Here is a 264,605-nt window from a genome sequence, read left to right as displayed (position 1 = left end):
GAAACTGTTAATCTATGTACTCAACGTACGTAGATATTGAATTTCACGAGAGAAGATAAAATCGAATTCAAATGACTACATACAAAATTGATCTTCTTAAATCCCTTACAATTGTTTAATAATAATTAGTTCAATATATTAGAGCTAAATGTAGAAAAAAATTATTGTAAACAAATTCAATTAGTTTGCTACTATAAATTAAAAATAGCTACTCCCTCTGTTCCTAATTAAGTAGATTTCGTTTTTTCATCTTGACACAAGTTTTAAGAATCTCAATAAATATATTTTGATTTTAGGGCAAATTAGTGATAGATTTTTGATATAGTATCGTTGGCCGATTTAGAATTCTCCTAGCTATCAACACGAACTATAAATATACGGAATTCGAGGCCAGCACCCCTGATTTCAGGAAAATAAAAATTACTTATATCATTATGTTGTTAATTAATCGCTTAGCTAGACAAGAATTGTTTAACAAAAAATGATCTTGTCTTGGTAATTGCGTATAGGTCGACAAGAATTTAGCAAAAAATCATGATTGTGTTTAAGAGGAGGATTAGCTTAAATATGTTAATTAATTAATTTGAACAAGTTGAATGGAGGGGGTGTGGCTCGATGAAAGATGCATGGAGGAGATTAATAAAGTTAAATGTCGACAAGAAAATAAAATAAAATAATTAATGTTAGTTTTTACTTTTTTTGTGTGTGTATTATTAATTAATTAATTCTGAGTGCTTGGATAAATTATTGAAAAGTTGATAGCAATAGGGCACCAAGTTGGCTTTGGTGGTGATGAAATATGAATGTCAATTTTGACCCGGCAAAAACTGATTTCGTATCTAGTCAAACAAGATTAGAAAACTGACTACACAGGAATTGAACTTAATTACAAGACCTTTGTTTTTTTCTTATTATTGATATTTTGTCCCCTTCTCAAATTTGTATAATATATTATAGGATATAGATTCTGGTTGCCAAAACAAGATTAATAAGATAAAGATTAAATAATTTAATAAAAATCTAATTATTCTTATCGAACCTCAGGACTTCCGACAAAAAAAACTCCTTCAAAAACAAGATATTCAATGATAACATAATATTAATTTGAGGATATATATATCAACCAACAAAACGAGGCTAAGTATAAATGATATAAATTACTTAAAAAACGAATAAGCAGATCTAGCTACGATGTATATGTTTTGAGCGAAGAGAGATACAGCATATGGTAGCATAGTCAACATTGAGTTTGAAGCTACTACACGTGTACGGATAAGTCAACTCTAGTTATAGCAAGTGGTTATGAATATCTCAATTGTTAGTTTTTTCTTAATTTAGTAAAGATGTGATCAACTCTTTTGCTTGTAAAGAAAAACATGCATAATAAGTAGGGTTTGGATCTCAAAAATTTGTTCATGCATAGATGTATTTTAATTAATAAATTAATTCCCTTTCACTGTTCTACTACAACTTTCGAGAATCGAAAAGTGGATTCTTGTGATTTCTTTACTTCTATAACATTGAGTTCTTTCGTTTTTTTAAATCACGAAACGGGCAGTTTTCTAATTACTAGCTCGATATATCCTCTACAGATAAATCGAACTCAGAATTAATCAAAATAAAAAGATCGATGATTACTATCGAAGCATCGTGATCGTTCGTTAATACAAGCTAGCTAGTAGGACTTCTTCATATTGTGGTAGCTAAGGGGACAAATTCAATTAATACATAAAAATATATTAATTAACGTAATTCAGGTTTTGTACCTGAAAAATATTTGATTCACCGTATATAGAAAAGGCTAAGGAGCTGTCATTTCTTCATTTTTGTAATTTTGCGTGGTTTTGGAGTTTTGTACGCCACGTGTCCGACACCTGCGCCATGACTTGTCTCTTCGTTATCCATTAATATTTAATATTTCCAGGGAGATGACATTTCATGCTGAAATATTTTTGTCCTTTTATCTGCATTTTTTGAAATTTATGTAACCATGCATCGAGTCAGATATAATTAAAGAACATATATAAATATATTTTTTTAATGAAATATATATGAATGATTTATGATAACAATTAACAGACAGTTAATTTAGTTGAGGATCGTAGTTAAAGAAGATACTAACAACTAACAGAAGAAAACTCTAACTACTAGTAGTAACATACATATATTCTGAATAACTAACTTTAACTATACATTATGAATATGACTAATATTTAGGGTTCCTGCAGCTAATTTTAATGCAGGTTTTTATGAATTAACGACTATGTACTAATTACGTACGATATCGATGAAGGGTGACAAGGAAGTGTTTTTTTTTAGCCGTTTTACTAAATGTGCCATGTGTCCCTGTTTGGTTCGTGTTTTCGACCTTAATTAATAATGCATGTGTAAGAAATTTGTTTTTGTTTTCTTGGGTTTGGGTGAAACAATTCATTTACATGTCGGAAAATCTGAGGTGTTAGGAATCTTCTTAGGCCTCGTTTGGTTAGAGAAATTAGCTACTATTAACTAAATAAATGGATTGATGTTTGTCATTTCCAATAACTTAACGAGTCGACCCATTATAAATATTATATTATCGTGCATTATCGTGTTTTTTAGCGAATTAAGAGAATTCTTGTTAGTTTATGTAAATACTCATTAAAATCAAAGAATTCTTGTTATTTTACATCTGGCTATTTTATTTTGTGTCAATGTCCCAAAAAAATTAGGGAACACTGCCCCCAAAACCCCGTTATCTTTTAGCTCGCGCTCTTTTTCAATTTCGGCATCGTCCACCGTATATTTGTATATATGGCAATATTAATATTTGTTCACGTAACAACAAAAATGCATTGCTACATGTCATCAAACGATCGATGGAAAATATTGTATTGATGAAGATTTAGATTGAATAAAGACCCTACAGTATAATTGAAGCATTGATATTTTATTTCATTACAAAAATATATATTTTTATATGTATGAATTAATAATTAGCTCTTTATAAATTCAGAGAGCGATCGAGTGGCCAAAGCATCATCTCATTGATATATCTCCATCACCACAAACTTCAAACAGTAGTACTGTCAATCATCAATCTTGTGTCCAACTAAGCTTCCACATTTGTCGGTAATCTTATTCTCAATTTACTTCTTTGATTTTTACACTGATTTCATATTTGGCCTCATATGTTTATAAAGAACACATTTGGTCCCTCGTGTTTTAATAATTTAACAGTTTCGGTCATTTTTGCCAATTTATCGTTACGATCTGTCAGTTAATGCAGTGACGGGCACATGCTTGATTCCGTTAGTACTAACGGAAAAATTGACGAAACTAACTAAAAGTTTAGAATTTTTGAAACATGAGGGATTAAATGCATTTTTTATGAACATGGAGGACAAAATAAGAAACTGGTGCAAATTTGAGGGACCAAAACAATATTTTTCCCCACTTTTCTTTTTAATAATCAATGGCAGTTTAGATACTCCCTCCATTTCATAATATCTGTTGCTTTGGAGAATTTTTTCTGTTTCATATTATCTGTCACTTTAAATTTCCAACACCTCATTAATTACTTAATTTCCTTTATATACCCGTATTAACTATTTCCAATACCCTTTTTTCAACTAATTTATCTCTCTTATTAATTATAAGTCAATGTCATTTTAGTCACAATGCATACATTTTCCTAAAATCAAGACACATTTAATAAAATTCTTAATCTTTGTGCGAAGCTAAAAAACGACAATTAAAATGAAACGGATGGAGTATTTTATTGATCATGTTATTCTTTTTTAATGGAATGTAGGGGATATATGTAATTAATTATGTAAAGTTTCGGCCCAAAAACTCATCTAGTCCACTATGCAAATCAACAACAAGTTCCGGGCCGTTGAAAATATCTGCACATAGCATTTCCCAACATCAGTCCATAAGACAAAAGTTATAAAAATGTTTTGTGTAAATTGAATTGGGAAATCATATATATATATACATATATATATATATGTATACATATATATATATATATATATATATATATATATATATATATATATATATATATATATATATATATATATATATATATATATATATTGAGATTATATACTGCAATAGTCATATATATATTGAGTTTTATTGATTAAATATTATCTTGAAAATATTATATAATTATATTTTTTTAATAATTATATGAGGCCATTTAAATAAAGTTTAATGAAAATATCAAAATCATTTAGCACCAAGTACCCACGTACAGTTAGACCTCTATAAATTAATGCAGTCGTGATCAATCAGTTTCTATTAATTTAGTGAAATATGAATTTAAAGAAATAATTTTCAGCACGTTGCTCTCGAGTCGGGGCACAAATAACATATTATTTAAGCGAGGCTATTAATTTATTGAGGTTCTAGTGTATCATGTTTACTATTTAAATTGTATATATAAAAAATAATACTAAATTTATTTATTTATTTTTAATAAATAATTTAAGGTCCACGAACATCACGTGAGCGGCGATATAGTGTGGTCAAAGTCTTGAAAAAAGGGCAAAACCAGAAACATACAAAACGGCGGGAAACTACGAACCAACGCAGCCACCACTAGCATTTATTTGGCTACACCGCTTCCGCCACCGATTTCTAGGGTTTCAAACTTCAATTCGACGCACATACATACATTATACATACACATCAGTCGTGTCTCTATCGCCCGCTCCATATAAAATTCCCCCCATACAGAATCTGAAAATTTCACTAGATTCGGTAATGGAAGAGGTTAGGGCTACCTCTGCTTGGGTCGCTTCTCATTCCTCCCATGTCACCGTCGACTCCTCAGGTCCTTCAACATTTTATTTATTTATTTATTTAATTTTTGTTTTCCTTTTTCCATTTCCGTACTGCTAGATGTTAAATTCTACGCCGCCATGATTTTTTGGAATTTCGTTATGTTAAGTAAATGCTCTGTTTTGTCATTTTGATTGGTTTCAATTTCGTGTGTTTGGAAGTTGAAATTGAATTGGGGGTTACGCTTTTTTAGGGATTGAGAAAGTAGCGGAAGAGATGAAAGATTCGATTCCGAAGGTGGAGTGGAATTTCGAAGGAATTCATTATTTCGACAACGGTCCTCTCACTGTCCAGTATCTGTTTGTGTTGGATGCACTGAATTTCTGCTTCTGGCCAGGTGAATTTTTGTTAAAATACTAATTTTTTACGTTGGCTGTTTTGTGGTTTTATTTACTATTTGTTAGTATCTTGTTCATCGATATAGCATTTCAATTTGTCGTATGGCTCTTATATACTGTACTGGCAGCTCTGGTTTGATTGATAAAGATAAGCCCCTTGCTCACTGTTTAAACAGAAAAAAAAATCATCAGTTGGTTTTTTAAGATTGTTATGCCTTGTTTGGTTGAATGTCGACTTTTAATATATAATACTAAGATTCATGGTTTGAAAGTGAAGAGTGCATCACTAATGTAATTAAATTTATGTTCCAGATAATGAAATGAGTTATGATCATTTGGCTGCGGGACTGAAGGAAGCTCTTCAGAACGATAAGTCTGCTTTCGATGCTGATCGTCTCCAAAAGTACACTGGTACAAAAATCGTATCAAGCATTTTTCAATGTTTTATTTTGCCTAATTATCTTAAAATGTTATGTCACACTAATCTGAAGATATTTGATAAGAGAGGATTAAGATTGGTTACAAATATTGCTTTGTTCTGTTTGTATTTCACCTTGGCGAACATATTGCATTTCATCTTTTTTTTTTGGCTGTACATCACTCGTATGGGTGAATATGTTTTGACAATTTTGTGGTGCTATAAATTTCATGAAATACTTACGGAGAAATATCGTGGTTAACAGGTCCTGAACTACGTAAAATGCTGAAATGGCCTAGACCATTACCTTTGGAGGATGAGCGTGTGCGCTTAATGCACGAGGTACTACTTTCTTTAATAATGTGACTCCATATTTTTTTGTTATTCTTTAGTTTGTATAACTATGCTAATTACTTATTCACGTGATTGTTTAGGTGGGATTTGAGCTGGAGAGATCATTTGATGGTAAAGCATCTAAACTCGTCGAGTCTTGCGAAAAATCAGTTGCAAAGCTTGTTGCTCTCATCACCAGTCACTTCCCTGGTAAAATCAATGCAATTACTTAAACCTCGTTTAAGATATTTACTTTATACGCATTTTAATTATCGATACTGCCGAAAGAAAAAGTAAATTTGTTTGTGATGTTATAGGATTCCGGGACCATACAGTATATAAAGGGCACCAAGTTTTCCTGTACAAAAGAGCTCAGATATTTGCTGCAGATTTATGGGGTGCATTCAAAGGTCAAGGATTTGGTGAATTCAGCGACATAAAATCAGTGACGATGTTTGCCGATTATATCGTGCCTGCAGTTCTTGAGCAGCTTGGAGTATTAAAATACAGCCCTTCTTTGTCCAGTGTGATTGAGTCTAATAGAGAAATCAATTCTGGAAGCGAGGAGGAAGTCGAACTTAGAGCATGCTCGATACACGCAGTGGAGGAAATAAGGGAGACGATTCACAGAAAAACGGGAAATCAGGTTAAGTTTTATCGCCATTGCTTTCCCGCGAAACTTTAGCATGAATAAGTTACTACTTGATGTAGGGAATTTCTTTTATGAACGTTTTTCGTTTATTTGAAATTAATTGTTTGCTCGTGTTTCTTTTCATCCAGGTTTTGAGTGTTGAGTTGGATCTCTGGTTATGGGCATTTGGTGTTCAATGCCCGTCTCTTCAACATCATCGAACACTCTCCATATATTATTGACTTGACTGTTGGAGTTGTATCTCTGTGGATTGTATCCAGTTTCTGGTCCGATGATTTTGGTAGAAACATAGATTATATTTGCCTGGCAGATTCTTTTGTTCTCAGGTTTGAGTATTGAAAACTCGAATCACTATGAATTGCGAACAGTACTGGATTTTTTTTATTGGTGGTTGAATTAGAAAATATCGTAGTTCATTGATACAACTTTCCTACAAATTAGCATGATTCACTTATTTTGAATCTTTGGCTGTGTCTTCGTTGCTCATTGAGGCTAGTGTAGAAATTGGAACGAAAATTTTCAAAATTCTGAATTTTTGGATTGGAACTGGAATAAATAAAAGACATTAATTTTTTTCGTCTTGATTTTAATTTTCAAAAATAATTCTGAAAATTCTATTATTTTCTAAATAATAATAAAATGGAATGGGCCTTGGGGACAAAGAGAAGCCCAAGACAAATCAGGAAAAGAGGTCAACTGCCCTAGTCTTGGGCTGTTTGAAGGGCTTTAAAGTCAATATGGACCTTGACACACACACACACACACACACATATGTGTGTGTGAACCCACAAGATGAAATTCCTAAAAAAATGCTGGATTTGATTTGACAAATTTTTATTTTGGAATAAGTTTTTTTCATTACATTTTTCGAATTTTTTGGAATAAAATTAGAATTTTAGGAATAAACTTAGATTTTTTCTTATTCTTTTTGGAAGGTATTTATTTGATAGTTGTAGAGTAGTAGCAGCAGACTTGTGGATAAATAGAGTGGGAAAAATAAAATGAAAAGTGAAATAGGATATCAACTATCAATTGTGTAATCCAACGGTTGACGACAGCCATCCGCGGAAACACGGAGCCGTTTTCGCCCAATACTTTGGAATCTAACCGTACCGCGCACAAACACACCCACGCGCCTCCACTTCCTCAGTCAACACACACACACACACCTATGACCTAACCCACTAGATCATCTCCCTCTTCTTCTATTCTCCACTTCTTCTTTACTCTTTATGTATCCTCCATTCTCTCTCTCTCTCTCTCTCTCTCTTCTTTCTCTCTCTAATTCTTCTTGAAAATATCTACATGTCCGGATAGATAATCTGCAGGGAATTTAATATATATCATCATGAGCTGCAATGGTTGTAGGGTTCTTCGAAAGGGTTGTAGCGATACCTGTATTCTGAGGCCTTCTTTGCAGTCGATTGAAACCGCCGCCGCACAAGGCCACGCCACCATCTTCCTCGCCAAATTCTTCGGCCGCGCCGGCCTCATCTCCTTCATCTCCGCCGTACCCGACACTCAAAGACCTGGTAATTACCTACTCATTATATTGAAGCTGCAGATCCACCATATATAATATATATTATTTTTAATTGTGTGTGTGTGTGTGTGTGTGTGTGTGTGCAGCTCTTTTTCAGTCCCTGTTGTTTGAAGCTGCCGGAAGAACAGTGAACCCCGTCAATGGTTCCGTGGGGCTTCTGTCCTCCGGAAACTGGCATATCTGCCAATCCGCCGTGGAGACCGTCCTCCGCGGCGGCGCGTTGAAGCCACTTCCTGAGTTTATGGATCCCGACGACAGTTCCGAGTGCACCGACATCATGTTCAAAATCCAAGACGATCCTTGCCGGAGTACTTCACTCCCCAAGGTGCAGAAACGCCGCCGTTCACCGGACGATGACCTCGATCTGAGCTTGTCGCCGGATTTTACGGGCAAGAAAAGCAGCCCTTTGCCTGAGAAGCGGCGGCACGGTAGCCCATCTATGAATTCGGAGGAATCTCTAACGACTACCTGCCAAAATCAACCACCTACCGAAATCAAGCTTCTAAACCTCTTTTAATTAATTAATCAATTAATTTAATTAGGTCGTAATTAAGAATAAAAGCTGCTAGAATTTCTTTTAATCTCTCTCCTTTTGTTTTCATTTTTAGTTTTTCTTTTTATTATTCTTTCTTCCATTAATTAGGGGTTTTGTTTCTTGAGTAAAATCGCTGGCACAAGATTTAAATAAGTGGAATAAACACGAAGTATTATTATAATTAATCACACTATAATTATGATAATTAGTTGACAAATTAGGCCAAGATAATTAATTAATTATGTTAATAGTGCTTGTCAAACAGCTTAAGCATTTGCTTAAACTTGTAAAAAGTTGCATGCCGCGAAGGTTCCTCGATGAAGCTGATTGGCCAAGAAAATATATACACTAATTTGACCTACTAATTCATACTTATCTAAATTAAAGAACAATAATTTTTTTTTTTGAATTAAATAAGAAAATTAATCATGGGTTTGAAAACACAATTGGCCTTTATTAATGTTGTTGTGTTTGGGACATTTGCCGCTGTCAGAACAGCTTTGTTTTGAAATAGAAAAATAAATCAATTTGCAAAAGAGATAGAATATTGCCTTTTGGAGGTGGCAAAGAGGCGTTTTATTATTAATCTTTGTACCATGATATATATATATATATATATATATATATATATATATATATATATAATAATTAGGTGTTGAGTAAGAAAATTGAACCACTTCATGCAACTTGTGGTAATTGGAGAGAGTAATCATGACGAGAAATTTAGATAATTAGGTTTATGTATCCTAATGGAAATTACTATAAATTAAATAAAGGACTTTGCTAAATGGCCAGAATCTGGTTGGCCAAAATAGCATTTATTTCATTTTTTTGGATTTTTTCATATATTTAATACCATTTATGCCCTTAGTTGTTTTGGCTCCAAGATTTACTCATAATTTCTTTCCTAATTTCCCTTCCTATTTTCCCTCCTAAAATATAGAACCCCTCAATTCTAAATTTTTAGTTTTCACGTACAGTAAAAAAAAAATACATTATATCAATTCTACAAGTTTCAATAATAATAATAATAATAATAATAATAACCAAAAATGACGAAATATTATTATTATTATTATTATTATTATTATTATTATTATTATTATTATTATTATTATTATTATTATTATTATTATTTCTACAACAAAAAAGGACGAAATATTCTCATCTACTTCACTATTTTGAAAATGGGTTGCAATGAAGAAAACTTAATCGATTCAAATCTTACGATTAACAATTTGATTTTTACGATATTTACGAATTATATTGTATTACTTTTTATGATATAATTCAATTAAAAATATATTATACTTTAATTATAATTAGTTAGTGTCATTAATATGTTCTTGTCAACACTTTTTCCCTCTAAAATATAATTATACCAAGTATTAAAATAAAAATAATAACATAGTATTTTGATTCTACTAATCATCTATATAGTTTTATTTTAAAGTAGGAAGATTAATTGGAATGAGTTATGATCTATTTTTGTTAAAATAAACATCATCTACATTTTTGTTATATATATATATATATATATATATATATATATATATATATATATTATTGTCAATAATTGTCCTATATACAATAATCAATAATATCAATACGTTATTTAATAATTGATGTCAATCGATTAATTTTTTTGAATAAAGTTTAATAATTGAAAGGACTTGAGTATAATTAATACAAATCTTACTATTTAATTAACTAAATATTAAAAGAAAAATCACATGTAGTATTTTTATTCTACTACTAATATATACTTTTGAAATAAACATCTGATATTATTTTTTATTAAAAATTATCACACTTTCGATTTTAATAACATAGGTGAGCTTGTATTAAGTCATGCATTAGCATATAGTTAGTTAATTCAATTATTTGTATTTTTCAATAGTGGAGATTAATAATAATAATAATAATAATAATAATAATAATAATAATAATAATAATAATAATAATAATGAATATAATAATTAATGATAGATGTTTGGGAGTATCGAACAACGACTCTTTATATATTTTAAATTTGTATATGATATTTTATAATATATTAGTGAATAATAATAAATAGAAAAATTAATAATTTATTTAACATTATTTAAATAATAATTATAAATCATTTTACACTATAATGTTATGGTATATATATATATATACATATATATATTTGAAGTAATGTCCTTAGTATTTTATCTGCCCCGGTGGTTTGCATTGTTGTGTACATGCGCGAGACCTGAGTTCGATTCCAGGTCACAGCATTTTTGGTAAAAAAATCTGATTCAATATCCGGGTCCCAGTTATTTTTGGTAAAAAAATCTGATTCAATATCCGGGTCCCAGTTAGGAAGGAAATTGGAAGTTGTGTAGGAATGTACCAAAATATTCAAATTTAAATATTAATTGTATAGGGGCAAAATAGTAATTATACTTTATTACTTTTTTCAATATTACAAAATTGCCATTTTCTGGCTAGCCAGAATCTGGCCATGTAGCTTTATTGTTAAATAAAATTGTGGATTAATTTTTATTTTTTTTAATTTTGTTTTATGAATATTTCAAAAACAAAAAAAGTACTAATAGTTTGATTTATTGTGCAAGTTGGTATGGTCCACGTCTGCATCGGTGTCTTGTTGGAAGAATTAATTAAGTTGTGATTATTAATTAATTTGTAATTAATGTGGTCGATTAATTAAAATCTTTGTTTTAGTCCCCTCACTATGAAATCTATATATATACGACGACAAAGCTTTATATATCTGTGGTTCCTATGTTTGAGGGTCTATGCAAGTTGACTGCAAATTTATTATTTTATATTAATTATTTGTCATCATAAATTTATTATTGGTTGAGAATTTATATAACTTATCATCATCGATCTGTGATCTGTATCGATTTTCCTGAAAGCTTCTGCCGGATGATGGCGAACGCCGCCGCATTCGTGGTGGCCCCTCGCCACCCTTTAATTGTAGATAAGGGGGATATATTAATACTTTATTATTTTTGTGTGACGTGGATTTCATTGAACTTGGACAATGGGACAACACATTTCCAAGTTTCTTGGTTCAGATGTAGGCCTATCAACATTTTTATTTATTTTTACTTTTAAGTGATTAATGAAAAGTAAAAATATTTGAATTTCATTTGAGAATTTCTGATTTTAGAACAAGTTTTTTTCTTTCAAATTTTTTAAATTCCTTTTTTTTTTTAATATTCCCTCTATATCACAATAACTGATTTTTTTTATAAATATTTTTGTTCCATATTATCTGTCACTTTAGATTTCCAATACTGCATTAAATGCATTTTTCCTGTTTTAACCTAATTAATGAAACTCTAATCATTATTTTTATCTTATAAATTATTAAATAATAAAGGTTGTTTTAGTCATTTCTATATGATTTTCACCTTAGCACAAATCTTAAGAATCTCAATAAATATGTTTTGATTTTAAGAAAATAGGTATTGATGGACCAAAAGACCCGTGTTTATTAATTACTGCAGGAAGTGTGCTATAGAGTTAATAAGGGTAAAATTGAAAAAATAAGCAATTAATGCAGCATTGGTATTTTAAGGTGACAGATAATATGAAAAAAAAATACTCAAAAGAGACAGATATTATGGAACAGCTGGAGTACTTTGTTGGACCCCTTTGTCGGCCACAAAGCGTGATGGCAAGTATGTGGCCTTTCATGTGGTTTCAAGGCCAATTACTTTCGAGGCATCCATTCTATTAAATAATTCATATAATTATAGAACAAGGAAAAGAAATATTTAATTTATTCATCACTTAATTCATATATTGTTTTATTTACTTTTTGTGTTTAAAGAAAAAATTGAGAATAGTGACCACTAAACAAATCTAAAATGGTGAGAAATTGTATGTGGAGGAAAAATATAATGAATCTAAATCGATCATGACTAGGATATTAATCAGAGGTGCATGCATGCCGACTCACATGAATCTAAATTGAGCACGTGACTTATTTTTATGTTATTTTCCTTGAAAGAAAAATGATAAACGTGGAAACAAAATGAACTAGATTCAGATGTATGTACAATGAATCATGATCAAATGAATATATATATATATATATATATATATATATGGTCTCCAATACAACAATAAAAGCTTGCCTTTTAATTTAGCGAATGATATCCTCGATCTCTACTTAAAACATTTCTATCTATAACTAATATGCCAAATATTGTAGTGATACTCTAAATATCCAAGTTTTGCCTAACTAATTTTGGGGTGGACGTCTCTTCCTAATTCGTGTACCTGGTAAACAACTTATAAAATCTTACGTCTGATAAGCTTTTTCACGAGATGATAATTTATTACGTCTGATTTTTAAAGTTAAATTTAAAAGTGTTTGGATAATGAACTTATAAACAATTTTAACTCATTATAAGATCTTCAATAAAAAAAAAAGTTGGAGTGAATGTATTTTCTAAAAAGACCTTGAATACTTTCCAATAGCTATTTTTACAATTTTTAAGATTCTTTTAATAAATTACCAAACATTTTGGAATAGCTTATAAACTATTAAACATCTAAACTATTTTTAACAGCTTATAAGCTTAGCCAAGCACCCTCTATACCATACTTCATGAAAAAATTACCTTTATTATTAACAAATTAATTAAGCTTGTGAAAGAGAAAGTAGAAGCATAAGCATGGAAATATTTGGTAAATTTGGAGATAATCTTTTAGAGTTATACAATGGGCCACTCATTATCTATAGGCCCATTAATAAGAATGGGCTGGATAACTCGACAAAGTGTTGAATTTCATTTTACTCGAGATAGGCTTTCTACTTCAAATTTCCCTCCTATAGAAAATTATCCTAGTTTATTACAAAATATATTTAAATATTACAAAATGTATTGCAATAAAATATTTATAGTTTCATTCAAAATTTTCTAATTCAATTTAATTTTTTAATTGTTTTATTTGATTTCATTTCAATTACAATTTTTGCACACTCAGTCAAATCTTCTTTGTACTAATATATGTTCTCCTGATAGTGACTAGACCATTTCATGTATGAAATCATACAACATCAATCCTTTATGATCCAATGACATTCCACCGGCTTGGAGATTCCGTTTATGAATTATTTATTATGTATTTTTCTTTACTGAAATACTAAATCCCATTTCAGTTTTACTAATACTGTTTTGACTTCGAACGTGATTTTGACCCTTTTCTATTTTAATTTTAGCAAAATGTAAAACACGGAAACCGTAGCTCTCTGAGTTAATTAGCTTTCTTATCGAATATTAATCAACTAGATTGAATGTTGGGGTGACAAATTTATGCATGAATTAGCTGCATATTGAATATTAGATAAGTCAAAGCATTAAAGTTGTGGATGATATATGTTCATTGATTAACTTATATGTTTCTCACACGACTCCCAATCGTGGTGATTGAAATTGGATTCAAAAGCTAACTCAAAGAACTACAATTTCCCTGTTTTAAGTTTTGCTATATTCAAATTCCAAAATAGTTAAAATCATCTTTAAAGTGAAAACGGTATTTTTTAAACTTAAACGATGCTTATCACATCCCCTTTCTTTACCTAGTTCTTTTCTTAGTAAATTAATTTGTGAATCAATATATATTTGAATTAATGTCAACATACGTCTATTATTAAGGTAGTCAATTTATGCATTTCGTCTGTCAATTTATCGATTTAGTCGAAAAATACTCAAACAACTGTGTGTGCGATGGTTTTGATTGCTGAGACTTGATGTAATATGTAATACTCTTGATCAATATATTGCTTATTGTTTAATTAGCGGACTCATCGAGTCGAACCACAATAAATTAGTGTTTAGGTTGTGAGTGATTGTTTGCGTTTCTGTCACACACACATTTTTTATTTCATAACAATTCATTTGTCAATTCATAAATTTAGTCGAAAATACTCGAACAACGTGTTACGGAAAAATAATAAATTGAGAAATTATTTATTTCTTTACTGAGTACAATATTAATTAATTTAGTAATGATTGGGTAATGTAAATCGTACTCACGGAATATAATCAGTGGCGGAGCCACCCTTTGGCAAGGGTGGGCTCCAGCCCACTCTCATTATTTAAAAATTTATACTATATATTATATCTATATATAATTAGCCCCCCAAATAGTTTAATTTAGCCCACCCAAGTAATTTAGTTTAGCTTATCTATCAAAAAATTTATGTTATATTAGTTGAAGTTTATAATTTGTGGTTATTTTATGCTATTTTATGTTAATGAATAAAAAAAAAATCGGGGGCGCTGCCCCCGAACCCCCGTCAATGTTAAGCCCACCCACCCAAGTAATTTAATATAGCTTATATTAGTTTAAGTTTATAAATTTGTAGTTATTTTGTGCTATATTTTTATGTGAATGAATCAAAAAAAAAAAAATCGGGGGCGCTGCCCCCCAACCCTCGTTTATGTTAAGCCCACCCTGTCTCGAATTCCTGGCTCCGCCACTGAATATAATCCACCAAAAACCAACCAGACAGCATCAATGCAAAACTTACACGAAAACCAAAACCAAAACCTAATCTCACCCTTCTTTTTTTCTTTTTCTGTGTAGTTAGATACAAAAAACCGTGTCTCTATACATTTGGCTTCCATATCATCTAGGCAATTAATTCCATTTAATTTACCTCGTTTTATTACAACACTAATAGCATTATTCTTCAGACATTCATAAAACATTAAATTCATGTGCTGTTTTTCTGGATCAAATGTAGAGAAATCTTGTGGGTTCATCGCATCTTTTAGCCACGTGCATGGGCATGGTGTTAGTGTTACATTAATTAATTAATATTCCACTAATTTACTTTTATTTGTTTTAAGTTTGATGCTCTTTGTTTTGCGTGTTGTCTGAATTTAATTAGCACCAGTATTGGATGGTGCAGAATTTTTCCTGTGGGAGAAATTCCAAAAATTAATTATTAAAAATTGTTTAATTAATTTGACACAAATTAAACAGGGTGTCCTCTAGTTTTTGTATACCTCAAAATTATCGATATGTATTATTTAATTTAATGAATTTAACTTTACTTGATTATCCCTTTGTGCTTCCCTCAAGATTCTTCTAATGCTCACATTCTATTAAATTCTATTAAATTAAAAAAAAGGACAATATGGGACAAAAAGTGAGTCAGCTTTTCTCCTCGTGCTTTTGGATTTCATAATAATTTGTATTTTTATTTTATTTTGATCTATATGATTATTAATTAGTTGTAAGAAACAACAATGGGAATATTATTTTGATTAAATTGATGGTACTATTTGAAAAATAGAAATGCATGGACTAGTCTTTTTCAGCATGAACTATAGATATGGTGTTTATATTGAAAAATTGAGGATGAATATGTAGTTTTTTGTTGTGATATGTTATTTTCCAATGTGTTTTATATTCGTTTAATAAATTCTCGTTGCCTATATACGTACATCTGAGTGTGTGGAAAAGTGTGTTCTGTGTTTTTTTAAATTTAATTTGTTTATGATGCTGATGTAAGCTGATTGATTTTCAGATCAAAGGCAATTTTCTCTGATCGAGGAAGTGATTATAATACAATAATCTTTTTTAATAAGGAAAACTCGATTATCATAATATAACAAACTACAACAAATTGGTTTTTTTTTTTATTTATTTAAATTCCTCATGATCGTATTCGAGCTTTGCCCGATAATCAAGTTATGAAGGTGAGCGACATTTGATCGTAAGAAGTAATTCGTGATTCTAATATATGGTAGCTCTCATGTGATGATGATAAATCCAATATAATATAATTTTGGCTTAATCAATTTCTCTCGACTTTGATACCCTATTGAATGACCGGATCGTCTAAAATACGGGAAATATGAATGTCCCGAGTGGTCTATTAAAAGGTGGGGTATGGTTGGCATTTAGGAGACCCAAAGTTTTCGATCAATTTCATTTTATTTTTTTTACTTATTGTACTTAATTTATTTGTTTTGGTAAGAAATTTAAAAAAGTGCATCACATGTGGTGTGGAAGAAAGTCCATTTATATATAAATTGAAAGTATATAAAAGAGATAAAATATTAAATATGGACCCTAACACACACACACACACAGAGAGAGAGAGAGAGAGAGAGAGAGAGAGAGAGAGAGAGAGAGAGAGAGAGAGATCTTCACATGATAGTGTTGGAAATGAAATGGTGTTGGGTCGCTTACATGACAGGGTTTCTTCGCTATTTCTGGTGGATATCAACAATTCCTACTGGATAAGCTTTTTTATTACATTTCATTTCCATATTTCTCTTCCTTTTTTTTCCATCTCTCTCTCTCTCTCTCTCTCTCTCTCTCTCTCTCTCTCTCTCTCTCCACTGTGTGTGTTTTTGTGTGTGTGTGTGCATGTATGTGTGCATGAGTGTGTGCGAGTGACCCACAAACAAAAAGAACACACACACACACACATATTTTTTAAGATTTATTTTCGATGAAATAAAACCTAGATGTAAAATGAAAGATATATGTATATAAAAAATAAAGTTGGAAATCTAGAAACAGGGAGATATCATCATATCCTAATTCCTATCGGAAAAAGACCCTTAAAATTGTTTCTATTACATATGCATGCACAAATCTTAGGCTGCCTCACTCTTTTGAGGGCCCATCGATTGCGAAAACCTAACATGCATCTCTCTCTCCTTTTCTTTTTTATTATTATTTTATTTTATTTTTTTTAAATATTAATTATTTTACAACGAACCAACATGCAGCTCTATTTATTTAATTTTCTTTAATTATTAGTCACTCTCGTTATTCTTGGATATTTTTATTTTACATCAATTCTTGTCTCTATTGCCGTATATTTTAGACCTAGCTAGGATTAGGCCGCTTGATAGACCATTATATTAAGACCTAAAATTAGGTTAATTAAGAATCATGAATTCTAATACAAAAAAAATAAATATTTTTTCTAGCTTCTACAATTATGGCTCCATATTTATCAAAAAAAAAAAATTACAATTATGGCTCCATGCACCACATTAAATATATATGATAAAAGATGAACCGTCTTGCAGGCCGGATGATTTAACGATGTCTTGCAGGCCGGATGATTTAACGGTTGGAACAAGTGAGTCCGTATCAACTGACGCAGGATTCCTTTGTCAACAGTTGTTAGATAAAACTTGTTATACATGCATGATCAGTCTATAGTATGGTTTATTTACGTTCTCTCGTATATATTTTAATCAAGAATGAGAATAATATTTTAATCCAAACCAGTCCACATCATTAATAATTCCAGTTTTGCTTTTCATTGTCTAAATTAACCACTTTTTCAGAAATAGTGTTGATTACTAATTTAAATTAGAAGTATTTTGGACATGTTACACCACAATCAACTACAAGTCTTGTTCTCATATATAATAAAAATCCAAATATGATAAAATATCAACTAAATTCCAAATGTGGTAAAATACAAGGATAATATAATCATAATTTTCAGCCATCAAACAATCTCATATTATAGTATCATTTATATTGTCGTTTTTTTTTTCAATTTAATTAATCAATAATATGAATATATATTCTCAAACAAGCTCTACAAGGAGGCAAAGCACTATATAAATATTTCATTTTTTCTAAAATAACCATTCACTTCAGAAAAAAAGTGTATCGATCTTGATGTAAGTATTAATTCTCAATCATCAACTATTTAATTTTTTCAATGATGAATATTCAAAAATTAGAAAAGACTTTATTGGAGATATTAATATTACATGATATATTTCCCTAACAGTTTAAACTGTTGGTTGAGATAGTCATTCAACATAGCTATCCAAGAATTAAATATAGGGTTATCAGTATGACCGATACCCAATAAAAAGGAGTTTTGCTATGAATCTTTTTGCTACGTTAGAAAATTGTTACGAAATGTATCTTTTACAATTGCAACAATCTGGGGGTCTTAGTAAATGCTAGAATTTGCTGTAGCGAAAAAGTATTTGATATGGCCGTTTACCGAAAAACTTTTGTCCCACCTGTATTCGGTACTCGGTACGAAGAAAATTCATCATATAAAGTTAATAAAAACAAAAAAAAAAAATTATGGCACTGGAAAGTTACAAATTGAGTCTAGTACATACTTGTAGAATATATAGTTGTACTCAATTACATAAATATATAATTAATAATGGATGCGTATAAAAATGATTTGGGCATGATGATGTATAGATATAGCCCGTGAGTAAGCCAAACCAAAACTGCTTTCAGTCTTTACTCTTTGTTACATGACAAATTCCAACTCCCACTTCCTTACAAATTTATTCCCCTTTTCGCCGGCCACCATACTCCACCGCTTCCCCACCGCCCCTCCTCCTCCTCCTCCTCCTCCTCCTCCTCCTCTTCTTATATATATTCACTTCTCTTCTCTCTCTATATTTTTTTCTCAGCTAGCTCTGCTGAAAGAATATAATAAAGCTCTGCAAAATCAAGAAATCAAGAATCAAGATTTCCGACAGGTTCTTTTCACTGCATGGATAAAAGAAGAATAATTCTACTTCCGTGAAGCTGAAAAAAGATGAACAGTCAATTTGTATTGCAGAATTAATTTTTTGTTCTTACAAACACAAAAAAATAATAATGGTTCGTTTCCCAATGGCCAGGTACCACTACTAGTCTTGTCCCTTTCTTTCCTTTCTGTCTCTCTACTCTCTCTTCTCAATTCACTTTCTCTCTCTTCAAATTCACTTTCTCTCTCTACAATACCTTTTTAATCTTGAAAAAAAAAAGACGCGTATACGGTATACCCCTTAATTATATTCCACATGATGCAATTCACGGAGACTTTTCCTCCTCCTCCGCCGCCGTTGCACCAGAGTAGTGTTATCAGTACTACTCCGCCTTCTTTTAACCCGATGAACAAGAACCAAGTTTTGCGGGTCGGGTCATGGCCCGGTTATTTTCCTACATCTAAGTCTCTGCAGGGGAGATTGGGCGACGCCAATTGCATGGAGCAGCTGCTGGTCCACTGCGCCACCGCCATCGAGACCAACGACGCCACCCTCGCCCAGCAGATCCTCTGGGTCCTCAACAACATCGCCCCTCCCGACGGCGACTCCAACCAGCGCCTCACCTGCGGCTTCCTCCGCGCTTTAATCTCACGCGCCGCCATGTCCGGCAACTGCAAGCTCCTCTCCGCCGTCGCCAACGTCCACGCCGCCTCCGACCCCACCACCACCTCCACCCACAGATTCTCCATCATCGAGCTCGCCAGCTTCGTCGACCTGACCCCCTGGCACCGGTTCGGCTTCACGGCGGCGAACGCCGCCGTCCTGGAAGCCGTCGAGGGCTACCCTGTGGTCCACATAGTCGATCTGAGCCTGACCCACTGCATGCAGATCCCAACCCTGATAGACGCCATCGCCGCCCGCCTCGACGGCCCGCCGCTGGTGAAACTCACCGTCGCCGGAGCCATGGAAGACTTCCCTCCGATGCTGGACCTCTCGTACGAGGAGCTGGGCACCAAACTGGTGAACTTCGCCAGATCAAGAAACGTCGCCATGGAATTCAGGGTCGTCCCTTCGACCTCATCAAACGGGTTCTCTTCTCTGATCGACCAGCTCCGAATGCAGCAGCTCCGCCGCGCAGAAAACGGCCGCGAAGCCCTAGTCATAAACTGCCACATGATGCTCCACTACATACCCGAAGAAGAAGAACAACAACAACAAACCCTAACCTACGAAACCGCCGCCGCCTCCCTCCGGACAATGTTCCTGAAAGCGGTACGAGGTCTGGACCCGACGGTGGTGGTGCTCGTCGACGAGGACGCCGACTTCACGTCGGGAAACCTGGCGAGCAGGCTCCGGTCGGCGTACAACTACCTATGGATACCGTACGACACGGTGGACACGTTCCTGCCACGTGGAAGCAAGCAGAGGCAGTGGTACGAGGCGGACATCTGCTGGAAGATCGAGAACGTGGTCTCGCACGAAGGGAACCGCCGGGTCGAACGGCTCGAGCCGAAGAGCAAGTGGGTCCGGAGAATGAGGAGCGCCGGATTCGGCGGGGTTGCATACAGCGAAGAAGCCATTGCAGAAGTGAAGAACATGCTTGATGAACACGCAGCTGGGTGGGGGCTCAAGAGGGAAGAAGAAGATCATCTCGTGCTTACGTGGAAAGGCCATAATGTTGTTTTTGCTACTGCTTGGATACCTATTTAAAATTTTTTTTTTTTAAATAATTAATTTTAATTTATCAGCTGAGTTTAATTTCAGATGTTATCAGTTATTTAACATGTAGGTGACTGTTGTTTTATTTTCGGGAAAAAACGGTACTCGATCGATCTTGATCTCGATCGATCATATGAATCATATGATATTTCGTTTTCTTTGTTTTGTAATTGCAATTTCTGACATTTATGTATGCATTAGTATTTGGTATTCATAGGAAACAAATACACAGAAAATTACGTACTTCATCGTGGATTGAGTCGAGTCACTGATTAGTTCGTTGTAATACATACTAAACGAAAACGTGAAACGTAACCATGATTAATGTTTTTTTAAAGAATATTTTTAACGGTTGTTATATCGAAAAGAGTTTGAATTAAAAGTGCCTTTTGCTCCGATCAAAAGTTTTTTTTTTATACAAGGGTTTCTTGGGAACAAACGGAAAGTTTTCGGGCTCATGTGCTCTAGCTCGAGTTTTTCAAGCCCTTAAGTTTGAGCTCTGAGTAATTTTCTTTGTTATTCATAAGCGCGAACTAATATTAATTTTTATTTGGATTATAAATAGAACTGAAATGTTAAATGTCGTCGTTTCAATGTCACTAATGTCGTTTTGACTTCGAACCTGATTTTGACATATTTCTATTTTGATTTTGGCAAAATTGAAAACACAAAAACTGTACTCCTTTGGGTTAGCTTTCTAATCCAACTTAAATCCGCTAGATTGGATGTCGTATGACAAAGTTATGCATGAATGAGTCACATTTTGAATTTTAGATACCTCATTACATCAAAGTTGTGGGCAATATCCATTGATTTATGTATATCTTTCTCGTCCGACATCCAATTTTGGTGATTAAAGTTGGATTAGAAAACTAACTCAGAATACTACAAATTCTATTTATCTGGTTTTGCAAAATTTGGAATTAAAAATGATCAAAATCACGTTTGAAGTCGTAACGGTATTATTAAAGCTCGAACGACATTTATTATACAATTTATCCATATATATATATGTATATATATATATATATATATATATATATATATATATATATATATATATATATATATATATATATATATATATATATTATATATATATATATATATATATATATATATATATATATATATATATATATATATATATATATATATAAAAAAAAAAAACTGAAAACAATTATAGTTCATTTTTTTTATTATAATCTTATATATAAAAGAAAGAAACGCTAGGGCAACCCTAAGAAACCCTAATGTCATATTTGTAATTTTTTTTCAATTTTTATCAAGTTTTTATCTCCTTAATATTATTTTAAATATTATTTTCGAATTTTATCATATTTGTATCTCCTAAATATTATTTTAAATATTATTTTTTATTTTTATCAGATATTTGTTTCCTAAATATTATTTTTTATTTTTATCAAATTTTTATCTCATTAATATTATTATAAATAATATTTTTTAATTTTATCAAATTTATATCTCCTTACTATAATTTTAAATATAATTTTCAACTTTTAGCAGATTTTTATCTCCTAAATATTATTTTCGAATTTTATCAAATTTATATCTCCTAAATAATATTTTTTCGAGTTTTATCATGTTTTTATTAGTTTTTTATCTCTTAAATATTATTTTCGTTTTTTATCAGATTATTGTCTCCTAAATATTATTTTCGTTTTTTATCAAATTTTTATCTCCTAAATATTATTTTAAATAATAATTTTGATTTTAATCATATTTTATCTCCTAAATATTATTCTAATTATTATTTTCATATTTTATCAACTTTTATCTCATTAACATTATTTGAAATATTATTTTCGATTTTTAATCAAATTTTTATCTCCTAACTATTTTTTTAAATTTTATTTTCAATTTTTATCAGATTTTTATCTCCCAAATATTATTTTTTGATTTTTTTATCAAATTTTATCTCCTAAATATTATTTTAAATATTATTATCGATTTTCATCAAATTCTCCTAGATATTATTTATAATAATCTGATTTTCGATTTTTACAGAAAAGGGTAAATAAATCTGATTTTCATCCCTAGCGGATTTTGGGACATCGTTTCACAGAATGTCTGCAACATTTGAATTTCATTTCTTCCCTACCTAAGGCTTCTTCTTTTGGTAACCCGACTTTAGATTTTGTTTCTTATCTTCTTCTTCATCCTATTGACTGTGTGACAATTAGTTTACATCTTTTTCCATCATGGCTTATAGGTAATTTCATTTTGTTAAATTATGTGTTTCATTAATTTATACCAAAGTTTTCAAATTTTATGTATAACAATTATTTCATTTTATATGTTATTGGACATGTTATTGAAAGGGATGATTTGAGAAAATTAACCAAAAATGGGCGGAGCCACAAGCTATTGGAAGTCGACCTTCAAGACTTATTGTTTGTATGCGATATTTAATTTATTGTTTATATTTATTTTTGTTTCTTAATTTTCCAATTGTTAATTCCAGTGGCAAAACAGTCTTAAAATGAGGCAGTGGAGAAGGGCTTAGTTCCGATGCAAGATGTATAGATGGCCTTTTACGATGGTATGTTGTCGATAGTTTAGTTTTGATTATGTTAACTTAGTTATTAAATCTAATTACTTTTAAGCTCAACATGAAAGATATAATTGATGATTTTTTTCCTGGTTCAAATTTTCAATCTACTGGTATTAGCTGATTCAATTAATTTGAAAAATTATTCAACAGTAAAGTTATGTCCTTTTTTTGTGTGTGTAGTATACTTAATAATGTTCCAGTATAATAGAATTTTGATCATACGATACATCAAACGTTTGTTTATATTCTTACAACATCAAAACAATGCAATTTGTTGTCCCGTGCATCGCACGGGTACAATTACTAGTATAAATAATAAAACATTAATAAAATTAAATTATAAACAAAGAAGCTTCCATTTGAGCGTAAAAAAAAATATAATTATCGGGAAAATGTAATTACACAAGTAAAAAAAATTAAAAAATTAAAACTTAAAAATCATAATTTGGGCATACATTAAAGTCTGATTTTGTGAGATTTAGATTGTGGGCCTGTTCTTGTTGGGTTTGGATCCACGAACTGGACTGGCGGATTATTGGGTTGACTCTCAAGATGATAAATTCCAAAATCAATAATTCATTTAATTTTTTTTAAAATTTTGATCTTTTAATAATGATTGAGAGAGTATTAATTCAATGAAAATGAAATTAATTGAAATAGTACTTGATTATTCCTAATAGCTAGTACTATTTTTAACATGTGTGACCAAATTTTGAATCATAATTATTTTGTCACAGAATCTATAAAAAGTACAATTTTTTATTTCTCCAGGCGTTACTGTTCCAATATAACAACTCGGTCCCTACAAGCAACAAGACGTGTTTGGAGCAGTTATCCGCTGACCTCAAACCTCAGACAGAAAATTTGGTCTGAAACCCAATTATTATTAGAAAGCCAAACAGAACCTTTCCTCCGTGGGAGAGGGATTATATTCCCTCCGTTCACCATTTCGCACCTGTAAAAAAACCGCACGTGCCTTTGACTTTCCTTTGACCTGATAAAGAAGCTTCCATAATTTCCAACCGCCCTACGCCCAAATCTCTCTCTCTCTCTCTCTCTCTCTCTCTCTAAACTCCATCCTGAAGCTCGACTACCCTCTCTCCTCGTTTTTCAATTTGTTTGTTCCTAGAAATATTTGAAGTTCTTTTAATCAAATCAGGTGAGATTTTTTTTTTATTATTTTTTTTTTCTTTTTCCGTTTGTTTCTTCAAGTTGAATTGTTGATCGGTGTGTATATATTTCTTTCAATGCCATTCCACAAGGGGATTTTATGACGGGTTTAGAGATTTCACTTGGATTAATTGAGTAATCGACGCTGCTTTGGTGTCTGAATTTAGTGTTTTCTTGTCTAATTATGGCGTAATTAGGTTTATTTAATCGTGATTTCTGATTTATGTAAAGTTCGATTATGAGATTATGAAGTGATTTTAAGTTGTTCTGGATTTGGGGATTTCAAATTTTTTTTTTTTGCAGAAATTCTCGGTGTCAGTGTGCAGTGTTGACCATTCTCACTGTCGTTGACTTACTTTGCCCTTGGGGAAGACAAGAATTAAGGTTTTCTTGTCAAGAACTGAGTACATTAGATTCTGTCTGATTTCACATTCCATATTTTTTTTTTCATGGTAAAATGATGAACTTGGATCGGCATTTCCCCCTTAGAATCGATACAATTGAGCTACAACACCGTATCGAAATGGGGGTAGGTCATAAAAAATCCGAAAAATACTTCAATCTTCTAAATAGGTACCTAAATCTCCAGCTCAGCAAATCGGAGTTCGATAAACTCTGTATTGTGCTATTAGGAAGAGACAACGTCTCTCTCCACAACAAGCTCGTTCGAGCTATTATCAAGAATGCCATTATTCGAAAACCGCAATCTTCATTAAATGTGGCGAAATTAACAAACGGATATCGAAATAGTCTTCAATTTCTCCACGCGGACGTTTTTTTCCCTCCATCCCCTAAGAAGCGTAGGACCCACAAGCCCAAAAAAAATCCCGATAAAGAGCGTGAAGAAGTTTCCGGAACCTCGTGCATTCGTATTCGAAGAAGCCCTATTAGAGCTCCGCTAGGTGTTTGTCTTCATGCAAGAGGAAAACAAAGAAAATCGCTACCCTCTATTGATAATTCCAACACTTGTTATTACAAAGCTGAGCTTACTGATCAGGCGAGTTGTTTAAGGAGAAGGGTTGAGCGAAGATTGGGGGCCGAGAGTTTGTTAAACGTCTCGACGGATTGTGTTGACTTGTTGAACAATGGGCTCGATGCTTTTATGAAGAGGTTACTGAAACCCTGTCTCGACTTGGCAGATTCACGGGCTGCAATAAACGAGGTGGGGCCCGTTGTGTGTGGACAAAGATCTTACGTGTCGATGACTGATTTTCGAGTTGCGATGCAGTTGAATCCGTGGATGCTTGGATGTGATTGGCCGGTGTGTCTTGAGAAGGTACTGTTGGAAGATTTTGACTGTGATTAAGGAGAGTTTTTTCGTCACAGCTGTGGCTTTCGCTGTGACTCTAGAAAAACTCTTGTGACAGTGTTTGTCGACGCTGCGGAAAATTTTGTATCGAGTTTGTATATATGTTGGCAGAGGTGATTACATCATAGGATACTTGTTATAAGATTGTAGCCACTTCGTTTAGGTAATTTTGTATTTATTTTTTTGCGCCTCGTTTATCTTTTAATTTGATTATTGATAAATCTCGTTTCTTGGTACTTCGTGGTGTTATCGTAAAGCTTCTTCGTCTACCCTGCTAAGACAGAGGTTTTGAATTCTTCTAAATAAATCTCACACACACACACACACACACACACACACACACACACACACGTGCAGAAAGACAAACACTTGATCCATATATACTATTCAAATCCCATGAAGTTGTCATTTTCAGACAAAGCAGACTAATATGTTCTTACCACGTTTGCGTGTAGCATCTTTGTTCACACTTTTGAACAACTGGCTTTTGATGTATACTTGATCAAGTTCTTCTTCTTTATTATTATTATTATTATTATTATTATTATTATTATTATTATTATTATTATTATTATTATTATTATTATTATTATTATTAATACTAAAATACCAATCTGTAGAAAATTGCCCTTTTTTAAACTGTTGACTTTATAATGAACTATTTATATATATCCAATAATGTCAACTGATTTATTCATTCCCTGTTACTTGTTATTTATTTTCTAATTATTTTAAGGAAGACCCATGTGTATCCTACCTAACAATCTTATCCGATTTCGATTTGGGTAGTGTTTGCCAAAATTTATTCAAAAACAGAAGCAAATGATGACAGTCGGTTAAGTGAGTATTATGTGTTTATTTCTAAAAAGATGAGATGTTTGCATTGAACGTCAACAGAAAAGGCACGTGTAAAGGTGTTTTAAAAATATATAAATTTGTACACCTACATTAGTACTGCAGTTCAACAAATGTAACATGTAACAAACGATCTTGTAGAACTCAACATGAAGAAGAATATTTTAAATGAATATATATATTACAAGACAACGAAATCAGGCCTTAGGCACACTCAAATGTTCAATCGAAACAAAAAAACAAATTGTGCATATGCAAATGAACCGGTGACAACCTCTTATTAGAGCAACTTCAAAACGAATCGAATCGAATATACTTCCCACGCCACAAAAATTGCTATTAATCAATAAAATTGACTTGGTTTTTTTTAATGGAATTAATTTGGTTTTAATTAAATCTTCCGCAGTCAAAACGGATATTTCCATTGGTTCCGGTCTTGACTCCGACCCGGCCCAATTTGGTAAGGGCCTGGATCAAAGCAGTGTTAAAGGCCTGAGAATTCGTAGCCCACGTGTTGACGGTGCCTTTGGATCTGGCATCAGTAAAAAGAACCTGGTCAGAAGTAAATAGTCCCTTCCCATCTATCAGATTCTTGAAGTAGACGTTGTCGAATTTCCGCGGAGTTGTGGGGTCCATGTCGACAGCTATTCGCGGGTCAACATTCCTCGGGCACATTGCCTGCAATTGGGTCGCATATTGCTTGTTCAGGGTCGGGTCAACCGAGCTATTCGGGCTGAAATCGTATATCCGGTTCGCGAATTTGTTGCAGTGGGAGAATCCTACCGTGTGGCAGGCTGCACGCACATTGAAGAATTATTAATTTCAGAAAATTACGACTAAATAACAAAAAACACTCTCATCTATTCGTAATAACCAAAATCTCCATCTGATTAATTGTTGATCGAGTTTTTTAACAGAAAATGTGCACAATCTATTATACCTTATGTTAAATAGGTGATAAATAAAAAAAATAAAAAAATAAAAATTGAAATTGTGTAAAGTCTATTCCCTAAAAAAAAATATAAAAAAAAAATCCGTGAAAAATCACACTGGAAGGGGTTTTGTAAGACGGAAACAAACCTCAGGGTCTTTTTTGATACTTACTAATAGGTTGAGGTTGTTTTTGTCATTTAATCCAAGTGTAGGGAGTTTTTCATAATTTACCCTATTAATTGTAATTTCATGAAGAAATCGTGGTTCGCACGTGTTTTTTTTTGTGGTCGTGGACGGTAAAATGAGTTGTCTTTCACATGCCCATGTTCAATTTATTTATGGTTGACTTTTTTGCTGTTAAAATAAAATATAAATATGGTTGACTTTACAACACTACTTGTCTTTTGTTTTGCATGATTACTTGTAAGATTAATTTTAAAAAATTATAATTTGACCACGTATTAAAACTAAATACTACAATAAACCCCTATTAAATTAAAAAAAAAATTAAAAAAAAAAATTTATTTTTTATACCTGAAAGAGCAATCATGTCAGCTTGAGAAAGACCTCTAGAAGCAAACATGGCATTAAGCTGATTCAAAGTAAAAGTTGGCTTAGGAAGATTCCCTTCAACACTTGCTGCTGTCGAACTCAATCCATCCAATCTTCCCAATTCCACTGCGTACGATGGCCCACCAGACTGTGTGTGTGTGTGTGTGTGCAAAATATTTTCATTATTTTTATTTAATTTACATGATTTTAAAAAGTATATAGAAGATTATTAATTAATGATGAATCTTGAAATTAAAATTAAATTACCAGGACGATGACGTCACGAGTGGCGAGTGCAAGAATATCGGCGCAAGAGACCTTGTTCTTGCATTTCGAGACGGCATCGACCGCTTGTTTCGCTTTAATCACCGTGTCGAATCCGTCCCCGGCGAGCGACAAATTGTCCGGGTGGTCCTTCTCCGCCGTGTTCCCACCGGCCGATGCTATTATCGTCGACGCGTCGCAACCCTACGTTATATAAATCATCATTATACATGTTATAAATACGTATATATATATACCACCCGAAATAAGTAAATTTATTTAATTTTACCGAGACGAAGCAATCGTGGAAGAAGAGGCGGATGACGGCGGGGACGGTAACAAAGGTTTGCTTGAATTTCTTGGTGACGGCGGTTTTGACGATTGTCTCGACGTTGGGACACGTGTTGGCGTAGTAGTTCTGCCTCAGCTGGGCGGTGACGGCGCCTGCGTACAGAATGAAAACCAAAGAAATGAAGGGCAATACATATTTTAATCCGGCCATATTATTTTGGCCTTGCTTTGTAATAATAATTTTTTTGCAAGGAAAATTTATATAAGGCGGATAGTTTTTAACAAACTGAGATATCACATGTATATATATATTTGGCTGGATGATTAGTTTAATTACTATTATTATTTTAAATTGGGACTGAGATCAAGAATTTAAGATTATGTTAATTATAAATCAAGAAGTGGTCGTAGAGACAGTTGGCTTTAGAATCTTTCTACCATGTAACGAAAGAAAATCATTATTGGCGAATATTAAAAAAAAAAAAAAAAAAAAAAAAAGAAAAAAAAGAAGCATTATTATCATTATGCACTTGTTATATTCGAACTGCCCTCCTCGTCGACTAATTAATTATTTAAAGTATTTATTTATTTAATTTTTTGATATTGAGAGGGTGAGAGTGACAATATTGTTCGTGGAACATATATAATTTTGGAATTAAAAAATAGAATATGAGAATTGAGCGATAGGGAAATCGAAAATATTAGTGAATAAGATAGATCGAAGTATAACTTTACACATATTATCGGTTTTATATTAATTGACCAAGTAAATAATTGATCTAATCTATTCAAAATTAATTATTACAAATTAAAGTATTTGTGATCAATTGATCGTATTACTTGGCAGCATCTTATTGTTTCATTACATGGGAGAGACATGTTTGCAGTCGTTATTCACATTATACTAAAACTAATTGTCATTATTATTAGAAATTTTATCCAAAATCCATTTCTTGATATTGACCTGTGATTAATAAATTGTACCATCATGTGATGCATAATTAATGGAACCCACACTCAAAATGCTTTAAATTAATTTAGGGATCCATTTAGATAGAGGGATTTGATTTGAGAAATGGATTTGAAATGTGACTCCAATTTTGGAGACATTTGAAATTCACCACAATTACGTACTCCAAAATCAATTAAAAAGGAGGGGTGGGGATTTGAAATCCATCTCCAAATCCCGCAATCCAAACAAGTTCAAGAGATTTGTTATTATGGATTTGAAATCCCTCCACCCAAATGGACCCTAAAGATATATATAACGCAGTATATATACATGAGATAATCTTCTATATGCTTTATTAAAAATAATTCATTATATATGCAACATCTATGTTACATATTTACTCACAATCATACATACACGATGTATGTTAAAAGAGCATACGAAACCCTAAATAAGATGAAAGTATCATATGTGCCTCATGTTGAACTGTGAGACGAGGTAGGACCGTAAGATGATGTGGCGAGACGACCTCAAATTGGTGTGTTAAACGAGTTGGGACGTATTTAACCTAAAAGCCCATTAAATGCAGCAGACCCAAATCAACAGAGAAATATGTATAAAACTCTAGCGAGACTTACATCTCAAGGCATCACAGTACATATCTATAAATAAGATAAACAGAACACGGTCGTATATAATTGTGCGTGAAACATGCAATCAAATGTTATTTTACCTAAGAACTAGGTACAACGTATTCTTGTGCACTACCTCGCAAATAGCACAAAATGTGTAACATCGCACAAAACGTGTGATAGAATCGAACTCGTTTAAACATTGTATTATGTTTAATTACTCCATCAACTAGACCAGAATCGGTGAATTAATTACCATGCTTTTTCTAACCAATATGAGCCCAGGAAAAAAAATAATCCAACAGATAATTGCTGATTCTAATTCTCCACGTGTGCAGATTTAAGTAATTCCAGAAAAAAAATTTATCATATTAAATGCCAGCCACCTTAAAATTTGTTATAGAATTAGAATAAGGCTACATTTTATAAAAGTCAAGTAGATGTGGTATTGTGGTGTTCCACTTGGTTTTATTTCTTCTCTATATATATTGCTCGCATACTTAATTCCGATCAAACCGGATATTTTATTTTTCTTTGAATAAAATAATCAAATTACATCAACATATCACAATTAATATAATGTAAATAATTACAACCAATTGACTGTATATATTATTAGGGGCAATTTGCTATAGGTCCTCCTATAAGAGATTATATGTGTTAAAATCCATCTAATAAACTCTAATTTCCAGCAAATTTTTGTATTTATAATTTGTCAAAAGTACCCCTATCAATATCTCTAGTAATATACGGTAAAATATATCTTTAAAATCAAATCCCCCATTTCTCTCCCTATTATACTGCAAATCCGAAATTCCAATTGCAAAAATCTTGAATTCGATTTCTCCCCTTATTCTTCAAATCGAAAATCTCACCACGAATTTTGAATCCTTCAAGAGGTTTTGGGTGTTTGGTCGTTTGCAGTTTTACCAGGTCGTTTGCATTTTGTCTTCGTTTTCGTTTTGCTGTTCAATTTTTGGGTTCTTGGTCGTTTGCAGTTTTGGGTGTTTTGGTTGTTTGCAGTTTTCGATTTGCTGCAGTTTGCAGTTTTCGATTTTTGGGTTCTTGATCGTTTGCAGTTTTCGATTTGCTGCAGTTTGCAGTTTTCGATTTTTGGGTTCTTGATCGTTTGCAGTTTTCGATTTGGTCGTTTGCAGTTTTCGATTTGCTGTTCAATTTTTCGATTTGGTCGTTTTCAGTTTTCGATTTGCTGCAGTTTGCAGTTTTCGATTTTTGGGTTCTTGATCGTTTGCAGTTTTCGATTTGGTCGTTTGCAGTTTTCGATTTGCTGTTCAATTTTTGGGTTCTTGGTCGTTTTACCAGGTCGTTTTGGGTACCAGGTCGTTTTGGGTACCAGGTCGTTTTGGGTGTTTGTCGTTTGCAGTTTTACTTCGTTTTGTTTGCAGTTTACAAATTGTTGTTGCCCACTTTGACTTCGTTTTGTTTGCAGTTTACAAATTGTATGTAATAAAATCATACTAAAAAATATAACGAGTGAATACGATATTACAATAATTTTGTAACATTAAATATGTGTTTGAAATTATTTTTGTTATTTTACATTTATGTTTATTGATCCAAGTCAATTAGAAAAATGCATAAAAATATTAAAAAGTAGAATAAAAAATAAGAAATGTAAATGTTTATTGATCCAAGTCAATTAGAAAAATGCAGAAAAAAATTAAAAAGTAGAATAAAAAATAAGAAAAATGAAAAAGTTGGGAAAGAGAGAGAGAGAGAAATAGACGTGAGAGAGGAGAGTGAAAGAGGGGGGAGAGGAGAGAGTGAGGAGAGTGATATGTGGGATTTGCTCCATAATTTTCAAAAATAGTATTTCATATAAATATTAATTAAGGGTATTTGTGTCTATATAATAATATTTTAATTTAATTAATATTAATTATATTGGCCAAAGGACCTACACCAATATTCATCTAACAATTTGGATTTCCACCTATATAAGTCCAAAATTAGGGGTGTCTAGCCAATTTCCCCATATTATTAACAAACGCGTCTAATAACATTCAATTTTCTTACAAAACTCGACTTTACTAGCTCATATATTAAATTAAAGAGCAAATTACGGTCACCCCTGAAATAAGGTCAAAGTGTTGTGAACATTTTGGAAAATACAATTTTATATTAAACAATTAAGAACATGCAATATATAAAATAAAATAATCATATAGGAATAAAAATAGATTAAAGTAAAAGTAATAGAACGGCTGGCCTGAATAAGAGTCGTGCCACCGGACACTGTCCTAAGAGAATGATTGCCTCCCTTCGTGCAGGTATTGACGTCTGATCATACTCCCAAGATAAAAACCAATGGCCTCTCGCCGGTGCTTCATCTATGAGCAACGATCATAGGAAGCTAAAGAACGAACCTTATCTAAGTGCCCAAGGTATATAGAAAAATATAGAAGATGATGCATGTTTTGTGTAAGTGTGTATGTGTAGTGTTATATGCTTTGATGCACTCTAGCAAGTAAGCTAATATTAGAGTATATTATTATATTAAATATTATAGGATATTAGGATTTCATTATGATTCGATTACCTAGATTAGTTAGGATTTAGTTACCTAGTCAAACTCTATTACCTTGCATTATTTCTCTATATATATTCCATGTAATTAAGAGCCTGTTTGGCTAAGCTTATAAGCTCCTAAAAACATCTTATAAGATGTTTAAGAGCTTATAAGCTGTTAAAAAGTGTTTGGTAAAAAAATTCGAAAAGATCTTATTTTTTCAAAAAATAAGCTGTTAGGGAGCTTATAAGATGTTTTTTAAAAAGTACCTCCACCCCACATTTTTTCAATAAGATCTTATTTGATTCTTTACTAAAACACTTAAAATACAAAATTACCCTCAAATACTTTATTATATTACATGAATACTAATAACATTTATATTTTATCAAAACAACATATTCTTGTAATCAAGATTAATAATTAGTTAAAATATAATTATCATAATAATTGTAAAAAAAATGTTCTCTATTTATATTTTATATGTATATAAAAATACCCGAATATTCTTATTATCTCAATAATAAATTATATTTCTTTTATCTAGCTATAAAAAAATATACATTTCTTTTACAACCTTTATATTATTATATATTAATATATTAATGGGAGAAAAATTAAAACTTTCACAAATCTGTTTCATTAAAATATTTTATTACACTTCATTTTATTTTAAAAAATTGTCAAATGTCATATCAACATACATAAAAAAATATTTCGTATGTTTAATATATAATTTTATATTATTATTTTTATTTGAAAAATTAATTTGTAAATATTATTATAATAACATTTTAGGAACAGAATTATTTAAGTCGAATTAGTTTGACAGTTATAATGGCGTCATGTACTTTTTTGTCATTATAGTGATAAACAGACCTTTTATTTCCAAACACCTGATTAACTTATAAAAACTAAAATTAACTTATAAGTTACATATCCAAACACCTTAAAAATTAATTTTTAAAATAAGATCTAACAGCTTATCAGCTCCTAAAACATCTTATCAGATGTAGGAGCTTATAAGATGTTTTAAATAAGCTTAGCCAAACGGGCTCTAACTCATAACAAAATGGGGGTTTCTATTCTATTACGTATTATTATTTATCTCTTTCTCCTATTATATTCTTCCTATAGCTTATGACTCTATTTATAGGGTGGTTGTGACCTTAAGGGTCAAAGAGAGTTTAATGGTGCATAATAGCCATTGAAGGGGACGTTACAAAATATAATTAAAATAATAAAAGCAATTTTAATTAAGTATTAAAACTTCTCAAATTTCCAATACAAAGTACGAAAAAAACCTCCTTCAATAGGTAAATTAGACACCGCATGAATGGACGTGTAAGATAATACATGGTTGATGGGGTGGTTGTAATTACGCAAACATAAGGTATTTTTTCGTAATTTACCCTAAATTAAAATTCGACCATTTTCTTTCAAGACAACTATTTTTGCCCCTTCTTGAGCTGAGTTTTAGGAAATAATTGCAAAAATAAACAAAAGAATGTGGCTGAAGCATCACGGATATTCGTCTATGTAATCTATTTATGGATTTATTACTACTTTTTTTGTTGATTAGTCAATCTGCAATTAAAAATAGTATGAGGTTATATATATACACACACATATATACATATGTGATATGTATAATCCAAAATAGTATGAGTTTGGTGGCACGTTCTTGTCACATTAAAAAAAGAAAAAGAAAATGGAAAGTGAATAAAATAAGATGGTATGGAAATCCACCAATTGTATTACATCAATCTATTTGACATCCAAATTATCCATCAATCACCTACTATTTTGCACGACGACTACTAGAAATTTCCATGCATATCACAACACAAGAAATAAAAAAATGATTTGCAGAAATTTTACTAACTCACTGCCTGTTGGGTGCTAAATACCCACACGCAAGTGCACGTATCGCAAACAAGTAGTAAAGTGGACTCGTGAGAGTCGGATGTCGATTGCACAGGGAATATGCAAATTATTTAATCCTAAGTACCAAATTTTAACAATTACGATTTTTATCCAGCCTACGCAAGTTTGTCAAATTAATTAACTAAATAAATTAAACTAATTAAGAAAGCAATTAAACACGAGAAAATATCAATATAAAACGGATCTAGGATTTTATCTTCCCCCTATGCGATAATTCTTCACCCAATTAATCTTCTATCATGCAAGTTATGATTCCCGATTATTAACCCAAGACACGAAATTACTCATAACCAGCTGTCGTTGTATTATAAGCCTATTATTCATAAAAGATTCACTATATGTCTATGCAAACCTAGTATAAATAAAACATTAAATAACAAGTCTCGAAAACGGCTACCTAAGGTATTATCTGTATGTCTACGATAATACATGCAATCAACACACGCATTCGGTGAAAAACTACTCGAAGGCTCTTCTATCCCTGTTCTAATTATTAAAACGATCTGTCAATCAATTCTAACAATAACACATAGCAACATAAATTAGCTACGTTCATGCGCTAAATAAGATCAAGATAGAAGAAATAATCGAAGAATTAAACTTGCATAAAAGTAGAAAAATAGGTTCGAATTACCACATAGGGTTCAAATAAAATCCTAGATTAAAAACTTAGCTACTCATGTTCGTAACGAAAAGCATAATAAAAATACGAAAGTTCATAAAAATCTAGAAATAAAAATAAAGGAAGAACTATGATGAAGATTCGTCAAGTCTTCGTTCTCTTGATCGCATGTAGAAAAATAAAGATAAAAGATAAAAGATTGATCTAATTGTGTGATTTTGGCCTTTAAATATGGTGCAAAAATATAACAGGGCGGGTTTCCTTGTATAATTAAAATTCCTTCACTGCGCCACTTCGTTCATCCGGACGGCCTTGCCAGAATTCCTTCTTAAATCCGGACGGCCGTCCGGTCTTTAATTCCTCAGAGTTCTGATTTTTTCACTTTTGGCCCACTTTTTCTCCGAATTTTCAGTTTTGACCCCAAAAGTTTCAAATTCTTCAATTTGCACCTAAAACACAAATAATACCCATTTTAAGCACCAATTATCATTAAAACACACCAAAAGCTCCAATTAAAAGGTACAATTAAGTGTATAAATATACACTTAACACTGCCCAACTTCATTTACTCTCTCTCTCTCTCTCTCTCTCTCTCTCTCTCTCTCTCTCTCTCTCTCTCTCTCTCTCTCATATTTCGAATCTAATTACAAATTATCAAGAAAAACTATAAAATTTATGTCAATTATTTCGAGTATCGGTAGTTTGTGACGACAATCAAACCTTAAACATATATCGTGCCATGTTGGTCCGTTTTTGTGAATTGAGAATCAATATAATAAAAATAAAAATCAAACATATATTAGACAATTTATTTATCACAAAAAGGTCAATATGTATTTTAAACAATTATAAGAAATAAATAAAATAAGTCCAGCCCACACGCATATATCTACTGATTCTTGGGTCTGGGCTTTTGGGCTTCTATTCGATTGTCTCAAAAGAGTTTGGGCCCTGTCCACTTTAAATAATTGTACATTTATTTTATATATATATATAAAATTATAATTAATTTATATAATAAACTTAGAGCACAGTTAAATTTCATTTGTTACTTCTACCAACAGTAGTTATTAGATACCGTGATTAGAGAGTTACTTTATTTCTAGTTAAAACTTTTTTGTGTATCATCATAATTAATCCCTGAATTTATTGTTTATAATTAAATTGAACTACTACTGATTCCAAGAAAGCATGAGAAAAAATTGTCAGCGTTTGTCCTCCACGCTCCACGAAAATTGAAAAAATAAAATAAAATAGTTTAAAGGCTCAAGATTAAAAAGAGAAGTGGAGATTATGCACTCCAGGCATTACGTGCAACCATAACTTTTTAATTTCTTAAAAGAAATAAAAAATTAATATTAATAAAATGAATATATAATAAAATAGTACTACAAAATAATAGAAAATGGCGAGCAGGTGTGAACATTGGAAATGAAGCCCCTGCAGCCATGCTTCTGCTAAAATTCAGTTTTATATTCTACTGCCAAACCTAAATATACTTTGACTCTAATTCTTGCTGCATTATTATTAATTTATTACACCCAAATCTCTAAGTTAAAATAATATTAGCCCAGGTCATTAGTTTCATAATTATAGTTAAAGTCATAATGATGGGTAAATTTACCGTTCTGCCCCAGTATATATGAACGATAACTGGGTATACAATATTTTAAGTAACCGGCCAATATGTATTTGTAATGTATTATGAACAATCAAATATAGAATATTCATTTCTCATTTAATTAATTTAATAATGTGGCTTGCATGCACCTTTGGTTCAGAAGCTGCAAATTGGTGGTATATAATATAATAATATTTATATCAAATGATAATAAGAAGAAAACACAAGGGCAGAAGAGTCAGGCTTTTCCAAAATCCATTACAGCTCCCTTCACCGGCAACGCGTGCTTCCATCTCTCTCTCTCTCTCTCTCTCTCTCTCTCTCTCTCTCACCCCTTATTATTAATTAATTAATTATTTTGATTCTAAAATCTGTTTTTAATTTATGTTAGATAAACTAAAAGTTTAAAAATCATATAGCCACAATTATTTTACGTCTAATGCGTTTTTTTAGTAAATTCAAGTCCCTTACGGTCAACCCTGATTTATGGTTAAATTACGGAAAACCCCTTATTGTTTGGATAATTACAGTCATCCCTCAACTATATATTATCTTACGAAAAGACCCCTCCAGATGTTACTTTAGGAATGTTAATTGGGTAAAACCGAACCGAAATTTCAGTACGCCAACATTTCATATCGAACTTAATATACGGTTTGGTTCGATAAATAACCGAATCACATAAACTTCATGTAAAAATGTTTTAAAAAATGAGGGTTGCTTAATGACCCAAATAAGAGGGATTTTTCGTTATTTGGCCAGAATCTCAGGAATGGTCGTAATTTGCCAATATGTGGAGGGCAAAAAGGTAAAAAACAGAGAGAGAAAGAAGAGGAAGAATAAGATTTGATCTGTCACAACGTTAGTTAATAATGAACACAGAGAAAGACAAGACTGTGAATAGTATTATCCCGACAAACCGATGTGACCATCCCTTTTAGATAACCACGAACCAGACATTTTTTTTTTCTTTTTCTTTTTCTCAATAAATCATTTTTTGGTTTTTTCTATAAATTATATACCCTTCAATTATTGTTTATTATTCCAACTGTTTGGCCTTTTTTTTTGTTTTTTTAAATAATAATTATATGGATTCAGATCAAATCCACCTCCATTGCATATTATTTTATTAATGGTCTACAATCTTTGCCAAACAGCATTTTGTTTTTATTGCAGCTGTATATATATATAGGATAATAGTATTTATTACAGTATAAAAACTACGTCATCCAAACATGTTAGAGGAAATAATTAATTCTATGTTAATTTATTTCATTCTGTATTATTATATTATATTGCATTATTTCACATGACATTATTGGTTCGTCGAGTATGGCGTTTATTGAATCTACAAATCTTACACCAATTAAAAAATATATGGAAATTTTCCAATTAAACTTTGTTCACATGACATTAAATTAACTCAGCCACGAAAACAAATAGATAATTATTTACATATTTCAACTAATTAAGTTGGTTGAGAGCTTTATAAGAGATGCGGTGTTTAAGATTATGGAATCCTTAATACTATATAATAGAACATTTAATTTTTGTTTAATAAATTAATAGTTAAAACGTCTTATTTTTGCTCAATAAATATATTTTATCATTGATATAATAAAACATTTAATAAAGATAAGCACTTTTTTTAATTATTATCCATATGCTTTAATTTTAATAGTTTTTTTACCTTATACTTTTAAGGGCAAATGGCAAAAAGACCCATCACATGGGACTTAAATGCATTTTAGTCCACAAAAAAAACAGTCTCTCAATTAAGCCAATCCCCATGTCTTTAGTCTAAAATACCCTCAATAATATAATTCTTATCAATTCCACCCAATATGATGTAACTTCCTTAATATTACACATTGACCCCGGATTTAAACAAATATATCACATTAACCCCCAAAACTTTTTTTTCAGAAAATAATATTTTTTCTGAAATGTTTTTTTTTCCGGCCAGATTCCGGCCAGATTCCGGCCATATTTTTTTTTTTTTTTTTTTTCAAAATTTTTTTTCTTAGAAAAAAAATATTTTAATTAATATTACTGTTTTGACTACTAAATTACTGTCTCAGACAGTAATATTACTGTTTGGGACAGTAATATTATGAATATTATTTTTCCGAACAGTAATATTATTAATATTATTGTCTAAGACAGTTAAATTACTGTTGGAGACAGTAATTTAACATCCAAGACAGTAATATTAATTAAAATAATTTTTTTTTAAGGAAAAAAATAAAAAAAATAAAAAAAAAGTCAATTAACAGTTAAATTACTGTCTCCGACAGTTAAATAACTGCTGGAGACAGTAATTTAGCAACGAATACAGTAATATTAATTAAAAATATTTTTTTTAAGAATAAAAAAGTCAATTAACAGTTAAATTACTGTCTCCGACAGTTAAATAACTGCTGGAGACAGTAATTTAGCAACGAATACAGTAATATTAATTAAAAATATTTTTTTTAAGAATAAAAAAGTCAATTAACAGTTAAATTACTGTCTCCGACAGTTAAATAACTGCTGGAGACAGTAATTTAGCAACGAATACAGTAATATTAATTAAAATATTTTTGAAGAAAAAAAAAAAAAAACAGTCAATTAACAGTTAAATTACTGTCTCCGACAGTTAAATAGCTGCCGTAGACAGTAATTTAGCAGCCAAGACAGTAAAATTAATTTAAATATATATTTTAAAGAAAAAAAAAAAAGTCAACGCCGGAGACCCGGCGGTCAACGGCCATTGACCGGCCGGAAAATTTTTTCAGGAAAACAAAATTCAATAAAAAAAAAAAAAAAAAAAGTCAACGCCGGAATCATGCCGGAAAAAAAAATATTTCAGAAAAAAAATTATTTTCAGAAAAAAAAAGTTTTGGGGGTTAATGTGATATATTTGTTAAAATCCGGGGTCAATGTGTAATATTAAGGAAGTTAGAGCATAATCGGTGGAATTGATAAGAATTAGGGTTAAAATTGGGGTCAAAATTGAAATTAGGGTTAAAATTGGTTAATTGATGAAATTGGGCTAAATTGGGGAGTAAATCATGAAATTGGAGTTGAATTGGGTTTCAATGAATTAGGGGTAATTTTGGTATATAATAAAGAAGTTTCCTTATTTGCAAATAAGTTTGAATGGGGTGGATTTATTTGGAAGACAAAAAAGTTGGATGTCCCTATTTTAATTAAGTGCCCTTGTCATGGGCTTTTTTGTGATTACCCCTACTTTTAATAAATTTTTAGGCATGTTTATTGTGAGAATATGATGGTTGGAAAAAGTTAGTAGGTATGTTGAGATTTTTTTTCAATATACTCATAAATAATTAAATAGTACTATTTGCAACTTACATAATCGCATAAATATATTCAGATGAGTAAATAATTCATAAAAAATACTATTTGCACCTTTTTTATGTGCATGATTTAATCAATAGTATCTATGCCTACAGATCGACTAAATTTAAGCAAGATCAACACAGATGGGGCACCCAATTGGATTTAAAACCATTTATTTTATTTTGCAAAGATTTCATTAAAACTTAAATTATGTATGTATATATATATATATATATATATATATATATCAATGAAAATAAAACCTTATATTTCATAATAAAATCTTGAAACAAATTAATCAAATAATTATAATTTAAAAATCATATGGAAAAAAATCCCAAAACATTAATACAATTCAAAATTTCAAAAATTAAGATCCTATTAAAATTTTCCACTTTGGACTCTCCCAAACATACAAAACCTAGGTACCCACCCCCCACCCCCACCCCCCACCCCACGCCACCTCCCCTACCCCAACTTAAGGTACGGTCAAGATCCAATGGTCGGCGTGCCAGGTGGTGCCACCGTAGTGGGTGTCTTCCTTGTATTTTATATATGGCTATACTATACATACAACTTTAACATGTATAATTATAAGCATATAATAACTACTACGTTACTCTACCTTAGAATATATATATATATTATACATATACATCGTAATCTGATATTAAGACAAGTTTGATTAATAAATAATTATATATATATATATATATATATATACATGCACAGTACTATAGAATTCTTGGGTGCATGTGGTTCAGTTTGGCATGTCTATGCTGTTATTTTCATCATTTGTCCCAAAGCAGAGGGACCCTTTTGATCCACACCTATTAAAAAAATCAATCAATTAAAAATTAATAACAAATCTATAGAATTAAATAATCAGATTTTTTTTATGAAATTAATTAATATATTATTATTATTATTATTAATGTACTATGATTTAAATATATATTTGCAGTGCTGGAAATGTCTGGGAGGGGGGCATGCATCTCTTTCACAAAGCTAGAAATAATATATATATATATATATATATATATATATATATATATATATATATATATATATATATATATATATATATATAATTGGGTAAGGCAGTGGGATTTGTTTGGCATGCCCCCCTCATCATTTCATTCTTTCCCACAAACCCCCATAAGCAGCAGCAAACAATTGCTTTGATTTCTGTGTGTGTGTAAATATACTCAGATTCTTTTTTCTGTTTTTCTTATTACATCATCATCCTCATATATTACACACACACACACACACATATATATATATATATACAGTGGCAGTATATAATGCCAAAAGGGATCATCAAAGCTAAGGGAAAAAAGCTGTTGAAGTTTGTGAAGTCATGATATTAGTCTTTGAGGTAAGAAATTATATTACAGTTTTTCCTTAAAAAACCAGATTAAATAATTTATTGATCAAATTGTTGATGTATTCTTATCTCTCTCTCTCTTTTTTTTTTTGATTTTTTTAATTTAATTTAAAGAACTGATCCTTGATGAGTGTTCTCAAAATTAAATTTTAGATATATTTACTCATAACCCTAAAAAAAATTAAACTATGATTACATACTCATTTTCTACGTGAAATTAAATAAATATACAAGGAAAAAAAAAAAGAAAAACCCAGATATATTTTATTAAAAAAAAATATTTTATTTATTTAATTTGTTTGAACTAGATATATATGATCTGAATTGAGTTACATGTTTGGTCTGAATAATGTGTGGATATATACAGTCCAGAAACTAATGGAAATATCTAAGTCAACAATTAATCAGTACTTTCTACACTCACTGTGCTTTTGAAAGCGATGCCAATTGGCCATGCTCTCCTAGATATTTTCTTCCTCTGCAAATTAAATAATTACACCATGGCCCAAATTATTATGTGATCACAAAATTACACCCACAATAAAATTAATATATAAGAAAAACAAAAAAATAAATAAAAAGATGAGTTTTCACATCCATGGGTTCATTGCCATGATACTTTCAGTCTTTCACGCTACCTAGTCTTTAATATATATGTGTGGTACTATCTAACTTTTTTTTTTTTTTTTTTTTTTTTTTTTTTTTATGTTGACGATATTTCTTTTAATTATTTCCTGCCATTTTCCTCGTACAGGTGGTTATAATTACTACGAATCCTTACACATAACAACAATACTTACAATCACACCACATATATATATTTATATATATATATTTATTTATATATATCTGCAAAATTAAAATTTAAAGTATAAAAATGGAGAAGCTTCTTAATCACTACGATAAGGAGTGCATGAAGATGGCTATGTTAAAGCACGAGGAAACATTTCGAGACCAGGTAATAAAATTAACCTTTTTTAATTTTTTTTAAATATATATAATTAATTATATTATTAATTGACATATATATATATTTTTTTCAAATTTTCCTGATCTGGAAATTGACACAGGTTTACGAGCTCCACCGCCTGTATCAAATACAGAAGTTGCTAATGAAAGAAATCGCCAAAAGCCCGACGAATTACAGAGGCGCGTCGTCGTCGCGCAAATTAGTCCAGCCCGAATTGCAGCAGTTTAATGTTCTGGAATCCGGCGGCACGGTGGCCGCCGCCGGCGCCAAATGCAGAGTCGTTATTACTGAAATCGACGGACACGATCATCTGATGAATAGCGATCTTGAGCTGACCTTGGGCCCGAAAAATTATTACAAGAAGAAGGTCGTTAGCAAAGCCTGCGAGCATGCAACTGACCAATCAGATTCCGGGCCGAGCTTTTCTTCTTCCTCCACAGGATCGTGCCACGTGGCCATGGGACGAAGAAACACGAGAAGATCAGATCACTACGAGTTGCAGAAGAAATTGCCAGGCCCGGAAATTATGCCAAGTAATAATAATAATAGTAATAATCAAGATAGATTAAATAGCAGCCCGCCTTGGATTTTCCAGGCCTTGAGCCTCAACATGACTTGATACATATTTAATTAATTATCTTAATTCTCTGATTAATCTGTGTGATTAACTTTGTTGATTAATGTATGTGATTTTTATTCTTAGAATTTATTTTTTCATGCATTTCACATATCGTCAACAAATTCAGGCCGTGTCGGATTATCTATATCGAGAATGAAGTTGGATTAGGCGACGAGAGACGTAAGATGTTCGGTTTCATAGATTAGATCTTGTATGTATACTTTGTTAAGTTTTAGTGCAATATGAGATTTGTCTATTAAACTTCTCATTTAATAAAATTAAGAGATAATTTTAGGTATACATTGTTTTTTTTTTTTCTTTTTTTAATCACCCCTTACAAATTAAAAAAGAAATTACAGGAGGACTCCTCCTGTACTAATTTAATGAAATAGTCATTTTGTAATTGCAAAAAGCTTTAATTCTTCCTGTAGTTTTGAATAAGTACGAATCTAGCGTGTCAGTCGAACGTCTTATTAGCCACTAATATTTAGTCATTGTAACTTAACAGAGGAAATCGAACGAGACGATGATTTTCTAATCGGGTTTTATGCTATAATCTAATTAATTATATCCATATTTTTTTTTTTTGGTTTTTAATTTTGGTGTGGTTGTTGAATTTGCAAAGAAACATGTGGTGGTCGGGTTCGGGTTGAGATTGTGTGGATATGGGCCAAGAAAAATATCTTCGGGCCGGGGAATCACGAGAATAGAGCATATTATATTGACCCACATGACTCACATGCAGATAAGACTTCAAATCATGACAGTTAATTTAATGTGTCCTTTTGTTACATCAAACCTTTGTTGTGTTTACAGATCACCAAATCTAACAAACACACATTTAAATTCTTTATGACTTCACACCTACTTTTCTGAAACCAAACTTCACTTTGATTCAATATTACATCACAATCTACTCAATTGTGTTTCGTTTGGTTGCCAGGATAAGATCAGTCAAAATAATTTAATACAAATCCAATATTTACGGGTCGACCATATAAGTTATTAAAGATTATCAAACAAAATCCATTTATTTAGTTAATCAAGACTAATCTCTCCAACCAAATGAAGTCTTAATTAGTTAGTTAGAAACGTGGCAAACATATATATATATATTCATTATATTTTAGATTTTTAATTTGTCAACATAAACATAGGAAAATTAATCTCTACTTATTTTGTCTTTACCAAAAAATAAATAAAAAACTCTATATATATGATGAACATCAATGCTAAATTGTTAACCCCATATTAGTCTTTTCAGGTCGTTGGATCCAGCATAGATATATATAGCACGCATGAATAAAATGTGTTCACAGGTGGGAGCTACGCCACGTGTCGGGCCGAATTTAGTGGTGCAAGAGATATATGTATATGTACTTATTAAAATCTTGAATTCAAACATCGATCGAAATGATTGATTCTAGCTAGTGTAAGATTCGTCAGCAACAAAGGTTAGGTAAAGGTTTTCATATTATTATTGCATAAATTAGGAACACTATACTGATCCTCGTATTTGCGTAATTACACAATTAGTACGATCCGAATTATCATAAATGGACTGGATTATGAAAAAGAATGAAGTGAATGGGCCAAGATGAGCATAACGGACCAGGAGGCCCAACAAGTATCCAAGATAGAAATGGGTCAAAGGCGACGTGTCTCGTAGCTCGTTACCTTGTTGCTCGCATAGTAAAGGAGGTTATACCCCAAAGTACATACGAAGAGGATGAATCAACTGAGACGAGCGATGAGCTGGTTGAGAGACGTTATAGGAAGAAGGTATGGGAAATATTTTCTATAAATAGACTCGCAAAGTTGTAATCGTACGTGCATGACAAGTAAATATGTAGCGTAAATCTAGGACAAATCAAGAGATCTAAAAATAAGAGATGTGTATCTTTTGATCCTTAACCTAAAGATACGGGACGATTAGGGTTACATTTTGAACACACAATAACTCTAAATGATGCGCAACTCTTTTCTTTGAGTCGTCACTCCCTCCCTCTTTACAACTTTCCGATCTCTAGTTGTTTTCGCCAGCCCTAATTTCCGGTGTTTGACTGAATTTTCGACGGTTTAGAAAGACGTGTTTGAAAAGGATTCTTGAAGGTGCAGATGTTGCACGCTCAACCTTTATAATTTGAAGAAACTAAATCCACATTAATGCTTACTAAATATTACTATTTTTTTTTTCAATAAAATCATTTCTTTAGGAAAAAGCTATATATTACCTAAAGGGAATATGAAAGCCATTGTCTAGGTGTGTGTTTAGGAGGGCCATTGATTGTACTTGTGGACACTTTTTGATGATGATGATCAAAGCTTTTAAGTACTCCACTAATTGCTACTTAATCAAAATTAAGTTGGTTTTATAAAAAAAAAAATCAAATAAATTTGTTCTCCTTTGATTAAAGGGCAAATGCCAAAAAGGCCCATCACATGGGACTTAAATGCATTATAGTCCACAAAAAAAACAGTCTCTCAATTAACCCCATCCCCATGTCTTTAGTCTAAAATACCCTCAATAATATAATTCTTATCAATTCCACCCATTATGCTCTAACTTCTTTAATATTAAACATTGACCCCGGATTTAAACAAATATATCACATTAACCCCCAATTTTTTTTTTCAGAAAATAATTTTTTTTCTGAACTGTTTTTTTTCCGGCCAGATTCCGGCGTTGACTTTTTTTTTTTTTTTTTTTTTTTTTGAAATTTTTTTTCCTGATTTTTTTTATCCGGCCGGTCAACCACCGTTGACCGCCGGTCTCCGGCGTTGACTTTTTTTTTTTTTTTTTTGAATTGTTTTTTCTTAGAAAAAAAAATATTTTAATTAATATTACTGTCTTGACTACTAAATTACTGTCTCAGACAGTAATATTACTGTTTGGGACAGTAATATTATGAATATTATTTTTCCGAACAGTAATATTATTAATATTATTGTCTAAGACAGTTAAATTACTGTTGGAGACAGTAATTTAACATCCAAGACAGTAATATTAATTAAAATAATTTTTTTTTAAGGAAAAAAATTTAAAAAAAAAAAAAGTCAATTAACAGTTAAGTTACTGTCTCCGACAGTTAAATAACTGCTGGAGACAGTAATTTAGCAACGAATACAGTAATATTAATTATAAATATTTTTTTTAAGAATAAAAAAGTCAATTAACAGTTAAATTACTGTCTCCGACAGTTAAATAACTGCTGGAGACAGTAATTTAGCAACGAATACAGTAATATTAATTAAAAATAGTTTTTTTAAGAATAAAAAAGCCAATTTACAGTTAAATTACTGTCTCCGACAGTTAAATAACTGTTGGAGACAGTAATTTAGCAACGAATACAGTAATATTAATTAAAATATTTTTGAAGAAAAAAAAATAAAAAAAAAACAGTCAATTAACAGTTAAATTACTGTCTCCGACAGTTAAATAGCTGCCGGAGACAGTAATTTAGCAGCCAAGACAGTAAAATTAATTAAAATATTTGTTTTAAGAAAAAAAAAAAAAAAAAGTCAACGCCGGAGACCCGGCGGTCAACGGCCGTTGACCGGCCGGAAAAAAAATTCAGGAAAACAAAATTCAAAAAAAAAAAAAAAAAATCAACGCCGGAATCTGGCCGGAAAAAAAATATTTCAGAAAAAAAATTATTTTCAGAAAAAAAAAAGTTTTGGGGGTTAATGTGATATATTTGTTAAAATCCGGGGTCAATGTGTAATATTAGGGAAGTTAGAGCATAATTGGTGGAATTGATAAGAATTAGGGTTAAAATTGGGTCAAAATTGAAATTAGGGTTAAAATTGGTTAATTGATGAAATTGGGTTAAATTGGGGTGTAAATCATGAAATTGGAATTAAATTGAGTTTCAATGAATTGGGGGTAATTTTGGTATATATAAAAGGATTTTCCTTATTTGCAAATAAGTTTGAATGGGGTGGATTTAATTGGAAGACAAAAAAGTTGGATGTCCCTATTTTAATTAAGTGCCCCTGTCATGGGTTTTTTTGTGATTACCCCTTGATTAAATAAGTATTAGGTAAGAGCCAAATACATATCATCCCATAAAAGGGCCAAACACCCTTTTTCCAGTTATTGTTTTCTTAAAATTAAGCGCCAACCCACATGCGGTAAAGTATATTTTATTGGTATATTGTCTTAATGTGTTTTCATTTGTCTGCCACCAAGTTGACATTAGATTCCCATTTCCTAATTAAAACAAGGGCTTCTTCCCTCTTACAATTATGTACATGAATCAATCCTTATCTGGAACACATCTGTTATTTACTTAAATATATATTATTTTTTGCAATAATATCGTAAATTACGGCCACCCCTGATATAAGTTTAAATTACGAAAATATCTCTTATTGGTTAATTACAAGCACTCATCAACTATAAATTTTTTTACTCGGCTATCTTTATGGTGTTAAATTTAACATATCTTTTAGATTCCGTGGAGTGTTTTTTAGTTTGTACTCATTTTGTGCAAAAATACAGTTTCTGATGCATTATAATCTTGAAATTTACAAGTCAAGAGACATATCGATAATCATCTTGTTTCAAAATGTAGAGCTCGAATGCGGTACAAACTGAATAATATTCCACATAATCTAGAAAATTCCACTAATTTTGACACCGTCATAGTAGACGTGTAAAAAAATTCATAGTTTGAGCCTTGAGGGGAGGCGATTGTGATTACTCAAAAAATGAGGGTTTTTTTTTTATATATATATATTTTAACCTTACATCAGTGGGTTACCGTAATTTACCCTAATTTTAAACCTTCTAATGGGCCTTAGTCCTAAATTATAAAATTTGGGCCAAAGTACAAATCAAAGAAAGGCAAAGCCCATAGTTGCCAACGCGGAAACTAAAGTTAGTCGTGGGCTATAGCCCATTGTTAATTTGATCTACAACTATAACTACTGTTTAATCGGCATAATTAAAATTTAAATGTACACATTTTCTTCAATCATTTCCAATTTCAAGAGTTTTCTATGCTTTTCGATGATTTTAACATCAAAGAATTTAATAAATATAAAATTAAAAAAAATAATTTGAAAATTATCAAACGCATTTTTTTTAAAAAAAACAAACAAATAAAAATAAAATAAAAAATACAAGCAGTCGAATCTCAAATCTCAATTTCATGATTGACCAAACAAATACATATGCACTTGCACTATGATTTATTTACACACACACACACACACACAAGCAGAGAAAAGACACCAAAATTCAAAATTCAGGCCCTCTTCCCTACCTCAACATACAATGCTATATATAACAAACATCCCACATTTCTGCATCAGTACTAACACAAAAATCATATCCCAAAAAAAAAGAAATACAATTTATCATGATATCGAGTGCCGCCTATCTTTGGCCGGTTTAGTTCTACCTCGGGAACCTTGAGCCGATAAACCATCGGCCCTAATAAACCTCCCGAGTTTCTTCGACACGGAGCTTATGAATGATTTCTTCGGAAGAGGAGGCAGAGGAGGTTTATCGGCGGACCCCGGCCGAGACACTGTCGTGGCCGGTGAGGGGCTACCGAAAGCAGCGGGCGACGGCTTTTCAATTTCATTGAGCCTCATTTTCATCTTCACGAGCTCAAGTTTCAGGTCCTGGTTTTCCTTCCGTAGAGACGAGACCTCGTCGGTTACAATGTGAACGTCGCCCGAGTAGGGCCTCGGTTTGGCCGGAATAGCAGAGGTGTCGTTGAGGCTGCTGCTTCCGTCCACGGCTTCCCTGAGCCGCTGCTGCTCGTAGTAGAGTACTTGGACCACCGTCTGAACAGGCAGCCTGTCGTTTTGAGCTGCGTGGGCGCATGCCTCGCGGGACAGCTTCTGACAGTCCATCACACTGCATACCTTCTTTCTCTCCATGTCGCTCAATGCTGGATGAGCCTGTTGATACAAAGTGTTTACAAGTTTGTTTGGTTCATTCATTTAATATGAAATTATATTTAAATGCATCCACAACACACAAACCTTCAAATAAATATCAATCGCTCTATACATTCCATCTTCAGTCATTCTGTACTGCTCAGGCGTGAGCTCAGCAATACTGATGAACTTGGAAACTGACAGGTTCCGATCCGAAGCGATTTCTGCGATGAAATTCTCCATTAATTTGGCCACTTTTTCTACCTCAATCGCAGAAGGAGAAACGTGGTCATGGTCATCTGCATTGTACCCCACATCCACTTCAAAATCCAAAAAGTTAGTCATAATCCTCTGCACGGTCTCCACATCGAAGAGCGTCTCGCCGGTGTACGAATAAGAAGGAATTAACAGATCGTCGAGCACGGCCTGCCCTAACTGCAGGGCCATCCTCCTCTCCAGATCGAGCCTGCAGGCAACCGTCGTCTCTAGGTATATCGCGGCCCTGAGAAGCATCGACAGGAAACTAACTGACATTGTGTTCTTCTCTCTCGGAAGAAGGCTAACTATCGTTTCCAAAACTACCCTTTTCTCGTGCTCTTGTCTTGGATCGATCTTCTTCCTCCCTTTCCCAAACGCGTCCTATAACGAGTAAAATCATAAAACTTTCGTTTGATCCTAGGATTGAAATAAATCAATAATTTAAAATGTGAGAGAGAGAGAGAGAGACTAAGTATAAGGCCTCACCAAACCTCGAAGAGACTTTTGCGCATAGAGCATTAGTATCGGACCAAGAGCATATTGCTTGAACCCTCTAGCCATCATTGCAATCAACACCCTTTGAAAGAGATCAATTCGTAAAACGGTCAAATCTTCAGCCCACCAATCAACTACGGGCTTCGAGTCATTCGGGCCTGTCCCACCGGCCCGCACCGGCGCAGCAAATTGGCTGTCTTTGCACGCGACGAGTGCTATCGCATCGATGCAACGGCTCACCAATTTTACTTTCTCCGCAATGGGAAGAAGATTCTCGGCAGAGTGCAGGATTGATACCGCTCCGGCGAGGCTCTTTAACGCCACCTCGTTTACGTAGGACTCGGTTCTTCCTACTAGATTCCCAACGGAATATTCCTCCGTCATTTCAAGATACTCGGCGGCACACCGGAGGGTCGCTATGTTCTCGGTGGTTATTTCAAAGTTTATTCCGTAACAGAAATTCGCCGCCAGCTCGAACCCCTCTGGCCCACCGGGGAAGTCGGGGATTTCGACTACGGCGAGATCCGCGTCGGTGGATTCCGTGACTAACTTCCGAATGTATCCACATTTCGAAACTAACGGAAACTGTTGCAATTTTTTTTTTTTTTGCAAAACAACATTTTATAGTTTATTATATATTCACTTCATATATACATATATATAGATATATATATTCATGAAGTCATCCTTGATTCCATATTGAATAAATCACAATTTATTAACATTCTTCTGCACTAATTAAGATACAAAAGACATATTACACATAAGTTTTTAATATTAATTACCTTGTGCAAAGAAAATGAAGTACCTCCAGCATTAACAGTTACATCACTAGGGATTTCCTGAGAGAAGATCCTGTTCAATCAAACACACAAAACATATTACAAAAAGAAAAAGAAAATTAAAACCTCCAATTATTTTCCAGAATTTATAAATAATAATCAAATAAATAAATAATTAGATTTATAAAAAAAAAAAAAAAAAAAAAAACCATTCGCTAGTTCTCTTCATGGCAGTAGAAAGGAGCTCTTTTTTCTTGTCAGACATATTTGAAGATGGTGCCTTCAGCTCCGGGTCAAGATCCACCATATCTCTACTATTATTTAAAGGGCCCTTTACCTCATTTATTACCAATCAAGAAAAAGGTGGGAAAAAAAGAAAAAAAAAGAATATTCTTACAGGGTTAAAATTTCTATCTTGAATATAGACAAGAAAATTAGATTATGGTCACCCTGTACTTGAATAAAAAGGACTAAACAAAGTGTGTAATAATTCTTCAATATAGATCTATCATCTGCCCTTTACATAATTGAGACTCCATTTAAACAAACAAGTAGCTGTATTTTTTGGATAATATTTTTGAGAAATAAAATGGGAGGGAAAAATAGATTTGGTTCAGAGTGTGTGGTGTGAGGCACACATGATAGAGTGGCGCCAAACTAACAAAGTTCTCTATGTGCGTGTGTTAGTGTGTGAGAGAGAGAAAAAAAAAATAAAGAGATTAATTATCATCCACAAAGTGCCAATCCAAGATTTTAATTTTTTTATTTCAAAAAATACCAGATTTTCATATTATTAATGGCCAAGAACGAGGATTAAGAGATATAAATCGGGTTATTAGTCTTAATTTTATTTTGACGAGGGAACGACAGCCACTCGAAGTGTAATGAATAAAACCGGGTCGATTATGGAGAAAAAGATGGATTTGAGTCCAACTTTTGTTCACATGCATTAATAAGGTTAGTGTCCCACTCATAATTCAATGTCCCCATGAATATATGCCTGGTTTGAAGTAGAATTATTTCTTGCAAGAGTTGTTTGCATACCATATTCATTTTCTGTTGATTCTTCCATCAAACTTATCTAGGAATGGCAATGAGTCGGTTATAGGGTGGGTTTACATAACCACGAGACCTGACCCGCGAAGAATATATAAAGCTCAGGCCCAACCCAATTCATTTTAGCTTAGACCCGGCCTCGCCCCAACTCATACCCGAATAATATTTTTTCACTTTCATAATATTTTTGCTTGTATATTTTAATAAAAAAAGTCTCAAATTAAAATGCAATATTTAAAAAAAAAGTTAGTACAAGTGATATAAATTGAATAAGAAATTATATACATAATTAATTGTACTTAACTTCTATAATAAAAAAAAAAATCAAAAGGCAAGACGACTAGCGGTAGTCGACAAGTTTGATAGATATTACCTACCAGAAACAAGATTCAGAAAAATAAAAAGGTGAAAAACTGGTAGACACGATGAAAGTTAGAAGTTTGATGAATGAAATCACAAATTAATTTGTATATATAGAATAACTATTAAATATAGTATATTTATCTGCGTCGGTCCCAATAAGACCCGTAACCCGACCCAGAACCATCAAGTTATAGAAACTTAAATCCATTATCTGACCTAGAACCATTTAGCTTACTCAGACCCGTCCGAAACGGGTCAGTTCCGGATCTAAAACCCTGCAAACCCTATCCATTGCCATCCCTAAACTTATGCATATGACCGTTCGTTCTAAAACAAATTTGACGATAGAAAATGTACATATCCTAATTAAATCGAAGAGTTATATTTCATTCACGACACTCAAACGCTCACGCGATGTCATTCATCACTTCTTAACGGTTAAAAATGTAGTGAAAGCAACACATTAATAAATATGCTTTCATTTTCACCGAGGGAAGGGGTCCTCCACAACATATCATCAGTTCACATCAACCCTAAACGGCCCCCTCCTCCCATTTTTTTTTAATTATTAATTAAAAAACTAATCTTGTTATGTAATTGCCTTCGACTTTCGATCACGAACAAGTTCCCCTTCCACACACACACACACACACACCCCCAAAAAAAAAAAAGATGATTAATCTTCATATATACCAAAAATTGCATACCCAACATGTTGATTTGGTTGATCATTCTTGGAAAATTATTCATGCTTATCTATATAGTTTCATTGGTCCATTTCTGCATTTCTTTGTCCCTACTGATGATCTTAATAAATTTTTATTTAATGGGGTTGCCAAAATACTATTTATTGATTGATTGGTGATGATTCAATAGATATAGTATATTTTTTTAATTAATTATTGTACCTAACATTAGCAAGGAAATCGACGAACGATTGGCTGTCAATACGACGTACAACTATATTAATTAGGGTAGGGGGTTCCTAAAGAACAACAATTGTAGCAGAAATGTGACTCACAATTTAGGGAGGATATGAAAATAAGGCTATTATTATTAAAATAAAATAAAATAAAAGGCAGACAATGAAGAGGAAAAATACAATATCATGTGAGTCGATTATTAATATGATTTGATCGTATGCGTTTGCTTTATTTTTTATATCTACTTGCATGGCAAGTGCAATTGCCATTGTCTACATGTTGAACCAAAGGTTTTGGCACGTTCAAGGAGAAGATTAATGGCTTCCGTTAAGTTGTAATTGCACAATCGAACAAAAAATAATTTATTTATGTTTAGACACTCAAAATCAGCGAAACTATGCTGCAAAATTTTAGACCAAACAGTCAAAAACTCTTCGCACCAAACGCCTCTTACCAAAAATCCTAGCTCGCCAACCACCCACCAAGGTTCTGCGCCGGCAACGAAAAATATTACATAAAGAAATCTGACAATCAAATTGAACAAAATTGTCATCTAAAGATAGATCTTGACGAGATGAATCACAACGGTTGGGTATCCCTTCAAATTCCGGCAGTCGGAAATAAATAACTCCTTCGAGAAGATCCATCGTCGTTGAAATACGCGTAGACAGTAAAACAATTGCAGAAACAAATCCTGAGCTTCAAGCTTTATGAAATTATAACCAAAAGAAAGAGTTTGACGAGTGGAATCCAGCTGTGTTAAACCATCAAATTCCGACCACCAGAGGGAGAGTTATAACTTCGAGAAAGAACATCGTCGTTTGAAAACCTATGCAACGAAAAATCCGATCTGAGTGGAAGAGAAAGAGAGAGAAGATAGCGGTTTGAATAAGGGTGTAATATATCATATTCATTAATCACACCAAAGATTTGTAATTTCAAACTTCAATTGTTTTCACTATTCAGTAGGGCTGGAAAATAATTACCACCTACCAAATATAACGGTATACCTATCAAATTATAATACCGAAAAATTACCAAAACTTCGGTTACCATTACATTTGATACGGTATTGGTACGTACTGTACCACTATTATAGGGTACGATAGCGGTATTGTATTTTTAATAGAACGGAAATATCATACCATACCGCGCATTTGAATTTTATAATTTAGCTAATATATATTATTTTATATTGGTTAATAATTAAAAAACATTAAAACTACTACATAAAATAAATAAGGCAAAACTTAAAAAGTTAAGTTCCTAAAAAAAGTTTTACAAGACAACATTTAATTTTAGTGCAACAAAAAAAATGTTCTTCTCATTTAATTTTCACTAAATAGTGAGGTTGGAAGTTACAATTGAAAAGAAAATTTATGACTCTATTAACTCTATTTTGCAAAGTGTGGCTAAATAAATGAAGTTGAAATTTGATAAATATTGGGAGAGGCCGGTATGAAAAAATGCAATCGTATACATAACCATTGTTATTGGTTAAAGCGTATGTTTTTATAAGGATCGTCTTATTATAATTTATATCATTCAAAGGACAACAATTTAAAATTAATGGTAGAATGCCAGTATCGATATACCGCACCGAAAGTAACAGTATACCGAACAACGGTATACCGCAACTGTTGGGACGGTGATAGTATCGAATTTTCTAATACTATATGATTCGGTAGGTACACGGTATTGATCAAAATATCCAGCAACCGTACCGGAATCTACGGCTTCTTCTTCGAGCCTACACCCGGTGATAAACATCGGGCGGGTCTTCTCCTGCCACGTGTTCTTTTTTGTATTTTATAATATATTCACCGCTAGGGTTTACCTTTAGGAGTTTTAGAAAAATAAAAGAAAAACGACATATGGCAGCAGGAGACTCACCGGGTATAAGGTCGAAGAAGCCACAATAACCACCCCTACTCTTCGAGTGTCAAATAGATATGATCCGGGCATAATGTAACTGGGCCCACTAAGAGAGGATCTGAAATGAGTTGGGCCTCCTCTCTAACAAAAGGCCCATTTAAATCAAACAAACTCAATCCAGTTGACCTCAATTCGTTGTTATAACAAATCAAATTAAAATACAAATTTTAATTTAATAAGAAAATCAACTTAATTAAAATAAAATTAATAAAATGTTTAAAGAAACTAAATTTATCAAAAAAATGTTCGACGATTTTAGTTTGAATAGCCCTCACTTTGTATATGTGTCCAAACACTTCATAAACATAAAGGGCAAATTGTAGTTTTGGTCCTCTATATTGCTCTATTTAAGAATTTAGTCATCTAACTTGTTATGTTTCAGTTTTACATACAATAACTTTGCAAATATAGTATTTTTAGTCCTTATTTTGCATGATTTTTAATTTTATGACTCAACAAATAAACTTGATGCATTTTACATTTTTACTTATATGCACGCTTGGAAATTTATAAATTCGAACATCTAATTTACCATTTGAAGAACTTTAATCATGTGAGACGACTCATCTATAAATAAAATCAGAGGAGCATTTATAATTTTGAAGTGTCCACATAAATAAATGTCTACGAGTTTGTTAGGTACATCATTGAAAGACGGCTAGTAATTCAATGTTCGAGTGAAATAGGACTGAAAATACTATATTTGCAAAGTTATTGCATGTAAAACTGAAACACGACAAGTTAGAGGACTAAATTCTTAAAGAGACCAACATATAGGACCCAAAACTACAGTTTTCCCTAAACATAAACATGTCTAAATATGTAATTCAACGAATTCAGGAAAGTAATTTATCCCACCTTAGACTTTTAAAAGCGTGTTGATTTTGGAAACCCGCTTTTAAGGAAACGAAAAATCTGCAACAAATCTTTGTTTTCTAAATTCCAATTTTGCCCCCTTATCCACCCCCAAAAATTCTACAGCAAAAAAAACCCTGCAAAAACCTCTTCATCAATGGCGCCTCGTTCCACAACAATTTCGCTCTAGAAAATCCTCCTCCAGCAACCTTATCTCCATAAAAAACCACCTCAACGACGCCGTTTTACAATCTCGGTTTCCAATGGAGCTGTATTCCTCATTCAAATCACACCCAAAACCAGACCTATCATTCACCACCTCACTCTCGCCATTCCCATTTCAAAGCCACCTCAAATTCCCCAAAACCCCATCAAATTTCTTCACCGTTTCATCAGTCGCCGCCGCCGCCGACCCAAAAGATCTCCCCCAAAACAGCCCGCAGCGGCTCCTCAAAGAGTTAGCCGAGCGGAAAAAAGTAGTTTCCCCAAAGCGAAAGCCACCCCCGAAGAGATTCATACTCAAACCCCCACTCGACGACGCTAAACTCGCCAAGAGATTCCTCAACAGCCCGCAATTATCGCTGAAATCATTCCCTCTACTGAGTTCCTGCCTCCCTTCAACCCGCTTAAACAATGCCGACAAAACATGGATGGACGAGTACTTGCTCGAAGCGAAACAGGCGTTAGGGTACCCGTTGGAACCCTCCGATAACTACGGCGACGACAATCCGGCGAAGCAATTCGACACGCTGCTGTATATGGCATTTCAGCACCCTCACTGTGAGAGGACTAATGCTAGGCACGTGAGGTCGGCGCATTCGAGGCTGAGTTTCTTGGGTGAGTTTGTGTTGGAAATGGCGCTCTGCGAGTTTTTCTTGCAGAGGTATCCGAGGGAATCGCCGGGACCCATGAGGGAGAGGGTTTATGCTTTGATTGGGAAGAGGTATTTGCCCAAGTGGATTAAAGCTGCTAGCTTGCAGAATTTGATTTTCCAGTTTGATGATATGGATAAGCTGCAAAGGAAGGATCGCGAGCCCCCCGTGAAGTATGTTTTTCGTCCCGTTTTGTTTTCTTGTTTTTTTTTTTCGAGGGTTGGTTTGCTTCACATTGCTTATATTTCATTTTTTGCCGGATTGACTACTGAAAATGGAGTATTTTGGTCCTCTGTGAATTTCGAGATTCGGATCGGTAAACAAATGCGAATCAAACTAAGTTTTAGAATGTAGTTTGATATTGGCCTTTGTTTGAGTGATATAGTTGATAGTTATCACAACCTTCGGTTTTCGGAAATTGAGCTGAACTAAATGTGATTGCTAATGTGTGAAACCGTAATTGTACACATCTCTATGATAAATAGCCCTATGCAATTTAAAATTCACGTTAGCTACACACGTCTTCTTCTTGGCCGTGAATTAAATTTCCATCAACTTCTTATGCCATGAAACAAATGTACAAATAACGAACCGTAAAGAGAAAAAGGTAGAGCTGGGAGATTTTAATATATGATTTTCAAGAATGAAGCATGCTCGGGTATCATAACTCGATTGTTAAAAGTTTAGAAACATCGCATTATTCTATTCGCCATCCAATTGTCTATTTTTTGTACTTTAAGCTATGATATTCCATATATACATACGAGTTTTCTTTGTAATGACAAGCATTATATGTATTTATCAATACGCGTAAGCAATAGGCTATATGCTGTTTATGATACAAAAGGATTGACCAATGGTAGTGATATGTAATTGTGGCAGGTCTGTGTTCTGGGCTTTATTTGGGGCAATATATCTGTGCTTTGGCATGCCGGAAGTGTATCGTGTTCTTTTCGAAGTGTTTGGAATGGATCTGGAGGCTGAAGATTGTCAACCTAAACTAAGGAGACAGCTCGAAGATGTTGACTATGTCTCCGTTGAGTTCGATACCCGAAAACTCGGCTGGCAGGATGTCGCTGCTTATAAGGCAAATCACTAAATTCCCTTTTTTTTTTTTTTACGTTTTTCCGTTAAATGTTCGATTAGAAAATATTACGTACTTAATATTTTCGTTGATAAGGTTTTTGTTGAAGTGTTGTTAATGATGCATAATTGCATTTGATATTCGACAGCCACCGGAAGATGCTCTATTTGCTCAGCCTAGGCTTTTCAGAGCATGTGTGCCACCTGGCATGCATAGATTCCGTGGGAATATTTGGGATTACGATAGCAGACCTCAAGTCATGAAAACCCTAGGGTACCCTTTGCCTATGGTGGATAGAATTCCTGAGATTACCGAAGCAAGAAATATCGAGCTTGGATTAGGATTGCAGGTATATTTTTCCTATCCGCATACTGTGTTATATGTACATTTTTTATTTCTTCTAACAACCGATACTTGAAATGCAATACAGCTTGCTTTCATGCACCCGTCCATGTACAAGTTTGAACATCCGCGGTTTTGCTTTGAGCGTCTGGAATATGTTGGTCAAAAGATCCAGGTACACTTTGCATATAGGCTTTCTCAAATATTCTTTTATATATATATGCTACAATTGTAGATGTTACATTTTACTTAGGGGCCTCGTTTGGCTACCGCTGTTAAGTCCTATTGACTGTATAGTAGGATTTATTGACATGTTTGGTTGACAAGATTCCAGTTAACTGAAGTCCGCTAAAAAAATTTAAGCCCGCAATCAACTGTTACTATCCAATAAAATTAGTACCCCCAGCGATTAATTAATTTTTCAGGTAGTCGCCAAATAGGAATAGACAATTTTGTCGAGTAAACTGCAAAAACTACCCCTGTGTAATCTCAAAATAGCAAAAACCCCCCTGTGATAAATAAACTAGCAAAAACCTCCCCTGTAAAATTATTTAAATAGCAAAAACCCCCCTATGGAACTATTTGAGGGTTGACTTGATATAAAAAGACACAAATACCCCTGGAGTCTTGCAATTAATAAATTCTTATATTTTATAAATATTTTAATTATTTTATTTAAAAAATAATCAATTTAGTTGTTTACTATTTTTTTTCATTTCTAAACAAACAAATTAAAAAGAATAAATATACATATAATATGTATATATATAAATACATTTTGAGGGACAATTTTGTCATTTCAAGTCTAAAAAATCAGCTAGGGGGGATTCTGCCTTTGACTAAATTTCACAGGGGGGTTTTTGCTAGTTTATTTATCACAGGGGGGTTTTCGCTATTTCGAGATAACACAGGGGTAGTATTTGCAGTTTACTCCAATTTTGTCCATGAAAATTAGGATAAGATTACTGTTAAATTAGGGCTATTATTGAGAAGTCATATATGATACCAAATTTTAACAATTTTATTACTAGATCTAATACAAGTAACGAAACATGTTAGTACTAACTAACTAATTGTTCAGTCTAGTTTATTCCAATCTAATCCAAGATAGGTACCAAACGAGGCCTTCGGAGTTTGTTTTATATTATGAATCTATCTATGTATGTAGATAATTCATGTCTATTTTAGGTTATAGTAGATTTGTGTCCATCTCGGGGAAGAATATCTTTCCTACACAAGAGCGGGCTCGTTCAATAATGTAATAACTATATCGAGAAAAAATTGAAATTTCAGATAAATTAAACTAGGTTTCCCTAATCTTGGACAGGATCTTGTAATGGCTGAGAGGTTGCTTATGAAGCATCTAGATGCTCCCGGAAGATGGTTACAGGAAAAACACCGTCGTATTCTAATGAACAAGTTCTGCGGCAAGTACTTGAGGGAGAATTATCTACACCGATTCATTATCTACAGTGAAGAGGTACAAGATTCTTACGAGCATAATCGAAGGTTGAGAAATCCAGCCACCACATCAGTTCAACAAGCTATACACGGGCTTTCTTACGCTGTTTATGGCAAGCCCGATGTTAGGAGACTCATGTTCGAGGTTTTCGATTTCGAGCAGATCCAGCCCAAGACAGTTACTAGATGAATAAGATTTAACCTAATCCCATGATACACTATAATTTCAAAATATATTCATAGACCAAGTATGATAATGATGATGAGAAGCAGCAGAAGAAGATCATGTGTACAGAGTTGCATTTTTTTGATATTGTTATAAAGGATTATAATTTTGTATTAACTATTCAGAGATTGTTGTTTTAGATAAATAAAAAAGAAAACAAAAATAAATGCTTGTGGTAATGCAAATCTCATAACAGTTCATGTAGGAAACAAATGAGCTCTGTTATATATACAGACAAGACAACCTATTTTCTTGCACAATTTCTAGGGTATTGAGAAACACTATTTACAGGCTCAAACTATTTAAACAAATCACTGTTTTTTTTTTTGGGTTCTGAAATTCAACCACCAGCTCCTTCTTGAGTCACTGGTGAAGCTTCACAATAGCTTGGAAATAACACGGCACGAAGTCCAGAATGCTACAGCGGCAGCATTACAGAGGGCCGGGTTTTGATATATTCTGCTCAAAACGGTATAAAAAAAAATACAGTTATCAAGAAAGGAAATTCCGTTATTGAAATGATAGCAAACTAATTACATGTTTTAAGACACTGTAAGAAAGTGGAAAACAAATGTCCGAAATTGACAAATGTTGTAATATGTTATAAGTGTAGCTCACCCGATGGCAGTAGCTCCCCAAGATGCAACATTGTAGATTACTTTGCTTCCGTCCCAAGCCTTCCGAAGCTTACCCTTCCTCTTCTTTACAGAGAATGTCTTGCTTAGAGCTGTAACAAAGTTTACACAAGTTTTACTTTATTCAGCTTTTAATAATATAATGAAAACTCATGAAACATGTAAAAGAAGTCGTTGGGAAGAAAAAGGAAAGAAATTAGTTGAACCCACCTTCTTGAAGCTGGTTCGGAGCCAAATCCTGCAAAAACAGAGCAACAAACATCTCAAGGGAGGCCGGGAAAAAAAAATGGAAACGAAGAAGGCAACTATGAAAAATTCAGCAAGTCATGAGAATCTAAGAAGTTAATCGAGGCAAACATGAAAGTGTTTTATGCTGCACCAAATTCAGATATCAAGTGGAATACAAGATTTCAAGGGCCCCTTTAATATTTAGAACTCAAATAATATAATATGAATTATAAAAAAAAGTAAGAAAAATGGAGAAGATGGAACTTGAAGGTTCTGAATACACAAGAAGGCTGTCACCTTGAGGCATAATAATCTTGAAAAATATTAAAAAATCGAGGGCAAGTTGAAACAAAGAAAATTATCGATTACCTTAGTTTGTTCAAGGGACAAAAGATATGCAGCCATGAAGGATGCTATACCTTCCATTATATCTTCTCGTCTAACTAAAACATAATCTTCGGTTTCAAAGTCAACATTTTCACCTCCCCAAATATCGTTTTTGCTAACCATATCCCACGAACCGCCTTCCTCTGCATCACAGGGAAGTAAAAAGCAAATATGAAGTTATAATAATAGTACTCGATAAGGAATAAAAAAAACTATAATGGAAGAAACTAACATATTAAAGAAACATAGTTCGACTTGCATGTCTTTTTTCTTTTATATAGAAGAGGCACATAATTATAGGTTCTTAAGTTGGTATAACTGGAAGTCGTACCGGCCATGTTTTTCTGTAAAAGTAACGCCTGAGCGTCTTCTATTTTCTTGATGAATCCGGGACATTCAAAGCTTGATTTCAAGAGATCACAAAGCTGCAACCGAAAAAGAATTAAAGATTTAAACAATTTAGAATTATCTTTCAAGTGCTCGATATTTTAAGAGATCGTAACTGCAAAAGTATAGCTCGAGCAAGCTAGATAGGGCATTCAGAAAACAAAAACAGCACAATTGATGTAATATGTTGATTAGCCACATTCTTGACAACAAACACCAAAGCATAAATTGGAATGAAAACGGAAGTAAATCGTCTGCTCCATGAATAATTAAGCCAATATTTTAGGCTTGTGAAAAATAAAATGAAAAGTAACAGAAACTGATAAGTGAATTTTTTTTTACCTCAGCTGTGCCAGTGTGGCAGTTGGAAGAAGCAGAAGTGCCAGTAGAATCTTCCGGAAGATCAAGTTCACCAGCAACATCATCGTCACTTTCAGAAGCACCATGTTGTTGGAGGGCCAGCTGGCATTGCTGGAGCATCGCCTCTAAGGCTCTCCTGTTTATACGTATCTCGTCATTCTGAGGGCACCTCAGCTCTGCCAACTCCATTACTCCTAATAACTGTATTCCACAAATTGTCCATAAAATTAGCTAACGTACAAAAATTCAGCAAAAATTGCAGCAAAAAGAGGCGACCCAATTGGATATTTGATTAACTTCCACCGAGAGAAGCATCAAACGAGCATTACGGAACAACAACTCTGTCATGGTTTTAATAACAAAATTGATAAATTGAAATTGGTATATGCAAAATCACTCAAAACTGCATATGACAGAGGCAATCCTTGTTGGTCAACCTATTAACTCCAAAAGGATTTTTAGACTCTGTCATCAACGGTCAGGATTTGATTGATTGAGCCCAATAAGAAAATACATGAGGAAGAAACTGCACTGCGCATACCAAAGTGGAGTTTGTACTATGAAATTAATGCAATTTGAAGTTAACCTAATTTCTGCATGATCTTCAATTTTCATTCAAACCAACTATACACTATACAGTGTTCCAGTCATCAGTAATAGTTGGAGGCTGAATCAGTAAATCAGAATTAGGGCTAATTGATTAAATCCACACACACACGCAGAAAAGGAAAAGACACGACACTTGATAAAATCCGGTGATTTTTTTGTGAGAAAGAAACAATTTTGTTAAAATCACATGAGAGAGAGAGAGAGAGAGAGAGAGAGAGAGAGAGAGAGAGAGAGAGAGAGAGAGAGAGAGAGAGAGAGAGAGAGAGAGAGAGAGAGAGAGAGAGATTCTAAACATGAATTACCGGCAAAACAGCGAAGAATCGACGGGGAATATCTTCAATAAATTGAATTTAGTGGGAAGAAAAGAGGGGCCGCGCTTATGAAAATTCCCCCAAATTTGCTGCAAATTGCCGACAGCTGACGTGTGGAAGAAAGAATCCTCCTCTCCTGCTTATAAGCAAAAATATATAATTAATAAATAAATAAAACTGAAATATATAGTTACGTACGCTCAAATAGTGTGCGCCAAGAAGGGCAGGTAAATTCGCCGGTACAACACTACTCTATATTCAATTTTAATGTTTTGGCTTTGGGTAAATTACGAATACACCCCTGAGATAAATTCAAATTATGCCTGTTATCGGAATTAATTAGTTACATTTACCCCTCAAATAATCGGTCCGGTAAAATAACATAACCGTAAAAATGTCTTGATTGCCCAAAGAGTAAAGTTATTGATATTTAAATTACGAAAATCCCCCCTAAACTATATCCGGTAGAGATGGAGTGGTGGCGGTGGTGGTGGCGTTTCTGATAGAGATGGCTTAGTGGTGGTGGTGGTGGTGGTGGTGGGCGGATTACTAAGAAAAAAGTCATGGAACGTTTATGAATACACAATTTTCATTATTCAATCTTACATTGGCAATCAAACAAGGCTTTAAGATAACATACAAATCTACTAAAGAAACACACAAATCCTACTAAAGAAGCACAACAAATACAAGCACCATTCCACAATACTCATCTTAACTTAATTAAACCATTATTAAATACATTAGTTGTAAACATCAGATGCTTGTTTTTCGGCAGGAATTTTACGACACTCGTCCGAATAAAAATCATTTCTGGAGATGAGGGAAACAGGCAAACACGTCGGCTTTCGGATGCTTTGCTTCGGCATGCTCCCTGCACTTCACCTCGGATGTCGTGCACATAAACGTCTGCATACACACCTTGCACTGCATCCACCATCCCAAATATTAATCAATTAAACTGTTAATCTGTTACTAATTGAAAAAATAAAAATCTCCAACTAATATCTTTTTTTTATCCATAGAAGTTTTTCTAATATTATACGGCAAGAATCAGAACCCATCGCCAAACGACAGGTAAATTTTTCAAATGTATTTAAATACGGTATGTATCGACTATCGAGTCCAAGACAACTCAGAGCTTCACGCCACATCTTCCTTCTTTTTTATAGATAAAATTAGCCACCGTAAGAGGCCTATTTGCCATGCATGGCTAATCCCGGTAAAACCTTAATAAAATCAATCTCAATTTAGGGCTAACGCAATTTTTCAACAAAAACAAACGAGTTTGAGTATGCTATTAGAATATCAAAAGGTAACTAAGTAGCATCACTAGTTTCTGCAATGATCGATTGGTAAAAGCAGTCTTAACGAAGGAAGAAGCATCCAAAGTACCCTACTTTCGATAAAATTATATTTTCTGGTTTCAAATTGCAGCTGTAAGGAAAGATATTTAGGAAAACGAAAAAAACGAAAGAGCAGACTACAAATTGTCAACCGTTGCTTGACTTAGAAGTGATGGAACAAAAATATACCCCTGAGCCTAACTGTTAAGACTCATTAGACATATTCTTCGTAAAAAGAACTTAAATTATCGTCAAATGGTTATTAGTTCAATTGGATAATGGTCGGTACTCAACCATCACCACCGCCCAAAAATATAATATTCGCAATAATAAATAAATAAAATGAAATTAGTCTACATCTGTAATTATTTACGAGTGAATATATGCACGAACGCATCAGTCTCCCCTGTATTCAATACAAACCTAAACCTGACTCTTGTGCAACTCAAAAGGACAAAGATCGAATCTTTACGGGTGCTTAGGGCACGAAACTTTTACGGCTTCTTGATGAAAAAAAATGGCAATCGAAACTAAAATCTAATTTTATTTTAATTTTTTACATATATTTACATCATACCCTAAAACTCATCAAACTCTGCCTCAAAAAAATCGTTTTAAATAAATTAATTAATTAACTTCAAATTAAACTACAAACTTAGATAATCATAGCTCGCTTCGATCCTTTCACAATTTCAATAATTAAAAAAAATGGATACCTGAATTGTCATGGCTTTTTTGTTGGTATCAAGCTGGCTTCCTGCACCGATCGGAAAATTAAGAAAAAAAAAATTAAAAAATAAAAATAAAAATTAAGCACAAACAAAGAAATCGAAGAACAGAAAATGAACCTTTGCCAGCTGCTTTGGATTTCTCCAAATTCTTCTCACGCGCCATCTTCGCTTTTTGAGCATTACCACCACCCATTATTTTATTTTATTTAATTTTAATTTTCCTGTAACTCCGTTGGATGATCGGAAAATGTGAAGATTGTGGAACCCTAGAAATTAACTCTTCTTTTTTCCCTTTGAGAGCGGAGGAGAGGGCGCCTATGAACAGCAGCAATTCGTCTAAGGTTAATATTGGGAATGTATATATAGATGTTCGAAAGATGGGTTCTCTTTATAATTATTCTTAGTTTCGTATTTATTTTTGTTGGCCCCTTAGGTTTGAGTTTATATGACTTTGACTACACATTTTAGTGTAATTAGTGGAATGGTCCTCCTTTTTCGGTGAATTTGATATGTATGATTTATTGAGCTAATAGCACAGACCCCCCGTGTTATTTCTAATTGGCATAAAAGACCTCATGATAAAATAATTAGCAAAGACCCCCTTACGTTTGGCTTTATATAGCACACCACCCCTTTTTATCAGATTTAATTGTTGACTTGAATGAAATTACAAAATTAACCTTGATTTAAAAACACAATAACCGAAAATCCAATTGAAAAATTTGTGAAAAAAAAATAAAAAAAAAATAGAGAAGTCTTCTTCTCTTCCCCGTTGACCCACTCCCACCCCAAAATAATTCTTCTTCAACAACCATCAAATAAGCCATTTTTACTGTTCCCCTTCTTCCTTCAATCTTCCACCACCATACCCAACCGCCATTACCTCCACCCGCCGCCGCCCCATACTCTGCCGGTGTTAGCCGTCACCACCATACCCAACCGCCATTACCTCCATCCGCCGCTGCCCCCGCCCCATACTCTGGCTCCATACGCTGCCCCCGTCACGACCATACCCATCCGCCGCCGCCGCCCCATACTCAACATGCTCTTGCCCCTTCTTCGTCGACGGAACTGTGGATATGTCGCCGGTTGAAATGGTCGGAGTTTCTCCGGAGAGATGGAACAGAGGAAAGGAGACCGCTTACCTTCCCCTTTGGCATTTGTCAGATTTGGGAGTGGGGAGTTCTGGTGAGGTACCTTCCAAACATTTTGCCGGAAAAAAAATATATTTGCAAAGGAGGGAACCATCAGGAAGCATCGTGTGTGTGTTTTGCGTGAAAATTGTGGAAAGTTTGATTGGGGAGGAGATAATTTGGAGAGAGGGCGTTTTAGAAATTGTCAAGGACTGAATTGAAAATTCTTAAAGCTTCAATTTGGGGATATGAAAATTTTGAGGCTAATATGTAATTTTCTACTTTTTATTTAAAGGGTATTTATATCTTTTCAGGTCAAAATATGCATCCCAGCCGCACAATGAGCGCGTGCAGAACACGATAAGATGTTAGGGACTTTATTGGTTTTGACTAACTTTCATAGGGGGGTCATTGCTAATTTTTCTAATACAAGGGGTTTTTCAGCAATTAGAGATTACACAAGGATGGTTCTTGCAAAAAACCCATGATTTATTTATAGATTATTTATTAATAAAATTGATTTGATGAAGTTGGGTTTATTCTTACACTGGTGGATTCAATCATAAACAGTTTAATGAAGTCATTTCGTGTCTAACACTCGAGGACATTTGTCGAACACCGTATGGACCGTTCTGCAATTTTTTAAAAGTTAGAAAGATGTGTTAATAAAAAATTTCAAATCTTTTTATTGCTTACTTAATTACTTATATGATTAACTGCAAATTAATAGTTGATAGTAAATTTTATTTTGAATATGTTTGTATGCAAATATATAAAAGTAATTTATATATGAATAAAAACTTATAGATGTTTTATAGCAGATTTATAAATATACTCTTATATTTTTAATATTTATTTGTTTCCTCCAAACTCTCGTATCCACATTATTTTGACAAGTCATTTTCCAGTGTCCGTTTCCCCACTACCGTGTCGTCGTTTCCCTGTGAGTGCTATATGGCTAATATATGGATAATAAGTAAGGAGTAACTAATAAGTCTTTGTCTTATAAAAAAAAAAGTAATAAGTCTTTGTAGTCAATGTTAATTGGAAGTGTTTTTCTAGTTTTGTTTTATTTTGAGAAAAAACTATTTTAGGGAAAAAATTAAGAATAAAAGAAATATTAATAATATTTTTGCAGAAGATAAAAAATAATATAGCAATTAAATCATGTCTAAAAGTAAAACTACCTTCAAATAATTTTAGTGCATGGTATATGGTGAAAATACGTTCAAATAATTTTAGGAATGAATGTGTAATCAATTAATTATATTTCTTGTTTTAGTTTACTAATAAAAAAATTATAATAATTACTAACACATACTGATTACGTGTTCTTCGATCATATCTACAATACTCTAGTCTGAGTAGGATACTAGCTAGAAACCAATAAAGAGTGATCGTTTGAAAGTCGTTTTCAGACAACTCTTTTGCACGTTGTTGTGTGAAACTTGGGTCCCACTCCAACCTTAAAAAATACAATTTCTTATTTCTGTAACCAATATAGTAATATATATTTCTCTCTCCTCCAAAAACCCCCCTTTCCTATTATAAACTTTTTTGTTTTCTTCTTCCTTTTTCAACATACATATATATATAGATACATACATATATATATATGTATGTATATATAACAGGTCACAAAGGAGAACCCCCATATATCCGCCGTCGTTTGTCTATTTGTTTCTTTCTTCTTAAGCTTCAGACATGGATGCTGTGAATACATTGCTGTTGTGGGTTGTGAGTTTCGCTGCCGGAATGTTTTTGATCTTCGAATACCTTAATTCGCTCGACGAAACCAGAAAATCCTGTCTCGAAGCAGATCAAACCAGATCAGCAGCAAATAGTGATTCTGAAATCAATGATGCTACTAATCATGATCAAGAAGAGGATGAACAATCCAATGCTGAAAAACAATTGGTTTTTGAGATTAATTTTACGAATAAAGTTTTCGATGAAATCACAGAAGAAATCACTGAAGAAATTACGGAGGAAGAAGAAGAAGAGGAAAATCTAGTCAATACGAGTTCCAATGAATCGAGTGGGGTTCTAGAAGTTACTGGAAGCAAAAGGGATGATGATGATGATACAATTTACGGGAAGATTGACTATGATAATGATGACGATTGGGAGGGAATAGAGAGGACGGAATTAGAGAAAATATTCGGTGAAGCAGTTGTTTTCGTTAGTTGTAAGAGAAATTCCAATCAAATTAACGAAGATGTGAAATTACAACTCTACGCCCTTCAAAAAATTGCTCTACAAGGTCCTTGCCATGGATCGCAGCCTATGGCATTCAAAGTTTCCGCCCGAGCTAAATGGTACAATTTATTTCTTTAATTCGAACTTTTTAGTTTATTTTCCAGGTTTAGTACTTCACGAATAGAACTTTTAATTGTCTTAAAACTAATGTGTCTGAATAAAAACAGGAATGCCTGGCAGAAACTAGGTGACATGAGCAGAGAGATCGCAATGGAAAAGTATGTTAGCCTTTTAGTCAAAGCTATTCCCGGGTGGAACGTTCAACGAAAATTTTGTTAGTTATTACTAGAATACGTATTATTTTAATTTGATTTTTCTAATTTTTCAGTCATATTGGCTATGTCTATATATTTAAGTGTTTTTTACTTCTCAATAAATCTGAATATTTATTTTTCTATATATTATAATTCTGATGGTGCCAAAAGACCTGTCTTATGTATTTTGATATTTTCTAATTAATATTATTATTGATTAAAAAGATGAATTCTAAGTGTGTACTCTATACATAAACTGCAAAAGCTGTAGACAGTCTGGAAAAGTACTTACAAATATTAATAATCTTGGAACTGCACTTGATCCCTGATCCATTTTGTGGCTACCCATTTTTCTCCTTCGATGACTGGACAGCTCCCGTGAAGAGACGTCTAGCGATAATGTAATAAACAGAGATGATAATAATAATTAAAAATGGAAAATTAAATGGTTTGGAGAGGAAATATGGAAGTGCCACTCACTGGATCAATTGTGCCGTTTGGGAATAGTGAGTAGAATAAAAGTCCGTCTCCTCTGCGTGGCTTTACTTTCAGACCGATGCATTTGCGGTAGTCGTAATTGCCATCCATGTTTTGTCCATTCTGTACAATCAAATAATTAAATTAAATTAATTAAATAAATAAATACCGAGTGAATGTAACGCTGTGAATTAGCAAACCTCAAAAGGGAACATGGTTTCACCCCCTTCTTCAACATCGGATAGATATAACAGGAAAGAAGCAACCTTAAGATTTCAAAAAATCGAAGTGAGTTTACGCAACTAAATCGTTCATAACTCTTAACAGTAATAAGTAATTACACGTGGACATTTAAAAAAAAAAACGACTGCAAAAATGCTTCGAAATTGGACATTAATTATACGTTTGTCTTACCCTTTGGCTCTTCTGTGGGCCGTATTCAGCAGGATTGAAAGCATCGTAGTGCGAATGGTATCTCTGCCCAATCTCGTAACGCAGGACATTAAAGGACTGAAACACCACCATTAGACATTATCAGAGGTTTTTTCGGATAAACTGACATCAAATTTTGAAACGAATAAACTCAAAACTAACAATAAAATGTAAAATTTCTGAAAACAAGAAAATTGGCTGGTAAGTTTACTTATTGGAATCCCTGTTAGTTACCAGTTATTCGATGATTTATAGAGATGACATCTGATAGCAGACGGCACTTTATTTCATTGCCAAAGCTACCGTTCGAGTGCAAAAAAAAATTAAATAATCATGAATTTCACGAATTCTAACTATGAGCACTTTACAGTAATTAAATCTATACGGAGAGCAAAAATAAAATAAAAATTCTTAAACGCGCTCTACCTCTCCATGATTCTTGGGAATCATTGTTGCCTTAGCAATTTTTGCATCAATCTGATCGAGGAGTCCAGTACTATCTTCAGATGCACTAATAAACATTCCCGAACTACAAGGACAGAAAATAATCATCCAATTTTAATCGAAAATCAAACATAAACAAAAATATTAAAAAGACTGCAACTGTACATTCTTATGAAATCAATTCACTTCAGTTGTAATAAACCTTGTCCTAGTTCCTTTGGTATTTTCTGCTGTTTCTCCCTGACGAAAAGCTAATTTTGACGGTTTGAGGTGCGGCTTCGTCATTTTTATAATGCTTTCGCACTGTTCTGCTGTAGCAAAGTTTGGGAAGAATAATGCTCGAGGAATCCAGCTCAGAATCTAGGACATGAGAATTGTGGAATCAAAAACATCGAGTTAAAACAAACTAAAGAAATCATAATAAAAAATTGAAAGACGAAATCAGTTACAGCATCATACTTCACATTAGCAATTTAGCAATTGACGTATTTACGTCCTACCCACATTGAAAAGAGTTACCAAAATCTTCAAGTTTGTCGGTTGTTGTTGCAAACTGATCCCATTATACGCAATAAAATTTATAAAATAATCCTTATACGTCAATAGCCAAGAATTTCAAGTGGCATCTGCCAAGGATCCACAACCAGTAGAACAATCTCAACTAAATGCAAAATGATGCCAACGAAACTGTAATGTCAATCATTTAACATAACTAATGTACGCCTTTTCATTTGCACAACGCATCCGAGTGTCGCCTAAAAATATCAATCGAAGATCTATAGCAAAGAAACCGAAGGAGGCTCCATCATCTACGTATTTTTTTGTTTTAATTCTGTAGGTACTATAAGTTAGTAATTTACAAGCGAAACTTTAATTCAACTAACGGGGAACACGAGGAAAGATCTGGTCACAGAGTTGGAAAATCATGTTTGCAGAAAATGTTGAACAGGGCAAATTCTAAATTTGCAATAAGGAAGATCCTACACAGTGAGAATGAACCGATTGTTCGAAAACAAAACAAGGTGATAAAATCTCTTGCTAGCTTTTCACATAGGAATTAAATACCACATTAACATTAACCTAAGAATTTCTAACTAGGTTTTCAAATAAGAGTTTCTTCTGCTTCAGCATATGACATCATATATTCCGTCGCCATACAACTTTTAATTTACTTCAGAATTCAAATTAAGAGCACCACCAGCAATGTTGAAAAAGGGGAAAATTACAAAAAAAAAAAATGGAATTGGCTCTGAATCCGAAAAACATGTATACATATACCTGAAAGGGGATCTCCTCCACGGAATCCTCGCCGGAATGTCCACGTGGCAGCGCCTGAGATTCTATCTTCATCTCTTCCGTCATTTCCCGCATCGCCGGACTGGGCGTCTCCTGCCGTACACGCTTAACTGTGACAATTGTGCTCGCGCACGCGGACACGCATATGTATATATACATACATATACATATATATATACACACATACGTACGGAAAAAAAATTATGTAAACAATCACGATCTAATTAAAAAAAAAACAATTACCATAAATGTACCTGCTGAGAGAAAAGAGACGAACCAAAAAAGCCGGCAAGGAAGAAGAAGAGGCACAAGAGGAAAATCGACGGCAACCCTAGGCTGATCCGTTTCGCTCCGCCAATTTTACTCCCTTTGATCTTCATTATTTCCAACCTTGTTGCTCCTATGTTTCTGAAGCGTGATCAGTGTAAAATTAAATGATTTTATTTTTAATTTTTCGTTTGTTTTTTTTTTTGGAATCAAAAGAAGAGTGTGTTAGTAGAAAAATGGCTAGCGCCGGCGAAAACAAGTGGTTGCGGTGGCGGTGGGGGTGGCGGAGCAAATTTATACAACTCGACTTTCGTACGCGGCGGGAGTTCTTCCAGACTCATTTATTAGATAATCTATCTATGAGTAGTATTGTCATTGTAAAAAGAATTAAAATATTATAGCAAGAAAAATTAAGAAATAAATAACATTATTTTATTATCTATTTAAATTTAAAATAATTTACCAACTAAACTCCGAGTGGACAATTGTTTTTTTTTTTCCCCTTTAATTCATTATCTAGATTTAAAATGGCTAAAATATAATTTTTTATTTTTTTTTCACAAGAGTTCTCATAAAATGAGAGAGATGCAGGATTATGATTTGGTGTAATATGCAGTGCACGTGGGACGCAGATTAAGCAAATCAGATTCATTACACACAAACTAATTTCATTGGTAATACAGTTGGAATCCATTGTTGTCGTCACTTTTTGATTATTCTTTACAACTTTTATGTAACATCGACTAGTTTTTTCACCATAAATTACACGGTTAATAGCATTTTGCCCACTGAACTTAGACGCATTTTGCACTTCACCACTACAAAAAGTTGCACGGTACCCCTGAACTCACATATTTGGAGCACCGATTACATTTTTGGCCGAATTCTTGCCAGAATTGCACACGCGCAACTCCCATGTGCTAAGTCAGGGGTAATTTCGCCAAATCACAGTAATATTTTACCTCCCCCTTGTTTTATTCTCACTTTCCCACCACTTTTTCATCATTTTTCCTAACATATATGTGTGCCCTAATTATCTGAATTTTCCCCTATTTCGTCTTTCAATTTTCCTTCGATTTTGTGGGAAATTTCTGGTACTTGCTCTCTATGGATCCTCTTAGTCCGGAATTTTGTTTTCTCTTTCTTACTCTCTTCTTCGATCCTCGTTGGTATTTGAAAATCTATATATGAAAATAGCAAGTCATAATTGTTGGAAGGTATTCAGATATGAAAATAATAAGTATTCCACAAATTATTCCCTTTAGAATATTTGGAAAATCTGTAAATTGAAACAGTTGACTGGAGACTGAGGAAAATATAAATAACATGATTGTGTCCTGTAAGAAGATTCTTTCTCAAGGCTTATGAAAATGTAAAAACTACTGGAACTAAACTTGGAACAAATAAAAAGAAGAGAGAGATGTATTACCGTGCATTAGTCGATGAGCAGTACTGCTATTCGGAGGACCTACTCAGGTGATTCTAACGCGCACAAGCTCAGTTGTCCATATTCTTCGGAGCGACAAATCATTAAGCATCTGTGCAAGATACAGATGTGTCGGTGTCAGAAATACATCCAAATCAAAGTGTAGGGAACTTTCTAAATTCCAGTTTTAAATGTTACAGATTGTTTGTACCACAGTACAAAATTAAATGCGTATAAATCAGCAAGAAATTAAACTTATAGACAAGGCGACCTATTTACTGAGATGAAATTGTAAGGCATGATTTTGAAAATATCATAAAAATATAAATTCAGGACTACCATATCTGAATCAGGGATGCGTTTCTTCCAAGAAATCCATTTTCAAATCCTTCAAGACCCATTTATCGGATCATTTTCCATTTCCGGAGTTATTATTGGAATCTAACCTTAAAAAACTCCTTTCTTACATTTCAGAAATCTTCATCTATTCGCATTGCGAAATTTGCAGTCACTGGCTCTCCTAATGATTGTTGAACCCCAGGCCAAGACATGCCAAAATTATAGTGTCACACATCAGAAGTTATCACATCACGTACTAGCTGTCAACTTTCTTGTACCAACTGAATATTCTCGACATTTTTGCTTCAACTCTATCCTTAATTGTCTTTTTCCCTGTCATCGCATCTTCAATGTCTAGTGTCCTATAGGCAAGAACAAGCAAGTACATTGCTGGATGAAGTCTCCTGCAAATGACATTAAATAGCATAAATTGACTTCAAAAGCTACCAACTCAATAAAAAGGATAGAAATTTGACACCCGTAATGCTAATCTCGTCCAGACTCGACAGAACTTTAGAGTTTAGGATATTCGATGTTTCCTTTCTCGGAATTTGTAGGATCTACAAATTACTTACTGCTCATAATAGGCATCTGTATCTATTCCATCCCAGTATCTCTGTGCTGAAATATTCTTTCCTTTCTTGTCTCTTCCAAATGTCTCAATGTACCATCCTCCTATGTCATGCATTGCACTGCGAGGCTCAAACAGCCAATATCTGTAGCATGAAAAGTTGAATACATTCATGCCTTAAGTTTTCAGAAAACACAATAAATCACTCCATCCTCGTTCAAGCCTTACGATAAAACAAACTTACAATCATATTTCAAAATGTTGAACTCGGGTGAATTTAGAAAACTAAGTTACATCAGCAGTTACGTTTAAGACAGCTAACTTTTCAAGTCGTATATCCTATGAAAAGAAGATACAATTGTGTGAACATAAAAATTACAAGATATAATTTTTTTTATAATAGAGTAAGGGTGGATTCATAAGTTGTAGTAAAATAAAGATTCAAACAAAGAACTGTTGCTTACTTGCTTGGCGGCATACGGGCTCGAGTACATCTGCATTCACAAACCGAGATTTTCTCTCCAACTCGAAACCAATGCAAGTGTTTCACCTGAGACAAACATTTATCAAATCAAAGATAAACACACTACATTTACAGCAAGCATGAATCCCATGTATAAGCACTTTCAAGCAAAAGAAAGATAGAAGCCAAAGCAAAAGGCAGAAAACATGTTTTTAGGATTCACGGAGTAAATAATTTACATTAGATATTAATATGAATCAAATGATATTTGCAAAAAGAATACACAAATTAGTTACGAGTTATATTGACAAGTTCATCCTAATGAATGGCACATTTCAAAAACATACGTAGGAAACAGAGCATATCCAAAACCCCAGTCCATCCTGAATCTTTCTTATACAGATTTGTACGTATTTCTAATCTTCATAATTAACATGGGCTTCAATGAAACTGCATTTGTACGTATTTTTGTTTTCTTATATTTGGTGGTAAGAGGTTGAGGGAAAAGATATTGCACACACCAGCAATGTTCTATGCTTCATAATCATATGTGTCTTCACACCAGCATTGTCGTAGACATAACAGGTTCCTTCTTCAGAGGTTGTTCCCAAACCTTTTATAGTTCCCAGATGAACTCGAGATCCAACTGACGAGGAATCTGTAAATGCATCTCCAGTAGACACATGCCTTGCATGCGATTGGTCTTCACATGAAATAAGATAGACACGTATTTGGTCTTCACAGTCCTCATCCTCTTTCACATTGGGACTTTTAGGTGGAACCCTTGTAGCCACAGCAGCAACTCTTCCAGCTATATGTAATTCTAGATTTCTATACGCATCGGATTTTCGAAAATCAGTATAAATAGATTGCTTCTTGAAATCTTTACCTTCATCTGCAGCAGATTGAAACTTTCCGCTTGCAGTATCAGCCAAATTAACCGAACCCGAAGCAGAAGATGTTAGTTTCTCAGTGTGGGCATGCGATAGTTCACGATTCTTGTTAGCTAGACATACCATTCCGAAAAGGTCTCTACCGGAAACCAAGTGTAGCACCTCTGATGTAGTATCCATGGACCTCTCCTCAGCTTCAAAACGATCGGGAAGGAGATCCATAAATTCAATCTCAGGTCCATAGTAAGCAGCATGGACTGCCGAATAGAAATCTCTTTCCAGGACGTCGAAATAACCCGACCCATCGGTCACTCTTCTTTCAGACAAAATGTCGTTTATCGTATATCTATACCATTTCAACCATTCCACCACTTCCATCTGCTTAGCTGGGTTCCCGTAGGAGTTGTAGTTGAAGATTACGGTATCTCGTCTAGAGTGTTTCTCACTGAAGATTCTTTGGGATAAGATATGATGGTCGTAGTGAGCTCTCTTGGTAGAGTCCGAGAGAATCTGAAATCCATCAAGTTATAAATCAAGCTACAGCTTTGGAATCCGAAAAACTTTTAGTGAATTTTTTTTTGCTGGAGCACGAATCATGCATGACATTTTTCGTAAAAAGAGAGATTCGATAAATGGATACAGAGGTAAGTCAGAAAGAACAACAACCAAATCTAGGAACACTACTACAGTATTATATCCTCCTACCAACTCATAGAGCTACGAAGATATTAGTCACTACAGATTCAGTATTATATTCAAAAGCGGAGCAACTTTCTACGGTTATTTAAGAACATGCGTTAATCAGTGCTGTTCTACCGGCCAGAAAATAATGTTTAACACAACCAATTAAAATTGATAACAGCAGGCATTCAAAATTTCCCCAAAAATGAATAAACCGATTAGTCAAATTTAAAAACCAGCTTGCAATTCAGAAAATACATTGCACGATTGACATAAATAAACAATTTGAGAGAAAGAGAAACCTCATAAGCAGCGAGGACTTGAATGAATTTCTTGGAAGCGTGCGATGACTGATTTTGCGAGTGAGCTAGGTCGGGGTGAGTTTCCTTAGCCAACTTACGGAAGGAATCCTTGATTTCAGCGAACGAGCTCGTCTGAGTCACCCCGAGGATTTCGTACGCGTTCATCCCGTCGAACTCGGGAGGCGCCGCCCACTCGGTGTTGGTGCTCAGCCGTCGCTTACCGGAGAATCTCGGGTGCAAAAATAGAAGAAAATTGGAAGAAGAAGAAGCGGTGGGGTTCGCATAACGATCGGAAGGAAATTGAGCCGCAATTGAAGTGATCGATCGGCAGAGATGACGTCGGAGAGCAGCGAAATTGGTGAAGTACGCCATATCTATGACGGTTTGTTCTGTGATGACTGCGAGCGTGGAGATCAAACGCCGGCAAATAGTACCTCACGCTCTGCATTTTTTTTGAATTTATTTTTCAATTAAGTAAATCAAAAACAAAATTATGATTACGAAGATCATCATCTCCAAAAAGTACTACGATCCAATTCATATGATAATTCGACGAGATCCAGATCCACCCTCTTCTCCCACAAGGCCCGATTCAATTGGACTTGTTCCTGATTGGGCTTTGTAGAATCGGCCCGAATCATGATTTACATTATTTAAATAAAATAATAATAAAAGTAAAAGAAAAAAAACATTACAGGAAGAAAAGCGCATTTAGCAAATGCGACTTCCTCCGTTAGGAAGAAACTTGTGGGGTGCTGCTCAAAAGATGTGACGTTTAATGATAAAGACCATCTTTTTTTGTCTATGTAGGCAAGACAGAGATTTTAAGGCCACATATTTCAATATCAGGGTCACTTTCTAATCTCATTATATAATTATTTAATTAATTAAATACAGACAATTAATACCATTGTTAATTTATTTTCTGGGATTATATATATTCTATTAGACAAGAACTTGTTTGTTCCTATAGTTTAAACTTTAAAGTGTCTGCTCACGTTGAGTGTAAACAAGCCGAACTCGACTGTTTTAGCAGACTCGAGTTCGAATCCATTTTATCGAGCTCGAGCCTTTATATAGTTGTTCGTGAACTCACGAGCTCGAAAAACTCCAGTTCGGGCTTCAAACCGGCTCATTGAATTCGCTCATTTACACCCTTAGCCTCACGAGTCACGTGAATCCTTTACCTCTCGTTTTCTTTTCCCAGTGAAATGACATTAGCATTGTCACATGTACATCCTTCTTTCTTTTAATTCTTCTCTATTATATTGTAAATAAAATTATGAACGTAACCCTCATAATATATATCTTCTTGCATAGTGATTAGTTAACACTAACTTAGAGCTAATTGATACAAACTAAACTAACTTGATTATGGTGTAATTTAGGAAAAACAATTGTAATATAGTATATTATAAGGACCCTTTGTACGTACATGAATTGAAGGAAAATTGTTTGGGAGACATTGATTTGTGTACCTTGACTTATGGGTCCATGAAATTATGGACTGACTTCGGTTTGATTGTATTGTCATTGAGTAAATAATTGGGTCTTCTAAGAAAAACAAAAATAATTGGGTCTGTATAATTAATTGGTTGAGTTACCAGCTTGCACATCTTAATTCTTAACTTTTGTTGGGCCTCTTAATTTTGGTCTTGACCCATCATTTATTAAGCCCACATGGATATAACTCAACTAGTTTCGTGTAATAAGTTGTGCAAGGTTCTAGAATCAACACTAGCAGTTGTTGCAGTGTGAGAATTTTCACTGTAATGAAAGTTGATTCTTTGTTGGCACCAGACTCGAGTTTGCTATCCTAATCAGTCGTTGAATCATCATAATTTACATTCATCAGATCAAAATCTTTCGAGCGGAGGTTGGACCTTCGTGATGAGAAAGAATTAGGACAATGTGGCATTTGATCTTCATAAATAGTGCCTAAAATGCAAGATCTCGTAATAACTTCTTGAGTTTCCCCATAAAGATTTTCACACTTCTTGAATTGAAATAACTTGCCCCTATTTTTACTCACTACAACAAGAAACATACAATAGTAGATTATCTTAAAGGCGTTTAGTGTGAGTGAATTAAAGATACAACTATATATATATAAAATAAAAGGATGGGTAAGAAATTTGCCAAGAAAATAATTAATAAAAAAAAAAAAAAAAAAAAAAAGAAAAAAAAAAGATGAGAAGATTTATGTTGGTTGGGAAGTTAGAAATTGAAACCTCCTCCACGTCTCTCCACCCACCGCCCACTCTCCGGAATTAATTATTTATTTTTATTTAATTTTTTTAGACAATTACAAGAACCCGTGACCAACTTAAATGTAATGTTCAAGAATTTTTCTCTGCACTAAAATTACACTTTCCAATTTGTAATTATCCGACTATCTCTATTAACCAAAGGAATTGAATAAACACTTGACCATTACCAAGAAAAAAAACCTATTTACAGAAAGAAAAATAGAATGATTGTGTGAAGCAGAAGAAACAATAGTTTTAGGAGGTGATTTTTGGACCCTTTCTTCTGCAAAAGAAGAAAATATTAGATATTGTAGTAGTAGAATTGCTTTCTTGAACCAAGTGGTGGTGGGATTCAAAGCCTGATGAACCCACACGTGACCAAAGGTAAACATATTACACACTTTACTGTGTGTGTTATTTCCCATTATATTTTCCATTTTTGTTTTGGTGATAAACATGGCTTTTTTCCTTACCAGGCTTTAGTTTTTTCTTTTTTAAATATATACTATTTTTTTGTAGTAATGCAATCATGCATATAAACCAGACAAACAATATCACTGTCCCTACTTACTCGTCTTTGCATGGTTTCACACTTTCTTGTTAATTATTCCACCTCTCTCTCTCTCTCTCTCTCCTCTTTCTCTCTCTACTATATTAGTAACAGAGCCTTCACGATCTTTTGGGCCAACACTAGAAATGGCGGAATTTACTAGAATTAACCCTTGGCATACACTACTCGTCGGAGTTGCGTTGCTTCTGGCGGCGCTATGCCACGTGTCGGCGGCGGCGGCGGTGGAGGAGGAGAGGAGGGGGACATACATCGTGCACATGGCGAAATCTGAAATGCCGGAGAGGTACGACGACCACACTCACTGGTACGAGTCGTCGCTCAGATCGGTTTCCGGTTCGGCGGAGATGCTGTACACGTACACCAACGTGGTTCACGGGTTCTCGACCCGGCTCACGCCGGAGGAAGCTCGGGTCATGGAGACCCGACCCGGGATTCTATCCGTTTTGCCGGAGACGAAGTACGAGCTCCACACGACTAGAACTCCTACCTTTCTGGGCTTGGATCAGAACGCGGCAATGTTCCCGGAATCTGATTCCATGAGTGAAGTTATCGTCGGAGTTTTGGACACCGGCGTCTGGCCGGAAAGCCCGAGTTTCGACGATGCGGGTCTGGGGTCGGTACCCGGATCCTGGAGAGGGGAATGCGAGACTGGAACGAATTTCACTAAATCCAACTGTAATAAAAAGTTGATCGGAGCTAGGTACTTCGCCAGAGGGTATGAAGCAACTCTCGGCCCGATTGACGAGTCGACGGAGTCGAAATCGGCGAGGGATGACGATGGTCATGGTACACACACTTCTTCCACCGCCGCTGGATCTGTTGTTTCCGGGGCTAGCTTGTTGGGCTACGCGCCGGGGACGGCGCGTGGGATGGCGCCGCGGGCTAGGGTTGCTGTTTACAAAGTTTGCTGGAAGGGTGGCTGCTTCAGCTCCGACATATTGGCGGCCATGGATAAGGCTATCGATGACGGCGTTAATGTGCTGTCGTTGTCGCTCGGCGGTGGTATGTCCGATTTCTACAGGGACAGCGTTGCCATCGGAGCTTTCGCCGCCATGGAGAAGGGCATATTGGTGTCTTGTTCCGCCGGCAACGCCGGCCCTAGTTCCTACAGTTTGTCCAACGTGGCGCCGTGGATAACAACCGTCGGTGCCGGAACCCTCGATCGTGACTTCCCGGCGTTCGTAAGCCTCGGCAACGGCAGAAACTACTCCGGCGTCTCTCTTTTCAAGGGCGATTTGTTGCCTGGTAAATTGCTTCCGTTCGTCTACGCCGGAAATGTGAGCAACGTTACTAACGGAAATCTTTGCATGACGGGGACACTCATACCGGAAAAAGTCGCCGGCAAAATCGTGTTGTGCGACCGCGGCATTAATCCCAGAGTTCAAAAGGGCTCCGTCGTCAAAGCGGCGGGAGGAGCCGGCATGATTTTGACCAACACCGCCGCCAACGGCGAGGAGCTAGTGGCGGACGCCCACCTACTCCCGGCCACCGCCGTCGGCGAAAAAACCGGTCAGGAACTCAAGGCGTATTTATTTTCAGATTCCAATCCAACGGCCACAATTCTCTTCGAAGGAACGAAGCTGGGAATCGAGCCTTCGCCCGTGGTCGCCGCGTTCAGCTCACGCGGCCCAAACTCCATCACCCCAGAAATACTGAAGCCGGACCTCATAGCGCCAGGTGTCAACATCTTAGCCGGGTGGTCCGGTGCAGTGGGGCCCACCGGCTTGGCGGAGGACACTCGGCGCGTCGGCTTCAACATAATATCAGGTACATCAATGTCGTGTCCGCACATAAGCGGCTTAGCAGCTCTGCTCAAGTCGGCTCACCCCGAATGGAGCCCAGCCGCGATCCGGTCTGCTCTCATGACCACGGCTTACACGGCTTACAAAAACGGGAAAGTGATCCAAGACGTTTCCACGGGCAAGCCATCCACACCGTTCGATCACGGATCCGGACACGTGGACCCCGTATCCGCCCTCAACCCAGGGCTGGTCTACGATTTGAACACAGACGATTATTTGAATTTCCTGTGCGCGTTAAATTACACGTCAGCACAAATCAACAGCCTAGCGAGGAGGAGTTTCAGCTGTGGGGCCAACAAAGCGTACAGTGTGAATGACCTAAATTACCCCTCGTTCGCGCTATCTCTCCAATCTCAAACGGGTGGTGGTAGTACAGGCAGCAGTGAGAGTAGTACGGGGTCCACTGTGGTGAAGCACACGAGAACACTGACCAACGTGGGACCACCTGGCACGTACAAGGTTTCTATTACTACATCGAGCGATTCGGTCAAGATATCTGTGGAGCCTGGGAGTTTGACTTTTAGTCAAGCGAACGAGAAGAAACCCTATACGGTGACGTTTAGTGCTGCAGCATCTAAGCCGTCCAATACAAATGAGTTTGGCAGAATTGAGTGGTCAGATGGGAAGCATGTTGTGGGGAGTCCGGTTGCAATTAGTTGGACGTGAGAGGGGTAAAATTGGTACAATAATATGCAATGTGGCTCGGCTCGCAAAAGGGCCTGAGTTATGGTTCCTAGTTTTTTTTCTTTTTTCTTTTATTTATTATTTTAAGGGTAAGTTATTATGTAATTTGTTTTTGTTTCAATTTCACCGACAAAGCAAAATTAAAAAAATGAAGCTGGGTTTGAAATTTGGTGTTTAATGTGTATTTAAAGAAAATTGGGAAAATCAATTTGTATTTTCTTGATCAGTGTACAGTTATGTTGTCACACTTGCCTAGCTAGTCTAAATTGATTCCAAATTATTATTATATGAACAGCCTGGTTTCTGTTTTGACTTTGGTCTCTCATTGCATGTGGGAAAATATAATACTCTTTTGTTTTTTTATTTGTTTTTCTCTTTTGGCAAAACAATATTATCACACTCACTTATGTCAATATGATTGATTAGCACTTTTCTTTTTCATGAAATTTAGATGGGGGACAACATTCAATTATTTGATTCTTTTTTTTTTTCCTTTTTTATCGAATAATGAAGTAACTCGTAAGTCGTAACCAATTGTATAGGTGCACTGAATCAATATACATTTACGCATAATAACTTATAAATCGTATTTATAAATCATACGAGAGACGTAAATCACACTAGGCTAATTAACAGGTGTGACAAACTTCACATATCAACCGCTGACAGAGAATTTCAAAGTTGGTCGATAAATTGACACGTGCTCACTTGCATCAACCGCTAGTACATCCATTACCCGACAATTATTTGAAAGTTGATTGCAATGGAAATAGATTCCTTCACAAAATGAAATTTGCTTTGAATATTAGGGATAAGTGGTGTATGAGAAAAGTGAAATAAATGATTCGATTGAAGATAAATCACAAGCACATGGTTAGTGGTGCATCGATCGATTGATTGACTGTCACACGGGACAATGATGATTGTGTAGGTGCAGTTAATTTATTGGTGAAAATACTATTTTGTCTTTAATATATAACCTTTTTTATTTTTATTTTTTTAAATCAAAATATCTTAACGTATTTAATATTTATACATGTGTTGTTGGTTCCCAATATCATCAATTGGGTAACCTCTAATATTTGCCATAATTACTTACTAGTTGATATTTTCTTATGTCCAACTGTAAATTTATTTCTCCGGCATCGAACAATTAGGATGGCAATCGGGTTATGTGAGTTGTTTTCAACTCAAACTTTAATATATACCACCGAACCCTACGATTAGAAGCAACCCAATTACAATCGAACTTTATAGATGTAGTGGGGCTCATCAAACTTTATAGTTGTAGATTGAAACTCGTCTCATATATTATTTTCGATTTGAGGTTATATCAGCCACAAATCGAACTTATAAAGTTAGTATATATCAATCATTGTAGAAAGAATTACATGTTACTTAAATACATATAAATTGAATAATTTTACCTAATATACGGTAATATATATATATATATATATATATATATATATATATATATATATATATATATATATATATATATATATATATATATATTTTTATGCATGTAGTCCTTAATATAAAATATATTTAAAAAAATAGAAATGGTTATCCAGCAATTTTGAACCTCATAACAATGGTTATTAATTAAATATATTGAAGCCCACTATACTACTAAACAGTGGCTCGTCTAAATTGTGTGATGATCTACTTTCATATGAAGCCCATTTAAACCTAGATATGTCAAGCCCACACATAAACAAGGTGTTTCATTTTCATGTTAATATTAATATTATTATGTCAAAAAAAATTCGGTAATAAATGAATATGCAGCCAAACGTTTAGGTGCACTGGATAAATCAACACTCTTACCGTTAAAGACACACGATTTATATGATAATAACGTATATTCAGTCTAACATGACTTTTATCTGTCCAAACTCTTTAACTAAGTTGCCCGGTGAACTTTCGGCAAAACACGAAGATATAATTACCATGGTTTGAAAGAGTATTATATTATAGAGTGTTTAGCAAACTACCCATAAATTTAGACGATCCGAAAGAGACAGAAACATGTCTCCGTTATCTAACCTAATTTGGATACATACCTTCTCGAAGTTAACTAGTTAACTGATATTACTGTCACACCGACCAAAATTGAAAATAATACAAACCTCTATTTATTTGAAAATTCACACAAACTCAATATTTAATGATATTTTTACCCTTACTAAAATTTTATTTATGTTGCAGACCTTCCTCTAAGTTAGCTTTTCAATAATGTATTCACGGTGACTAAACCGTCCTCGATCTTATTGGATTCGATTCAACCGTCACAGAATTATTAATCGATGTTATCACACGTCTAAATCTAAAAAAATATGTTGTGTATCTCATAATACTACTGTACGAGAGCAAAATTTACCTAATACACATACTTCGACCCATCTTACTTGGAAAGAAACATTGATACACAACTTTTTCAAATTCGAATTGGAAGTTGCTTGCATAGTTGGTGTGCAATAAAGGTAGCCATTCTTAACCTGTCAAATAAGCAAACGATGTGTCACATTTTCTTTCACAAATAATTAAAATAAGAAAAAAATAAGAAGGAGAATACAAGTTCCAATTAAAATTAGGGGCCTTAGGTGGTGTTTGCAAATAATTATTTAAAAGCAGAAGTTAGAGATTGTGATTTAAGTTAGTTTTAAGTGCTTATTTCTAAAAGTTGGGGGTGTTTGCAAATATTTCGGAAAATGAACTAAAATTGAAAAAGCAGGGTTATGGGTGCTTTTAAAAAAATAGCTTGAAGCAGATTATTTTAAGAGAAGCAAAAGCAAAAGTTGATTTTGCAAACACCTAAAAACAGATTATGAGCAAAAAAAACAGAATAATCACTTTCAAAAAGCATTTGCAAACACCACCTTAAGATATAGGTCCCTGGTGACAAAACTTATTAGAACTAAATGACAAGTTCAATCAAACATTTGCTTCATATCATTTATAAAATTCATTACAAAAATGTCCTTCCACTTACAAATTCAAAATTTACATTTATTATTTTATTTGTTCTATATTTAATAGTTTCATTTTTACGTCTAATATTTTTTAATTTTGTTTACAGAAAATATTTTTGTCGTTTTCTTTTCTTTCTTCATTTTAGCATTTATACAATATTATAAAATAAACTTATTTTTTCTTTTTTTTTTCTACATAATATTATTACAAAAACAAAAGTATGCTATTTTTTTTTCATTGTTTAATCCAATATACATATTTTTATGTAGTAGAGTATAGTATACCACGATATATTATAGTATAGAACTATTGTATACTATGGTATACTATATTTTACTATGAAGTACTATCAAACTCTAGTCGCCAATAACTCCCAGCCGTCATCAACCCTAGCAACCAAAAGTAGCTGTCGCCAAACTCTAGCGGTCAAACTAAGTAAAATTTCTTAAAAGATAATTCGATGCAATTAGCCAAAAAAATGTTCTTTTTTTTTTTAACATAAAAAAAAGCTTTCAATAACAGACGATTTTTCGATTCACAACGCCATTAGACACTCGTAGACAACTAGAGTCATTTTCAAAACCCTACATTTGCAATTTAGAACCCTAGCACCGCTAGCAAACGTATACCAGCCGCCGTCGAGTCGTCCTCGCCGTATACGCAACTAAACGCACACATACCATGAATTCATCATAACCATCCCTAGCCACCGCTATAAAAACAACGAAAATACATTTGCAGGCACACATCTCGCCAACCCTTCCGTGATGCAATCGCCACTTCCCCGCCAAGGTGAGTCAGGGACATCGGCCCGCCGCACAAGGGCGTCTGAATTGGCCACCATCGTCCGTTGCAGATCTATTGTTCCGCTGTAGATTTTTAAAACCTCAGATCTAATAATTAAAAAGAAAGAAAAAGAAAGCAAAAGAAAGAAAAGAGTGAATGTGATAGACTGGGGTGCGGAGAGAGAGAGAGAGAGAGAGAGAGAGAGAGAGGAGGAGGAGGAGGAGGAGTTAGGCTTGGGGCGTGGAAATAGAGAAAGAGAGAGAGAAGAGGAGTAGGTGGGCGGCAGAAGAATAGAGAGAGGAAGAGAAAGAGAAAAATAATAGAATGAAAGTAATATATTTTTTATTTATTATATTAAGGGTAGATTTGGGTTTAAAAAAAATTAAAAGAATGTGTAACAATTTTTGTTCAGAATTAAGGATTTAATAAAAAAATCTAATTGGACTTGTCCCCCTACATCTAATTAGGTTTGGTTTGATGGGTGTCATGCATACTACCTAGGGGTGAAAGTCGGATGGATCGGATCGGAATTAACCTTTTCGGAAAATTTCCAAAAAAATTCGGAAGTACAAAATCAATTCCAATTCCAATTCCAAAATTTTCGGAATCTAAAAATTCATTCCAATTCCAAAAGGCCCGGAAATTTCGGAATTTCGAAAAAAAATCGGAAATCACATAAGCTTGAAAATTTCAAAACTTAGCCGAAATTTTCTAAAATGTTCATAATTTTTCGAAAATAAGAGCATCCACGTCGATAAAAGTAAAACTATTAACTACTAAATTTCAGTTCAAAAAAATAAAATAAAAATAAACACAGCATAATATCCAATAAAACTTCTAACAACAATTCATTATGTCAAAATCCTAAAACAAAACTTATAGGTGTATTTTTCGGAAAATAAGTGTCATATAATATATACTATTTATATGTGTATTTTTCGGAAAAAAATCGGAATTTTTCGGAATTAATTTCGGAATTAAATCGGATCGGAAATCGGAAATTCCAAATTTATTTTATATAATTCCAATTCCAATCCAAAAAAATCGGAAAATTTCGGAAATCGGAATTTCGGAAGTCGGAATGAAAAAAGTTATTCCAAAATCGGAACTTTTCGGATCGGAACCGGCGGAAATTGGAAAATCCGTTCCAACTTGCACCCCTAATACTACGCATTAAAATTAATAGGGTAAATTACAACGCCCCTGAGGTATGGTCAAATTACGAAAACCACCTTCCCGTTTGGGTAATTACAATCACACCTCAATTATAAATATTCTCACACGTCCACTTTTGTGGTTTCAAATTTAGTGGAATCTTCGATATTATATGGAATATTATCACTTTTGTACCCGTTTTATCCATTCGGACTATACATTTTGAAGCAAGATGATCATAATATGTATTTTTTGGATTGTAAATATCAGATTGTGGTGCATCAGAAATTGTATTTTTACACAAAACAAGTACAAACTAGAACGTATTCCACAGAATAAAGATAATTATGTTGAATTTGACACTATAAGAGTGGAACTGTAAAAAAAAAGTATAGTTAAGAGGGTAAATGTCATTATCCAAACATAAGGTTTTTTTTCATATGGTTGTAATTTACCCAAATTACTACCACCGACTCTTGTCTTCAAATTAAACCCTTTTTGTGGCACCTGCCAATCAATCGTCACCATCTGTCCTAAAAGACAATAGTAAATGTCGTCCAACATTCCTTTACCAATCTGCAAATTTATGTTTCATCTAATCCTTCTAATCCTTACAATTTACAAATTGACAGTCTCACCCCCACACTAAAAAAAGCTATATTTTTGTTTTAATCTTTTTATTATTATTTAATTTCCTCTGTATTCAGAATCTAAAAATTACTACTACCGTCCCACTTTCATAGACAAAGATTTGTTAATAATTTAATATTATTTTCTCCGAAAATTAAAAAAACAATCATTTAAAGAGTAAAGGCAGTCACGCTGCAGTTAAACAAAGTAAGGGCCCGGGCCCGGGCCCGGGCCGGCTTAAGTATCCGATATATTTCTCCCAAACAAGAAAAGCACAAAAGTTTGGAGAAATTATAGTTTTTATCTCTTAAGTTTACACTTATTTTATATTTGGTCCTCCATATTCACAAAAAATACATTTAATCCCTCATATTTTAATATTTTTTGTTATTTCTGTCGATTTACCGTTAGTTCGTCAGTTAAATCAATGATCGGCATGCACTTAGTACTGACGGAAAATTTACAAAAATGACTAAAAATATTGATTTTTTAAAATATTTAGGACCAAATATAATTTTTGCAAATATGGAGGACTAAAAGTGGAATAAGTGCAAAGATGGGATGAAAACTGTATTTTACCACAAAAGTTTTGGGTCGCCTGCATTCACTTCCACTATTTATTTATTCATTTATTTATAAATTATTAATTATTTATTTTTTTGCTTTATTCATTTATCAGATATCTATGTTCCACTTGTCTCTCTCATTCTTCTTTAAATTCCCATGTTAATCTTATTACCGTTCGTTCACGTATATTATATTTTATATTTATATATATATAAAGGCCACACATCTTTCTTCTTCAGATATAACTGTAATTAATTTTTAAATCATGGAAGAAAAATGTAGCAATATTATTGCAGTTGAATTACGAGCTGAAGAACAAGATGAAGAAGAAGAAGAAGAAGAAGCTCTCTCGTTGAGTGATCTCCCACTTTTTCATCAATGGCGGAAAGATCAGATAAATATCGAAGAAGAAGAAGAAGAAGAAGAAAGTATTAGATCTCCGGTAATGGAAGTTAAAGATGATTTCGATTTCTGCTCCGCGTCAAAAGAATCCGAAATGTGCGCCGCCGACGAACTCTTCTTCAAGGGCCGGATTCTGCCCTTCCGCCACTCCGTCAGTAGTTCCGATACGGGTTTGCTCCGGTCCGGGTCAATGGATCGTTACTATTCCGGCGGGTTCATTTCCAGCAGAAGCAGCAGCATCAACAGCCACCACTCCATGACGTCATCATCCAGCAGCAGCGCCGCCGGATGCTCTATCCCCGCCGCCGTGAGGCGGCCCAAGCTACCGCCGCCGCGCAACCAGTTCCAATATTCTCACCCTAGCCCGTCGCCCAGATTGCATTTTCCAAACCAGAGGGCAAAAATCGCCGCCGGCAGAAATTACGCCGCCGCGAAATCGTCACCGCCGTGGAATATTTTCCGGCTAGGGTTAGTCGCCGCCCCGCCGGATCTAAAATCACGGTGCCCCAGCAGGAAGAACAACTTCGGGAGCCGTAACAGCAACAGCAGCTCAATCAGCAGCGGTAGTAATAGCAACGCGAAGAAGAAGAAGAAGAAGAAAGCTAGGGTTAATTTGCTCGGCGGCGCCGGCGGTTGTAGGTCATGTTCGTCCGATACGGTTGATACAGTTGCTCCAAGAGTCGTGTTTTACAAGAGGTGCGCGAGTGAGGGTGACGTGGCAAAAGCGCTACTTGATCTCCAACGACGGAAGAGTAATAATGCAGAAGATTCGACGATGACGACCAACAAACACGTGGCGAAAAAGCGCTTGTCCCATCATCGAACGTTTGAATGGTTGAAGCAACTTTCTCTTGAAGAAGATGAAGCGTAGATTTAAATTTAAAATAATTAAATAATTAATAATTTATTTAAAAAAAACATTATCACGCATGCCTCCTTTTGGTTTGATGTAACTTGCCTTTTTTTTTTTTTTTTTTTTTTCTTTTTGGATCTTATGTGGTTGTTATTATTTAATAATAGTCTTTGTTAATTAATCGATAGTTTAATTTAATCTAATTTGATTTGATTGTACATGTGACATGTTTACTTTAATTTGCATCGCATCAAACCCCATTGTAAGTTTATAAATACTCTAGTACATCTAAACTATAGAATGGATGTAAAAATATATTATATTGTACTAACACAATATTATATCAAATTTGTAGATGTTGCAACTCAAATTGTTCAAATGATTAATTTATAGGATCAATTACGAAAAGAACACATAACTTAGGTTAAATTAGTAAATTACGAAAACCCCTTGATGTTTGTTTCCGTCTTACACCTATATCCTACAGTGTGAATTTTTACGGAATCTTTTTTATTTCAAAGAATATACTTTACACAATTTCAGACATTTTCTTTTATTCCCACATATTTAACACAAGGTATAATAGACTGTACACATTCCATGTTCAAAAAAAATTCGATCAACAGTTAGTCAAAGAGGGATTTTGATAATTACGAATAGATGGAGGTGTTTTTCGTTATTCAACCTAAATTAATGAGGTTTTTCGTAATTTACCCTAGTTTATATAAACCAACTTTTTAAGTTACTATATTTGAGTTTTGGCAAGGAATTCACTCGTCAAGTTTGCACTACCTAGCTAGTTTAATTAAGTGCTAGATAAATTAGTAATTAATAGGGTGACTTTAAGTTGAATTTTGTGAATTTCAATTAAGTTGAAAAAAAAAATTGCAATGATAAACGGCGGTGGTGTGTGTATATAGTGGTGGTGTCTGTCATGATATAAAGTGGGTAACTTTAGCAAATACTTTATTCATAGTGTTGGCGTGAAAATGGTGCCATTTGATCACTACCAAGAAGCACGAGAGAGACATACAAAAGTGAACAAATTATATACACCCAAAAAAAAAACAAAAAAAAAAAAAACTTAGGCATCACGCATGGGATGTGAGAATGACAAGTTTGTGATCGAATTCATTTCAGATCGGACGAATTAGATCGAAATTAGAAACTAAGTTTCTACTCCGTTCTAAAGAAAAATTAGGAAAAATCGATGTTTTGGGTTTGGAATTTATATAACTCGTTCTGGGGTCGTCGATTTTTTTTTTAATGGAATAATAATCCGGCGAAGATTGAAATCGTTAGTGTGATTTTTGATTTTTTTTTTTTTTGAAATTAAATTAAATTGAAAATTGGAATTATATATTTTTGAGAGGAACAAGAAGGAAAAATGGCATGCCTTGAATTGATAATTTTGAATGGGCCTACAAATTACACACAATGTTTGCTTTATGGCCACAATTTGAAAGTTGTGGTCCCGCTTCTCTGTTTAAATGTTCTCTTGTTTTGTGGGCCCAAATGATGCATGTTTCTGCATGCTGAAATATCTGTCTAATTTCATAAGTGGAAGATATTGAGAAATTAGAAACGGGAGAGAGGTTATTGTGAATAGGTAAATAGAAAACGACTATCGAATATAATTAACTTCGTAACTTATAACCTCTTCTTAATACTTTCTAATATTTCATGTGAGTGTACTTCTATGTAGAGTGTATCTATTCATGTACTAATAATACTCGGTCTAAGCTCTTTAATTAGTAAGCTGATCTTCGGGATCGTCCGAAGTTCTATAAGCAAGTTCTCTGTGCTATTAATTAGTGTGTGCGTAGTGTATATTTATGTATTTTCAAGTTCTATATATACTCTCACAAACTGTTGTTGGTCAGGTTGCGCTATCAAAAATCCACAAGGGTAAACTTGTCCGTTCAACGCTCATATAACCCAATTAAAGGGGTTCCAGGGACTTCAAAGGGTATCAAAATCCCAATTAGAGAAACTTTAGCAAAAATGAAAAATGTTATATGCACTTTAAATGGTACCAAATACTTTTTAGGGACCTCGAGCTAATTATCCCATTATATAAATCTAATAAAATTTTAAAATATCATGTTCGTGCAGCACAAAGAAAATTACGCTAAGGTCCCTATATTATGTCTAAATTCTCTAATCAACAGCAAGCTTCTCCATAAACTTTAGCAAAATACGAAAATATAACTCGTCTGAGTTGAAATGATAATAGTGCCACAAAGGCATGGAAGCAATAAACTCGGTCGGTTCCAGAAACGTACTCCCAAATTTTTGTCACGTGCTCACCACACGTGTCTTATAATGGGCTTAAAAACTGATTTGCTGCCTCAAAAGCTGTCCATTAATAAAGGCCCAGTTTCATCCACGGGCGTATTTATGGCCCATTATAAATTGACCCGACCCATATTATATATTTATCCTGCATGTTGACGCATGTGATCAGCGTTAGATTTACAGCTCTCGATTCCTGGAATCATTTACATTTTTAATATTTTTACAGCTGTCATATCAGCACCCAAATCTTCTCTACCTGATGGAAAATCAAATAAACAAGAGAAAACAATGGGTGGGGGTTCGAATTTTTCATCAAATTTATAAATTATTACAAAAGATAATTAATATTTGATAAAATTAATGAAAATGAGAGAAAAAGACTTGACAAAGACAAAGGTTGAAGCTAGGTCAACCGATGGGGTAGAAGTAGAACAAGTGACAAGCTGGCGGTTAGTTAACAAGTATCTGTCACCCTAATTATTCAATTAATTAATTTAATCCCACATTAATTATTATCAAGAATCCGCCCACCCAAGACAAAATTAATAATTTTAGTATTAATTTTGAATTATGTGCTTTAATTATCGTCATATATTAATCCAATCCAATTGGCCTTCAAAAGACCACCCAGAAAAAAAGAAGAAACTTACATCATGGGAATCGCCGAAGAAGCTCACAACGTTCGGGTCGTCGGGTCGGGCCAACAGACCATAGTCCTGGCCCACGGGTTTGGTACGGACCAATCCGTGTGGAAACACCTCGTGCCGCACCTAGTAGAAGAGTACCGGGTCGTGTTGTATGACAATATGGGCGCGGGCACAACCAACCCGGATTACTTTGACTTTGATAGATATTCAACCCTAGAGGGCTACGCCTATGACGTCATCGCCATCTTGGAGGAGCTTCGAATCCAGTCTTGCGTGTACGTCGGCCACTCCGTCTCCGCCATGATCGGCGTTATTGCCTCCGTCACTCGTCCGGAGCTTTTCTCCAAAATCATCACCGTTTCCGCTTCTCCAAGGTTATTATTTATATTATTATTAATATTAAATGATACATTTCACTGAACAGTTTAAACTTTTAGTTGAGATGGTTATTCAACAATTATAAATTATTTTCATATTAATTATTATTTGTATGATTATATACATGAATTGCTAAAAGCAATAAGGCCATATAACTAATTAATTATTTGGATATTGATTTAGGTATTTGAACGATCCGGATTACTACGGAGGATTCGAAGAAGAGGACATTGTGCAACTATTCGACGCAATGGGATCGAACTACAAGTCCTGGTGTGCCGGGTGGGCCCCACTAGCGGTCGGGGGCGACATGGAGTCGTTGGCGGTGCAAGAGTTCAGCCGGACGCTGTTCAACATGAGACCGGACATAGCGCTGAGCGTGGCCCAAACCATATTCTACAGTGACGTTAGACCTCTCTTGGGCCACGTCACTGTGCCATGCCACGTCATCCAGAGCGTGAAGGACCTGGCGGTGCCGGTGGTGGTTTCCGAGTATCTCCACCAGAACCTTGGCGGGGATTCCATCGTTGAGGTCATGTCGACCGACGGTCATCTGCCGCAGCTGAGCTCGCCGGATGTGGTGGTCCCCGTGCTTCTTAGGCATATTCGATTTAATATTGCTGCTTGATCGATGATCACAAACTTTGGGGTTTATTTTATTCAAGTGTTTAATTTGGATGGTTTTATGAATGATATGTTGTTATTGTTATTGTTATTTATCTTTCTTATTTATTTCTTTTGTTAAGGAATTAATAGGCCCTATGATATGCTGCCTCCCACAATGTTGATTAGAGATGGAATAAGATAAATATGCTATTGGGCTAGGGTGTAAATGAACTGAGCCCTGCCCGATAACTGCTCTAACTCATATTTGAATTTTTCGAACTCGAATTTGAGTTTTCTGACGAGTCGAGCCAAAACTTATTCTTAATTGTTCGTGAGCTCGCGGACTGCGAGTTTTTTTTTCAAATTTTAATTTATTTTAATTTTAAATATAATTAATACAAAATAAATAATAAATTCATAAAAGTAGTTAAAAAAATAAATCACGGGTCATTTTATTTTAAATTTCGTTAATATTTTTAGAATTACTCGTCAAAATACATTCGAGTTCGAGCTCGCCAAATCAGCCAAACTCGACTCGAGCTCGGCTAGTTTACAGTTTACACCCCTTTATTGGGCCACACCTGTATTGGGCTGCCGTGATAGATTTGGGTTCGACGCCACGTGGAAGATAGCGGTGATATTGATTTGTTTTACGAAAAAAAGAAAAATGTATTATTTAATAGGGGTCATTAGCAATACACCCCTCCTATAGATAAAAAATGGTGATATGTCCATACCATAATTCTTTCTTTGTGAAAACCCCCTAAAATATTTATTTTCAATTTTACCCTTTACTACTTATCACGTTTTTTTTTTGATAATTATCTAGTATTTACAAATTCCTATTAATGAGGCACCTAAATCTCGCTAATTAGGATTAATTAGTATAATTATCTCAATTATTCCTTTTTTCTCTCTTTCCATAACAACTTTTTAATTCCTAAAAATCTGCAAATTCCTAAAAGATTGCTACCAAATAACAAAAAAACTATTTTCGAACTTTATTTTTTTATTTTTTATTTTTATATTATTTTGGGACTTTATTTAGCCTTTTTTTATATTTATTTTCATTTTGAATATTTTTTAATAAAAATATATTTTTTTAATTTTTTTTAAACAAAAAATTGAAATTTTTCTCTCCACATGTTTGCAAGGCCGAATATGACTATAGTTGAATATGACTATATGTGACTATTTTAACTATAGTCTTATTTTTTCTTTCTTTCTTTTTTTTTTTTTTTTTTTTTTGCATTATGAACTTAAAAATTCCGATTATATGGCATAGTCATGTTTACCAAATCATATAAAACAACGAAGATTCCCTATTGTTTATGAAAACAATCCAATCAACATCCACACAAAAAGTCACAATTTGAATCTACTAACTCGAAGTCAACTTGAAAACGAGAAGATAGAACATATTCAACAATAGTCATGTTCGAAAAATACATAAATATGACTATAGTCATATTCGGATATGACTATAGTCATGTTACTGCTACTGTTCAGATCTGAGAAAAAAATCGAAAAATACATGAATAAAGATAGAAAAATAACTAGAGAGAGGGATGGGAGTCGACGACAACGGTAGTGTAAAGAGAGAGAAATCGAGAGAGACAACGAACACGAGAAAATTAATAAATCACTAATCGAGTGAATCAGCAATAGTCATATTCGAACCAGACTATAGTCACGTTAATGCTTATGCTTCAGATCTGGAGAGCAAAAAAAACAAAAAAATCGAAAATAACGAAAGGGAAGGAGGTGGAGGCGACGACAACGACGGTGAATGAAAGAGAGAGTGGGGAACAAACAAGAAATTCATAAAATCACTAATCGAGTGAGTCAACAATAGTCATATTAATTATTAACAGAACAGTAAGAATATGATTATTATGTGACTATTCTGTAAATCGAGATAAAATGAAATTAGATACAACTCGACGACACAAACTCATACATTTTGCTCTGAACAATTTCTGATCTTTGGCTAGGTAGGAATATTCACCTGTCAAACACATCCAACATCCAATTTAAAGGTCAAATTCATCACTTGGTTTTTAATGTAATACTAATCAGCAATTAATTAATGCCCCACAAATCTTCTTATAATATTGTCAACTTATTTTTAATTTAGCACCAGACGAAATAATTACAATATGAGATCATTAGAAATTGTGCAGAGCATACGAATACGACCAATCTCTGCTCATTAAGAAAAACAATTCCGACTATTTGTAAAACGTAATAAATTTTTCAATGACTAACGATCCTTTACACCAATTAAGATGACCCAAAAAAGAAACAATAAAAAATCGGTTCTACATACACACACTACAACCCAGCTCCATTTACGAAACCAACAAAATTAAAGCAAAACCTCTGACCTTCAAACACATTTTTACTCCGGCAACGAACACAAAAGGGTTGAACGGCGACGGAATCTCTATTCTCACCTAATCTCGACTGAACTCACGTCTGTATATCAAGGAGAAATGGAGAATCACGTCCGCCTATAATAAAGGGAAACGGTTATGGAAAGATATCGTGATTAAATATTTGATTTATTATAAAAAACTGTTAATAAGGGTACTTATGTCTTATTATGTTTAATTGAGGGGGTTTCACTAATTAAGTTTGGGATGTGGGTTTGTGCAAAAGTCTTAAAAGTCAATTGGGTTTTACTCATAATATTTTCCATTTGAGGGGGGGATTGCATATTTCCCCTATTTAATAATTAGAGTAAACTGCAAATACTACCCCTGTGTTATCTCGAAATAGCAAAAACCCCCCTGTGATAAATAAACTAGCAAAAACCCCCCTGTGAAATTTAGTCAAAGGCAGAATCCCCCCTAGCTGATTTTTAGACTTGAAATGACAAAATTGTCCCTCAAAATGTATTTATATATATACATATTATATGTATATTTATTCTTTTTAATTTATTTGTTTAGAAATTAAAAAAAATAGTAAACAACTAAATTGATTATTTTTTAAATAAAATAATTAAAATATTTATAAAATATAAGAATTTATTAATTGCAAGACTCCAGGGGTATTTGTGTCTTTTTATATCAAGTCAACCCTCAAATAGTTCCATAGGGGGGTTTTTGCTATTTAAATAATTTCACAGGGGAGGTTTTTGCTAGTTTATTTATCACAGGGGGTTTTTTGCTATTTCGAGATTACACAGGGGTAGTTTTTGCAGTTTACTCTAATAATTAGCATATATGTTCATCACTGTTGGTACGCGGTGCTTTGTCGCGTGGAGTGGGACTGAGAGGGTAAACAAGTGGTGGAACTAGTTCAGTAGTACGAACGCAAGTTACACAAATGCCCCCGTGAAGACCCCCTTTGCACGTGCTTTCCCATTCCATGAAATTGCCCGTTTGTGTGAATTCCTAAAAGAAAATCTCTCTCTCTCTCTCTTCCGAGTCTGGTCGCCCAAATCACAAGCAAAGGAACTCTTAAATAACCAATTAGCAAACGCGCCTCCAATCCTGTTATCTTCTCCTGCACCATTTCCCTCTAATTTTCTTCTCCTCTATTGATTTCTCTCCAAATGGCGCCGGCGCCGGCGGTGGCGGAGCGAATTGAGCTCGCCAAGCTCTGCAGCTCCAAGGATTGGTCAAAGGCTATCCGAGTTCTCGATTCACTCCTCTCCCAGTCATGCGGCGTTCAGGACCTGTGGTAAATTCAAATTCGGATTTGAGGTTATGATGTTTTGGATTTAATTCGTTGTTTTGATCTGACTGATTGATTTTCGGTGTTGTATTTTGTGCTGTTAATTTTTTTATCAGCAATCGAGCCTTTTGCTATAGCCAATTGGAGTTGCACAAGCATGTTATTAAGGACTGCAATAAGGCGTTGCAGCTTGATCCTAAGCTTCTCCAGGCCTATATTCTGAAAGGTGGCCTCTCATTTTTGTTTTCTCTACTTCTGTTTACGAGTTCTCTTCCCTTGATGCGAAACTGAATCTAGTCATTAGAATCACATTGGTTTTAGCGGGACGATTATTAGAAACTGAAGTCAACTAATCTTCAAATCATGTCGAAAAAGAAAATTAGCGGAGTCGACTGTCGGATTAGGAGTTTTTTTGCATAACTGTATCGTTATTTATCATATTTTTTGCACCGTTTTTTTCTCCACTAATGCAACTCATAGTCAAAGAGGATAAATATGATGTTTTACTGGACTCGCTCTTTGCAAGTTTACTGACCTTAGACTTTGTTTTGTTTTGTATGTTTATTTATTTGTGTTATCTTGATCGACCATTGCTAATGGGGTAAATCATAAATGTAGGCATTTCTTAGTAAGACCTGGTTGTGCAATATAAGTTTCGTGAATGCACTAGAAGGCCGATTTTTTTTTTCTTTCTTTTGTCCTCGGAGTTCTTTATTTTGATGTATGATCATCTGCAACTAGAATGGAACTCAATTAACTCGAAATTTAGTCATTATATTTACAATTCCGAATGTTCCGTTTACCGGCAGAGGATACGTCGTTGATGTATTATTAACTATACTTGACATCAGTGATTTTACTTATTTACAGGTTGAAAGCAATTCAGAATTCTGTATCGGTAGTGAAAAATTGTTTCACATTTTGTTTTTTCCAAAATAGAATTATGTTGAAACTTTTGCACAAATTGAGATTAGTTGTATTTTTTTTTTTGTGTGTGTGTGTTCTATTTTAGTCTTTATATTGTCGGTCATTTTGATTGGATATGAGTTAATTAGATCTACTTTTTTAATGTGGAACAAATGATCGAGAAAACTTGAAAATTCACATGCATGAATTCTTCATATTTCTTGGAGATAAGTGTCTGAACATCGTTTGAAATGATATCAAATTTAATTGTCTGTCAAAGTTAATTTCAAAGTTCAAAGTTATTTGGAAAACATGACTAGGTAAGTTCTTGGACACTTCTCATGAGTGAAAATATGAGGCTCAATCCCCTTCTCCACTTGTAATTGAAACCATCGCACCTGTCAATCACTTTCTACTTATTTCTAGATCATTTTTGAGTTAATAAATGTCACTACCTCTCTTTTACTTGCATGATCTATATATAGAGACTAGAGTCCCACCAATACTGCCCACAAGGTCGATTTCTAGTGTACCTCAGTTGAAGATCTCTTTGAACACGTACTATGATATTTAACATATGGCTTATGTTTTGATTGACACATGGATATTTTTGGACATTCCCTCGAAAAATGTCCATTGTAGTCTGTCAAGGATATGATGTCGTACCTGGAGTTAAGTTTTGCCTGGATGGAATTCACATTGAATCACTGGATGAATTGTAAAAAGGCATACATTTACTTTACTCGGGACTTCCCCTTAGAAAATTGTATAGTACAAATAATTTCAGAACTGGGTGCCATATTGATCTATCAGTTAAGCTTCAAGTCCTATATTCAGAGGATATGGAGCATATGTCTTAGGACTTTAATGCGCTAAGATTTTGTAGGAATCATATCGTCCTATGTCTTAAATATCCATTGATGAGAAGAATCATGCTCTTGAACCCGATGAAAACATAGGAGTTCTTGTACGTGTTTGCTGCGAATGACGAATGTAGTTTGTGACTCTTCACTTAAATCATCACTCAATCCTGACCTGATTAATTTCCTCGTTATAATTCCCAAATGACTTCTCCTTGAGGTCTATTTAATATAGAATGCTGTTGAGTCGTTCTGAATATATATCTTGTAGGTCGTGCATTCTCTTCTCTGGGAAGGAAAGAGGAAGCTCTTTCAGTTTTGGAGCAAGGATACGAGCATGCTGTTTGTCAGTCTGCGGATTTGAAACAGCTCCTGGAGCTGGAAGATCTCTTGAAAATTGCTAAAGAAAATGGCTCCTGTCAGAATGGTACGATGGAGTCCTCTGAGTTGTCCTTTCCTGCACGTGGATCTGTTGTTTCCAGATCGAGTGAAATATCTGACAACCATGTGAAATCAAATGGAAAGAGTCAACCAAGCAGCAAGTTAAGCAAGCAAATCGAGGCTCACAACAAGTTACAAAATGGATCGAGTACTGATGTCCGAGGAGAAAGTGTTCTTGACAGTCAACCAAACCAAAAAGATGAAAGTCATCCAACTGAAACTAATGTGACGCACACCAAGTTGATGGGGAAGTCTGTATTGGATGATTCATCTGAATCAGGCACTGGTTCATCTATGGTTTATGGTGAATCTAGTGATTTTCCTGATATATGCAGTGATTCATTTAGCTTATCAGATATTCACAATGAATTAATGGATGAGGCCAACAGGAGCAAAAAATTTTGCGTTGCTAGGATATCAAAGAGCAAGTCAATTAATGTGGATTTCAGATTATCAAGGGGAATTGCACAGGTTAAGTTTCGTCTGTTTTTCTTTATTTCATGGTTAACATCATAATCAATTGTTCTAGAGCTGCCAGAAGTTCACAGATGACAGTGAACTTTTCTGGTTCATCGTCGATATCTTAAAATGGTGAGCTTGAGTTTCAAGTTTTTGGGTTTTCCAATGATTTGCTTCCTTTCCTTTTAGTATTTCGTGTCATGTAAGTTCTCATCCTTTTCTCATTACAAAATGGTTTTCTGTTTGATGTGTCTAATTTCCAGTTAGCTCATCTCCGATTTATATAGCAATGCTAGTGCAGGAATCTTATCAACAAGTGACTACTGGCACAATGATTGTCTATTTTAGATTACTTCTTAGGGTTTACCTTTAAGAAAAAAAATATTATCCTGGTGATGACTTCGTTTAAGGTTGTAATGTTCCAAGCATTACGCATTCAAATCCTTCGCCTGACATATTATTACTTTTTTATGAATTTATATGGTGAGTTTTCACAATGTCAAGATGATGCTATCTTCCTTCGCAGGTTAATGATGGAAAATATGCTTATGCTATATCCATTTTTGACAAGGTTGATATTATTCACTTTCTACACTTTTTCTTCAATCCCCAATTTTCCTTCATGCCACTTGGTTCGCAAATACTTTTGACAATCTTTTGTTTCACAGAACTTCATCTTTTTATTTTTATTTATATGTCAGATACTACAAGAAGAGCCCGATTACCCCGAGGCCTTGATCGGAAGGGGAACGGCATATGCATTTCAACGAGAACTACATGCTGCTATTGCTGATTTTACAAAGGTAATGCTCCAATGATCCTTTGTGTGGAGAGTATGTGGAATCTTGGATGATGGAAGTCAAACATGGTTATTTTGAATAGGCAATACAATCAAACCCATCAGCAGGTGAGGCTTGGAAACGCAGGGGGCAAGCTCGAGCAGCCTTGGGAGAATCTGCTAAGGTGTTTATTTATTTATGTTTCCTGCCATATGTTAATTATTTATTTTGTTTGAGTTTATTTTGGTTGGTTTTCTGCTGCATTGCGATTTAGTCTAGTTTTTAGTGCAATAGGGGTTCTTAAATTTTTTGAAGTTCGTCTATTCTGCAAAAGTTTTTATTTTCCCTTAAGAGTTGTATATATCCTCAATATATTACAAGATCAACTAACCCTCAGGTACCTGTCTACCTCGAACAGCCCCTCAGAACAATCTTAAGAGATCACAATGTACGGATGAATAACTACTAATCAGATTTAATTTCCCAGAGAACCCCTAATTGTAAATCAAAAATCAAACCACAACCTCAATTAAAAATTTCAGCCATTTATTGATCAAATTTACCATGGCTCTCCTGTGGAAACTCAGGAGTGTACTCAGGGTTTTCCCCTGTCATTTTCTGAAGTAATCCGAGCTGGAAAATCAACAGATTTTATACCTACTTTATTCAGAAGAGTGACTTATATGCAGCATAAATTTGGGAAATTCAGTATAAGTAGTCTTTTTACATGCAACATTCACATGTTCTCTTTCTAAAATGGTCTTTTCATGTGCATCACATGTGGCTGTTGCAAACATGGTCTTTGATCTACCAAGTCATTCTCACAATAGTTTGCTGCACTTAAATATGAGTTGAACATAGATTCGATTTACTTGCTTTTTAGGAGAACAAATTTCACTTTTCAGAATTAACTTGATTAGATACTTTTTATGTTGTTATCCTTGGTGGTTTAAGCGGAGGTGGAAGGAAATAGTTGGCAATATACTGAGTAGGTAATGAGTGGCTATTTACATAGTCAGTGCAGTGGATGTAGTAAGTGAAAGAGGAGTGGGAAGGAGATGGAAATGAGGGTAGTGAGTGACTGGATCAGACAGAAGAGCAGGAGCAAATGATGGAAGAACCTACCACTTGGCAAATTTGTTACTGTAATTTACTATTATATGGTGTAGCATTCTCATTTCGTCTGTAGTTTCCTAGGTCTACAGGTTCCCCATATGAAAAGTAAATTGGTGCATGTATAGATTTATATACAATTTATGTCTAATTAGATTCTTGTTTCCACTTTCCAGGCAATTGCTGACTTGACAAAAGCAATGGAGTTCGAACCAAACTCATCTGACATATTGCATGAAAGAGGTAGTTGAATTATTATAAAAAAATATTATTTTCATTTAGCATCAAGATTTATAGGTACTTACCCAGAATCACCAATTACTTCCTTGCTACCTATGCATGTGTGGGCTAATTGGATTTGCATGATCTAGACATATGACAGAATTTTGCATGCCAGGTGAAATGTTGTCCTTACGAGCCCGAGATATCATGTTAGAGTTCGAAATAGAAAATGAAATCAGTATATTTCAATGATAACATATTTGTTAATGATTTCTTGCAATCCATTGTGCCGTTCTTTTTCCATTCTAGGAGGATGATTAGTCAAGATAAAAACAACTACTATTTTGTTTACTATACGCATACACAAATGCAGGTATATTTGTCTGTGGGTTTGAAAATATTGGTGTATAAACTTCACTAAAGCAGTAGATATTAGATAGTTTAGAAGACAATTTGTTTTCTGCTACCGACAGTCTCTGTATTCTTTTGATATGAACTCAACCCTGAATACTCAGCGGATTGTGCCTGAATTGGTGAAATTAGAAAGTTTAGACAACTTAAGAACTAGGAAAATAAAACCTTCCACATGATCCGTAAGGCAAACTGGATATAAACAATGTGAGATTCATATATGATCACATTACCAAAATTTCTGCCTTTCCGGTGCTTTGTTTAGTGATCTGGTTACATATATGATCACATTACCAAAATTTATGCAGGAATTGTAAATTACAAGTTTAAGGATTACAAAGCTGCTGTCGAAGACTTGTCAGCATGCGTAAAAGTTGATGTGGATAACAAATCTGCATATACCTACTTGGTGAGCCAAACTGCTAAGCTTTATTCAGGAACAACTGGATGAAGTTAATATGCTTATATAAAAAGACCACAGAGAATTACTTGCTGAATTTTGGCTCTCTCAGGGTTTGGCTCTATCTTCTCTTGGTGAATATAGAAAGGCAGAAGAGGCACATATGAAAGCTATCCAAATAGATAAAAGTTTCCTTGAGGCTTGGACTCATCTAACTCAGGTATCCTGCCATAGAGTTTGATGTATCACCTGCTTCACATTCATTGCTCTAAAGAATGCTTTGCCTTGTATATAACAATGTTTTTTTGTGGCTCAAAGAAGTAGCACGGTGTTCTCTTGCATGCTAGTGTTAATTGAATAGTGGAAACTAACTTATCCTTTCTTTTTTAAAATAATATTTCTTGCATTTGTATATCCAACGGTTGGATCCTAAAGCGATATGGCATCAAATTCTAGAAACTATAGGAATAACAAATATGAACTTATTTCAAACCACCTAAAAATAAAAGATGGAAACATATGCTTGGGATGGAGGTGTATGGAGTAGTAGGTTGGTAAAGGTTCTCCTTCTTCTGGATTTTGCTGGTCTTATCCTCTATCTCTTTATATCTGTTTGTTTTGTCTCTTTTAAGTTACTTGCGTGCATTCCCAGAAATTCGATCTGCTTCCTTAGAGGCTCAAAAATTGAAGTGGGATTTATTTTTGGGACTTTGCCCTGAAGTTTGAGTTTAATGTGGACGAATATGTACATTCTAACAGCTTTTCTGAAAATGACCAATGAAATTACTTGGCGATTTTCCACAACGTAGTGAGGAAACATAAAAATTGCACAAATAATTTCCTTCTGAAGTCGTCACAACCCATTTGTTCTTAGAACTATGTCCATAATTGTCTGGCAGCGAAGGGATTTATCTTCCTTTTATTTTGTGATGAAGTTGTACCCTTATTTGGTGAGAGGACTTTATTGATGTCAATACCAATTACAGTCTGTTCACTTTATGTACATATTCAAACTCCCAAATTATTTAAATCATCTAGAAGTTGTCCTCCCATGAGTTTAGGTATATATGCTTGAACTTTGAAGTTAATTTATCTATTTCAATCGAGAGCAGTGATGTTATTCTTTGACAAAATCAAACATAGTTTTCAATTATAACATTTCAAATGAGAGGTAATCTAATTTTTATGGTCAACTCACCCATTTATTTTGTATATTTGGAAGAATGGTGTGATGGCTAGACAAAAATTCTGGTGAGTTAGAATGCGCCTAGGAAATTGATTGGCAAATAAAACGCATAGCACATTTGATTCTGTAATTAGCCACATTTCTATGACTATTCCAAAGATCTAATACAAACCACAACATGAGAACTAACATTGAACAAGGCACGAGTAGTTTCCTATCACAAGAATCAGACAAGGCCTTAGATATCCAATAAACTTTAGTGGTTTGATGTAGAGGATTTATGATGTGATAACATGCAGTATTGGCTCATGATTGCAAGATGTGCATTAATCTATGAAGTTAGTTTAACAAGAACTGTGAATAATATTTCGATCTTTCGACAGTTCTATCAAGACGTCGCAAATGGAGAAAGGGCTCTACAATGCATTCGTGAGATTCTAAAAATTGATGGAAGGTATACATTACGGATATGATATCTTTTTGTTTATATCCTTCTATATTCTGTTCAAGGATATGGAAGTAAGAAATGTTTGATTACTGATGGTTTAGAAGTGAATGCTTATGTAATTTTTGGGTTTACTTGTAACATGGAAATTGGGGTTATAGTGGAACATAAAATATTACAAGGTTCAATTAATTGTTTATGCTATCTGTAATCTGGAGATTTTAATTGTAGTCCTACTGATGCATTTAGGTTTGCCAAAGCATATCACCTGCACGGGATGCTTCTACACGGGACGGGAGAGCACAGGTAAATGTTCGAAGTTACTATATTCAAGATAGTCATAAATATGAAGCTAGAATATCCATAACCTTTATTCATCAATATTTAGTAACAAATTTTCCACTATGTTTTATTGTCTCGAGAACTGCAACTATCTCTTCTTTTTTATGCTGTGCGTGCTTGCTGCATTTGAAGTTTTCATTCAATTTTTTTCCTATCATTCGTGCAATTTATTAACTTATTTTTACGAACGTTGTTTTATGGTTTAAGAATTATTTATTAAGAAATATATCCCCTACCTATAAATATGTGAGGCGTCTCATCAAACAACTTTGTCTTTTAAAACATTACGTTTCACATGATTGTATCTCTAAGAATTAATTCATCTACTTGAGTTTCTAACTGGTAGCTTCTTCTGTATCAGGAACGCCATCAAGGAATTATCAATTGGATTAAGTATTGATAGTTCGAGCATTGAAAGTCTATATTTAAGAGCTTCTTGTTATCACGCCATTGGAGAATTTAAAGAGGCGGTATCAGATTTTTTCTTATTTTTTTTCGCCTTTTTGCCCCCACTCTCTATATGTTTTACAGATACAAGAGTTTGGTTTGTAGAGTATCTTCAATTGATCGATGCCACGATGCAGGTTAAAGATTATGACGCAGCGTTGGATCTCGAATTGGATTCAATGGAAAAATTTGCACTCCAATGCTTAGCCTTCTATCAGGTTTTTTATTGTTCAATATATGATGACATGATTCCAACGAGTGTTTGATGGCGCAGTCATTTTGTATATTTTTTATTAAACATACAATCTACTTTTTCTGCTTCCTCGCGAAGTTAAAATATCGTTGTACAAGCTATCATTGGCTGTACGAATAAGCCTTATTGCTAGTTTATCTGGGTTAGTCATGCTTTGTAATGGAACTTGAGAGTCAGTCCATATTTTTGCGATAAAATAGCTGATTCTACCTTTTGCAGATCTACCTTGGTTCCTCATACAGTAATGACTCAGAGAGTTCCCCTTTATATCTAGAATATTGTATTGGTGTTCATCAAGTACATTTTGGATACAGTGGTTAGACTTGAGAATTAATTATTAGTTAAAGCTCGAAAGTTCCAAAATTTGGAAAAGACTTTTCTGAGCTAGATTCTAATTTTTTTTCTCAATTGAGTTGGCTGTGATTAGTTGGGTTTAATGTAGGAATTTGGATGTGTTCAGAAGAAATTTGATGAATAGGTAGCAGCGAGACAAATATGCCAAGAGAGAGAGAAAGATATATAAGCCTGAAAGTTGAATTCTTTACCAGTTTTGCTAAACTTAGATTTCTCTACTCTTGGTTGATTTAGATCCTCTTAGCTAGTGGTAATTGATGTTGGGTTCACTGTACTGAAACCATATCGCCTTCACGCCAAGTTTCGGCCATGGATGCAAAATTGTTGATCTTGTGATTTTATTATTATTCTAAACCAGCAAAGACAATTTAACCGGCATTTTATCCTGATTTTCTTGATCGTTTTTCTTTGCTTGTGTCATTTCTGGCTTAATTGCGGTTGTATTTTGCATCATACTATAAATGAAAATTACTGAAGTTCAAGGGTGCTTTGTCATTCCCAAGTACTATTGGTACAGATACTTGAACTGTACAATTTAAATTTCAAATAGGTTGTTGACACAGCTAAGTTAAACTCTTATTCATGATACTCGTACCCTTTTTCTTCATTGACCAGATAAGCGTAATTGTATTCATCATCATGATGTTGTATCATTAGATCATCCAGGCACCATGTTCGAGTGTAAGAAGTTGACTGTCATCTTTCTCTTCAATTTTGTCTTGCAGAAAGAAATTGCATTATACACAGCTTCAAAGTTCAATACTGAATTTTCTTGGTTTGACCTTGACGGAGATATAGATCCCCTCTTTAAGGTAAAATATGAATGATAACTCCATGCTCCCTGTACTGTGTCTATGTCATTACACTTGCATTGTTCCTCAACTTTTTTTGTATTATGCAAGGATTTAATTTTCTCAGGACTAACATGATAAATTTTTATTCGTGTAAGTGTCTGCCTAGCCTATTATACAAAGGCATAATCACCAAAACATCATCATCTAGAGAACATTTTATTCTATACTTCCGGTGGTTATGTTATCAATCTGTATCCCTTGTCACGGTTGTCTGGCTAAGATAATTCATGCGATTCCCGGTTTATGATAATTGTTTTCTATTTTTAAAGCCAGAAGATTGTTTTTTTTTTTGTTTTACTGATGCAAACTTCCAGAGGATACGAGGATTTGCATCCACTGTGGATTGGTTACATATATGTAGATGTAAATACATATATTAATATTAAGGATATATGTATATATATATATATATATATATATATATATATATATATATATATATATATATATATATATATATATATATATATATATATATATATATATATATATATGTAACTTGACTTTATCTGGTAGATATCTATATGGATCAAAGTATCAGGCCATCTTTTCAGTGTAGTTTTGGTAGTGTTTGCTAATGTGCATCCTAGCTGACCCAGTTTCGTGACTGAAAAGGTTAAAAGGTCATTTATTTGGGAATAGTGAGTGTGTGGACTGTTGTGCACGGTAGATGTTTATGCTACTTGATGAAATAGCTTGATTTTCTGGAGATGAATTTGGACTAGAAGAAGTTGATTTTGTAGCAGAATAGCTGGGGACTGGTGTAATGGAGAGTTGTGGAAAAGGCTTGGTGCTAAATTGTGTATTATTGGTGAATGGACAGTTTTGCAAACTATGGTCTTCGAGTTCGAAATAGCTCATTACTGAGATTACTGATCTTTTTAACGCGAGATGTAGCTTTTTATCTTGTTCTTAATTATCTTTCCTACTTTTTTCTAGGAATATTGGTGTAAAAGGCTGCATCCTAAGAATGTATGTGAGAAAGTTTACAGGCAACCCCCTCTGCGAGATTCTCTGAGAAAGGGAAAGCTGAAAAAGCAAGAATTCTCCCTCACAAAGCAAAAGGCAGCTCTTTTACAGGCTGCAGATTCTATCGGCAAGAAGATCCAGTACCATTGCCCTGGATTCCTGCCCAACAGACGTCAGGTGATTGTTGATAAGAATGTTTTGGTAGGAAGCTTATGTTGAATTGTGAAAATAAGAAATGCCAAAATATTGTTTGCTTTTCCTGATCATCAGTGTACAGCATCTGAAAGCAAATTATTTCCTTTTATATATTGTGAAGCAAATTATTTCCATTTATATGTTTCAAACTTTATTGTGAAGTCATGCCTGGTTCATAAGAAAAAAAGTATTCGGTAATAATCTTCTATAATTAGTTTAGATATGATTTTTATGTGGCATTTTAGGGCCCAATGAGTCTATATTTCATTTTCTTTGCTTATGTTTCTACTTATATTTTCGTTGCATTTAACAAAGCTATATGTAATTTAGACTAAATTATGGACTTCAAATTAATTCTTGGTGGTCTCCTATTATTTGAACCTTCTCCAGTATCGAATGGCTGGCCTTGCTGCTATAGAGATTGCACAAAAGGTTGTAAAGGTTTGGCGTTCTCTACAAACTGAATGGAAGATATCTACTAAAGGTGCATCAAAACATGGGAAAAAAGTCAGGAGAAAAGAAAAACTCAACCCTCCTAGTTTTAACAGAGGTGGGGCCGGTTGCAGCACAAGCAGTTTTCTAGAATCATCTACTAATAGTGCAGTAGAAGATAAACCATATGGACGTCCTTCATTGCCATGGCACGCTATTTACTCGTTGGCTGTCAAATGGAGACAGATCTCTGAACCATGTGACCCAATTGTCTGGGTTAACAAGCTGAGGTATTTATATTAGTTCATTTAGTACATCTAGGTAGGAAATCTTTTGAAGCAGGGTCTTAGGGGGAATTGACTACTATAATTGGGAAGTTATGGGAAATTGGTTGGATAAGTTTTGAATTTATTTCAATTTATTTCTTAGTGATAAATAATGTGGCAAGTAAATTAAATATCTACTATGCGAAAGAATAGAAATATGTGTAAATGCTAGTGGTACCAGGAGCCTCTCCCATAGTGATTTTTGATGGGAGGTCGGGGGTCCGAACCCCTTCGGGTGCGTGTGTTGGGTAGCATGTGTTGTAAGGCCATATTATAAGGACAATTTATTAAATATAATATTATATATATATATATATATACACACACACACACACACACACACACACACACACACACACACACACACACACACATATATATATATACACACACACATATATATTTATATACATATGCTGATTGCTTATAAGTGTGCTTTCTTGTTATTTAGTGAGGAATTTAATTCTGGATTTGGATCACACACCCCTCTTATTCTCGGGCAAGCCAAAGTTGTACGCTATTTTCCAAATTTTCCGAGGTAAAACTATACTGTTACTTTTAGATACGGTTGAAATCTTTATTAGTTTAATAAAATTTCTATGTTGTAAAAAGAATGTCATCCTCTCTTTATGAAAAACTATGGGACAAAACTCGCTCAATAATTGTTCATCTGCAGAACTTTTAATGTTACCAAAGCTGTAATAAAGGAGAATAAGTATGTGCACAACAAGAAGGACCATCTCATCAATCTCTATGAAAATGGGAAACTGCAAGAAGTAAGTTACATTTTTTAACAGATACAAAGCCAAATATGTTACATTTTGGTTTTTCATTCATATGGATTCTGCTAATCCCTCTCAAGGTAGCTCCCTTTTTTAAACTTTCTATCGGCAGACACACTGTTGCATCAGCGCAAAATACCCTTAAGTGGATACTTTTCATTTCATAGTGGAAAATCGGTTTCTCATTTTTGGGGGATATATTTTAATGCACTGATGCTGAGAGTTACTCTTTCTGAGATGGCACAATTCTAGTGCTTCCAACTCCAAAGTTATGTAAACTTGTATTCGGGAAACAGTCTTGTGTGCACGATCTCCTCACGTTATTGGTTGTTCATCACAGTAAATCTGAGGAAGAAGCTCCAATATATGCCTAGGGGGTTTGAGAACTTATAAAGCAATGGAATCATATTGTTTGATTTGGGCTAACTTCAATTATTATTTATTATTCTCCTACTTTTTCGCGGCACGGACTTGTCAATACATGCACTATTTTTCTTGTTTCTTATCTTCTTGAACACATTAGTATCATTTTCATATTCTTCTTTTGGGATTTTATGTTTTGTGATCTCAAAGGTGATCACAACCTGACTTTCAATTTGCAGGTAATGAATGCAGAATCCTGCTCAGATCTTCACAGAGTTGTGGGCGAAGACTTTTGGTTGGCTACTAGGTGCAACAGTATGACAGTTGAGGGGTAAGTTATGTGTTAAATATTCATCATTATGAATTCTATCAACTTTTATTTACACAACAATCTTATGGTATGAGAATTGTGTGGATTCACCTACTTAGATCCCTCTGGTCATGTTTCTTATTTCAGAAAGCGTCTTGAAGGAACTAGGATCTCCCTTGAGAAAACGTAAGCTACATCTCTTTTTCCGGAGCTGCTGACTGACAGCATATACCAATTCATTTGTTCACTGCCCTTTTTGAAACCTTTCATTGTTTAATTTGCTCCTTCCAGGGACCAGATGGGGTACGATTTTGCTATCAAAACACCTTGTACGCCTTCTAGATGGGATGACTTTGAATTGGAAATGACTTCAGCATGGGAGGTATGTCTTCCGATTAATTCCTTCTGAATCAGTCAGTAGTTGAACTTTCTTCAACTTTTTCCTGTATCTTTTTTTAACTTACAAAATGATTTGTATAACATATATTTCACCCTTTCTGAACCTTGAGCTCGAGAATCATAGGCTGTTGTGGATGGAAAATAATTAAATGCGAGTGTCGCTGTAATTTGGTTACTTTCTGAAGTGCAACAATGTGCTTTATGACTTTATCTAATCCAGGATTCTTCTAACAAAGTCTTGTTTTTCTCCTTGTAAATGCTCATATGCCCTGAATACCCTCGTATCCATTTAAATGCTTGCAGCCTCTTTGTCCTGTTAAACTTACACAAAATGTCATCACATATCTGCATAACTTCTATGCACATCCAGAAACATCGTTTTGATATATATAGATATGTGCAGGCACTCTGTGATGCGTATTGTGGTGAAAATTACGGGACAACAGATTTTGATTTGCTTGAGAATGCGAGGGAGGCAATTTTAAGGATGACCTATTACTGGTGAGGGTTGTGTTAAATTGCATGACAATTAAGCACATTGGATTTAGTATTGTCCTGTTGTATGATTTAGGCTTAAACTACTGTCTTTTAGGTATAATTTCATGCCACTATCTCGAGGCACTGCTGTAATTGGGTTCGCTGTGTTGCTTGGACTTTTTCTCGCCGCCAATATGGAGTTCACCGGGAACATTCCGGAAGGTGTTCAGGTGGATTGGGAAGCAATACTAGAACCCGATCCTCATTCGTTTATATCTTCTGTAAAAAGTTGGCTGTATCCTTCTCTCAAGACTAATACATCGTGGAAAGGGTACCCTGATGTGGCATCGACTCTCGAGACTACAGGATTAGTTGTTGCTGCTTTGAGCACTTACTCCGATTGAGAAATTCTTACAGGTAACTTAGGTTTCATTAATGTTATTCTCAAATTGAAAGTGGTTAGTATACAGTTAGCTAGTCTTGGTTGTAAATAATAATAAGTCCTCGAAGTTCAAAACCATTTCAAACTTTTTGAAGCTTCCGTGTTTATATTTTATCCAACTTCGGCTATTTATATTTGCTGCGTAATATCTGTGTGCAGAGCTCCGAACAAGACGGCTTGGCTTGGTAGTATGAAACAATTCCTTTTCGTTCGGCATTCTTACACAAGGGAATAATGTTTTCATACTTAGGTAGAGTAAAATGTACCATTAATTCTTCAGCAACTGTTGTATATCATGGTTTGTAACTATAGTTTTTCTTGTAAGATAGTGTAACTCTTTTTTCCTTTCTTTCTTTTTAAAATTTTAAAATTTTCGTTTGGATGAAATAATTCAACAATGAATTTTAAATTCGAAAGTATCAATTTGAACTATATTTTAGATTATTACGCTGGAACAATACTTTCTTCAATCCAATTTCATTAGAATCCATGTGCAACCCATTCACTAATATTCTATGTATCATGTGACATGATCAGTCAGAGAATACTATTATTACACAATGTTCGGAAAGCTATTAGACTAATAAAAAATTCCAAGAGCTCAATTATTCAATTAATTAGTATAATTTATTTATGACCAAAATTGAAGATTTTTAATAACATAACTAATTAATTATATTATTACAGATAAAATTGGATGGGGCTAAAATTGGAAGAAGAATCCATTGACGGTGGCATGGTCTAGTCAAGCTTTCTCAACACATGTCCATAATCATCGCCTTCCAATCACAATTGTAATTTCCATGTGGGCGGGACCTACCTACACACACATTTGCAGCTGTAGGAATCCAATATGACAATTAGCACCTAATATAATCTGAAAATCAGAAAAAAATAAATTTATCTTATGCTGATAACTTATCTTCTTGGCCAAATTAGCTCCTCCCTCAAAAAATTTTTTTTTATAGTTAAAAGAATACGCGATTCTTTGCTATTTGCTAAAGATTCTTTTTGCGAGTTTAGAATAAGTATTACACATATAGCTTAGTTACGTAACTTAGTTATATTCAGTGTTCATTTGCTATGGAATAGAAATTATGTAGCTAAGTAAAGTGAATCAACAAAATACGTAGATTTGATTATCCAAATGACTATTGTACGTGAATGTGATTACATGTTCGTGTATGAGTGGTGTGTGTGTGTGTCCTACGGAGTAGAATTTAGAACGAAAATCCTTCCACTAATTCCAATTTGAATATATATCTGATTTTGAGAATAATATTCATCATTCCAAAAGTTAATTTGCATTTTTTTTAATTTAAAACGGAATTGAAATACATATTACATTAGAAAAAAAACCAATCAAATTTAATTTATTATAATAAAAAAGAACGATAGCTAAAAGTGCAAATCGCGTAATACAGCCCAAAACCCAATCACAAATTGGGCCCAGTCCAGTCTGCTTTTGTTTCTTGCCTTTGCAAGTGGGGCCCACCAATCCAATTGCCCAATCATATTATTTTACTAATTTCCAACTACTTTATATTGCATCGCTCTCATCCTTTACACTTCCCCACAACACAAACAGGATTTTTCTTCCCCTCTCTCGTTTCACTGTCAGAAAAAAAAACCTTTTCGATTTTCCGCAGAAACGATGGATCGGAATACCTGTTGTCTACTCGCTTTCGTCTGTCTAGTAGTAGCCACCGTCGGCGGCCAGTCTCCCGCCGCCGCACCAGCCGTCGCACCTACTGTAGCAGCTACTCCACCACCACCCACTGCAACCCCACCTCCGGCTTCAGCTCCCGTCTCAACTCCTCCGGCTGCGGCTCCAGTCTCCTCTCCCCCGGCTTCAGCTCCGGTTTCAACTCCTCCGGTCAGTACTCCGCCGCCGGCTGCGGCACCAGTGAGCACTCCTCCTCCTGCCGCGCCAGTGAGCGCACCACCGACACCCGCCCCAGTCCAGTCACCTCCATCTCCAGCTCCCGTAGCGGCGACTCCACCGATCGAGTCCTCTCCTCCGGCTCCGGCTTCCGCTCCACCCACCGAGCCGCCGGCTAAGGCGCCTGCTCCAAGCAAGAAGAAGAGCAAGAAGCACGGCGCACCCGCCCCTGCTCCAGAACTCTCCGGTCCACCCGCGCCTCCCGCCGGAGCTCCGGGACCCAGCGACGACTCCATTTCTCCTAGCCCTACGTCACTCGCAGATCAGGTACACACACACATACATTTTCTGTATTACACGCGCCGACGCGCTTCATCAGTAATGCAACTTCCAGATCTGGAGTGGTGACGTGTCATTATCGCCTTACATTCATTCATTCATACTGAAATACATATATAGACCGTTAAACTAATTACTAATAAACTAGGGTAGATTATCAAAACCGGTTCATTAATAACATTTGCTTTTCGGATCTCTAACCCTAACCCGAACCCGAACCCGAACCCGATTGTAGCGTAGTGTTCCGTGCCACGACATTGATTTAATGTTTTAGGACATTGTTGCATTGTTATTTGTTAAACAAAAGCAACTTCAGAATCTTTGGGTAGTGTCTTGCTAACGTGAGCTTTGCAGTGTCGGCGCACGGTAGCAGGTCGCAGCATAGTATTATATTATAATATTTTCTAGGCGCATTTTAGCCTGGGCTGTATTTTTCTTCCTTCATCATGTTTTATGTGCATCAACGCCCTACAGCAAAACTAGAGGTTAAGAGTTGAGACCAGTAATAATGGCGGATCTGATCTCATTATTATATTATTTTTTTTTAAGCCTTTGGCACATGACACGAGGTTGTCAGAATTAGCATCTACTATAATAATAATAATAATAACGATGCTTAATCAACGTCACTAATTACAAGGTTAATTATGTAATAGTAAAGGTTCAACGGTCAATTCATAGACTAGTAGATGTTCCTCCCATCTCAGCCCTTAATTTCGTCTCATTTTATTATTAATACGGAAATACCGGATTGTAGAACTACATATATTTTAGGGCAAATTGCATGCGTCCACCCCCGGGTAAGGTAAAATTACGAAAAAATCCTTATTATTTGGGTAATTACAACCATCCCTTAAACTATGTATTTCTTACGAAAGAAAACCTCACATTTAGTAGTTAAATTTGTCACAGTAACGGTGAAAGTGTAAAACAATACATAGTTAGGGGATGCTTGTAATTACTCAAACATGAGGTTTTTTTTTTGTAATTTAGTCTTATCTTAGGGGGTTGGCCGTAATTTACAATATATTTTGCACATGCATCCACATATATAATGTGTGATTATATATATATGTAAATTAAATGTAAAAATCCTCTTGTTGTATTTCATTGGGTGTAAGTTATTACGAAATAATTAAATTTTGGCATGAATTAATAATTTGGGAGTGTGTAAAATAAATAATTTAATAATACAAATGAAATAAATGTGGTTAAACATTTATTGCAGAGCAATGGTAGTGCAGAAAAAATAACAACGGTGCAGAAGCTGCTTGGAAGCCTTGCAATGGGAGTGGCCATGTTTGTCTTCCTCTGCTAGACAACATTTAGATTCTCTTTTTTTTGGGCTGAAAGTACTATTCTACCCCTCCACTGCAGATGCGGCCTTAATTCGGACAGTTAACATTAAACTTTTACATTTCTTTTGTTTATAAATGTTTGTTGTTATCGGATCGGATCTTTGTTGCGGGGCTGTGATTCGGATCCGCTTAGGGATTTGCCACGTTTTGTCTCTCTCTCTTGTTTTCTTTTGGTAACTTTAGTGAGAGAGAGAGAGAGTGAGATTCTGATGGGGAGGCTTTTTCTCCATTTTTTTTTAATTATTCACTGCCATTTTGGATTCTTGCTTAGTTGATTGAATTTTATTCTATTGATTGGCATTTATTAATTCTTTTTTTTAAGGAGTACTTATTTTAAGCTAAAAAAATCGAATATGCACCCGTTAAATGGTTATTTCTTATATGCTACACTTGAAAGAAAGTTACATCGGACGAATTTTTTTACGCACATCTCATGTGATATTCTCTTTTAGTTAATTGTACTTGAAAATTGAAGTTAGCTAATTCAAAATCTTAATGCAATAGAATGACCTGAATATAAAATAAATTGTTTGAGTTAAGGTCAAATTACGAAAACTTTCCTTCTGTTAGGGTCGACTATGCATTGTCTCGAACGTCCTCCTTTACGATATTAAAATTACACACTAAATTGGGGATTTTTCGTAAGAAAATATATAATTGAAGGAGGCGGTCGTAATTATTCAAACAAGAAGGGTTTGTTCTTAATTTGAAAATTATAAAAAAAAAATTTCTTTTGGAAGAAAATGCAAATTATTGAAATAAGAAATAAAATAATAAATGTCAGCGGTTGCCACGTAGGACCAGAGAAGCACATGGCGTATTAAATGCTGAAAAAATATAAATGTTAAGATAGGTATGTGTGTGGTGGGTATCTTGTTCAACGTTATACGAAGCTTACCACATGTTTCTACTTTCGCGTAGCCATGTTACCCACTCACTCAACCTCCGCCATAGTTGTTTCTCTCACTTCTCAGATCGGAGCCACTCATTTTTTTTTTGTGTGGAGAGATTCTTTGATACGATATTCATTCGCACTGTGATTGCAGAATGAATTTTTAAACACCACTTCCTCCTGACTTTTTCCGACAAAATATCCAGGTTTCTCTCTCTCTCTCTCTCTCTCTCTCTCTCTCTCTCTCTATTTCTTGATTTTTACCTGTTTTTGTTAGGTTTTTTGTAAGGTTTTTGAAGTTCTACGAATAATTTTATGTTGTTTCTTTCTCTTTCTGCTGATAATTGCTTTTAGAATTTGTTGGTTACACGAGCAGCAGAGTGCTTGCTAACTGTTTGATAGTTTGCTTAGCCGAAAACCCCCAAAACATAGGGGGTAAATTGTTATTTAGGTTCTGCATACATTTAGCTCAAACTCATTATTCTTATATCAAATTCCTTTCCGAATTGATGATTAAAGAAACATGTTTGTTTCGTTTATTTGATAATTAAAGAGGATGGCATGATGCCATTTGGAAAGATTGCATCTTGTAAGAATAAAATTATACATGAACAAATCAAGAAGATAAGAATCGCGGCCTCGTAGGTAGTTACACATATTTCACATTTATGCAAGTAGTTTTTTTCTTTTTCTTTCTTGTGGCCTAAAATGCTAATCAATTCTCTTGGCAACAACTAATATAGTTAACTGAATTATTTATTGCTAATGCTAGAGAAATGGGAGTGGCTGAAGAAGCGCACAATGTTCGGATTGTGGGGTCCGGTGAACAGACCATAGTCCTGGCCCACGGGTTCGGCACAGACCAATCAGTGTGGAAACACCTCGTGCCGCACCTGGTGGAAGAGTACCGGGTCGTGTTGTATGACAATATGGGCGCGGGTACAACCAACCCGGATTACTTTGACTTTGATAGATATTCAACCCTAGAGGGTTATGCGTATGATGTCATCGCCATCTTAGAGGAGCTTCAGATCCAGTCATGCATATATGTCGGCCACTCTGTCTCGGCCATGATTGGTGCAATTGCCTCCATCACTCGTCCAGATCTTTTCTTGAAAATTATCACCATTTCTGCTTCTCCAAGGTTAGTTCCTTGGAATTTTTTTACATTTTTCATTTCGAATTTCATATTACTTCATTGATCATGCGTTGTACAAGTTTTCCTCGTAAGATTATGCCATAGGTTGCTTTTGCACATGAATGGTTGTAAACTTGTAGTTCAAGATTTTGATCAACGAACAAAAGTTTGAAGTACTCGTATTCGTGTTCCCCTTTTCTATTTGTTTAGTCATTATATTTTAAGGGAGTTTATTGCATTTAGAACCATGTGTTATAATAATTGCTAAAAGAAACTACTAGTGTTATTTATGTTAGCCCAAAAGAAAAAAACTTTCTATGATGCATTTTTTTAGCACACAATTCCCTAAATAGTAGAAATTTTTTAGGGGTAGTTTGCTAATAGAAATGAAATCATAGGGGATATTTTGCTAATATTTATAACAAGGGGAGTTTTTTTTACAATTAGAATAAACATAGGGGGTACTAAACGCAATAAATCCTATTTGAAGGTATGGAATTGAGTTCGAAGTCACTGTTTCTTGATTTAACTTTGTTTTGTTTTGGTAGATACTTGAACGACCCGGATTATTACGGAGGATTCGAAAAAGACGAACTCGAGCAACTATTCGAAGCCATGAGATCGAACTACAAGGCATGGTGCTCCGGATTCGCCCCACTAGCGGTGGGTGGTGACATGGAATCTTTGGCGGTGCAAGAATTCAGCAGGACGCTGTTCAACATGAGACCGGACATAGCAATGAGCGTGGCCCAGACAATATTTTGTAGCGACATCAGACCCTTCCTGTGCCACGTGGCGGTTCCGTGCCACATCATCCAGAGCATGAAGGACCTGGCGGTGCCGGTGGTGGTTTCCGAGTATCTCCACCAGAACCTTGGCGGGGATTCCATTGTTGAGGTCATGTCCACCGACGGGCATCTGCCGCAGCTGAGCTCGCCCGATGTCGTGGTCCCCGTGCTTCTTAGGCATATTCGATTCAATATCGCTTAATTTGATTAAATCTGATACGATCATAACTTTGGGGGAATGTTATACTTGTGATTTATGATTGGGATTTGCTATGTTGATTTAATATATAGTGTGCTTGAGTGAGTTTATTATTATTATTATTACTATTTTCACTTATTATCTTGTTTTTTTAAAAAAAAAAATTAATAAGAGATTCAGCTAATAAGTAGTTTTGCACATGACCAATAAAGGGGGCTACTTATATACTTGCACGTTTAATTCATTTATTAAATTGGATACCAAAAATATTGTAATTAATATTTTCTCAATTTGCTTCTTATTTTGGAAAAGTATATTATGGTGAGTGGCACAGTAGGACCAGATGTCGTGTTGAATCAATGCTGTAATAATAATAATAAGTTGAGCTGTACTTATCCTCTCATCTCTTCTTCCAACATTATTTTTATTAATACACGAAGCTTTACTATATATATATATATATATTTATCCACACTTCTCACTGATCTCAAACTCTTCTTATATAATTTGTCTTGATTTTCTATTTTAGTTAATGCAGAATGATTCTGTAAGAATCTCTTTCTCTTGACATTTCTCGACAAAGAATCCAGGTTTCTCTCTCTCTCTCTCTCTCTCTCTCTCTCTCTCTCTCTCTCTCTCTCTGTGTGTGTGTGTGATCATGCTTTTCCCAGTTCGATATTTAAGATTTGTGTTTTTCTTTTCCTAGTAATTTCTCTTGATTAATGAGTTTTAGCCCATTTCAAGAAAACATTAAAACATTTTACATACTGTAATTGCAAATATGAAAATTGCAGAAAGAAAGAAAGAAATTATAGAAAGAAGAGAGCCCAGAACTGTAATTTGTGTTGTCCTGTAGTTGTAGGAAATAATGGATACAGATGCTGACTAGGCAAACTTTACCAATTCCGAATCCAAACCTCAATCATATGATGTTGGTACTAATTCTCTTTGAGCGTTGACTAATTGTAATTAGTTGATAATACAAACTAATTATTTTCTTGTATTAATAGACTCAGCAGTGACAGAGGGAATTAGTAGTGTTTGGTTATTAAAGATTGATGATTTTTTTCTTTTTCTTTTTGTGATTTAGGTTTTCTTACTAAATAAAGATGTTAAAGACAAATATCATGAGCCCCTTACAAGTATACTTCACTGGTACATGACAAGTTCAATTCTTGTAATAACTCGAAGAGTAACGATGACGTCGTCACCTCCTCTTAAAGAAAGTTCCCCCGAAAAATTAGAAGCCGAAAAAGAAGATTCGTCGAAAACCGTATTCTCGAAATATTACGAGTACTTACCGTACAACCGCCACCGCAAAGAAAGTGTACTCAATCTCCTGCATGTTCGAGAAACGGGGTTAACTAATAGATACGACTATAGTTCATCGAAGACAAAATGGACATCGTATACTAGAAAGAATTCATGCTTCTATACGAGGTCTCTTTGTGCAGCAAAATTCGGATCTTCGATTCTATCTCCCATGATATCTAATGTAAATCAGACAGCAGAAGAAGTAGACAAGAAATTAATTAGGCCAAGGCAATTCGAGTATCACCCTTCGAATTCTAGTCTTATGGCTGTCGGAACTCTCGATGGCGAATCCGTAATTTTGAACCACGAAACGGGAAATATCGTCTCTTGCATTTTGCCCTATCGGAATACGAGCAGTATTATCGGCCTTTGTTGGCTTAAGCAACACCCCTCTAAGGTAATATATATATATATATATATATATATATATATATATATATATATATATATATATATATATATATATATATATATGATGTCATAATTTTTTTTTCAAGATTTTAAAATTAAACATTATTTATGTATTTTGTAGCTTCTGGTGGGGTCGGACAGTGGCTCCCTGAGACTGTACGACGTCAGTAATAACAAGTCAACCGTTGACTTCGATGACTTTGAGCAGTTGACCTCGGTCCATGTCAACTCGAGCGATGACCGGTGTTTGACAAGTGGCTACTCAAAGAAAGTTGCTATATACGACATCACTACCGGGAAACGCTTACAGTTATTTACAGAAATGCATAGTGAACCGATAAATGTAGCTAAATTTTCGAACCATAGCCCTAATTTATTCGTGACGTCATCGTTTGACCGTGATGTGAAAATGTGGGATTCGAGGCAGAAGCCATTGAAGCCTTGCTATACGGTTTCGAGCTCGAGAGGAATTGTGATGGTTTTATTTTCACACGATGATCTTTATTTATTGGTTTCGGGTGTGGATAACGAGGTTATTATTGTTTTAAGACATCATTAGTTCTTACGTATTTATTTTAAAAAGAAAAAATAATAATAATTATCGGACTTTTGGGATGCAGGTGAAGCAGCTTTTAGCTGTGGACGGGAAAATTCAGACGGATTTTGGGATAGTTTCGAGCGGAAGCGGTCATAATTACACGCGTTCTTATTACATGAATGGGAGAGATTATATTATTAGTGGGAGTTGTGAAGAACCGATAATTCGTGTTTGTTGTGCTCAAACAGGAAGGCGGCTTCGAGACATTTCTTTGGAGGTTTAAAAAATTAAAATTAAAAAAAAAAATAGTTCGATTATTAGTGCTTACTTCTCTGAAACTAATTGTCGTTGTTCTCAGGGTAGTGGAAGGGGGAGCTCGATTTTTGTGCAGTCGTTAAGAAGCGACCCTTTTAGAGTAAGTTCTTTTTCGACAAATACGATTATCAAATTACCGAAAAACCATATTCATATTAAACGATACATACAATCTTTGTGTGGGAGCAGCATTTCCATATGGCTGTGTTGGTAGCTTATGCTCGACCGATGTCCAAATACGAAATTATAAAGGTGTATTTTTTATCTTATCAATCATCGGTTATTTATTTTATTTATTTAATTTTTTTTTTAATTATTAATAAGACTTGATTGATATTGTTGATGCAGGTTAACTTACTTTCATCAAGCCAATCTGATGAAGAGTATCAAGCAGGGTTCAATATTTGCAATTCATACGGCAAAGGTGGCTGATATTATAATGTACAATAATAAATTTCTATTGATGTAAATCGAGTTTTTCTTTTTACTGTATAAAACAAGAAACGAAATATATCGAATCTTCGTTATTTTTTTTAAATGTACTAGTGTACTGAAATATGAAGTTAGGACCATATGAATAAATTAAGGATGTTATTGATACATATTTCCTAACATAGGGAATCATCACCTGCCAATGCTAATCAAGGCAGTCTTTTTGTTGGCTAATTAACAACAATCCTCTATACATAATACATATTCATACCTCGTCGAAAAAACAAGACTACTTGTTTTTTTTTTTTTTGTGTGTGGCTAATCGTTCTTTGCGTAAAATAAAGCGCAGAGCGATCAATCAACGGACGATTCATGAAATACCGAAAGTAGCCTTGGCTTTACCACGGAGAGTGGAGAAGCTAATTTCCCTTGCGATAAGATAGACGATGAAGCAAACGTATGCAGCTGCAAAAGTCGAAACTGCAGCTGTGAAAAAAGCACCGCTCCCTTCTGAAGAGAAGAAATCAACCAATAGGTATCCGTTCATTACCATCACCAGTGCTGCTATAAGCCATGATACAGTCTGCATAACAGAAAACACGCGAATTATTTATTTTGTTTTTTTTTTTATATAAGCGGAAATGCATACAGATACGCCACATTTAGACACGTATAGCGATTTTTCAATCTTTCACATCAAAACACGAGCGGGAACATCTCATAGATACGGTGCAGATACGATGCCTCGCTATTTTAAGAAGAAAATCAGTTTAATGATTTGCTCTTTTCCACTACTAAATCACAGATCTGGCATAAGTTAATTCATGACGAAAAAAAAAATGGAATCTTTCTTTAAATGCAGCTCATTCAAACAAATCCACCCCAAGAGATTAAACATAGTCAAGTTCAAATCTTTCTTATCGTTATCGACAAAAAAAACGAAAAATTCTCAAAATCCCATTAAGCATATAAAATCTTTAGAAGAATAAGATAAGAACATAAGTTTCAAATCGAAGAAGAAAAAAATTACCTTAAGAAAAGAGCCGATCTTGAAAAACCCCATAACTTCCTCCTTGGAAACAAGCCAAAGCAGAGGAATAACAGCAAACGGAATCTGAATCGACTGCAGCACATTAAGCCACTCATTCAGAACATCCAACGAATCCTCACTCGTATCGAAAACAAGAGCGACAATAAGCGTCGGCACAATCGCAAAGCTCCTAGTAATCAAAGCCCTAAGCCACTTCTTCAACCGTAAATTCAAGAACCCTCCCATGATAAACTGGCCCGCGTAGGTCCCGGTTATAGTACTGCTCTGCCCTGCCGCCAGCACACCGATAGCCCATATGTACAAGATCGGGAAAAACCCACCGCCGTACTTTTCTTCAAGGTACTGCCCTGCATTTGCAAGGCCGAGGCTGTTTGCTTGTTCGGTACCGTAAAACCCCTTTGCGAAAACAGTTGTGACGAATAGGTTTATCAAGAAAGAGATGAATAGGGCAGCTCCCGATTCGATCGAGTAGTACTTGAGCGCTTCTTTAACTCTCCCAATTTTGCGATTGTCGACTTCTCTTGATTGTACGAGTGCGGAGTGGAGGAATACGTTGTGTGGCATTATGATGCACCCCACTACACCTACTGCTTGCTTTATCGTGTTCGAGCTGAGCTTCGGAACAAAAATACCTGTAATAACATTTAGATGATGTCAGAGTTGCACAAGAAAGATGTGTATATTGGGTTTTTTTCTTTTTTTTTTTTTTTCTCACCGACTGAAAGTTCGCGGAAATTGGGCTTCGTTTCGCCGAACATCCATGCGAAGGAGAGCGCCATGGTTGCTATGAGGACAGCAAAAAGTGCTTCTAGTTTCCTCACACCATAGTTTTCAAGAAACAGAAAGATGAAGCTGCATCAAGAAATGAAATCACCGTAAATCATAAAAATCGAAGGTCAAATACACGTTTCGAACTACGTTTCCAAATGTTCTTCGACATGTTCGAATTAATTATATGAACTATCAATTAATACTTGTGGATAAACTACATTAAAATAGCTTAAACCCCAACCACTCTAACTAACATAGTTTAAAAAAAAAAAAAAGGAAACTTTTTAAATTGGGGAAAAATTTAATAATTAGAAATATTTACCAGTCAAGAGCGGTGATGATGACTCCGGCCCAAAGAGGCAGAGCGCCGCCGCTCAAAATCTTAATGGCAATAGCACTGCCGATAACCTCCTGAATATCAGCCCCAATCAGTGCCAGCTCAGCCATAACCCAAAGCAGCAGCCTCGCCCAATTAGGATACTCCTCCCGGCACAATTCCGCCAGGTGCCGCCCCGTCGCCACCCCAAGGCGGGCGGAAAGAAGCTGAACAATAAGACCCATGGCGGTGGCCCATAGAAGCAGCCAGAGAAGAGAGTAGCCGGCGATAGCCCCCGCCTGAAGATCCCCCTCCAGGTTACCCGGATCCAGAAACGCTATGCTCATAAGGAACCCGGGCCCGGTGAATAGCCATAGCTTCCTCCACGAGAAAGGCGGCGCCTTGACGGAGTACTCGTCGGCGTCGGAGGCCTCGCCGACTCCGATGATCTGAACTTTCTCGGTTGAATCGTAGGCTCGCTCTTCTTCGTACTCATCGCTCGAATCGAGTAAGCGGTGGTGGTGCTCCGGCATTTGCATATTATTTATTTGTGAATTGATTTTTATCGATTGATTGAAAATCAATTGGTGAAAAGAGAAAAAAAAATCAGTGAAGAAGAAGAAAATGTGAGAGTGAGGTATTTGGGAAAGTGGCTGCTTTATCGTTAAGGGGTGGGGGCGGCAGTTCTGTACACATATGTACCCGTCATCATTTTCTTTTTTTATTTTCTTTTATTATTATTTTTATAAAAAAATATGAAAATCAGTTTATTGCCACGTAGATAAAAGAGGGATGGACTGAGTTTATTGATTGTGTGATGAATTGAGCTGTCTATATTCAATATTTTCCTTCAAGGGGCCAACATTTTTTATATTTAAGCGAAAGGACAAATAACAATCGTTTATACTTTATAATTTATATTATCATCTTCCAATTGTATTGGCTATGTTTCGTTCTCTTTTAATACCATTTTTCAGCAGAATTTCGATATATTAATAATTTATGTTTCTTTTTTTTTCCCAGTTTCTTATATCTTTTATTCGAGGGTCAAATCTTTTTTTTTTTTCCGATTCATTTAGAACATTAATTATTTGATTTAACATTTCACGTGGTAAGAATTTTGATGAATAATGATATGCAATAAGTTACGACCAGAAATATTCACGTGATGGTGAGTTGTTGGTGACATTACGAATGTATGACATTCTCACGCAAACAACTTGTCCAATTTTAATTTGGTTTATCAAATTAATTATAATTATTTCATTGTTTAGGATAATACATAAGAAATTCTTCCGAATTACAATAGGATAACTGCATATACTGATATACATCCCGGTGAACTTCAATATGATACAAGGGTTACGGTTTTCTAAATCTTGTTATTATAATACAACTGTAATTAGAACTGACAATCGGGTCATGTGAGTTGAGCTTGAGTTGGCCCAAAACACAGTTACCATCGCGCCTCATTACTACATGCTCAAACTGGGCTTATGTATTTTCCGGGCTTCGGGTTTAATATATTTAATAAATTACTCAAAAAAAAGACCAATTTTTAATTAGCAAATAATTCTCATGTGTCCGAGAAATGGAAAATATGATGATGTCTCTTTCAAACATAAGGCGCAGCAGTTAAACAGAAGCTCTTTGAAGAAGAATGTCATTTGCTTGTCATAATCGAATTCCACGTGGCATTAGCGTGACAGCGAGGCAAGCAACGGTGACGGGGCGGTGACGAAACGAGTGCCAATGCTGCAGGTTGTAGCTACACACCGCGAATTGCGGCGTGTGCACAGCGAGCAAGCGTGTGTCAATGGCGAGGATTGCCCGTGCGTGCACAGACCCGTGACTTTAGCTTCACGACAAAAAAATAAAAAGTAAAGCTGCTTAGACAAAGAAGGAATCAAAAATTTTCAAATACGGTGGCGTTTTGTTGTCACGTGACAATTGGAGATCAATTATATATTTCAATTTTCAATACGAATTTTACAAAGAATGTTTACATGATGACGACAAGTTAATGAAGCCAGAGGAAAAGTTCAATTGTCTGATTATTGTGGTTAATTAATAATTAGGGTTTAATTAATTTTTTATAATTGTGGAGATAAAATGGGATGAATGGATGATACATATTGATACAGACAGCTTTTTTGCTTTTACTATATTTTTTTCTTCATCGATTGTTGCTATTATTAAAAAAAAAAATTAGAAGACGCATCTTTTTATTAAAAAAAAAGTTGTGATTGTGTACATATTGGTCAGTTTGTACAAAGTAATGACGTGTCTCTATTTTTGTCACGTGATGTTTAGATATTTTTCATTTAACAAAATTTTATTCTTTGTGTTATTTTCTTTTCAATATTAGTAATCAAAATCGAATCAATCTGGTCGGAATAAGTAATTAAAAGTGGAAACTAAATAACTTTAACGCAAAAGGGTATAAAAGTAAAAGTCGGGGCGTGCGATGAACTTTTATAATGGCCTCTCTTTGTTATGTAAAATGTTGAGGAATCTATCTCCTTTTTGAAAATATTTTGTAAACTACAATTTGAAAACTCAATTTCATAAAATACCAAAAGTTCAATGTATTATGAGCTTTAATTTTAAAATTAGAGTAAATTATGGTTAATCCCTTAAGGTAATGCTAAATTACGAAACCCCTCTCCTGTTTGAGTAATTACAACTGCCTTTCAACTATGTATTTTCTTACACTTTCATCTTTGCAGTGCAAAATTACCGACTAAATAAAGATGTTTTAAATAAGAAAATTATAGTTAAGGGGTATAATTGTAATTACCTAAAAAAGTTTTTTTTTTTGACATTATATCAACGAGACCTTTAAAATTGTTATTTTTCAAATTGTCAATTTAATCAATGGATCATGAGGATAAGTATAATTTATTAAAGATATACATGTGAAAATATCCACCATGCATAATTTATTTAGATAATTCGATAATGGCCATCACTATATATTCCATTCCTATTATGGAATTGAAATGAATGGTCCGTATTTAATCATGATGAAGCACGGTGCTTGTTCTTTCCATTACATCACTTTGTAATAATAAAGACAAAAATACAAGGCAAAATAATTGAGACAACCTTTTTAGATTCCTTTGATAATTAAATACAAAATAAGATATATGTGTACTATTAATGTATTATTATGTTTATTATTGAAGGTGTATGAATGATAGCAATGGGGCTCAAACCTGCAGACTTCACGCAGCTTTTCATTCTCGTATAGTCGTCGTATTTAACGATCGAATATGAGTACGAAGCTTAAACCTTTCATAATTATATTAGATAATTAAATCTTATTTGATGTTAAATAAGTTTTTTGAATAGATGAGCAGTTGTGAAAAGAATCTGCCTTCACTTATTGAGCCATTACATATTGGATTATACTGTTAGAATACCCGAAAAAAGTAACATTAAAAAAAACCCTAATATACCCAATTTAACCAATTCACCAACTTTGGCACTTGACCCAACTTTAATTTTGAATTTTATTGCCACCACTATTGATATGCATTGATTTTTTTTTTTCTTTTTATAATGTTGACCAGTCATGTTACAGTGTTAGGCCGGTCAACATAGTAACTTTAAACTATTTTTTTCCTTTCTTTTTTGATGTGTTATAAATTATAATACTATTATAGTGTAAATTACAACCACCCCTAGATAATGTTTATTTACAGAAACACCCCCCCCCCACCCCCCTCTATTTTTTCATAATTACATCTACCTCTACAATTTGTAGATTTCTTACATTAACACCCTCTTATAGGGGTTGATGCCAGAAATTTACAACTGATCAAGGGGGTTGGATGTAGTATCTAAAAAATAAGGAGTTTTTTCGTAAATAGACTTTATAAAATGGAATATTTTGGGCCAACTTTTAAGGATGCATAGTGCAAACTGATGGATGAAGACGACCTTTTTTCAGAAAATATATGATCTTGGGCCACATTCATATTGGCCTCTTGGGCTTAGTTACATGTTTTTCCTTTTTTTTTTTTTTTTTTTTATGATTTAGTTACAGGTTTCTTTATTAAAAGTTAAAACCCACAAACGAAAATATAATAACATATGAAAGTTGTACTTTTTTCTAAGGGAAAATTTGACAAAACTCCCCCATTATACAAGGGTCATTACAATAAGTCCTTTTTATTTTTACATATTTAAGATAAATCCAAAAATAATTATTATTAATTAAAACACTTAAGTAATACAATTATACCCCTAACTAATCCCACGATATATCTTTTGTTTTTATATTAAAAGATATATAATATCTCTTCCACAAATATCGTATTTAACACATTCTTTAATTAATCCAACGATTCCCTGTCATTGATTTTGGGATTTCCGTTTCGGTGGAGTGGGAAAGTCTAATTCTTAGAAATTTTTCTGATGTGTGTATGATAGGATAATTGACGTTAAAGATACACAGAGTGGTTTTCTAAGGCGGTAGAAACTTCGGTAAATTATGTTAATATATTCGTGGGTTTGTTTAAAGTTTATATAAAGTGGTTTTCATGTTTATGACTGTTTATACGGAGTGATATTCATGTTTATATAATTGTATACACAGAGTGGTTTTCATTTTTATATAGATGCATATACAGAGTGGTTTTCATGTTTATATAGTTATTTGTACATAGTGGTTTTCATCTTTGCATAGTTGTATACACAGAGTGGTTTTCACCTTTACATAGTTGTATACACAGAGTGGTTTTCATGTTTATATAGATGTATCATGTATGTACATAGTGGTTTTCATGTTTATATAGCTATTTATACAGAGTGGTTTTCATGTTTATATAGTTATTTATACAAAGTGGTTTTCATATTTACATATTTGTTTATACACATGTTTCTACACCATAATTTTAGAAACAAAAAATTAAAAGAACAGTAGTTATGGTGTCAATTAATATTAAGATAAATTTATTAAAATTGTATATGCAAGAAACTATATAATTAATATATTAATATAGATAAAATTACAGTACTCATACCCAGATTTTTCTTCTTCAATCCAATTATTAAAAAGGGCAGGCAACAATATTCAAATCCTCGGCCAAATTACTTGATCACAAAATGTTCAGAGAAATGTATGATTGACTGGTGTGTATATACTTGTTTATACACCATGTTTCTTCCTGATCTCAATTGTTTGAATGGATTTGGTGTAGACGGTGGGTACACAAGATTTTTCGGATTTGGGAGCGTGATTTTGGGGCAGAAATTTATGCAGGAGATATCGGTGCAGATTAGGGTTATTTGGGAGCATGATTTGGAATTGATTTACCGTATTTTTAATTTTAATAATTATACTAATTAGTGGGGGGCATATATGGTTTTTCAGGCTCATTGGATTTATCTCAAATATCATTTTTAAATAAAAGATTGAGTAAAAAGCAGTTTGCCTCCTAAACTATGGGCCGATTTGCACTTTACCCCCCAAACAAAAAAAATTTGCACGTTTTTACCTTAACTCGTTAATTCGTTGCACGGTGCCCCCTGAACTAAATTTTCCGGCAATTTTGATCGAAAAGTTAAAACATGTGCCTTGCACGTGACATTTGCAAGGGTATATTCGTCCATTCACTTACATCTTTAACATTAAATATAAATTATTCTTTAAAAAAACAAAAAAATATAAAAAATAAAAACAAAACAAAGAAAACAAAAAATAAAAAAATAATTTGTCTTCTTCCTTCTTCCCCACTTCGCCCACCGTGCCACCACCATCCCATTCCCCACTTCGCCCACCGTGCCACCACCATCCCAAACAGATCCCAGCCAAAAATTTCGTCACCCACTGGCCGTCGATGCTATTACTTGCCTCGCTTCCTCCTCCGTTTGCCGATCGAGTCTTCGAACACCTTCTCTCTTTCCGAAAAACACACACTAATTTCTCCGATTTGTGTGTGTGTGTGTGTGATTGCAGTAAGTCGGCGGTAGACTCAGCCATCCATCCCGTCGCCTACCCCTGACACCACCCAGCCAAATCCAACCCATCCCCCAAGTCCCCAACCAGAAGAATCATTTCAATAAGTCCCCAAATTTTCCGAAGACCACCACCCCCACTCCTCCATTCACGGCCATAGGTAAAGGTGATGATGATTTGGAATAACCCGAATCCGGACCATCAGTGCGAGAATTAATTCATTAGCCTCGTCGTCGGCGTCAAAACGAAGTCGTTTCTGATGGTGGGCGGTTATGGGCTGGGATTTGGGGGCGGGTCTCCTTGTCGGAGTCGGAAGCTGTGGAAACTGGGGCTGGTCTATGGAGGGTAAGTGATGAACGGGAAAAGAAGAATTGGAAAAGAAAAGGAGAAAAAAAATTGAAAAAGAAATGAAGAAAAGGAAAAGAGACATGGAAAAATGGGGAATTTAAACACCAGCCAAGTTGGAAGTGTAAAGACAATTTTAGCCCTGTCAATCTCACGTGTGGCTCACATGCTCATAATTCCGATGAATTTTGCTGGAATATACCATTTTTAAGGCATCGTGCAACAAAAAGATGAGTTTAGGTAAAAACGTGCAAAAAAAAATTGTTTGGGAGGCAAAGCGCAAAACGGGTATTAGTTTAGGGGGTATACTGCTTTTTACTCTAAAAGATTTATCAAGAATTGAAATCCCAACGGTGTTTGGCATATAACCCCTTTTTTTAATGACATTCTTTCAATTTTATTTGATGTCTTAATCATCAAATTTGTACTTATCCAATTTTATTTTTATTTTTTATTACACGTTTATCCTCTTATATTTCATAATCTTAATAAATCATAATTATCATATATTATGGATCCTACATGTTGCAGCTACCTGATCACCTCGATCATGTAATTGCGTGACACTACAAGAAAATAGAGCTTCACAGACAAAAAATCAAATAATGAAAAAATTTGTCACTATAATTTACTAATGGATTAGTGATAGATTTGTGACGGATTATAATGTATTAGCAAGGAATTTCGATTATATATATGTCGGAAATCAATCACTAATTTTACGACTCACCATATTTTGTTACTACCCAACTCATCATCCGTACCAACCCGGCACCTTCACTCTTTCAGGCGCACGCCACAAACATGCATACATATATATACATACACTAATTAGGTAAGTCATGCTAATAATTTGGACAAAAGTTGGAGCGCGGGGGCATGTAATAAATAAATATTCTTACCTAATTTTTCTATTACACTGAAGTTTAAGACTACTTGTCATGATTAAAGACTTGATTCTTATAAAACAGTTGTTTAATAATTAAGGTGGTAATTAAGAAAAATGTGGAGACTGAAACTTTCTCAAGGGGATAATGAATACGATGATCCATTTCTTACGAGCTTCAATAATAACGTCGGACGACAGTTTTGGGAATTCGATCCGATCCCAGGAACACCCGAAGAACAAGCTCTGGTCGAAAAGGCGCGTGCCGATTTTACAAAGACCCGTCATCAAATCAAACAAAGTTCTGATCTCCTAATGAGAATTCAGGTGAGTATTAGTTATTTAATTTTTTTTTTAAGCAAGACGTGCCGTGGATCCGATTTAATTTCCTTCTTTGAACGGATCATTAATTCGTTCGTAATGTACGCATTTTTTATTTTATTTTGTGTGTTTTAATGATTGTTGCAGTTGGCGAAGGAGACTTATTGCGGGCAACCGGATTTGGCGCGGGTGGCCAAGGTAGAAAACGAAGAAGAAATAACCGAAGAAACCGTGGTTAACACATTGAAAAGGGCACTGAGATTTTACTCGGCTCTTCAGTCTGAAGATGGACACTGGCCGGGTGATTATGGTGGACCGTTGTTTTTTCTGCCAGAATTGGTCAGAAATACTGATACTGATACTGATCATACTCAGTTTATAAATGTTTTTTTTTCATGCTCAGAACAAACTAACACAATTTCGTCGTCGTTTGTGAATAGTTTAGATTATAGGTTTGTATGTAATGGACACTCTAGAAACAATCCTACCGAACGAACACAAAAGAGAGATATGCCGTTATATATACAACCATCAGGTACTTGCATTACGATTGTTCTCTTTCTAGTTCAATTTTTCGTAATTTGAAATATATATATATATATATGTACAGAATGTTGATGGAGGGTGGGGATTGCATATAGAAGGTTCGAGCAGCATGTTCTGCACAACCTTAAATTACATCGGGTTAAGGATTCTCGGACAAGAAATCGACGGTGGAGATGGAGCCATGCACAAAGCCAGATCATGGATCCTTCATCATGGTGGTGCTACCTACACTCCTTCATGGGGAAAATTTTGGCTCTCGGTAATTTTTGTATTTTTTTTTCTCGTTTTATTTTCTTCGATTCCTTTTTACAATTTTTCCGTCATATACATACATTATATACGTATATATATGTATAGGTTCTTGGAGTGTACGAATGGGATGGCAATAATCCTCTACCCCCGGAGATATGGCTTCTTCCGTACTTTCTTCCCGTGCATCCAGGTAATTTAACTGCTTATATATACACTTTTGCGCGAGTACTTTTGTAAGTCAATTAATTGAAAAGATATTGTAGGGCGTATGTGGTGTCACACTCGGATGGTGTATCTGCCGATGTCGTATTTATACGGGAAGAGATTCGTTGGGCCAATCAATGGCATTGTTCTATCTCTTAGGGAAGAGCTCTATAATCAAGATTACAATCACATTGATTGGAATTTGGCTAGAAACCAATGTTCCAAGGTAATAATAATAATAATAATAATAATTAATTAATAGAAAAAAAAATACGTTTACGAGTATTAAAAAAACATCGTAATAAGTACTTTTTGCAGGAGGATTTGTACTTCCCTCATCCAATTTTGCAAGATATTATATGGAAGTGTCTGCACGAGTTTGCGGAGCCTCTACTTATGCGGTGGCCTTTCTCAAAGCTGAGGAACCGAGCACTGAATACCGTGATGAAACATATCGAATACGAAGATGTGAACACGAATTATATCTGCATTGGATCGGTAAACAAGGTATGAAGTGTAATTAATTAATTGAAATAACTTATTGTCTAATTTAATAATTAATGGCGAAAACTAAACAGGTAATGAACATGCTATGCTGCTGGATCGATGATCCGAATTCAATAGCCGTCAAACGACATCTTTCGAGGATAAAGGACTATTTATGGGTAGCTGAAGACGGCATGAAGATGAACGTAATAAAAAAATAAAATTCAAAATAAATATGTAATTAAATCTTATTTGTTTTATTATATATAATTATTAAGACAAAGTTATGCATGCAGGGATACAATGGGAGTCAGTTATGGGATGTAGCTTTGGCTGTCCAAGCAATAGTCGAAACCAACCTTACGAACGAATACGGTTCAATGCTTAAAAGGGCTCATCACTTCATCAAAATGTCACAAGTATATTACATAATATATATTAATTCTTTCTCTAATTAATCATCATCTACTATATATAATTGATTATTATTCTTTTTTTTTTATATATAAATAAAATAAATTTTACTATTGAAGATTACAAGAGATAGTTCAGGAGATTTCAGTAGTTGGTATCGACACAGCTCAAATGGAGCGTGGCCGTTTTCTACTTCAGACAACGGTTGGCCGGCATCAGATACTACAGCAGAAGGTCTTAAGGTTCGATTTTTCGTAAATAATGAATTAATTTTGTCTGGATTATTAATTATTAAAATTAAAATGATTATTGTTTGTTTCGTTATTATTGCTCATTTTAAACGCAGGCAGCTATTATGTTAGCAGAGCTGCCATCCGAAATTGCTGGACAAGCACTAGAAAAAAATAAGCTATATGATGCAGTCGATTTCATTTTATCCCTTCAGGTTTTTATTTATTTCTCATCTCTTTAATTGACTTAATTGCTCAACATATATTATTAAAAATAAACGAAAATCATCGGCACATTTAATTTATTGCTGCAGAATAGTAATGGAGGTTTTGCATCGTACGAGCTCACACGATCCTACGCTTGGTTGGAGGTAACAAATGAATTCAAAACACACACACACGATATCTTTTCAATTTATTACAAGTAAAAAATAAGTGTTCTTGAGATCATTAACCAAAGAATATATATATATATATATATATATATATATATATATATATATATATATATATATATATATATATATATATATATATATATATATATATATATATATATATATATATATATATATCCATTTGTATGAACAGATGATAAATCCATCAGAAACATTCGGGGATATCGTCATCGACTACCAGTAATAACTCCAACTTTAAATTTTACATCTCAATTTTATGTTATACAGTTTATTTATGTTATAATTTAAATTTGTGACATTAATTATTTAAAAGAAATAAAAGTTGCTTGATTAAATAGGTACGTAGAATGCACATCTGCAGCAATTCAAAGTCTGAAACATTTCAACAAACTGCATCCTAATTACCGGAGCGAAGACATAGAAACGTGCATCGACAAGGCACTTGACTTCATCGAAAGCGTACAGTTACCTGACGGCTCGTGGTAATTAATTTAGTCCCTTTTTTTTTTACTATATGCAAATTGATAAAAAAAAATAATTAGTGATAAAAAAAATTAAAAAATAGGTATGGATCTTGGGGAGTATGCTATACGTACGGGACGTGGTTCGGGATAACGGGGCTAATAAATGGTGGTAAGACGTACGAAAACAGCTCGTGCGTAAGAAAGGGTTGCGAATTCTTGCTGTCGAAGCAACTTCCCTCTGGTGGGTGGGGAGAAAGCTATCTTTCAAGCCAAAACAGAGTATACACAAACATTCGAAAAGACGACGACGAATCGGTATCGTTATCGCACATGGTCAACACTGGATGGGCGATGCTGGCGCTTATTGAAGCCGAACAAGTAAGTGATCTATTCATCTATTAATCTTTGATATAATTACTATTTTGTACGTTAATTAACTAACGATTCGATTAATGTAATGGCGGTGGAATATTATTAGGGTAAACGGGATGCAGGCCCGTTGCACCGTGCCGCAAAAGTGCTGATTAATTCGCAAATGGAGAATGGAGATTTTCCGCAGCAGGGAGTTATCGGTGTGTTCAATAAGAACTGTATGATAAGCTACTCCGCGTATCGAAATATTTTCCCGATATGGGCACTTGGAGCCTACCTCAACAAGGTCTTGATCACCGGACCTTGAAAAGAACGTAGAATTGTATGCATGCAGATTAACTTATGAAAACCTAATTCTGTATCAAATAATTTAAATGTGATGCCCATTATTTGACGTGTCCATACATTTTATTTTTAAAATTTAGGTGAAATTATGAAAAAGTGTTTCAGATAAAAGAAATTATATTAGCAAAATAGTTAATTAAATATCGTACGATACGATAAATGATACGGTACGATATGTGGAAGAAAACGATAAGATGATATGTTCTGATATGATAGCCATGCTTGCAATAATTGAATAATGAGTGAGATGTAACATCCCACCTTTCCAAAACCCGGAAACTCTAAAACCCGAGGTTAATATTCCCGAACTCGAAAACCCTTAGGGAATATTATTACGTGATCTTAATTATATGCATTATGTGAATTTAATTTATATGTTACTTATGTGAATAATTACGTGCGCTATTATGTGTGCGATTTATATGATTTAAATTTCCGTAGATTAAAATACTATGGAATTTCGTGAATTACGTGGTTTATGTGAATAATTGCGTATTTTATTTATTTGATAAAATTATTTAAAACTTGGTAAAATATGTGAATTATATATATATATATATATATATATATATATATATATATATATATATATATATATATATATATATATATGTGTCCGAATTGTGTGTGTGTGTTCGGATGATGTGTGTGTGTTGTGATGCAAGTTGAGATTTAAATTAAATAAATAAATAATGTCTAATTAGGCATGCATTACACTTGGCAAAACACTCATCATTTTCACTAATCCTACACTCTACCTTCATTAGTAAGATGAAGAGACACCTTCATCTCTTTTCCTTCCAACACCTCGACACTTACTTGTCTCTCTCTCCTCTTCCCACCGAGACAAATCACCACCACCATCGGCCTCTCCTCTCTCCACCTCACCTAACATTTTCAAAGAATTCCCAACATAAAAATGAGAGTTCCTTATTTAACTCTTGCCATAGACTACTCCAAAAATACCATCAAAACCACTTGCCTCCTTACGGGAGATCACAACTCCTCCCTCCTTGAAGCTCACACCATTTCCTTCACAATCAAGGTGGCTTGGTTGGACTTCGGTGCTTGAAAGCCCCCTCCCTTTCGGCTATTTTCTTTCTTCGATTTTAAGGTAAGAAATTCCGATTTCTTGCTGCAATTAAATGGCATCAATAATATTAAAAAGGGTTTTCAAAATTTTCTAAAAGATTGGGAGTATTTCGAAAATTTAGGGGTTTTTGAAGAAAAATGGAAAATGAGTGTTTCTTGTTAAATTCTTGTTCTTGCATGCATCATCTAAGTTGATAGTGGGTAGATACAACATTTATTGGCCAAAAGCCTTAAAAATTTCAGATTTCAAAAAGGGGTTTTCAAGAAAAACGAATTTTTAACTTTTTGTGGTTGCATGTGTAGATCTTTGAAAGTTTTGGGTCAAATCTGTAATTTCTGCAAAGTCAGTCCTACAGTGTTTTCAAAACTGTTTTCCAGCATTTATTGAACAAAAATTTCGGATTTAAGGAATTTTTGTAAGAAAAGTTGATTTTTGAAATTCTAGTGGGTTTGCATGTGTAGATCTAGAGAATTTGGGGTAAATTATGTAATTTCCGAAATTTCTGCACTAAGCAACTTTTCAACTTCATTTTCTGCATCTAGTAAAGTGGAATTTCAGATTTGTTAGGGGTTTTCATGGAAAAGTAGAAATTGAACTTCTAGTGTGGTTGCATGTATAAATTCCGAAACTTTTGGGTCAAAACTGTAAATTCCAAAAAATCTCTCATTTTTAAAGTTTGGATCTATTTTTCAGCAAGTATTAGATAGGAACAAGGTTTTATTTAACAAGTTTTGAAATTAATTAGAGTTATGTTTGAGTTTTGGATTTTAATTGAAAAACAAGATTTTTCCTAGTTTTTAATTTCATGAAAATTCGAAACTTTGTGAAAATTTAAAATAACTTCAGAATCTGGAATTTGGGTCAGTTAGGAGTCCTAGGATTTAATTTGGGGATTTTTGGAATGAGTTTGCTATTATTTCGAAATTTGGACAAATTGCATGCCATTTAACATGTTTTGTGCTTTAATGTTTATGTTCTTGATTTAATGGTGATGAGTGATGAGTTTTGGTATTTTTGTACTTTAATTACTGCTGGATGTGTTTAATGGCTGTGAAGAATTGATTGAAATGGATTATTACCTAGAAGTGGTAATAAGTTCATTAAATGAGATGTGAAAAGGGGTATTTTCTTTAAGCATGGTTTGATGATTAAATGGTGAAGTTTAATGTATTGGTTGCATGTGTGTGTGCTCAAAATGTGTGAAGGTGTGTGTGCTGATTGTGCATGGTGTGTGTGCCGTGTGTGGTTGTGTGTTTATGTGTGTGAATTTGAGATTTTTGCCTAAATTACAAATATGTGGTAAATTGTGATAATTGTGTAAATTTGTGGCACTTGATTGATATTTGTGATGTCATGTGTGGGTCATAGCATTATTTCGAAAAGTTGCATTAAATGATTTTTATTTGAAAGATTAATGGAATATCGGGTAATAAACAACTCGGATATAGTTGGCCGGTATCCAACTAGGATGATGTGGTAGTGGTTTGATTCCACTTAGTGAAAACGGGCTCGTAACAAGTTTATTATCCGGTACATAAATTAATCTTTCACGGATCCGATAAAACGAAAAATGTGTTTTTCATGATTTTCACAAAAAGGGCATTTTAGTCATTTTGCATAATTACGTGATTTTGTTAAATGATGTGTTTTCGTGAGATATGTGAATTGACCGATTGCCTTGTGTTGTTGTGCGAAACGTGGGTAAGAACGGGTATACAATATTATATATTATGTATAACGTATTTCCAAAGTTCGATAATACTCGGATTTCTTACTGAGCTTTATACCTCATATAAGATGTCTTTTAATTGCAGGTAGTAGTGCTAGTAATCCTCAACCGGGATGGATCGAGTAGTGGATCGAGGTCTTGCCCGAAATTTTGGAAGACGTACGAGGACCTATGAACGATGCTAGAACTTTTGGTTATTTTCTTTTGGTGGTGTAACCCTAAACCGTAACATTTCTCTTTTCGTACTTTTGAACTCCTTCCGTTATGACTCGTACTTAATTCCTACTTTAATATAGTAAGTTTCGTAATTTGCTATTTTCATGCCTTCACTAGAAACTTTCGAATTATTCACCAAAATAACCTTTCAAAAACTCTGATTATTTCTCGAACCAAAAACCGATAGTGATATTGTAGCACTCGAACGAAAAACCTCCTTTCGAAACTTATCCCAAAAACGAAATCTTTATTCGGCTAAAGTAACCCAAGAAAAGTTGTTCTTGAAAGTGCAAAGTTTTCATTACCCAAAGGAGTAAATTTTTGATAATTGCATTTTCGCCCCATTCCAATGTTTTAAAAATTACAAAGAGATCATTTGCTTCCGCTAGTTTAACAAATATTCTGATAAACTGGTTCGATTTATCGCCCATCTAGAAGGGGGTGCTATAGGAGAGACGAGAAATATTATATTATAGGTATATATATATTTCATATAATAATTAAGGACAATTATTCTTGAAGTGAAGAGACAAGATATCAAGCAAAGGAATGGGTTAAAGAAGTTGAATGTGATGTATTTAATGTTCGGACAAAGGGAAAATGACTAAAGGCCCCATGCAATTTCAAGGATAAGTTTTGGGGCCCACTTTTTTTATATTGAATATATCTTCGTAAATCGTAACAAGTATTTGTTTTTTAATTTATAATAAAGTTGGCATTTGTTTCGTTTGACCAATCGTGACCAATGATATATGTTGTTAAACTTCAAAATGTTTTAATTATAAATACTTTAAATGACTAATTTGCCCTCACAACTGCCAGCAATTACATTAAACAAATCTCGACCGTATTCTCGAGTTGTCTGAAATTTTGTAAATGTTATAAGCGGTGTAATACATCAAGTGATCTTGAACTATGGATTTACATTATTGCATACAATATAATACACAAACACATCTGTTCGTGTACTTAATGAGTAACTATTTATATTGATCTATAGTCCAAAATCATTCAGTCTTCTACATCAGGTGTAACATCTCATAGACCAGTTGTCTGAATCTCATGAATCCTCCTAATTTAAGATGCCCAAGATTTAATCCAAATGCAATACACCCTTCTTCGGAATTTAAAATAAAAATAAACCCGGTCGACTATGAATAATGATGACTCCATGTGTATGGATAATATATTCACAATTTTTTTTTTCAATAATATGTACACATTTATGATATTTACAGGACCACCTTACATATATACAGATGATCTTGCTTAATTAACAAAAAAAAAATTAAAAAAATTGTTTCATGAAATATGTAACTTCATTATTTTGATAATAGATGTGCGGCAGATTGGACAAGTCTTGATTTCTTCACTAATGATCCTGCATTAAAATTCAATTTCACACATTAATCCCTATGGCTTAATTATAAGATTTTCTACATTAAAATTAAAAAAATAAATCTAAACAATAAATTGAATTACCTGTTAGCGCAAGTATAGCAGGTAATACAATGGCCACAAGGAACAAAGAAGCAGCTTCTTTGTTCGTCGTAGCATATCGCGCATATCTTTCCGTCGTACAAATCGTCGTCCAAGGAAGAATAACTACTACTGCAACTCCCTTTATTGTTATTATCGTTATTATTATTACACGATTCTAAATCCTCTTCACTTGTACCGTACGAACTGTACAAATATTCTTCGTCCTTGTACGATAATAAACCGCTATTCTCCGTTGCGTCTTCGCCGTAGCGGACATCTTCGTTCCAGTTCCACAGGAGCTTCACTATCAGTGCAATAATCATCACCAGTATTGCTGAAATTAGGGGAAATTGCAATTTTTTTAATTACCCATTTTACAATTTTACCCTTGATTACTATTCCTAATTCCTAAATCACCTCAATTACAGTATTCATAGAAAAAAATTAATAAAATGATTATACTTCTATGAAAACAAAAGGTGAGCAATTATTTGCTGTCGGGTCCCTACAAAGTATAAATATATAAATTGGGCCAACATATTTGAATCTTTAGTACCTTTTAAGCAACAACTCTAACAACCATAATCATTAAGCATCCAATTTAATTAACCACGATCGAAAAATCGATACGAAACGCAGTTTAATTACCGATGATCGGGGCGTAAAAGACAATCGAAAGCGGGGTTTCCTCGTCGTCATCATCCTGCTAAAACAAAATTATCCAAAAATTTATTAGAATTAATTACAGTGTTATTACAATTAAGAAGATTAATCAACTAACTAATCAATTTGATCATGGCCGAGGACTTACGTCTACCCAAGTACCCATCTTTCACTTTTCTCCCAGGATTGCCGGTCAATTTAATTTCTGAAATATATGCTTAAATATTAAATTAAATTATAAATAAAACTCAATAAAAATGAAATTCTATACTTTTTTGCTGGATTATTTTCATTAATTACCTGGAGATCAATGGTGTTTCTGCATTTAGCTTCAGGGTTTGTGCCTTTGGCTCAAGAACTCGTGAATCAACGGGCCGGGCCGGGCTGAAGTCGGATTATCTTCAGTTGTAGACTAAATTTTCAATTAATTAAATCTGGAATTTTTTTTTTTTTCTGGAGAAGGATAAATTTGCAGAGAAATTGGAGGGGAAGACTGAGAGAGGCAATAATATTGAGGATTAGTTTCTTTTATATACTATTGCTTAATTCCACTTTACATCCTTGATATATAGTACTTATGCGCTTTGCCCCCTTAATAAAAATTGATAGCACTTTACACCCAAAACATAATAAATCATGCATAACGCACCCTGAATTGAAATTTGACGAGGGCAAGGGCAATTTTAGATTTTGTTGGGATTTTGTTTTCTTCTTAATTTCCAATGTGAAAATTAACAAATTAAATTATCTTTTCCTTCTACCTTCAACTTAATTTCGAGCGTAAAAAATACGAAAAAGCACAAATCACATGTTATGAAAAAAACTAGATTTTCTAAAAAAAAATCTCATTAAATTATTCGTTTATACGTGGATCTTTTATTGTAATTAGTACATATATATCTATTGCAGAAGATATATTTTCAAATAACTTGATAACAACTTAATTTTTTTATTTATTTTTTCGTAAAATATTATTTGTGAAAAAGATAATAACTTTTAAATATGTTGATAAGGGAAATAGTTTATTATTTTCATTTTGTAGTTTCCAAGGAATTCATAAATCTAAAAAAAATTGACTTGACATTTAATATCATTAAAAGAATATCACTAAAAATATTAAATTTCATTTATTAGTTTTAAAATTTTATTTAGAGTGTATTTATTGTGTTTTAATGGCGCAAAGTGTTATTAAAAAATTTAGAGGACGCAAAGTGACAAAATGTTGTAACTTTAAGGGTGCAAATTGTGATTAAATCATATACTATGGACGAGTGTTTAAATTAAACAAAAATGAGACTTTTCGCTACATATAAATATTGAAGAAGTTCATTGAACCTTGATACGTTATCTTCGAGTACTAAGATAAATTAATGGCATTAATATAAAAAAAAAAAAAAAAGATAAATTAATGGCTATTTCCCTTTTTTTTTAAATGAATGTATAAAGTCAAATATTCTTTGTTAGGAAAAAATGTCAGAGATTCTTATTTTATATTTTTTTTTATTGTGAGGAAACTTAAAAGGAAAATTTTTAATTTAGGTTTATTCAAAATTATGTTTCGGGAAATATAAATTAGGAAATTATTTGAAAGTAGAATTGATCGTCTGACTTATTAAACACATCTGTCATTACTTTTATCCAAAATTGGAGGAAAAAAATAAAACGATGGGCAAATTACGGTAAACCCTTAAGGTAATGTCAAAAATGGTGGGGGGCCTTCTGTTTATTACAATCATCATTAACTACTTGTTGTCTTACACATTTATTCTTATAGTGTTAAATTTATCAACTAAATGAGGAATTGTTTTCATAAGAAAATACGTAGGTGGTAGTTGCAATTACTCAAATATTAGGGTATTTTAGTAATTTGATCTTATCTCATAGATTAGCCATAATTTTATAGATGTTACATCTAGTGAAATACACCAGGTAATCTTAAACCTTATATCTACACATAATAACATAAACGCGCACACTTGTCTACTTAATAAATAATTATTTGTATGAATCTATGGTCTAAAATCATTTGACTTCATCCGATGTAGCATCTCATAATTCGTAAAGACAAGAAAAATCGGTTGACATGGTAACTCAATTAAATTTTACATTATTATTATTATTGTGATTTTATTAAGTCATGTCAATGACTTGTAATAAAAGAATAGGTTAGATGGATAATTAGATATGTGTTAATGGTTCTAATTTATAAGTTATGATTCAAGTAATCGGTGACTAAGATTATTTTTATATCCAGGGACCCACTGCTGTCTGTTAACTTGTCTCCTAAAATTGGTATATTTAAATATAATAATAAAAAAATGCAATTAAATATTTACTATAATTTAAAAAGAAAAACATCACTTTCGGCAGTTTTTTCAGTACCATCTAGAATATTTTGGTTCAAAGGCACAAATTTTTTTATTGGGCTTAAAAATGTCTTAACTATTTCTTGATATCTGCCTTGTTTTGGGCTGTTTATGGTTTGGCCCAACTGATTAATTTTCTTTTAACAATTAAAATAAACACAAAAATATTAAATACAAGGTTAAATTACGGTGATTAAGAAACATAATACAAAGCCCAATGAAAATTGGGCTTGTAAGTGAGGCAACAATGAGACCTAAAACAAAGAAAAAAAAAAACTCTGGGTTAATAGTTTGAACAAATTATTGAATAGTTTTACGTGTTGACGATGATAAATGAATGTAGTCAAGCCGAGTGCGTTTTATAAAATTTTATCGAGTTTTCAAAATCGAAACGAGCTCAAACGAGCTTTAGTCGATCGATTCCGAATCGTGCTGAAGTAGCGTCAGTTTTTATACGTCTATATATTTCTTAATCGATCATGGGCCGAGTTTCGTATATCAAACCAAAATATGTGTTCAAATTTAGTTCGATAAGTTAATATAACAAGTTCTAACTATTTAACCAGTGATATGGAACTCATCTTATCTTAATGTGATATCCCACCCATTAAATAAATAAATATTATGAATTAATTTATGATGAACAACACGAGAAAAATGGGATTAGGAAAAATGGAAAAAGAAAAAAAAAAAGTCAATATCTGAAAACTTGTAATTAAACTGCTTGCAAATTGCAACAGCCAATAGTAGTACTGTATACTAATTTCTGATTCAGATCCAAAAAATGCGTAACCACCACATCGATCACCACGTTTTCCGTTAAATACGGGTTTTTTCGTTGTGCAGTATTTTTTTAATACTAATAATTATTATTGTTATTATTATTTAATTTTTTTTTTTAATTTTTTTTGTGATAAGAAAGTCAGATAGTCGTATTGATTAACTGACTAGTAGTCAAATTGAAATACTAATTAAACTATATTGGAATAATCTTAATGATATGGTTTTAGAGCAACGACTTAGCTTGTTACTACGTTACTTCAATTAATGCCCCCTGTACTTTGATCCACCATTAAATGTTGATCACGCACGATTCACGTGATTTCTCATCTTTTTTTTTTTTTTATGAAATCTAAGACCATGGTTATTTTTTTTAATCCAAGATAATTTTATTTTATTTTATTTCATCTTTCGAGATCAAGTTGACTTCAAGTTTAGTTGCTCAAAAATGGAGTCAATCGACACATAAACTTTTCTTTTAATTTAAAAAAAAAAAAAACATACTTACAAAAATGCTATTAGAGTAACTAATGGTCGCTAAGTACTTTTAATTACATATAAGATATTAAAAAAGAAAAATAAAAAACTAAGACAATAAAGTTAACAATAAATTGATTAAATTCCATAAGTATATAAAAACAGATGTGATAAATTGAATGAAGAGCAGCCGGTTTGTGAGGGCGGCTAGGGCTAAAATTGGAAGCTTCCATCTAATTGGTGGGCGGCCGTACCTCAAACTCAAACAATTGAACATCTCCTTGTCTACAGTGACAACTAGGCTCCACGTCATTTTCATAAATATTATTTTAATTAAGATTCCTTTTCTCATATATTATATTTTATTATACGGCCGGTATTTATTGACTACTTAATTAAGCTAATCTGTGTTTGACAGAAAATTATGAAAAGCAGAAATAAAGACGTATTGAAAAAATAGTAGTCGTAGGGTACACGATTTAAACTATGAGCAAGTCTAAAGAGAAAAAAATAATTGTACTTATGTAATACCGAAAATAAATTAGGGGTTTTATAATAATTAATTAATAGACTTGTAGGTATTTATTTAATTTCTCAAATAAGTGAGACTTCTCAAGGAAATATAGATCGAGCTCAATTAATTATAGTTCTTAGAGTATTTTGTGCAGTACGTGTTTTATAAGAAATAATTTAATTAAGCAATTACTATTCCCTATGCCCCAAAATATTTGTTACATTGAAACTTTTATTAATGAACTGAATCATCAAAATAAAAGGTGATTAAATTATTCTTGTTATTAGTTAATAAAAAATACAATTAATATCAATACATCATTGATTTTTATTATTTTTCATATTTGAGTATTTAAAAAAATAAAAAGGAATCTTTGGTTAGCAAAAACTAAAATAGATGGCATTTCATCATATTGTCTCATTGAACGTGTCCAATTGAGTTTCAATATTTAATTAGATACGAATTCATTAATTAATAAACAATCTGTAACAAAAAAATAAAAAAGTGAGGGATCTATATATACTAAATTGACAAGTGTACTCAACCCAGTGATCGTTTGCTTAGATCACAAGTTGATACCACACATACATAACCTAATTAAATAATTATCATATCAAATTATTAAACCCTATTTTTTTCATTAGTAAACGATACAAACAAGATCGAATCGAACACCTCACTTTCACACATTATTTCTTATTAATTTTAAATAATTTTCAGACAGATGTATTATATATATAAAATATAGTATATAAATTTATTTGATCTAATTTTCTGATGTCTACATCTCTTCTTCGATCTTGCTGTCTAGGGTTTACTTCCATATATGCATTATATACATATACATGTATGTATCACTATTGATATATGAGCTTCAATTATTACAACTCCATATTTTCTTTTTTAGAACAGTAAATTAATTATCGGGAACCATGTTGGATCATCCAATACCTTCCGACAACCAGTCCCATAAAAAACCTAAAAATAATCTTCCTTCAAGAAACCCAATTCGGGCTTTCTTCTACAAAACTTTCCAGCTTTTCATAATCATCCTCGTTCAATTCTTCGTTCTCCAGTTCATTTTCAGTACTCCGTCGAAATCTGCTTTGCTACTTTCTAATCGGAACTTGCCGGAAACTATTTTGCTGCCGCTGCCATCGCCGCCGCCGCCGCCGCTTGCAGAGGTATTAAGTTCGGAGAAATTGAAGACTGGTTCCGATTCAGTTCACCGGAAAAATGGAGGAGTACTCTCGTCGGAGAAATTGGTCGGTAAATGCGAGCATGGGATGGTGTACGTGTACGAACTTCCGGCGATGTTTAACCAGGAGTTGCTGGACAACTGCGGCGATTTAGATCCGTGGCACTCGCGGTGTAACGCGGTTTCGAATCGAGGCCTCGGGCCGAGAGCGGCCGGGCTTTCCGGCGTGCCGGAAAATCTTCTTCCGTCGTGGTACTGGACGGATATGTTCGCCGGGGAAATTATCTACCACGCCAGAATGATGGACCACGCGTGCCGGACGACGGTGCCGGAATTGGCCACGGCGTTCTACATACCGTTCTACGCCGCCGTCGCCGTCGGGAAGTACTTGTTCACGAGCTACACGGCCAAGGAGCGGGACACGCTATGCGAGGGGCTGCTCCGGTGGGTCAGCGATCAGCCGCCGTGGCGGAGATCCAACGGCTCCGATCACTTCATCATGCTCGGAAGGATGACGTGGGATTTCCGGCGATCGAAGGAGGAAGACTGGGGCTCAAGCTTCGTCAACATGCCGCTGATGGAACGAGTCCTCAAGCTGTCAGTCGAGAGGCACCCGTGGGACCCACTGGAGATCGGTGTACCCTACCCCACAGGATTCCACCCAAAGTCTAAATCAGAAACCGACCAATGGCGAAATTACGTAACTACCCACAAGCGCACCAGCCTCTTCACATTCGTTGGCGGGAAACGAAAAATCAAGGGCGATTTCAGAGGGATACTGCTGAGTCACTGCCAGAACGAGTCGGACACGTGTCGGGTCGTGGATTGCTCCGGGACCCGGTGCTACGACGGGACGTCCGAGATTCTAGAAGCTTTTCTAGCGTCGGATTTCTGCCTCCAGCCGAGGGGGGACGCGTACACTAGACGGTCGACGTTCGACTGCATGCTGGCCGGTTCGATACCGGTTTTCTTCTGGAGGAGAAGCATTGACCGACAGTACGAGTTGTTTTTGGGAGACGAACCGGATAAATTCTCGGTTTTTATCGACCGGAAAGACGTCAGAAATGGGACTTCGATAAGGAAAGTGTTGGAGAGTTATAGTAGAGACGAGGTGAGAAAGATGAGAGAGAAGGTAATTAGTCTTATACCAAAATTCGTTTATAATGTTAAGGGTAGCGATGAAGTTAAAGATGCTTTCGATTTTGCAATCGATGGAGTATTGAAAAAATTTCGAGAGCAAAATGGGAAGAAGAGTGGTAAAGTTATTCGAAAGTCGAAATTAATTTAATTTTTTTTAATTGTTATAGTAACAAGTAATTACGGTTTAGTTTAATTGGTATCGGAACCTCTTTTTCCAGTTAAATCGAGATCTATATTCGTTTTCGGTGAGTTTATTGTAAGCCCACTTTATAGTGCCAATTCTTTTTTTTTTGAAAAACCCGAAATTTGGGTTAATTGGTTAATGGGTTAATGGATTTCAACATTTGAAGTATCCTATGTCTTCAATTAGAGGTAAACTAAACCTTAATTATACTATAGTTAAGACTTTGTATCATGAAAAGAGCACAAGAGTTAGAGGTAATAATTGCTCTTTTGACACAGTTAAGCCTTTTAGTTATAATAATTTTATTCTTTGTAATAATTTTGTTCTTTATTTAATAAAAAATGTATTTAATTGCAATATATATATATATATATATATATATATATATATATATATATATATATATATATATATATTGATGATGCTAAAATGTAACTTGATGATCCTGAGGTACCTGCGATCATAGAACACATGAACTAAGCCGGGGGTTGATCCGGCGGAAACCCCTCCGACGCTCAAGTCAGACATGCTGATCATATAAATAGTCCAGAGAATACAGTTGATAGTATTGCTCAGTTAATAGGACGTACCTTACGGAATGAGGTCAAATGTGTATTTATAGCTTAGTTGAGATTGTCGGACCCAAACCTTGCTTGAAGGTGATTGGGCCTCGGTGATAGTGGTCTTCGATATTGGGCTCGTGGCCCAGTAGGTAAATAATTTGTAGGCCCATTGGGTTGGGCCAATTAGGCATATCATATATATATATATATATATATATATATATATATATATATATATATATATATATATATATATATATATATATATATATATATATATATATATTATATATAGGTTATCCCTCACCGTGTTCAGAGATGCATTCCTTGGTATAGTAAAAGTGGATTTTTGGAAATTAGTGTCACTTAAGGCCATCACGTGGGGGCAAATTGTAATTTTGTAAGATTCATCTGGTCATGAGTTTGAGACAATAGGATGTTAATCAGTAACTATCATTTTTTTTACAGAAAAAAGAAAAGAAAAAGTAATTTCATCCCACATAAATTAATTAGAATAATTTTTATGTTTTAATTGACACTAGAAATCAAATCAAATTAATTAATATTCAATTAATTTATTATTATTAAATATTTATTATAAATCGAGTTACTTGAGTTCGATTCGTGTTTGATTTAATTAAAACTCGTTCCAGTTTAATTCGATTGTCTTATCAAACTAAGCGCTAACACAATTTAAAGATCCGATAAAAAATCAAAATTCAAATAATCATAAACAAACATGCGCTCGACTCAACTCATTTCTTTTACAACTCAATTCTTTTACAACATTATTCCTAAAATATTCTTTCTTATTATTCTTTTATAATTCAAACATTTATTTCAATTTTATTACACTAAAATCTTTTTCTTTAACATCAATTTCAAAAGAATGGCAAGTTTAGGTTAAAAACATTGTCGGTGGTGGCTTAACCTGAACTCAATCGCTAATCATGTCATTTTGAATAGCTGTAAGCACACTAATCTTAGATCTAATTGGTCCCTTCGAATTATTAAAATTAATCTTAGATCTAATCATATCATTTTGAATAGCTTTATTTAATCTATCTAAATGGACTGGGCTTAGATCCGGTTTTGTGTGGGGTTGAACTATTGGGCCTAGACCGATGTAAAGTCCAAACATTAAATAAATAAATAAAAACTAAAGTCTTCTTCCTAGGAGTAGGGGTGGAAATCGAACTGATTTGATCGAAAAAATAGCAATTCGAAGGAAGTTCGATATTTCTGCGATAACTAACAAAAAAAACAATTCCAATTATTTTACAAAACAAATCAGAATTTCGAAAGTTGAAATGAAAAAATATGTCATATTGGGATCGATGGAATTTAGATTATTTATTTATTTTTATTCATATATAATAGGGCAAATCACGGCCACCCCTGAGGTTATGTTTAAATTATGAAAACCGCCATCATGTTTGGGTAACTATAGCCACCCCATCAATTGTGTATTACTTACGAAAAGACCCCTTCAGAGGTAAATTTAGGGATGTTAAATCAGAAAAACCCAACCGAAATTTCGGTACGCCAACATTTCATATCGTTTACCGAATTGAATATATGATTTGGTTCAGTAAATAACCGAATTAAATAAATTTTATGTAAAAATATTTAAAAGGAGTGGATCGCTGTAATTACTCAAACAAGAAGAGTTTTTTTTTTTTTTAATTTGATCATACCTCAGGGGTGGCCGTAATTTACCCTATATAATAAGATACACATAATAATATTGATACTATAAAGAGTAATTTTAGAAAAAGAAACAAAGTCAAAGATTTTCAGAAATATTTGGAAGATTAGAATCGCATTGAAATCGAAATATTATAAAAAAAATGTATTATATATTATTAAGAACTTCCGAGATTTAGAATAAAATGCATTATTCCAAAATTGAATTTTTTCGAATCGCAATCGGAGGAATTAAAAAATCTCGCTCCAATCTCCACCCTTAGGAAAGCACTAGAAAGAACTTGTACTACTTTAAAACAACCGAACATATGTTGGAATTTATACAGCATTAAACGTGATTTAGCATTAAACGTGATTAAAATATGAGCGGAAGAAATTAAATAATGATGACAGTACAATAATACTGCATTGCACATACGGTAGATCACTTAATAGAATTGTTATTTTTGCATTATTGGACCCTCAAGGATAGTACTTGGGCCCATGACTAATTTGTTTACTTCATTAAAGACAAAAATAAATAAATAAAAAGTAAAAAAAGAAATATCAAGACAAACAAATTTGGTGTGTGAAGATCAGCCGTAAAAAAAACACAGTGTAGTTTTCATCGGATGTAGTATAGAAGTGACCCGGTATTATGTGTAAATCAATGTGTAGATTTTACAAAGTCCAGTATTTCCTTTCACTACACAAAAAAAAAAAGGTACTGTACCAATTTTTCTTTTTTAGAGTTATTGCAAATTAAAATGTGACATGTATTGCAAGAAATTAAGTTATTTTTTTACTTGGATTATTATCCCGTAAATTGCGGGTAATGTGTTTGTATGAAACCTTAATCTAACTATTAGCAGAAAGAGCGCCTTAATCAGTGGATCGGGTGTCGAATATTGCTTAATTAAATAACTTGGTTGACTCCTCAAAACACTACCTACTCACATTCTTAATGTCAGCATTTAATTTACTGACTAATTCATAATTAAATAAAGTAACATACCCTATTTACATAAGAAGAAGAGTTATATACTTATACATCTTGTTTTTTTCTAGGGAGTTATGCATTTTTCAGTTCTTCTTCAAATGGGAAATATAAAATGAATAGTAATATTAATATTATAAATATGAATATCATTGATGATTCCATTCCACACCCCAAAAAATCATAAACGCCACAACTAGGGGTATAAAGGAGTCGAGATTGGCTGGCGAGCTCGAGTTCAAACTCAAAACCATTTTGACGAGCTCGAACTCTTCGAGTATATTTATTTTTAGGCTCGAGCTCGAGTACCAGCCATTTTGTGTCTTTTTTATTTTTATTAATATATAGAATTTTTTTTTATTATAAATTATAATTCAAAAATCAAAATAAAAAAATAACCTACAATTTATTTTATGAATTTATTAATTATTTTATAATAATTATATATAAATAAAAATAAAAAAATATTAAAATTAAAAAAATAAATAATAAGAAGCTCGTGAGCCGACTCGCGAGCTCATGAACGAATAAGAATGAGTTCGGGCTCGACTCATCAGAGAGCTCGAGCTCAAGAATTTCGAATTCGAGTTCGAGCTTTTATCGGGCCGGCTCACCGAACTCACGAGCAGTAATGTTTGGAAATTGGGATAAAAATATATTTCAGAAATTATCAATTAAATATCCACCAATGTATACAATTAAATATTCGCAAATAAAGTAGATATATTTACAAATTACAACTTACCACAAGTAACCTTCTTGCGCTCCTTTATCTTCTTTTCCCTCTTTTACTTTATTTAAAGCAAATCCAACTGCTGAAATCAAAGTAGGATATTATAATCCATGATTCAATTAATTACACAAATCACTCACAAATATCACTAAATTACTCATAAACCCCCCAACTTATAAAACACTTTCACTTTACCCAATTGATCATATTTAAGAAATCGTCGGCGCCATCTCTGCAAATCTTCTTCTAGGGCTCCCAAATTCAATTCCCCCCCACCAATAAAAAAATCAGTACAGAAATTGAATAATGAAAACATCCCACGTTGTCTTTTGTCGGTGATCGTTGCGCCTCTTTAATCATCACTCCGTTAACTACCACCACTCTCTCTCTCTACATTAGTACCTTTCTCTCACTTCGCTTCACTTTCTCACTCCTCTCTACGGCGTCGTTTTCAATTCCACTGCTAATAGTTAAATAATGGTTCCGGCGTACTCACCGGAAGTCCAACCTCAGAAGAAACCGGCCAAATCCTCCAACTGCGTTAAGAACACTCTCAACTCAATTAGATCTCACCTTTCTTCACACCCTCGCTTCTGGCTCTTCATCGCTTTCCTCTGGATTCAAGCCCTAATTATTTCAATTGCCCGTACTCCTCCGCCTTGTTTCCCTGACCGGACCGCCACCGCCGCGGCTGCCGTCGCCGCCGTTCCTGTCCCAACCCCCCTCCGCTTCATCCCACCCCACGACGACGCCGTATTGGCATCCAATTCAAAATCTGCAACGAACGCCACCCTACCCGAACCCCCCCCGGCTCGATTCAACGACGACTGCCCCTCCGGTAGGGTTTACGCCTACGAGCTTCCTTCCGTATTCAACAGGGATTTGGTGCTCCAGAACTGCACTGATCTAGATCGGTGGAACTGGGAATGCGGGATTATTTCCAACCACGGCTACGGCCGCGCCGCCTCCGAGCTCCGCCGTCTCCTCCCCGGGGATCTCTACAAATCGTGGTACCACACGAATCAGTTCACCCTCGAGGTTATTTTCCACCACCGCATCCTCAAGCACAAATGCCGAACCCTCGATCCAGAATCCGCCACCGCGTTCTACATCCCGTTCTACGCCGGACTCGCCGTCGGCAAACACCTGTGGACGAACGACACCGCCGCCCGCGACCGCCACTGCAAGACAATGCTCCGGTGGGTCAAGAACCAGAAGCACTGGAAAAACTTCAACGGCTCCGACCACTTCACCACGGTCGGCAGAATCACCTGGGACTTCCGGCGATTGACCGACCCGGGCCAAAAATGGGGCTCCAGTTACCTCAACATGGCCCCAATGCAAAAAATCGCCCGCTTCATCGTGGAGAAATTCCCCGGCGACGAAATGGACGTCAGTGTACCCTACCCCACCGGATTCCACCCCAAAACAAAAGAAAACCTCCTCCAATGGCAGAACTACATCCGCGATCACAACCGTCAAACCCTCTTCACCTTCATCGACACGAATCAGAACTGGGCGGACAACGATCTGCGGAAGCTCCTAATGGACTACTGTAAAGAGGAGCCCACCTGCCGCCACGTGGACTGCGCAGTGTCTGATTGCCCCACCAACTCGTCGGTGACTTTAAACCCACTTTTGGAATCGGAATTCTGTTTGCAGCCAAAGATGGAGAGTTACACGAGCAAGTCGGTTTTCGAATGTATGGTCGCCGGAGCTGTGCCGGTTTTCTTCTGGAAGACTTCGGCAGCTGCATACGAGCAGTACGAGTGGTTCTTGCCCGGCGAACCGGAGAGTTACTCTGTTCTGATTGACCATGACGATTTGAAGAACGGGACTTCATCGGTGAAGGAATTCTTGATGAGGTATAGTAAAGAGGAGATTCGGAAGAAGAGAGAGAAATTGATAGAGAATATTCCAAGGATTATTTATGCGAAACCGAATGGAGGGATCAAGAGTTTTAAAGATTCTTTTGATATTGCTCTTGATGGGGTTTTGGAGAGGATTAAGGAGGAAAAAGAATGGGCAGATTTCTTGTGATGAATAAGAGAAAAAACAAGAAAAAGAAAACATTCAGTTGCAGGGTGAAATTAATATGTGACTTCCTTCAGTTTGTTTGAAGTAATTCTAGATATGAATTTTTTTACTTGTATTTAGATAGATGGAATTGACAAGTGTAAACCTTGCAAACTTATATGAACATGTGTTTACAAGTAAGATTTTATTCAATTCGAATCAATATTTACGAACTTACTTGATTCATTTCAATACCAACAGCAGCATCCTAGCTCGTTTTCTTTTTGTTTTCAGCAACAAGTTACAAGCATAACTACATCGTTTAGTTTTAAATATCAATTAGTAGAAATGTCAATCGAGGAACTAAACTGTAAACAAATGATATGCCGTATAGATTCGGTTCTAATCAGGAAATATTATATACATCACTCTCGTTTTCCATTGTTACATCTATTTTTTCATGATCGATATTCTATACTAGCTAGAAAAAGGCTATATGCAAGCAAAAAATATACTATACTTAGCATCCCCTGTTTCAACATCAATATTGTGAGGGATAACAAGTATTGCCAAAAACTATAATTTACCTCAGAGAAGTTTGAGTTCTTGACGAGTAAAAATTCCTCTGTTTTTCCTTTTTTCTAATTTTTTTGCTGCTTTCAACTCCGCCTTCGACCTCCTCTTCTACCATTTTTGCCCCAATTCCATTTCGGGCGGTTGCTTGTTGCCGTTTCTATCCCAGTGGGGCGAACTCTTTCGGCCTCTCTGTTCACCTGCCTCTCCCCAGCAATTTGGTTGCTTCTCCTCTCATTCTTCACAATTGCCTTCAATTCATCCAGTTTTTTTGTGATGAGATCCATTGGCTTCAGTAGCACATAGTTTTCATCCACATCACTGTCATCCTAATCAGCATGACGGAAAAAAAAGAAAAGAAAAAAATTGATCAACGAAAGAGCATTTCTTGTTTTAATGTTGCAATATCAAATTGGAAAAATATAACATGCAAGCTGAATCTACACAGTTGCTAACGTCAGTCAAATTTGCGTCCATCTCAATGCTCAGAAGTCCTCTGCGCATGAGGGTGAACAGTGTTCCCCATTGGTATTATCGAATTGCCATCGATTAGGGACTCGTTGATACGAGCCTCGTGACTCAAATGGAAACCCGCGTGCACAAAACCTACAAAACAACAATCAAGAAAGTTCACTCAATAAACGCATACAAATACACCAGCGACACATTTTGTCAGGAGGTCATATACACGGTGGTCATAAATTTCATCTCGTGGTCAGAACGTTATCTCACTGTTTGACTAACTGAATTGTTATCAAGTCTTAGTAGTCACATTTTGTGCTCGATCAAATTATCGTATCCAAATTATAGCATCAACACTACGGCAAAACACGCGAAAACACCTCTGATTGTATTTCAAAGGAGAATTTCCCCCAAAACAATATCAATCACAATTCAAATGAAGAACAGCAAAAAGGTCCCAAATAAATCAACAAAAGATCTTCCAGCAATTTGTATTTCGCAAATGAAAACCGGAAGTAAAAAATCCAACAGGACGAAAAATTATATACATTATTCAGAATAACGAGTGATTTCTAAACAAGTTTCCGCTAGATTCAGAATAACAGCACCTCCGATTGAATTCCAAATAACTGGACAATTTCCCCCCAAAACAATATCAGTTACAATTCAAATGAAAAATCAGCCAAAAGCCCCAAATAAATCACTAATTTGCATTACTCAACAAGATTACGGAGATTTTTCCATCAATTTCAATTTCGCAAAACGAAAAGGGAACTCAAAAATTCAACATCACCAAAAAAGCGCACACATTATTCAGAATAACGAGTGATTTTTACTCTCTACGTCAGCGGAGATACACGCATGTAGAGACACAGAGAAACAAGTAGACGAAGAACCTGATTCATAGAGATAACGGAGAACGATGTGATTCAGCTCTACGGCGGTGAAGAAGAACTCCATTTGTATCCGGGAAATTTTCCGTGAAGCACGCTCCTTTCCGGCGATTTTCCGATCGAGTCTCGAACAGCACCTTCAACAGCAGAATGCACTGTAAAAATATTCAAAAATGGCGAAAGTATTGAGCACATACGCATATACGTACATATATACATATAGAGCTAAGTGTGTACGGTGCATGTCGATGTCGGGGCTCGAGTTGAAAAAGAGACGAACAGCGCGTGTGACAGACTCGCCCAACACCATAGTAGTTAAACTCGCGAGATACCGCGAGACGGTACGGTCCCAATCAAAACGATACAACTCATAATATGTATCGGCTATGCATAAATACCGTTAAATATCGCGAGATATCGTAGTGTATCGACATATCACGATACGATATTTACGATATTTACGATATTAGTCAAAATATTAAAAAAATTTAAAAAAAATTTAAAAAATTTAAAAATAAAAAAAAAAGAAAAAAAAAGAAGAAAACGAAATATTAACATTATCGGGGCCTGAAAACGAATTTCAATTTTATTTAATGTTTTTTTTACATATATTAGATTCAAGAAATTTACACGCCAAGTTTGATATTAATAAGAGAAAATAGGAAAATGCCAAAGTTGGAGTTGATGAAGTTGAAGAGATTGATAAACATGAGGATGAAGACACTCGTTTAAAATTGGTGGATGAAAAAAATTTAAGTTACATTGATCTTAAAAATTATGAGTGATAGATTAGATTTTTTACAAATTAGAAATCAAAAATTGAATTTTGTTGATGTTATTTTTATGAGCAGTTATGACTTCTGTTCTATTTTATGATATATTTTATGATATATTATTTTTATTAAGAAATTAGGAATGAATGGTTTGACTTTAAAATTAAAATATTAAATTTTACATTTTTATAGTATTTTTATTATGTAGATATATATTTTATTATTTTTAATAGTTGGTTAAATATCGTACGATACAATACGATAACGATACGATACGATACACGAAGGAAAACGATACGCCGATATTTTCCGATTCGATAACCATGCCCAACACTAATAACCGTCTCTATTGAATGTCAAAATGGGCTTCGAAATAGTCCACTACTATGGTATATGCCCAGTTAGTAGCCCAAAATAATTATCGGCCATGTGTCATTTTTATAAATAGTATTTTTTTTTTCTTTTCGAATTTTGTAATATGTATGAAATTTCGATTTATGAAAATAATTATTGATCCGTCCGAAACCTCTTCTCGACCAGGTCCCGCAGTGTCGATGAATGACGTTGTCCGGATCCGAGAAAGATGAGATTTGGAGAGCATCTGAAAAAGAAAGACGACTAGACTCAATGTCGGAGTTAGCACTCCAACAGCTAAGTCAGACGATTTTAACAAATAGTTTGGGGACCACCGTGCTTGTCTATACCTTCAAGAAAAAAAAGTAGTGTAGTGACACCTGTCGCGACCCTCGTCCAAAGCTTGCTAGTGTCTAGAGACAACGACAATGTTTGGTTCGGTTTTCATCTTATTTTTATTCTTTTCTCCAGACATGATTTGACTCGTATGTTTTATTTCGTGACATGCTTCTTTATTTATTAGTTTGGGCCTCTTCAGGCTTGTCATGTGGGCTTTTTCCATGGTCTTATTGGGCTCTCTTTATTATGGGCTTTTGCAATCTGGGTCCGGATCAACTATGAAAAAATTACAATTTTTTTAAAATTATATTTATTATAAATTCATAAACATATTCCTAATATAATGATATTTAGTATCTTAAAGTATTACTTCTAATGATGTAACTCAAATTAAATTTGATTTGTACTTTATATAAGTTTTTTATGTTAATTTTCAAAGCTGTGAAAAGTCCAAATTAGAAAGGTCAAAGATGACCATGGGTAAATTAATTAGGTATAAAAAAATAATTTCTTTTATCTTTCTGGTTTTGAACCCCGTGTCAGACTGTAGGTAAGAACAGAAAAGTTGTGACGAATCTTTGCTCACTGCTTCCGTCACTATATTTATTTTTAAATAAGGTACGTATGTTGTGTTGTGCATTCACTTTGGGCATAAAATTCAAATTAATAATTACCTTAACACCCAAGCTTCATCATTTTAATAATATTTTCGTGTTCCAAACGTGCAAACGTGAAAAACGACTATTATTCAGAAACGGAGAAACGGAGGGAGTGTGAAATTTGGTTCCAAGTTCCAACAAGAGCTCCTCTATTAAAATATGATCTCAAGTTTAATTTGTGTTCGATTCAACTAAAACTCTTCAATTGTTTGCCAAGACAAGTTCAATTATATTTAATTCTTTAATACCCATTTAATTTTTAAATGTCCATTTCCAAAGACTAGGGTGAAAATTAACGATCAACGTAAAAGACAAAAGTGGTATATAATAAACCCACTAACTCTATATATCAAAGCATATATATACATACACGTATACATCATAAATAGCAAATAGAATATTGCAATGAAGAGTGGATTTTTTAGACGAAAGAAAATGGTTGCTGAAGAAAATTTATAATCAAAATGAGAATTGAGAACTATACATACCGAGAAATTTTTAATCCAGAAGAATGCAAAGTCCACGTAAGCAAGTTTTATCTACACAATAAAAATTAGGATCCCAGCCATACAAACAGGCATATGCAGCTGAAAAGATGGGCCCGGCCCGGCCCGGCCCCCTGCCTTTAAGATATATATATATATATACACTAATACACACAGCTTAAAATTCAAATAGAATTACAGACAAATTCATAAAAATAAAAAAAAAACATGGAAACAATAACGTGGATATATACTCTACTCTCTCTCTTCCTTGTTCTTATAGCCTTCAAGTTTTCCGCAAAATCCGGGGGAAGAAAACTCCCACCGAGTCCGGCGACGGCGCTTCCACTGTTGGGGCACCTCCACCTCCTCAAATACCCAATTCATCGTACTTATTACAACCTCTCTCAGAAGCTGGGCCCCATCTTCTCTCTCCGTTTGGGGACCCGCCTCGTGGTGGTTATCTCTTCCCCCGCCGTCGCAGAGGAGTGTTTCACCAAAAACGACGTCGTTTTTGCCAACAGGCCCCGTTTTCTCAGCGGCAAGTACATCGGCTACAACTACACCACCGTCGTGGGCTCGCCGTACGGCGACTACTGGCGCAACCTCCGCCGCGTGACGGCGGTCGAGATCTTTTCGTCGGCGCGTCTGAGCACGTTCCGGTCCATCAGAGAAGACGAAGTGAAACGTATGCTGGAGAAGCTCGGTGGCAACTCGGTCGGAGATTTCGCCCGAGTCGAACTCAGGCCGCTGCTTTCGGAGCTCACTTCTAATAATATTATGAGAATGGTGGCCGGAAAACGGTACTTCGGCGAGGAGAATGACGAGGCCGAGCGGTTTCGAGGGCTAATAGAGGAAGCTTTCTCCTACAGCGACGCGTCAAATCCGGCGGATTTCTTCCCGGTGCTGAGATGGATTGATTACAAGAATTTCGAGAAGAATCTGACGAGGCTGAGCGGGAAACTCGATAATTTCTTACAAGGCTTGATTGATGAACACAGATTCAATAAGAACACAAATACCATGATTGATCATTTGCTCTCTTTCCAAAAATCAGAGCCTGAATCCTACACTGACGTCATCATTAAAGGCATTATTCTGGTAATTAATTAATTAATTCGATTATTCTTCATTATTTTTCGGTAAATTACGAAAAAACCCCTTAACTTAGAATAAATAGTGAAAAACACCCAACTTATCCGTAATACTCAAAATCCCTTCTGATTAAGTGTTGATTGAGTTTTTGACAGAAAATATGTATAGTTTATTATATTTTTGTTAAATGGTGGAAAATAAAAGAAAATATTTGAAATTGTATAAAGTCTATTCCGTTAGATAAAAAAAATCCATGAAAAGTCATGTTGTAAGAAGTTAGTGTAAGACCAAAAATCTTCTTCAGTGGGTTTTTGGTAATTATGATTAGGTGGAGGTGGTTTTTGTAATTTAATTAAAGTGTAGGGGAGTTTTTGTAATTTACCGTATTTTTTAGTACTGAAAATATATATTTTGATGAATTTGATACAGGTTATGCTACTTGCCGGAACAGACACATCGGCGGTGACTATAGAATGGGCGATGTCGGCGCTGCTTAACCACCCTGAAAAGATGGAGAAGGCGAGAGCTGAGGTGGACAGCGTTGTCGGAAAAGATCGACTGATCAACGAATCAGACATACAAAATCTGCCGTACCTTCAGAGCATAATTTCTGAAACTCTGAGGTTGTTTCCGGCAACGCCGTTGCTTGTTCCGCACGAAGCGTCGGCCGACTGCAAGGTGGCGGGATATGATATTCCACGTGGCACGATCTTGCTGGTGAACGCGTGGGCAATCCACAGAGATCCGACGGTGTGGGATGATGCGACGAGCTTCAAGCCGGAGCGGTTTGAAGGTGGTGGAGATGTTGGAGCGCCGAAGCTGATGCCGTTTGGGATGGGGAGGAGGTCGTGCCCGGGTATGGGTCTGGCGAATCGGGTCATGGGTTTGGGTTTGGGGTCTTTGATTCAGTGTTTTGAATGGAAGCGGGTTGACGGGGCGTTAGTGGATTTGACGGAAGGGAGAGGGTTGTCGATGCCCAAACTCACGCCGTTGGAGGCCATGTGCAAAGCACGTGATGTCCTTCAAATAGGTCTTCATGGAGCAACCTGAATTTCGTGGTTTGTCAACGTGTAATACAATTTACATCGCGTGCTCTATGTTTCAGGACCTTATTAATCAGCACTATGTTTCATTAAATATTTAGTTAACAAAATGTGGTTATACTTTAAACTCATTAAACATGTGACTTGTTGATTATTTATGATTTTATTAGATACATATTTAAACCAGAAAGAGAAATACGTATTGGCTGAAATACGTCGGATACTGTTTTACCATTTATTCACATATGAAACACACACATCTATATGGATGTGTAGGTGAACGGTGAAGGTCTATCGCGATGTGTTTCACCAGATGTAATATATACCCTGTTTGGGGTGAAGAATTACCGATTTCATGTCTAACTATAGTATAAAAAACTAAAGAAAATGAACTATGCTCATATTTAAATCCGAAAAAAAGTTCAATGTCTAGAAAAAAACTATAAATGTCGTAGATTACACGGAGAGTTGGATACTACACCTTGTTTTTATTACATCAGGTAAATTTCAATCGTATATATGATTAAATAACCACCACTAAGCACACATATACTTGGACGTGTGTAATTATGTGTAGATTTACGGATGAAATCCATACAGTGTAAATAACTAGGTATAACATCTAATCACATTAAATTACACAAAAAAAATGACCATCCAAGATTAACTCGCTCTAATATGTCCGTGGTGATTTCAAAATTTTGAATTGAGGTGTTCGGAATTTAACATAACTAATAACGTTTACATTTTTTTTTCTTTCGCATTTTCCTATAATTGTAGAACATGATAATTATGGCTACAAATACATCAGTGGTGACCATAGAATGGGCAATGTTCCTATTGCTCAACCACCCTCAAGCCCTCCAAAGGACCAAACTCGAACTCGGTTCACAAATCGACAACAACCGTCTAATCGAGCTAGGAACAAGATCTCCCAGTTAGTGGCCCAAAATAATTATCGATCACGTTTCATTTTTATAAATAGTATTTATTTTTTCCGAATCATTACTAGAGATAGAAATTATGATGATATTACAAAGCCCGCCGATTTCAGTTCGAAATTATCTAACTTTTGAATAGAATATTCTATTCTGAATTTTCGAAAATAATTTCGTCAGATATTTCGAATTGAAATTGTAATATGTATAAGATTTCGATTTCCAAAAATTATTATTGATCCATCTGGAATCTCTTTTTGACCGGGACCCGCAATGTTGGTGGATGACGTTGTCCGGATCCGAGAAGGATAAGATTTGTAGATTATTTGAATAAGAAAGAAGACCGGAATTATGTCGGAGTTTTCATCCCACTTTTTTTCTTCATTCAAAACGAACCATGTTTATTTAGCTTTAAAAAAAAATCCCAAAATGACTTCTAAAGTTTCTCTCGCCAACAGACATGATTTGACTGCTATATTTTATTTCATGATACGCCTCTTTATTTATTGGTTCGGGCCTTTTCCAGGCTTGTTATGTGGGCTTTTGCATGGCCATGTTGGGCTCTCTTTATTATGGGCTGCTGTAATTTGGGCCCGGATCAATTATAAAAATTTACATTAAAAAACAAAAATCATATTTATTAAAAATTATAAATATATTCCGAATATCATGATTTTTAGTATCTTGCACCACAAGACGAAATCCCTCGCCCCAGGGCCCCCATCCCTTGGCCCGACAAGGATTGATGGAGGAATGTAAATCATGGTAACTCAACGGCCCGTTAAGGTAGCGGACCCGGACCTGATGCCCACAAGGAACCAATCTCATTGGAGTTGAAATTCCCACACCGGGGCTGCCAGGATTCGATCCTAAGACCTTGCACCAACTTACCACCTCTGGAACCAATTGTGCTACACCCATGCGGGCTGATTTTTAGTATCTTAAATATACTTCTCGTGGTGTAGCTCAAATTAAATTTGACTGGTACTTTTTTATTAATTTTCAAAGTTCTGAAAAATCCAAATTAGAAAGGTCAAAGATGACTGATCATGGCTCAAATTACGTATAAAAAAGCAATTTCTTTTCTCTTTGTGGATTTAAACCCCAGAAGCCAACATGTTGACGTACAAGAAGCTAACACGTACACATTTAATCACTTACGAAACAGAAAAGTTGTCATGAATCTTTGCTCACTGCTTACGTCACTATATTTTATTTTTATGTAAGATAAATTTTAGTATAATCTGCACCAAGTGAAATACATGTGTAGTTTTACACTTTTGATCGAGTCGTAATAACAAACAGCCACGTGTATATATACATAGATCATAGTTATTTATGAAGTTCCACGATTTAAAAATATATAATGTATTTCACGAAGTGTAGCATTTTGATGAGCTTGTAAGATATTGTGTGTTGTGTATTCACTTGGGCATAAAAATCAAATTAGTAAATATTTCGTAATGCAATGAAATCAAACTTAAATATATATTTTAATTAGTTATATAAACTATGGAAGTTGGTTTTAACAAGAGCTCTATTAGGGCAAGAGTATGATATATGAAATATGATCTCGAGTTTAATTCGTGTTCGACTCAACTAAAACTCGTTCGGACTCAATTCAATTGTTTGCCAAGTCAAGTTCAAGTACAATTTTCAAAGTTCAATTATATTTAGGGTAAATTACGGCCACCCATTAGAGTAAACTAATAAAACCGAACTGAAATTTCAATACGCCAACATTTCATACCGTTTACCGAACTATTTCTTCAAATAATACATTTCCAACGACTATGGTGACTGTAACGTTCAAACAAAAAGACAAAAAGGATCCCACTCGGAAAAACAGCCACATACAGCTGAGCAAAGGGTCCCCGCCTTTAATCCCCTCTCTCTCTCTCTCTCTCTCTCTATATATATATATATATATATATATATATATAATATATATATAATATCTATATATATTACAGATACACACAGCATATAATAATAGTAAATCAATAAGCATGGAAACAATTACGTGGATATATGCTTTACTCTCTCTCTTGTTTGTTCTTATCGTTTTCAAGTTTTCTGCAAAATCCGGGCAAAGAAAACTCCCACCGAGTCCGGCGGCGGCGCTTCCTCTGTTGGGGCACCTCCACCTCCTCAAATTTCCACTTCATCGTACCTGCTACAACCTCTCTCAGAAGCTGGGCCCCATTTTCTCTCTCCGTTTGGGGAGCCGCCTCGTGGTAGTGATCTCCTCCCCCGCCACCGCAGAGGAGTGCTTCACAAAGAACGACGTCGTTTTAGCCAACAGGCCCCGTTTCCTCATCGGAAAGTACATCGGCTACAACTACACCACCGTCGTGGGCTCGTCGTACGGCGACCACTGGCGCAACCTCCGCCGCTTGACGACGGTCGAAATCTTCTCGTCGGCGCGTCTGAACACGTTCCGATCAATCAGAGAAGACGAAGTGAAACGTATGCTGGAGAAGATCGGTGGCAACTCGGTCGGAGATTTCGCCCGAGTCGAACTCAGGCCCCTTTTTACGGAGCTCACGTTTAACAATATCATGAGAATGGTTGCCGGAAAACGCTACTTCGGCGAGGAGAATGACGAGGCCGAGCGGTTTCGAGGGCTTATAAAGGAAGCTTTCTCCTACGGCGGCGCGTCAAATCCGGTGGATTTCTTCCCGGTGCTGAGATGGATTGATTACAAGAATTTCGAGAAGAATTTGACGAAGCTGAGTGGGAAACTGGATGATTTCTTACAAGGCTTGATTGATGAACACAGATTCAATAACAACACAAATACCATGATTGATCATTTGCTCTCTTTCCAAGAATCAGACCCTGAATCCTACACTGACGTCATCATTAAAGGCATTATTCTGGTATTATTCAATTCGATTATTCTTCATTATCTTTTTGGTAATTATGAAAAAATCCCTTAACTTAGGTTAAATAACGAAAAATACCCCATATATATGAAATAATCAAAATCTCCTTCTAATTAACTGTTGATTAAGTTTTTTAACAGAAAATATACACAATCTATTATATATTCTGTTAAATAGGTGATAAATAAAAGAAAATATATGAAATTGTGTAAAAAAGTCTATTCCCTAGAATTAAAAAAACATTCATTCACATTGTAAGGGGTTGGTACAAGACGGAAACAAACGTTAGGGTGTTTTTGGTAATTATGAATAGATGGAGGTGATTTTTGTAATTTAACCTAAGTTTAGAACGGTTTTTGGTAATTATGAATAGATGGAGGTGATTTTTGTAATTTAATTTAAGTTTAGGGGAGTTTTCATAATTTACCCTATTTTTTAGTACTGAAAATAAATATTTTGATGAATTTGATACAGGTTATGCTACTTGGCGGAACAGACACATCGGCGGTGACTATAGAATGGGCGATGTCGGCGCTCCTCAACCACCCTGAAAAGATGGAGAGGGCGAGAGCTGAGGTGGACACCGTTGTTGGAAAAGATCGACTGATCAACGAATCGGACATACAAAATCTACCGTACCTTCGGAGCATAATTTCTGAAACTCTGAGGTTGTTCCCGGCGGCGCCGTTGCTGGTTCCGCACGAAGCATCCGCCGACTGCAAGGTGGCCGGATACGATATTCCACGTGGCACGGTCTTGCTGGTGAACGCGTGGGCAATCCATAGGGATCCGACAGTGTGGGATGACGCGACGAGCTTCAAGCCGGAGCGGTTTGAAGGTGGTGGAGATGTTGGAGCGCCGAAGCTGATGCCGTTTGGGATGGGGAGGAGGTCGTGCCCGGGTATGGGTCTGGCGAATCGGGTCATGGGTCTGAGTTTGGGGTCTTTGATTCAGTGTTTTGAGTGGGAGCGGGTTGACGGGGCGTTGGTGGATTTGACGGAAGGGAAAGGGTTGTCGATGCCCAAACTCACGCCGTTGGAGGCCATGTGCAAATCACGTGATGTGATTCAAATAGGTCTTTATGGAGCAACCTGAGAATCTCGTGTTTTGTCAATGTGTTTTACACCGCGTGCTTTTTCTTATTCTTTTCTTTCTATTGCTTAATTTCATTTTGCACCCTTAAAATGTATTATTTTGGCATTTTACATATTCAAAATTAATTTATGACACTTTGTACCCTTTGAACATGTTTAATAATTTAAATTACACCCTAATTCATATTTCGTCTTGAATTTCCTTTGTTGACCTTATGATTGTTAACATAATCATTTTTGCTCGAAAATACATTAGGGCTTTGCACTGATCTGAATAAAAAATTAATTGAATAAACAAAAATGATCATGTTGAGTATAAAAAAATAAGTTAACTGAAATGCTATTCATAGAACAACTTTTACCGGCTTGCAGTGCGACTTTATTTCATTTGTAACTTTTCTTAAAAACTTCAAAATCCTCTTAAACCCTATTCAAGGTCCTTCGAATTCCTGCAGATTAAACGAGCAATTCAACAACGATTTAAGGTAAAACTCGAAGTCGAAATCGTTAACCCAATGTTTTATAGTAGTATATTAACAAATTTCGTCGAAAATCTATACGTTTTCAGTATTTCTAAGAAATTCGAAACTTTTCGGAAAAAAATTGCGTTTCGTGTAAGAAATCACGAAATTAAATGGCTAATTTCGTGTTTTTTTCACGAAATTAGTAGGATTGTTTGTTTTTCTTACGTTTCGTGCAAAATCTTACGAAACAAAATCTTACATTTCGTGAGATTTCTCACGAAATGTGAGCTTTTGTTTCGTAAGATTTTGCACGAAACGTAAGAGTTTCGGCCATATTCCAGTTATTTCGTGGAAAAACACACGAAATTAGTGCTCGTCTTTCGTGAACACAAATACGAAATGCAAGCATTAATTTCGTGTGTTTTTCCACGAAATAACTGGAAAATTTCATTATTTTTAAGATTTGTTTTATTTATTATTATTATTTAGACTGACGTTAATGGCGTCTTATTTAACATATGGCAGGCAAAGGCAAATCAAAGGCAATTATGCGAGCAGTTCGTGAAGAGGCTGAGCATCAAGAGCGCGAGCGCGAGCGCATGACTATGTCTACACGACGTAGACGAGAGGCTGAGAGAGCTGGTGAAGCCCGATCATCAGTTACAGATCCCGATGTTGGGTCTTCTCGTGCTATGGTGGAGGAGGAGGATGCTGTGGACCCCGTTCACGAGACTGAGGTTGTAGCTCGTGGAGGTCGTGGATGCCGAGGACGGGGCTGTGGAGGTCGTGCTGGTCGAGCTCATACTCGAGTCAGTCCGGATATGCTAGATGGTCCATTTCCCGGTGGCCCGCGGGATCCGTCTTTGATTCCGAGTTTCAAGTCGCACGTAGCGGCATATATTTGGAGGGGAGAATTAAGTTAATTACTTGTTTTAATTTTAATATTATAATTTATGTATCTTATATTAAAATATTCAATAGTTGATTAATTAATATGGTTGCTAAATAAATGATTGCAGGAACGTCTGGTTGGACGAGTGGAGACCCGTATCAACTCTCTGAACCATTTCAATTACGAGAAGATAGCAACTGCCCTAGAAGACATAGATGTATCCGTAGACAAGCATTTTCTGCGGATGACCGATTTGTATCCCCTAACCCGATGTTATTTACCGCGTCTAAATGCTCCGCTGTTGTTTGCATTCAGGACAACGACGACGACGACGATGATCATGAGGTGCAGCCGCCGAGAAGAGCGAGGCGGTAGTTTATCGATGTTTTTTGCCAGGTATGTATTTTTATGAACTATTTAATTTTAAAGTTTATTTTTATTATTATTAGGACTATGCATTTTTATTATTCTTAGGAACTATTTAAATTAATAATTTGTTTTTATTATTATTAGGAACTAATTGTTTTACTAATTTTGTTTATTATTATTACAAACTATTTAATTTACTAGCTCGTTGTTTTGTTTTGTATTTTAATGCACTAGTTTTATGATTTGAATTTAGAAACTACGTACAACTGAAGCAATTAAAATACACATTCAAACAACCTTACAAACAACCTTAGAAATTTAATCATTCAAAAAACATAGGTTAAACATAAAAAATGCAAAACACAACGCTACAAATTTAAATATTCCAAAACATAAATTAATCATTAAAATGCAAAATTAAAACAAATATAAATTTAAACATAAGTTAAACATTCAAATACCCGGCAGATGGTTATGATTACCATTACTCACATTCAATCGCCATAATCCATCCTCCGTTGATATTTTGTCCATTAACCTGAACGGACAATAACGTTTCTTCAATAGTACGTGTCGTCTAGATTGATATCTCGCACACGTTAAAACATGATATTTTTATGATTTACAATGATTAATCAGTCGATGATTATGACTAATTTTTGCCCACATAATTAATGCTTCTCTACTATCACACACAATATCACGTTCAAAGAAGTGACTATGATCGTGAGATTCTCCTCCTTATAAATTCTTTCTCAATGGGTTATTTAGATGCTATGAAATTGATCTCGCAATGTGCCTTCCAAGCCGGCCAAGAAGTCTCCCCGGTATGACTACTTACGAACTCCTCTCCTAGAGCTAAGTACTATTCGAGATGAGCCTTCGAAAATTGGGCTTTACTTTTCCAGTAACCTAGCTAGATCGCGAATTGAAGTTGACCCTTTCGCCAATTTCAGTTCCAAATCTTCATTATTTATCTTTGGGTCAGTCACCCGAGATGGACTCTCGTGTGAAAGGGCCGAACTTGCCTCTTTTCTTGAGCTCGAGCACATCGAGTTCTTCCGTTTTGGCCCGAGCTCGAGCTCGTGTCCATTTTGCCGTGTGATCCGCTCCAAAAACGACGTGGCTGAAGGCCCTCCCTGCTTTGGCGAAGAACCTGCAAGGAAAGGGAACCGGACTGATGCCGGAGTTAGCACTCCGACGATCAAGTCAGTGTATGCAGTATCGTTTTTGTATGGTATCTTGTCTATCTCTTTTTTATGACTTATTGAATACTTATGTGTAAAGAACCTGACTTTCTTTTGGGGCCTCTAACCCCTTTTATAATGCCACTGTGGGATTACTCCCCAACTTCCTCGGACCCTGACTTGGAGGACCTACTTTCGGCGGGGTTTCTCCTTTATGGCCGGTCGGCCCGGACCATCATGGGCTTCCTATTCCCTAGATGTCATTGTACCCACCAGCCTATCCCTACGTACTTCCCGGCCGCACATAGTCATTCGATCATTAAATGCTCTTGTCAGAGCATTTAATGGTCCTCTGGGTAAACCTGTCAGGGCATTTATTATACCTCCTTTTACCTATTCCACCCCGACTTCTTCTTCCTAGGTCGGGACCACGAGCACCTCTATCCTGTCGAGTCCTCGTATCAACGTAACCCCCTCCTCCTTCCTGGGCTCCGCATTCCTTCTTGGGCTTTCCCCTCTTTTGTGGGCCGGTTTGGTGGCCTCTGGACTGTCTCTGTGGGCTGGAGTATTTGGGCCTTGCACCTCTGGCCCCGATCCGGATCAACTAGTCCCCCACTCCGAGTCCTATATCCATGCTCGCGCTTAGATCTTAGGGCTCGGAGTATTCTATGTTTTTGCACCTGTCCCAATTCGGTCGCACGTCTCTCCATCTGTCCTGTCGGGTCGGGCGACGTTCTATTTTTCCCTTGGTGCGCGTCCCTATGCAGCCGTCAGCTCTGCGGGGACTCCTTGTTTCCTGTGCCTCTTTATGAGGGCCGTCTTTTCGACTGCCATGGGGGCCCCTCCTTGTTTTTGTTTAAAAATCTCATCTCCTGCCCCTTTTCCCTTTCTCACGCCCTCTTTACTTTTCCTCCTATTTTCTCCTTGCTAGTGTGCCCCTCGTTCCCCAGGTACTTTCTGCTTTCCCCTCTTTTCTGTTATTTGCTTATCCGTCCTTCCTGCCCTTGGCAATGGTTTCACATAGTACCTCTACTTCTTCTTCGGAAAGGACCGACCCCGTCCCCGCTCCCGTGCAGCCTGCTCGGAGGGGCGGGAGGCGTCCAAACCCGAAGAAGAAGGTGGTCTCTTCTCCTTCTTCTCCTCAAACCAGCAAAAAGAAATCCGTGGAGAAACCCACTCATTCTTTAGTGGATAAATTTGACATTGAGGCTCTCTACGCCACCCAGGGTGTGGATTCCTCCTTCCACCTCCTAGTCCCTTCTCGTTCTCAATCCTCTTCTAATCCTCCTCCGGGTTACCTCACCTGGTACCTTGACCAGTTCAAAGCTGGCCTTACTCTTCCCCTACATCCCTTTTTCCTTGACGTGGGCCGTCTATATAAGATTCCCCTTCAGCTCTTCCACCCGAACGCCATTAAATTCATGTCATGCTTCTACATAGTCTGCGTCGCTACGGGCGTAGACCCTCGGCCGGAACTGTTTTTTACCCTCTTTACCCACAATCGGTCCCCGTCCGGCTACTATCATTTGTCCTCGCGCATCGGTCGCCTTTTTGCCGGACTGGTGACGAAGATTGATTCCTGGCAACGGCGCTTCTTCTTTGTCCGCCCGCCTTCCGCTTGGCCTTTTGACCCCACTCCTCCTCCTAAGTCTCCCAAACGCGTCACCCTTAATGTGGACTTCGAGAACGAGATCGCAGGCCTATTGGCCCGGGTCCGTCCCCGTGCTTGGAATGTAGAAAAAATCATCAGTAGTCTTCCCCTTTTTTCTCGCGCCGGTTTGTGGCAAATACCCTCCTTCGATCGACGTCCTTGGGGTATACTTACTTTATTTTCTCTCTTGCCCGGGTTTCAGATGTTACTCGGATGGTCACATGTGTGCTTGTTTTCTTTTTTTTTTTTTTTTTTTTTTTTTTTTTTTAACATTTCGCCTTTGCTTTGTGTGCGTCCTGACCCCTTTCGTTAAATTTTGTTCCAGCCGAGATGATGATCGATATGCTTCTGGAACTGGCCGAAGCAGAGAAGAAAGATGCCGGGACCTCCGCCCTGGAGGTCGCAACTGGGGCTGCGACCGAAGCTTCCTCCCAGGGGCTCGAGCGGCCTTCGCACAGCTCCAGCTCTCCCATTCGCCCGTTGTCCCCGTCTTCCGGTCTTCCCCTGCCTGCTCCCGAAGCCATCATTGAGCTTTTAGACAGCGAGACCGAGCTCCGGGACCTGGCTGTACTTCCCGGTGGAGATCCTGGCTTCGAGGAGGCCCAGGGAGAGTCTGCCGAGACAAGCTCCAAACGTCTCGTTCCGAGTGGCTCCCCGCCTCCTCCGAAGAGGGCTCGTCTAGAGCTGCCTTGTTTGTTTACCACTTCGGACCCCGAGGGGTCGGCGGATCTTGTGCTCCATCAACTGTCAAAAGCCCAGGCTCCCGGGGATTCGGACTTCCTTCAATCTCTACCTCATTCCTCCCAGCGGGCTAAACTAGCTTTGTGCTTAGCGCAGGTACGTGATCCCTTTTTTGTAGTTTTGTTTGGTTGGTAGAAGCCTATATTAATGTTTATTCCTTCTTTGCAGGCAAGTTCCATTCTGGCTGCGGGTTTTGGCAAGGAAGACCCTTCCGCCCGGGATCTTGCTTTTCAAGAGTTGAACGAGCGGGCGACCAATGCTCGTACGGCCCTCGAACGGGCCACTTCGCGTATTTATGCCCTCATGACCGAGAACGGCGTTCTGCTCCGTCAGTGTGAAGTCGCCGAGGAGAAGCTCGAGGACGTGCAGTCCAAATTGTGCGAGGCCCGAAGTGTCTTGGAAGGACGAGCCGTGCGAGCGGAGGAAGAACTGGCTCGCACAGTGCAGCGTATGGCGTCCCGCGAGCGGGAGTTTCAGGATGAGCTGGCTCGTCGTCTGGAGACTGAGCGAGAGAAAAAGCTAGGGGAGCTTCTCGCGACTGCTGAGGGTTTGGCCGTTCTGGACCAATACCGGGTTAAGCTGTTTGAGCGGTACCCTCATACGAAGCTGTTTCTGAAGGACGCTTGTCCTATTGGCATGTATTATGTCAAACAGACGATAGGCGCCTGCGAGGCTATAGCTGAGGAAGCGAAGACTCCTGTTCACTATGAGCCTTCGGCCGTTCTGGGCAAGATAAACAGGACACTTCCTCTCTGGAAGGGAGACCCTCGTGAGCCTATTAATTATCCCTGGTGGCAATCGATTACCGAGGGCTTGATTTCCTCCTTGAGTTCTGGCGGCGCAGGTCCCCTTGCCCCGGTCGACCCTTCTTCCGCACCCGGGCCTTCGAATGCTCCTGAGACGAGTGTTGGTCCTGCATCCTCGGCCCCTATTGCTCCCTCCAACCCTGCCGGGCCCTCGGCCCATCGATCTACCTCCTCTTGAAGACCTCTCTACTATGCATTTTTTTTTTTTTTTTTTTTTTTTTTTTTTTTTTTTTTTTTTTTGTAAGGGCTTTTCCTTTTATGTTTTTCTGTCGTTTGTTTTTATGAAGCTTCTATGATTTTGTTTATTCTCCTGTTATGTCTTGCGATTGCATTCACCGTTTGTTCTTTTCTTTTTTATATTCGCGCCTCTGGTTACGATTCCGGCAGTTCTCTACCTGAATCAGAATATTTATGTTTATAAGTCTTTATTCTTTCATATCATTATACCCAGAGCTCGAGCTCATCGAGTTTTTTCATAAGTTCTCGCTCACGATTCTGGCGAACTCGAGTTCTACCTGAATCGGAATACTTATGTTCATAAGTTCCACTCTTTCATGTCACTCTACTCGGAGCTCGAGCTCATCGAGTTTTCTCATAAGTTCTCGCTCACGATTCTGGCGAACTCGAGTTCTACCTGAATCGGAATACTTATGTTCATAAGTTCCACTCTTTCATGTCACTCTACTCGGAGCTCGAGCTCATCGAGTTTTCTCATAAGTTCTCGCTCACGATTCTGGCGAACTCGAGTTCTACCTGAATCGGAATACTTATGTTCATAAGTTCCACTCTTTCATGTCACTCTACTCGGAGCTCGAGCTTATCGAGTTTTCTCATAAGTTCTCGCTCACGATTCTGGCGAACTCGAGTTCTACCTGAATCGGAATACTTATGTTCATAAGTTTCACTCTTTCATGTCACTCTACTCGGAGCTCGAGCTCATCGAGTTTTCTCATAAGTTCTCGCTCACGATTCTGGCGAACTCGAGTTCTACCTGAATCGGAATACTTACGAGTTCTAAGAAGTTGGGGAAAGCTTGATGGATATCTTCTCTAAGAAACAAAACAAAAGAAAAAAAAAGGTTTCCCTTACACCCGTAGTTTACAAAAGTCCCTGCTACTGCTGTCTTCACACCTTAGCAGGATAAATTTTTTCTTTTTCAAAAGATAGATCGAAATTTTACGTGAAGTATTTTTTAAGATGCCCTATGTTCCACGGCCGCGGGAGCTTCTTCCCTTCTACGCTCGCCAATTCGTACGCCCCCCCTTTTAATACCTTCTTTATCACATACGGGCCTTCCCAGTTAGGTTCCATTTTTCCTACAGCTTTCAAAGCATCCGCTTGTTTGAGCACTAGATCTCCGACCTGAAACAGTCTCCTCCTTACTTTCTTATCGTAGGAGTTCTTGATTCGTGCCTTGTTGGCTTCCATGCGTACTGCGGCTTGCTCCCTTAATTCCATGACCAGATCCAGCTCCATTCTCAGCCCTTCATCATTTCTAGCGTTGCTACACTCCTGCATTCGACTAGACGGGATGCTAATTTCCAGCGGTATGACTGCCTCCGAGCCATGCACCAGTGCGAACGGTGTCTCTCCGGTTGCCTCTTTGGGTGACGTTCGGTGTGCCCATAGGACCGAATGTAGCTCTTCCACCCAATTGCCCTTCGACTTTTCCAGTCTCTTTTTGATACCTTCCATCAGAATCCTGTTCGTCACTTCTACTTGTCCATTTGCTTGGGGATGGGCTACTGCCGCGAATCTTTGCATTATCCCTAAGCCGCTGCACCATCCCGTTATCCTCGCCGAGTTAAATTGGGTCCCGTTATCCGAGATGAGGTTCTTTGGTATCCCGTACCTACAACATATGTTCTGCCAAATGAACTTCATGATCTCCGTATCAGTGATTCTTGCCACGGCCTCTGCTTCGACCCATTTGGAGAAGTAATCAATGGCAACCACCAGGAACTTCCTTTGCCCTGTTGCGATTGACAAAGGTCCGACGATGTCTATTCCCCATTGTAGGAAAGGGCGAGGTGCGTCCATTATGGTCATTTCTTCTCCTGGCACGTGTATTCGGGGTCCATACCTTTGACATTTATCACAAGCTTTGACGAACTGGATTGCATCTTTCCTCATTGTGGGCCAGAAATATCCCGCTCTTAGCAGTCGCATGGTCAACATCCTTCCACCCGCATGGTCCGCGCAGCAGCCTTCGTGCACTTCTCTGATCGCGCACAATCCTTCCGCCCTACTCAGGCACTTTAAGTGAGGTCTCGTGAACCCTCTTTTGTACAGCAAACCACGGTCTAGACAGAATCCCCTACTTCTTGCCATGAGTTTGCTCTGTTCTCTTCGACACGGCAGTTCATACCCTCCGAGGCATCGGATGATGTCCATACGCCAGTCGTCCGCGGCGTTCGCGACGGCCACCTCCTCGAATTCCCGAGGGTGGCCCTGGAGGATGGTTATCCTTCTACTCCCACACTCTGCAGATAAGCTTCCTACTTTAGCCAGGAAGTCTGCTCTTTCATTCTCACTTCTTGGGATTTGTTTTAGAATTATCCTACGAAAGTTTGACGATAGTTTCTTCGCTCGGTCACAATAGCCCCCCATCCTTTCGTCTTTTGTCTCGAATACCCCTTTCATTTGCTGGACCACTAACTGGGAGTCGGAATATACCTCTAGACAGTCTGCCCCTGCTTCTGCTGCCAACTGGAGGGCGTATATTAAGGCCTCGTACTCCGCCTCGTTGTTGGAGGCCCGAAAGGTCAGCCTGACCGCATACTCATATTCTTCTCCCGTGGGGCTGATTAGCATAATCCCAGCCCCACTTCCGGATTGATTAGATGATCCATCTATGAAAACTTTCCACTCGGGTCATGGGTCTGGCGAATCGGGTCATGGGTCTGAGTTTGGGGTCTTTGATTCAGTGTTTTGAGTGGGAGCGGGTTGACGGGGCGTTGGTGGATTTGACGGAAGGGAAAGGGTTGTCGATGCCCAAACTCACGCCGTTGGAGGCCATGTGCAAATCACGTGATGTGATTCAAATAGGTCTTTATGGAGCAACCTGAGAATCTCGTGTTTTGTCAATGTGTTTTACACCGCGTGCTTTTTCTTATTCTTTTCTTTCTATTGCTTAATTTCATTTTGCACCCTTAAAATGTATTATTTTGGCATTTTACATATTCAAAATTAATTTATGACACTTTGTACCCTTTGAACATGTTTAATAATTTAAATTACACCCTAATTCATATTTCGTCTTGAATTTCCTTTGTTGACCTTATGATTGTTAACATAATCATTTTTGCTCGAAAATACATTAGGGCTTTGCACTGATCTGAATAAAAAATTAATTGAATAAACAAAAATGATCATGTTGAGTATAAAAAAATAAGTTAACTGAAATGCTATTCATAGAACAACTTTTACCGGCTTGCAGTGCGACTTTATTTCATTTGTAACTTTTCTTAAAAACTTCAAAATCCTCTTAAACCCTATTCAAGGTCCTTCGAATTCCTGCAGATTAAACGAGCAATTCAACAACGATTTAAGGTAAAACTCGAAGTCGAAATCGTTAACCCAATGTTTTATAGTAGTATATTAACAAATTTCGTCGAAAATCTATACGTTTTCAGTATTTCTAAGAAATTCGAAACTTTTCGGAAAAAAATTGCGTTTCGTGTAAGAAATCACGAAATTAAATGGCTAATTTCGTGTTTTTTTCACGAAATTAGTAGGATTGTTTGTTTTTCTTACGTTTCGTGCAAAATCTTACGAAACAAAATCTTACATTTCGTGAGATTTCTCACGAAATGTGAGCTTTTGTTTCGTAAGATTTTGCACGAAACGTAAGAGTTTCGGCCATATTCCAGTTATTTCGTGGAAAAACACACGAAATTAGTGCTCGTCTTTCGTGAACACAAATACGAAATGCAAGCATTAATTTCGTGTGTTTTTCCACGAAATAACTGGAAAATTTCATTATTTTTAAGATTTGTTTTATTTATTATTATTATTTAGACTGACGTTAATGGCGTCTTATTTAACATATGGCAGGCAAAGGCAAATCAAAGGCAATTATGCGAGCAGTTCGTGAAGAGGCTGAGCATCAAGAGCGCGAGCGCGAGCGCATGACTATGTCTACACGACGTAGACGAGAGGCTGAGAGAGCTGGTGAAGCCCGATCATCAGTTACAGATCCCGATGTTGGGTCTTCTCGTGCTATGGTGGAGGAGGAGGATGCTGTGGACCCCGTTCACGAGACTGAGGTTGTAGCTCGTGGAGGTCGTGGATGCCGAGGACGGGGCTGTGGAGGTCGTGCTGGTCGAGCTCATACTCGAGTCAGTCCGGATATGCTAGATGGTCCATTTCCCGGTGGCCCGCGGGATCCGTCTTTGATTCCGAGTTTCAAGTCGCACGTAGCGGCATATATTTGGAGGGGAGAATTAAGTTAATTACTTGTTTTAATTTTAATATTATAATTTATGTATCTTATATTAAAATATTCAATAGTTGATTAATTAATATGGTTGCTAAATAAATGATTGCAGGAACGTCTGGTTGGACGAGTGGAGACCCGTATCAACTCTCTGAACCATTTCAATTACGAGAAGATAGCAACTGCCCTAGAAGACATAGATGTATCCGTAGACAAGCATTTTCTGCGGATGACCGATTTGTATCCCCTAACCCGATGTTATTTACCGCGTCTAAATGCTCCGCTGTTGTTTGCATTCAGGACAACGACGACGACGACGATGATCATGAGGTGCAGCCGCCGAGAAGAGCGAGGCGGTAGTTTATCGATGTTTTTTGCCAGGTATGTATTTTTATGAACTATTTAATTTTAAAGTTTATTTTTATTATTATTAGGACTATGCATTTTTATTATTCTTAGGAACTATTTAAATTAATAATTTGTTTTTATTATTATTAGGAACTAATTGTTTTACTAATTTTGTTTATTATTATTACAAACTATTTAATTTACTAGCTCGTTGTTTTGTTTTGTATTTTAATGCACTAGTTTTATGATTTGAATTTAGAAACTACGTACAACTGAAGCAATTAAAATACACATTCAAACAACCTTACAAACAACCTTAGAAATTTAATCATTCAAAAAACATAGGTTAAACATAAAAAATGCAAAACACAACGCTACAAATTTAAATATTCCAAAACATAAATTAATCATTAAAATGCAAAATTAAAACAAATATAAATTTAAACATAAGTTAAACATTCAAATACCCGGCAGATGGTTATGATTACCATTACTCACATTCAATCGCCATAATCCATCCTCCGTTGATATTTTGTCCATTAACCTGAACGGACAATAACGTTTCTTCAATAGTACGTGTCGTCTAGATTGATATCTCGCACACGTTAAAACATGATATTTTTATGATTTACAATGATTAATCAGTCGATGATTATGACTAATTTTTGCCCACATAATTAATGCTTCTCTACTATCACACACAATATCACGTTCAAAGAAGTGACTATGATCGTGAGATTCTCCTCCTTATAAATTCTTTCTCAATGGGTTATTTAGATGCTATGAAATTGATCTCGCAATGTGCCTTCCAAGCCGGCCAAGAAGTCTCCCCGGTATGACTACTTACGAACTCCTCTCCTAGAGCTAAGTACTATTCGAGATGAGCCTTCGAAAATTGGGCTTTACTTTTCCAGTAACCTAGCTAGATCGCGAATTGAAGTTGACCCTTTCGCCAATTTCAGTTCCAAATCTTCATTATTTATCTTTGGGTCAGTCACCCGAGATGGACTCTCGTGTGAAAGGGCCGAACTTGCCTCTTTTCTTGAGCTCGAGCACATCGAGTTCTTCCGTTTTGGCCCGAGCTCGAGCTCGTGTCCATTTTGCCGTGTGATCCGCTCCAAAAACGACGTGGCTGAAGGCCCTCCCTGCTTTGGCGAAGAACCTGCAAGGAAAGGGAACCGGACTGATGCCGGAGTTAGCACTCCGACGATCAAGTCAGTGTATGCAGTATCGTTTTTGTATGGTATCTTGTCTATCTCTTTTTTATGACTTATTGAATACTTATGTGTAAAGAACCTGACTTTCTTTTGGGGCCTCTAACCCCTTTTATAATGCCACTGTGGGATTACTCCCCAACTTCCTCGGACCCTGACTTGGAGGACCTACTTTCGGCGGGGTTTCTCCTTTATGGCCGGTCGGCCCGGACCATCATGGGCTTCCTATTCCCTAGATGTCATTGTACCCACCAGCCTATCCCTACGTACTTCCCGGCCGCACATAGTCATTCGATCATTAAATGCTCTTGTCAGAGCATTTAATGGTCCTCTGGGTAAACCTGTCAGGGCATTTATTATACCTCCTTTTACCTATTCCACCCCGACTTCTTCTTCCTAGGTCGGGACCACGAGCACCTCTATCCTGTCGAGTCCTCGTATCAACGTAACCCCCTCCTCCTTCCTGGGCTCCGCATTCCTTCTTGGGCTTTCCCCTCTTTTGTGGGCCGGTTTGGTGGCCTCTGGACTGTCTCTGTGGGCTGGAGTATTTGGGCCTTGCACCTCTGGCCCCGATCCGGATCAACTAGTCCCCCACTCCGAGTCCTATATCCATGCTCGCGCTTAGATCTTAGGGCTCGGAGTATTCTATGTTTTTGCACCTGTCCCAATTCGGTCGCACGTCTCTCCATCTGTCCTGTCGGGTCGGGCGACGTTCTATTTTTCCCTTGGTGCGCGTCCCTATGCAGCCGTCAGCTCTGCGGGGACTCCTTGTTTCCTGTGCCTCTTTATGAGGGCCGTCTTTTCGACTGCCATGGGGGCCCCTCCTTGTTTTTGTTTAAAAATCTCATCTCCTGCCCCTTTTCCCTTTCTCACGCCCTCTTTACTTTTCCTCCTATTTTCTCCTTGCTAGTGTGCCCCTCGTTCCCCAGGTACTTTCTGCTTTCCCCTCTTTTCTGTTATTTGCTTATCCGTCCTTCCTGCCCTTGGCAATGGTTTCACATAGTACCTCTACTTCTTCTTCGGAAAGGACCGACCCCGTCCCCGCTCCCGTGCAGCCTGCTCGGAGGGGCGGGAGGCGTCCAAACCCGAAGAAGAAGGTGGTCTCTTCTCCTTCTTCTCCTCAAACCAGCAAAAAGAAATCCGTGGAGAAACCCACTCATTCTTTAGTGGATAAATTTGACATTGAGGCTCTCTACGCCACCCAGGGTGTGGATTCCTCCTTCCACCTCCTAGTCCCTTCTCGTTCTCAATCCTCTTCTAATCCTCCTCCGGGTTACCTCACCTGGTACCTTGACCAGTTCAAAGCTGGCCTTACTCTTCCCCTACATCCCTTTTTCCTTGACGTGGGCCGTCTATATAAGATTCCCCTTCAGCTCTTCCACCCGAACGCCATTAAATTCATGTCATGCTTCTACATAGTCTGCGTCGCTACGGGCGTAGACCCTCGGCCGGAACTGTTTTTTACCCTCTTTACCCACAATCGGTCCCCGTCCGGCTACTATCATTTGTCCTCGCGCATCGGTCGCCTTTTTGCCGGACTGGTGACGAAGATTGATTCCTGGCAACGGCGCTTCTTCTTTGTCCGCCCGCCTTCCGCTTGGCCTTTTGACCCCACTCCTCCTCCTAAGTCTCCCAAACGCGTCACCCTTAATGTGGACTTCGAGAACGAGATCGCAGGCCTATTGGCCCGGGTCCGTCCCCGTGCTTGGAATGTAGAAAAAATCATCAGTAGTCTTCCCCTTTTTTCTCGCGCCGGTTTGTGGCAAATACCCTCCTTCGATCGACGTCCTTGGGGTATACTTACTTTATTTTCTCTCTTGCCCGGGTTTCAGATGTTACTCGGATGGTCACATGTGTGCTTGTTTTCTTTTTTTTTTTTTTTTTTTTTTTTTTTTTTTTAACATTTCGCCTTTGCTTTGTGTGCGTCCTGACCCCTTTCGTTAAATTTTGTTCCAGCCGAGATGATGATCGATATGCTTCTGGAACTGGCCGAAGCAGAGAAGAAAGATGCCGGGACCTCCGCCCTGGAGGTCGCAACTGGGGCTGCGACCGAAGCTTCCTCCCAGGGGCTCGAGCGGCCTTCGCACAGCTCCAGCTCTCCCATTCGCCCGTTGTCCCCGTCTTCCGGTCTTCCCCTGCCTGCTCCCGAAGCCATCATTGAGCTTTTAGACAGCGAGACCGAGCTCCGGGACCTGGCTGTACTTCCCGGTGGAGATCCTGGCTTCGAGGAGGCCCAGGGAGAGTCTGCCGAGACAAGCTCCAAACGTCTCGTTCCGAGTGGCTCCCCGCCTCCTCCGAAGAGGGCTCGTCTAGAGCTGCCTTGTTTGTTTACCACTTCGGACCCCGAGGGGTCGGCGGATCTTGTGCTCCATCAACTGTCAAAAGCCCAGGCTCCCGGGGATTCGGACTTCCTTCAATCTCTACCTCATTCCTCCCAGCGGGCTAAACTAGCTTTGTGCTTAGCGCAGGTACGTGATCCCTTTTTTGTAGTTTTGTTTGGTTGGTAGAAGCCTATATTAATGTTTATTCCTTCTTTGCAGGCAAGTTCCATTCTGGCTGCGGGTTTTGGCAAGGAAGACCCTTCCGCCCGGGATCTTGCTTTTCAAGAGTTGAACGAGCGGGCGACCAATGCTCGTACGGCCCTCGAACGGGCCACTTCGCGTATTTATGCCCTCATGACCGAGAACGGCGTTCTGCTCCGTCAGTGTGAAGTCGCCGAGGAGAAGCTCGAGGACGTGCAGTCCAAATTGTGCGAGGCCCGAAGTGTCTTGGAAGGACGAGCCGTGCGAGCGGAGGAAGAACTGGCTCGCACAGTGCAGCGTATGGCGTCCCGCGAGCGGGAGTTTCAGGATGAGCTGGCTCGTCGTCTGGAGACTGAGCGAGAGAAAAAGCTAGGGGAGCTTCTCGCGACTGCTGAGGGTTTGGCCGTTCTGGACCAATACCGGGTTAAGCTGTTTGAGCGGTACCCTCATACGAAGCTGTTTCTGAAGGACGCTTGTCCTATTGGCATGTATTATGTCAAACAGACGATAGGCGCCTGCGAGGCTATAGCTGAGGAAGCGAAGACTCCTGTTCACTATGAGCCTTCGGCCGTTCTGGGCAAGATAAACAGGACACTTCCTCTCTGGAAGGGAGACCCTCGTGAGCCTATTAATTATCCCTGGTGGCAATCGATTACCGAGGGCTTGATTTCCTCCTTGAGTTCTGGCGGCGCAGGTCCCCTTGCCCCGGTCGACCCTTCTTCCGCACCCGGGCCTTCGAATGCTCCTGAGACGAGTGTTGGTCCTGCATCCTCGGCCCCTATTGCTCCCTCCAACCCTGCCGGGCCCTCGGCCCATCGATCTACCTCCTCTTGAAGACCTCTCTACTATGCATTTTTTTTTTTTTTTTTTTTTTTTTTTTTTTTTTTTTTTTTTTTTGTAAGGGCTTTTCCTTTTATGTTTTTCTGTCGTTTGTTTTTATGAAGCTTCTATGATTTTGTTTATTCTCCTGTTATGTCTTGCGATTGCATTCACCGTTTGTTCTTTTCTTTTTTATATTCGCGCCTCTGGTTACGATTCCGGCAGTTCTCTACCTGAATCAGAATATTTATGTTTATAAGTCTTTATTCTTTCATATCATTATACCCAGAGCTCGAGCTCATCGAGTTTTTTCATAAGTTCTCGCTCACGATTCTGGCGAACTCGAGTTCTACCTGAATCGGAATACTTATGTTCATAAGTTCCACTCTTTCATGTCACTCTACTCGGAGCTCGAGCTCATCGAGTTTTCTCATAAGTTCTCGCTCACGATTCTGGCGAACTCGAGTTCTACCTGAATCGGAATACTTATGTTCATAAGTTCCACTCTTTCATGTCACTCTACTCGGAGCTCGAGCTCATCGAGTTTTCTCATAAGTTCTCGCTCACGATTCTGGCGAACTCGAGTTCTACCTGAATCGGAATACTTATGTTCATAAGTTCCACTCTTTCATGTCACTCTACTCGGAGCTCGAGCTTATCGAGTTTTCTCATAAGTTCTCGCTCACGATTCTGGCGAACTCGAGTTCTACCTGAATCGGAATACTTATGTTCATAAGTTTCACTCTTTCATGTCACTCTACTCGGAGCTCGAGCTCATCGAGTTTTCTCATAAGTTCTCGCTCACGATTCTGGCGAACTCGAGTTCTACCTGAATCGGAATACTTACGAGTTCTAAGAAGTTGGGGAAAGCTTGATGGATATCTTCTCTAAGAAACAAAACAAAAGAAAAAAAAAGGTTTCCCTTACACCCGTAGTTTACAAAAGTCCCTGCTACTGCTGTCTTCACACCTTAGCAGGATAAATTTTTTCTTTTTCAAAAGATAGATCGAAATTTTACGTGAAGTATTTTTTAAGATGCCCTATGTTCCACGGCCGCGGGAGCTTCTTCCCTTCTACGCTCGCCAATTCGTACGCCCCCCCTTTTAATACCTTCTTTATCACATACGGGCCTTCCCAGTTAGGTTCCATTTTTCCTACAGCTTTCAAAGCATCCGCTTGTTTGAGCACTAGATCTCCGACCTGAAACAGTCTCCTCCTTACTTTCTTATCGTAGGAGTTCTTGATTCGTGCCTTGTTGGCTTCCATGCGTACTGCGGCTTGCTCCCTTAATTCCATGACCAGATCCAGCTCCATTCTCAGCCCTTCATCATTTCTAGCGTTGCTACACTCCTGCATTCGACTAGACGGGATGCTAATTTCCAGCGGTATGACTGCCTCCGAGCCATGCACCAGTGCGAACGGTGTCTCTCCGGTTGCCTCTTTGGGTGACGTTCGGTGTGCCCATAGGACCGAATGTAGCTCTTCCACCCAATTGCCCTTCGACTTTTCCAGTCTCTTTTTGATACCTTCCATCAGAATCCTGTTCGTCACTTCTACTTGTCCATTTGCTTGGGGATGGGCTACTGCCGCGAATCTTTGCATTATCCCTAAGCCGCTGCACCATCCCGTTATCCTCGCCGAGTTAAATTGGGTCCCGTTATCCGAGATGAGGTTCTTTGGTATCCCGTACCTACAACATATGTTCTGCCAAATGAACTTCATGATCTCCGTATCAGTGATTCTTGCCACGGCCTCTGCTTCGACCCATTTGGAGAAGTAATCAATGGCAACCACCAGGAACTTCCTTTGCCCTGTTGCGATTGACAAAGGTCCGACGATGTCTATTCCCCATTGTAGGAAAGGGCGAGGTGCGTCCATTATGGTCATTTCTTCTCCTGGCACGTGTATTCGGGGTCCATACCTTTGACATTTATCACAAGCTTTGACGAACTGGATTGCATCTTTCCTCATTGTGGGCCAGAAATATCCCGCTCTTAGCAGTCGCATGGTCAACATCCTTCCACCCGCATGGTCCGCGCAGCAGCCTTCGTGCACTTCTCTGATCGCGCACAATCCTTCCGCCCTACTCAGGCACTTTAAGTGAGGTCTCGTGAACCCTCTTTTGTACAGCAAACCACGGTCTAGACAGAATCCCCTACTTCTTGCCATGAGTTTGCTCTGTTCTCTTCGACACGGCAGTTCATACCCTCCGAGGCATCGGATGATGTCCATACGCCAGTCGTCCGCGGCGTTCGCGACGGCCACCTCCTCGAATTCCCGAGGGTGGCCCTGGAGGATGGTTATCCTTCTACTCCCACACTCTGCAGATAAGCTTCCTACTTTAGCCAGGAAGTCTGCTCTTTCATTCTCACTTCTTGGGATTTGTTTTAGAATTATCCTACGAAAGTTTGACGATAGTTTCTTCGCTCGGTCACAATAGCCCCCCATCCTTTCGTCTTTTGTCTCGAATACCCCTTTCATTTGCTGGACCACTAACTGGGAGTCGGAATATACCTCTAGACAGTCTGCCCCTGCTTCTGCTGCCAACTGGAGGGCGTATATTAAGGCCTCGTACTCCGCCTCGTTGTTGGAGGCCCGAAAGGTCAGCCTGACCGCATACTCATATTCTTCTCCCGTGGGGCTGATTAGCATAATCCCAGCCCCACTTCCGGATTGATTAGATGATCCATCTATGAAAACTTTCCACTCGGCCTCCGATTCTTTTCGTACTGTTTCTTGCAAGAACTCAGCTAGGGCCTGTCCCTTAATCGCAGTGCGGGATTCGTATTCGATATCAAATTGACCCAACTCGACCGCCCATTTAACCATCCGCCCCGACACGTCCATCCGGCCCAGCGTGCTTCTTAACGGGAAGTTGGTTCTCACCACTATCGAATGCGACAAGAAGTAGGGTCTTAACTTCCTGGCAGTAATGACAAGTGACAGCCCTATCTTTTCGATCTCTGCGTACCTCCTTTCCGCTCCTTTGAGCATTCGACTCACATAGTAAATAGGACATTGCACCCCTTCGCGCTCACTCAAGAGCACGGCGCTTACGGCCTGCTCCCCGGCAGCCAGGTATACATATAGTTTTTCTCCTGCTCTCGGCTTCGCGAGCAGGGGAAGACGGGCCAGGGTTTCCTTCAGCTGCTCAAAAGCGCGATCGGCCTCTGCACCCCATTCGAATTGGTATCCCTTGCGTAAGATTTTGAAGAATGGGTAGCTTGCATCGGCGGCTCGGGAAATGAAACGACTTAGTGCGGTGATTCTGCCCGCGAGTGTTTGCACCTCTTTTATGCTCCTAGGCGGTCGCATCTCCATCACCGCCCGAACTTTCTCCGGGTTTGCCTCGACTCCTTTTTTGGTCACCATATATCCTAAGAATTTTCCCGCCTCTACCCCGAATGCACATTTGAGCGGGTTAAGCTTCATGCCGTACTTTCTCAGCGTTGCAAATGTTTCCTTCAAATCTTCGATATGGCTCTCAACCTCCTCACTCTTGACAAGCATGTCATCTACGTATACCTCCATGTTCCGCCCCAATTGCTCGCGAAACATCGTATCCACTAGTCTCTGGTAAGTCGCCCCAGCGTTCTTGAGGCCGAACGGCATCACGACGTAGCAATATGTTCCCGTGGACGTAATGAAGCTTACGCTCGGTTGGTCTCTTTCGCTCAGTCGTATCTGGTGGTATCCCTGCGAGGCATCCATCATACTCAGCATTGCGCATCCCGCCGTGGAGTCTACCAATTGGTCGATCCTCGGCAGTGGGTAATGGTCCTTGGGGCAGGCTTGGTTCAGATCCCTGAAGTCTATGCACATCCTCCATTTCCCTTCCGCCTTTTTGACGAGCACCGCGTTTGACAGCCAGGTCGGGAATCTTATTTCTCTAATGTGCCCGGCCTCTAGTAATTTCCGCACCTCTCCTTCGATAATTTTGTCCTTCTCTGGCCCAAAATGTCTCCTTTTTTGCTTAACTGGATTTGCCTCTGGTCTCAGGTTTAGCTCGTGGACCACCACCGTGGGGTCGATCCCTTTCAGATCTTTAGGGGACCATGCAAACACGTCCTGATTTAGGCGCAAAAAGGTTGATAGCTCCTCTGCCATGTCTGCGCTCATCGCGGTTCCTATTTTGGTAGTCCGGGTCGGGTCGCTCAGGTCAAGCTGGATCACCTTCAGCTCCTCCATTGGTTGGACATGGGCCTCCTCCTTCTCCTCGGGGTCCACCCGAGGCCTTTTCTCCTCCGCTCTCCCGATATCATCACATCCGTGCCGAGTGGCACCTTTATCCCAGGCGACAGGGTTGATGCGCCGTTGTCCCCTGAGGGCCTGGTTGTAGCATCTTCTGGACGTCTCCTGATCTCCTCGTACCTCCCCGACTCGATCAAGGACCGGGAACTTCATTTTCATGTGAAATGTGGACACGACGGCCTCAAATGCATTCATTGAGGGTCGCCCCATTATCATATTGTAGGACGACGGGGCATCGATAATTAAGAACCTTACCGCTCGCGTTGCTTTTAAAGGATCGGTTCCTAATGACACCGGGAGAGTAACCTCACCCATCGGTTGTACCACCTCCCCCGCAAATCCTATAAGGGCCGTATCCACTCTCCGTACTTCAAAGTTCAGCCGCATTTGTTTAAAACATTCGTAATATATTATGTCCGCCGAGCTGCCCGTGTCTACCAGTATCCTTGCTACATCGTAGTTTGCTACCATGGCCGTGATTACTAGGGCGTCATTGTGCGGCTGTTGTATCCCTGTCTCATCTTCTATCCCAAAAGTGATGGGTGGGGCGATGGAGACCCTATACATCATCGCGAGCTCCCCTCTCAACTCCTGCAGCTCTCGTAAGTGGGCCCTTCGAGACCGATTCGAGTCCCCGCCCATAGGGCCTCCGAATATGGTGTGAATGTAATTATTGGGAGGCTGAGGGTCGGTGTCCTTCCCCGGCCTACCTGGAACCTGCGCACTGCCCCTTCCCCCTTTCAGCGGGTACTTGGCAGTGGCTCCCGGACTATTCTCAACGAACTCCGAGAGATTCTTCATCCTGATCAGTCTCTCGATTTCATCCCTTAGGTGTTGACACTCGTCGGTGGAGTGCCCATGCTCATTGTGGAACCGACAGTAAGGTCCGGCGCTGGCGGGCTTCTTTGGGACTTCTGAATAGGTACGTGGCCACTTGAGTTTTGGATGATTCACAATGGCCGTCAAGATCTCTGACGGGGCGGTGCTCAAGGGGGCGTAATTCTCAAAACGGGGTCCTGCGCGCCGTTCCGCACCCATCTCCTTGCGCGGGAACAGTTCTTGCTTCCTCACCTCCACTCGGCTCTTATCCCTGCGTTTGTCGCTCTCTCTCCGTCCGGGGCCCCCGATCACCTCACTTGTCGGGACCGGCTCGAAGGTCCGGCTCCGACGCGCTTCCTCCGCGTTGATATACTTTTCAGCTCTCCGGAGTAGGTCATTGAAGGAAACGGGTGCTTTTTTGGAGAGGGAATCGAAGAACTCTCCCATTTGCAGGCCTTGGGCCAAGGCGTTGATGAGGACCTCCTCGCTGGTGACAGGTATCTCGAGGGTTGCCGCATTAAATCTCTGAACATAGCTCCTTAAAGGTTCGTTGTCTCTCTGCCGCACGGCGAACAGGGTGAGTGTACTTCTTTTCTGCTTCTTGGAGCTGGCGAAGTGATTCAAGAATAGCTCGCTGAACTGGGTGAAGCCGTCTACCGAGCTTCGGGGCAACTGGGCGAACCACCTTTGGGCGGGACCCGCTAGGGTAGTCGCGAAGACCCTGCACTTTACTCCATCCGTTAGCTTATGAAGGGAGGCGGACGTGACAAAGCGGGACAGGTGCTCCCAAGGGTCCGCGGTCCCTGTGTATTCATACGTGACGGGCCGATAGGTGGCCGGCAGCTCGCCATATTGCAGCCTTGCCGTGAAGGGGGTTCCCGTCATTCCCTCGCTTTCCGACGGCGGTGGCGTCTGGAGTTCATCACCCTCCATCGACCTCCCGGATTGCGCGTCCGACCTCCGTTTTTCCCCGGTGTCGCCTCCTCCGCCTCCGGAGGGCCTGCCCTGGACCGCGGCCGAGATTAATGCTTGGAGGTGTTCTACCGTAAGGGTTATGGTGGTGCCCGCTCCTTCCAATGAAGAACCGGCGATACCTGGGGTGGGCTCCTCCGGTGATCCTCCCGCTGGGGCCCCGCGACTGCTGACGGGCTCCGGGAGGGGAGTCGCTTCCCCGTCTAATAGATTTGATAAATTACGAGCAACTTCCTGGGTTGACTCCATAAGAAATGCCGGTGTGCTTTTAGTTGCGTAGTTCCCACAGACGGCGCCAATTGATCCGCTCCAAAAACGACGTGGCTGAAGGCCCTCCCTGCTTTGGCGAAGAACCTGCAAGGAAAGGGAACCGGACTGATGCCGGAGTTAGCACTCCGACGATCAAGTCAGTGTATGCAGTATCGTTTTTGTATGGTATCTTGTCTATCTCTTTTTTATGACTTATTGAATACTTATGTGTAAAGAACCTGACTTTCTTTTGGGGCCTCTAACCCCTTTTATAATGCCACTGTGGGATTACTCCCCAACTTCCTCGGACCCTGACTTGGAGGACCTACTTTCGGCGGGGTTTCTCCTTTATGGCCGGTCGGCCCGGACCATCATGGGCTTCCTATTCCCTAGATGTCATTGTACCCACCAGCCTATCCCTACGTACTTCCCGGCCGCACATAGTCATTCGATCATTAAATGCTCTTGTCAGAGCATTTAATGGTCCTCTGGGTAAACCTGTCAGGGCATTTATTATACCTCCTTTTACCTATTCCACCCCGACTTCTTCTTCCTAGGTCGGGACCACGAGCACCTCTATCCTGTCGAGTCCTCGTATCAACGTAACCCCCTCCTCCTTCCTGGGCTCCGCATTCCTTCTTGGGCTTTCCCCTCTTTTGTGGGCCGGTTTGGTGGCCTCTGGACTGTCTCTGTGGGCTGGAGTATTTGGGCCTTGCACCTCTGGCCCCGATCCGGATCACCGTGCTCGAGCTATTTGTTGATTTTTGTTTAATATTATTTTATTATTATTAAAAATTATTTTTAAAATTTACAAAATAAACAATAAACTGTAATTATATATATATTTTTATTTATTTCTATAATATTTTATATTATTATACATTATTTAAATAAAAAATAATATATAAAAAAATTAATAATAAATAAGGCTCGCGAATCGTCTCGTGAACTCACGAAAAACTAAAAACTGGCTCAAACTCGGTTCGTCAGAAAGTTCGAAAATGAAAAAAATCGAGTGTGAGTTCGAGCTTTTATCTGGGCCCGAATCAATTATGAAAATTTACATTAAAAAAACAATTATATTTATTAAAAATTTATAAACATATTCCGAATATCAAGATTTTTAGTATATGTTTGGTTTCATTTCCAAAACCAATTTTTTGTTCTATACTATTCATAAAATCGAGATCATGTTTGTTTCACAATTTTATTCAGAAAATCCCATTTTTTTCTTATCAAATTTTTATTGAAAATACACTATTCATATTTTTTTCAATTTTTCAAACCTACTAAAACCTACTACTAGTGTTAAAAAAAAAAAAAAAAAAAACCTACTACTAACCTATATATTTTATTCCATCAACTCATTTCTCTCTCCTCATTAATATTCACACTCTCTCTCCTCTCATTTCTCTTTCCTCATTATTATCTACACTCTTTTTCCTCCCAATTTCTCTATCTACTACTACTACTACTACTACTAATAATAATAATAATAATAATAATAATAATAATAATAATAGTCATCATCAGTATCATCATCATCAATCATTATATTCTACTTTTGCACGTATTTTCATAGAGAAAATTCACCACAACGAAACATATTCCTATTTCTACACCTACATAAAACTAAAAATACTCATTCATCCAAACATATTCTCATTTTCTATACAAAAACCAATAAACTACTTTTTTCAACAGAAATTTTGAAAATTAGAAATTTCTATTGAAAACATAACCAAAACTGCTCAAGTTCTCATGGTGTAGCTCAAATTCAATTCGACTTGTACCTTTTTTGAATTTTCATAGCTCTGAAAAATCCGGTCAAAGATGACTGACCATGGTCAAATTAGGCATAAAAAAGCAATTTCTTTTCTCTTTCTGATTTTCTCTTTCTGATTTTCTGAAAAACAGCCGCATACAGCTGAGCAAAGGGGCCCCCGCCTTTCATCCACCCCACACACACTCTCTCACTCTCTCTCTCTCTCTCTCTCTCTCTCTATATATATTACAGATACACACAGCATATAACAATAAATCAATAAGCATGGAAACAATTACGTGGATATATGCTCTACTCTCTCTCTTCCTTGTTCTTATAGCCTTCAAGTTTTCCGCAAAATCCGGGCAAAGAAAACTCCCACCGAGTCCGGCGGCGGCTCTTCCTCTGTTAGGGCACCTCCACCTCCTCAAATTCCCTATTCATCGTACCTACTACGACCTCTCTCAGAAGCTGGGCCCCATCTTCTCTCTCCGTTTGGGGAGCCGCCTCGTGGTGGTGATCTCCTCCCCCGCCGCCGCAGAGGAGTGCTTCACAAAGAACGACGTCGTTTTAGCCAACAGGCCCCGTTTCCTCATCGGAAAGTACATCGGCTACAACTACACCACCGTCGTGAGCTCGTCGTACGGCGACAACTGGCGCAACCTCCGCCGCGTGACGACGGTCGAAGTCTTCTCGTCGGCGCGTCTGAACACGTTCCGGTCCATCAGAGAGGACGAAGTGAAACGTATGCTGGAGAAGCTCGGTGGCAACTCGGTCGGAGATTTCGCCCGAGTCGAACTCAGGCCCCTTTTTACGGAACTCACGTTTAACAATATCATGAGAATGGTTGCCGGAAAACGCTACTTCGGCGAGGAGAATGACGAGGCCGAGCGGTTTCGAGGGCTTATAAAGGAAGCTTTCTCCTACGGCGGCGCGTCAAATCCGGTGGATTTCTTCCCGGTGCTGAGATGGATTGATTACAAGAATTTCGAGAAGAATTTGACGAAGCTGAGTGGGAAACTGGATGATTTCTTACAAGGCTTGATTGATGAACACAGATTCAATAACAACACAAATACAATGATTGATCATTTGCTCTCTTTCCAAGAATCAGACCCTGAATCCTACACTGACGTCATCATTAAAGGGATTATTCTGGTAATTAATTAATTACCTTCATTATTTTTTTGGTAATTACGAAAAAAAACGCTTAACTTAGGTTAAATAACGAAAAACATCCCCCTATCCGTAATAACTAAAATTCCACTCTAATTAACTGTTGATCGACATTTTTAACAGAAAATATATATAGTCTATTATACCTTGTGTTAATTAGGTGAGAAATAAAAATAAAAATATCTTAAATAATGTAAACTACATTATGTTGATTCATAAAAATCCCTGAAAATATACCTGAGTGGGTTTTTGGTAATTACGATTAGATGGAAGTGGTTTTTGTAATTTAATTTAAGTTTATGGGGTTTTCGTAATCTTCCCCATTTTTAAGTACTGAAAAAATATATTTTGATGAATTTGATACAGGTTATGCTACTTGCCGGAACAGACACATCGGCGGTGACTATAGAATGGGCGATGTCGGCGCTGCTCAACCACCCTGAAAAGATGGAGAGGGCGAGAGCTGAGGTGGACACCGTTGTCGGAAAAGATCGACTGATCAACGAATCGGACATACAAAATCTACCGTACCTTCGGAGCATAATTTCTGAAACTCTGAGGTTGTTCCCGGCGGCGCCGTTGCTGGTTCCGCACGAAGCATCCGCCGACTGCAAGGTGGCCGGATACGATATTCCACGTGGCACGGTCTTGCTGGTGAACGCGTGGGCAATCCATAGGGATCCGACAGTGTGGGATGACGCGACGAGCTTCAAGCCGGAGCGGTTTGAAGGTGGCGGAGAAGCTGGGACGCCGAAGCTGATGCCGTTTGGGATGGGGAGGAGGTCGTGCCCGGGTATGGGTCTGGCGAATCGGGTCATGGGTTTGGGTTTGGGGTCTTTAATTCAGTGTTTTGAGTGGGAGCGGGTTGACGGGGCGTTGGTGGATTTGACGGAAGGGAGAGGTTTGTCGATGCCCAAACTCACGCCGTTGGAGGCCATGTGCAAAGCACGTGATGTCCTTCAAATAGGTCTTCATGAAGCAACCTAAGAATCTCGTGGTTTGTCAATGTGTATTACATCGCGTGCTCTTTCTTATTCTTTTCTTTCTATTGCTTGATTTCATTTTGCACCCTTAAAATGTATTATTTTGGCATTTTACATATTCAAAATTAATTTATGACACTTTGTACCGTTTGAACATGTTTAATAATTTAAATTACACCCTAATTTATATTTCGTCTTGAATTTCCTTTGTTGACCTTATGATTGTTAACATAATCATTTTTGTTCGAAAATACATTAGGGCTTTGCACTTTGAATAAAAAATCAATTGAATAAACAAAAATGATCATGTTAAGTATCAAAAAAAATAAGTTTACTGAAATCCTATTCATAGAACAAATTTTACCGGCTTGCAGTGCGACTTTATTTCATTTGTAAATTTTTTTCAAAAACTTCAAAATCCTATCAAACCCTATCCAAGGTACTTCGAATTCCTGCAGATTAAACGAGCAATTCAACAACGATTTAAGGTAAAACTCGAACTCGAAATCGTTAACCCAATATTTTGTCGTAGTATATTAACAAATTTCGTCGAAAACCTATACATTTTCAGTATTTCTAAGAAATTCGAAACTTTTCGGAAAAAAATTGCGTTTCGTGTAAGAAATCACAAAATTAAAGGGCTAATTTCGTGTTTTTTTCCACGAAATTAGTAGGATTGTTTGTTTTTCTTACGTTTCGTGCAAAATCTTACAAAACAAAAGCTTACATTTCGTGAGATTTCTCACGAAATGTGAGCTTTTGTTTCGTAAGATTTTGCACGAAACGTAAGAGTTTCGGCCATTTTCCAGTTATTTCGTGGAAAAACACACGAAATTAGTGCTTGTCTTTCGTGAACACAAACACGAAATGCAAGCATTAATTTCGTGTGTTTTTCCACGAAATAACTGGAAAATTTCAATTTTTTTAAGATTTGTTTTATTTATTATTATTATTTAGACTGACGTTAATGGCGTCTTATTTATCAGATGGCAGGCAAAGGCGAATCAAAGGCAATTATCGAGCAGTTCGTGAAGAGGCTGAGCATCAAGAGCGCGAGCGCGATCGCATGACTATATCTACACGACGTAAGCGAGAGGCTGAGTGAGCTGGTGAAGCCAGATCATCAGTTGCAGATCCCGATGTTGGGTTTTCTCGTGCTATGGTGGAGGAGGAGGATGCTGTGGACCCCGTTCACGAGACTGAGGTTGTAGCTCGTGGAGGTCGTGGATGCCGAGGACGGTGGAGGTCGTGGTGGTCGAGCTCATACTCGAGTCAATCCGGATGTGCTAGATGGTCCATTTCCCGGTGGCCCGCGGGATCCGTCTTTGATTCCGAGTTTCAAGTCGCACGTAGCGGCATATATTTGGAGGGGAGAAGTAAGTTAATTACTTGTTTTAATTTTAATATTATAATTTATTTATCTTATATTAAAATATTTTTATAGTTGATTAATTAATATGGTTGCTAAATAAATGATTGCAGGAACGTCCGGTTGGACGAGTGGAGACCCGTATCAACTCCCTGAACCATTTCAATTACGAGAAGATAACAGCTGCCCTAGAAGATATAGATGTATCCGTAGACAAGCATTTTCTGCGGATGACCGATTTGGATCCCCTAACCCGATGTTATTTACCGCGTCTAAATGCTCCGTTGTTGTTTGCATTCAGGACAACGACGACGACGACGACGATCATGAGGTGCAGCCGCCGAGAAGAGCGAGGCGGTAGTTTATCGATGTTTTTTGCCAGGTATGTATTTTTATGAACTATTTAATTTTAAAGTTTATTTTTATTATTATTAGGACTATGCATTTTTATTATTCTTAGGAACTATTTAAATTAATAATTTGTTTTTATTATTATTAGGAACTAATTGTTTTACTAATTTTGTTTATTATTATTACGAACTATTTAATTTACTAGCTCGTTGTTTTGTTTTGTATTTTAATTCACTAGTTTTATGATTTGAATTTAGAAACTACGTACAACTGAAGCAATTAAAATACACATTCAAACAACCTTACAAACAACCTTACAAATTTAATCATTCAAAAAACATAGGTTAAACATAAAAAATGCAAAACACAACGCTACAAATTTAAATATATTCCAAAACATAAATTAATCATTAAAATGCAAAATTAAAACAAATACAAATTTAAACATAAGTTAAACATTCAAATACCCGGCAGATGATTATGATTACCATTACTCACATTCAATCGCCATAATCCATCCTCCGTTGATATTTTGTCCATTAACCTGAACGGACAATAACGTTTCTTCAATAGTACATGTCGTCCAGATTGATATCTCGCACACGTTAAAACATGATATTTTTCTGATTTACAATGATTAATCAGTTGATGATTATGACTAATTGTTGTGTCTTTTGCCCACATAATTAATGCTTCTCTACTATCACACAATATCACGTTCAAAGAAGTGACTATGATCGCGAGATTGTTCTCTTAGTTCCTGCATAAATATTTGAAATTAAAAGACAATATTTAAGGGATTTCGTAGAAAAACATACGAAATGTAAGCTACCATTTCGTGTAAAAACATACGAAATAAGAGCTTCCATTTCGTACGTTTTACTACGAAATATAAGCTTTAATTTCGTATGCTTTTATACGAAACAAACAACAAACGATTTTAAGACATATTTCGTATAGTATTACACGAAATGGAAGCATATATTTCGTGTGTTATAACACGAAATGTCTAAAAACGTTGGAAATGAACAAAAAACGTGTATTTTCACCTCAAAATCGAAGTCGTTGTCATCCATGCCGATAATACTTGTGCTCTAACTGATTTGGTCGAAAAATTATTGAATTTGAAAAATTTCAAGAATTAAAAGTTGAGAGTGTTTGAGAGGGGGTTTGGATAAGATCTGGAAAAAAAAATGAATTATTTTGCACTGCGAGTGGTAAAAACCGCACTGATAATAGCAAACCCCTAAGTTAATGACAAAAAATTATGACCCAAAAATATACTAGAGTGCCCTTTAAACGATTAAACATGTTTTGAAGGTGCGAAGTGCTGTAAATTATTTTTCAAGATGGAAAGTGTCCAAATAGTGTTATTTCAAGGGTGCAAAGTGAAATTAAGCTTCTTTTTATTGATAAACAATAAATCACGTGCTCTGCACATGATAAATAAATGGTCAAAGTACTAATAAAAGAACTAAATAAATTTTGAGAAATTTCAATCCAGCTTAACCATGGTGGGCTTTCTTTTTTCTCAAATAAATGTTTCGGTAAAAGAATTTATGAAAATATAAACTATATGTTTCATTAAATATTTAATTTAAAAAAAAAATGTACCTGTCGTAATGATAATCCCATTTCATAGATCATAGACTTCCTCGATTCAGATATGTGATCACACACGGTTAAGTTTCTATTAACGACTATCTTATTCGAACCCCGGAGAGGAGACAATTATTGTTAAGAGAAACAGACAACTATAGTTCTTTTTTGTATCTATTTTCCGAATTATGCCATGCCCTCATTTTTTGTCTATCGGATACATCATACATACATAGGGTTAGGTTCTCATAGGTGGTAAGTTGGTGCAAGGTCCTAGGATCGAATCCTGGCAGCCGCAGTGTGGGAATTTCAATTCCAATGAGATTGGTTCCTTGTGGGCACCAGGTCCGGGTCCGCTACCTTAACGGGCCGTTGAGTTACCATGATTTACATTCCTCCATCAATCCTTGTCGGGCCAAGGGATGGGGGCCCTGGGGGCGAGGGATTTCGCCTTTTTGGTGCAAGGTTCTCATAAGTCCATCTTTGGGATAGAATATTTAAGCAAGGAGATTCTCCTCCTTATAAATTCTTTCTCAATGGGTTATATATTTAGATGCTATGAAATTGATCTCGCAATGTGCCTTCCAAGCCGGCCAAGAAATCTCCCCGGTATGACTACTTACGAACTCCTCTCCTAGAGCTAAGTACTATTCGAGATGAGCCTTCGAAAACTGGGCTTTACTTTTCCAGTAACCTAGGTAGATCGCGAATTGAAGTTGACCCTTTCGCCAATTTCACTTCCAAATCTTCATTATTTATCTTTGGGTCAGTCACCCGAGATGGACTCTCGTGTGAAAGAGCCGAACTTGCCTCTTTTCTTGAGCTCGAGCACGTCGAGTTCTTCCGTTTTGGCCCGAGCTTGAGCTCGTGTCCATTTTGCCGTGCTCGAGCTATTTGTTGATTTTTGTTTAATACTATTTTATTATTATTAAAAATTATTTTAAAAATTTACAAAATAAACAATAAACTGTAATTATATATATATTTTTATTTATTTCTATAATATTTTATATTATTATACATTATTTAAATAAAAAATAATATATAAAAAAATTAATAATAAATAAGGCTCGCGAATCGTCTCGTGAACTCACGAAAAACTAAAAACTGGCTCAAACTCGGTTCGTCAGAAAGTTCGAAAATGAAAAAAATCGAGTGTGAGTTCGAGCTTTTATCTGGGCCCGAATCAATTATGAAAATTTACATTAAAAAAACAATTATATTTATTAAAAATTTATAAACATATTCCGAATATCAAGATTTTTAGTATATGTTTGGTTTCATTTCCAAAACCAATTTTTTGTTCTATACTATTCATAAAATCGAGATCATGTTTGTTTCACAATTTTATTCAGAAAATCCCATTTTTTTCTTATCAAATTTTTATTGAAAATACACTATTCATATTTTTTTCAATTTTTCAAACCTACTAAAACCTACTACTAGTGTTAAAAAAAAAAAAAAAAAAAAACCTACTACTAACCTATATATTTTATTCCATCAACTCATTTCTCTCTCCTCATTAATATTCACACTCTCTCTCCTCTCATTTCTCTTTCCTCATTATTATCTACACTCTTTTTCCTCCCAATTTCTCTATCTACTACTACTACTACTACTACTAATAATAATAATAATAATAATAATAATAATAATAATAATAGTCATCATCAGTATCATCATCATCAATCATTATATTCTACTTTTGCACGTATTTTCATAGAGAAAATTCACCACAACGAAACATATTCCTATTTCTACACCTACATAAAACTAAAAATACTCATTCATCCAAACATATTCTCATTTTCTATACAAAAACCAATAAACTACTTTTTTCAACAGAAATTTTGAAAATTAGAAATTTCTATTGAAAACATAACCAAAACTGCTCAAGTTCTCATGGTGTAGCTCAAATTCAATTCGACTTGTACCTTTTTTGAATTTTCATAGCTCTGAAAAATCCGGTCAAAGATGACTGACCATGGTCAAATTAGGCATAAAAAAGCAATTTCTTTTCTCTTTCTGATTTTCTGAAAAACAGCCGCATACAGCTGAGCAAAGGGGCCCCCGCCTTTCATCCACCCCACACACACTCTCTCTCTCTCTCTCTCTCTCTCTCTCTCTCTATATATATTACAGATACACACAGCATATAACAATAAATCAATAAGCATGGAAACAATTACGTGGATATATGCTCTACTCTCTCTCTTCCTTGTTCTTATAGCCTTCAAGTTTTCCGCAAAATCCGGGCAAAGAAAACTCCCACCGAGTCCGGCGGCGGCTCTTCCTCTGTTAGGGCACCTCCACCTCCTCAAATTCCCTATTCATCGTACCTACTACGACCTCTCTCAGAAGCTGGGCCCCATCTTCTCTCTCCGTTTGGGGAGCCGCCTCGTGGTGGTGATCTCCTCCCCCGCCGCCGCAGAGGAGTGCTTCACAAAGAACGACGTCGTTTTAGCCAACAGGCCCCGTTTCCTCATCGGAAAGTACATCGGCTACAACTACACCACCGTCGTGAGCTCGTCGTACGGCGACAACTGGCGCAACCTCCGCCGCGTGACGACGGTCGAAGTCTTCTCGTCGGCGCGTCTGAACACGTTCCGGTCCATCAGAGAAGACGAAGTGAAACGTATGCTGGAGAAGCTCGGTGGCAACTCGGTCGGAGATTTCGCCCGAGTCGAACTCAGGCCCCTTTTTACGGAGCTCACTTTTAATAATATCATGAGAATGGTCGCCGGAAAACGGTATTTCGGCGAGGACAACGACGAGGCCGAGCGGTTTCGAGGGCTTATAAAGGAAGCTTTCTCCTACGGCGGCGCGTCAAATCCGGTGGATTTCTTCCCGGTGCTGAGATGGATTGATTACAAGAATTTCGAGAAGAATTTGACGAAGCTGAGTGGGAAACTGGATGATTTCTTACAAGGCTTGATTGATGAACACAGATCCAATAAGAACACAAATACCATGATTGATCATTTGCTCTCTTTCCAAGAATCAGACCCTGAATCCTACACTGACGTCATCATTAAAGGCATTATTCTGGTAATTAATTAATTCGATTATTCTTCATTATTTTTTTGGTAATTACGGAAAAAAAAGCCCTTAGCTTAGCTTAAATAACGAAAAACATTCCACCTATCCGTAATAACCAAAATCCCCCTCTAATTAACTGTTGATCGACATTTTTAACAGAAAATGTGTATAGTCTATTATACCTTGTGTTAATTAGGTGAGAAATAAAAGAAAATATCTTAAATAGTGTAACGTACATTCTGTTGATTCATAAAAACCCCTGAAAACATACCTGAGTGGGTTTTTGGTAACTATGAATAGGTGGAGGTGGTTTTTGTAATTTAATTTAAGTTTAGGGGGGTTTTCGTAATCTACCCCATTTTTTAGGACTGAAAAAATATATTTTGATGAATTTGATACAGGTTATGCTACTTGCCGGAACAGACACATCGGCGGTGACTATAGAATGGGCGATGTCGGCGCTGCTTAACCACCCTGAAAAGATGGAGAGGGCGAGAGCTGAGGTGGACAGCGTTGTCGGAAAAGATCGATTGATCAACGAATCAGACATACAAAATCTGCCGTACCTTCAGAGCATAATTTCTGAAACTTTGAGGTTGTTCCCGGCGGCGCCATTGTTGGTTCCGCACGAAGCATCCGCTGACTGCAAGGTGGCCGGATACGATATTCCACGTGGCACGATCTTGCTGGTGAACGCGTGGGCGATCCACAGAGATCCGACAGTGTGGGATGACGCGACGAGCTTCAAGCCGGAGCGGTTTGAAGGTGGCGGAGAAGCTGGGACGCCGAAGCTGATGCCGTTTGGGATGGGGAGGAGGTCGTGCCCGGGTATGGGTCTGGCGAATCGGGTCATGGGTTTGGGTTTGGGGTCTTTAATTCAGTGTTTTGAGTGGGAGCGGGTTGACGGGGCGTTGGTGGATTTGACGGAAGGGAGAGGTTTGTCGATGCCCAAACTCACGCCGTTGGAGGCCATGTGCAAAGCACGTGATGTCCTTCAAATAGGTCTTCATGGAGCAACCTAAGAATCTCGTGGTTTTTCAATGTGTATTACAATTTTACATCGCGTGCTCTTTCTTATTCTGTTCTTTCTATTGCTTGATTTCATTTTGCACCCTTAAAATGTATTATTTTGGCATTTTGCATATTCAAAATTAATTTATGACACTTTGTACTGTTTGAACATGTTTAATAATATAAATTACACCTAATTTATATTTCGTCCTGAATTTCCACTGTTAACCTTATGATTGTTAACATAATTATTTTTGCTCGAAAATACATAAGGGCTTTGCACTCTGAATAAAAAATCAATTGAATAAACAAAAATGACCATATTGAGTATCAAAAAAATAAGTTAACTGTAATGCTATTCATAGAACAACTTTTACCGGCTTGCAGTGCGACTTTATTTCATTTGTAACTTTTCTTCAAAAACTTCAAAATCCTCTTAAACCCTATCCAAGGTTCTTCGAATTCCTGCAGATTAAACGAGCAATTCCAACAACGATTTAAGGTAAAACTCGAACTCGAAATCGTTAACCCAATGTTTTATAGTAGTATATTAACAAATTTCGTCGAAAATCTATACGTTTTCAGTATTTCTAAGAAATTCGAAACTTTTCGGAAAAAAATTGTGTTTCGTGTAAGAAATCACGAAATTAAAGTGTAACACCCCGCATTTTCGGTAAAATAATTTTTACCACCTTTATGTGAATAATTGCGAAATTAGAATTTATAATACTTCTTGCATGGTTAGTATTTAGGTGAATTAGGTAATTATGTGATTATGTGAATTATGTGATTATGTGGATTATTGTGTGCATTATGTGATTACGTGAATTATTGGGTGCATTGTGTGATTATGTGAAATATGTGATTAGGTGAAATATGTGATTATGTGAATTATGTGAATTATGTGCTTAGGAAATATTTCGAGATATTATTTCGAAATAAATTATTTTCACGAATTAGGATTTTATTCTTGCATGTGATTTTTAAATGAGCATGTCATACACAAAATTTTAGAAAATGAATTTTCTCATGCATTTTTGGATTTTTAAAATTAATGTCGAAAATTAGAAAATGCTCCCCACATTTTCTTGAATTTTCGGACATCACTCACACACACACACATGATTTTTAAAATTTCATATTAATTAGTATAAGACATGCATTGGTGTGGTTGTACCTTGAGCATAGAAAGAAATACCCAAAAGCTAGCCCCCTACCCTCTAGTCTAGGCTTACTTTTCCACTCCCACACACCACTTTAAGGCCAAAAGTATTTCTTTCTTCTTCTCCTCCCCCTTCATTTCGGCAGCCACCACCACCACCATAGCCACCACCTTCTCAAAGCTTGAACCACCCAAGAACCACCACCATCTCAACTTTCGAAAATTTGCAAAGTCACCCCTACAAAAAATGTATTTTCCTTTCTTCTCCATTGGCTTTGAAGTCTCCAAAAACTCTATAAATACCACCCATTCCCAAGATCAAAATACACTCTCAAACTCCAATCTCACTATCTATAAGTTTAAGGTCTCCTTTTATTTCAACAAGAGGAGAATTTTCGGCCAAGCTTAGGAGTAAGCTTCTCCTCCCTCTTCTTTCTTCTTCTTTCCCGAAAGAGCAAAGCTCTTCATCCTCCTCTTTCTTTTGTTTTCTTCTTAGTTTCTTAATCTAACTCTTAATCTCTTCTTGTATTAGAGAGAAAAGAGCTAACAAGCCCTTCCCCTAAAGAGTATAGGTGAGAATTCTTGAATTCTTGCTCAAACCTACAACACCACTAGTATTTTCGGTTTTTATGTGTTTTTATGTGTTTTTATTGTTGATTCTTGCATATTATGTGATTATGTGTTTTAGATGATGATTGCATGTTAGTGTTTTGAAAAGATAGCTTTATTCTTGAAAATTTATGATTTTTCGAAAATTGGGGAAAAATGTTTTAAATGACTTATTTTGCTTAATTAGTACTTTGCATGTGTTGATCTAGTGATTGATTGTTGATTTTTGAAAAGAGAATGAATTTTTGGCCTAGCCATGAAACTTTCGGATTTTTGGGGAAAAATGTTTTAAATGGCTTATTTGGTTTAATTAGTGTCTTGCATGTGTTAATCTAGTGTTTGATTGTTGATTTTTGAAAAGAAAATGAATTTTTGACTTGACTAAAGAACTTTCGAATTTTTGAGGTAAAATGCTTAAAATGGTTTATTTGGTTTAATTGCTACTTTGTATGTGTTGATCTTGTGATTGATTGTTGTTTTAAGGCCTTGCATGTTAAGATTGATGATTGATTGTTGATCTAAGGTCTTGCATGTTAAGATCTAGTGATTAATGGTTGATCTAAAGTCTTGCATGTTAAGATCTAGTGTTTTCTATGAAAATAGTTTAAGAACTAAGAGTTCGTGCTAATTTGGTTTAAAATACTCTTGCATGTGAAGATCTAGTGTATTTGCTTGAATAAAAGTAAAGATGAAAGTCTTGAAGTTTATTCTTGTAAAATACTAGATCTAGTGAACTTTGTTGTTAGATTGTTTTTGCATGTTAAGATTTCGGTTATTTCTATGTTTTTATGGCTAAATGATTTTGTGAAGCTTTAAGTGTATTTTCTATGTGCTCTTGCTTGCTTATGTGAATCATTGGGTGTAAGAATGAGAGAAGGGTAAGTAGAAAGGGGTGCATGGGTGGGTGCATTAGTGTCATGAATTTTTAAAAGATAAAAACTATGTTGGAAAGTCTTTCGAGGTTACGGTAAATTTCTCGGGTACGGCGAGCCTGGTACCGTAGGGCCTAGGGGTGGTTTGATCCCACGTAGTTAGTCATGGTTCGAATTACATGGGGTTATTTATCCGTAACTTAGATTGACTCTTCCGAGGGATTCCCGACAATTTTTCATGTCATGCATGTGCATTTCGGTGTTGTTGATATAGGCGGGAAAATCTCACTCTATGGTCTTGGGACCGTAGGGTTATAAAGGTGGGAAATTCCTTCTATATTCTTCAATACGTGTCATGGCATAGGGTTATAAAGGTGGGATATTCTCACTCTATGGTCTTGGGATCATAGGGTTATAAAGGTGGGAATTATCTCACTCTATGCGTGGTGACAATTATGTGAAAGAAGATCGCCGACAAAAAAAAAGGGAAGTATATGATTGTTTTACTTCATGTTGTATGTTCATGTATAAGATATATGTATGTATATATATATATATAGATATATGTATGCTCTATGTGCTATGTGTATTCGATATTACTTCAAGATTCTCATTGAGTCCTCAAAGACTCATATAGGTGTTGTATGTTTGTAGGTATACCCGATTTAGGGCCCGAGGAGTGAAGTTGGGAATCGAGCTCGAGAATCGGAAGGGGATCGTATGGAGGGGTTGTGGATAGTGTTGGCTCTTAATTTGGTTATGTGGTTCTATTTGTATAATATGCTTGTTAAAACGTTTGATACGGTTTTAGGTATTTTCTACCGATCGCTCCCTCCGATAGGTGGAAATTATTAAAAGACGATATGTGTAATAGTAATTAGGGTTACCCTATTTTGGATAATTAATCGGTAATCCGTAGCCTTTTGTAAGCGAAAGCAAATTTTCACTATTTATATGTATACATGCTTTCGGCTACTAGTTTCTTCGTATTGTACCTCCATGTTCTAAAATCGTTTTCATATAGGTGTTCTGCTTAGAAAATTATGAGATTTTAGGAGTCTCTGCATCTCTCTGTTCTCATCATATTGATAGGTCTTTTGCATGTTTTGGGTAAGTATTCATTTAGTTATGATTTGTTTCTCATTGCTGCATCGAAACAGGGTCATTCGGGTGTTTTCTGGTATAACTGGAGTTTTACTCACTCAATTGCTTTGTTTCCAATTGGAAAATGTTTTAAACTTAGCTTTCTGCCTTGGGGTAAAATTTGGTAGTTTTTGGGTCAGTGAGGAATTTATTATGAATTTTCAAATCTCCCTTCCCTGTTCTGGATTTTTAAACTGAGTGACTGTGCCATTTTATTTATTTCTCCCAAATGGCCATGCATCTTTCAAAACTGTTTTAACTGAGTGATCTAGACCCGTGTTAGGTGGTATGGTGAAATTTTGGGATTATTTGCATGAGTAGTTTAAGAGGAATTAATTTTTAAAGCTTCTGCATTGAATCTGTCCGCATTTGCATTAAGTTCATTATGTCTAGTTAGTTTCTAGTCTTGCATGTAGTATGCTTTTGTGTTATATAGTTTATTAGGGTTTAGCAAGCTGTGCCCTCTCTCCCTCTGATTTAAAAAGAAAAATTTTTACGTAAATTTTATATCCACAAAAATCATGTTTTCAAAAGTCTTCCGCTGAGATTACATATAATAAGGGTAATCGAGAGAGGGGTGTCACATAAAGGGCTAATTTCGTGTTTTTTTCCACGAAATTAGTAGGATTTTTTGTTTTTCTTAGGTTTCGTGCAAAATCTTACGAAACAAAATCTTACATTTCGTGAGATTTCTCACGAAATGTGAGCTTTTGTTTTGTAAGATTTTGCACGAAACGTAAGAGTTTCGGCCATATTCCAGTTATTTCGTGGAAAAACACACGAAATTAGTGCTTGTCTTTCGTGAACACAAACACGAAATGCAAGCATTAATTTCGTGTGTTTTTCCACGAAATAACTGGAAAATTTCATTTTTTTTTTAGATTTGTTTTATTTATTATTATTATTTAGACTGACGTTAATGGCGTCTTATATAACATATGGCAGGCAAAGGCAAATCAAAGGCAATTATGCGAGCAGTTCGTGAAGAGGCTGAGCATCAAGAGCGCGAGCGCGAGCGCTTGACTATGTCTACACGACGTAGACGAGAGGTTGAGAGAGCTGGTGAAGCCAGATCATCAGTTGCAGATTCCGATGTTGGGTTCTCGTGCTATGGTGGAGAATTGTATATTTCAACGGTGCAAAATGAAATTAAGCTTCTTTTTATTGACCTCTTTTTATTGATAAACTAGTAATACACCCGTGCGATGCACATGAATATATTATTATTATTATTATTATTATTATTATTATTATTATTATTATTATTATTATTATTATTATTATTATTATTATTATTATTATTATTATTATTATTATTATTATTATTATAATAATGATAATAATTACTTGCAGTCATAATACATCTTTATCTCATCATGAATATCTGGACCACCATTTGTGTTTTGGGACTTATGAAATGCAACTGTAATCCTATTATGCCCTTTATTGACGTACTTGAATAGATATTTGATGGACTTATTCTGGTTGCATAACTCAATGTTGATGTGAGCTCTGTATTTTAGCAGTAGAGCACGGTTATACGGGACCACAAAACCGTTTTCAAGTACAACATTCTTCTTCGTAACTGTCCTCCCATTGTCCCTTCTCTTGTATGAATGATAGCCATCTTCATCAGCCTCCGTACGTTGAACAAACCTCTTCGGAAATTGTTTTGAGCAAAGACCGTTATGCATGCATGGAGACTTCATATTAGCTTGACCACACGGACCGTGAATCATGTATTTCTTCACCAATTTATACATTTTTCTATCAGAAATTTTGTCAGGGATTTTTGCACTAAGAAGTCGATCAATATCTTCGGAGCAATTGGGTTTGTCGTCATATGCAGCCAAAGTAGTATATGCGTATGTGGTAGTCCGCGCTTTCGAAATTCAATTGTTCAAACGTCTGCATTTAACATTTATAAAGAAAGTAATATCAGTTTTGTAACATGCAATTATGATGTGGCGTATTGAACAATAAGTAAATAAAAAGTAACATTATGTTCTCTGCAAAATAGTTGAATGCGTGAAAGACAATATTATTTTGGTACATACATGATTTAATTCGTCCGAAAATATGTCCTTTCTTGAAATCTGCAATCATACTGTCAAGCTTCATCTTGAAAATTCGACAAAGAACATCAGGTCGATCTTATGGGCGCAAATTCGTATCTTTCAACGCTCGTTGTATTTCGGGCCAATTTGGATTGCATGTTATAGTTATAAACAATGATGAAACCCAATCCAATTACATGTTCGTAGTGCGTCCATGAAGTTGTTGAAAATATATCTCGGGCCATGTGTAAATGTTGCTTGAATAATAATTCGTGTACCAACTGATTTGCTATCATTATCTCCACTTCCAACTCTTTCTTCAATGCTCTTGTACATATCAACCCTAAGTTGAGCTTGGTTAAGCCTTATGAAATTTAATCTCTGGGATTCAACCATCGAAAATGCATCCACATTAAGTTACTGAAATAATTTATTTGAATTTAAGAGTACTGGGCTGTCTCCAATTTTTTTTGGATTTTGTATGCAAAAAATTGTCTCATAGTTACATATTTTCGCTTTCTGCTATTACTCCTTGAAGTTTCCCTCAAAGGAATGTCCTCTATGTATCCGGCCATCTTCCCCGTAAGGAAAGATTAAGGGGTATTGTAATGGCAGATAAAGAAGATGCAACTCACTAGTACGTTGAAACTTCTTGGATTATGTCTGTACTACAATGTCCCTTACCCCTTCTTGATTGTCAAAGTCTCCAACAATAAGAGCTGCTATTTCACTGGCATTTGGAAGATTGTATGTACGACCATCAGTGCTTCAGCTCTTTACCAATTTCAATTTTACTCTTTGCTCTCTATTTATGCAAATACGATCTCGCGCAGCTCTGTATGATCGAGCAAGTATGTTGGAATTAATTATCAATCATATCTTTTAATGAAGACACAATTGTTGTATCTAAATTATGTGAATTATTTCGAGACCTAAAATACCATTAATAAATGATTAGTTTATATTAGGGTAAATAAATATTGAAAAATAGATGTATAAGCAAATATAATATCATACCTAACGGCGTTAATTCTATTTTGTACTTCACTTTCTGTGTCGAAAATGTACAATTGAGCAAATTTAGGTCTTGTACCTTCCTCTGGCAATAAACTTCCGAGCAAATGATAATTTTGACCGTGAAGAAGAAAAGTATATGGACCTGCCCCGTTTTTTATAAATGTCTCTATTCTTCCACCGAGAGAGGTAAACGAAAACATCATATTGTAAGATCTGATGTTATCTTGGAAATGTCTACTCCGTCTATCTCTTCCAAACAATAAATTCGACAATACAGTTAGGGGTTCTTTGAAGTTAGGCAATTGAACTTTACCATCCATACAACAAAGCGAAAATTTTGGCTTTGATATATTTTTGTGTTTGTCAAGCCTTTCGCCATACCACATCATTGCACCACATGATTCACAAACAAATGACTGATCTCCAAGATCATCGTAACCTGTCATTTATATTTATACCAATTAAATTGATACTAAGTATCATTATACATTTATCTTAAATAAGTTATAATAATATGGTTAAAAATGAAAACAACTTGTTACCATTATAATCAGCTGAATCATCACTTGCATCGTCGTTTGAAACATATTCAGAATCTATACAAAGAAAGATACTTTTCATGTAAGTTGACTATTTCCTCAAGTTTTGAGCAATTTTACGTAAATTTGAAGTGTCAAACATTAGTGATTACCTTCACTATCTGAAGTAATTTCTCTAATTGTACTTAAATTCTCTTCGACCAAAATGCTTGGTGAAGATTCCAAATATAATCCATGCAAAGAAGACTGTATCATTTTTCTACTATTGGATATACCCTTTCCAGTGCATAGAGAATTCCTAATATTTTAAGAATATACAAAAAGGATAAGACAATAATATTACAATTAAAATCTGATTTACATACTCAAATATATTGAACAATCATGTACTTATTTTTTATATAAAGATCAGAAACGTACCTTCTACTGGATTCATAATAAGAATTTGATGAAATATTTGGAATTTCGCTGCCACCAGGATCCATATCGATCATGGTAATGTCTGGTACCATCTGGTGTACATACAAATCGAAATGATTAAGAGACATAAAATAAGTGGTATATGAATATATATGCAGAAAAATAATTTTGAAACTTGCCTTCAGATACTAATATGCTCCTACTAATAGATGTATTCATCTTTTGGAAGGACTGTCTTTTTTTTGTGTGAATGCCAATGAATTGATTGTGTTCGTTGTCCATTGGCATTTACCGTCTTTTTTTTTCCAACGACCTCTTATTTTGCATCGATTGTTTCCTGTTCAATCTTGCAGTCTTTGAATAAAATAAATCACACATGGTAGCTGTAAAAAAATATCACAGTTATTAAAAAAAATTGTGATATATTTTAATTAATAGAAAAAATATATGTGCTAATTACATTGATTATTAATATTTTTTTTAATATAAATCATCACACTCATTTCTCAAGTTATGAAAACAAATACCTGGCGGTATATTTTGATCAACTTTGTTGATTCCAACATTTCGATAATAACATGATCCGGTAGTAAGTGCACAACTTTCATCTGCTTCGAAATCTTATAAACAAATAAAGTAAGAAAATTTTTGTTGACCTTTTGGCCGGCGGATTTTAGAGCTTCAATTTTGTGGGAAGTAATAATTGTTGAATGACTTGTGTGAGAATTTGTGTCCATATAGAGATGAGACATGAAATTAGAGATGAGAAGTTATTCAATCGATGGGAAAAACTAATTTCAATCGGCGGTTTCTGCAGTTGAGGAGTGGGTATTGTAAGAGAAATTAACGGGATAAAAATTTAGAGGAAAATTAGAGGAGATGATAAAAAACGGCCGATAGAATTTAGAGGAGATGAAATATGAGTTTTTCATTTTTACGCCTAAAGATAGTAAGAATTATAAAACTTGCCCTAGAGTTAGAAACCCTAAGTTGCCACATGTCAGAAGATGAGGCAAGGTATTGTCTTTTTATATATATATACTAGTAATCGTGCCCGTGCGTTGCATGGGGTCGCATTCAAAAAGGGAAGAAAATAATTGTTTAACTAAAAAATAATACAAAAATTGTAATAAAAAACCTATCAAATAATTTCAAAATATATATATTTGTGAAATTCAAATTACATTGCTATTACCTTATTTTATTGGATCATATATTCTCCCATCTTATAATAAATATATACATAAAGTATCGATTTAACCACAAACCTAAATAATACGAATTTGATAAAGGGGGCGGCTATTTCAAATACGAATTCTTTATCACTTCTATACCATTTAAATAAAAAGTAGGTAATGACATTAATGTCCTGAATGAAAATAAATGCCACACGAACGTCAAAAATCTCATTTTTCTTTCATTAATACAACACACACAAAACTCTCACATTCATCTCATTTTTTGCTTCACAAACCCCCTCCACCTCCTGCTTCTTCCTCTTCTTCTCCTCCTTCTTCTTTTTTTTCTTATTCCTCCTCCTCGTCTTCTTCCTCCTCATATTCCTCCTCCTCCTCTTTCTTCTTCTTCTTCCTCGTCGTCTTCCTCGTCCTATTTTTCGCCATCTTCCTCTTCTTCTTCCGCCTCTTCCTCTTCTTCTTCTTCTTCTCTTCTTCCTCTTCGTCTTCTTCATCTTTCTTTTTCTCTTATTCTTCTGCTTCCTCTTCCTCTCTTTCTTCCTCCTCTTCATCTTCCTCTTCCTCGTCTTCCTCTTCCTCTTCTCCTTCCGCTTTTTCCGATTCTTGCTCTTTTTCTTATTCGTCTTCCTCTTCCTCTTCCTCCTCCTCTTCTTCCGATTTTTCCGCTTGTTCCTCTTCTTCTTATTCATCTTCCTCTTCCTCTTCCTCCTCCACTTCCTCTTCTTCTTTTAGATGCTGCTCCTTCTTCTTCTTCTTCCTTCATCTTCTTTTTTTTTCTTTATTTTTTTCCTTTTCTTCTTCTTTCATTTTCTTCTTCCTTCACTTTTTCTTTCCTTTTCTTCTTCTTTTTGTTCTTCTTTTTTGTTTTCTTCTTCTTTCATTATCTTCTTCATTCTCTTCTTCTTTGCTTTTTTTTTTTTTTTTTCATTTTCTTCTTCATTCTTCTCCTTCATCTTAATTCTTCTTCTTTCTTCCCTTTTCATCTTTCCTCCTTCTCATTCTTCTACTCATTCTCCTTCATTTTAAGCGCAAAATAAAAAACATCTATTAATTGCTATCTCACTTATTTGAATCCATGAATCTTCAAATTCAAACATAAAAATGCCATAGAAGTAATACTTTAATATTGTACCTATCACACATTCCATGGAGGTTTTCCATGAAGACGTTGGATCACCAATTTGCCAAACGTAACAATACGACTATCGTTACAAAAAATCTTGGTGAGGAAGAAGAGGACGAAAAAAAAAGTGTTTTTCGCTGAAGTTCTCCATCAGTGAGGGGTTAGAGTGGACAAGGAAATAAACAGAGTTTTTGATTGAAAAATAAAAAAAATTTAAAACAAATTCAAAAAAAAAAATGGGTGAGAAACCTTTAATTAAGCAACAACCAAACCATTGTCTGTGAGCAGAAGATTCCGTAACAAATATCAGCACCAACTTCAGCCATGGAATCTCCTTGGAATTCCTAATAATCAACAATAATTAATCATGAATCTGAACCCTTATTATAAATGATTATAATGTTGGAAGAAAGACAAAGAAAAAGAGTCTTGACTGATTTCTCTAAAAAAAATAAAGTTCTTCACCTTCACTTCATACCGGAAAATTTACCATGTAATCTAGGTGATTAATGGATCTTATTGAGGATCAAAACTGAAAAGGAAAAAAAAAATCATTCGTTGAAAAGATAGTGAAGAAGAGAAAAAATGAACTAACTGAAAATATTTCAAATGATGGAAAGAAAGCTATTCGTCAATTCTTTATTCTTTTGTGGCTTGCGGAAGAACAGTCAATCAAGTTTAAGAATGAGAGAAGTTACCAATAGAAGTTGAGAGCAGATCGTGTGTAGAAGTTAAGAGGGGATCGTGTTTTCAGTTATTATCTCGGGTACATTTTTTTATTATCTTTTTCTTTTTTCTTTTAAATCGTGTAGAGTAAAAAAAAAGACAAAAAAAAAAAAAACCAAATCCTGGATCTACTAACATTCAATTAAAATGGATCTAAGGTTTCATGAAAAAAAAAATTACTTTTATAAAAGGAGATATGATAATTAAGAATTCTATTATCATCGTGGTTGTACGGTTTCATGAAAAAATAAAATAACGTCCCCATATCTTTAGATATTATCATCGTGCGTATATAATATATATTTCAATAACCTGATAAGCCAGTTAAAATGGAAAGCAAAAAAAAAGGGAAAAAAGAAAACGATTGAGCAGTTTTCGGATGTGCAGGAGAAATGGTTGGTTGGCCAAAGATTGAATTATATAAATACCCCTACGGTTATATCTAGAGTTGTAGTTCAAAATATCTTCACTTTATATATAAGATACTGATAGATAATACTTCACGTGCTCTGCACATGATAAATGGTCCAAGTACTAATAAAAGAACTAAATAAATTTGAGAAATCTCAATCCAGCTTAAACCATACAAGGCCTGGCCCAATGGGTTAGTAAAGGAATTCTGATTGTGGGCTTTAATTTTCTTAAATAAATGTTTCGAAAAAAGAAATTTAAGAAAATATAATGTTTGCTTGTAGTTACATTAATACACGACGATGACTAACTAATTTCAGAATCAGAATAATATTTAATTTAAAAAAATATGTAACAATCTTTATAATAATTCATTTGATAGATCATAGACCTGATTGATCTAGATTAGGAGAGTGATTGGGTTGGGTCGGTCGACTATCGAATTTAACCCATCTGACAAATCAAGTTTGCACATATTTGAAAATTATTACCTACCCAACATTTGTGGCTCGACTGATGGTTGACAATCGGATATTTGATTCCGAAATGAGTATGTTGGTGAGCAGGGGCGGATCTAGGGGCTGGCCAAGTATGCCATGGACCACCCCAAATAACAAAAATAAATTTGCCTTGGTGGCAAAGATCTCCAAGTTGTTACATAAGGTCATGAGTTCGAGTCCACTATGGTACAAAAAAGTATTGTTCATTTTTTCTGTCTAAATTTCTTTTGAGCCCCTCTCCCATAAACACATTATATTATATCTATATTACTATTTAGTCCACCCAAAATTCAAAATATACAAAAAACATCCTAACTTTTTTCTTTGTTTTTTTAGCCCCTCTCCCTAAGAGCAACTCCAATGCTAGATATTAAAATTGAGTTATCAAATACTCATTTGATATTTGAGAATTATTTTAATATTAATTTAAAACTCATCTACTCCAACCATGGTTATTAAATTAATTATCAATTGGAAGTTTATGAGTGGTTTTATTTGTAATTGCCACGTGTCAACTTCTGATTGGATGTTTAGGAGGTTACAATTTTGATAACTCAATTTTCAGCAAGTATTTTTACAACCCGAAAGGTGAATTATCAAAATTGAAACCTCATTTGATAACTCCATTGGAGTTAAAGATTTCTATTTTTAAGTATATAAATGGGAGTTAAATGTTTGAATACTCTATTTGATAACCCCATTGGAGTTGCTCTAAAAACACAATATATTATATCTATATTATTATTTAGTCCACCCAAAATTCAAAATATACAAAAAAAATCCTAAAGTTTTTCTTGTTTTTTAGCCCATCTCCCCAAAAACACATTATATTATATCTATATTATTATTTCGTTCACCCAAATTCAAAATATACAAAAAAAGTCCCAAATTTTTTATTCTCCTAATTTATCAAAAAAAGAAAAATTTCAATTTTTTTTTCCCTTCTCCTAATTTATCCAACAAAAAAAGGTTCAAATTTTTTTTCCGGGGGCGCTGCCCCCGAACCCCCAAAAATTTAACCCCTATACAGTTTTGGACTCGACACAGCCGGCATACCCTGAATTTTCGTCCTGGATCCGCCACTGTTGGTGAGTATATATATATTTATCCGCCAACTAGTTTACTTATAAGATCCAAATTTTAGAGAAAGCGTATGCACATTCTGCCTAGTGTCAATACGATATCATCATTTATCAATTCAAAATAACTAATAGCAATTCGAATTACAACTCCGAAGTCCAAATCCAATTCAAAACATTCACATTGCGCCATAATGTCGCAATGTACAATCACTCACGAGCTCATAACAATTATAAGCAAATCAACGAAAACTACTTCAATGTAACCAAACCTTATTTAGAAATTAAAATAATATTTTAATAATGTAAAATTAGAAACATAATGTAAGCTAAACTTCCCAATCCAACAAAGCCAAATAACTAAATTTCAGGACCTCATTAATTAGCACTATCATTAAATAATTAATTAACAAAATGTGGTTATACTTTATACTCGTATTTAACTAAACACGTGACTTGTCGATTACTTATGATTTTATTTTATTAAATAAATATTTAAAAATACTATCATCTTTCAAAAAAGGTTGACGAAAATGCCCTTAAATAATCGTAGTATAAATTGGCAAGAATCTGCACCCGCTTTTATTTGTCCTCTCAATTTATTTTGCAGAAACAGTAACTAACCAACAATGGAAGTCACTCTCTTGTACGCTTCTCTTGCTCTGTTTCTCTTCTTCCTCATCCGGAAATACTCGTCGGAAAAAAGCTACAACCTCCCGCCGGCGCCGGCGCCGCCACTTCCGTTCATCGGTCACCTCCACCTCCTCAAACTACCGCTCCACAGAACGCTCCACCGCTTCTCCCAGACGCGCGGCCCGATTTTCTCGCTCCGGCTCGGCGCCCGCCGCGTGGTGGTGGTGTCGTCGCCGAATCTGGTAGAGGAGTGCTTCAACGCGAACGACGTCGTATTCTCAAACCGGCCGCACATCCTGGTGGACAAGTACATCGGCTACGACCACACCACCATGTCCGGCGCACCCTACGGCCACCACTGGCGGAGCCTCCGCCGCATGGGGGCCCAGGAGGTGCTCTCCTCCGCCCGCCTCAACGCCTTCTCGCAGATCAGGCAGGAAGAAGTGCGGCTGGCGCTGCAAACCCTCGCCCGCAGAAACAACGGAGACGGCGGAAAACTCGATCTGAGGCCGAAACTGTTCGAAATGATATTCAACATGATAATGATGATACTCGCCGGAGAGACATACGCCGGCGAGGAAAAGGACGATAGAAAATTAGGGCACCAATTTCAGGAAATGGTGAGCGAGGTTTTCGAGGACGCTTTATCGGCGAATCCAGAGGATTTTGTGCCGATTTTGAAGTGGATTGATTACAAAGGACTGTCGAAGAAATTGGATGCTCTGGGTAAAAGGCTGGATGATTTCTACCAGGGTTTGCTGGCGGAGCACCGCCGTGAGAGGAGGAATACGATCATCGGGCATTTGCTATCTCTGCAGGAATCCGATCCCCAATTCTATACGGATCAAACGATTAAAGGATTCATCACAGTAAGACTTTATATTATTCCGTTGTCAGACCATTATATTATATTCTTTTGGGTTTCCTATCTAATTCAAACTTTTCTTTTAATCACTTTCCCTAATTCATAAGTGCTTTTTAAAGTGTGAGAAGATAATTTTTCCCCCTAATTAATAAGTGCTTTTTAAAAGAAAACGGTGAAGTGGTTTATTGCATACTACTGTCGGTTGAAATACGTCAGATAGATTTTTACCATTTATTCACACACGAAACACACATATTTATATGGGTGTTTAGATGATCGATGAAGGTCTATTGTGCAGTGTATTTCATCATATTTCATCAGATGTAATATATAATTTGTCGGGGTGAAGGATTACCGATTGCATGTAAAGGTAGCATAAAAAGCTAAAGAAAATGAATTGTGCTCATATTTAATTCCGAAAAAAAATTCCAATAACTAGAGAAAATTATAAATGTCGTAGATTACACGGACAGTTAGATACTTCACCTGGTTTTTTTTACATGAGGTGGATTTCAACCGTAGATCTGATTAATTAACCACCATTAAACACATATACACATGGGTATGTGTAATTATGTGTAGATTTACGATTGAAATTCATACAGTGTAAATAACTAGGTATAACATCTAATTACCCTAAATTACACAAAGAAAATGAACATCCAAGATTAACTCGCTCTAATATATTCCGCGGAGATTTCAAAATTTTAAATTTGAGGTGTTCGGAATTTAACATATTTCTCACACATTTTCATATAATTGCAGAACATGATAATTGCAGGCACAGACACATCGGTGGTGACCATAGAATGGGCAATGTCCCTATTGCTCAACCATCCTCAAGCCCTCCAAAAGGCCAGACTCGAGCTCGACTCACAAATCGGCAACGACCGTCTAATCGAGGAACAGGATCTCCCGAACCTCAACTACCTCCGCCACATCATCTCCGAGACATTCCGGATGTTTCCAGCGGGGCCCCTGGTGGTCCCACGCGAGTCATCAGCTGACTGTACCGTCGGTGGGTACCACATTCCACGTGGCACAATCTTAATGGTGAACGCGTGGGCCATTCATAGGGACCCCGAGGTATGGGCGGACCCCACGAGCTTCAAGCCCGAGAGATTCGAAGGGAAGTTAGATCAGGTGGAATTGGCGCATAAGTTGATGCCGTTTGGGGTAGGGAGGAGGGGTTGCCCGGGGGCAGGTCTAGGGCAGCGTATGGTGGGGCTGTGTTTGGGGTCGTTGATTCAGTGCTTTGAGTGGGAGAGATTGGGCGTGGAGGAAGTTGATTTGGCTGAAGGAGCTGGGCTCACCATGCCTAAATTGAATCCACTAGTTGCTATTTGCAGACCAAGAGAAATCATGCTCAAAGTTCTTCATGAAGGCGGCACCTAATTACTAGAAATTAAATAAAATATGTTTGTATATTCCTCGTACAATTAATTTAAGGCTGCGGCTATATACAATACTAATTTCACTTGTGCAAGATCAAATTAAAGAAAGATCCCATTTTATTATTTTGAAATGACAAATATACCCACAAAATTAAATTGACTTTTTTTTTGCTCATGCAATACCAAATACAAATAATAATAAAATATGAAACAACTAAATTTCGACATTAAGGTGTGAGTATATGTCCATAAATTCGAGACTTTAATGTCGAAATTTAGTATATTTGGACTAATTTGCTAACAGTTAAATTTCGACACTAAGGTGTCGATTTTGTACTCCAAAATCGACATCTCAATGTCGATTTTTATCTATAAAATTCGACATGTACATGTCGACCGTGTCTGCGCGGAATTGTTTCTAAAAAAGTATGAAACAAGTAAACAACTAAATTTCGACATTAAGGTGTCGAATATATGTCCATAAATTCGACACCTTAATGTCGAAATTTAGTATATTTCCACTACTTTACTAACATTTAAATTTCGACACTAAGGTGTCGAATTTGTACTAAAAAATCGACATCTCAATGTCGATTTTTGCCTATAAAATTCGACATGTACATGTCGACTGCGTCTGCGCGGGATTTTTTTTGGAAAAACGATATTCTAGCTAAAAAAACACATAAATGCATATTTTCTTGAGTTTTTTCACCGTAGATTCTTCTATTTTGATGTCTTATGACTCCATACTTGCCATCTTTATAAATTTTGTTGTGTTGATGATTTTGAATGTTTAGGTTTTGTGGGTTTATAGATGATGAAGGAGAAATGTTTTGATGGAGAAGATGAGAGTTGGTCTTGTGGTTTTGTGATAGGGTTTTTTTTTGTTTTTGAGTTTTTGGTATTGCACATTTGGAATTTTCTATTTTTTAACAAGTAAGAGGGTATTATAGTATTTATACATTAAAAAAATTAATTTAGTCTTGCACAAGTGGAATTAGTCTTGCATATAGCCCCAGCCTTAATTTAATTTCAAATATATTTATAATAGCCCTGTCTGAGTTCTTGGATTGCTTTCACTCAATTGCAACTAGGTATTAATCCTCCCACTTAGCTAGCTGCTAATTGTTGGGTGCTAAATACCAACACGCAAGTGTACGTATCGCAAACAAGTAGTAAAAGTGGACTCGTGAGAGTCGGATGTCGATCCCACAGGGAATACGCAAACTATTTAATCCTAAGTACCAAATCTTAACAATTACGATTTTTATCCAGCCTACGCAAGTTTGTCAAATTAATTAACTAAATAAATTAAACTAATTAAGAAAGCAATTAAACACGAGAGAATATCAATATAAAACGGATCTAGGATTTTATCTTCCCCCTATGCGATAATTCTTCACCCAATTAATCTCCTATCATGCAAGTTACGATTCTCGATTATTAACCCAAGACACGAAATTATTCATAACCAGCTGTCGCTGCGCTATAAACCTATTATTCATAAAAGATTTACTATATGTCTATGCAAACCTAGTATAAATAAAGCATTAAATATCAAGTCTCGTAAACGGCTACCTAAGGTATTATCTGTATGTCTACGATAATACATGCAATCAACACACGCATTCGGTGAAAAACTACTCGAAGGCTCTTCTATCCCTGTTCTAATTATTAAAACGATCTGTCAATCAATTCTAACAATAACAAATAGCAACATAAGTTAGCTACGCTCATGCACTAAATACGATCAAAATAGAAGAAATAATCGAAGAATTAAACTTGCATAAAAGTAGAAAAATAGGTTCGAATCACCACATAGGGTTCCAATAAAATCCTAGAATAAAAACTTAGCTACTCATGTTCGTAACGAAAAGCATAATAAAAATACGGAAATTCATAAAAATCAGAAAAGAAAAGGAAAAAGGAAACTAGGATGAAGATTCGTCAAGTCTTCGTCTTCGTTCTCTTGCTCCTCGATTGCGTGTAGAAACGATAAAATCTCCAAAAAAAATAAAAGGTAAAAAGATCCATCTAATTGTGTGCTTGTGCCTTTAAATAGGGTGCAAAACTATAATAGGGCGGGTTTCCTTGTGTAATTGAGTTTCCTTCACTGCGCCATCACGTCCACTCGGACGGCCGTGTGAGATTGAGAACTAAAATCCGCACGGCCGTGCGGTCTTTTAATTCTCCAGAATTCTGTTTTTTTCACTTTTGGCCCACTTTTTCTCCGAAATTGCAGTTTTCACCCCAAAAGTTGCCAATTCTTCAATTTGCACCTAAAATACAAATAATAACCAAATTAAGCACCAATTATCATTAAAACACACCAAAAGCTCCAATTAAAAGGTACAATTAAGTGTATAAATATACACTTAACACACCCCCAAACTTGAACTTTTGCTTGTCCTCAAGTAAAATCAAATAAAATAGCACAAAACAAAACCATACATCTCATTACATAGATCGATGGGTCAACTTCGCGTTTTCAGAACTTGCAATTATGATGACAATTCATAGGTATTCGCAAGCTTAACATTCAACGGCACTTAGTCACTCATTATTACCAAAAACCACAAATCATACAATTGCTTCAAGTATCCAATATTTGCAAGTTAAAGAAAGAAAGAATTTATACTTACATGCATATATTTGACTCCAAATACTCACCAAATTATTCTACTCAACTAATATTGAACAATAAGCTCTTGGGATCATTGGGACTTTGTGGCTTTCAATTGTTAGGCTCTTTGGTCCGAGGTAGGTAATATGGGAATGTGTGGCTAATTTTCTTGAATTGAGGTGATTACGCCAAAATTTGAAAGATAGGCGCTTGAAACAATGAATTCACCTCTAGGGACTTTAATAAACTCGATTCCCCAAAATTCACACGTCAACACTTTTGCCTTGAGGCAATGACTCGAGTTTTCAACACAATTCATCCACTAGTCCTTATTTCTCCCTTCTAATCTATTTTTCTTCTTCTTTTTTTTTTTTTTTTTTTTTTTTCGAAGAAGAAGAAAGATCTTATAAAACATTTCGACCGAAATCCAAGGGATAATTATTCAAAAATCTCCACTTTTCTACCTTCTACATATTGGCTAAAAGAAAGAACACCTTTTCTCTCCGAGGCTCAAATCAAGGTTCTAAGGATAAAAATTTAAAGGTAGGCTTGAAAGGCTCAAACGGTTCAAAGAAGGCCCAAATCATCTCCCAAATCGCTTACTACCCAACACTCCGTATCATAAATGTCTTAAGGTGAGATTTAAAACCGAACAAAGCATGATTGAGCACAAATAAATTCCAAATTTAAAATGCAAAACATTCAACCAAAGCAATGCATAAGGTGTGATTCCTAGCAATAATTCACTTCTACGTTCCGTTGAATCGAAAGCTAAACAAATACATACTCCTTATCAACATAAAACAAGTAGTCTCATCATCAAACATTGACCATCTATCATCATCATAATTCATCGATGCATCGGACACAATTTTTTTTTTTTTTTTTTTTTTTTTTTTTCGAAAAACGAAAATAATAAAACGGCAATTAAAACAAAAACTAAAGCATGCAAAATAAAATAAAAAAAATAAAACACACATAAAGCGCACATAAACGAAAACAAGTAGTTAACCACCCCCAAACTTAAAATTCACATTGCCCTCAATGTGATTTGCCCGGAGTTTAAGGATAGAAAACACCTGTTTACGCGTCGGGACCATCGTCGGGCTGCTCGTCAACTCCGCCTTGCGCATGAGCATTACCATCTCCTTCATCATCCGAAAGCTCGGGTACCGGCTCAAGAATCGGTGCGGGCAACGGAGCCGGTTCTTCACACTCGGGATTGCCACATGCCAAATGGCGCACAATGGCTTGGAGCATCTTTCCCGACCACCGTTGGAGGGATTCGATCGTGCTCACCTTGTGCTCCACCGTGGCAAGCCGATTTCTCGTGATCACCAACTCTCGCTCCATTCTTCTTTGGAATCGCCGGTCCGAACTTGTGCTTGGACCCTCGGGTGGGGCGATTGGTTGGTTCTCGACGGGTTGCTCGCCATCTTGGATGGGTGCCTTGTATTGCCGGGCCGCAAGGTCATTCATCGGATTCCGAATTGATGTGAAAATGTCCGTCGGTTTGGTTGGGACCTTCGCCTTCTTGCATAAGCCGGTAATGAGGCTAGGGAAATAAAATCCCTTGGAGTTGTTGACCATGGAGGTCCAAAACCGGTCGGATATGATCACGCCAATGTTGATCGGTGTGCCCTTGAGGATGTAGTATGCAAGAGCGCACCGTTCGGGGTCCACGCGAGTCCACGAGCGGGTGGGAATGAGGTTGGCACATATGAACGTAAGGCACGCCTTGCCTACTTGGTTGATGCATTTCCACTCTAACTCGTACTTTTCTTCGGTTGATAGTTCGGACCAAATGGGGGGTCCATCGCACAATACCTCGGCGATTTGATCTCTAGTGACCGCAAGTTGCAATTGCTCCCAATTGAATGGCGTCATGTGTCGGAGGTGATAAAAAGAGTTGATTGCGGAAGCATACCAATCGACCTTCTTTCCTCGAACCGTGCTCGAGTTCCGCTCCTCTGTGAGGTGGATATGGTTGTTGGCGTAGAACTCGCGGACTAATGATAAGTTGATCGACCCTTCCGGTTCCAATAGTGCTTGCCACCCTCGTCGTAAGAATTCTTGATGTAGCGGGGCAAATTGTGGAAGAGTGATCTCGTAGGCACGCTCCGTTACTAGTTTCTTCCCCTTTTGCTTCTCGAAACGAGCATTAGCACCTTCGACACAAAAGGCGTCGTCGTCGGGGGTCGGAATTTGGTCGGTTTGCTTGCCTTTCCCCTTGCCTTTTGAGGTGCTTTGAGAAGGGCCCTCCCCGTCACGACCTCGTTTCCCCATGACTTGAGGATGTGTGTGGAAGGGATTAGGAATGGATTGATGCGCAAAAATTCCCCCAAACTTGACTTGGGCAATTCGTCGAACACCTTGTGGGCGTTCTTGGTGGAATGGATTTTTGGAGAAATTTGCTTGTTCTTGAAGCCTCCCTGCGCAAATCAACAACAATCACATGTGTTTGAGTAATAGATGCGTATAATTGGTGAATTTTTGTTGAAATTTGGCAAAGAAAAGAAAAAATTCGAAAGAAAAAGACAAGGGTTCGAAGGGGGGTGAAGAGGATTTCAAATTGTGGAAATTTGGGGTGTGAAAACCCCCCTTTAAAGCTGCCCGTTTTTTCACTTTCGGACGGCCGTGCGAGATTTTGGCCTAAAATCCGCACGGCCGCACCAATTCTCGAAATTGGGCAGAAGCTGCTCCGAAATTCGGACGGCCGTGCGAGATTTTAAGTATAAATCCGCACGGCCGCACCAATGTGCGTTTTTGTCCAGTAGCCTCCTCCGTTTCTCGGACGGCCGTGCAAGATTCCAGGTCTTTTTCCGCACGGCCGTGTGACAAGTTTCCATAATTGCATTTAAGGCCCTGAAAAATAAAAACTTCATATTAGTGCCCCTGAAACTTTTTTTTTTTTTTTTTTTTTTTAATTTAAAAAAAAAAACTAACACTAACAAGATAAATAAATAAAAACAAAAATTAAAAGAAAATAAAATAAAAGAACGAAAAACGAAAGCTCGGGTTGCCTCCCGAGAAGCGCTAAGTTTACAGTCTTCAGCCGGACTTTGTCTGCTTCTTTGTTCAAGCTAACGTGACCGAAGTCACTTGGCGATTGAATTCCCCTCCATGATAATGCTTGAGGCGTTGTCCATTGACCTTGAACGATTTTTCGGTCTCGGGGTCCAATACTTCGACTGCGCCATGCGGAAATACGTCGAGTATAGTAAACGGTCCGGACCATCTTGACTTGAGTTTTCCCGGAAACAACTTTAGACGGGAGTTGTAGAGGAGAACCAATTGCCCCTTTTGAAATTCTCGATGCAATATCTTGTTATCGTGCCAACGCTTGGTTTTCTCCTTGTATACACGATTGCTTTCATACGCATTCAATCTCAATTCATCGAGCTCGTTGAGTTGCAGCATTCGTTTCTCCTTGCACGCTTCAATATCGAAATTCAGCTTTTTAATTGCCCAAAACGCATTATGCTCCAATTCAACCGGTAGATGACACGCCTTGCCATAAATCAAACGAAACGGTGTCATCCCAAGTGGAGTTTTGTAAGCCGTACGATATGCCCAAAGTGCATCATCCAATTTTCTCGACCAATCTTTCCGGGTAGGACTCACAACCTTTTCGAGGATGTTTTTGATTTCACGATTCGTTACCTCGGCTTGCCCGTTCGTCTGAGGGTGGTATGCCAACGCGACTTTGTGCTTTACTCCATACTTGGCTAAGAGTGCTTCGAATTGTTTATTGCAAAAGTGAGTGCCTCCATCACTAATAATTGCTCGTGGCGTTCCAAAACGAGTGAAAATCTGTCTTTTTAAGAAAGCACAAACCACTGCAGAATCATTAGTAGGAAAGGCGGCCGCCTCAACCCATTTAGATACGTAATCGACGGCCACTAAGATGTATAAGTTATTGAATGATGGGACAAAAGGTCCCATAAAATCTATCCCCCATACATCAAAGGGCTCTACTTCGATCATTGTATTTAATGGGAGTTCGTGCCTCCTTGAAATATTACCAACTCGCTGGCATCTATCACAACTTGAAACAAAATTATAGCAATCTTTAAACAAAGTTGGCCAAAAGAAACCTGATTGAAGCACCTTTCTCGCCGTGCGCTCTCCTCCATAATGTCCCGCATAATCCGAGCCATGGCAGTGGAAGAGTATATCTCCTTGCTCGCTTTCCGGTACACATCTTCGAATGACTAAATCACTGCATTGTCTAAACAGAAAGGGTTCTTCCCAAAAGTAGAAATTCACATCGTGTAAAAACTTTTTTCGTTGATGAAAAGTGAGCTCGGGTGGTAGTACATGGCTAACTAAATAATTCACAAAATCCGCATACCATGGTACTTCTTGATTATTAATAACAAGCAATTGTTCATCCGGAAAATTTTCATTAATGCAAATTGGATCTTTGACTTCCGTTTCTAGCCTAGATAAGTGATCGGCTACTTGGTTTTCGCTACCCTTACGGTCACGAATTTCCAAGTCGAACTCTTGCAACAATAACACCAACCTAATAAGTCTAGGTTTTGCCTCTTTCTTTTCTATCAAATATTTTAAAGCCGAGTGATCCGTGAAGACAATGACTTTGGTGCCTATAAGATATGATCTAAATTTTTCGAATGCAAAAACAACTGCTAGCAACTCTTTTTCAGTGGTGGTATAATTCAATTGTGCATCGTTGAGAGTTTTACTAGCATAGTAAATTGAATGAAAAATTTTATTCTTTCTTTGACCTAACACGGCACCTACCGCAAAATCGCTGGCATCACACATAAGCTCAAAAGGTTCATTCCAATCGGGCACAACAATAATAGGGGCAGTTACTAACCTTGTTTTCAAGTCGTCGAAGGCCTTGAGGCATTCGTCATTGAAATCGAATTTTATATCCTTCTCCAACAAATTGCACAATGGTTTGGCCACCTTGGAGAAATCTTTGATGAACCGCCTATAGAATCCCGCATGTCCCAAGAAACTTCGAATTCCCTTTACGGAAATTGGTGGCGGTAGTTTCTCAATTGTCTCGATTTTTGCTCGATCGACTTCTAACCCCTTCTTTGACACCTTGTGTCCCAGCACAATCCCCTCTTGCACCATAAAGTGGCACTTTTCCCAGTTGAGCACCAAGTTTGTTTCTTCACACCTGCGAAGAACCTTAGCCAGTATTTGGAGACAAGTGTCATACGTATCACCGAAGACAGAAAAATCATCCATAAAAATTTCAAGACCACATTCAACCATGTCCGTAAAAATTGCCATCATACAACGTTGAAAAGTAGTAGGAGCATTGCACAAACCAAAAGGCATGCGTCTAAAAGCAAAGGTACCAAAAGGACAAGTAAAAGTGGTTTTGTCTTGGTCCTCGGGAGCTATGGCAATTTGGTTATAACCGGAATACCCATCTAAAAAACAATAAAATTCTTGACAAGCTAGCCTATCAAGCATTTGATCAATAAAGGGCAACGGGAAGTGATCTTTTCGAGTGGCTTTATTCAATTTTCTATAATCCATGCAAATTCGCCAACCCGTTACTGTCGTAGAAGGGATTAATTCATTTTTTTCGTTTTTTATAACAGTCATTCCCCCCTTCTTGGGTACACATTGTACCGGACTAACCCACGCACTATCGGAGATAGGAAAAATAATACCTGCGTCTAGCCACTTGATGATTTCTTTCTTCACAACTTCCTTCATGATGGGGTTCAATCGCCTCTGTTGTTCCACCGAAGATTTATGGCTCTCCTCCAATATGATCTTGTGCATGCAAAAAGTTGGACTTATGCCCTTGATGTCGGCGATTGTCCATCCAAGTGCTAGCTTATGCTCTCGCAATACCTCCAAAAGTCTCTTTTCCTGTAGACCTGTCAAAGATGAAGAAATAATAACAGGTAAGGTCTCATGAGCTCCAAGATACATATATTTTAAATGAGATGGTAAAACTTTAAGCTCAAGTTTCGGAGGTTCGATCACTGAAGGCTTAAAAGTGACAGATAACGGGATCTCCGTCTCCAAACTCTCAAAGCGTGGTCTTGACAGCGGCTTTGCCGAATCCAACCAACATAATTGTTCCGTCACTTCTTCTTCTTCAACTGATGTTCCTACACACAAAGATGCTTCCAACGGATCCGCAATTAAAGGTTCAACAAAATCAAAATTCAATTGATCTAACACATCAAAGGCAAAGCATTCATCAACCTCTTGAGGGTGTTTCATTGTACGGAAAACATCAAATTTAATCGTTTCATCCCCCAAAGACATAGATAAAATTCTGTTATACACATCAATTATAGTTCTACCCGTTCTCAAAAAAGGTCTTCCCAAAATCAAGGGAATTTCTTTATCTTCTTCCATATCAAGAACTACAAAATCTGCAGGAAAGATGAATTTATCTACTTTAACTAACACATCCTCTACTATTCCCTTTGGGTATATGAGTGATCTATCGGCTAACTGTAACGTCACAGATACCAATTTTATATCTCCTAATCCCAAACTTTGAAAAACCGAGAAAGGCATGAGATTAATACTTGCACCTAAATCTATGAGAGATTTTGCAAAGAACTTACCTCCGATAGCGACTGGAATCGTAAACTTACCCGGGTCTCCAAGCTTTGGTGGAATTGGGCGCGTAAGAATGGCACTGCATTGTTCGGTTAACGCTATCATCTCATGTTCACCGAATTTTCGTTTCTTTGATACCATGTCTTTCAAAAATTTCACCCAATGAGGCATTAGTTCAAGCGCTCGAGTAAAAGGAATATTAATATGTAATTCATTCAATTGCTCAAGAAAACTTTTGTAATGCGACTCATTTTTCGCCTTTATCTGGCGCTGAGGATAAGGTACCTGAGGGGTCGGCTTAGGCGCAACGACCCTTTTTTCACCTGGTGAATCTGTCAGAATCTCTGCTTCTTTTTCTTGTTGCTCCTCCCCATCCTTGCTTGTTGCCTTCTTCGCCACTTCTTCTAATTGTCTTCCATTCCTCAAACTTACGGCTTTGCACTGCTCGTTGGTGCCCTTTCGAGGGTCTTCCGTATTGGACGGTAGTGTACCGGCTGGCCTCGCGTTCAATTGGGTCGCAAATTGGCCCATCTGTGTTTCCAAATTTCGAATGGAAGCTTGGGTGGTCGTCATAAATTGGGCCAAAATATTTGCGAGGTCTCCGCCTTGAGGTGGTGCTTGCGGCTGATTTTGGAATCCGGGCGCTGGTCGTGAATAATTAGGCGGTTGGCCTTGAGGGGGTGCTTGCCTTTGTCCCTGCTGATTTCCTCCCCACCCAAAATTAGGGTGATCCTTCCATCCCGGATTATACGTGTTGGAGTACGGGTTTCTCTGTTGTCGGTTGGCGTCATGCACATAATTTATCGACTCCGTTTCGTCTACGCCTTGATCTGGAGCTTGGACTGCATGGACTTGCTGCGTCTGCAAAGCCGCTACTTGCTTTGATAGCTTTTCCAATTGGGCCGTGATTGCAGTGACTCCGTCTAACTCCAAAATTCCTCCCGTCTTGACTGCTCCGCTATTCGACCGGTCCGATGCTCGCATGTATTTATTTCTGGCGATTCGTTCCAAGAGCTCGTATGCTTCGTCATAGGTTAGACTCATGAACATACCTCCAGCTGCAGAGTCGAGCACTGTCCTCGAGATGTCTTGCAGTCCATCGTAAAATATTTGCAATTGGCGCCACTCTTGTAGTCCGTGATTCGGGCACCTCCTTACTAGCTGTTTGAACCGCTCCCACGTCTCGAATAGTGCTTCACCGGCTTCTTGTATGAAATTTTGAATTTCTCTCCGGATTCTCTCAGTTTTTGTTGGGGAGTTGTATGTGTTCATAAAAAGTTGAGCTAGCTGGGCCCACGACGAGATGGAGTGCGGTGCGCGAGTTTGCAACCATTCTCGGGCTGCGCCTTGTAAGGAATGCTTGAACAGGCGGAGTTGCAGTGCTTCGGGTGATACTCCGTTCATCTTGTGCGAATCACACGTCTCGAGAAAATTCACCAAGTGGAGATGTGGATCTTCATGAGCTAGGCCGCTGAATAATCCATTGTTTTGGAGCATAGTGAGGAGTCCCGCTCGAATTTCAAAATTGTTGGCTTCAATGGGGGGCTGCTGGATGCTTGATTGAAACCCATTGAGCGTTGGAACGGTATACTCATGCAGTGCTCGTTGACGAGGTGGTGGATTAATTAGCAGGCGTTGGTTTTGCTCGTTGATGATTTCTCCTGCCGCGTTCGGTGGACGCCTTTGGTCACCCTCCCCACGATTAATCTCTTCTTCCATCGTTGCGGGAGTGTTTTGAGCTAACCGTTGATTTCTCCTAGCTTGTCTGAACGTTCGCTCAATTTCAGGATCGAGAGGTAGCAAGCTCGTATCGTGTCCTCTTCGCATAAAAAGTACCTAAAACAAAATAAAAAAAAATAATTAAGTAAAATAAAAAAAATTGGCTGAAGTAAGAAAAATTGCTTAAATTTAATATTAGGATAAATAAATAATTTAGCCGTATTCCCCGGCAACGGCGCCAAAAACTTGTTGGGTGCTAAATACCAACACGCAAGTGTACGTATCGCAAACAAGTAGTAAAAGTGGACTCGTGAGAGTCGGATGTCGATCCCACAGGGAATACGCAAACTATTTAATCCTAAGTACCAAATCTTAACAATTACGATTTTTATCCAGCCTACGCAAGTTTGTCAAATTAATTAACTAAATAAATTAAACTAATTAAGAAAGCAATTAAACACGAGAGAATATCAATATAAAACGGATCTAGGATTTTATCTTCCCCCTATGCGATAATTCTTCACCCAATTAATCTCCTATCATGCAAGTTACGATTCTCGATTATTAACCCAAGACACGAAATTATTCATAACCAGCTGTCGCTGCGCTATAAACCTATTATTCATAAAAGATTTACTATATGTCTATGCAAACCTAGTATAAATAAAGCATTAAATAGGAAGTCTCGTAAACGGCTACCTAAGGTATTATCTGTATGTCTACGATAATACATGCAATCAACACACGCATTCGGTGAAAAACTACTCGAAGGCTCTTCTATCCCTATTCTAATTATTAAAACGATATGTCAATCAATTCTAACAATAACAAATAGCAACATAAGTTAGCTACGCTCATGCACTAAATACGATCAAAATAGAAGAAATAATCGAAGAATTAAACTTGCATAAAAGTAGAAAAATAGGTTCGAATCACCACATAGGGTTCCAATAAAATCCTAGAATAAAAACTTAGCTACTCATGTTCGTAACGAAAAGCATAATAAAAATACGGAAATTCATAAAAATCAGAAAAGAAAAGGAAAAAGGAAACTAGGATGAAGATTCGTCAAGTCTTCGTCTTCGTTCTCTTGCTCCTCGATTGCGTGTAGAAACGATAAAATCTCCAAAAAAAATAAAAGGTAAAAAGATCCATCTAATTGTGTGCTTGTGGCCTTTAAATAGGGTGCAAAACTATAATAGGGCGGGTTTCCTTGTGTAATTGAGTTTCCTTCACTGCGCCATCACGTCCACTCGGACGGCCGTGTGAGATTGAGAACTAAAATCCGCACGGCCGTGCGGTCTTTTAATTCTCCAGAATTCTGTTTTTTTCACTTTTGGCCCACTTTTTCTCCGAAATTGCAGTTTTCACCCCAAAAGTTGCCAATTCTTCAATTTGCACCTAAAATACAAATAATAACCAAATTAAGCACCAATTATCATTAAAACACACCAAAAGCTCCAATTAAAAGGTACAATTAAGTGTATAAATATACACTTAACACTAATCCATTTTGAGATGACATGCTCAATCAAGGAAATAGCCACCGCCCGCCGCCGCCACGTCCACCGGACAATGCTCGTCGCTGGAACGGACACATCATCTGTAACAATAGTGGTCGCCCTTCTTCTCAACAATCCACAAGCCCTCGAAAAAGCAAGAAACTAAATCAAAACCAAATTAAGTGGGATTCCATCAATTAATCAACAAACAAGATCTCCCAAAAATGCCCTACCTCAACAACATAATTTTCGAAACCCTCCGCCTATTTCCATGGGGCGGCCCACTTCTAGTAGGTACCCCACCAATAATCCGAGGATTGCACGATATTCCACGTGACACGATGCTATTCGTCAACGAGTGGGCTATAAATAGGGATCCTAACGTGCGGGAGGAAGCTTTAACTTTCAAGTCGAAGAGATTCGAAGGTAAAGAATGATTCGATATTGGAGGAAGTTGATTTGGCTGAAGGAATAGGGCTAACCTCAATTATAGTATTGCTTAACCGAACTAACCGCGTGCAATTAATACACTAAATTACTGTATTTGGTTCAAAGAATATACATGCTCAATATAATGCAAAAAATTGTATTTCAGTTACTAGTGCATGGTGAATTATGCTCACATTTTCCAAATTTAGTACTTCAATAAATTGTTTGCTGATGTTGTACCTGGCGATCTCCGAGTTTTCGACACCAATTAAATAAATAAAAAATAAAAAATAAAAAATAAAAAATTAAAAAAGAGAAGCCCAATCATTAATTACGACAACTAACATTAACTGATAATATGCCTTTCTGAATGTGGAGTTGCTGCATCCAATACGTCGTCATTTCGGCTGGGTTTTCTGGAATTTCTTCACGTAAAAGAAAGAAAATAAATTAAATTACCCAGTAATATTTATCCTTGCGTAAATGATTACGACTTGAACTAATTTAATTATATATCTGTTTCGGATAAGTATTTAAATTTACCTATTAAATAAGGGATTATTTCCTAAGACAATACATAACTGGGGTGGTTGTAATTACTCAAATAGAAGGGGTCTTTTAATAATTTGACATTATATTAGGGAGCTGTTCGTAATAAACACAAATTGATACATTTTTTTCCAGAGAATAAAATCCGAAATCCCCCCCTTGGGTCCCCACTCACATGCTCAACATTCAACAACTCAATTATTGATAATATTATATAGTGTAAATGGCACTTTGCCCCCCAAACTATAGTGCCTTTTGCATGTTATCCCCTGGACTAAATTTTTTTACAATTTTTTGCCCGAACTCGTAAAATGCTGACACGGTGCCCTAAATTTGCCGGAATTGTTCAATTTTGGCCGGAATCACACTCACATAGTCATGTGCGTTGCACATGAGATTTTTTAAAGTATAATTGTCAATTCATACCAAACTTAACCCTAGCCTCCTTTTCCCTCGACTTTGACAGCAATTTAACCCCTATTTCTTGCTCATTTATTTTCCTCCTTTTTCATTCCCCTCCTCTGTATCATTATCTCCGAGCTTCTGCAGCTCCTCTATCTTCTTAATTTAAAAACGATTGTCACAAATACTTTTAATATTAATTTTCTATTTCTTTAATTTAATGCATCTTCACAAGATGGGGGGAAATTGCTGCCAAAATCGAGGGAAATGGGACTAGGGTTTAGCTTGATCTGAATTGGCAATTGTACCTTAAAAAATCTCAAGTGCAGTGCATGTGAGTGTGTTTCCGGCGAAAATTGAACGATTCCGGCAAATTTAGGGCAACGTGCCAATATTTTACGAGTTCGGGTAAACATCTGTAAAATAAATTAGTACATGGGGTAAATTGCAAAAGACACTATAGTTTGGGGGGTAAAGTGCCATTTATCCTATTATATATGTAAAATTAAACACAAAACAACGACTACAAGTCAACATGAAGTCAAACCTGGCATCCCACTCTTTTATTACAAATCTAACCAATCAAATTCCATTTCGCAATTTGCATGCCGCCCCCCGCCCCCACACTGATTATCCGCCAGAAGAAAAAAAGCTTCCATGGAAATTCTTCAATCTCAGAAGATATTTCTCTCTCTACTGCTACTACCTTTCTTCTTCCACTTCTCATCTCTTTCTCTCTCCTCCGCCGCCGCCTACACCTTACCCGAACAGTACTTCATCAACTGCGGTTCCGCTTCCACCGTCTACAACCTCCGCAACTACACCGGCGATGTAAATTCCGGTAAATTCACCTTGTCGTCCGGTGACAGAAGCCAAATTGAAGACGCCGCCAATTCTTCAACCGACGAACTCTACCGGAGTGCGAGAATTTTCAGAAAGCCTTCTTCGTACGAGCTTGATGTAGTTCAGAATGGAACTTATGTGGTAAGATTCCACTTTTTCCCCCTTTCCGGTTTGGGGAATATCTCCGACGCTCGTTTCAGCGTCGACGCTTCTAGGTTTAGGGTTTTATCCAATTTCTCAATTACAAACGCTACTGATCTTAAAAATTTTCCACTCATCGAAGAATTCCTGCTCACTATTTCCGTGGGCAAATTCGAGATCAGATTTGTGCCTACTGAAATTAATTATTTCGCTTTCGTAAATGCAATCGAAGTATTTCCCTCCCCGCCGGACTTCATCCGAGATTCCGCCGCCGCCGTCGCTCCAAAAGGCGACGACGGCGAATACGACGGGTTGTTATCATCCCCTTTGCGCGTAATTCACAGAATTAACATCGGAGGCTCGAATGTTACGCCGACAAACGACACCCTTTTGAGATATTGGATTCCCGATGATGATTATTTGTTCAATAAAAACACGGCAAGGAAGAGCGACCCTTACAACGGCAGGCTCGATTACCGGAGCCCAGGCGCCACGAATTTTGATGCCCCTGATTCTGTCTACAGCACCGCCAAAGAGATGAATATCGACAGTAGAAGTCAATTCAACACATTCAATGTCTCGTGGCGTTTCGATGTGAAAACGGGAAAGAAACACCTCCTGCGTGTCCACTTCTGTGACATTGTTAGCAACACCACAAACGAATTTCTCAAGTTCGATTTTTTCATCTACAATAATTTCGGTAAAATGATCTATCCTTTCGAGTTCGTTCAGCAGACAGCCGCTCCTTTCTACTACGATTTCGTGGTCGATTCGGATAACTCGGGTTTTATGAATGTCAGCATTGGCCCACGGAGCGAGTCCCGTGTTCGAACAGCTTTTCTGAATGGAGTAGAGATTATGGAGCTAATCACCGAATTGGGTTCGTCTAATGGAGGGAGTGATCATTCGAAAAGTTTATTCGTGATTATCGGTTCGAGTGTAGGAGGTCTTGTTTTAGTCCTTGTTTTCTTGACACTCTTGTTTATCTGTTTGAGAAAGAGAAAATGGAAGCCCGTCGAAGCTTTTGACTTGCCGTTGGGGCCTTTCTTTGGAGGAAGTTCGTACAGCAGAACCACCAATCGAACCATCAACGGCTCCCCTCTAGCCGATCTAAACCTCGGTTTGAAGGTACCCTTTTCCGAAATTCTCTACGCCACGAAAAATTTCAATGCGAAGTTGATTATCGGAGAAGGAGGATTCGGTAAAGTGTACAAAGCAAAGCTAAGAAACGGTAGAAAAGTAGCCGTGAAGAGAAGCGAGCAAGGACACGGGCAAGGCCTACCGGAATTCCAAACCGAGATAATGATCCTATCCAAAATCAAACACCAACACCTCGTTTCTTTAATCGGATATTGTGACGAAAGGGAAGAAATGATTTTAGTTTATGAGTTCATGGAAAAGGGTACGCTGAGGGACCATCTCTACACCACAGAGGGAGAAGAATCATCCGTTGGATCTTCAACTTCAAGATCCGAATTACCGTGGGACCTACGCCTCAAAATCTGCATCGGTGCAGCAAAAGGGATTCACTACCTCCACACGGGGTCAAACGGGGCGATCATACATAGAGATATAAAGTCAACGAATATATTGCTCGACGAAAACTACGTGGCGAAGGTTGCGGATTTCGGGCTCTCTCGAACGGGCCTTCTAGAGGAAACCCACGTGAGCACAGCTGTGAAGGGGAGTTTCGGGTATCTTGACCCCGAGTACTTTAGATGCTTGCAGTTGACTCAGAAATCGGACGTTTACTCGTTTGGGGTTGTGCTTCTCGAGGTGCTCTGTGCCAGAGCGGTGATCGACCAATCGCTGCCGAGGGAGGAGGTGAGCTTGGCGGAGTGGGGGATGACGTGGCAGAGGAAGGGGGAGTTGGGGGAGATTGTTGACCGTTTTCTTGCGGGGAGGATTAACCCGAATTCCTTGAGGAAATTTGGGGAGACTGTGGAGAAGTGTTTGCAGGACAATGGGGCTGATAGGCCGAACATGGTGGATGTGTTGTGGGACTTGGAGTATTGTCTGCAGCTGCAGCACACGGTTGTGCCTAGGGAAGCGTACGAGGATAGTGCGACGGATGTTTCTTTGGATTTTCCAATGAATGTTATTCAGAGGCTGCCTTCTCATAATTTACCGATCGATGAGACATGCAGTTTTTCGGATATCAGTCAGGTTAATGCCAATGAGGCCTTCTCCCAGCTGATAATCGATGAAGCTAGATGATTTTTTTTTGTTTTTTTCTTTTTTGGCTACTACTAATGTATTTTGTGTAATATATATGTATGCTGGATTTTGTTCAAGATTTAGTAATTATCTTGGTGTAAGATCAGTCTTATTTATAATTAAAAATAAAGAAGATCGTTTGCACGAAATGGGATTTTTGAATTTTTCGTAATATAGAAGAATCGGGCTTGGATTATTGCGTATGATTTTGTGGAATGTGGGACTGCTAGACACTCAGAAGGGGGAGAAAAAAACAGAGTAATTTTTGGGATAGTAAATTCTTGCCAGTAGAATCAAATGACTTCTCCTCATTACATGCATCAAAAGCTGTTAGAATTTGAATTATTAACATAAGCCAAAAAACAAAATAAGAAATTTGTTTCTTGTTCCAACAATTTAGAGACAACCGCCCCTGGAATTTGGAATCATGGTCAAAAAGGAAATCTTACAAACTCAGTCTCTCTCTCTCTCTCTCTCTCTCTCTCTCTCTCTCTCTCTCTCTCTCTCTCTCTCTCTCTCTCTCTCTCTCTCTCTCTCTATATATATATATATATATATATATATATATATATATATATATATATATTAAAGAAACTGCAGTTTAAAGATCTCAAAACATTTTTTGTTCCTTTACAATTTGCAGGTTAAAATGTTTCAGCCATTTCCAATACCGTACAGAAATTTCGCCATTCTCATTTCTATTTCGATTTTCTTGATCATATTTTGTACAACCGAAGTAGAGGGAAGTAGGAACCTTTTTCGTGATCTGTCAACTCAGTCCAAAGGATTTGCCTTTTCTTTCAGACAAGCGTATTCTGGTCCGAGCCGTCGTGGACCAGGTCACCGGTGAAAGAAACTAGTAGCTGCTTTATCACTATAGTTCTGGTTCGTGTGGCTTCAAATCTTTATTACTTGAATTTATGGTCATATTATAAGTTGAAATTATAGAATTTTTTTTGTATTTTATATTCTATTAAATTATATTTAATTGATTGTAAGTCACATATTAAATTTTATCCAAAGTTTGTATGAAGAGAAAGTAGAACTGCAAACGATAATGAGAACCTCCCATGCAATTAGTTACCCTAAAACAACTCTCCATTTCAAGTCAAAGAACGGTCAATCCTGTTTTAATGCCACGCCACCGGACCCTAGCTAACTAACAATCCATACATGTATAAATACATCTCTCCATTCTTCTTCTTCTTTCATTCAAACAAATCTCTTACAACAACTTATTTTAACCATGGCCAAAGATATGAAAAACTTGTGTTGCCCCTTTCTTCTTCTCACCATCATCATCATCAGTTCCGTCTTCTTGGCAGCCGACGGCCGCCTCCTCTCTGAAGATTCCGCTCAAAACCCCGATTCAGATCATTCCGGTTCGACCCTTCAAGATGGAAACCTACACGTGATGAATGCTAACCCGAGCTCAGGAGAAGAAAACCACGACGCGGGCCGTTCGGGGCCCACCACTGCAGAAGGATTTCTAACCATGATGCATTATATTCTGAACCCTAAAGAAGAAAATCTAGACATGGGCAGTTCTGGTTCGAGCCCAGTAGAAGAAGACCATAGCATGATCAATTCTGGTCCGAGCCCTGCAGAGGGAATCCCAGACATGAAGAATTCGAAGCTGAAACCCGGAGTGGGACACTTGGACACGACGAGTTTTGCTCAAAGTTCAGGAAAAGAAAACCAAGACGTGATCAGTCCTGGTCCGAGCAAAGGAGAAGGAAACCATGACGTGGTTAGTCCTGGTCCGAGCCCTACAGAGGGACTCCTAGACATGATGAATTCTAAGTTGAAACCTGTAGTGGGACACTTAGACATGACGAGTTTTGCTAAGAGTCCTGGAAAAGAAAACCAAGGCGTGATTAGTCCTGGTCCGAGTACAGGAGAAGAAAACCGGGGCGTGGTTAGTTCTGCTCCGAGCCCTACAGAGGGACTCCTAGACATGATGAATTCTAAGCTGGCACCCATGGTGGGACACTTAGACACGACAAGTTTTACTAAGAGCACAAAAAAAGAAAACCAAGACATGATCAGTCTTGGTCCGAGCAGAGGAGAAGGATACCTAAACATGATCAGTTCTGGTCCGAGCCCAGCAGAAGGAGACCATAACATGATCAATTCTGCTCCGAGCCCAGCACAAGGACTTCTAGACATTATGAATTCTAAGTTGAAACCCGTAGTGGGACATTTAGACACGACGAGTTTTGCTATGAGCCCAGGAAAACAAAATCAAGACGTGATCAGTTCTGGTCCGAGCAGGGGAGAAGGATACCTGAACATGATAAGTTCTGGTCCGAGCCCAGCAGAAGGAGATCATAACATGATCAATTCTGCTCCGAGCCCAGCACAAGGACTTCTAGACATTATGAGTTCTAAGTTGAAACCCGTTGTGGGACACTTAGACACGACGAGTTTTGCTATGAGTCCAGGAAAACAAAATCAAGACGTGACCAGTTCTGGTCCGAGCAGGGGAGAAGGATACCTGAACATGATCAGTTATGGTCCGAGCCCAGCAGAAGGAGATCATAACATGATCAATTCTGCTCCGAGTCCAGCACAAGGACTCATAGACATTATGAATTCTAAGTTGAAACCCGTTGTGGGACACTTAGACACGATGAGTTTTGCTATGAGTCCAGGAAAACAAAATCAAGACGTGATCAGTTCTGGTCCGAGCAAGGGAGAAGGATACCTGAACATGATCAGTTCTGGTCCGAGCCCAGCAGAAGGAGATCATAACATGATCAATTCTGCTCCGAGTCCAGCACAAGGACTCATAGACATTATGAATTCTAAGTTGAGACCCGTAGTGGGACACTTAGAAACGACAAGTTTTGCTCCGAGCCTAGGAAAAGAAAACAAAGACGGGGTCAGTTATGGTTCGAACCCTGGGAAAGAAGACGATGACATGGTCAGTTCTAGTCCAACCTCTGGAGAAGGCCTCTTGAACACGATGAGTTCTACTATCAAACCTAAAGAGGAAAGTACGATGAGGTTTGGTCCGAGTCCAGGAGAAGGAAACGATGACATCATTCTTCATGGTTCGAATCCTGGAGAGGGACCTCAAGACAATATGAAATCTAATTTGATCTCTGAAGTCGGACACCTAGACACGACGAATTCTGCTCCTAGCACAGAAAAAGAAAACCACGAAGCGACCAGTTCTAGTCCAAACAATGGAGCACACCTAGAGGTGATAGATTCTACTCTAAGACCTAGAGACGGAAATCTAGACGTGATGAAATCTCCGCTACTAGAAGAAAAAAAAGATGTGATCAGTTCTAGTTCGAGCCCAACAGAGGAGAACGTGATTAGTTCTGATCCGAGTCCTGGAACCAACGATGTGTTCGATTCTGGTCCGAGCCCCGGAGAAGGACACTAAATGGTTTGAAGTCTATATATATATGACAATGGTTACTAGGATGCGTAACTAACGCCTTCCATAATCCCATTGTTGTGTTATTTTCGTCGACGTAGCATAGCATGTTATATCCTTTCTCCTCGAGTTATGGACTAGTGGCGAAGACGGCATAGGAAAACAAGAGGTTGTGCATGGCGCCCGTCGTTTCTCAGAGAATAATTGTATTATTGTGTGTGTATATATATATATATATATATATATATATATATATATATATATATATATATATATTTTTTTTTTTTTTATTTCTTTTAGCAGTGTAGTATCGTTGTTCCTTTTAGAACTTGCAGGGTGTATTTAAGCCCCACAAAGATAGAATCCTGGCTATGCCATGAGATTTTAATTCATTATCTAGTGGGATGTTTACCTATTATTACAACATGTATGTTTATTGCAATTCATTTTAATGAAGTGGTGTTCTGTTACATATGTAACCTGAAGTCTTTAATTGGTAAGTAGATACAGTAAAAAAAAATAAAAAAATGGTTCACTTTAACTTTATGTAACTTCTCTAGTGTGACTTATATATTTACGATTTGAACCGTTTATTTATATATTTTTGTTGTATGACTATCGCATGTTAGGGGTGAGAAAATCGGATCCATCAACCTGTAAAGAACAGTCCCGTTAGAACTGGACAAATAGATTCATCAATAGAATCCGTAACTTTAATTTATTCATGTTAGTTTCACTTGAAGATTTTAGGTGATTCATTTCAATTTTTAAATAGTTTCACGTAAAACTCATAACTATCAACAACAAAAAAATACTTAAACAATAGCGGATTTCGACCCGTAAAGATTGAATTCTACTACAAACCTGCTGAAAAACAACAAATTTAATTCTTTAAAATCAAGAACCGTTATATAACGGGTCGAGAGTGTACGATCCGCAGACACCCTGAGGTCCACAACACTTTTTTTCTTTTTTTTTTTGAGAACAACAACACTTTTTTCCATACACCTAAAATGTGTAATATGTGAACACCTTTTGTTAAATTTTCATTTTTATTTTTAAATTGAGAAACATGTAAAAGGACAAATTAAAATGAATGCCATTATCTCACACGAGTGCTACAAATTTGAGGGGTAAAAATGGAAAAGCAGTGGCTGAATTTTCATCAGAATGAGCACATGGTCATGGTGTGTGATGAAATATCACCACATCCCAGCTACCCCCTTCGCCCCCGCCCCCCGCCCCCCGCCCCCCACCCTCTGTACATACAGTACAAACCCCCCGCCCAGAGAATTCAATTCACTGATTTTCTTAATCAACCAAATTCAATGGAAACCCTCAATTTTCCCACCATTTCGAAACCCCCGTTGAATTCCAGAGCTTCGTCCATGGCCATGGAAGCGCGTCATCTCACCGCCTTACTGAAACTCCCACAGAACATCAGAACCAGGAAATTGAAGCTCAAACTCAAATTAAATCTCCCCTACCCCAAAAAACCGGCACCGCCGATCCACCTCCTCCGTACGGTTTCCCGTTTACCCGTCGTCAAATCTTCGGCCCATTCGCACCACCACGACCACAGCCACGCCGACCACGACCACGATCACGGCGCCGACGACCACCGCGACCATGATCGGAACCACCATCACCATACGGTACATCAGGAGAACCAGCATCAGCACCAACATCATAATCATGGCCATTGTCATTGTCATGATGGCGGCGGTGCTCCGTTGACGAAACCCCAGGAGAGTTTCCTTCGTTTTGCGGAGCGTATCAAGTGGGCTGATCTGGCGAACTTCTTGAGGGAGCATCTCGAGCTCTGCTGCTGCGCGGCGGCTCTCTTTTTGGCTGCCGCCGCTTGCCCTTATTTGCTTCCCAAGCCCGCCGTCAAGCCTCTCCAGACAGCCTTCAGTCTCGTTGCCTTCCCTCTTGTTGGGGTAATTAACAACTTTAGCTACTAAAATTTCGAATTATATCTGTGATAAAAAGTGAAAACTCGTAGATTATTTACTTATTTATAATTAAATGGGCAGGTTTCTGCATCGTTTGATGCTGCAATGGATATTGTGGGTGGGAAAATTAACATTCACGTGCTGATGGCTTTGGCTGCATTTGCATCGGTGTTTATGGGGAACCCATTGGAAGGCGGTTTGCTATTGGCCATGTTTAACTTGGCTCATATTGCAGAGGAGTATTTTACGAGCAGGTCTAAGATTGACGTCAAGGAATTGAAAGAGAACCATCCTGAATTTGCGTATGAGTTGGATGTCCAGAATGGGAATTTTCAGAGTTTTTCGGATTTGATGTACCACAAAGTTCCTGTGAATGATTTGGAAGTCGGATCGTATCTCTTGGTCAAAGCTGGTGAGGTCTGTGCTTTATCGATATTTTTTTGATCATATCATGGTTTTCTTCTTGCCAATATATGATTGTGTGTTTTTTATATAGAGTTGCATCTGTAACTCTTGAACTAAAATCTGCAAATGGATCCTGCAAATTAAATTTGTATGGTATATTTTGCTCCATGTTTAAAATACTGAGCAAAAAATAAAGGAAAATTTTATTAGACAGGTGAGAAAATGGCTATGTGATCTAAATTAGTGACGAAGGGACGCAATTTTATTGTTAAGTGTGTCATGTTCTCTTATAGGAACTAAAATGTTTGATGTTAATTTCAACGACTTGTCAAACAGAGACATCATTTTGAATATGGAGTAGTAGGATTACGTTTTTTTTCTTTAACTTCTCGATTTTTTTATGTTTTCTTGTGGGTGCAGAACTTCGTATAACTTCTGAATTATAGGTCTAAATTATGAGAAGTTTTTATATGTGTATGAGCTTATCTGAACTATCTTAAATCTAATCTACACTATGTGCAGTCGGTGCCAGTGGACTGTGAAGTGTTGCAAGGTAGATCCACTATTACCATTGAGCACTTAACTGGGGAAGTCAAACCAGTAGAAAAGGATGTTGGAGACAGCATTCCAGGTGGCGCTCGGAACCTGGATGGTATGATGATTGTTAAGGTAAATTTTCAAATTATTCTGTGTAATAGCATATCAGAATATACTTAGGTTTGTCATTGCTGACTCAGCAAAATACTTTACGTGGTCTTGGTGGTTTTGGTTTGTTTTGGTGCATATTAACTGATCTTAATAAGATGATGTGATAATTAGAAAATTAAGTATATTTTATGCCTTTGCCAATGGACAGCCAGTTTTTACAATTTTACCACTTCGTTACTGTAGGGGAAATGTCCTCTTTAGCTTTTTCCTTCATTCTTTGCTAAGTTCATAAGTTTAAATAGGCAAAAAAGACATGGAAAGAATCAATGCTGAGTAGAATTGTGCAATTGACTGAAGAAGCTCAACAGAGTAAACCAAAGCTTCAAAGATGGCTCGATAAGTTTGGCGAGCAGTATAGCAAAGCCGTTATAGTGTTATCTGCTGCCATCGCATTGATGGGGCCAGTTCTCTTTAAGTGGCCTTTTCTCAGTACATCAGGTATACATACTACGGGTCTCTTTTTTTACTATTTTTTTTTGTTATCGTGCATTTTTGTAACAAAGAAATGTTGGTGGAAATAAATAAACAGATGACTACTAGAAAGAAGGAGGATGATATGACAAGAACCATACTAGTTTTATAACTTTATGGATTACTAATTTTATTTTGTTCTCTAGTTTGCAGAGGATCACTTTACAGGGCATTGGGGCTTATGGTAGCGGCATCACCGTGTGCACTAGCTGTGGCACCATTGGTGTATGCAACTGCAATTAGTGCTTGTGCGAGAAAGGTATATCTTGATTACATTGATGTATATTGTATAGAGTTGAGCCGTCTGTTTCATAGTTGTGCGAGAAAGGTATATCCTTTTTTCTTATTACCTTGTTTAATTGTAAAAGTTGGTGATGCTAACTTATTTATTTTGTGGATATCAGAATAAGAAAATGTTAGCTTTCAAACTGAGAGGGCAAACCAATACCCTTAAACGACCATTCTTAAAATAAGAACGAGTCGTGAATGGTTCTTAATCAGCCAATACCAAACTTTCTCAAAAGAAAAATATTGTTTCCTAGCCTCACAAAGTGAAACTTTTACGTTTATTTAGCTTCTGTAGAATAATAATGAGACAAAAAATGATTTTTATGAATTTTTAATATCAATGTAGGCTGAATATCACATAAGAATGTCTGTTCGTATTTGTTTGCTCTTTTGACCAACATCATAACTAATAACTAATAAGCATTACCTTGTTTTACAGGGAATCTTGCTTAAGGGGGGACATGTCCTAGATGCTTTAGCTTCATGCCAAAATATTGCATTTGATAAAACAGGCACATTGACAACTGGGGAATTCATGTGCAAAGCAATTGAACCAATACATGGACATGTTAGCAACAATGAGAAAGAAACTACTTGTTGTGTACGGAGCTGTGAGAAAGAAGCTCTCGCTGTCGCAGCTGCTATGGAGAAGGGAACTACTCACCCTATTGGAAGGTTGCTTTTCTTTTAGTCGATATTTCTTTTACAGATATACTACGAGTAAAGCACCGGATAAAAAAAAATGGTCTTGGATATTATCATTAGCATTTGTTTGGTCTTGGATCTTTAGTGGATTTTGTCTTTAATACAGAAATTTTATGAATAATTATTTTTTGAATTGTGATTTTATTGATGATTAAACATTCAAATTTGAGTTACAGTCTTAGTTCCTTTAATGTTGCAGAGCCGTTGTGGATCATAGCATTGGAAAGGATCTGCCTCCTGTTTCTGTTGAAAGTTTTGAGAATCTACCTGGAAGGGGTCTTTTGGCGACAATATCTAGTATCGAGGTACTGAAGTTTAAATTATACTATGAATCTATTTGAAGTACTTGCTAGAATGTACTTATTCTACAATTCTCATTTTTGCTGAGTAGATATGAGGTCTTACTTCACTCGCAAGAAAGTTATGTATGATTGATTGAGTTTATAAATGCCTAATAACTTGAGTTAATTCGGAGGTCGTTCTGTTTCCTATAGCCAGCGTTTGGAGGCGGTAAACCACTAAAAGCTTCGATTGGCTCTGTAGAGTACATCACTTCTCTTTTTACATCAGATGCTGAATCGAAGAAAATCAAAGAGGCGTTTAGCACTTCTTCTTATGGAGATTACTTTGTTCGTGCTGCTCTTTCAGTAAACAATGAGAAGGTGAATCTTTATTGCTTTTATCAACTAATTTAAGGATTAAAGTTCGTCTTTAAATTGTAACCATTTTTTTTTTAGACTTCTATTCTATTGATTTCTTAGTATTTCAAATAAGGTGTGGAATTAAGGTTTTTGAATCTCGTTTTATAATGAAAGAATTTTGTAGCACAAACCTTAAGAAACTGCTCCAAAAACATGTGTTTTAATTTTTTTTGGCGATTACAAATTTGGGGAAGAAAACGAGAATGAAAACAAGCAGGGTCTTATTTTATTTTTTTCTCCTCTCTCATGCAGGTGACATTGTTTCATCTTGAAGATAAGCCCAGAGCTGATTCTTTGGACGTGATAAAGTCATTGCAAAACGAAGCAAACCTCCGTGTTATGATGTTAACTGGCGACCATGAGTTGAGTGCACAGAGAGTAGCAAATGCTGTGGGCATCAAAGAAGTTCACTGCAGCCTCAAACCAGAGGACAAACTCTTTCATGTCACCCGTATTTCTCGAGATACAGGTGCCCCTTTCTACTATCTCCAATGTCTAACGAAAATGAACTTGTGATTATATCCTTCGACTATTGATTTTTATTAATTTTTTAATATTTTATTTATGTGCAGGTGGAGGGCTAATAATGGTGGGTGATGGTATAAACGATGCACCCGCATTGGCTGCAGCTACCGTGGGCATTGTTCTAGCGGATCGTGCAAGTGCAACCGCAATAGCTGTGGCTGATATTCTTTTGCTGCAAGACAATATTTCAGGGGTCCCTTTCTCTGTTGCTAAATCTCGACAGACCACTTCTTTGGTACTTTCTTTTTTCGTGGCGATTAATTTTCTTTACTTATAACTTTTTTTTATATATATAAATTAATGTTTTATGATGGACACACGCAGGTTAAGCAAAATGTAGCACTTGCATTAGGTAGCATTTTCTTGGCCTCTCTTACATCTGTGTTGGGGGTGTTGCCACTTTGGCTAACAGTAAGTTCGTGCACAAGCATCTTCGCTCAAATTTTACTTTCTATCGAAAAAGTTTACTACGACGCTTGTTATTTAATTTTTTTGATTTAATTTTAATGTAAATGTGCAGGTCCTTCTTCACGAAGGTGGGACCCTTCTGGTGTGCTTAAACTCCATCCGGGCTCTAAATAGCCCGACGTGGTCTTGGAGGAGCGATCTTGTGCAACTCATACACAGATTAAAATCCTTCGTTACAGGTGGCAATTACCAAGCTGTACCTTTGTGATTATACGGGGTTTCGATTCGTTGTTATTACGTGTGGTGGTGTTGGGGTACAGAGAAATCAACCCTTCTGCAACTGTGAATAGATTAGAACGATGAATACGGTAGGCTAACTTAAACTGCTGGCATTTACGTGATCGAGTATTCGAAATGACGACATTGATCATGTCTCATTGTAATGCAGTGGAACCTTAAAAAAAAACTGTTTGTTATATTATGTTCTGTAATCTGTTTGTATGAATTTATTTTGTAATTAATTTATTTTATTTTATTGTGTTTTCGAAACCACTGACACGTCATTACATACACGATACAACCACCTTATTTAATTGAGGGTCCCACCCATTTTTCAGTTACTAAAAATAGACTCAGTTCTTCATCAATAAATGTTTGTACACAAGTACAGGTAAGGATCCCATCGTACTGTAGTTACTTCACTTGTGCAGAGTCTGTAATATTTGAGGTATAATAATAATAACAAGAAAGAATAATCTGATGAGGACACGTGTCTTCTTGATTTTAATCCCTTTTTATCAATTTAAAAAAAAAAAAATAACTAAAATAATTTAAGAAAATTAAAAAACAATAAACCTCTTCTAACCATCTCATCTACCTCCCTGTACAGAGACCATTTTTTTTTTTAATTTTTTTAATTAAATTAATAAAAAAAAATAAAAAAAAAATAAAAAACTTCATCATCCTAAACAAGAAACCAAGAACGTTTCTTTCTCCATTTGTCACTGAATAAACATTAATTAAAAAAAAAATTAATAAAATCAATCGATCCGGCTGATTCCGATGCGCTTCATGGCGGCATTCCTGAATCCTTCATAGGCATTATTATACTGTTGTTGTTGTTGGTGTTGATGCTGAATATTAATGTATTGCTGCTGTTCTTGCTGCTGTTGGATTTGATATCGCTGCTGCTGTGTTTCTAATCCCATCATGTAATTCCTCACCTCCGATTTTATCATTTCCTGCATCACCGCCATTAGCTCCGCCCCAAACGGCACGAACACATTGTCCGGCTGCTGCTGCACCACCGCCGCCGGCATCGGCGACGGCGTCGGCGGAGCTAGTGCTGCCGGTGATCCCAGCCCAGACGCGATGTGAGTTCTCAGCTGACTCAACGAGATGACATGTGTAGGCGGCGATGGTGGTGGAGGCGGCGGCGGCGGAGGAATGGACAGGATCGGCGGCGGCATGTGGACGATGGGATTAACAGCTAAGGGTTGAGTTGACTCGGTCCTGTGATTGGTTGACTCGGTCGGGTCAACTCCGGGTAGAGACAGGCTGAGACTGGTCGTCGGGTCAACGACGGACGAAGCGGTTTCGAGCAAAACGACGCCGGATCTCGCCACCGGTTTATAGATATGGGAAGGCAGACTCGAATCGCTGGCGTCCGACCCGGACGGGCTGCCCGGGTTAAAGTACATACCCGAAACGGGTATACCCGACCCGTCGCTGACGGATCTCTTCAACGGCCGCTCCGGCTGGCCACCACCGCCGTCGTTATCGAAGTGACCGCCTTCGTCGGAGCTCAGGGAGGAGCACTTGCGCTTGAGTGTTGAGTTCCAGTGGTTTTTGATGGCGTTGTCGGTTCGACCCGATAGAAGCCGGGCAATCGTGGCCCATTTGTTGCCGAACTTGGCATGCGCCCGAACAATAGTATCGTCTTCCTCCGGCGTAAAGGCGCGGTGCTCCACCTGCGGAGACAGCTGGTTGCACCACCGCAAGCGGCAGCTCTTACCGGATCTGCCCGGAATAGATTTGCTGATTAGCGACCAGTTCCTCGGCCCGTGCTTCTGAACCAGCTGCTGCAACAGCTCGTCTTCCTCGGGGCTCCATGGACCCTTGATCCGATCCATATCCATTTTCTTCGAACTAACATTCGTTGCTGCCATTTTTTTCCTTCCAATTTTGGATCTCTCTCTCTCTCCTCTTTCTCTCTCTCTCTCCTTGGCTATGGAGAATTAAGAATTTAAGTTACAAGATGGGGGCAGAGGGGGGTATATATATACACACATACATACAGATGAGAGAGAAGAAGGGATAGAGATGACCGGTGGGGGTGGGGTGGGTTTAGGGGGGGGGTGGGGGAAAAGAAGCGGTTGAGTTTGGGGGGATATGGAACACAGCTGGCAAAAGGACACGCGTCACATCCCAGGCTCTACACTGATTTACACATACGCATCATTACTGCACTCTCCTTTTACTTGCGTAAACTTCACTCTCTTTCCTCTTTTGCCTATTTTGCCCTTTCTCTCTCCCTTTTTATTTTCACATCCATATGTATTATTACATTTCGCTACTTTTTGATGTCATTGTGAAACACCAATTTGTTATAACGTGACATAATTTGAAATATTTTTTGAAATTATTTATGTAATTAGAAATATTCAACTTTTGATGATCAATTACCATGTATAGCGTTGATTTGTTATTGTAATCATAAGATAGATAGGTAAATAACAATCAAGAATGATTCAGGAATTTTAATGAAATTTGGGGTATCACTATTGAAAGGAATTTTGAAAATTTACCATGTATAACAAAATGTATTAATTATTAGCAAGGAAAAATAAAAAATATTAGCAAGCAAAGGGGCGTTTGCAAAAATATAATAGATAAAAGAGATTTTTAAACAATAAACAAAAAGTGCAATTTGCAAAACAGTCCTAAACAATAATATTCTTCCACATAAGGACGTTCGATTTTGATATTTTTTCTAAAGGTTCTCTACTTTTCAATAACGAAATTGCCCTCATCTTCTTCCTCTTCGTTCCATAAACACCCTTGCAAACGCTTCACACCTTCTTCAAACTCAGCCTCGCCCACACCGGTCATTGCAAAAATTCTACTCCGCACAGTCAAACACATATACACACTGAAACACGTGAATTAAATTCACAATGTGTTTTTAACTTTTCTTAACTCTAAACTAAATCTTAGTTAGTGGGCTAAGTGGGGTTAAGTAGTGCTTAGTGGATTTAATTATGGAATTTATCTTAACTTCCAAACTAACCCACTAACCCATTATCTTGAGTGCTCTTGTGGTTGGTTTTCTTGCAGATCATGGGCTGAGAAGTGGAAGCTTGGCAAGTCTATAAATACCCAACTCAAGACTCAAGATTTGTACAGATTTCGAAGAAACAAAAGAGAGCTGAAGTTTTAATCTCGAGAATTTTAGTGTGTTTTCTAGAATCTGTTGTACGTACTCTTTATGAGTACATTCTTTGAAATCTAGAATTTTTAATATTTTTCTTTTAGTATCTAGATTTGGTTGTAAGAGTGATCTTGAAAAAGATTCATTCATAAGGAAGAAGTTTTCGCACTCTTCTGTTTGTATTCTTAGAATACTATTTTTAAAATATTTTTCCGTCCTGTAAAGGGCAAGTTCACAAGTCTTTACTTGTGAACATTTTTAATTCTGAGCATTGTCTTTTAATCTTTATATTTCCGCTGCATGTTGTCTCAAGTGTCATAACATTTTAGATAACATCTCTGTATAATACGAATTCGGGACCATAAATTCTTTCAATTGGCATCAAGAGCCAACACTTGACGTATACTAAGTGTTTGTTCCTATTTTCTTCACAGAAACGAATTCGTGATGGATACTCAGATGACTGCTTCTATGCGACCTTCTGTACTTGATGGCACGAACTACACCTACTGGAAAGTCAAGATGAGGGCGTACATCAAAGCCATTGATGAGAGAGCATGGAGATCTATTCTCACTGGATGGAAGCCACCAACTATCACAGATGTGGACGGAGATGTTTTTCCAACTCCAGAATTACGGTGGACACCAGACGATCTATCAAATGCTAACCAAAACTCAAAGGCGTTAAATGCAATTTTCAATTCAGTAGATTTAACAATTTTTAAATTAATCTCTGTATGCACTTCTGCAAAGGATGCTTGGGAAATTCTTCAGCTACATTGTGAGGGATCAGATAGTGTCAAAAGAACCAAGCTCAGATTACTCTCTTCCAAATTTGAGAGACTGAGAATGGAGGAAACTGAAACAATTTCTCAGTACAATGAGAAGTTGATTGATTTGGCTAATGAATTTCAATCCTTAGGTGGTCCCTTGAGCAACGAGACACTAGTGAATAAGGTATTGAGAACTCTTCCAGAAAGGTTCAGCATGACAGTTACTGCTATTGAGGAGGCTAAAGATACATCATCTCTACGGCTGGACGAGTTAATTGGTAGTCTCAAGTCCAGAGAAATGAACTTCGAAGATCAAAGAAAGGAGAAAGGAAAGGCTATCTCAAATGCACTCCAGGCAGAATTAGAAAAGGAAGATGTTGCTCCGGAATTTGATGATGATGCAGAAGAATGCCTTAACAATGTGGCATTTCAGATTCAGAAGTTCAATAGGGCGTACAGACGAAGTGGAATCAAGCCCAGACAGTTATTTCCAGAAGGGTCTCCACAAAATCGACAAACTCAGCCCCGGAACAGATCAATTCCACAGAGAACATTTTCTCAAACACCTTCTCAAAACAATTTAAAAAATTCTTCTTTTATTCGTTCAAATTCTGAACCACCTAACTTAGATCATATTAAATGCAGGGCCTGTTCAGGATTTGGACATTATGCTAATGAATGTGCAAATACCTTGAGAAGGAGAGGAATGAGTTTGATTTGTGCTGTCAATGATGAGGAGGAAGAACAACCTGAACAGACAGAGGAACAGCAATCCTCTAAACAAGCTCTTTCTGTCAGATATCTCACTGAAAGTTTCTCTGAAACAGAATCCCAAGGAGTCTCTCTGGATGCTGCAACACTTTCTGAAACACTTTCAGTTTGTGAGTTAAATACTGATCATTATACATGTTTAAACTCTATTTCAGTGAATGCAGCAGAATCCAGTAATGAAGCAGTCAGTGATGATGAAGAAATGTGTAAGAAGCTGATCAGAAACTTGGAGAAGAAGACTCAAGCTCTAGATGCAGCCAATAAGGAAAATTCCTCCCTCAAAGAAACAATCACACATTTGGAGGTTGGAATCACCAAGAAGGATCTTGAACTGGCAAAAGTGAAAGAAGAACTCAAAAAGGCAACTCTAGCAATCAAGAGGATGAACACTGGCACAACTAAACTCGAAGAGATTGTGTCAATGGAAAAGCACTACAAACATGAAGGGCTAGGGTTCAAAAAACAAATGAAGCCACTTAAGAAGAAAGAAATTGTCTTTGTAAAAGAAAAGGGTGCAAACAGAAAGGATTGCAGGAAGTCCACAGTCACCACTCCAGATTCCAGAATAAGAGGTTATATTTGTCATTATTGTTTCTCACCAGGACACATTCGTCCATTTTGTGAAAAACTCAGCAGTGACAAAATGTTGTATAAAATAATCCACAACACCTCAAGGAACACCTCAAAGAAAAAGGTAGAATCTACCAAAAAGGAGTGTAAAATATGGACTCCCAAAGGTAAACTTTTGTGCAAAGCAGTATACACCTCTTTAAATGCTAACATTTCAGGTTCATGGTACTTTGATAGTGGATGCTCTAGGCACATGACTGGAACAAAGGAATTTCTATCAAACTACCACACACTTAATGGAGGACGTGTAACCTATGGAGGAGGAGCTAAAGGCAAAGTGGTTGGACGTGGAACACTCAGTATTGAGGGGCTTCCAAAACTCTCAAATGTTTTACATGTTGAAGGATTGGGGTCAAACCTCATCAGTATCAGTCAATTGTGTGATGATGATCTACGTGTAGAATTTGATAAATACTGTTGTTCTGTGTTTGATAATCAAAATCATTGTGTACTTACAGGTTCCAGATCAATGGATAATTGCTATCAAACAGGTGACACCATCTCATGCAAGAGCTCAAGAGTAAGTGAAGTAGAGCTGTGGCACCAGAAACTAGGCCACACAAATTTCAAGAATCTGAAGCTGCTCAACAAGTACAATGCTATAAGAGGAGTACCAGATCTCAAGATCAAGGATATTCCTATATGTGGAATGTGCCAGAAGGGAAAACAAACCAGAGTACCACACAAAGTGTTGCAACACGTTGGTACCACTATTTGTTTTGAACTAGTACATATGGATCTTATGGGTCCTATAGAGGTAGAAAGCCTAGGTGGTAAAAAATATGTCTTTGTGTGTGTTGATGATTTTTCAAGATATACTTGGGTGTACTTTTTAAGAGAAAAATCAGACACTTTTGATGAATTCAGAAATTTGTATAGGTTTGTTAAAACTCAATTTCAAGTTTCTATTCGTAGGATAAGATCTGATCATGGAAAAGAATTTGAGAATGCTTTATTTGTTGCATTTTGTAATAAAAAGGGTATAAAGCATGAATTTTCTGCTCCAAAAACTCCTCAGCAAAATGGCATTGCTGAAAGAAAAAACAGAACCATCCAGGAAATGGCTAGGGTGATGATGAGTGCAAAAAATCTGTCTAAGAGGTTTTGGGCTGAGGCTGTCAACACAGCCTGTCACATCTCAAACCGTGTGTACCTAAGATTAGGATCTATGATGACTTCATATGAAATTCTTTATGGTAAGAAACCTAATCTAGAATACATGCATGTGTTTGGATGTGTCTGCTATGTTCTAAATGATAGAGATCATCTAGCTAAGTTTGATTCAAAAAGTGATTTGACTTTATTTATGGGATACTCTAATAACAGTCATGCTTATAGAGTATATAATCTAAGAACTTGAACCATTATTGAATCTGTAAATGTGGTATTTGATGACTTTGCTGATCTCCGCAGTAAAACAGCTGAAGATGAAGTTGATGACTTAATTGCTGAAAGAGAAACAACAGAAGAAGACACTTCTACCACAGAGAGCCCAGACACAAACAGTCCAGTCTTAAGAGAAGAAGGTGTTGAGCCAAGTGTCACCACATCTGACTCAACACACCCTACAGAGACTGAATTGCAGCCAACCTTCGATGTCTGCAGAAAGGAACCATCAAGCAGAATTCAGAAAAATCACCCATCAACTCAAGTAGTGGGAGATATCTTTGATGGAATAAGGACCAGAAGAAAAGAGAGAGTAAACTACAGAGATATGGTAAGATTTGCAAATTTATCTTCTGAATGTGCACTAACTGGAACCACTTGTTTTGTGTCTTCAGTGGAACCAAGGAATATTGCAGAAGCTCTGAAGGATGAATTCTGGGTCAATGCAATGCATGAAGAGTTGAATCAATTCATCAGAAATGATGTTTGGTACTTAGTTCCCAGACCAAGCCATGTAAATGTAATAGGAACTAAGTGGATCTTCAAAAACAAAACTGATGAAAAAGGTACAGTGGTTAGAAACAAGGCTAGGTTAGTAGCACAAGGATACACTCAAATTGAGGGTATAGACTTTGATGAGACTTTTGCTCCAGTAGCTAGAATTGAATCTATTAGATTACTTCTTGCTATAGCCTGCTTTCTTAAAATCAAACTGTATCAGATGGATATCAAAAGTGCATTTCTGAATGGAGTTTTAAATGAAGAAGCATATGTAGAACAACCAAAGGGTTTTGAAGATTCTGCCAAACCTAATCATGTTTTCAAGCTTAAGAAGGCACTGTATGGTCTTAAACAAGCTCCTAGAGCTTGGTATCAAAGACTCACTGACTTCTTACTTGAAATACAGTTCAAAAGAGGGGAGGCAGACAGAACCTTGTTTGTTAGAAGAACTAATAATCATATCATTATTGTTCAGATATATGTTGATGACATTGTTTTTTGCTCTACTTGTGCTAACCTTTTGCAGTCTTTTGTAGATTCTATGTCTCACACTTTTGAAATGAGTATGGTAGGGGAGTTGAATTACTTCTTAGGACTCCAAATCAAACAAACAGGTGAAGGAATGTTTGTGAATCAAAAGAAGTATGCTCTCAATCTGGTCAAAAGGTTTGAGTTGGAATCAGCCAAGCACATGAAAACTCCAATGGGTTCCAGTCAAAAACTGTCTAAGGATGATGTTGCAGAAGATGTCGACAGCACTCTCTACAGAAGCATGATTGGAAGCCTTCTGTATCTAACAGCAAGCAGGCCTGACATTATGTTTAGTGTTTGTGTGTGTGCCAGATATCAAGCTAATCCCAAGGTCACTCATCTTAAAGCTGTGAAGAGGATTATTAGGTATGTTGCAGGTACAGTAGACTTAGGGATTCAGTTTTTCAAAGACACAAATACAAACTTGATAGGCTTTAGTGATTCTGATTGGGCTGGGGATATTAGTGACAGAAAAAGCACCTCAGGTGCATGTTTCTTTCTGGGGAATAATCTAGTTTCTTGGTTTAGTAGAAAGCAAAACTGTGTATCTCTTTCAACAGCTGAATCAGAATATGTAGCTGCTGGAGGGTGTTGTGGTCAACTAATTTGGATGAAACAAATGTTGGGGGATTATGGGTTAACCAGTGATACCCTGACCATATATTGTGATAATTCAAGTGCTATTGACATTTCAAAAAATCCTGTTCAACACTCACGAACTAAACACATAGATATTAAACATCACTTTATTCGTGATATAGTTGAGAAAAATATTGTGTGCTTAAAGTACATTCCTACAGAAGATCAGCTGGCTGACATCTTTACAAAGGCATTAGATTATGAGAGGTTTTCAAAACTCAGAAAATCTCTCGGGATGTGTACTCAATAAACATGTCCTGAAACGTGTTGCAACATCTCATCAAGTATCTTAAGCTGCAACACAATTTACTGAAGCATTAGCTTCATTAAATAATGACTTCACTGTGATGTATTATTTCCTAAATCAGTAACTGGAAGTCTTTCACCTTGAAACGTGATCATGCTTCATGTAAACATTTAGCCAATAATTACACTCACATAAGTCAAACTCCTCTATTTTGATAGTCATATCTTAGTAACTGAGGAACCTTCAAACTGAACACTTGATCATGTTCCATGTGAATTGTTTGACTTGAAAATAAGAGTTTATATATATACATATATTATATATAAAAAAAAAATATATATATATATATATATATATATATATATATATATATATATATATATATATATATATATATATATATAAAGAAATATAATAAATATATATATAATTGTATCTATGCTTGTCAGCAATTTTTTTTTCTCACTATTAATCATTCATAAATGTGTTTTTTTTCTATTTTTGTGAATATTTCATGAGTGCTACGGTTTTATTTTTATTTTTTTTTATTGAATTATCCCTATTTATATGGGTCATGGGTACATGGGTTAATCTCTTATTTTTCCACTAAGTCCACTCCTTATTGTGCCATGTGTCACGGTTTTTTTTTTAAACTGCCAAGGAAATTTTATTCTCCTTAATCTCACTCTCCCCAAGAAAAACGGACACCACTTCTTCACCTTCTCCACTTCAATTTTTCTTTCTTCCTTCAGCAAAAATTAGGGCTTATAAATTTAGTGCTTCTTTTCTCAAAAACTCACACTCAAAAATCAAAAGCACAAAGAAGCTATTTTCCTTTATCTACTGTATCATGGCATCCCCACCTAGAAATCCTCCTCCAGCCGTCGATGGTGATGTCCACAACGATGCTGCAGCACCTGTACCAGCAGACCCAAATCTGGCCATCATCGTTCATCCAATCAACTTTGAAGCTGTTCCAATCAGCTACATTGAGCCCGGAGATGAGCTGAACCCGATTGACCCAGATAATTTTGATTTTGTGGGTCCCTCTTCCACCGCCGGAAGGTTTCCAACGCGCCGGTCCAAGCGCACAAACCCCTTCCCAGATCTGAATACTGCGGTGCCACAACGCCGAAGAGGAGAACACTCTCCCCGAAGAGGAAGCAGAGGTGGAAGAAGAGGAGGCAGAGGTGGCCGCACTCCAGTTCAGTCAAATCCACGAAGAGGTCTTCATCTGGTAGATGAAGAAACTGATGATGAAGCAGGGGATCCCACCTTTGCTGCACCACAGGCTCAAGCCTTGTCCTCCAGCACCTCCGAGTCATCAGCCAACAACTCACCTTCCCCAGCATCAGCTCAGGGGGAGCCCAGCATGGCAACAGCAGCCTCTCAACATTCTGCTCCAGAAGATGCTGCTGCACCTGTTTCTGAAGGTGTTGCTGCACATGCTCCAGAAGATGCTGTTGTACCTGTTTCTGAAGGTGTTGCTGCTCATGCTACAGAAGATGCTGCTGCACCTACTGTTTCAGAAAATGCTCCTCAGAATGCTGCTGAGGATGCTGGCCCTTATCAGGATGAAGAAATGCCTGATTTCTCTGGAATGTCATCAGCAGAGCATGTAGATATTCCATCTGTGGATGCTCAAGACTTCACCACTACAGAAGAAACTCCATCAGCACCTCATGGAGATCCTCTGGAAACTCTGGCAGAAGCAGCAGTTCAAGCAGATGCAACTCCACTTCAGGCTGAAGAACCAGAGAAAAGTGATGATAGTTGGGAGGTTCCTCTAGCTGCCTTTCGCAAAAATTTGCCCTCCTCTGATTCTGACAGTGAATCCTCTGAAGACTCTTCTCAGCAAGAAGAAGGTGTTGCCCCACCTGCTGCATCACCTGAACCAGCATATGTCCCTGATGAGCTTGAAGATTCAGAAGATGATGTCTCCTCAGAAGAAGAGGAACCAGACTTGGATGGGAAGAATTTGTCAACTCCTTTTGAGGTAACCAATGCCTTCAGTTCTCATTTTTATTTTGAATCTGATTCACTGTTGAGTCCTCAAGTCATGAATTGTCAATTCATTGAGGAAAAAAAAATTTCTAAGGAAGAATTTGATAGGCATAGGATAACTGCTTTTCTTCACCAAAGAAAAATACTTAATCTAGTTGAGATTGCCTGCTCTTATGATCCCTTGGTTGTGAAGGAATTTTATGCCAATTTGCAAACATCTTTTTTAAAGAAAAACTCTCCAAACTTTGGCAAAGTTTTTGTGCGCAATGCCATTTATTCTTTTTCTCCCAAAATTATCAACTCTCATTTACAAACTCCTACTGTGATTGATGAGGATAATTATGGTGATTTTACTGAGATTTGCAAAGTCATTTCTGGAAACCGTTTAAAAAATTGGCCTGCACATCCAAGAAAATTCCAAGTGTCTCAACTCACTGCTTTCTACTCTGTCCTGTTTAGACTCACAGTGACTAATTGGATTCCATCCAAAAATGTCTCTGTGGTAACTAAGCCTCATGCTGTACTCATGTACAAATTGGGGATGGGTTTACCAGTGGATTTTGGCAAACTGTTCTTTGATACTATTGGTCATCTTGCCCAGAAAATTTCACCCTCCACTCACCTCCCCTATCCTTCTCTCATCTATTACATCTTACTCTCTCAAAAATTGGGCCAAGATGACTCAGAATATCTTCACACTCCACAAGGCATGATCACGGTTTCTCAAAATTTTCTAAGAGCTCCTCATGTCCAAGATCTTCCCTGGAATGGAGATAATTTTCTCTCAAGTGAATCAGGTCAAAATAATCCTGGTGCTGAAGGTGTTGCTCCTCATGTTGACAACACTTCTAACCTTCTTGTGTCTGTTCCTAGAGATCTTTTATTGCAGCAGCTTACTCATTCTCTAGCTCAGATTACCTATCATCAGTCCATGGTGGAGCTGATTCAGAAGGCTCTTTCTGATCAAAAAGGGGGAGAAAAAGATCATGAAGCTGAAGCAGGAACATCTCACCCTATGGATGCTAGAGGAAGAGAGCAAGCAATCAATGAAGAGGAAGCAAAGAAAGAGGGTGAAGCTCAAGAAGAAAGCAGTGGATCTAGTGATGGAGGAGCAGCAGCTGCTGATACTGAGGAGACCTTGGAGACTCTGGATATTTTACTTTAGATTGTTTTCATAAACAATATTCTGTTTTTGTTTGTGTTTTGTTTATTTTCCCTCTGAACTTTTGTTTAGGACTGCACTTTGGTTATTTCTTTTGTTGGACTATCTTGCTGAATTTGGTTTTAATTTATTTTTTCTATGTTTTTTAAATGGTATCAAATTCAGGGGGAGTTCAAGCAATATCTCAGGGGGAGTCTTTGACTACGATTTAGTTTTGATCAGAAAGTTAAAAAGGGGGAGTTTGAAACACGTGAATTAAATTCACAATGTGTTTTTAACTTTTCTTAACTCTAAACTAAATCTTAGTTAGTGGGCTAAGTGGGGTTAAGTAGTGCTTAGTGGATTTAATTATGGAATTTATCTTAACTTCCAAACTAACCCACTAACCCATTATCTTGAGTGCTCTTGTGGTTGGTTTTCTTGCAGATCATGGGCTGAGAAGTGGAAGCTTGGCAAGTCTATAAATACCCAACTCAAGACTCAAGATTTGTACAGATTTCGAAGAAACAAAAGAGAGCTGAAGTTTTAATCTCGAGAATTTTAGTGTGTTTTCTAGAATCTGTTGTACGTACTCTTTATGAGTACATTCTTTGAAATCTAGAATTTTTAATATTTTTCTTTTAGTATCTAGATTTGGTTGTAAGAGTGATCTTGAAAAAGATTCATTCATAAGGAAGAAGTTTTCGCACTCTTCTGTTTGTATTCTTAGAATACTATTTTTAAAATATTTTTCCGTCATGTAAAGGGCAAGTTCACAAGTCTTTACTTGTGAACATTTTTAATTCTGAGCATTGTCTTTTAATCTTTATATTTCCGCTGCATGTTGTCTCAAGTGTCATAACATTTTAGATAACATCTCTGTATAATACGAATTCGGGACCATAAATTCTTTCACACACACATAGTCACATACTCACACAGTGATACACACACACACGCATATACAGACATATGAACACATACGCGCGCGCCCACACTTTATGGGATGATATACTATATTTTAGGGTGCTAAAAGATATTATTAATTCTTATTGGAGGTGGAAAGTTTAAAACTGCTATACTTCAAGGGTTGAAAATGGAATTAAACCCTTTTTATTTATATTTATATACATGTCCAAGGAACAAAAGTTTCGTTTCTTATTGTCATTGTTTTGGAAGTTATGTAGACTTTTGGGGACACTCAATTAAATTAAGGGCCATTAAAATAAAATCCAACCGAATTTTACACCCCAAACAAGTAACGGCTCTGAAAATAAACGAATAATATATATAATAATAATATGAGAGAGAGAGAGAGAGAGAGAGAGAGAGAGAGAGAGAGAGAGAGAGAGGAGAGAGAAAGAGCCATCAGCTTTGACTGAGAAGATAGGGATGGGGGCCAGGCTGGAGAGCATTTGCTTTCATAATTGTGTGTATTAATTTGTTTATTTCTGGTTAAAAAAACGGCCGCACGGAGTTTGCTGACGTGGCAGATAACGACAAGTATTGTCGCTAAATCGGAGGGCGTATCATTACTACAATCCTGCCACTCCAGCCTGTAAAACATTTTTTAATATTCGGGGGGAAAAACTCCCGTAATATAATATTAACCGGTATTAGCCGGTAACACCGTCCTTTCCAATTAAAAAGCTTACCTGTACGGATCCCATGCTCAATCACTTGCACGCTTCTCTATGACCGGCTTCAACGTTTTCCTGGTACCTTCCTTCTTTCCAATTTTTTTAAATTGATAAATAATAATTAATACGAATATTACTACTATTACGTAACAGTTTCGTTCTTAATATCTTTAAAATGGAAAACAATTGCAGTTTTGATCCTTCAACTTTGTACTGATTATATATTTTTTCCTAATGTTCAAAAACAACACATTTGGTCCATCATCTTTCGAAAAGCTTTTGGCCCTAAATGACAATTTACTGTTATCCGTTAGATAAGACAGTAATGGACACATGTTTGATACCGTTGGGTACTAACAAAAATTTGACGAAAATGATCAAAAATATCTAATTCTTAAAACATAAATGACTAAATATGTTTTTTTTTAACAAAGAGGACCAAATGTATAATCGATGTAAACTTAAAGGACAACAAAAATATTATATCCTTATTTAAAAAAGAGAAATTGTCCTTGATTTTTTTTAAGGGTTAATGAGACAAAACCCCCTCATTAAGAAAAATATTAGAACTAACCACCCCTCATTATTTTTAATAAGTCAAACCCCCTCCATTAGTGTCATACCAATACTACCCTCACATTTTGTATTAGAAAGCAGCCCCCCACCATCTCTACCTGAACTACGGAATTCATATCAAATATTCATGGGAAAAAAAATCTCTCCCCCCTAAATCACGGCAATATGTAGAATTTCATCCCAATAATTCGCTAAAATCTGCCCATGATCTATAGCCTTCGGTGGAACCCTAGTTTACTTCATTTGTTGGAAAAAAATTCACAAACGTGTGAATCGAGGAGAAGCAGACACAAAAACATGGTGAAATCAAAAAAATCGAATAAAGGTAGGCTGCTATGAAATCCGTTTTTCCTACAACATATAATTAGATTTCTCTGTTTTATGTCATAATACGACATATTTCCATTTTTTTTTTTTGGTTTTCAATTTCAGCGACTATGAAGACTGCAAATATTCATCCATAGTTGCCTGTAAAATTGAAGTTGACTAAAAACTTCGTAGTTCACTATAATCTTCGTATGAAATTTGTTTTATCAGAGTCCTTAACAAAGAAGAGATCATTGTTGTCGGAAAACTTAAAAAATTTCGGTCATATACACTCAGAGTTAACTATAAAATCGGATAGTTCACTATATTTTTTCCAGAGTCAACTATAAAAATTAGATAGTTAACTATAATTTTTACGATGTCAACTATAAAAAATTGGTAGTTAACTATATTGTTGCCAGAGTCAACTATAAAATCGGATAGTTCACTATATTTTTTCCAGAGTCAACTATAAAAATTAGATAGTTAACTATAATTTTTACGATATCAACTATAAAAAATTGGTAGTTAACTATATTGTTACCAGATATCTACAAAAATTGGATAGTCAACTACAATTGTTCCGATGTCAACTATAAAAAATTGGTAGTCAACTATAGTTTTCCATTAATTCACTATTTTAAGATATTATGGTGTTATAAAATGAGATGAGATGTAGAAGAAAAGATAAAGTATTGAGAAGATATAGAGAAACTAAAGAGAAAAAAATGAAACACACGAGAACAGAGGAAATGAGGGAAGAGAAAGGAGATAGAGAGAGGAGAGAGAAGAGATGAAATTGTGGAAGAGAGAGAATAGAGAGAAGATAGGAGAGAGGAGAGAGAAGAGAGGAAATTGTGGAAGAGAGAGAAGAGAGAGAATAGAGGAGAGAAGAGAGAGAAGAGAAGAAATTGTTGAAGAGAGAGAAGAGAGGAGAGAGGAGAGAGAAAAAAATAATAAATGAACAACACGTCAAAAATGACGGTTGAGAAGAGAGAAAGAGTGGAGGAAGAAAGGACAAAATTGGAATAATAAACACGTGAGGGGGGTCTCACAATTCCTAATGTTAATTTTAGATTTCTTTACAAATGGTAAATATTAAAATGGGTTTTGACTCTATTATTTTGTGTATTGAGGGGGTTATCCCTCATTTTCCGTTTTTTTTGTGTGTGTCGAATATAATTCTTTGTAATAATAAATCAAACTCAAAACAATATTTCAACGAATAATCTAGTAATAAGTATCGAGTAGCTAAATTGATTTGATTTGCAACCCTAGTTGTGTTTGTGTTTAACACTATAAAACAAAAAAATAACTGAAGGTGAAAAATTAGTAACATTGTTTTGTTTCGATTGACAATGTTACTAGCAATTGTATATTAAATCTTGAAAGTAATTATCAATATTTCAAACCTAATATATGTATATATGTGAATAATTGGATAAGGTAATTAAAGAAAATTTGTATCTGTCTCTCCGGTGCTCTCGTACGTTGTACCTGTACCTAATACCTAATGCCCAGTTGTTTATGTATGGGTATTGGGTTTTACAATTAATGAAATATTATTTTAATTTTTTATTTAAATTTGAATGTCTAGATGTTATTTTCTAAGTATATTTGCTATATCGAGTCGGTGACAACGAATTAGGGAATTAATTAGATGAATAAATGGGGGAATTAATTAGGGTTCTCTCTATAAGATTTTATCCACTATTAAGTATTTGTAATTTGTATATATTTGCTCCTATCCACACTGTTTATTCTTGGGGTTTTTTTTTCATTTAAAGAAAAGTACATAATTTATATGAGGGTTTATGTATGACTACAAAATTGATTCATCCATTTGCCTGCATTTTGCTTCACAAATTTGTGACTACGTAGGTTGTTCTTCAAATAAAATAATCATTGTACTTTAATAGAAAAAACCTTCAAAGTTCATGTATGGTGCAACGGAGGTAAGAGAGCGGAGGGTAATGGTGGAGAGGTGGAGAAGAGATGAGAGGAAAGTGGCCAGGGTGGATCGAGATAATTAGGATTTACAGTTATAGTAGTTGTGGGTATTTTTGTCTTCTCACACAAGTTTAAAGGGGGTCTCACTAATGTAAAATTATGTAGCACGAACACGGAAACGGTAATACGGAGAAACGGCATGTCCCGAAAATGAGGATATGGGAACTTAAGAGAAACGTATAAATATTAAAAATATAGGGGTATATTTATAAATATGATATATATATATATATATATATATATATATATATATATATATATATATATATATATATATATATATATATATATATATATATATATATATATATATATATATATATAAAAGTTTTTGTTTATTTATAAAAAAAATCTATATTTTCATGCAAACATATTCCAAATAAATTTTACTATCAACTATCAATTTGCTTTGCAGTTGATCACTAAGTCATAAAAATAATTATGGAATCAACAAAAATATTTGATAAATTATTTTTTTAAATGTTTCTAACTTTTTAGAAATTGGAAAATGGTTCATAAGATGTCCAGTGGATGTTCTCGAGTTTTCAACACAAAACATTTCCGAAATGCAAAAACATTAAGAAATTGAAGTTTGCGTGCTATATAGAATCAAAAGTCAGTAAAGCCAATGCTATGTAGTTCTAAATATTTCAATTCTAGGAGTATTGCATTATTACCCCTTCTTTTGTACTGCCTTCATTAATGCATGAAGATTTTAAAATATTTTTTCAATTCATAAGTAATGAATTACTGATTCAACAATCACAATTAATATATTCTGGATTTCGTAGTGAGTATAATAAATATATACATTACAAATATTGCCGAAAAATACATGAAAATTAAAAATATCTCGTCTAAACTGGGAAATACATGAAAATAAAATTAAAAAAAAAAGGAAAAAAAAAAACAAAAAACAAAAGTGGAGTAAAGAAGAGAGATATAGGGAAATCGCATTTCTACAACACGCTTTGTAGCCTTTGCAGAAAACAGATGTCAGCGCGTCCGGCGAATTACTTGAATTGAACCGGTTTAAATCCTCAACGGCTCAACCGTATTTGCATGTGGGGATGAACACTTTGTCACGTGCTCCATACCGGGATAAGGGAGACACACGTGCTCATTGCGTCCTCTTTTGAAGCACTCGTATCAAGCCCTTGTTATCCATATATATCTACTTCCTTTGTTACAATATTTATTTCAATCTATCAAAATCGATAAATAAAAATTATCTGATTTAGATCATAGTTTGTAAATCTGGTCTAAGATATATAAAATTAGAATCAATATTTTTAATAAATGAACACTAATCCAATTCCACACCAAATTCTTTTTTAAGAAAAATTTAAAATAAAATATCAAAATTAAGGAATCAAAATGAATAATATTATTTTCAATAGGATTTACCTATAAGACAAAATTACAATAATATTATATATAATATTCAAACAATTAAATGGATATCGAAATTTTCAGAATATGGGACGAAAAAATATAATTCAAAATTAATAAATAAAAAAAACGGCGTAAATTATAGGGTTTTGTTCCAATTTTCACCCCGAAAAATTAAAATACTGCAAGTTCGATTTTCTCAATTATTTCAACGAGTAATGTGCAAAAGGTACCCCTGTGTAATCTCAAAATAGCAAAAAACCCCCTATGATAAATTAACTAGCAAAAACCCCCCTATGAAATTTTTTAAATAGCACACTTGACCCCTTATTAATTTAAACATTGACCCAAAGTAAAAAGACATAAACACCCTGGTATATCATTTTTTAGCTGTTACAAAAATATAAATGAGATTTACAATTCTCTAAATATTTTAAATTCTTATAATTTATAAATATTTTATCTGTTTTATTTTTATTATACATTTTAATCAGAAAAGTAGAATATGTTTCTTTTTTATTTTATTTTTAAATTATCATATAGGTTTTTTATTTTAAATTACTCGTACAGTAAGAACTTAAATTTGCAAAATTATGTATTTCTTTATTTTGAATTATCTTAAAAAGAAAACTTTAATTAATTTGATTATTAAAATTTTATAATATTTCAATTTAATTAGTTTATAAAATTTTAAAAATACAAAAAAAAAAAAAAAAAAAAAAAATCAGAAGAAAAGAAGAAGATAAGTTGAATCATCATCGTCTTCAACGAATTGAATCCCGTTGCCATCTCTACCAACACCACTATCATCTTCACAGTAAAAAATTAAATCAAAAAAAAAAAAAAACCCAATCTTTCTTATCGTCCAGATCTAAAAAGAAATTTATAGAAAAAACAGGGGAAAGATTTGAGCTACTCGTTTTGCTCCTGCAAAAACTAGCAAAACCCCCAATACAATTCTACAAAATCCGTCAAACAACAACGAAGATTTGAGATGTGGTGGAGAAAGGCCCGAACGCCATCTTGTAATCGGGGTTGTAGGGCTTCGCAGAGCTTCAATTCGTGCCGGCGCCGCCGTAGAAGATTAGTTGCTTCCGACATTCCTCAATCTCCTGAAGCTTCTCCGATCACCGGGCCCTTGTGCGGTCGCAGCGGCTATTGGAGAGCAACATAGCAGAGCAACCCCTGATGGAGGATTTGCTGCAGTGGTTGGAGTCTGGGAGGTGGCTGAACGAGATGTTGAGGTTGGAATTGAAGGTGAGAAAATGAAAATTAGGGTTTTGTGGGAAACATATATGAAAAATTCATGAAATCACATATTAATGTATTTTGAGGGGCAATTATGTAATTTCAGATCTAAAAATCCATCATCAGCCGCATACATAGCGAGTGTGGCACACGAAATTGCATTAGGGGGTATTTTGCTTTTGACTAAATTTCACAGGGGGGTTTTTGCTAGTTTATTTATCACAGGGGGGTTTTTGCTATTTTGAAATTACACGAGGGTAGTTTTTGCAGTTTACTCTTATTTCAACAGTATTACATGTCTTACATACTTTTTTTACTCACTTCTTTTAACAATACAATATTACTCCCTTAGTTTTATATTATACTAGTGTTTTTCTTCATGCGATGCACGGAATAACACTATAAAACTAAAAAAAAGATTAATTTAATACATGACAACAATAATATATATATATATATATATATATATATTACACTATTATAATAAAATTTAATAGTAATATATATTTAAATACACTATTCACACAGATATAATCATATAGAGACACTCTTCAAAACATAACTTAATTGTCAACAATATGAGATTCTTCATTAAATAATATGTGAAAATACTTTTGGTAAGTCACAAAGTCTTGTACATCATACACGTTATGATCATTGTCTTGGGATGTGAAATCAAATTATCATTTTATCTATACTTACTATTTTATTTTATTTTATTTTTTAAAATAATTTCCAATTTAATTAAATGAGGTGAAAATAATTATGATTATGTGCTGTCAGTCAGTGGAACCCAACTCACGTGATTGTGAAGGGTCGTGGAGGTTTCTTCTCATTCATCCATTTATGGGGAGTTTAAATTTAATTAAATCTTATTTAGGCTTATTAAATTCAGAAAAAATCTAGTTAAATAGGCTACCTACTTTAATAATTTAGATAGTGCACGGTTAGGGGCGGGTCGGGTCGGATAATTACCTATCCGACTAGACCACTCGATGTTGCAGAATAATGAAAACTATAATCGGCCCGATATTACTTCACTAACAGATTTTCGAGTAGACTGAAAACTACCGACCGGTCTATTTATATATGAGTTGATTAAAAGTATCGATCCAATAAAAAAATTATCGGCCAAGAATGGCTCAAAGTGGATTGACTGGCCGATATAATCGACTCATGCACTGTCCTATATATAGATTCTGATCGTGAATAAATTTCTAGTGGACGAAGGAGAAGATCCATTCATTTTGATTGTTTAATTAAATTAAAAAAAAAACATTTGGAAAATGTAATAAATTTTAAATTTAAAAATTTGATAAAATTTCGTGATTTAGAGAAAAATCTCAATAAATTATTAACTTCGGCCTTACCTAATTCTCTCAATCATTAATAACTTTGTAAAAACTCAGAAAATACGATTGGAATATATATATATATACCCATAACTGATAGATAGTTTTAGAATATTCGGTTTTATGGGGATTGTTTTAAAACTTTACTTATCTCGCAACTTGCGCTTTGGCAATACATAGTGATGTGACGTGGCTAGAAAAAAAAAATATTATATTATATTCAAATTACATTTTCAATAAGATTTTTCATTTTTGATAAATATTTTCAATAAGATTTTACAAAATTACCCTTCTCAGCTTTTAGAAAAGTGGTTCGGGGTAGATTGATGAACTGCAGACCAGCTGGAAGATACTTTGGGCTTTATGAATTTGCCCTCTTTGGGCTCCAATTATTGGACGAAAGCAATTGCAGCACGTGAAACATACGCCATATAAGGCAATTAGTTTATTATGGGAAAATGAATTAAATAAATAAGAGATAATAATATATTAATAATAATAATAATAAAGTAGTCTTACAAGGCGGCGGCGGGTGACAGTTGGGAAAATGGGAACGACAGGTGGTCGATGGATTACGTGTCCACGTCACAATAGATAGACAAAGAACAATACTTCCACCGAGTCTTCTGCCACGTACGCCAAGTTAGTTAAAGTGGGACCCGCTTAGCTTTTGTCCTCTTGTGCTTGATATGGCAACGGTGGTAATTACAAGTTAAAGCGAAGGGCATTATAGGAATATTGCACCGTAAGTAATTCAGTTTTTCCACATATTTAATCCACAATTAATAATTGATTATTATCAATAGTCTGAAATAGTGATTAAAATATGGAATTTTATTTCACAAAAAATAATTAATATTAATATTTAATTTCACAAATAAAATAGTATTGTTTTTACTCTTTGATGTTTAAATATATTTAAGATAAAGAAAAGTATTTATAATATAAAAATGAAATACTCAGGAAATAATTAATACCCTCATAAAATCCAATTCAGTAGTTGCAATAATTTGAGTGTGGCTGTCTCCTTGCGAACCGTCAATGAGAAAAAGAAAAGCAAAAGAAGGTCCACTCATGGGAGATTGGTTATGCGTGACAGCTATAATGCATTTAATTTTATTATTATTTATTTATTTATTATTTATTGAAAAATAAATAGTTTCAATAATTTGGAGAGAGTAAAGTTAGGGAGATGTAGATATAGATTTGTTTGTTTATGAGTACGTAAAGATCTGGAAAAGGACAGCAGCATCTGCTGGTGGTGGTGGTTCAAAGAAATTATTATTAATAATAATAATAATAATAATAATAATAATAATAATAATAATAATAATAATAATAATAATAATAATAATAATAATACAAAATTATATTTTGGGCAGGTACTAACTACACATCCCATGATTCCCGCTATCGTAAGCCGTGTGCGTATTCTATCGTACCTTACTGCAATCGTGCACCCACTAAACAAATCCTTGCATACATACTGACAATTTCAGTTATATATTTATGGGAAATAATTAAATAAATTAAATGTTTGGGGGAATAATATGGTGAGTACAATTATGTGTTCTTTTTTCTTTTTATTGTTTAGATATAATGATTTAAAATTAATTGGACAGATTCACAAATGATATAATGAAGTTGGCAAAACTCAAAACATGAGATTTGTAGGTTTTGAATTGACTTTCGATTCCAACTTAAATCACTAAATTAGATGTTGGGTGAAAAAAAATATGCATGATCCGATTGATACTGCCCACAAATTTTATGTTTTGAGTTGTCTAGCAGAGCCGGTCCTGAGAATTTGGGGGCCCTAAGCGGAGTTTAACATTGTCGCTTTGGTTTTTTTTAAATATTATCTAAATTATATTGTTATTGGTACACATTTTTAACAAATATCTTATTTAATAAACAAATTTTTTTTCTCTTTTATTGAAAATAACAATATGAATTTGAAATATATCAAATACGAACCTTAATGTTGTTGGCATTGTAAAAACATTTGATGACATAATGGTATATGCATCTATTTCATGCATAAACAACACATTATGGGGAGGAAAAAAAACAATCGTTGATCAAAATTATTAAAAGTACATATATTGATCATTATATTGTTCGTCTCAACCGACAACAGTTCGTTTCAATCTTTTTGTGATATGGATGTTTGGTTTAAGATTTATTTATAATCTTAAAAAAAATTGGCATATACATTTGGATATTAATAACATACTATAAGTAATTATATAATTAATTTATAAACAATATTATCTACAAAACACAATATTTAAATTGGTCTTCCTATTTTTTGAATAGTTGAGATTATAAAATATTCCACTAACATATAGTTTAAAACAACATCTAATAAAATATTTAAGGACTAAAATGTGCTACATAACTAATTATTGGGGCCATATAGTGGTTTATGAAAAAAATTGTGGGGCCCGCTTGTGGGGTGGGGCCCTAAGCCAAGGCTTCCTTGGCTTACCCCCAAGGCCGGCTCTGTTGTCTAGAATTTTCAAAATATAACTCATTCACGCATAATTTTATCACCTGGCATCCGATCTAGCTGATGATTTAAGATAGGTTCAGAAAATAAATCGATGTAGTACAATTTCCGTGTTTTGAGTTCCACCAAAATTAGAGTAAAGAATGGTCAAAATTAAATTCGAATTCAAAACGACATTTAATATTTCATAAAATAAATATAAGTTGAAAATACGATTGGAATGAAATCAATCAAGTATGAGATGAAATTTTTCAAGAAACTATGTTCATAAAGTTTGAATTTTTGCAAGGCGGAAGAACATTTTTCATGTGGGCCTTTCAACAATGGCCCAAAAAGTAGTACGGCCCATCAAATAAGTTTTTATTAATTCATAAAAGACGTGTTCGCCAGCCGCCAGCCGGCGGCGGCGGCGGTTCGTGAACAAGTAGCAAATCTGCCATGGAAAATCAACAAGTAGCAAATCTCAAGGTACGTAATTTATTACAAATCATACAGCTTCAACTTTCTTACCGCTCTCTATCAACAGATTGAATATCAATTGTGGATTTAATATCACAAATCTGTTAATTTAATATCCTGTGAAAATGTTAATATGTTACATTAGCGTGTGTTTGTTATGTACAATAATGCAATATGCAGAAGAAGAAGAAGGTGGATGGAGGGAAATGCAATCGTCATGGTCGTAGTCGGCCTTATTACTCGAGGAGATGTAAACACAAGAATTATACGAATATAGATTCTCTTCCGGACGAAATGTTGTTCCGGATTCTTCTAGAGCTCGAACCCCGAGAATTATACGAATCCGCCATGCTCGTTTGCCGGAGATGGTACAAAATCATCGACACGCGTAATTTCATACAAGAGCACCTCGAGCATTCCAGGCCCGGACTTTTGATCGTGGGGTCAAATTACAAATGTCCAACTTTCGTGAGTGTAAGTGCGGGACGAGGAGGTGGCAAAATCGACAAGTTCGACTACCCTCACAAATTCAGCTCCTTATATTGGCTTACTTGTAACGGTTTGGCAGTGGAGGAGTACGACCACCCCTCAAAGCGCAACGGCAATACTTACAATCATTTCATCAAGAATCACACGACTAATAAAAGGTTTGCGCTCCCTCCATTTTCCGGTTACGACTATTATTCATGCATGGGCTATGCTCCGGCTTCAAATGAGTATAAAGTGGTCCGACTATACCCCCGCAATCTCGAAAGTTCCATATTGACTTTGGGAGTTGACAAGTCTTGGAGGTACATTGACACCACACACATATCTTCCAAAGAAGTTGCGAAGCTTCTCAGGTATAGACCATTGGTTACCGAAGGTTTTGTGCATTGGGCTGGCTGGGGTAGAACTTGTATCCTGAGTTTGAACATACAGACTGAGATTATTACAGAAACCCGAATTCCCCAAGAACGTCTCCGTATTACAATATTTTTATCGACATGGAGGTCTGTGACTATGCTCGGGGGCTCGAGGAGTGGATTATCGTGGGATGTTTGGGAGATGACGATGAAACCAAACGGAAAGAGTGGGGAATGGAAGAAGGTTCTAGAGATCGATTTGGAAGCTCAAAAGTGCAGAATGGAACAGCACTTGGAATGTACTCTTGTTCCCGAGGGACTCGTACCGGTAGGTTGGTTAAATTACATGGAGGTGTTGGTGTTGTGTATTTCCGAGAATTGGTCTACGGGCAAAGATTGTGTGTTCTATAATGTCGGTACACAAGAAATCCAGTTTTTCAACTTGGGTTGTGTTCGTGCTGCTTATACTCATAAGAACAGCCTCGTATGGTTCGATCATACTTAGATCACAACAATTTTCTTTTTACTGTCTAGTTTTCTGATTTTTTTCGAGGTTTTTAATTTAATCTGCATCTCAGATGCACAAACTAACTTCTTCTAGAAATAATTACTTTATATACCAACTTTTTTTTTTTTTTTTTGACGAGTTTGTATACCAACTTAACGCTACTTTTAAATAAGCTTTTACAAAGACCACCTTAATTTGAAATCCAATTCAAATACAACCCTGAAATATAAATATGTATATATGTATGTATTTTAAAGCTAATGGAGGGCAAGTTGGGTTATTGTGGATTCAATAGATTAGACATACATAGAATTATCTGGTCTTGTATATACCAATTATTGTTAATTTTTTTATATATCACAAATGGTTGAAAAAGTTTTAATTAATTAAGTGCATGGTCCAATATTTTGATTAGGACAGTTTAAAGTGATAATTATAATTGCACCAATCTAAATATCTAATTATGAACCTATGAAATTTGTCCGATTATGCGAAGGAACCCCTTTACTTATTAATATATTATATCTCTTTTAATAATTGAAGTTTCTTCTAACTGATCTAAAACACTAGATCCCAGGCTATAGTGATCAGTTCTTATCATATTCTAATTAAATTTATTTTATTTTGGTTGATTGATTAAGACAAATTTATTAACGGGCTAAATACAGTTTGCACCCTTAAACTATAGGGGTGGTAACACTTACCCCTTAAAGTTACAAATGTAACACTTACCCCCCTCATTAATGAATTTAATGATAAAACTTTGACTTTGAATGATGTGGCATTTTTTCTTCCCAAATTGTCCTTCTAGCTATTATATTGATGCATATATAATAAAATATTTTCAATAATATTTCAAAAACTAAATTTTATAAAATATAATAATTATTAAAAAAATATTTTGATTTATGTTTAACTCCACATTTTAGTTACTATAGACCCTAATATAAATAAAAATCTCAATATTTTAAAAATATATTAAATACGTTAAACATTTGCAAGAAAAAAAAATATTTTCAAGGCTTAAATGGCCAATTTTTTTTATGATAATTATTGATTTGAAAATTTATTTTAGTTACTTAAATATAAATTTTAATAAAATAATATTTAAATATTTAGACGTTTAAATTATAATTTCTTATTAACTTTTGAATACATTTTGTGATTCTCAAAGTAAAAAGTGGGATGATTATATTAGAGTCATATACGCATTAAAAAAACTATATAAACTATAAAATCATAATTAAAATTCG

At 36.3% G+C, this 264,605-nt stretch overlaps 34 protein-coding genes and 1 long non-coding RNA gene across 44 annotated transcripts; 26 read left to right on the top strand and 9 right to left on the bottom strand.

Annotated features, from left to right (window-relative positions):
* The first annotated feature begins 4,532 nt into the window (after positions 1 to 4,532).
* Positions 4,533 to 6,978, top strand: LOC105975767 (uncharacterized). The gene is made up of 7 exons (XM_013000999.2): positions 4,533 to 4,825; positions 5,027 to 5,170; positions 5,484 to 5,582; positions 5,855 to 5,931; positions 6,024 to 6,132; positions 6,240 to 6,568; positions 6,703 to 6,978. Exons 1-7 carry the CDS (start codon positions 4,756 to 4,758, stop codon positions 6,793 to 6,795), a joined length of 921 nt encoding a protein of 306 aa, XP_012856453.1. The 5' UTR covers positions 4,533 to 4,755; the 3' UTR covers positions 6,796 to 6,978.
* A 576-nt stretch (positions 6,979 to 7,554) lies between these two features.
* On the top strand, positions 7,555 to 8,837 carry LOC105975757 (LOB domain-containing protein 37). The gene is made up of 2 exons (XM_013000988.2): positions 7,555 to 8,106; positions 8,204 to 8,837. The coding sequence occupies exons 1-2, from the start codon at positions 7,923 to 7,925 to the stop codon at positions 8,632 to 8,634; spliced, it is 615 nt and encodes a 204-aa protein (XP_012856442.1). The 5' UTR covers positions 7,555 to 7,922; the 3' UTR covers positions 8,635 to 8,837.
* A 9,996-nt stretch (positions 8,838 to 18,833) lies between these two features.
* Positions 18,834 to 21,046, top strand: LOC148768310 (GRAS family transcription factor). The gene has a single exon (XM_088821652.1). The coding sequence runs from the start codon at positions 19,473 to 19,475 to the stop codon at positions 20,865 to 20,867; it is 1,395 nt and encodes a 464-aa protein (XP_088677778.1). The 5' UTR covers positions 18,834 to 19,472; the 3' UTR covers positions 20,868 to 21,046.
* A 3,886-nt stretch (positions 21,047 to 24,932) lies between these two features.
* On the top strand, positions 24,933 to 26,166 carry LOC105975740 (uncharacterized). The gene has a single exon (XM_013000966.2). The coding sequence runs from the start codon at positions 25,079 to 25,081 to the stop codon at positions 25,925 to 25,927; it is 849 nt and encodes a 282-aa protein (XP_012856420.2). The 5' UTR covers positions 24,933 to 25,078; the 3' UTR covers positions 25,928 to 26,166.
* Positions 26,167 to 26,920: 754 nt separating this feature from the next.
* On the bottom strand, positions 26,921 to 29,179 carry LOC105975732 (peroxidase 51). Its single transcript, XM_013000953.2, has 4 exons — positions 28,824 to 29,179; positions 28,538 to 28,738; positions 28,253 to 28,418; positions 26,921 to 27,579 (listed from the first exon to the last, which is right to left on the bottom strand). Exons 1-4 carry the CDS (start codon positions 29,034 to 29,036, stop codon positions 27,173 to 27,175), a joined length of 987 nt encoding a protein of 328 aa, XP_012856407.2. The 5' UTR covers positions 29,037 to 29,179; the 3' UTR covers positions 26,921 to 27,172.
* Positions 29,180 to 41,609: 12,430 nt separating this feature from the next.
* LOC105975723 (glycosyltransferase-like protein) lies at positions 41,610 to 43,536 on the top strand. The gene is made up of 3 exons (XM_088821651.1): positions 41,610 to 41,852; positions 42,616 to 42,819; positions 42,932 to 43,536. Exons 2-3 carry the CDS (start codon positions 42,739 to 42,741, stop codon positions 43,448 to 43,450), a joined length of 600 nt encoding a protein of 199 aa, XP_088677777.1. The 5' UTR covers positions 41,610 to 41,852; positions 42,616 to 42,738; the 3' UTR covers positions 43,451 to 43,536.
* A 5,058-nt stretch (positions 43,537 to 48,594) lies between these two features.
* Positions 48,595 to 51,737, bottom strand: LOC105973415 (Phototropic-responsive NPH3 family protein). Its single transcript, XM_012998437.2, has 5 exons — positions 51,090 to 51,737; positions 50,884 to 50,953; positions 50,090 to 50,683; positions 49,451 to 49,984; positions 48,595 to 49,366 (listed from the first exon to the last, which is right to left on the bottom strand). Exons 1-5 carry the CDS (start codon positions 51,185 to 51,187, stop codon positions 48,815 to 48,817), a joined length of 1,848 nt encoding a protein of 615 aa, XP_012853891.2. The 5' UTR covers positions 51,188 to 51,737; the 3' UTR covers positions 48,595 to 48,814.
* A 4,389-nt stretch (positions 51,738 to 56,126) lies between these two features.
* On the top strand, positions 56,127 to 60,164 carry LOC105973395 (Ribonuclease III family protein). The gene is made up of 5 exons (XM_012998419.2): positions 56,127 to 57,057; positions 57,767 to 57,971; positions 58,117 to 58,317; positions 58,399 to 58,485; positions 59,638 to 60,164. The coding sequence occupies exons 1-5, from the start codon at positions 56,276 to 56,278 to the stop codon at positions 59,959 to 59,961; spliced, it is 1,599 nt and encodes a 532-aa protein (XP_012853873.2). The 5' UTR covers positions 56,127 to 56,275; the 3' UTR covers positions 59,962 to 60,164.
* A 3-nt stretch (positions 60,165 to 60,167) lies between these two features.
* On the bottom strand, positions 60,168 to 63,058 carry LOC105973406 (uncharacterized). 2 transcript variants are annotated; one of them, XM_088821650.1, is made up of 7 exons: positions 62,897 to 63,058; positions 61,977 to 62,195; positions 61,579 to 61,672; positions 61,230 to 61,390; positions 60,843 to 60,870; positions 60,616 to 60,724; positions 60,168 to 60,456 (listed from the first exon to the last, which is right to left on the bottom strand). In XM_088821650.1, the coding sequence occupies exons 2-7, from the start codon at positions 62,181 to 62,183 to the stop codon at positions 60,375 to 60,377; spliced, it is 681 nt and encodes a 226-aa protein (XP_088677776.1). In that variant the 5' UTR covers positions 62,184 to 62,195; positions 62,897 to 63,058; the 3' UTR covers positions 60,168 to 60,374. The 2 variants fall into 2 exon arrangements, with proteins under 2 accessions (XP_088677776.1, XP_088677775.1); XM_088821649.1 differs by having other exon boundaries at positions 61,977 to 62,188; positions 62,906 to 63,043.
* A 427-nt stretch (positions 63,059 to 63,485) lies between these two features.
* On the bottom strand, positions 63,486 to 65,320 carry LOC105973386 (uncharacterized protein At2g23090). The gene is made up of 3 exons (XM_012998410.2): positions 65,109 to 65,320; positions 64,977 to 65,017; positions 63,486 to 63,841 (listed from the first exon to the last, which is right to left on the bottom strand). The coding sequence occupies exons 1-3, from the start codon at positions 65,182 to 65,184 to the stop codon at positions 63,722 to 63,724; spliced, it is 237 nt and encodes a 78-aa protein (XP_012853864.1). The 5' UTR covers positions 65,185 to 65,320; the 3' UTR covers positions 63,486 to 63,721.
* A 2,096-nt stretch (positions 65,321 to 67,416) lies between these two features.
* LOC105973372 (putative prolyl 4-hydroxylase 9) lies at positions 67,417 to 73,092 on the bottom strand. Of its 2 annotated transcripts, none has more exons than XM_012998397.2 (10): positions 72,983 to 73,092; positions 71,541 to 71,694; positions 71,269 to 71,379; positions 70,193 to 70,350; positions 69,973 to 70,075; positions 69,529 to 69,624; positions 69,315 to 69,380; positions 69,118 to 69,237; positions 68,930 to 69,027; positions 67,417 to 67,929 (listed from the first exon to the last, which is right to left on the bottom strand). In XM_012998397.2, exons 2-9 carry the CDS (start codon positions 71,664 to 71,666, stop codon positions 68,935 to 68,937), a joined length of 873 nt encoding a protein of 290 aa, XP_012853851.2. In that variant the 5' UTR covers positions 71,667 to 71,694; positions 72,983 to 73,092; the 3' UTR covers positions 67,417 to 67,929; positions 68,930 to 68,934. The 2 variants fall into 2 exon arrangements, with proteins under 2 accessions (XP_012853851.2, XP_088677774.1); XM_088821648.1 differs by having other exon boundaries at positions 67,844 to 67,973.
* LOC105973380 (acyl-CoA-binding domain-containing protein 3) lies at positions 67,829 to 68,809 on the top strand. The gene is made up of 2 exons (XM_012998406.2): positions 67,829 to 68,442; positions 68,551 to 68,809. The coding sequence occupies exons 1-2, from the start codon at positions 67,829 to 67,831 to the stop codon at positions 68,660 to 68,662; spliced, it is 726 nt and encodes a 241-aa protein (XP_012853860.2). The 3' UTR covers positions 68,663 to 68,809.
* LOC105973355 (Chaperone DnaJ-domain superfamily protein) lies at positions 72,187 to 76,956 on the bottom strand. Of its 4 annotated transcripts, none has more exons than XM_088821647.1 (8): positions 76,755 to 76,956; positions 76,229 to 76,670; positions 74,874 to 75,755; positions 74,354 to 74,439; positions 73,894 to 74,034; positions 73,447 to 73,722; positions 72,983 to 73,091; positions 72,187 to 72,734 (listed from the first exon to the last, which is right to left on the bottom strand). In XM_088821647.1, the coding sequence occupies exons 2-6, from the start codon at positions 76,598 to 76,600 to the stop codon at positions 73,575 to 73,577; spliced, it is 1,629 nt and encodes a 542-aa protein (XP_088677773.1). In that variant the 5' UTR covers positions 76,601 to 76,670; positions 76,755 to 76,956; the 3' UTR covers positions 72,187 to 72,734; positions 72,983 to 73,091; positions 73,447 to 73,574. The 4 variants fall into 4 exon arrangements, with proteins under 4 accessions (XP_088677773.1, XP_012853833.2, XP_012853837.2 ...); XM_012998379.2 differs by having other exon boundaries at positions 73,319 to 73,722; positions 76,755 to 76,895; XM_012998383.2 differs by lacking the exon at positions 76,755 to 76,956 and having other exon boundaries at positions 73,426 to 73,722; positions 76,229 to 76,722.
* A 1,429-nt stretch (positions 76,957 to 78,385) lies between these two features.
* On the top strand, positions 78,386 to 81,755 carry ARA12 (Subtilase family protein). The gene is made up of 2 exons (XM_088821646.1): positions 78,386 to 78,861; positions 79,136 to 81,755. The coding sequence occupies exons 1-2, from the start codon at positions 78,840 to 78,842 to the stop codon at positions 81,514 to 81,516; spliced, it is 2,403 nt and encodes an 800-aa protein (XP_088677772.1). The 5' UTR covers positions 78,386 to 78,839; the 3' UTR covers positions 81,517 to 81,755.
* Positions 81,756 to 87,832: 6,077 nt separating this feature from the next.
* On the top strand, positions 87,833 to 89,126 carry LOC105975714 (uncharacterized). Its single transcript, XM_013000930.2, has one exon. The coding sequence runs from the start codon at positions 87,917 to 87,919 to the stop codon at positions 88,922 to 88,924; it is 1,008 nt and encodes a 335-aa protein (XP_012856384.2). The 5' UTR covers positions 87,833 to 87,916; the 3' UTR covers positions 88,925 to 89,126.
* A 2,623-nt stretch (positions 89,127 to 91,749) lies between these two features.
* KAI2 (alpha/beta-Hydrolases superfamily protein) lies at positions 91,750 to 92,938 on the top strand. The gene is made up of 2 exons (XM_013000919.2): positions 91,750 to 92,225; positions 92,413 to 92,938. Exons 1-2 carry the CDS (start codon positions 91,858 to 91,860, stop codon positions 92,855 to 92,857), a joined length of 813 nt encoding a protein of 270 aa, XP_012856373.2. The 5' UTR covers positions 91,750 to 91,857; the 3' UTR covers positions 92,858 to 92,938.
* A 3,147-nt stretch (positions 92,939 to 96,085) lies between these two features.
* Positions 96,086 to 111,130, top strand: SRFR1 (Tetratricopeptide repeat (TPR)-like superfamily protein). Its single transcript, XM_012998371.2, has 24 exons — positions 96,086 to 96,525; positions 96,636 to 96,745; positions 98,557 to 99,197; positions 99,712 to 99,756; positions 99,887 to 99,988; positions 100,068 to 100,148; positions 101,254 to 101,320; positions 102,019 to 102,119; positions 102,223 to 102,330; positions 103,680 to 103,750; positions 103,991 to 104,047; positions 104,445 to 104,553; positions 104,668 to 104,748; positions 105,863 to 105,949; positions 106,931 to 107,137; positions 107,546 to 107,877; positions 108,365 to 108,451; positions 108,590 to 108,689; positions 109,298 to 109,389; positions 109,516 to 109,554; positions 109,660 to 109,750; positions 110,171 to 110,268; positions 110,360 to 110,661; positions 110,846 to 111,130. The coding sequence occupies exons 1-23, from the start codon at positions 96,398 to 96,400 to the stop codon at positions 110,646 to 110,648; spliced, it is 3,123 nt and encodes a 1,040-aa protein (XP_012853825.2). The 5' UTR covers positions 96,086 to 96,397; the 3' UTR covers positions 110,649 to 110,661; positions 110,846 to 111,130.
* A 1,106-nt stretch (positions 111,131 to 112,236) lies between these two features.
* On the top strand, positions 112,237 to 114,573 carry LOC105973341 (uncharacterized). Its single transcript, XM_012998365.2, has 2 exons — positions 112,237 to 112,895; positions 114,136 to 114,573. Exons 1-2 carry the CDS (start codon positions 112,341 to 112,343, stop codon positions 114,223 to 114,225), a joined length of 645 nt encoding a protein of 214 aa, XP_012853819.1. The 5' UTR covers positions 112,237 to 112,340; the 3' UTR covers positions 114,226 to 114,573.
* A 632-nt stretch (positions 114,574 to 115,205) lies between these two features.
* LOC105973335 (karrikin insensitive 2 receptor CA) lies at positions 115,206 to 117,398 on the top strand. 2 transcript variants are annotated; one of them, XM_088821643.1, is made up of 3 exons: positions 115,206 to 115,363; positions 115,932 to 116,301; positions 116,844 to 117,398. In XM_088821643.1, exons 2-3 carry the CDS (start codon positions 115,934 to 115,936, stop codon positions 117,283 to 117,285), a joined length of 810 nt encoding a protein of 269 aa, XP_088677769.1. In that variant the 5' UTR covers positions 115,206 to 115,363; positions 115,932 to 115,933; the 3' UTR covers positions 117,286 to 117,398. The 2 variants fall into 2 exon arrangements, with proteins under 2 accessions (XP_088677769.1, XP_088677770.1); XM_088821644.1 differs by lacking the exon at positions 115,206 to 115,363 and adding an exon at positions 115,381 to 115,802 and having other exon boundaries at positions 115,930 to 116,301.
* A 336-nt stretch (positions 117,399 to 117,734) lies between these two features.
* On the top strand, positions 117,735 to 120,472 carry LOC105973326 (protein DWD HYPERSENSITIVE TO UV-B 1-like). The gene is made up of 7 exons (XM_088821642.1): positions 117,735 to 117,872; positions 118,373 to 118,993; positions 119,129 to 119,539; positions 119,628 to 119,822; positions 119,904 to 119,960; positions 120,050 to 120,112; positions 120,209 to 120,472. Exons 2-7 carry the CDS (start codon positions 118,442 to 118,444, stop codon positions 120,290 to 120,292), a joined length of 1,362 nt encoding a protein of 453 aa, XP_088677768.1. The 5' UTR covers positions 117,735 to 117,872; positions 118,373 to 118,441; the 3' UTR covers positions 120,293 to 120,472.
* LOC105973320 (metal transporter Nramp3.2) lies at positions 120,412 to 123,093 on the bottom strand. The gene is made up of 4 exons (XM_012998343.2): positions 122,437 to 123,093; positions 122,059 to 122,195; positions 121,323 to 121,975; positions 120,412 to 120,875 (listed from the first exon to the last, which is right to left on the bottom strand). The coding sequence occupies exons 1-4, from the start codon at positions 122,967 to 122,969 to the stop codon at positions 120,663 to 120,665; spliced, it is 1,536 nt and encodes a 511-aa protein (XP_012853797.2). The 5' UTR covers positions 122,970 to 123,093; the 3' UTR covers positions 120,412 to 120,662.
* A 6,480-nt stretch (positions 123,094 to 129,573) lies between these two features.
* LOC105965712 (cycloartenol synthase) lies at positions 129,574 to 133,794 on the top strand. Its single transcript, XM_088821639.1, has 16 exons — positions 129,574 to 129,953; positions 130,095 to 130,286; positions 130,393 to 130,482; positions 130,558 to 130,752; positions 130,851 to 130,935; positions 131,009 to 131,175; positions 131,268 to 131,456; positions 131,528 to 131,641; positions 131,732 to 131,854; positions 131,969 to 132,091; positions 132,196 to 132,294; positions 132,394 to 132,450; positions 132,671 to 132,717; positions 132,837 to 132,980; positions 133,064 to 133,340; positions 133,441 to 133,794. Exons 1-16 carry the CDS (start codon positions 129,744 to 129,746, stop codon positions 133,639 to 133,641), a joined length of 2,313 nt encoding a protein of 770 aa, XP_088677765.1. The 5' UTR covers positions 129,574 to 129,743; the 3' UTR covers positions 133,642 to 133,794.
* Positions 133,795 to 137,869: 4,075 nt separating this feature from the next.
* Positions 137,870 to 139,392, bottom strand: LOC105975677 (RING/U-box superfamily protein). Of its 4 annotated transcripts, none has more exons than XM_013000883.2 (5): positions 139,163 to 139,392; positions 139,011 to 139,067; positions 138,848 to 138,905; positions 138,200 to 138,533; positions 137,870 to 138,098 (listed from the first exon to the last, which is right to left on the bottom strand). In XM_013000883.2, the coding sequence occupies exons 2-5, from the start codon at positions 139,026 to 139,028 to the stop codon at positions 138,020 to 138,022; spliced, it is 489 nt and encodes a 162-aa protein (XP_012856337.2). In that variant the 5' UTR covers positions 139,029 to 139,067; positions 139,163 to 139,392; the 3' UTR covers positions 137,870 to 138,019. The 4 variants fall into 4 exon arrangements, with proteins under 4 accessions (XP_012856337.2, XP_012856345.2, XP_088677764.1 ...); XM_013000891.2 differs by having other exon boundaries at positions 138,848 to 138,902; positions 139,163 to 139,366; XM_088821638.1 differs by having other exon boundaries at positions 138,200 to 138,503; positions 138,848 to 138,902; positions 139,163 to 139,357.
* Positions 139,393 to 143,768: 4,376 nt separating this feature from the next.
* On the top strand, positions 143,769 to 145,689 carry LOC105974948 (xyloglucan galactosyltransferase XLT2). The gene has a single exon (XM_088821641.1). The coding sequence runs from the start codon at positions 143,932 to 143,934 to the stop codon at positions 145,483 to 145,485; it is 1,554 nt and encodes a 517-aa protein (XP_088677767.1). The 5' UTR covers positions 143,769 to 143,931; the 3' UTR covers positions 145,486 to 145,689.
* Positions 145,690 to 149,710: 4,021 nt separating this feature from the next.
* LOC105974940 (xyloglucan galactosyltransferase XLT2) lies at positions 149,711 to 151,749 on the top strand. The gene has a single exon (XM_013000101.2). The coding sequence runs from the start codon at positions 149,978 to 149,980 to the stop codon at positions 151,538 to 151,540; it is 1,563 nt and encodes a 520-aa protein (XP_012855555.2). The 5' UTR covers positions 149,711 to 149,977; the 3' UTR covers positions 151,541 to 151,749.
* A 4,208-nt stretch (positions 151,750 to 155,957) lies between these two features.
* LOC105973303 (cytochrome P450 81Q32) lies at positions 155,958 to 158,382 on the top strand. Its single transcript, XM_012998327.2, has 2 exons — positions 155,958 to 157,155; positions 157,579 to 158,382. Exons 1-2 carry the CDS (start codon positions 156,283 to 156,285, stop codon positions 158,197 to 158,199), a joined length of 1,494 nt encoding a protein of 497 aa, XP_012853781.2. The 5' UTR covers positions 155,958 to 156,282; the 3' UTR covers positions 158,200 to 158,382.
* A 2,714-nt stretch (positions 158,383 to 161,096) lies between these two features.
* On the top strand, positions 161,097 to 163,301 carry LOC148768309 (cytochrome P450 81Q32-like). The gene is made up of 2 exons (XM_088821636.1): positions 161,097 to 162,012; positions 162,493 to 163,301. Exons 1-2 carry the CDS (start codon positions 161,140 to 161,142, stop codon positions 163,111 to 163,113), a joined length of 1,494 nt encoding a protein of 497 aa, XP_088677762.1. The 5' UTR covers positions 161,097 to 161,139; the 3' UTR covers positions 163,114 to 163,301.
* A 23,445-nt stretch (positions 163,302 to 186,746) lies between these two features.
* LOC148768308 (cytochrome P450 81Q32-like) lies at positions 186,747 to 188,970 on the top strand. The gene is made up of 2 exons (XM_088821635.1): positions 186,747 to 187,777; positions 188,162 to 188,970. Exons 1-2 carry the CDS (start codon positions 186,905 to 186,907, stop codon positions 188,780 to 188,782), a joined length of 1,494 nt encoding a protein of 497 aa, XP_088677761.1. The 5' UTR covers positions 186,747 to 186,904; the 3' UTR covers positions 188,783 to 188,970.
* Positions 188,971 to 194,228: 5,258 nt separating this feature from the next.
* Positions 194,229 to 196,362, top strand: LOC105973280 (cytochrome P450 81Q32). Its single transcript, XM_012998303.2, has 2 exons — positions 194,229 to 195,145; positions 195,538 to 196,362. Exons 1-2 carry the CDS (start codon positions 194,273 to 194,275, stop codon positions 196,156 to 196,158), a joined length of 1,494 nt encoding a protein of 497 aa, XP_012853757.2. The 5' UTR covers positions 194,229 to 194,272; the 3' UTR covers positions 196,159 to 196,362.
* A 1,089-nt stretch (positions 196,363 to 197,451) lies between these two features.
* Positions 197,452 to 199,753, top strand: LOC148768307 (uncharacterized). The gene is made up of 3 exons (XR_016033324.1): positions 197,452 to 197,720; positions 197,842 to 197,881; positions 199,445 to 199,753. It is a non-coding gene; the product is annotated as an uncharacterized LOC148768307 (long non-coding RNA).
* A 9,710-nt stretch (positions 199,754 to 209,463) lies between these two features.
* On the top strand, positions 209,464 to 212,044 carry LOC105973271 (cytochrome P450 81Q32). The gene is made up of 2 exons (XM_012998295.2): positions 209,464 to 210,503; positions 211,265 to 212,044. The coding sequence occupies exons 1-2, from the start codon at positions 209,631 to 209,633 to the stop codon at positions 211,892 to 211,894; spliced, it is 1,503 nt and encodes a 500-aa protein (XP_012853749.2). The 5' UTR covers positions 209,464 to 209,630; the 3' UTR covers positions 211,895 to 212,044.
* Positions 212,045 to 226,224: 14,180 nt separating this feature from the next.
* LOC105973262 (putative receptor-like protein kinase At5g24010) lies at positions 226,225 to 229,043 on the top strand. Its single transcript, XM_012998285.2, has one exon. The coding sequence runs from the start codon at positions 226,351 to 226,353 to the stop codon at positions 228,892 to 228,894; it is 2,544 nt and encodes an 847-aa protein (XP_012853739.2). The 5' UTR covers positions 226,225 to 226,350; the 3' UTR covers positions 228,895 to 229,043.
* Positions 229,044 to 233,154: 4,111 nt separating this feature from the next.
* On the top strand, positions 233,155 to 239,000 carry HMA1 (heavy metal atpase 1). Its single transcript, XM_012998276.2, has 12 exons — positions 233,155 to 234,225; positions 234,322 to 234,657; positions 235,168 to 235,314; positions 235,596 to 235,791; positions 235,971 to 236,083; positions 236,552 to 236,787; positions 237,017 to 237,122; positions 237,312 to 237,479; positions 237,771 to 237,987; positions 238,091 to 238,278; positions 238,368 to 238,454; positions 238,564 to 239,000. The coding sequence occupies exons 1-12, from the start codon at positions 233,425 to 233,427 to the stop codon at positions 238,717 to 238,719; spliced, it is 2,751 nt and encodes a 916-aa protein (XP_012853730.2). The 5' UTR covers positions 233,155 to 233,424; the 3' UTR covers positions 238,720 to 239,000.
* A 413-nt stretch (positions 239,001 to 239,413) lies between these two features.
* On the bottom strand, positions 239,414 to 240,988 carry MYBR1 (myb domain protein r1). Its single transcript, XM_013000053.2, has one exon. The coding sequence runs from the start codon at positions 240,617 to 240,619 to the stop codon at positions 239,492 to 239,494; it is 1,128 nt and encodes a 375-aa protein (XP_012855507.2). The 5' UTR covers positions 240,620 to 240,988; the 3' UTR covers positions 239,414 to 239,491.
* A 20,953-nt stretch (positions 240,989 to 261,941) lies between these two features.
* On the top strand, positions 261,942 to 263,417 carry LOC105975666 (uncharacterized). The gene is made up of 2 exons (XM_088821634.1): positions 261,942 to 262,008; positions 262,180 to 263,417. The coding sequence occupies exons 1-2, from the start codon at positions 261,979 to 261,981 to the stop codon at positions 263,347 to 263,349; spliced, it is 1,200 nt and encodes a 399-aa protein (XP_088677760.1). The 5' UTR covers positions 261,942 to 261,978; the 3' UTR covers positions 263,350 to 263,417.
* Positions 263,418 to 264,605: the final 1,188 nt, after the last annotated feature.

This window comes from Erythranthe guttata, chromosome 8 (genome assembly GCF_056151865.1).
Source record: "Erythranthe guttata isolate IM_541 chromosome 8, IM_541, whole genome shotgun sequence".
NCBI classification, from domain to species: Eukaryota; Viridiplantae; Streptophyta; class Magnoliopsida; order Lamiales; family Phrymaceae; genus Erythranthe; species Erythranthe guttata.
This window is presented reverse-complemented; position numbering and strand designations above follow the sequence as displayed.

What these genes read in the sequence shown, in the direction of transcription:
- LOC105975723 (XM_088821651.1), top strand. Translation starts at nt 42,739, where the DNA reads ATGGAGAAGCTTCTTAATCACTACGATAAGGAGTGCATGAAGATGGCT. An exon ending in AGGAAACATTTCGAGACCAG is followed by an intron (nt 42,820 to 42,931) that starts GTAATAAAATTA and finishes AAATTGACACAG; the next exon opens with GTTTACGAGCTCCACCGCCT.
- LOC105973320 (XM_012998343.2), bottom strand. Translation starts at nt 122,969, where the DNA reads ATGCAAATGCCGGAGCACCACCACCGCTTACTCGATTCGAGCGATGAG. An exon ending in TTTCCGCGAACTTTCAGTCG is followed by an intron (nt 121,976 to 122,058) that starts GTGAGAAAAAAA and finishes ATGTTATTACAG; the next exon opens with GTATTTTTGTTCCGAAGCTC. An exon ending in AGATCGGCTCTTTTCTTAAG is followed by an intron (nt 120,876 to 121,322) that starts GTAATTTTTTTC and finishes TCTGTTATGCAG; the next exon opens with ACTGTATCATGGCTTATAGC.
- LOC105973380 (XM_012998406.2), top strand. Translation starts at nt 67,829, where the DNA reads ATGGATGCTGTGAATACATTGCTGTTGTGGGTTGTGAGTTTCGCTGCC. An exon ending in GTTTCCGCCCGAGCTAAATG is followed by an intron (nt 68,443 to 68,550) that starts GTACAATTTATT and finishes GAATAAAAACAG; the next exon opens with GAATGCCTGGCAGAAACTAG.
- LOC105975732 (XM_013000953.2), bottom strand. Translation starts at nt 29,036, where the DNA reads ATGGCCGGATTAAAATATGTATTGCCCTTCATTTCTTTGGTTTTCATT. An exon ending in TCCACGATTGCTTCGTCTCG is followed by an intron (nt 28,739 to 28,823) that starts GTAAAATTAAAT and finishes TATATAACGTAG; the next exon opens with GGTTGCGACGCGTCGACGAT. An exon ending in CTCGTGACGTCATCGTCCTG is followed by an intron (nt 28,419 to 28,537) that starts GTAATTTAATTT and finishes ACACACACACAG; the next exon opens with TCTGGTGGGCCATCGTACGC.
- LOC105973326 (XM_088821642.1), top strand. Translation starts at nt 118,442, where the DNA reads ATGACAAGTTCAATTCTTGTAATAACTCGAAGAGTAACGATGACGTCG. An exon ending in TTAAGCAACACCCCTCTAAG is followed by an intron (nt 118,994 to 119,128) that starts GTAATATATATA and finishes TGTATTTTGTAG; the next exon opens with CTTCTGGTGGGGTCGGACAG. An exon ending in TAAGAAGCGACCCTTTTAGA is followed by an intron (nt 119,961 to 120,049) that starts GTAAGTTCTTTT and finishes GTGTGGGAGCAG; the next exon opens with CATTTCCATATGGCTGTGTT.
- MYBR1 (XM_013000053.2), bottom strand. Translation starts at nt 240,619, where the DNA reads ATGGCAGCAACGAATGTTAGTTCGAAGAAAATGGATATGGATCGGATC.
- LOC105974940 (XM_013000101.2), top strand. Translation starts at nt 149,978, where the DNA reads ATGGTTCCGGCGTACTCACCGGAAGTCCAACCTCAGAAGAAACCGGCC.
- HMA1 (XM_012998276.2), top strand. Translation starts at nt 233,425, where the DNA reads ATGGAAAAGCAGTGGCTGAATTTTCATCAGAATGAGCACATGGTCATG. An exon ending in ATGGTATGATGATTGTTAAG is followed by an intron (nt 235,315 to 235,595) that starts GTAAATTTTCAA and finishes AAGTTTAAATAG; the next exon opens with GCAAAAAAGACATGGAAAGA. An exon ending in TGTTGCCACTTTGGCTAACA is followed by an intron (nt 238,455 to 238,563) that starts GTAAGTTCGTGC and finishes GTAAATGTGCAG; the next exon opens with GTCCTTCTTCACGAAGGTGG.
- LOC105973271 (XM_012998295.2), top strand. Translation starts at nt 209,631, where the DNA reads ATGGAAGTCACTCTCTTGTACGCTTCTCTTGCTCTGTTTCTCTTCTTC. An exon ending in CGATTAAAGGATTCATCACA is followed by an intron (nt 210,504 to 211,264) that starts GTAAGACTTTAT and finishes ATATAATTGCAG; the next exon opens with AACATGATAATTGCAGGCAC.
- ARA12 (XM_088821646.1), top strand. Translation starts at nt 78,840, where the DNA reads ATGAACCCACACGTGACCAAAG. An exon ending in GAACCCACACGTGACCAAAG is followed by an intron (nt 78,862 to 79,135) that starts GTAAACATATTA and finishes CTACTATATTAG; the next exon opens with TAACAGAGCCTTCACGATCT.
- LOC105973280 (XM_012998303.2), top strand. Translation starts at nt 194,273, where the DNA reads ATGGAAACAATTACGTGGATATATGCTCTACTCTCTCTCTTCCTTGTT. An exon ending in TCATTAAAGGCATTATTCTG is followed by an intron (nt 195,146 to 195,537) that starts GTAATTAATTAA and finishes AATTTGATACAG; the next exon opens with GTTATGCTACTTGCCGGAAC.
- KAI2 (XM_013000919.2), top strand. Translation starts at nt 91,858, where the DNA reads ATGGGAATCGCCGAAGAAGCTCACAACGTTCGGGTCGTCGGGTCGGGC. An exon ending in ACCGTTTCCGCTTCTCCAAG is followed by an intron (nt 92,226 to 92,412) that starts GTTATTATTTAT and finishes ATATTGATTTAG; the next exon opens with GTATTTGAACGATCCGGATT.
- LOC105973303 (XM_012998327.2), top strand. Translation starts at nt 156,283, where the DNA reads ATGGAAACAATAACGTGGATATATACTCTACTCTCTCTCTTCCTTGTT. An exon ending in TCATTAAAGGCATTATTCTG is followed by an intron (nt 157,156 to 157,578) that starts GTAATTAATTAA and finishes AATTTGATACAG; the next exon opens with GTTATGCTACTTGCCGGAAC.
- LOC105973415 (XM_012998437.2), bottom strand. Translation starts at nt 51,187, where the DNA reads ATGGTGGATCTTGACCCGGAGCTGAAGGCACCATCTTCAAATATGTCT. An exon ending in AAAAGTCTCTTCGAGGTTTG is followed by an intron (nt 49,985 to 50,089) that starts GTGAGGCCTTAT and finishes TACTCGTTATAG; the next exon opens with GACGCGTTTGGGAAAGGGAG. An exon ending in CGATTGATATTTATTTGAAG is followed by an intron (nt 49,367 to 49,450) that starts GTTTGTGTGTTG and finishes TTGTATCAACAG; the next exon opens with GCTCATCCAGCATTGAGCGA.
- LOC105973395 (XM_012998419.2), top strand. Translation starts at nt 56,276, where the DNA reads ATGGAGCTGTATTCCTCATTCAAATCACACCCAAAACCAGACCTATCA. An exon ending in GATCGCGAGCCCCCCGTGAA is followed by an intron (nt 57,058 to 57,766) that starts GTATGTTTTTCG and finishes TAATTGTGGCAG; the next exon opens with GTCTGTGTTCTGGGCTTTAT. An exon ending in ATGTTGGTCAAAAGATCCAG is followed by an intron (nt 58,486 to 59,637) that starts GTACACTTTGCA and finishes AATCTTGGACAG; the next exon opens with GATCTTGTAATGGCTGAGAG.
- LOC105973406 (XM_088821650.1), bottom strand. Translation starts at nt 62,183, where the DNA reads ATGGAGTTGGCAGAGCTGAGGTGCCCTCAGAATGACGAGATACGTATA. An exon ending in GCCACACTGGCACAGCTGAG is followed by an intron (nt 61,673 to 61,976) that starts GTAAAAAAAAAT and finishes TTTCGGTTGCAG; the next exon opens with CTTTGTGATCTCTTGAAATC. An exon ending in TTTACAGAAAAACATGGCCG is followed by an intron (nt 61,391 to 61,578) that starts GTACGACTTCCA and finishes CCTGTGATGCAG; the next exon opens with AGGAAGGCGGTTCGTGGGAT.
- LOC105974948 (XM_088821641.1), top strand. Translation starts at nt 143,932, where the DNA reads ATGTTGGATCATCCAATACCTTCCGACAACCAGTCCCATAAAAAACCT.
- LOC148768310 (XM_088821652.1), top strand. Translation starts at nt 19,473, where the DNA reads ATGATGCAATTCACGGAGACTTTTCCTCCTCCTCCGCCGCCGTTGCAC.
- LOC105975666 (XM_088821634.1), top strand. Translation starts at nt 261,979, where the DNA reads ATGGAAAATCAACAAGTAGCAAATCTCAAG. An exon ending in AACAAGTAGCAAATCTCAAG is followed by an intron (nt 262,009 to 262,179) that starts GTACGTAATTTA and finishes TGCAATATGCAG; the next exon opens with AAGAAGAAGAAGGTGGATGG.
- LOC105975714 (XM_013000930.2), top strand. Translation starts at nt 87,917, where the DNA reads ATGGAAGAAAAATGTAGCAATATTATTGCAGTTGAATTACGAGCTGAA.
- SRFR1 (XM_012998371.2), top strand. Translation starts at nt 96,398, where the DNA reads ATGGCGCCGGCGCCGGCGGTGGCGGAGCGAATTGAGCTCGCCAAGCTC. An exon ending in CCAGGCCTATATTCTGAAAG is followed by an intron (nt 96,746 to 98,556) that starts GTGGCCTCTCAT and finishes TATATCTTGTAG; the next exon opens with GTCGTGCATTCTCTTCTCTG. An exon ending in GTCTGGGTTAACAAGCTGAG is followed by an intron (nt 107,878 to 108,364) that starts GTATTTATATTA and finishes CTTGTTATTTAG; the next exon opens with TGAGGAATTTAATTCTGGAT.
- LOC105973386 (XM_012998410.2), bottom strand. Translation starts at nt 65,184, where the DNA reads ATGGGTGGTGGTAATGCTCAAAAAGCGAAGATGGCGCGTGAGAAGAAT. An exon ending in ATCCAAAGCAGCTGGCAAAG is followed by an intron (nt 65,018 to 65,108) that starts GTTCATTTTCTG and finishes CGATCGGTGCAG; the next exon opens with GAAGCCAGCTTGATACCAAC. An exon ending in AAAAAGCCATGACAATTCAG is followed by an intron (nt 63,842 to 64,976) that starts GTATCCATTTTT and finishes TGGTGGATGCAG; the next exon opens with TGCAAGGTGTGTATGCAGAC.
- LOC105975740 (XM_013000966.2), top strand. Translation starts at nt 25,079, where the DNA reads ATGATGAACTTGGATCGGCATTTCCCCCTTAGAATCGATACAATTGAG.
- LOC105973262 (XM_012998285.2), top strand. Translation starts at nt 226,351, where the DNA reads ATGGAAATTCTTCAATCTCAGAAGATATTTCTCTCTCTACTGCTACTA.
- LOC148768309 (XM_088821636.1), top strand. Translation starts at nt 161,140, where the DNA reads ATGGAAACAATTACGTGGATATATGCTTTACTCTCTCTCTTGTTTGTT. An exon ending in TCATTAAAGGCATTATTCTG is followed by an intron (nt 162,013 to 162,492) that starts GTATTATTCAAT and finishes AATTTGATACAG; the next exon opens with GTTATGCTACTTGGCGGAAC.
- LOC105973335 (XM_088821643.1), top strand. Translation starts at nt 115,934, where the DNA reads ATGGGAGTGGCTGAAGAAGCGCACAATGTTCGGATTGTGGGGTCCGGT. An exon ending in ACCATTTCTGCTTCTCCAAG is followed by an intron (nt 116,302 to 116,843) that starts GTTAGTTCCTTG and finishes TTGTTTTGGTAG; the next exon opens with ATACTTGAACGACCCGGATT.
- LOC105975677 (XM_013000883.2), bottom strand. An exon ending in CTTTTACGCCCCGATCATCG is followed by an intron (nt 138,534 to 138,847) that starts GTAATTAAACTG and finishes CCCTAATTTCAG; the next exon opens with CAATACTGGTGATGATTATT. An exon ending in TGCTATACTTGCGCTAACAG is followed by an intron (nt 138,099 to 138,199) that starts GTAATTCAATTT and finishes ATTTTAATGCAG; the next exon opens with GATCATTAGTGAAGAAATCA.
- LOC105975767 (XM_013000999.2), top strand. Translation starts at nt 4,756, where the DNA reads ATGGAAGAGGTTAGGGCTACCTCTGCTTGGGTCGCTTCTCATTCCTCC. An exon ending in GAATTTCTGCTTCTGGCCAG is followed by an intron (nt 5,171 to 5,483) that starts GTGAATTTTTGT and finishes TTTATGTTCCAG; the next exon opens with ATAATGAAATGAGTTATGAT. An exon ending in TCGTCTCCAAAAGTACACTG is followed by an intron (nt 5,583 to 5,854) that starts GTACAAAAATCG and finishes CGTGGTTAACAG; the next exon opens with GTCCTGAACTACGTAAAATG.
- LOC105975757 (XM_013000988.2), top strand. Translation starts at nt 7,923, where the DNA reads ATGAGCTGCAATGGTTGTAGGGTTCTTCGAAAGGGTTGTAGCGATACC. An exon ending in ACCCGACACTCAAAGACCTG is followed by an intron (nt 8,107 to 8,203) that starts GTAATTACCTAC and finishes GTGTGTGTGCAG; the next exon opens with CTCTTTTTCAGTCCCTGTTG.
- LOC105973341 (XM_012998365.2), top strand. Translation starts at nt 112,341, where the DNA reads ATGGATCGGAATACCTGTTGTCTACTCGCTTTCGTCTGTCTAGTAGTA. An exon ending in CTACGTCACTCGCAGATCAG is followed by an intron (nt 112,896 to 114,135) that starts GTACACACACAC and finishes CATTTATTGCAG; the next exon opens with AGCAATGGTAGTGCAGAAAA.
- LOC148768308 (XM_088821635.1), top strand. Translation starts at nt 186,905, where the DNA reads ATGGAAACAATTACGTGGATATATGCTCTACTCTCTCTCTTCCTTGTT. An exon ending in TCATTAAAGGGATTATTCTG is followed by an intron (nt 187,778 to 188,161) that starts GTAATTAATTAA and finishes AATTTGATACAG; the next exon opens with GTTATGCTACTTGCCGGAAC.
- LOC105973372 (XM_012998397.2), bottom strand. Translation starts at nt 71,666, where the DNA reads ATGAAGATCAAAGGGAGTAAAATTGGCGGAGCGAAACGGATCAGCCTA. An exon ending in CGTCTCTTTTCTCTCAGCAG is followed by an intron (nt 71,380 to 71,540) that starts GTACATTTATGG and finishes CGTGTACGGCAG; the next exon opens with GAGACGCCCAGTCCGGCGAT. An exon ending in AAACCATGTTCCCTTTTGAG is followed by an intron (nt 69,238 to 69,314) that starts GTTTGCTAATTC and finishes TTGATTGTACAG; the next exon opens with AATGGACAAAACATGGATGG.
- LOC105973355 (XM_088821647.1), bottom strand. Translation starts at nt 76,600, where the DNA reads ATGGCGTACTTCACCAATTTCGCTGCTCTCCGACGTCATCTCTGCCGA. An exon ending in AAGTCCTCGCTGCTTATGAG is followed by an intron (nt 75,756 to 76,228) that starts GTTTCTCTTTCT and finishes GATGGATTTCAG; the next exon opens with ATTCTCTCGGACTCTACCAA. An exon ending in GCCCGTATGCCGCCAAGCAA is followed by an intron (nt 74,035 to 74,353) that starts GTAAGCAACAGT and finishes TTCATGCTACAG; the next exon opens with ATATTGGCTGTTTGAGCCTC.
- LOC105965712 (XM_088821639.1), top strand. Translation starts at nt 129,744, where the DNA reads ATGTGGAGACTGAAACTTTCTCAAGGGGATAATGAATACGATGATCCA. An exon ending in GTTATATATACAACCATCAG is followed by an intron (nt 130,483 to 130,557) that starts GTACTTGCATTA and finishes ATATATGTACAG; the next exon opens with AATGTTGATGGAGGGTGGGG. An exon ending in GATCCTACGCTTGGTTGGAG is followed by an intron (nt 132,451 to 132,670) that starts GTAACAAATGAA and finishes TTGTATGAACAG; the next exon opens with ATGATAAATCCATCAGAAAC.